The sequence below is a fragment of the Rattus rattus genome, chromosome 4, assembly GCF_011064425.1.
Source record: "Rattus rattus isolate New Zealand chromosome 4, Rrattus_CSIRO_v1, whole genome shotgun sequence".
In the NCBI taxonomy this organism is placed as follows: Eukaryota; Metazoa; Chordata; class Mammalia; order Rodentia; family Muridae; genus Rattus; species Rattus rattus.
The window spans coordinates 20,472,121-20,760,478 of record NC_046157.1 but is presented as its reverse complement, the minus strand read 5'-3'; the positions used below and the strand labels follow the sequence as shown (position 1 = coordinate 20,760,478).

The 288,358-nt window shown below is 44.6% G+C and overlaps 6 protein-coding genes, 1 non-coding gene and 1 pseudogene across 8 annotated transcripts in view; 4 read left to right on the top strand and 4 right to left on the bottom strand.

The window, feature by feature from the left end:
* The window catches only part of Kpna1 (karyopherin subunit alpha 1), a 257,120-nt gene extending 252,223 nt beyond the window's left edge, over window positions 1-4,897 (bottom strand). The window contains 1 exon segment of the mRNA XM_032900169.1: window positions 4,785-4,897. The gene's annotated coding sequence lies outside the window, so the exon portion shown is untranslated.
* Window positions 4,898-11,541: 6,644 nt separating this feature from the next.
* On the bottom strand, window positions 11,542-46,858 carry Parp9 (poly(ADP-ribose) polymerase family member 9). The gene is given in 19 exon segments (XM_032899364.1): window positions 11,542-12,315; window positions 16,356-16,530; window positions 18,328-18,464; window positions 25,223-25,612; window positions 27,695-27,752; window positions 28,509-28,727; window positions 32,420-32,635; window positions 37,306-37,385; window positions 37,388-37,491; window positions 37,493-37,551; window positions 37,553-37,707; window positions 37,710-37,754; window positions 37,757-37,951; window positions 37,954-38,109; window positions 38,112-38,149; window positions 41,523-41,555; window positions 42,605-42,656; window positions 44,665-44,764; window positions 46,676-46,858. Coding segments are annotated over 19 exon segments (2,790 nt in total). The 3' UTR covers window positions 11,542-11,920.
* Window positions 46,763-54,024, top strand: Dtx3l (deltex E3 ubiquitin ligase 3L). Its single transcript, XM_032899268.1, is given in 14 exon segments — window positions 46,763-47,043; window positions 49,228-49,249; window positions 49,251-49,369; window positions 49,372-49,475; window positions 50,412-50,778; window positions 50,781-51,025; window positions 51,028-51,410; window positions 51,412-51,526; window positions 51,529-51,595; window positions 51,631-51,786; window positions 51,789-51,869; window positions 51,872-51,918; window positions 52,590-52,807; window positions 53,961-54,024. Coding segments are annotated over 14 exon segments (2,175 nt in total). The 5' UTR covers window positions 46,763-46,856.
* A 55,486-nt stretch (window positions 54,025-109,510) lies between these two features.
* Window positions 109,511-114,501, top strand: LOC116897964 (annotated as a pseudogene).
* A 6,251-nt stretch (window positions 114,502-120,752) lies between these two features.
* On the top strand, window positions 120,753-152,310 carry Parp14 (poly(ADP-ribose) polymerase family member 14). 2 transcript variants are annotated; one of them, XM_032900166.1, is made up of 17 exons: window positions 120,753-120,940; window positions 125,984-126,114; window positions 126,931-126,964; window positions 128,435-128,668; window positions 131,200-131,436; window positions 133,361-135,579; window positions 137,364-137,603; window positions 138,095-138,316; window positions 140,669-140,744; window positions 141,291-141,440; window positions 141,862-141,924; window positions 142,243-142,407; window positions 144,860-145,066; window positions 145,154-145,753; window positions 147,021-147,154; window positions 149,118-149,292; window positions 150,313-152,310. In XM_032900166.1, the coding sequence occupies exons 1-17, from the start codon at window positions 120,754-120,756 to the stop codon at window positions 150,600-150,602; spliced, it is 5,364 nt and encodes a 1,787-aa protein (XP_032756057.1). In that variant the 5' UTR covers window position 120,753; the 3' UTR covers window positions 150,603-152,310. The 2 variants fall into 2 exon arrangements, with proteins under 2 accessions (XP_032756057.1, XP_032756056.1); XM_032900165.1 differs by lacking the exons at window positions 141,291-141,440; window positions 150,313-152,310 and having other exon boundaries at window positions 149,118-149,390.
* Window positions 152,311-157,488: 5,178 nt separating this feature from the next.
* Window positions 157,489-213,031, bottom strand: Hspbap1 (HSPB1 associated protein 1). The gene is made up of 8 exons (XM_032900163.1): window positions 212,880-213,031; window positions 194,140-194,325; window positions 180,464-180,645; window positions 168,406-168,542; window positions 164,943-165,114; window positions 163,618-163,701; window positions 158,151-158,261; window positions 157,489-158,056 (listed from the first exon to the last, which is right to left on the bottom strand). Exons 1-8 carry the CDS (start codon window positions 212,941-212,943, stop codon window positions 157,553-157,555), a joined length of 1,440 nt encoding a protein of 479 aa, XP_032756054.1. The 5' UTR covers window positions 212,944-213,031; the 3' UTR covers window positions 157,489-157,552.
* LOC116899816 lies at window positions 175,974-176,104 on the bottom strand. The gene has a single exon (XR_004387816.1).
* An 861-nt stretch (window positions 213,032-213,892) lies between the features above and the next one.
* On the top strand, window positions 213,893-286,889 carry Slc49a4 (solute carrier family 49 member 4). Its single transcript, XM_032900162.1, has 9 exons — window positions 213,893-214,529; window positions 231,910-232,003; window positions 249,068-249,333; window positions 251,167-251,296; window positions 255,814-255,922; window positions 263,200-263,267; window positions 265,872-265,999; window positions 279,425-279,607; window positions 285,798-286,889. Exons 1-9 carry the CDS (start codon window positions 214,187-214,189, stop codon window positions 285,911-285,913), a joined length of 1,437 nt encoding a protein of 478 aa, XP_032756053.1. The 5' UTR covers window positions 213,893-214,186; the 3' UTR covers window positions 285,914-286,889.
* Window positions 286,890-288,358: the final 1,469 nt, after the last annotated feature.

The window sequence follows — 288,358 nt, the reverse complement described above, 5'->3', positions numbered from 1 at the left end:
GAGCCAGCCAGCCAGCCAGCCAGCCAGCCAGCCAGCCAGCCAGCCAGCCAGCCAGCCAGCCAGGGTGATGCACAACCTTGATCCCAGCACTCTGTGTAGCAAAGACAGGTGAATCCAGGTTTGTAACTATGAGGCCAGCCTGATCTACATAGCAAGTTCTAGGAGCTAGGGACTACACAGTGAGACCATTACAGATAATTAATAACAACAGTAACAACAATAGTAGCAATAGGGGTTAGGGCTGTAACTCAGTAGTTGCTCATGTGTCTCAGCATGCCCAAAGACCTTCATTTAAGCCCCAGAACTGAAGGGGAAAAAAGGAGGTGAGAGGAGCAATAAAACAAAGTATTTATCAATACAGAACTATACAACATTTAACAGAAAAAAAAATAGCATCTAAAAGTACAGAGACTGGAACAGGGGAGGTAGTTTTTTCTTGTTATCCTATTTTAAAATTGAGGTAAATTTAATGGTCATAAAATAAGAAACTTAAGACAATCCCTTTAACTGTAAATAAGTTCAGCCCCAAGTTTGTTCTGATGTAAAGACTGAACTGCTGATAAAGCCAAGCTTTAATGATTGGTATAAGCATATTACAAACAGCCTTATGGCTTGGATCTTGGCCCCACCACTTACTGTGAAGTGGGGCAAAGTTACCTAATCAGACAGTAAGACAATCTCCTTCTCAAAGTGGTTTTGCAAGGACAATAACTGAACAACATCTGATGTAGACAAGACTGACACAGAATGCATTTTACTACTTTCTGTTAGTCTCTCTATTCCTCGATTAGAAGCCCTCATTCTGACCTCATTCTGTGTCTTGCTGGTCACAAAGCATAAGAGACACATGGACGACTCAGCACATATCCTTACTCAGGCTGGAAAACTATTCATGATGAGCAAGCAGACGTATCTTTGTATATGAAGGGCAGCATTATTCTTGTTATATGAAGAGGATTACCCCCATTATCCACATTCTGGATTATTGCCAGCTCTCAAAAATTATTCCAATTAGTCTACAACATTAGGACAGAATCAGTTTTTTTTCCCATTTAAAGTCTATTTTGCAGTGTTGCTAAGGTCTTCAAAAAAAAAACCAACAGAAACTACAATTCATCAGTCCTTATTCCCACATTTTCAATGGACTACTTCACAATCCTAGCTAACAAGTCCTATCTGTACTGCATCAGTGCAGCTAAATGAATTGTCACAGCCAATGTTCTCTTCAATTATCACACCTAAATTTCACAAGCCCCACAAAGCACAAAGATAACAAAACAAAAACAAGAGTATTAAGGGATTATTTTTATCAACAAGTCAGTCATTGAACCAATCAAAGGTCTTAACTTTTTTGGTTTGATTTTATAAGCCAAGTAGGCCCTACTTTGTGCCCAGGATCACTTTGAACTCCTGATTTCATATCTCCTCCCAAATACTGGTGCTAACCTTAGGGATGAAAAAGATATAATCCTACTCTCCATTCCGGAAAAGATAAATTGGTAAAATAATTGAAAGCAACAGATAACAAAATAGTTCAGAAATGACTGTATGGTATAAAGTTTATGACATAGTAGAGACTGAAGAAAATCACAAATATTGAACCTCATTGAGCCTACAAAACAACATAGAAACAACACTGCTTACAAGAAACACTTGTCTAATACAAGCAATCTTGCATTTAAGGGAGGGGGGAGGGAAAAGGCAATGGCTGGAGGGGGTAGCTCAATAATTGAGACTTTGCTGCTCTTTCCCCGTGGACCCAAATTTGATTCCCAGAATCCATGTTGGACAGCTGACAATTGCTTGTGATTCCAGCTCCATGGGCTCCCACACAACCCTGTTCTGGCCACCTCCACAGGTAACCCACACATGTGCAAACATTTATATATGCACATAACTTTTTTTTAAAAGAAAGCCAAGGCTGGAAGATTTCTCAGTGGGTAAGAGCTCTTGCTGGGAAAGGATATGCGTTTCACTCCCCAACACCCAAATAAAAAATTAGGGGTATGGATGTACGTGACTGCAAACCCAGTATTGGGGAGCAGAAATATGCAGATCTCTGGAGCTCAGCTGTCTGCCAGCCAGCTTAGCTGATGCCACGAGCTTCAGATTCAATGAGACCCTTTCTCAAGCCAGCCCAGCAACGATCAACAGAGGAAGACACCAAAGTCCTTCTCCAGCTTCCATATGCACTCACATGAGCACAGGAACCTGGACAGTCATGTGCCTGTAACCCTCATGAACATACCCCACATACATGTATACACACAAAGAGAGCCTACCACTAAAGCAACAAAGTTTTTTATTTTGTTTTTGTTTTATTTTGTTTTTTTGTGGTTCCCTTTGGTGTCATTTCTAAAGTCACAATGTGTAACATTTCATGAAGACCACCAAAAAGCACATAATGGAGACATAATGCAGAGGCAGAACACTAACCTAGTATGTGTAAGACCAGGAAATGGATCCCTGGCACCACAAAAATAAAGACAGCATAATTTCCTGGCACAGTAGGACACACCTTTAATGCCAATACTTGAGTTCCAAGACTGCCAAGTCTACATAAAGAGACCCTATTTCAAAAGAAAAAAAAGTATAATCCAAGTGTTTAATTTAAGGTAATATCTTAATTCTCGTTACTTGATTGTAGGTTTTCTAGGTTGGATTTTGTAGACCCCTTTGGGGGTGGGGTGGGGTTAAGGGTTTTAACTACAGGTCTCTGGCATGCTACACTCCTGCCCTGTTACAGGTTTTGCTTTCTTGTTTGGTGACAGGGTCAAGTTCCAGGCTGGCCTCAAACTCAGGATCTTCCTGACTCCCCCAGGATTATAGGAACAAGCTCTTACAATGCATTTTTATCAGCAAATAATTTGTTTCCCTAGAACTGTAAGATTTCAAGATATACTACTGTCTTCTTCCAGTGGTTTCTGGACTAGAAAGATGGTTCAGCGGTTAAGAGCACTTGCTGCTCTTGCAGAAGACAAGTTTGGGTCCTGGTACCCAACTCAAACCATCTTCACCTCCAGTTTTAGAGGCTCTAACACACTGTGTTACGGCCTCTGTAAGCACCAGGCACCATCACGATGCACTGACACTCAGGCAAACACTCACACACTTAAAATTTAAGTAAAATATTTATAAGAAACAAGCTATTCTTAATACTACGCTCTTCCGTGCTTCCATTCATACTATGAAAATCTAATAGCTGCTTCAAAGTTGATGTAAATTTGCTTTTATTTCTTTGTCTCAGACCTCCATCTTAAAATTGTGTATCACATAAACAACAATCTGCCAAGAATAAATTATTTCAGCAAAACTACAGAGATAAACCATTTTCAATTTCCTTTCAAAATTTAGATCTTTCAGCCTTTAAAATGGAGAAAGGAGGTCAGGTGTGAGAGCACTCATCTTTAATGTCGGAACTCCAGGAGTCAGAGGCAGGTAGGTCTCCGAGTTCAATGGCAGCCTGGTCTATATTTGAATTCCAGGGCTATGTAATGAGGCCCTGTCTGTCTGTCTGTCTGTCTGTCTGTCTGTCTGTCTGTATGTATGTATGTATGTATGTAAATAAACAAATACACATTATGCATACGAATTTATACAAAGACACGCACATGAGGACATGCTGTTATTGTAACCCCAGCACTTGAGAGGCTGAGGCAGGACTGTTTTGAGGTCAAAACAACCAAGAGCTATGTATCCAATGCTAGGTCAGCCATGACTAAATACTGAGACCTGTCTCAAAAACAAACACAAAGAAAAAGCAACCTACAGGCAAGAAGGTGGGGACTAATACCTACTTAGTCATCTAGGCTGATTGAAATTTTGAGCTGACTGCGTGGTGCACATCTGAAATCCTGCCACCCCAAAGGCCAGGGCAGGACAAGAAGAAGCTCAAAGCCAGCCTACCAAACAAAACCCAGTCTCAAAAAAAAAAACCGAAGAGAAGGAGGAGGAAGAAGATAGTGTTTGAAGGAACTATTTTAAAAGGGGGGAAAAGGTCAGATGATAGTGTTTAATATTTCAAAAGCATTTCTCGGTGGCTGACTCTGATAGTAATTTACCAAACGGAAGTTTAAGCCTTAAAATCAATTCATTTGAAACTTTTCATTGACAAGTGGATTGGAAGCAGCTGCATTCAACCCTCACATTCTTTCTTGCCGACGTCCCTGATCTCAGTCACCCTCCAGTTTTCTGCTCCCAATGCGAGCCTCAGCTAAGGCTTGGCGGTTTCCCTCGCATCACCGCTCACACAGCCGACCAAGTTGTCATTGCTATAATTACCACACCCCCGTCAGCAGCTCCAGGCCCGCGTAGTTATGACATCTGTAAACTGCAGCCTCCCGTCTCCACCCCCGCCTCCCTCCAAACACCGGCCCCGGTGGTAACCTGCCAACTCCCGGATCGGCCCCGCACGCCTCGGCCTCAGCCACCGCACTCCGCGCCGCCCGCCCCCGCCCTCAAGCTAGCGCGGCGCGCAGACTCCGCGCCGCCGCCCGGCGCCCCGCAGTCCCCGACGCCGCTTCCACCGCCGCCCCGCCCCGACCGGCGTTCCTCACGGCGAGCACCAGCGTTCCCCACCCCCACCCTGCTCCGCCGCCGCGCGGCCGTTAGGACCGCCGGGCCCGTGACGCACGGGAGCGACGCGAGGGTCCGGTCCCCCGCGCGCCAGCGCCAGCTCCGGCCGCCGCCCGTGTCCGCCTTCGCCCCGGGGCCTCCCTCGGGTCCGCAAAGGGAACCCAGAGCCGCCCGCCGAGGGGGAGGGGCCGCAAGGAGCCCCCACTCACCGACTTCAGGCGACCGGCCCCGGTGCCACTACGAGGGTGAGACGCTCGCTCTTTGCCTGCCCGCTGCGCCTCTTCTGCGCACAACCTTGACCAGCCGGCGCGCACCACGGCGGCGCTCACCAGGCCTCGCTCTTCGCCGCCGCGCACAGAGCCGCGAGACCCAGCTCAGCCGGCGTGCGCACTGCGCCTGCGTGCGGGGGCCGGCCTGCGCGCCTGCGTGCGCTTCTCCGCCGCCCGCCGCAGGGGCTGCCGGGAAGCGGAGTCTCCGTGCGTGGACGCTCTAGGCTTAGTACCGGCCAGGGAAACGGCAGCGATCAGGGCGTGGGACTCTTGAGGACGAGGTTGGCAGTCAGTGACATGTAGAAGTTATGGAAACAAACTTTTCCTTACTAAACTCTTCCAGAATGGACGGATTCCCCTCCTCACATCAATATAGCTTCCCTCTCACATGGTAGGTACCTCACACCCGAGCATGCTTATTGGATGAATGATGGCATGGTTGGAGGCTGAGGGAGTATTACAAAATACGTCAGTGTCTCACGTTCAAAGAATTCACATGCAACCCATTTGCAAGAACCTTCTGGGTATTCTCTTCAGTTCTCACCCATTTTGCCTGGTAATTTATTAGTATCCTAAAACATTAAGAAATGGATTTTTGAACTTGGCATGGGGACGCATGCCTATGTTTTCAGCACTGGGAAGTATAAGGCAGGAGAATGGCGAATTCTAAACCAGCATTACTACGCAGAAAGATACTATCTCAATAACGGTAATTTTCGACAAAAAAAAATATTCGCTTTGATCTGAGAAAACGCGTTAAAACAAAATGTTTAGGAAAAATGATTGTTACTGTTACGTGATGGAATGTTTCTTTCTAGGGAGTAGAGTGGTGGCTTCAAAGGAGCACTTTAAGACAGCCAAGCAGAGGTCACAGGAAAATCTCACACCGGACACGATTTAATAAGTCAGTTTAAAAGGACTAATGAGGAGCAACAACACGAAGCAATACATTTATAATAAAACAGGAGGAGAAAAAGGACCACATAGACTAAATCCTAGGTAACGCAGTGTTCATTTCTCTTGGACTCTGTGTTAGTTTTAGTAAACTTGACACAAACTAGAGTCGCCTGGGAAAAGAGACCCTCAATTGAAGAACTGCTCCCACCAGATTGGCCCGTAGGCATGTCGGTGGGGTGTTTTCCTGATTCATGTGACTGTGAGACTCACTGTGGGCGGTGCCACCTATGGGCTGTATAAGATAGCAAGCTGAGACTGGGCGGTGACCAAATTTCTCATGGTCAGCTTCAGTTACTGCCTCCAGGTTCCTGCCTTGAATTCCTGTCCTGGCTTCCCTCAAAGATGTACTGTAAGCTGAAATGCCTGCCCCCAAGTTGTTTGGTTAGTTTTATCATAGCAACAGAAAGCAAACCGGAACCGGAACTTCCTCGCTCCTCCAGTCCCTCCCTCCCTTTCTTCTCACTTTCTCCCCTCTGCATCCCTATCACTAACTGTGCTTGCTATATCAAAGCTGAGTTTGAGCAAAGCAGCTTGGAGGGGGGACGGGGACTTAGGAGCAATATGCTAGCTAGTTTTGTCAGTTTGACACAAGCTAGTCCTCTGGAAGGAGGGGACCTCAACTGAGAAAATGCTTCCAGAAGATCCAGTTGTAAGGAAATTTCTTAATTAGTGATTGATGGGAAAGGGCTCAGCCCACTGTGAGTGATGCCATCGCTGGGCTGGTAGTCCTGGGTTCTATAAAACATCAGTCTACATAAGCCACAAGGCAGCATCCCTCCGTGGCCTCAGTGTCAGCTCCTGCCTCTATGCTTGCGAGCATTTGGAACAGTGTGTGTGTGTGTGTGTGTGTGTGTGTGTGTGTGTGTGTGTATACATATAGATATATGTATATATATGTATGTATATATATGTGTATACATATGTATATATAAAATAAACTTATCTCTCAGTTTCGTCATCTCTTTGTAAACTGTTTATTTTTATTCTATACATTTGGTACTACTTTTATCATTCTCATTTTTTTTTTGGCTTTCTTCTATGAAAATTAAGACCCAACTGACCACATGCACACTGATACTGTTTTTAAAACAATTAGGAAATTGCAGGTTGAGAGTAGAAGATAGCTCAGTCAGGAAAGTACCAGCCACTAGAGTCTGAGGACCTGAGTTCAATCCCCAGCATCAAGCAAAAAGCTAGGTATGTTCATTTGGCTTTTTTTGTTTGTTTGTTTCTTTTATATTTTTATTTATTATATATAAATACACTGTCAGTCGGTGTATTCAGACATACCAGAAAAGGGCATTAGATCCCATTGTGAGCCACCATATGGTTGCTGGGAATTGAAATCAGGACCTCTAGGAAGAACAGTCAGTGTTCTTAAACGCTGAGCCATCCCTCTAGCCCCAGACTTGGGCTTTTAATCCCAGCCTCGCCCAATGGCCTAATCAGCATGCCGCAGAGCTCAGTGAGAAACTGCCTCTCAAAAACAAACAAATAAACCAAGGTGGACAGTTCCTGAGGAACCACTCCTAAGGTTGCCCACACAAATGCACTTACTTTGCTTGGTGGCACACAACTTTAATCCCAGCACTCTTAAGAGGTAGAAGCAGGAAGATCTGTGACCTACACGCTAAGACCCTATCTCAAAACCTCCAAAAGTTCTTTTTTTTTTTTTTTTTTTTTTTTTTTTTTTTTGTTTTTTTGGTTCTTTTTTTCGGAGCTGGGGACCGAACCCAGGGCCTTGAGCTTCCTAGGTAAGCGCTCTACCACTGCGCTAAATCCCCAACCCTGCAAGTTCTTAATAGACACAGCAGCTAGTAATAAATACAGGAATTAAGTAACAAGGTATAATAAAATATGACAATATTTATAAAGCTTCTATCCCTTTGCTTCTGCAATTTAATTCTTTATTGCCTGTTTAAACCTTGTAGGATATAGTATTCTATATCCTTTTTCACACACTTGTTTTTATGCAGTGGCAGGGAAATCAAGTACATTACCAACTAGACTCAGCCTCTTGGTCTGTATTTTAGAGTATATAAATATAAGAAGAATATAAACACAATAAAAGAATGAATTAAATGCATATCTGTATTAAATAAAAATAATGATGTATTTCTGTCCTGAGAAGGTTGAGTATTTTTATTCTTTCTGTTCCCTTTTCCATTAATGCTTCAATGAACTGCCTCAAGCCTTTTATTCTTTTTTTTTTTTTTTCCGGAGCTGGGGACCGAACCCCGGGCCTTTCGCTTCCTAGGCAAGCCCTCTACCCACTGACCTAAATCCCCAACCCCTGCCTCAAGCCTTTTAGAAGTGTCTGGCCTCAAGGCCGCTTTTCCTCTCTCGCCTCTCTCTCTCTCTCTCTCTCTCTCTCTCTCTCTCTCTCTCTCACACACACACACACACACACACACACACACAGTGGTAAGGCTGAATAGAGTCAAATATGAAACCTTGACTTGCAGCTCTGCTTTTTTTTAAGAGTTATTTATTTCATGTATGTGGGTTCACTGTTGCTGAGCGGTCTCTCCATTCTGCAGCTCTGCTTTTTCACCGGCATAGCAGTGGTTCCTGTAGTCATTGCAAAGTAATGACATCAAGCTAAATTTTCTCTCAAACATTACACAAACATAGAGTATTGAAGATTTTATTTACTGACAAAGCATGTTAGAAGCTTCTAAAAATTCATTGTTAGCTAATTATAATGGCTTGGGCCTCTAATCCCAGCACTTGAAAGGCAGAGGCAGGAGGATCAGAAGTTCAAGATTATCTCAACTATATAACAAGTTCAAGGTTTGCTCAGCGTGGTTGAGTAAACCTTTAATTCCATCACTCAGGAAGCAGAGGCAGAAGGATCTCTGAGTTTGAGGACAGCCTGGTCTACAGAGTGAGTTCCAGGACAGCTGGTACTATACAGAGAAACCCTGTCTCAAAAAACAACAACAATAATAATAATAATAATAATAATAATAATAGTAATCAAGTTCAGAGCTAACCTGAGCTACACGAAACTCTTTCTGCAAATAAACACACATAAGAACTGGTTTTCCCTTCTCTAAAATGGCTATCTTATTTTGTGTGTACAGCCTGTCAATCAGATCCTTTACGCCCATAAATTAACCATGCAGTCTCTCGGTATCTCACATACCCAGCACTTTAAAGGCATTCTGATGTGCGATGTATGTCACCATAAGTTAAACATCTTTTCTAGGGCTAAGATATAGTCAGTGGTAGAGTGTTTACGTAGCATGCCTAAGGCCACAGGCTCAGTCCCTAGGACCACAAAATAATAATACCTACCACATGTAAAACCTCTTTCCATAAAGCAGACGTGATCTGAAGTTGCAAAATTGAAGTTAACTTTTAAATAAGTTTGAGTACAGAAACTTAGGAAATACATTTTAACTTGTCTTTTTCTAAGGACTTTTTTTAAGATTTATTTTACATATGTATGTACACTGTTGCTGTCTTCAGACACCAGAAGAGCACATCAGATCCCCATTACAGATGGCTGTAAGCCACCATGTGGTTGCTGGGATTTGAACTCAGGACCTCTGGAAGAGCAGTCAGTGCTCCTAACCGCTGAGCCATCTCTCCAGCCCATCTGAGAACTCTTTTTCTTTTTTTTTTCTTTTTTTTTTTTTCTTTTTTTCGGAGCTGGGGACCGAACCCAGGGCCTTGTGCTTGCTAGGCAAGCGCTCTACCACCGAGCTAAATCCCCAACCCAAGAACTCTTTTTAAAATATAGAACTAATTCTATTTCTAAAATATTAGTGAATCCTTCCCTGCTGTGTTTCACTGCAGTAACCCTCAACTTCTCAGTCAGCCCGCCCCTTTCTGTGTTCCACATGGCTTCACGGATGACCTATCTTCTCAGTCTCAGCTTGGTACCGCTTAGTCAACACATGCAGGCCCCACTGTCCTGACAACTGGTCACCCTTTGGCTGTTCTTTTTTATTACTATTTGTCTTAGTTAGGGTTTCACTGCTGTGAAGAGACACGGGACCAAGGCAACTCTTATAAAGGCAGCATTTAATTAGGACTGGCTTTTTGAGAGGTTTATCCATCATCATTATGGTGGGAAGCATGGCAGACTACAGACGGACATGGTGCTGGAGGACCCAAGAGTTCTACATCTTGATCCACAGGCAGCCAGGAGGAGAATTCCTTGCTCACTGGACAGAGCTTGAGCATAGGACCTCAAAGGCCACCCCCACAGCGATACATTTCCCCCGGGCCACACCTACTCGAACAAGGACACACCTCCTAATAGTGTTACTCCCTCTGGACCAAGAATTCAAACGCATAAGTCTGTGGGGGCCAAACTATTCAAACCACCACACTACTACATTTATTTTTATTGGAAGAGTGTTGGGGGAGCTGTTTGGAAATCAGACAACTTGCAGGAATAAGTTCTCTCCTTGAACCATGTGAATTCCAGGGATCAAACTCAGGTCATCAGGCTTGGTAACAAGTGTTTTTACCTACTGAGTCATCTCAACAACATTTGTTTTAAATGTGTATGTGCTACAGATTGAACCTACAGCCACATACAGGAAAGGCACACACTCTACCACTGAGTACATCTCTAGCCTAACTGCAATATAGTCTGTTCTGGGGAAAACCAAGGAAAAAATCCAGCTGTGTTCTGCAAACGTACTCAAAATTCTTTAAGCAGGAAATCTGAGATTTTTAAAGATTTATTTATTTGTTTGTTTATTTATTTATTATAAGTATGCAGTAGCTCTCTTCAGACACACCAGAAGAGCGCATCAGATCTTATTACAGATGGTTGTGAGCCACCATGTGGTTGCTGGATTTGAACTCTTAACCACTGAGCCATCTCTCCAGCCCAGTGGGAGACCTTTCAAGCCGATAGTATAAAGCCCAGATTTTAGGACAGCACCATATAGTAAAATAAGTATGTTTCTTACAAGGAGAATATAGCTTAAGGTAAGAGCAGAAGGGAATGTTCTTATGAGGAGCTGAAGATTGAACAGTGAGAAGTCAGAGGTTTAGAATTACAGACAAACATGGATGTGGCAGTAGGAAGTACATAGATGGTAAGATTGGCCTCATATATTACAAATAGCACCTTAAAGCCAAATCTGGGCCCAATCGAGGTGGATTCAGCCTTTTTTCTTTTGGATTCAGTCCGTATAAGAGCTGTCCTCTTTGCCTACAACACTCCTCTAGCTCTGCTCCCCCTTACCTTCTGGTCTCTGTTTCTTTTGAAGCTTCTTCTGAGTCCTTGATGAATTTCCCCTATTCTCACTTAAATTTCTCCAAAACCTCTGTTAACCCTCCTTTAACTATTAATATTTGTTCATGTGTCCATACCTGCCTTTTCCAATTATTCAGGATAAAATGTTTTGGGGCTATTTGTCTTGGTTAGTGACTGAAGCAACTGTAGTCACCAATAAATGCCTGGTGAGTTAGTACTTAAGCCATACAGTGGATGAATGGCAGTGAATTTTTGATTATTGGTTGGGGGTGGGGTATCTTGGTTTTCCACGTCAGGGTTTCTCTGTGTAGCCTTGGCTGTCCTGGGACTCCCTCTGCAGACAAGGCTTGCCTTAAACTCAGAGATCTCTCCAGCCTCTTCCTCTCAAGTTCAGGGACTTGAACTTGGTGTGCCCTACCATACCCAGCATCGAGTGGCATTGTTTGATATGACTAAAGTCTTGATGTCCTGTGAGTTTCCGTCATTCCATTTCACGCATTAACTATTCACAGCCAGTTACTCAGACAAAGGTGATTTATTTGAATATCCAAAGCACTTTATAAAATTATATAGAAAAATCAAAATCATCCTGTCGTCCTAGTTTGTGCTATCACATTTTAGAATAACAGACTTGAAAAAAGAATCCTTGTTCTATATAAAGTATTCTTGCTGTCACCTACAGGGAGGGAGATGAAAGATGTCAAGTAGAAAAGACAGTGAGGAAGTTTTAGCTGGCATCTGCCCAGCTCCTGGTGAAGGCACAAGATGCTAGTGTGTGGCTGGTGCCTTTAGTGACCCCGTCAGTCTGAACAGATAACCTGTCACTCAAGTCACTAATGGTCGTCATTTTTGTCAGTTCACGCAAACCCTTCTGCTTGTTAAAATGACGTGGAGACTAAACAGGGCTGCCATTTGAGACCCTTCCCCAGGACTGCAGCGAAGAGGCCATTCCTGGTTCTGATGAGTAGCCCTGTGACCACATCGGATGCTGTGAGAATGTCCTATCCTGTGTACAAGTCCACAAGTACTTGGGCATCGCCTGTACGCCACTAAAAATAACAATGGTTTCAGGGTTGGAAACATTGTCAACCACGCTGTCATGAACATCTAAAGCCCCAGGACTCAATGGCGGAGGGATGATATTTGAGAAATTACCCTGACAGAAGGACCCTGTGAGTACTTCTGCCTCAAACACATAGATTAGCCTGTCTGTGCTAGAGGTTTTTCTGGCCTTGTCTGCTAGTTTCTTGAGGCTCTTGGTGAAATATATGCCGGCTCCATAAACTGGGTCTGAAAGAGAAAAAAAAATATGTTCTGGTAGATGATGTCCATTTGGGTACTAATATGTATCCTCTCTCTAGACATTCACATAATTAATTACCTCCACCTTAAGTTGCTCCCCTGAGACAATATCACTGATACCATCAACAATAATGTTAGAGCACACAATTAGAATTTACAGAGAAGTTGCTGGCTTTCAAAGCAATTTCACATTGATTAGATTCAATTAACCTGTAATTTGGGTAATATTTTCACTTAAAGCATAAAAATCTAAGATTTGGAGAAATTATGATTCAAATCAATATTAACTAGGCAGTTGGCAGGAGTAAGAAAATGTGTTTTTCTTAGAACATTGGCAGGCTACATAAGCTACAAATAGGTCTATCTATCTCTACAGCTATTGAGAATACAGCCTTGAAATAGCACCCAGCAAGAACAGGCGGCACTAGGATGAGGATGGTTGAGTTTGAGGCCAGCCTGTGCTAGGACAGAAGCATGAAAATCAAAAAGAGAAAGGGGAGTGGGCAAGAAGGCAGAGTCCTGGACACTGTAAGAGAAACAATGTAAATGTTTTTGGTTTGTTCAAGAAGAACAACCTTGGTTTAGGAGAATATAGTCCTTATATCCCTTGCAAGGTACGCTAGTCTCTTACTGTGGCCTGGTACAATCAATGTCCCACTAAGCATCCTCCATTGCTTTGACCTAGGTTTACGAACTAGGTTTATACCTATTATAGAAAAGATAGATTCAGGATATTAACAATACTCAAAAGCCAGGCATAGTGGTATAGGTCTGTAATCCTGGCACACCAGAGCTGACAGTTCTCAGCAAACCAAGAATATCTAGGAAGACCTTGTCTTAAATAGCAAAATAACAGAAATGAAAATAAACACACCAAAACCCTCTAGACTGAGCCAAATTCTGAGTTTCAAGATGGCCTCTGTTCAGTAGCCCTTCTTCACCGTAGGGGACCTAATGCAACTTAGTGACATGTATAGCACCATGAGCCCATGGTTCACTTCTCAGCAGTGAAAACATCACGTAGAAGGTAACACACTAAAGCCTCTTTGAAGCTATAGTGTCATTCCTTCTTCCTGTCCCTTCTACACTGAACCAATCACTGCCTTAGGCTCTAGAGCAGCACTGGGAATTAGACATGCAATATAAGCCACGTATGACACTTTAATAGTTTTCTAGTAGCCACACTTTAAAAAAAAGGGAGGGGGGTGAGCCAGGCGTAGTGGTGCACACCTTTAATCCTAGTACAGGCAGATCTCTTAGGAATTCCAGGCCAGCCTGGTCTACAAATAAAGTTCCAGGCCAGCCACCTCTGCAGAGAAACCACGTCCCAAACAACAACAACAACAACAAGGATGAAATCAAATTATTATAGTGCCATTTTAATATCTAATTATCAGTATAATAATTCACTAGGGAGGGGGGCTGGAAAGATGGCTCAGAAGTTATAAGCGCTTGTTTTTCAGAGGGCCCAGGTTCAGTTCCAAACACCCACATGGTAGCTCACAACCATCCATATCTCCAGTTCCTGGGGGATCCACCATCTTCTGATCTCCACAGGCATCAGGCACACTCGTAGTGTGATGCATATACATCCATGCAGGAAAACACTGCTGCATGTAAATTAAATCTTTTAAAAGGTTGTATACTTAAAATTTTTTTTCACTAAGGAGATACTTCATGTAGTCTTTGAAATCCAGTATCTATTTTACTTATATTTAGAGTACATTTCAATTCAGATTAGCCACGCCTTATGTTCAGTAGCCATGGTTGCTAGAGGCTGCCACACTGAACAGTTCATGATAAATGGCTATAGTGGTATTTGTGTTCTGAAAACATCACAAAGAGATTTCCCTAAAATGTAAACAGAGAAGAGACAGTGCCAAAATAATAGTAGTCTGGGATTAAAAATAAATAAGTTTTATTACAAGAGCTTCTTTTTTAATATCGCCTCAAGGACAAAAGAGATAAAGCTGAGAACAAAGCCTCTTAATACATTTATCCACATATAAAATATATCATATACATATTAATATATATGATATATTTATTTTTAATTCATAAGGAGATCACGGTCTTAAAATTCTAGCTTCCATAGATTAGTTTTCTAAGAAGATTCTTTTCCAACAAAAGGCCCGAAGGACTAAAAACATGTTTTTTTCCTGTTTTGACTTTAAACTATAAATGACAGGAAAATAAAGCATGATAGTTTTTTAGAGCAGTTTTCTCAGTTCAGAATTCTTTCTTCCAGCTGGTAGAACCGAAATAATAAGAAAGAGATGTGACTAGCTCTGACCCAGAAACTGCAACCGTCCCCCTCCCCAGTCTAACACCCACTTTTTATCTCCTGACCAAAATCTTAAGCCTGTCTGCCCTGATACTGGGGCGTCCCTCGGTCTCTGGAGCTCACGTCTGTGTCCTGTGAAGCCATAGACTCCCCCTGCTGAGCCCGCCTGCTGTCTTGACTGGAAGCTCAGCAAGTATGATGTCGCCTCTATTCCCACCCCACATCTAGCCAGTGCACAGCCTGTTTGCCTGCTCTATTATTTTCTCTGGGTTCCCACAAAGTAATCTTTGAGCTGCCTGCTGAGTCCATTTTTCAAACTGTTTTATTGATGTTACCTGAGGAAAGGGATCCTGTGTCCCGTTATGGAATCATGAAGACATGAACTTGACCTCAAATGAATCCTCCTCCGTGATGAATTTTTCAATTTTTTTTTGTGTGTGTTTGTAGATTTATTTCATTTTACTTATTTTCTGTGTGTCTGCGTGAATGCTTGTGTACATGTTTGTACACCATGTGCATGTAGTATCCATAGAAGCCAGAAGAGGGCACTGGATCCCTCTGGGACTGGGATTCAGATGGTTGTGAGTCACCAAGTAGGTGCTAAGAGTCAAACCCTGGTTCTGGGGGAGAACAAGTGCTTTTAACTTCTGAGCCATCTCCAGCCCTGCTTGCTGGACTTTAAAAAAAAAAAAGTTGCTATTCATTTAATTTTATGTGTGAGTGGTTTTGCCTACATCAATGTGCGTGTACCAAGTATGTGTGTTTGGTGCTTGGATAGTTCAGAAGAGGGCATCAAATCCCCTGGAACTGGAGTAACAGAGGGTTGTGGACCGCCATGTAGGTTCTGGGAATCAAACCGAGTCCTCTGCAAGAGCAACAGGTGCTCTTAACCACTGAATTGTTAAAGGAGTCATATTGCTGGGGAAATTGTAGTCTGGCTACAATAATCTGAGCATGTTCTAGCCTGTGAGGCAGTCCAAGGGCAATCCCCTCTCTAGGCATAGAACTAGAGTCCTCTCCAGCAGCACACAGTGTTTGTTCTGTGTTTTCCCTCTCCCGTTTCAAAATGGGAGTGATCACTACACTTCTCCCAATCCACTTCATACCAGTAGCTAATAAGAGGGGCACTTCACCTGCCAGATTATACCTGATTCAGCACAGGAACTAGAGAGCAGAACAGATCGGCTTGATGGTACACACCTTAAATCCTAGTACCAGTACCGGGGAGAGGAGGCAGCAGGCAGATCCCTGTGAGTTACAAGACAGCCAAGACTATACAGACTCTGTCTAAAAAAGGTGGGGTGGGGCACAAGACACAAGCTTCTTCAAGCTACTTTTCTTAAATAACTAAGTTACCTTTAAGTTAAATGTAAGCTTCTAACTAAGGAATGAGGAGTTGGTATTGATAATTTTGTTGAAATGAGAAAGGTAAGGAAGGGATGCATCATGGTGTTCTCTGTAGACAGGAAAGCTAGAACACAGAAACAGAAAGGAGAGAAAAACCAGAACCATAGATCCTGCTGTCCATAATCACATCCAAGGATAGCCCACAAACAAAAGACAGAAAAGACAAAAGAGTGACCATTTCTAAAAGACTTCGTCTCTGAAGCCCAGGGGTGAAGGATCCTTCCCACAGCCATCCACTGATGCCTGCTTGCCTGTGCACAAGTAGGCAGCCCTGAAGACAAGCCCCAAGGACAAGCCCTGAAGACAGACAAGCCCCAAGGACAAGCCCGATACCTACCATTGTGTGTCGAGTACAGTCTGTGGAAGCCGACTCTGCATACTGCATTGCAGAACTGGTGTGGGACCTGCTGAAACAACCTTTGGCTCCCAGATCCCTTTGGCATCTTCTCTTCCATCATCTTCTTCTTCTCTTGGAACGCAGCCAGCAACACCTTATTGTCTACCTCCTCCACCTATAAGCAGAGAAGAGAACTGATGGTCAGAAAAGTGGCGACTTAAATTGTTTCCTGCACTGCTTGAAAAATGCATGTGCTATGTGGATGGAATATATGAAGTTTGCTTTTCAGTTCTCTCCTAATTTGGCTTCTCTCTCTTCAAAATCTACCTACTCCCTTTTTTTTTTCCCAACAAATGTAATGTCAGTTGTATGCCTATAGACCCAGAAGTAGAGATAGGAGAATCAGAAAGAGATCAAGGACAATCTCAGCTACACAGCAAGTAGGAAGCTAGCCTGGGCTACATGAGACTATGTCTCAAAAGAAAGTATATTAATAAAAACTCACAGGCCTGGGGGGGGGTGGCTCCATTAGTTAGTAAAGTGCTTGGCTTGAAAACATGAGGGCCTGTGTTCAATCCTCAGACTCTACATTTTAAAAAGCCAAACATGTGACATGTGCTTGTAATCCCAGCACTGGGGAGGACACATGGAAGACACATGTCCCTGAGGCGCACTGGCTGGCCAAGCTTGCCCACTTAGCAAGTTCCAAGTAAAAATGAGAGACCCTGTGTTATATACTATTCTACTTCTGTGAAGTGACACCATGTCCAAGGCAACTCTTATAAAAGACTGCATTTAACTGGGGCTGCTTATAGTTTTTGGGGTTCGGTCCATGATCATCATATTGAAGGAAGCAGACGTGTGCTAGAACATAACAAAGAGCAAGACAGACTGGCAAAACTTTTGAAACCTCAAGGCCCACCCCCCAGTGACACACCCCCTCCAATAAGGTCACACCTCCAAACCCTTCAGAAATAGTTACACTAACTGGGGACCAAGCATTCTAATGTACGAGCCTTTGTGGAGGTCGGAGGAGGATTCTCACTCTAAACACCACAGACCCTGTCTCAAAAAACCAAGGAGAGTTGAGGAACAGAAATGTCCTAAGGCAGGACAATAGCTAAGGTTTTCTGACCTCCACATATTAGAGACCACAAATATTAGACTCTCCTGACACTCTTTTATGATAAGGAATTCAAACCTTTTTATCTCCTCTACCTAGTGAGACTTTTACACAAATGCTTTAATCCCCTACCCCATAAAGCTTTTTATTTACAAAGGCCAAGCAGCATTCTCAGAGCTTAAGTCATTTAGGCACTGACACTCCCCGCCCCCTTTCCTTCATTTCTTTTTCACTGTTTCTTTTCACTGTTTCTTTTAAAAGCTAGCAAGCAGAGACTGCGAGGTCAGACCCTGTCCATGGGGACAGGACACATCTCCACCAATGTTAGAATAAAATGGAGCGAGCTCCCCACCCAGTTTGCTGGCCCTTCTGCTTTCTGAGTAGCACTCCCTGCTAGTGTGATAGAAACTTTTGCCTTGTTGAAACACTTTAACTGCAGAAGCCTCTTTATTTCGACAGCACACACACCAGGCATGCCTGTCCCGCTACACACACAGTTCTCCTGCGTCATCACCATATGCAGTCACTCGTACTGCAATGACCAACAATACAGACACAGTATGTGTCCCATTAAAGCTAATGGTTTAGTGAGGTAAAAAGTGGGTAAATGGGAGTAGCATGGCAGGCTAAATACTGTTGTGCATGGTCACTTGCCCATGAATCTTGAATCTGTGGCTCTGCTTATCTCGACAGCATGTCTGCCTCCGGTTTCAACTCTACCCTTCAGGCCTGTATTCCCACCCAATCTCATTCCAGAGAGCGGCTGAGTCCTTGGCAGGAGAACTTTTATTCTGGCGACAGAACCAGTTAACAGCTAGGTAAACCAGAGCCGCTTTTGACTAGATATACCTTCACAACACACAAGCCACACTTGTCGAAGTGTTTCTTTCGGTCCTGAAATTCCTGAGTTAAAGATACTGGGTATCGTTGAAATGTGCACCATTCTTCCATTTCATCCAGTTCTCCTTGTTGGTCAGTCCCCCATCCTAAAAAAAAAAAAAAAAAAAAAAAAAAATGATAAAACTTTGTTTCAATGTTTCATGAACACAGGGGAAAATGTTAATTTTTTTTTTTTAAGTTTATTTTATATCAGTGCTCTATCTGCATGTACACCTGCATGCCAGAAGAGGGCATCAGATCCTAGTATAGATGGTCGGGAGCCACCATATGGTTGCAGAGAATCGAACTCAGGGCTTCTGTAAGAACTGACAGTGCTCTTAACCACTGAGCCCCAAAACAAATTCATGACGGGCAGTAGCAGTGCATACCTTTAATCCCACCAGTCAGGAAGCAGAGGCAGGTGGATACGGCAGTATACGCATGCCTGGTGTATGCACACTGGTGAAATAAAGAGCTTGGGCCGCCTTGAGTTCGAGGCCAGCCTGGTCTACAGATGGAGTTCCAAGAGCTACACAGAGAAACCCTGTCTCAAAAAAACCAAAATAAATATCTAGGATCTAAGAGTGTAGAAGACTATCCCATTGGGAGCATATGCTTTGTACTGTTTAGGACATGCCGGAAGAGCTGTACCAGGTCCTCCGGAGCTGCTTCTGATTAAAACCAACAGAAACCTTTGCTCTTCACTTGGTCCTAAAGGTATCTAAAACAAGATAGAAGCCTGCCACCTCTACGCTTCACATTTGTCTCTTTTACTTCAGACCTACATGTGCAGGCACGTCTATTAGTAAGGAGTACCAGTCTACTTTATCTTCACATTAGTCACCTTGAGGCCACCTGCATGATGAGAACAATCGTCTGTGATGGAGACGGTTCTTCTGGTAGAATCTGGGTGAGTCCCTCCCCTAGAAGACTGTTACTAACAGTAATTTATGAGGCCACCTTGCAGACCCTGAGCTGAGGTGATGGTGAGCAGGAAAGGCCTGAGGAGGACTGCGTGCTTTCTCTGCCTGCCCTCAAAGTCGTCTTTTTTTCCTTTCGAGATTTATTTTCATTTTATGTGCCATGTGTGTTCTGCCTGCATGCGTGTCTTGTGCACTGTGTGCCTGCAGTACAGGCAGGAGACCAGAAGAGGGCATCAGATCCTCTGGATTTAGATTCTTAGTGACTGCAAGTGTTTGGAATAATCAAACCCAGGTCCTCTAAAAGGGTAGGACTCAGCTCTTAACTGCTAAGCCATGTCACATAATTCATCCTTTAATTAAACCTAAAACTCACATAAGTAACCAGAAGAAGAAACTGAAAGCCCGGGGGACCCTTTATCCCTTCCTCTTCCTGATGTAAACTAATAAAAATCTTTCTCTGCTTTTCACTACTACTGCTCTGAGTCCTGGGAAGGGTGGCCGAGCTAAGACTCCTGAGGCAACTGAAGCCAGAGCTTACGCCCTAAAACCCTGGTTCTAGAACTGCAGTACAGTAAGTCACAGGATAAAATAGAGGGGCGATCAACTTGTCCTTGATGGCCTGGGCCATAAGATGTGGGTGAGGAAAGCAGTAATTACACTTTTCTCCCTACAATAATACTATGGTCATGGTAAACAGTGACACTGCTCAGGACATGTTCGTACCTGAGCCAAGCTGCAAAGAATTAAGTAAACATAAAGGGGACTGGAAAGCTGGCTCAGCAGTTCAGAGCACGTGTTCTTGCAGAGGACCTGGGTTCCTGGGTTTGATTCCCAGAACCTAGGTCAAGTCCCAAAGGATGTGACACCCTCTTCTGGCCTTCATGGGCACCTGCATGCACATGGCACATGGGCATTGCATATGTACCACACACGGAAAGCACCCAGACACATAAAAAAAAAATTAAAAATGCAGAAAGCATGGGAGACAAGACATTCATACAACGTTTCAGTTTTCAAACCCATTCACTTCTTTACCTCCTCTTTATCAAACCACCACAGAAATGATCAACAGAGCTTTATAATCAAGGATGAAGAAATTCAGGAAAGTTAAGCAACTTACCTAACCCAACAAAGTAGGTAAGATTAGAAACCTGGCTTTCCCTTGTGATTTCAACAAGGAGTCATGACATATGTCACTCGTGGTTTGAGCAGGAGCAGAATCCAGAGCTGAAGAATCTATGGTGTCCTCTGCTTCCTCCCTCCTTTCCTTGTTTTCCTCCCTTTGCTTCTTTCCCCCTTCTTTCCATTCTCCTTCAATCTTGAAATTTAATGTTTTTATCCAAGGAACCTCTCTACTTGACTGAACACACAGGTAGACAAACACACAGGTGGTGGTGGTGGAGGTAGGGGTGTGTGTAAGTAAGCTCGCTTTATCCATGTAACTTCAGTTTGACTGGAGAACAAGCATAGTAAAACGGCCTAAGCACAGTCCGGCGCCTAGTCAAATGGACTTTGATTTAACCGTGCAATGCGGGTGACATGTTTAAAGTAACCCCATAGAGGACTCAGTTGTCAATCTAAGAAAACAAGAGAGACAAAAGCAGAAGCAATCCAGAGCCCCAGACCTCAACGGAAGAGACTATACATCACACATTTATAAAGCAGGAGATTAGCTTTCAGGTCTCCTGAATTCATCAAACACTAACCAAACTCCTGCTGCAGACCAGGCTCTACACGGGTGGGTCATGGGAGACACAAAGATCCACAAGCTTCTACTGTCAGAAGTAATCATCAGAAAAGATACAACAGCTGGAACGGAGGTTCCGCTGACTCTGTGACAGGCTTCAAATCGGCAGTTCAAGAGAGAGGGCTAAATCTGTTTCCAAGAACTGGGCAAGTCCAAGCAACTCCTGTCCTCAGAAGCTGCCCTGCCACCTGGCCTGAGGCAAGGACAAAGGGTCAACAGCAGTTTCCAGACTTCCTCAGCTATTTCCTCACCAAGTTTCTAGCCCACCCACACTCACACCCACTCCCCCCACCTCCACTCATGGAATGTCCCTGGAGATGGAGTAAGATAAAGGCCACTTATCCTGGAATCCCCTAATGTGCTTTAACTCAGGCCTGCGAGCTCACTTGGTTGTCTCTCTGTCTTGGCAATGGGAGACCCCATCATGCTGGACTTCAGCAGAATAAAACACTCTTTGCATTTACATACTATTTTTGGGTATCATTCTTCAGCGAATCATGGACCCTTAACACCGCCTCAGGTCAATTTTTGCTTAAATTTTCTAATATATAGTTGACATCCCATAGAATAACGGAATTTCAAAATTTTCCTCTCTTAATAACACAAACTTCGACCTAAAAGAGGACATTGGTTTGAACCTCTGAAATGCCACTGTGAAGAAACATGCCTAGTCTTCTACCAAAGAACATGAGACCCCCACAACTCTGCACTACGAATGTGTGTGTGTGGTAGCAGCAGAGGTAAGAAGAGGGATCAGACGCTCCGGCCGTTGTGAGATGCCACGTGGACACTGGGAACAAAACCCAGGGCCTCTGTAAAATCAACAGGTGTCTTAACTGCCACTTCTCCAGCCTCTGTTTCCTAAGAGGGGGCCTCGTGTAGCCCGGCCTGACCTGAAATCTACCACGCAGCAGAGGATGACCTTGAACTCCTGACTCTCTGCCTGTACCTGAGGGCAGTCAAATCATGTGCCACTGCAGCTCATTAGCCCTGCACTCATTTCTTCCTCTGGTTAGCTGCCACTTATTCAGCTTTCTATTCCCCAGACCTCCTTCAAGAAGTCTCGTCCTGGGCTCCCAGGTGGGCACGAGATGTCCTCTGTATTCCCAGAGCACAGCTGCCTCCCTCTGTCACAGCTCACCCATTACCTTATCAGTGTCCTCAGACTGCAAGAACAATGCCCACCCTGTTTATCAGCAGTATCTAGCACAGTGCAGTCCATAGTAGGTCAATGGTATAATCTGTCTTCCAGGATGACACAGGATTTTGCTTTTCTTGTTTGGTTACTGTGTTTTACTTTGCTTTTTCTTTTGGCCAGGATCTCTATCCCATTAGATAGCTTAAGCTTGCCTTTCTGCCTCACCTCTTGACTGCTGGGATTATAAGGATCTGCCACCATTCAAAGTGACACATTTTTTTAATCACATTTATTTATTTGTGTGCATGTGGGTATGTGCCTGGACCCATGGGTACAGACAGAAGCCAAGACAGCTTGTGGGAGTTGGTTCTTTTCTACCACTCAATTCCAGGGATTGAACTCAGGTCAGATGGCAAGTGCTTTTACCTGCTGAGCCTTCTTGCTGACCATCAAAGTGGCATTTTAAATGAGACGATATCTTAGCCAGCTCTAGGACTCGCAAAGGATTTCCATAGATCTAAACCCCCAAAGTTCCTCTGATGAGTGTAGTAATATTGACTAAGAGGTACTTGGTTACATCTCACAATACCAGTTATTACTTTTGCTGGTGACCAGAGTTCAAAACAGCAATTATAGAGACCATAATATTGCCAGAAATACATCAGTGTAATAAAACTCTAAGTAATCAGGCAAAACACAGTTAAATGTTAATGCTCCACTCGCAGAATTGGGCCTGTTGCGTTTTTGTTGTCTTTCATGCACGGCTCTAACTTGGTCTTTAGGCTTTCTGTGTAATCCCTGGACAACAAGTAACTCCAACTTACCTGTTTATTATTGACTGATTTATTAATGAACAACTGACAGTAGAAAGATAAAACATGGCCCATCAAAGTGATGTGACCTCAGCTAACTATGGTGACTCACATCTGTAACCTCAGGGAGGCTGAGACAGGAGGACTGTCCTAAGTTCAAAGCTCACCCAGGATACATTGTCAGTTTCAGGATGGCCAGGGTTATAGTGTTAGACCTTATCTCAAAAGCAAAACAACAACAACAAAAAAAAGGTTAGGCACCGTTGGGATTCAGGCTCAAAACAAGCTGTGGAGGTGTCTACTTAACATACAAAGCAGAACCAGTCTCTAGGCTCTCCCAGCATCCCTCAGTCCCTAACTGCTACAGGGCATGACTGGCATATCCTGCCCTCTACCCTGAAGCCTGTGGCTGGGCTTCCCCTCCCCAGGAGGCTCTTCCATGTATAACCCAGACATTTTGGTTCTCTCCTCTGCCGCTCTGCCGCTCTCCCTCCCTCCCTCTCCTCTCTCTGGCCTCCCACTTCTCTGTCTCCTCACCTGCACAGCAACTCAATGAGCCAGTCTGAGAGCTGTACCCAATAAACCTGCCTTTATATACTTTAATTTGGCTCGAATTGGCTCCTTTCATCAGCACAGATAACGTAACAGTGGCAGAGACCTGTAAACTCAGCACTCAAGAGCCACACAGGCAGAAGAACCAGAAGCTCAAGGCCATCCTTAGGTATGGAACGAGGTCAAGGCCAGTTTGGGCTACTTGAGACCTCTTTTTTAAAAGACAGAGAGAGAGAGAGAGAGAGAGAGAGAGAGAGAGAGAGAGAGAGAGAGAGAGAGAGAAGTCTGGATACAACAGAGGTGCTGGAAACAGGAACTCACAGCAGCTCTGGCTGCCTGTACCAGATATGCATAAAATGAAGCCAGTCAAAATCTGAGCATGTGAAGGGTAGAGCCTCAGGAACTGCCCCTCAGACCTATGATATCTGATGGCCACTAGGAGAAAGAGTCCATTTTTCTCAGGGATGTAGCCCAGTAGGTTGTTCATGGTCCACTGGATAGCATTAGATTCACGTGCATATGGAAGGCTCCATTTGGACTCAGTGGACTTTTTTTTAAAAAAGATGAAGTTGGAAGGGAAATGTGGAGGGGATATTGTGAGGCTTTTACAGGTCCTGCTTGAGGCTTAATAATAATAAAGACACTGGGAAGGATAAAAGTAATACAATAATAATAACAAAGACACATAGACATCTATACAGTTTAAAGCCGTTGGCCTGTTTGCTGGGACTGCTCCTTAGCTAGCCCATCTAAACTTACCCAAATTACCTGCCACTGAGTCTCTCCATTAGACTCTCAAGAGTGTCTCTTTCTTGTAGGTCTTTCTGCCCAAGGCCCAGGCCCAGCCCCCAGCTCTTTCTTATGCAAACTCAACCAGTTGGCACTGGGAGCTAAGTGACCTTCCCCACAGCAGCTTGCCTCTCTTTTTGGGCAGGTGAGGATGTGACAAACATTTACATATCCTGCTAGCCTGGTGCAGCCTGGCCTAACAATTAACGGTTGTGAGCACAGGGACACACTTTTTCATAACCAGTAAATACAATATTTGTGAGTCATCCCAGCAGGGAGGTCTACGAGGAACTGGAACAGAAGAATGGGGTGAATATGATCAAAGTTTCATATACTGTATACGTGTATGAAAGTCTTAGAGAATAAATAAAAACATTTATACCCTCGATCATGAAAACCGAATGACCTAACCCTGAACCAGAGTGGTTTATTTATTCGCTCAGTCTGTTAGCCGCAAATACACAAATATACTCATGACCAGAAGGACCACTTGGGAGAGCTGACTGTTTTGTTTGAATACAGGATTTTATGTAGGGCAGGTTAGACTCCAATTCACTTCGTAGCTGAGGGTAGCCTTGAACTCCTGATCCTCCTGACTATCTCTGTTGGGATTCCACGTGGCTTTGGGAGATGGAGGTTCACTGTTTTGCTCCTTTCTGTCCCTGTCCCATCTTCTCTATCTGCAGAAAGCACTTTGGAACATTACTGCTTTGCCCTTACTTAACAAAGTTACTGTCAGTACCCACACTAACCAGTACTAATACCAACACTAACACTTCCCTCATCCCTTAGTTAGAAGGACATTTACTTGAAATTTAATAAACTCTTTTTCCTCATTTAAGTTTTATGTATTTATTTACGCAATGCCTAGCAAGAGCTTTTAACTTAATATGCAGTTACTCACCTGACAAGCTCCGAAGGCTTCGTTCCTTTTTTCCTGCCACTTCTTCCTGAACTTCACAGAGCATACATTCAATCTTCATAACTGCTTCAACGAGGTCGGCCTGGGAACCTTTAATCTCTAAAGTTGCCGTTCTAGGACTGACAGTCTCTGAAATGGAGACATTTGAACTTGTCTGGAGCTCAGACAACATGCCGTGCTCTTTTATCCCAAGGTAGAGAATATGATTATTCTCAATGATGTGATGGTCCTTGGAGGTCAGCAACCTTTCAATCCATTCCTTGGCCTCACACATCTCTCCCACTTCTACACCCATGAGATTGATGGCAGGAGATCCATCTTCTAGGCTGCTGCTTCTTTGCTTCCCTCTGGTCCACGGCAGGGCTAAACGGCCTATCAAAAACAGATATGGGAGACCGATGAATATTTAAGTAGCACAGGACATCACAGCAGGTATTTGCCCCAGGGTACCTACCGCCATTGCCAGCCACAGCAGCTAACCCATCTATCTGTAATGCCACACCAGGTATAAAGAGAATCTGCATGCTTAGCTTATGGCCTTCTTAATAAAAACACCAGTTACCTTAGAGGACAATGCTTTATCACACCGACCCTCTGCTGTGTGTGATTTGCCAAGTCACAAGTGAGTTTACCTATACTCACCTGCTAAAGTGACATATGCCTTCACCTCTTGTACCTACCAGATTTAAAATCAAATACCTAAAGCTCCAGAATTCAAGGAATAAAATTTACTTTAAAAAACAAAAACAAAACAAAAAAATAACCTGAAGTTGAGAGTCCTAATATGTGCTTGTAATCCCCATATTTGAGAGGCAGAACCAAGAGAATCAGGAATTGAAGGCTAGCCTTGGCTACATAGAGATTTTGAGGCTAACCTTGGCAATACAAGACCCTGTCTCAAAATAAATAAATGCATAAAATAGAGGGATAGACCTGGAAAGAGCTAGGGAGAGAATTGGGGTGCATTGTATGAAATTCTCAAAGAATTAATTAAAATATTAAATTTAAAAAAGCAGCAAACCAGTAGCCAGTTAGGCAAAAATGTTTCACTGAAAAGCAAACCTACTAGCTTGCATCTATGTGAAAAATATACTTATCTTGACTGTAATCAGAGAAATCGACCATCACTCACCAACCAGGCAAGAATTTGGAAGTTTTGCAAGGTTCACAGTATGTGTGTGTGTGTGTGTGTGTGTGTGTGTGTGTGTGTGTGTCCAGAGAACAATTTAGAGTCAGGTGCTTAGGCTTGGTAAGGAGTACCTTTACCCACTGAGTCATCTTAAAGGTTCACATTGGAACTAAGTACCCAGTGGAAATACCCTCATACCCTTCAGTAACGGAATGTTATTGCACTGATGAAAAGAAATTACCTTCACACAACTAAGTCACAGAAACATATTTTGAGAGGAGAAAAAGCAAGTTGAAAACTATTCCAGACATTGTTCCAAGAGCTTTACATATTTTATTTATGCCTCACAATCCTGTGAGATAGGATCTATTTAGTTCATCTTACAAATGAAGTCACTTAAGATTCCCAGAGTCATTAAGAAAACACAGAGCAGTAGGACTAACCATGTCCACCAAGCTAGTGGGCATCTGCACTAATGTTTACACAACCCTGCTTCCCAGCAGTGATCCCAAGACAAGAGAGTAGGGGCTGGAGATGGCTCAGCCTCAAAACATTCTTGAGTGAAGCTATTCTTGATCTGTCCCAGTCTGAAGAGTCCCTTCTCTCACCTAGTCTACCTGAGGAGTTTGTCCATCTCCTCCTTATTTGTAATTTTAATTTATAAAACATCTTTTGATAATTGGAAATAATCAAAATAGTGTCTATAATTTATAGTGTGTGTGCGTGTGTGTGTGAAAGCACACAGGTACTGTGGTATACATTTGGAGGTCACATGACAATCTGTGAAAATCGGTTTTTTCCCTTTTCCTGTATGGGTTCCGGGAGCTGGACTCTGGTCATTAGGGTTGGCAGCAGGTGCTTTTACCTGATTAGCCATCTCACAATCACCTACTGTTACTATCATCACGCCACAGACAAATAAATATAGGCTCCTAAGAAACACCATCCCAAGACTCTCAACAGAGTCACTCTTCTGTACGTCCAGTCACGCAGAGCCATTAAACATTCCAGCCCAAAGAGTGAGACAGACACACAGCATCCAAGACCGATTTAACCCATCTATCCAGCAATCCCAAACCTACCTCAGTCGTGAGATCAACTAAACAGTTTTTCAAGGCACCTGCTTGACTAGGCCAGAGTTCCCGAGTCAGAATTGGTGATGAGAATACATAGACAGGCACCCCACCTCTTCTTTAAAAAAAGAGTCTCACGTAGGTCAGGATGGCCTCGAACTTGCTTTGAGGTGAGTATGACCTGGAACTCCCGATTCTCCTGCCTCCACTCACATCCCACTACGCCTGTAAAACTCTTAATTTCTTCCTCACCTCCATCACTGTTGAGATTCAGCTCACTGGACCTTTTCGTCATTTCAGCACAAAAAACCTAAGGTAAGCAAAGCAGAACAGTTACAGCAGAGTGGACAACCACATCCAAGAATTTGGAAATGAGCTAACGTTATCCACTGATAAACAAAGATTAGCAATAACAGTTATGAAAGGAGTAGACAATAAGCAGACGGTCAGCGAGGAACCTAGAGGTCTTCGGGGAGCCAAGGGCAAGATCTGGCAGTGTCTTTCCAGTTCTGACCACCAGCGACGAACACCTGATCCTCATGAGACCATGGGTTCTAGAAAGCTGTTTCTTTCTCTGAGACAAAACGCCTGGCTAAGTCAATACGGTAGACATGTTTGCTAAATGGCCCTTTATTGCCTTTTATAGATACCCAACTCTGTCCAGGACAAAAACTATCAAGAAATATCTTGGAGGAGGAGAAGGAAGAGGTCGAAGAGGAGGAAGAGCAGCAGGCAGGGGAGAAAGAATTAGCCCATATCAAAAATGGGTTCTCCCAAAAATGGGAGAAGGCCAAGAGTGGGTAATTTGCAGAAATTAAATGTTACCAAGCTAGAATCCTACCACATTGTGGGATCCTTACCTAGCGTGTTAGACGAGAGATACTAATTTTATTTTGTCTTTTTTTTTTTTTTCTTTCCCCAGAGCTGAGGATTGAACCCAGGGCCTTGTGCTTGCTAGGCATGTGCTCTACCACTGAGCTAAATCCCCAACCCTAGACGAGACATACTAATTAGCCACTGGTAATAAATGAACAAACTGTAGGACTTTCCCAAAACACTAACTCACCTTGTATGTCTCCACATCCACTGGAAAGATCACAATCTTCACAGTTAACGTTTTCTCCTTGTGCTCTTTAGCAAATGCAACAATTTCCTCAAACATTATCTTAGCTGCTATACTCTTCTCTAAATTAATTGCTCCTGTCCCGAGAGCAGGAAAGGAAATGGAATTTATATCTCGTTTAAGGCATTTTTCTAGACAGGACTTCATTGCATTTTTCAATATCTGTAAGATAAATACAAGTTTGAGATCAACCTTTGAGACAAAAATAAGACTTCACTTACCCTTCAGTCGTGCTCAGAATTTACCACGCCAGCCTGGTTGTTTAGTTTTAGGATAGCCTGGACTACAGAGGTGTTCAGACTAGCCCAAGCTATACAGTGCCAGCCTGCATATGACATGGGATTGTGTCCATGAGCCATCAGAGGACTGGTAAGGCCCCACTCCACAAAACCCCACTAGAGTTATAAGCTAAATAGTGGGAAACGTAAAACTGAGTGACTGAGAGAACTGAATGCTACCCATGGCGTCTGAGCACTGTGATCTCTCCCGGGTATCGCCTTGATCATCTCCCCAGCCCAGGGAGTCAAGCACCAGTGTGCCCCTCACCTGCCGCTCCCAGGTCAACAGAGTTCCTTACAGTTTAGGGAAAGATGAGAAGAAAGCAGTATTCCTTTAATACTATCATGGTCTACCGTGCATCTTCTCCTGGAGAAGTGCCAATAGTTTGGGCAGACTCTGACCTCCATCAACTTTTCTTTTTCATTGTTTAAGATCAGGCCTCACTACACAGCTCTGGCTAGTCTAAAACTCACTATATAGAGTAGGTAGCCTCAAAGTCTGCCTGTGCCTCCCAAGTGTAGGAAACCTGGCTGTCGGAGTCTGCCTTGGCAAGACAGCTCTTCTGAGAGGGGGACAAAACTGGGGACTCCCTTTCCCAGCAGGGCTTCCCTTCCCTGACCTTGTCTAAAAGCCCAAATTCTACACCGTCTACTTGAGCAGTCCTTGGTAGATCTACAAGTTCAACTTCCTCTTTTTCAGATGAGAACTCAGCCAGCCACCTGCGGTTTCTGGAATGCCTCTCCATGCAAAGAAGGCATTCATAGAACTTTAAACTCCAGCCAGTGATTTTCATTTCCATAAAAAAAAAAAAATCCTTTCCCAGGCTCCAAAGTCCAAATATGTCCCTGGCTCACTCTGAATAACCTGTATGCTTACAGGTCCACTCCAAATAAAGGTATGTATGTACACAAGCCAAGATTGCCTGAGAGAACTGTTTCACTGAAGATGGGCAGAGAAGGTCTTTGCCTGAAAGGGCTATAACGCTAAGACCTTCAGAGTGCCCCGGCCCCTCACACACACACCCATTCCCAGCTGGACCGAAATCCTGCAGAACCCCACCCATTGCAGACTAATTCATCCAGCCCAGAGTGCGTAGTCTGAATACCCTGAGAGGGACGAAGCAGAGGACACAAAACCACGGCTGGCCCCCAAAATACATACCACCGCTGATGCTTATTGTGGGGTACGGCCAGCCGACATAAACAACAGGAATTTTTTTTTAAAGGAGGCCTATTGCTGATGCCAAGAAGTGCTTGCTGACAGGAGTCTGATATAGCTGTCTCCTGAAAGACTCTGCCAGAGCATGACCAATACAGACGGGGATACCTGCAGCCAACCATCGGACTGAGCACAGGGAGCCCAATGGAGGAGTTAGGGGAAGAACTGAATGAGTTGAAGGGGTTTGCAACCCCATAAGAACAACAATACCAACCAACCAAAAACTCCCAGGGACTGAACCACCATCCAAAGAGTACACATGGAGGGAGCCACGGCTCCAGCTGCATAAACAGCAGAGGACGGCCTTGTTGGGCACCAAGGCCCTTGGTCCTGTGGAAGCTTGGTGCCTCAGTATGGGGTAATGCTAGGGGGGTGAGTCGGGAGTGGGTAAGTGGGTGGGAGAGCACCCTCATAGAAGCAGTGGGAGGGGGGATGGGATTGGGGGTTTGCGGAGGGGAAACCAAAAAGGTGATAACATTCAAAATGTACATAATTAAAATAACCAATAGGGGTTGGGGATTTAGCTCAGTGGTAGAGCGCTTGCCTAGGAAGCGCAAGGCCCTGGGTTCGGTCCCCAGCTCCGGAAAAAAAGAACCACAAAAAAATAAATAAATAAATAAATAAATAAATAAATAAATAAATAAATAGGAAAAAAGAGTAGGCCACATGCCAAGTTAATTTTCCATCAACTTTTCAATATTATATTGAATTGCTATATAAACAGGAAGAACCTTGGAAAGATGAAGCATAGAGAATGATTTTAGATCCAATCTAGGATTACAGAAGTCTCTAAGAGAGGACAAGACATAGGTTTAAAAAAAAAAAAAAAAAAAAAGATATACAAGCCAAAAAAAGAGGCCCATGCAGGAGGACTGCCATTAGTTTTAGGTTAGCCTGGACTACAGAGTTTCAGGCTAGCCTGGGCTGTACATTGAGACCTCATCTCCAAAACAAACAAAAAAAATAGCCAAATGTGGTGGCATATACCTTTAATCCCAACACTCATGAAGCACAGACAGAAGTCTCTGTGAGTTCAAGGCTAGCTTAGTCTACATAGTGAGTTCCAGATAGCCAGGACTATGTAGAGAGAGACGCCATCGAGAAGCCAAACCTACTCCATCTTGGGACCAGTCTCCCTCTTAAAAGAAAACAAAAAAAAAGGAAAAAAGGCCAGAGAACTTGACCTACAGATGAACTCAAGCTTCCCCCAAGTACCAGGAAGGACCCCATGGCTTGTCCTTGGCCAGGGTTATTCCCTGACTACTTCCTAGCAACAGGTAATCAAAGATTAGTCTGCTCGTTTCAGATGTACTTTCAGACTGTTTGTGATCGCGTGCGGTCTTGCTTCAGAGCACCCACCTGTCGGCTTACAGTCCTCCAATTAGACGCTTGCCAGCCTGGACACTCCTCCCTCACCCCCTCACTTGCTCCAATTTTCCTATAAAAACGTCCTGCTGAGGCTTCGGGGCTGCTCTGCCTTCCCTTCCTATCCTGCTTGTAATAAAGAGACTCCAATGCTAAAATGAGAGGCGGCTCCTTGGTGGTCTTTTGTGGTTCATGAATGCTTCCTGGCATAACAATATATATTATATATGGAGAGGGGGGCGGACATGTTGGGATTAAGCATTTCTCTACATCTGTGAGGACCCCCTCTATTCACTAATTTTCATGTTTTATGGGAGTCGGAAGAAAGTGTTGTAGCTTTGAATCCAACCTCTGCTGGACTTTTAATCTGTGAAAGAAATATGGAGAAGGTGAATCCCCTGCCTCACTACAGAAGGCCAGAGTAGGTCACTGTACAGACTGAAGGGTTCTGGGTTTCAGTGCCCACGTGCAGGGTGCTCTGCGTTTCAAATCAAACGTATGAGAACTTGGGGCAACCGTACTTGCTCAGCCTTTCAGCCAGTCATAGGCATGTTTCAAAAAAGGAAACCCGTCTGTGGTGGTTTGAACATGTTTGGCCCAGGGAGTAACACAATGAGGAGGTGTGCCTTGTTGGGGGAAGTGGGTCACTATGGGGATGGGAAATGAGCTCCTCCTCTTAGTTGCCTGCAAGACACTCTTCTGTCTGCCTTTGGAACAAAATACAGAACTTTCCACTCCTCCAGCCCCACATCTGCCTGGAAGCTGCGAAGCTCTCGCCTTGATGATAATGGACTGAAGCTCTGAACCTCCAAGCCAGCCCCAATTAAATGTTGTCCTTTATAAGAGTTGGCACTATAAGAGTTGTCTCTTCACAGCAATGGAGACCCTAACTAAGACCATCTAACAACACTTGATAAACATAATCAAGCAATGGAAACTTACCAAAATGCTTAGATCATGTAAGTATACAAACAGGGTTAATTTGACCTTACCTGGTCCTTGCTGATACTGTAATGCCATGCCACGTGGAACACATACTGACAGGATAATTTAAATCCTTTTGTGACCTGTACCACTTGATAATCTGAGGACTGTTTAATCTTGTCAAGTTCCATTTCCATTTCAAACCCTGCTCTTTTAAGAATCGATTGTGCCACTTGTCCCGATTTAAAATCCTGCACGTGTCCAGAATTAACAATTACATCTGTCTGAAAAGGGAAGAAAACACAGGATTAATTGTTAACTCCCTCCTCCCAACATAACTAGCTTGTACATCCCTCAAAGTTTAGAGAAATACTTTTTGAATATTCCAAATCCAAAACTTGTTTTTGAAATGGAGACATTATTTCTGAAAGAATTCATTTTATGGCTATGAGGCTGCTTGCCCCATTTTGAAATTATGTACTTAGATAAATGATATTGTCATTACTCTTGTCTTCTGTTGAATTATACTTAATATATTTCAAGCTTTGGATCATCCCTTCTCATTTCTTTTGTTTTAAAGACTATATTTTCAGGACAGAGAGTTGGTTCCATGATTAAGGGCACTTGTTGCTCTTGCAGAAGACCTGGGTTCACTTCCCAGAACCCACACGGAAGCTCAGAACCATCAGTAGCTTCTACTTCCAGGGGATCTGAAGCCCTCTTCCAATTCTGCAGTCACCAGGCATGACTTTGGTGCCAAACACACATGCAGACGAGACACTCATACCCATAAACTTCTAAAATAAATTTAAAAGAAGATTTTATTTTCAATACGCATGCATGTCTCTGTGCGGGTTTGTACACAAAAGTGTAGTGCCTGAGGGTGTCAGATTCCCCGAAGCTGGAGTTAAAAAGAGTTGGGAGCTGCCCAATTGGCGGGGTAGAGACAGAATTCTTAAAGTTATTTACATGCAAAAGTCTTTTCTCAAGAACAGTCACACTCTTAACAGCTGAGCCCTCTCTCTGGAGCCTCTTTTGTTGGTTGGTTCTTTCCTTTGTTTTGTTTTGGGGACAAAGTCTCACCGTGTAACCGCGGCTGGTCTGGAACTCACTATGTAAACCCCGCAGGCCTCAAGGTGACAGAGACCCATCCTTCTCCATTTCCTCGGTACTGGATTCAAACTCATGCACCACCACAACGTGTTTGTTTTGATATCAAGATGGTGTCTCCTGTAGCCTGAGTGACCTCAGACATCCCAAATAGCTGAAGATGACCTTAAATTCCTACTGCTCTTGCTTCTACCTGCCCTGTGTTGGGATTGCAGGTTTATGGGTTCTGAGGACTAAATCCAAGGCTTCAGGCTGCTAGGCAAGTACTAGAGAGGCACTGAACCCCCAGATTAACCTAGAGCCATACCGATGTCTTCAGAGCTAAAATTACCAGCACACATAGCCTCCCCATCCAGCTTTTATGTTGTGTCCCCAGTGCTAAGGACAGAACCCAGGGCCTTGCACATGTTCAGCAAACATTCTACCACTGAGCCAAACCCCTAGCCCATGGTTATTTTCAAGACACATCCCTACAAGTTTCATTTTCTGCCTTATCTCCTATCACCTCCTGCTGTTTCCCTGTAGGTTGTTTGGTAACAAAGAATAAAGTATCTTAGAAACTTTCTACCATCTCCTGCTTTAATGTTCTCATGCACACAGTTAAAGAAGGTATAAACAAGGACAAAGGGACTTTAGTGAAATGGGCTTTCTTTCGTTATGGGTCACCAGATACACTTATCCAACTATTCTACAGGTAACCATTTAACCAGTTCATCTTCAGCAGCCATTCTCAACCTGTGGGTCATGACCCCTTCCGAGGTGTGGAACGACCCTTTCACAGGGGTCGCTTAAGACCCTCTGAAAGCAGATGTTTACATTATGATTCATAACAGTAACAAAATTACAGTTATAAAGTAGCAAGAAAAATAATTTCATGGTTGGGGGTCACCATAACATGAGGAACTGTATTAAAGGGTCACAGCTTCAGCAAGACTGAGAACCGCTGATCTACAGAAACAGAATCCACACAGACACCAGCTACATTTCTTACTACTTTATCTTGTAACTCTGAGAGCAGTGCTAAAGGGAGCTGTGTTCATGCAGCTTCAGTACTGTGATGGTTTGAATGCGCTTGTCCCATAGATAGGGAGTGGTCTGCCAGGAGGTGTGGCTAACACTTCCTGTTGAAGGAAGTGTGTTACTGTGGGGTTGAGCTTTGAGACCCTCCTCTTTGCTGCCTGGAAGACAGTCTTCTCTTGGCTGCCTTTGGATCAAGATGTAAAACTTTAGGCTCCTCCAGTCTCATGTCTGCCTGGATGCTGCCATGCTTCCTGCCATGATGACAGTGGACTGAACCTCTGAAACTGAAAGCCAGCCCCAATTAAGTGTTTGGCTTTCTAAGAGTTGCCTTGGTCATGGTGTCTGTTCATAGCAATGGAAACCCTAACGAAGCAAGTACCAAAATTCTTATCATCCATCAAAGGAGACTTAGGTACTTCTGTGGATTTTCTTTGTTTTGTGACAGGGTATCACTATGTCGTCTTGGCTGGCTAGTAACTTGATTTGTAAACCAGGCTGGCCTCAAACTTAGATCAAGTCTTCTGCCTTTGTCTCTGGGGTGTGGGGTTCTAGGCATTTGCCAAAGCACTCCGTTTATCATGGATATTAATGGTTTTACCCTGAAAGAGCAATCTGGATTTGTCATTTGGGAGGGGGGGGCCACTGGAAGGTTCCTCATGCTGCTGACAGTAACCAAAGATAATAAAATCTGGTAAAAGGATGTTATTCAATAACACTTCTGCCTAAATGTTAGACGCCACACTAACGACTCCTCGGATATTTCATTTCATGGAATCTCCTCGGCCTTCACTGTCTCACAGGCAGTAAGTACTACTCTCACTGATGGTTAATCTTAATTTGATTGTAGCTGCAGGGCACATCAATGATCCAGAAAATAAATAAGTAAATAAATACAATGATGACTTTAAACGTCAGTGTGTCTAGACGACTTCATCATTTCCTCTCTGTCTCTTTGATCAAGTCACTCAAGCCTCCCTGAAAGCCTTCCTCCTGCTAGTTCACAACTCCCACAACCTGAGCTCAGCCTGCTTTCTCCAGGGCGGGGGAAACCAAACCCATGCTAAGCAAGCATTCTGCCACCAAGCCTGCCGGCCCGTGGGTGCTTTTAGAGGGTCGTCAGTAAGGCTCCCTTCTTTGTCCTGTCACCATTACTTTGGCTACCTCTGTGAATATGCTACCCTAATCACAAATGTACATAGTCTTGGGTTTCATTTTGCTTTCAGATTTTTTTTTAAAAAAAAAGATTTATTTATTTAATGTACACTGTAGCTGTCTTCAGACAAACCAGAAGAGGGCATCGGATCCCATGACAGAGGGTTGTGAGCCACCATGTGGTTGCTGGGAATTGAACTCAGGACCTTGGGAAGAGCAGTCAGCGCTCTACCCGCTGAGCCATCTCTCCAGCCCTGTTTTCAGATGTTTGAAGCAGGGTTTTGTTTAGCTAGAGCTGGCCTCTTCAAACTCAAGGGGCTGAGAATGACCTTGTATCCCTGAACCTTGGGCTTCCACCTTAAACTACTGTGATTACAAGGGCGGGCGGGCCACCATGCCCAGCCATATCCCTAAATGCTATTTTTGTTCACTATTATTGATAGATTGCTTTGGCAATGCCAAATGATTTGTTTCCCCCAATGAAATATTGTCAAATAAAGTTTTTTTTTAAAAAAAAATACTGAAAGTAGGATAAAACTAGAGAGATAAGTAACTGAGTCAGTCAAGTTCTTGCCAGAAACCATGTGAAAAAAAGCCAGATGTGGTGACAAGTACTCATGATCCCAGTTATGCCAAAGAAGACCGACAAATGCCCTGGGACTAGCTGACCAGTTAGGCACAGCCTGCCTGATAAGTTTCAAACCAATGAGAAACTGTCTCAAAAAAAAAGAAGGGTAGACAGTACTTTAGGAGACAACCAAGGTTGACCTCTGGCTCCTTCACACATGTGCACATATGTGCAAACCCCAACCCCATCTCCAAGCATGCATAGACCCACAAATATACACCTATCAACACACACATATAAGATACACATACACACTCTCACACACACACATATACACAAGCGCACATGCATACACACACTAAATTCATTCATTCATTCATTCATTCATTCATTCATTCATTCATGTGCTCAGCTGAGGCAATCCCAGCTTGGAGGCAGAGGCAGCTAGATCTCTGTGAGTTTAAGACCAGCCTGATCTACATACCAAATTCCAGAACAGCCAAAGCTCTGTAGAGACTTTTGCCTCAAAAAAGTAAAAATAAGAATCTAGTGTTTGAGGCTGAGGCAGGAGGATGACATGGTAGAAAACAAAGCCTGTTTCAAAAACAAAAAGACATCAGAGCCAGCTTCAGTTCTTTGGGACCCAAGAGTATTCCAATTGCTTCTGGTTCCTGAGACTCAGAGCCTAGTCATTACAATTCCCCATATTACCACGTGCCACACACTACTGTGACCACCTCTCGGACGTTTAAGTTGTTGTTGTGTGTTTTAAAGGAAGGACTGAAGACTGAAGGAAAGAAAGCCATTGGGGTTGGGGATTTAGCTCAGTGGTAGAGAGCTTGCCTAGCAAGCGCAAGGCCCTGGGTCCGGGTCCCCAGCTCCGAAAAAAAAAAGAACCAAAAAAAAAAAAAAAAAAAAAAAAAAGCCATTAAGTTAGGAATAATGAAGCTGGTCTCTAATCCAGATGACCCTAGCCTGACTGACATTCACTCTCTAACCACCCAAAGATGCAGCTTACAGTCTTCCACTTTAAACAACTTAGTAATTAACCATTAGTTCCAGGACTCCCTATGTCAGTGCCAGGAATAAAAAACAAAAACTTACTGTTTGCAGTTCAATGCAGCCTTGGACAATCTGGAGAGTCAGGCCCTGGCCAATGTGAAGAGTTACACTGGAAGAAGGGTTGTTTCTAGACTCTCCCAGGAGCTCGGCTCCTTCCCGAGGATTTTTCTGAGGCGGATTTAAAGGACTCAACAGTGGGGCCCCTCATTGCTCACCAGATGAATCTCGCAAATTACTGACTGTTTGCTTGTCTTGGAAATAAAGACAGATAGTTTCTAGAATTATCGTGTACACAAATGCAGAGGAACTGGAAAATTCCAGAGCTCAGGGCTGGAATTGCTACTGTCTTAATGCATGTATTCCATTTGGTGACATAGTCTAGAATGTTGGCAATGGCGAGTGACAGTAATTCAATAGCTGTCTGGCTGTCCATAACTGTCCACGAGGTCCAACTGCATGGATAATCAAATGGCAAGGAAGCTTCCCGCTTTGGTGACAGCATATCCACCGACTGGAATTTTTACCATAGGTGGCAATCCATTTTTGCTCTCTTCTTGGATTTCAGAGCCACCAATTTTCACCAAGCTTCCAGCCAGGCCACCTCCATGCAAAAGGTCTTCATTGGCTGCGTTCACCACAGCATCAACAACATGTCCGGTGAGGTCATCCTTCCAGACAGATAGCTCTATCCAGGGGTCAGCATCCTTCTGAAGACCTTCTGAGCAGGAGAGCTGCTTCCTGCTGGAGTTGGATATCTCAGGGTACAGATACATCCAAACTTTTTCTGGAGGACTTCATACAACTGACTCTCATTGCTTTTCAAAATTTCGAAGATGTTGTGTTTAATGGAATTTGCCATCTATGGTGGTGTTCAAGAGAATCGTCGCTGAGAAGGAGAAAGACAAAACAAGAAATGAACACTGGTTCCTGTGAAAAGGACGTTGTTCCTTTCCATGCTGCATTTCTTACTTGGAAAGAGAGATGAACTTCCATTCCTCCTTACTGACACTGCTTTTCCCCGCTACATGGAATCAGGTCAAAGATATCTAAGGGTCTTTGAGGCAAAAATCATTGGAAAAGGGCTCTGCCTTGTGTGGGACATTTAGTTAGCAGTCCTAAAATAAGAAAGCAAGAATGTCTTGAATGTTTGTAAACACACACACACACACACACGCACGCACACACACAGTAAAATGACTTAATTGAGAGTTCGAATAAAAGGAATCTGTAGTCATAACTTCGTTGCTTTTCTTAGTGTCTTAGTTTAAGTTTGCTTAGAAGCAGCTCTTGAGAAAAGACTTTTTGAGTGTAAATATTTTAAGACTTGATTCTAGAAAACACCAGGGGTTGAAGTTAAGGAGAGAAAGGAAGAAACTAAGACAGGAAAACACAAACAAGCAAGGATCCTATGTGCACTGGTTAGCAAAATGAAGATCATTGCTACTAGAGGGCAGAGTAGATGATAACTCAGAGTCAGAGCCCTAGAGTAGCTGTTACAAGAGCTGAGATACGCATCCAGCTTCTATGGGTCATTAGTCAAAGCTGTTTCTTATTGAGAGGAGATGGGCAACACAGAACCAGCCAGGGGGTAGAAGACCGGCATCCTCTCTGGCTGGTGGCACTTACTCTGGATCTCACAGTCCAAATCAACAGAGAGTTACAGCCCAGTAGCTAAAAGAATTATTATGCTATGCACGCCCTTCCTTAACCCCAGCACTAGGGAGGCAGAGGCAGGCAGATCTCTGTGAATTCAAGGTCAGTTTGGTCTACAGAGCCAGTTCCAGAACAGTCAGAAGAACTACATGGTGAGATCCTGTCTTTAAAAAAAAAAAAAATCACTGGGTTGAGGATTTAGCTCAGTGGTAGAGCGCTTGCCTAGGGAAGCAAGGCCCTGTTGGTCCCCAGCTCAAAAAAAGAACCAAAAAAAAAAAAAAAAAAATCACTTACTGCATTTTTAAGGATACAAGATGTCTTGTTCACATCCTTCTTAATTTGTTTATACATGGAAAATCTAGTTAGCTCACAGTCTCTATAGCTATTTGGTACTTGAGGTGAAGTCATGGTTCTCAGGACGACCCCATCCAAGGCTGAGCAATGCCACTTATGGCCTATATGGGGCACCTGTAACACACATTTCAGACTTCCAGAGGCTTCAATCCCGGGGCAGGGAAGTTGATGATGGTGATAATACAAGGTCCCCCGTGTAGTCCTTGAATTAGAATCTTCCCTAAACTTTGGGACTACCACCATACCCACCCAGCATAGATTTTCATACAGTCTGATAGAGTTCTCTTTTTTTTTCTTTCATATAAACTTGTTCCACCTCAAAATCCAATTTCTGGATAACCCAACCTGCAGTGTGACAATATCTTTGCCTGCAAATCCCTCTTACAGGGTAGTGGTGGTGGCACACACCTTTAATCCCAGCTCTCAGGAGGCTGAGGCAGGGGAATCTCTTGAGTTCCAGGTCAGACTGGTCTACAGAGTGAGTTCCACAGCAGCCAGGGCTACACAGAGAAACCCTCTGTCGAAGGAAGGAAGGAAGGAAGGAAGGAAGGAAGGAAGGAAGGAAGGAAGGAAGGAAGGAAGGAAAAAAGGAAAAAAAAATCCTTTGGAAACTGAACTTTTGCCAGACCTTGCAACCAGGTTAATAACATACTTAGATACTCAATCTGTTTCCTGTGTGTGTGTGTGTGTGTGTGTGTGTGTGTGTGGTGTGGTGTGGTGTGTGGTGTGTCTGTCTGTGTGTGTCTGTCTGTCTGTCTCTGTGTGTGTGTCTCTCTTTGCGTGTGTGTGTGTTTTGCTTTTGGGTGGTTCGATGTTGCTCTGTGTGTGTGTATATCTCTGTCTGTGTGCGTGTGTGTGTGTGTGGTGTGTGTGGTGTGTCTGTCTCTGTGTGTCTGTCTGTCTGTCTCTGTGTGTGTCTGTGTGTGTGTCTGTGTATGTGTGCCCGTGTGTGTGTGTGTGTCTCTGTGTGTGAGCCTTTTAACCTCTCATTTAAGAAAGCAATGTAACCAACCTTATATGCTTTGCAGTCAGCTTTTAAAACATAAACTAAATGCATGGCTTTGTGTATGTGAGTACACTGTAGCTGTTTTCAGACACACCAGGAGAGGGCATCGGATCCCATTACAGATGGTCGTGAGCCACCATGTGGTTGCTGGGAATGAACTCAGGGCCTCTGGAACCTCTAAGTCATTTCTCCAGTCCCCAAATGCATAGCTTTAGTCTTAATCTAAAATTGTTCCAAGTCCCTAACCCAGAACAATGTGTGTGCCTGTGTGTGTTTTGGTAATCATTTGCTGAAGGCAGCCAACAGGTTGAAAGAAACCTTAAACAAAATCAATTAACAAATAAAATAAATTACAAAAAAAAGATAAATACAAAACAAAACAACGATAACAAAATAAAAAACAGAATAACAATAAGTGTGAGAAGCAACATGTGGATATATACTGAGAACATCTGTTTGTGGGTCACGGGGTCAGTAAAGTAACTTCTTCCTTCTAAAACTCCTAAAAACAAGAATTCAATTCCTTTACTGTACTGTCTTTTTTCTGTGCTGTTAAATAAACTGTTGTTTATTTATAAATGCTGTTAGGGACAGACAACAAGGACAGACAGACATCAGATATACGCAACAGACAGATTACAGACAACAAAGTACAGACAAATGGAGAACATTTCAAAGAATAAAGAGGAAGCTGAACTGTGACTGAAGTTAGTCCCTGTTTCTAATCTGAGCCGCCAAAAAAAAAGACTTCTGGTGACCTCTTACCCAAAAAGAAGCCACAACAAAGCAATTGGTCTCAATTGGCCACCCCTAGGAACTAGGCAGGTTGACTCTCTCAGCTCTTGGTCAGTCTTTCTGCCCATTTTGGCTGCCATAAGTGTCATAAGTCACAGGGCTGGAGGGCTGATGTGCACCTTTAGTCTCAGTGCTCAGTGCTCAGGGCAAAAGCAGGCAGATCTGAGTTCCAGGTCCTCGAAGCGAGACCATCCGCAAACAGATAGAGAACAGAGTCTCTGCCCACAAGGGAAAGGACAGTGGGGACCTGAGAGAACACGTCTTCGGCTGCCACAGTGCCTCTGGAAGCAGTTCCCCCTTCCGAGCCATGTGCCCGAGTCTCCACAGTGTTTGCAGTCACACACCTGAGCCCCTGAAGGGGAGACAGTCTCCTTCTGAGTGCTCTCTTCTGTACTGAGGAAAGAGCTCAGCAAAAGGCTTTCTTAAGTAAGAGAGAGTGAGGCGATCATACCTGGTCTTTGGTGGGAGCTGCTGCTCCTGGACCCTGTGAAGAAATGAAAACGGCTGCTTTAAGAGCAGAGATGACCAATCGCACACGCACCACCCACCACGACAAGAAGGAATACCATGGGTTTTCAGGTTTAGAGTTTGGGGAAGGAAATTTTTTGGTTGGTTGTTTAGATTCATTATTCAGTTTGTTGATTTTTGTCGTGCTTTTTTCATCGTTTGTTTTTGTTTTTCCCTTTGGTTTTTCAAGACAGGAGTCCCTGTGTAGCCCTGTCTGTATCCTCTGTAGACCAGGCTGGCCTCAAACTCAGCAATCTGCTTGCCTTTGCCTCCTGAGTGCTAGGATTAAAGGCGTGCACCACCACTGCCAGGCTTGCCCTGTTGTTTTTTAATGTGAGTACCTAAAACCCTGAAGACACTAAAAGCTGCATCAACTACTAAACCTATCTATGCCTCTTTTTTTTTTTTTTTTTTAAAGTTTGTTTATTTATTTCATGTATGTGAGTACACTGTCGCTGTCCTCAGACACACCAGAAGAGGGCATCTGATCCCATCACAGATGGTTGTGAGCCACCATGTGGTTGCTGGGATTGAACTCAGGACCTCTGAAAGAGCAGCCAGTGCTCTTAACTGGCTGAGCCATCTCTCCAGCCCCTATCTATGCCTCTTAAAGAGTTCAATGCGGGTTGGGGATTTAGCTCAGTGGTTAGAGCGCTTGCCTAGCAAACACAAGGCCCTGGGTTGGTCCCCAGCTCAAAAAAAAAAAAAAAAAAAAAAGAGTTCAATGCACTTTCTGTTTGTCTGTCTCACACTGTAGGCCAGGTTGGCCTTGAACTCACTATAGAGCCCAAGCTGGCCTTGAACTCACTATAGAGCCCAAGCTGGCCTTGAACTCACTCTAGAGCCCAGGCTGGCCTTGAACTCACTATAGAGCCCAGGCTGGCCTTGAACTCACTATAGAGCCCAGGCTGGCCTTGAACTCACTATAGAGCCCAGGCTGGCCTTGAACTCACTATAGAGCCCAGGCTGGCCTTGAACTCACTATAGAGCCCAGGCTGGCCGTGAACTCCCCAGCAGTCCTCTTACCTGAGTCTCCCTAGTGCTGAGGTTTGTCTGCCAATGCTCAGCTGATGTACTTCTAAGTCAGAATAAAGAGAAAAGGGAGGCAAACATCTGAAAAGGCTCAAAGGACTCAACCATAATGAGCCAAAGCCTCAGATGGGCTCAAAGTCTTATGGGAATTCTCTGGCCAGAATAGAAAGCATGAGGACCTGAACCTGTCCAGATGCATCTCCCCAGATCAGTAAGGACCCACTTCCAGTTGCTTATTTCATGACAAACAGAAAGTAGGTGTTTTCAGATCGACTCAAGGAGGCCTTTCTCCATGCCACTTTCATTCCTTGATCTCTCCTGACCCCTGCCCTGAGAGACAACTACTGAAAGAGTTAACAAAAAACAAAACAAACAAACAAACAAACAAAAAAAAACCACACCGTATAGAAGGTGGTATGAGACTGGGTCTCATGTAGCTCAGGCTAGCCTCAAACTTGCTACAAACTACCAAGCCCAATTTACGATTATTACTGGAAATTGAAGCCAGGGTTATATACATGGTAGATAAGCCCTTTATCATCTGTTCATTCTAGTCCTGGAGATAACATAAAAAAAAAAAAAAGCCATCCATCACTGCGTTCATTCTGCTAATAATGTTAGTATATTATTTATTAATTTCTTATGTTTTGAATTTTGAGGCAGGGTTTTACTCCGAGCTCAGGCTACCCTGGAACCTGTTGGGATTTTTTTCTGCCTTGACTTCCTGAGTACTGGATGCTCCCATACTCACCTATATTAGCACACTCGTTCGTGATTTCCGTTTCTCACACAGGACAAGGAAAAAACTTTTAAAATTTTAATTTTATACATATGGGTGTTCCTGCATGTATGTTTGTGTATCACATGGTTGCTGTGGAGGCCAAAAGAGGGCGCTGGGTCTCCCAGAAGTAGAATCTCCATGTGAGGACTGGGAATTGAACCTGGGTTCTCCGGAAGAGCAGCTAATGCTCTTAACCACTAAGTCATCTCTCCAGCCCCAGGAGACAACTTAAAAAAAAAAACACAAGGGGTTGGGGATTTAGCTCAGTGGTAGAGCGTTTGCCTAGGAAGCGCAAGGCCCTGGGTTCGGTCCCCAGCTCCGAAAAAAAGAACCAAAAAAAAACAAAAAACAAAAAACAAAACATTATATGTCTGTATGAGCCTGTGTGAGCTGTGTATACTGAAGAAATAAAGTTTCATAGTTTCATAGATATGAGAAACAAAGTTGTAAAAACAAGGTTTTGAGAAATACATCTGGTGGTCAGGATGTCCAGTGATATGAAATAAGTTTTGGTGATCAAGATTCTGACTAAGCTAATTAAGACAAAACAATAACAACTGTTCTTGGAAAGACCCCCACCCCTCCCTGTGGTAAATTCCAAGAACAACCGAAAGATGTCATCCTGACCCTGCCCGACTACCCAGTTCACCCCCCCTCTAAGAGACTTGCCAACTTAGCCGTTTCCCAGTGATTCACCAAGGCCAGGTGTAGAGCTGGATGAGGAAAGTGACCAACTGAGCCAAGAACAGCCCCTTGAGCAGGCCAGCCAATACCTGACCAGATCCTTTGTCCTGTGTACCACCAATGAGAATGGGCCAGCTAACCCTGTTGCTGAAGTCTGCCCTCTGTAACAGAATAAAAAGTTGTGCGCTTTTTGGGTTGGTTTGCCTCTCCTCGTGGATAACAGCCCCCACGCACGTGGATTAAAAACCCACATCCTCATGCTATTGCAGTGGTCACTTTGTCAATCTGAGTTCTGTGGGCTCCTGAGGTAAGGCCACTTGAGGGTCTTACAACATAAACCACATGCATGTAAGAGTCTGCAAGACTAGAAAAAGGAAATCAGAGTCCCTAGAACTGAGGTTACAGCAAGATCGTAAGCCACCGAGTGAGTGCTAGGGAACCAAACTGTCCTCTACAAAGGGCAGTGTAAGGTTATATGAGGCTGCTAGGTGTAAACCCAAGGCCCCAGCTTTCTTACTGCTGTGGGAGAGCTCTTAGATGGTAACGATTGGACTTTTCATGATGAAAGGTATTTATATTTCTGGCTTACGTGTAATAGGCCATTCTTCACGTCCCACGCTGGTCTCCGGATGTTTATACTCGTTTGTGTTTCCAAGTGTACTCTGTAATCCAGGAGATGGTGCCTGAGTCTGGGAACGGATAAAAAGAATACAGTAAGCCTGACCAAAGCTGAGGCAATTTGGGTTTTGGTGACTGTTTTTGAGATAAGGTCTTATCACGTTACTCTTGCCTGGTCTGGAACACGCTGTGCAGATGAAGCCTCCTGAGTACTGGTATTAAAGGCTTGTGCCACCAATGGCTAAAGCTGAGGGGATCTTCTAAATATACACCATAGGAGGCTGACGTTTTTTTTTTGTTTGTTTGTTTGTTTTGGTTTTTTTTTTTTTTTTGAGCTGGATGGCTCAGTGGTTAAGAATACTGTCTGCTCTTCCAGGGGTCCTGAGTTCAATTCCCAACAACCACAGTGGCTCACAACCTTTTGTAATGGGATATTGTGCCCTCGTCTGGGGTGTCTGGAGACAGCTACAGTGTACTATATATAATAAATAAATTTTAAAAAAGAATTTTTAAAAAAAAAAAAAGAAAAAAGAAGGAAAAGTATACCATAGGAGACCGAAAAAGAAACTTCTGCTCTTTAGTAGTTCTTCATGCCAACAGGGAGGATGACCACGCCACTTTGGCATTGATACTGTTTACCTTCTGGTAATGGTGGTTGAATCAGAGGGGAAACCTGTAGGGGCTGGAACAGGAAACGCTTTGTGGAAGTGAGGTCTTGATGCTGTTGGTAGACTTAGGAAATGATAGGAAAGTGCTGAGACCAGGAAAAACGTCGAAGGAGCGGCCTTCTCAACAGTGGTGCTCCCCACAGCGTCTCGGAAGACAGAAGACACTGCTTGAACCTGCACGGGGTGCGTTCCCTGGATCTGTTAGAAACAGCTCTGACCTAAGGGGTGTCTGGATGAAAACCTGAAGCTCTGGGAAATTTTACTTTTTTCATGATTTTAGCCTAGTAGGCTAATACAACTAAAGATTATGAACTGTTAGACTCACGACTAAAACTTTTACAATATTGTTATCTAAAACCGTTGCTATCATTGAGTCTCTGGGCTGATCTATAATGTCTTTGCAATAGAAAAAACTGTGTATAGCATCAGAGTCCAGTTAGCCATGCGCATTGAGGAGTAACTCGAATACTAACCGAAACCATGATCGGGATCCGCTGAGCCTCAGAGGGCAGTGTTGCTTTCACAGAAGAAAAGACCTCTAATGTTCCTCGGAGGCTGCTCATGGAGTCTGCTCTGGGGTGCACTTGTCTGTTTTGAGGAGAGCAGACAAAACTCAAAACTTCCGTTTTCCTGGTCCTTTATATAGGCTGCTACCAGGAGGTGTGACCCAGGTTTAGGTCGGTCTTCCCGTCTCAAATCACCCAATCAAGAAAATTGCCCCAAGCACTATGCAGCTAGCTAGGGTTTTGATGATTCTAGACGCAGTCAGAAGGACAACCAAGATTCCTCTTCCTCTCCTGGCCCTGGAACTGAACCCTCTGACTTCAGCTCTCCCAGCCAAGGAAGGATACTTTCTCCCTCCCCACCCCACCTTAAGATTCCGCTTGAAACCAGCGCTTTGACTTTTTGCTTGGTTCACAGGTACTTATTGCTTCTGTGCTAAGTGCCTCTTTACCTCCTCTCTAGGAAGCAAGTAGACCTATGCTATTCGCTGACTTAAGGCCCCAGAGCAGAAAATCCCTAAGGTGCCCATCTAAAGGGAAAAGAACTGGTGATAGGTCACCAAGCAGGTAAACTCCCTCCACTTGAAATCAGAATCGCATCTCAGTAAATACCAGTTCTAACAATCATATAACAAAATCATATAACAAAAGCACAAACAAGTGAAACTCTTTACCCTCTACTCCGCCCCACCCTTGGGAAGCCTGAGGCTGAGAACCCGGTTCCCGCCACTCTACCGTTCCTTCAAGAAAGAAGGCGACCTGCCACCACGGGGCCTCTAAGCGCCCACCGCCGAGTATGCGAACTACTCACCGGGTGATGGCCTGGCCCACTGCAGAGCAAGAGAGGCGGCGGCTCTGCGGGGAACAGGGAGGGACCTCCCGGGAAACGAAACTGAAACTTTGCCTCTCGGGTCTCTGGGGCCGGACGCGCCTTCTCTCTGTCCTGGTTGTGCAGCACCCCTGAGCCCCAAGCGAGCCAGACGCAGACAGCCATGGCCTCCAGTCCGGACCCGCCGTCCCCACTACTCGTAAGGCTGCTGGAGTCCATCCCCAGAGCGCGCATGAAGCTAGAGATATATTTCCAGAGCCGGGCCTCCGGAGGAGGGGGAGTGCTCTGTTCATCCCGTGGGGGGCCCGGCCCCCGGACACCTTCTGAGGTGAAGTTCCTAGAAAAAGCAGGTGAGCCAGGGCAGGGGAAATAAGGCTCAGGTGCAAAGGTGGATCCAACAGGTTTCCAAACCGACCCCTGCATGCTTCGAGGAGAGTGTGGCTCTCTCTGCCTGTGGGAGAGTGCGGACCACAGACTCCTCCGTCCCGCAGTGGCAGATAGAGCCTCAGATGAGTCCACCTGCAGACGGTTGACCCGTCGGAGAATTCCCCAGCAGACCCAGTAAAGAAAAGAAACAAGGGGCGGGGGATTTAGCTCAGTGGTAGAGCGCTTACCTAGGAAGCGAAAGGCCCTGGGTTCGGCCCCCAGCCCCAAAAAAAAGAACCAAAAAAAAAAAAAAAAAAGAAAAGAAACAAAGTGTGGGAGTTGGGACTGAGAAGGAAACCCAGAAGCTTGTGCGCACTAGGCCAAGTGCTCCACCACGGGTCTGGACTCCAAGCCACTTTCCTGTTGTAAATAATGATCTCATCGATGTGTTTTTTAAGGATTACAAAAGTAACATACGACCACTTTAAAAGGAAAAGGCAAATGAAAACTTATTGAAGATTGTTTGGTTTTGGTTGGTTTTAGAGACAGGGTTTCTCCTGTATCCCTGGCTGTCCAGGAACTCGCTCTGTAGGCTGAACTCAAACTCACAGAGATCCTCCTGCCTCTGCTGGGATTAAAGGCATGCGGTGCCCCACTAATGTCCCCAATGAGAGCATTTTCATGCATTCTTTTTCTGAGTCAGCTAATGCATATACATTCTAAACTTTTGGATTCTTGGTTTTTTTTGGGGAGTCCCCCTTAACTATGCAATAAATATTATTCAACGTCATTGAAATAAGAGACTCAAAACCATTACAAAACATAGGTTTCCCCCCACCCCCACCCTTTGAGACAGGATCCTGCCGTGTACCACGGATTGGCTTTGAATTCATGATCCCCCCCGCACCGCTACCTCTACCATTTAAGTGCTAGGACTGTGGGTGTGTACCAGCATGCCCAGACTAGAAACGTGGTTTCTAATAACCAAGTTATATAATATGGTAAAACTTAAGCTCCCTACTTTGGAGTTCTGAATAGCTTCTCCCATCAACAGCCTGCTGTTCCAGAATGCCAGAAATAACTGTTCAGGTCCTCTGTGTGCATCTGACAAGGGGCCTACAACAGATACTGCCAAGGTCCAACTTGGTAAACCAATGTGTTTATTGGGGTTACTCACAGGAATATGGAAATGACTCAAAGACGACTCTATCGCCAAAGCTGACCTAGCATGGGGGCAGCTCAGGAAGCCGGGAACCTGGAGCTCACTGTAGAGCCTGCAGGCAGGCTCCTGGCGTATCCCTTCCAGGTGCCTCAGCTGGTGTAAACCTCCTCCAGGGAGCTTAGTGCCGCCTTCTGCAGGTAGCTTCTCTAGTGTCAAAGTTTTCTTCTCAGCTTGGCTCGTCGGAGAGTCTCCTATGCAGATCTTCATCACAGCTCTGTTCTTGGAGTCTCAGGAGGACTCTTCCCAACAGTCTTTATCGCTTACTCTGTCAGGGAGGGGCCTATTCACTTTCAGGGATTTCCTAAAGCTATTTTGAGTTGTTTGCCTTCTTGCTTAAGGAACTTCTCTGCAGGGTGGAATGTTTCAATCTTGGGGAAATTTACGCAACAGTTCCACACTCTAGGGTTCATCCGAATAAACCATATAGTGTAACATCTATTTCCATAGTGTTTATCTTGCGTGAAGGATTAAAAATTCATCTAGAGGGGTTGGGGATTTAGCTCAGTGGTAGAGTGCTTGCCTAGCAAGAGCAAGGTCCTGGGTCGGTCCCCAGCTCCGGAAAAAAAAAAAAAAAGAAGAAGAAAAAAAAAATTCATCTAGAGATTCTTAAAAGTCTCAGTGGGCAGTGGTGGCACATGCCTTTAATTACAGCACTCTGGAGGCAGAGGCAGGCAGATCTCTGTGAGTTCAAGGCCAGCCTGATCTACACCAGGAGTTTCAGGGCGGCCAGGACTACCTGGTGTCTCAAAAACAAACAAACAAACAAACACAAAAGCATAGGGAGAGTATGGGTAGCTTATGTGAAAGTCCTAAGCTTGTTAGGGATATCTCTGGAGGTGGTGTCCTCTGACATTTCTGGAATCAACCTAGAGGGACCCTGAGGGTCATTTCTGTAAATCCTCTCTCATTGCTGTGTGAATGTATGTGTTTAATGTCTCCCCTCAAGATAAGGAGAATGTGTTGAAAAGGAGAACACCAGATGTTGGTTGATGACAAACCTGTGCCTATTGTCCTGGAAACTATTAAAAAGCCAGAAGAGGACCTGAGACCCAGACCTCCATCACTGACACAGCCAGCTGAGACACCAAGCTCCGACCTCCGTCCTTGACAGAGTCCCTGGATGAAGCACTGGGTGATAAGATACATCCCAGTGATGGGCCCGTTTTTAACTCTGTTGACTCAGTTGTCCAAAAGGTGAGTGTTGACAGAGTTGCTGGTGCTGCTATTCAGGCAGTGTTGTGCACCGGGCTGCACAGGTAAGAATGAAGCTTAGTTGGAACAGGTAGATTATCAGGATCTCAGTCAGTCTGAGTTAGGGAGAAACAGCCTTCTCTGGACATGGGTTTCAGTGAAACATCCTTCTTGTTACACTGGAGAAGGGTGAACAAGGCTATATAAACCTGAGAAAGTAGGTAGGAGTTGGGGGGGGTGAGTGTCTTCTTTTTATTTTATTTATTTGCTTATTTTTGTTTTTGTTTATGTTTTTTTTCAAGACAAGGTTTCTGTATATAGTCCTGGCTGTCCTGGTCACTCTGTAGACCAGCGTGGCCTCAAACTCAGAGATTACCTGCCTCTGCCTCCTGAGTGCTGAGATTAAAGGCCTATGCTACCACTTCTTGGCTGCTTTGGGGTTTTCTTAAAGTAAAAGGGTAAGCAAAGGTAGGGTGAGATGAGAAAGGGCGAGACTCCTTCCGGGATTTAGAGCTACTTTAGGAGCTCAAAGCACCCAAACTCCTTCTTGACGACCACAGCATCGTCAAGGAAAGCAGAGTTCTCTTTTCTCCACCCTTGATCCCCTGGGTCAAACAGATTGTGGCAGCCTTAGACCCAGATCTCTTGGCCACTGAGTATTAGAAAATGTTCATGCCCAGGCTTCCTGCAAAACCTTGCATGAGCCTCCGCAATGAGGTCTGGCCTTGTCTTTCTTTGTTTCATTCACGTTTAGACAACCTTCCCAAGTGAATCTAATGTGCAAAGGAGGCGGTAAGCCTGGGTTGTAGCAGACTGTTCCTCTCAGGGGACTTAGGAAGTCAGTCACCACTAAGAAAAAGTATAGTTTCTGGGTGTCTTTCTGAAGAGGGCTGGACGTCTGAGACATCTTATTTGTACCTGTTCCTTTTAAACCTTCAGGTCTTTCTCGCTGTGACCGCTGAGCTGAACTGTGAACTGCTCTCCAAAGAGCAGAGAGCACAGATTACTGCTGTCTGCCCTCATATCAAAAGCATGGAGGGCAGTGACGGAATTAAGAAGGTGTGTGGCAACTTCAAAGATATTGAAAAGATACATCACTTCCTGAGTTCGCAGCTTTTGGAAAGCGAGCCGCGGAGAATCGTCCCACAGAAATACACACCTTCCGATGTGGAGAGGGAGCCCCCCAGTCAGAGAAGTTTTGAAGTTTCTGTGCTTTTCCTTGAATATTTCAAACATATTTATCCGGGTAGAATAGAATCCATAGAGAAAAAATTTGGTGTAAACATCAAAATCCAAGATAGTTCTCCTATATGGTCTCTATAGGCTTCACCTCCAGACAATCAGGCAACTTAGAAGAAGCTTGTCAGTCTTTTGCCAGAGACTTTCAGAAATGCACATGATCTCTGAAGCAAGATTGTATCTCTTTAGAGGACCAACAGAGAGCAAAGAAAGTCAGGCAGGAGCTGAGTCGCTGCTTCCCAAAGCTCTTGATAAAGGAACAGGGAAGGATTCTAACTCTCCTGGGCTCTTCTGCTGACATTGCAGCTGCCGCATAGAAAAAGTCTCCCAAACTCTTGTCCCAGCACCTGTGAAAATAATAGCCACACCTGTGAAAATAACTGCGTCTGGGTACATGACAGGGATCGAGGTCGATTCGACCCGCTTTAAGCTTCTAGAACCTGAGCTGCTCCAGGAAATCGCAGAGATCGAGCAGAAGTTTAACACTTGTGGCAACGTCCAGGAAAAAGGCCAGAAGACCTGCATTCTCTTTGTCCCCAAGGATAAAGAGTTAGACCTGTCTGTGCAGTCTTACACAAGTTTTACTGAGGCCTTCCAGCATGCCACGTGCCAGCTGAGGACAGAAGTTCTGTCGCTGAAACAGGTGGGCAAGGAGAAAGCTCAATTGCACAAGACCAAGTTTGCTGAGGACTTTAAAAAAACACCCAAGCGTGCACTTCGTGACATCTCAAGAGTCCGTGACCTTGACTGGTTTGCCCAATCACCTTGGGCAGGCAATGCAGTATGTTGCCAAAAGGATGGAATGCCCCCCGTTGTCGCGTCTGGAGAGAAATTGGCTATGGATCATGAAACGCCCATGGAGGTCCCACAGGAATGACTCAGATGTGGCGTTACTTTCTCTTGGAAGCTCTGCTAGCAGCCCCACTGGCCTCGAAGGGGAACAAGGGCGGACAACTCGTCATCTGCATGGACACCATCAGGAACAAGCAGGTGCTCCCTAAGTGCAAGCATGAATTCTGCTCCTCTTGTATCAGCAAAGCCATGTCATTCAAGCCTGTCTGTCCTGTGTGTCTGACTCCCACGGTGTCCAGAAAGGGAACCAGCCAGAGGGAACCATGGCTCACATCATTCAAAAAGACTCACTTCCGGGTTATGAAGGCTGGGGACTATTGTGATTCAGTACAGTTTTGGAGATGGCATACAAACAGTAAGTGTGCCCGAGGAATGTGGGTTTCTTTTAGCTGTGCTAGCATTGCCAAAGTCCAAGGGGTCATCCTGTAGCCTCTTAGATAGTGATTTTCCCAGGAAATCAATCATTCTGTAATTCCGGGTAGGGTCATAACAGATGGAGGCAGAGATCATGTTGCCTGCTTATATTAGATGCTTTTTTAAATTACTTTGACGGTGTACTGAACTCAGGGCTTTGGGCATGCCAAGCAATCACTCTACGAGCCTTTCATATCTTTTTTTGGGGGGTGGGGGAAGGGGAGTTGAGACAGGGTTTCTCTGCCTTGTCTGTCCCGGAACTCAGTTTGTAAAGCAGGCTGGCTTGGAACTCACAGAAATCCACCCGCCTCTGCCTCCTGAGTGCTGGAATTAAAGGTGTGCACCAGCACCGCCTGGCCTCATGTCTTTTTATTAAAGGTAGAAATCATATGTGGGATGGAAGGAGTCGGGCAGGCAGTGTTCTAATTTCTATTTTGAAGAGGAGAACTATGAATTATTCAGAATATAAGTAAAACGTCAATATTTTTTTCTGGCTTTCAATAGGCTTCATGAATGTACCTTTACTGCAATTCAGAGGCGTGTATGTGTGTGTGTGTGTGTGTGTGTGTGTGTGTGTGTGTGTGTGTGTAACATTTACTTTTCTTCATACAGAAGGAGCACCCAAACCCAGGAAAAGCTTACTCTGGAACTTGTCGAGTTGCATATTTGCCTGATAATGCGGAGGGGAGAAAGGTTTTGGATCTGCTCCGAAAAGCCTTTGATCAGAAGCTGATTTTCACAGTAGGAGAATCTCGGGTATTAGGAGTCTCGAATGTCATTACATGGAATGATATTCATCACAAAACAGCCAAGTTTGGAGGACCATCAAAGTAAGAGTCTTTTAGAATGTCATGGCTGCTGGGTGAAGTACAAGGTTGTTGTCCAATGCTGCAGTTCGAGGCTGTGACTTTCTAGGAGTAGGTGTTAGTTAGGGTCACTGTTACTATGGTAACCCAAAAAGCAACCTCAGGAAGAACGTGTTTATTTGCCTTGCATATTCTGAGTCACAGTCCACTGAAGGAAGACAAGGCAGGAGCTCAAAGTAAGCAGGAACCTAAAGGCAGGAACTGATGGAGAGGCCATGGAGGAGTGTTGTTTATGGCTGCTCAACATGCTTTCATGACGTTCAGGATCACCAGCCCAGGGGTGGGTGGTACCACTGACATTGGGCGGGCCCTTCTGACATCAATCTCTAACTAAGAAAATGCCTTACAGGGCTGGAGAGATGGCTCAGCAGTTAAGAGCACTGACTGCTCTTCCAGAGGTCCTGAGTTCAAATCCCAGCAACCACATGGTGGCTCACAACCATCTGTAATGAGATCCGATGCCTCTTCTGGTGTGTCTGAAGAGCCCATAAGCATTGATTACTACACGGGGTAGAATATGACAGTTACGACATTAGGTGCTTCAGTACTTAGAATAAGTTAAGGATTTAAGCCATCTGGCTGGAAAACAGATGCTGCTCTGCCGGCCGGGCACTGGAGTGACTAGAACTCAGAATACTAGATGCTCAGATTCAAATAGTACATACAGATTTTGTGGTCGTTTTGAGGCAGGGTCTCACTATGTGGCTTAGGATGGCCTCAGACTCACATAGCTCTAACTGCTGGGGCCACCAAGGGCTGAGCACCCATGCTACCGTACCCAGCTATTGTACAAGTTGTTAAGAATGATGGGGGGGGGGAGGATTTAGCTCAGTGGTAGAGCGCTTGCCTAGCAAGCACAAGGCCCTGGGTTCGGTCCCCAGCTCCAAAAAAAAAGAAAGAAGAGGAAAAAAAAAAAAAAAAAAGAATGATGGGGTGGGGATGTTGGGGAGGGAGAGCATCCTTATAGAAGAAGGGAGGGGTATGAGATAGGGGCTTATGTCCGGGGAAACCGGGAAAGGGAATAACATTTGAAATGTAAATTTAAAAAAAATCCAATTAAAAAAAAAAAGAATTATTTGGGAGGAAGCTAAAGAGTTTCTTTTTTTCCTTCCTACAGTTTCGGCTACCCTGATCCTGATTACCTGAAACGTGTCAAGGAGGAGCTGAAATCAAAGGGATAGAGTAAAGGAAACTGCAGGAAGATGTCTAGCCACTCTCTAAAGAAGTGTGTTTAGGGAGGCTATATTAGTACAACCAAAATCTTTTTCTAGAAAAACTTAATAACATTTCTCATGTGGCGTAGTCTGCTTGCCAGTCATTGCCAGAGCGTCACTCTCTCATGGAAGCAAACTCTAAAAGGGCACAAGCTGGGGAAATGGCTCTGCCTACCAAGTGTGAAGAAATGCGCTCGGATCTGCATCCTCCATGGAATAGCCTGGTGTGATGGTTTGCACTTGTAATCTTAGCACTGGTGAGTGGAGGCAGGAGGATTCCTGGAGCTTACTGGCCAACTAGTCTAGTCAAAACCATGAGCTCCAGGCTCACAGAGAGACCTTGTCTCAAGAAATAAGGTAGAGGGGTTGGGGATTTAGCTCAGTGGTAGAGCGCTTGCCTAGGAAGCGCAAGGCCCTGGGTTCGGTCCCCAGCTCTGAAAAAAAAAAAAAATGTCAAAAAAAAAAGAAATAAGGTAGATCGGAGCATGGCAGTGCATGCCTTTAATGCCAAAACTTGGAAGGCAGATGCAGGCAATCTCCGTGAGTCCAGACCCAGCCTTCTCTACAGAGCCCAAGTCCCAGGACAGCCAGCTATACCTAGCGAGATCCTGTCTCAAAACAAATATTAGGTGGACAGAATTAAAGATATCTGACAACCTCCTCTGTCCTCAAGGTGACACATCTCCCCCGACACACACACACTCACACATGGGGGTAGAAAAAGAAAACTTTATCGCTTTTTTATAGGATTTCAGTTTTGCTGAAGAAATCTGATGTCATTTTTGTGTTATGGTTGGGGTGTTAGGTGAGTTAATGGAACCCTCCCTGGTTTGTGTTTGTTTGGGGTTTTTGTCATTGCTTTTTTTGTTTGTTTGTTTTGTAGGTTTGGTTTGGTTCGGTTTGGTTTGATTTGATTTGATTTGATTTTGCTGTTGGGACTTAAACCCCAGGCCGATGAGTTCGCCCCATTATCCTTGTTTCCTGTCCATTTCTGTAGCAATACATTAGTCGTTCTTAATCTCTGAACCTTTGTGCATATGGGCAAGCTTAAACCCTTGTTCAGGCAGGGAAGTTTAAAAAAGAGGTTTGGCTGAGAAAGACCCATTATTTCCTTCCCTACCCATAGCAAGCAAAGTTTCTAGGAGATCAGGCAACTTTGGTAATAAATAGAACGAGAAGACTCACAGTTTTCAGAGCCTAGGAGATGGTGTGTGATGACTGCCTGACTCAAGCTGCTAGTAGCTCAACAGAGGGATAAATATATAAAAAGGTATGTCCCCAAATCTTGGGGAAAGGGATGACTTGAGACCTTAGCATTCATTTGGAAAATAGTTTCTTACCCCAACATGTACTTATTAGACTCTGACTAAGCCTTGAACTGGGGGCCCTATTTTCCCCTGATCCATGGAACCTGTCTTAGAGGGTACACTTGCCCTGCTATAGAAGTGTAACATGTTTGTTACATTTTCCCCACTTTTGAGTATATACTGTTTCAAGTTCTAACAGGTGAATAGCCTTGCCTTAGTTTAATATTTTATAATAATTGGTATCTGCAACGTAGTAGCTTTTTGTTTTTCAATCCTTGAGTGAATCCCAGCAGTCTATGCTAGCCCTCATATATAGTCTTTCTAATCCTTTCCCTGGACAGGAATAAAGGAGAAAAGGTAAATCTACTGTACAATCTATATGGTATGTCACAGTTCACTAAGGGCTTCTCAAGTCAGAAGAAAATCACAGCAGACAGTGATCTGCGTTCAGCGACTCTCCAAAATGGTAGATGACACCTTGACCTTCTCCTTATGACACACATATACATACATAAAACCATTTTGGCTAGATATTGATAGCAAGGATTTATCAATTACTTACTCAGTAAGTTTTATATGTTGATATGACCAGTACAATTAATAGCCCCATTCTTTGAACAGGAAAGTCATGCGCAATAGTATGAGCATAGCTGTCAATCACCAAAGGTGACATCATCACTAAATAGAAGTGCTGATTTTTACTTTCATCTCCATTTTGCTTTTTTTGGAGGGGGGATTGTTTGTTTATTTTTTGTTTTTTGTTTTGTTTGGGTTTTTTTGTTGTTTTTTTTTTGTTTTGTTTTGTTTTTTGTTTTTTGAGACAAGGTCTCATGTAACCTACACTGGTCTCTCCCTATGTCTCCAATGCTATTCTTGAACTCTGACCCTTCTGCCTCACCTCCTGCCCAAGTTCTTGCATGTATACTAGGAGGATCTCTCAGGCTCTGCTTCTGCAGACAACCAAGTGCAAGGCATGCACCACCATGCCTGACTTGTGCATCAGTGTAGACCTTTTACTTTTGTCGATTCACCAAGTGTTTATCATGATCATTTTCTGTCTTCTAATCTTGTAATTAAATTTACTGTAAAAAGCAAAAAAAGTAAATGGTTTCTGTTAAGTTCTAGATCTTGTATTTCATCCAGTGCGCACATGCAAATTCTATGTGGTGTTGAGTGCTTCATGGCATTTGGATTTCTTCTTTTGCAAGGCAGTATTATCTGTATTAAATAAAGTTAGGTCCTTGAACTAACTACAGACTGTGTGGTTTCCCTCATTCCTGGTTAGGTTGGACTTCTAGTGTCCGTCCCCACCCCCCCCACTCCCCTCCCCTGGAGCTGAGGACCAAACCCAGGGCCTTGCGCTTGCTGGGCAAGCGCTCTAAGCTGAGCTAAATCCTAACCCCTGTGTGTTTCCTATGACACATACAGGATACAGTGGTGTGTGGAAGCATTTTGTGTGTGTGTGTGTGTGTGAATGTGTGTGAGTGTGTGAGGTGTGTGTGTGTGAATGTGTGTGTGTGAGTGTGTGTGTGTGGTGTGTGTGTGTGTGTGTGAATGTGTGTGTGTGTGTGTGTGTGTGTGTGTGTGTGTGTGTGTGTGTGTAGCTCCACCATCACAGAACAACTCTTAATTGACTTCATTTTTCATTGCAAAAAAAAAAAAAAAAAATCGGGCTGGAGAGATGGCTCAGTGTTTAAGAGCACTGACTGCTCTTCCAGAGGTTCTGGGTTCAAATCCTAGCAACCACATGGTGGCTTACAACCATCTGTAATGAGATTCAATGTCCTCTTCTGGTGTGTCTGAAGACAGCAACAGTGTACTCACATACAATAAATAAATCTTTAAAAAACATTTAAGGGGGTTGGGGATTTAGCTCAGTGGTAGAGCACTTGCCTAGCAAGCGCAAGGCCCTGGGTTCGGTCCCCAGCTCCGAAAAAAAAAAAAAAAAAAAAAAAAAAAAAAAAAAAAGAAAAAAATTTTAAAAATTAAAAAATCATGTTTCTCAGTATTTTTTTCTGCCTAATGAATCTAGGTTGCTATAGAGACAAAAAGTAGACCACAGGGCCAGAGATAGGTCCGAGGGTAAAGGCACTTGCTGCCAAAGTTTTGATGCCTGGAGGCCACAAAGTAGAAGGAGAAAACAAACTCCTGCAAGGTGTCCTCTGACTGCCACATGCATGCCATGGCACCCCCTCGATAAGCAATTTACTTCTACCTTAGCATAGGCATGTTTTGCTTACACGTCTGTGTGTGCACCACATGCATGCTGTGCCTTCAGCATTCAAACGAGGCCGTCTAGATTTCCTGGAAGTAGAGCTAATAGACAGTAGAGCTATCGTGTAAGATGGGAGTTGAACCCAGGCCCTCTGCTAGAGCAACAAGCACCCTTTTAACCATTAAGCCATCTTTCCAGAACAATGAATATTTTTTTAATAGACTACAGGTTTCCTCGTTTTGGAATTACAGAAAGCATATTTAGTCTCTATTAAACCTATCACCCTGCCCCTGCTAACTGAGTGCCAACAGCAGATTAGAAGTACTCTCTTCTCCAAGAAAAAAAAAATGCTAAAAAGAATCAAGATATTTAATATTTCTTTAAAACAACATAGATATTTAATATTTCCTTAAAACAACATCCAGTCAGGAGGGAGGAAAATCAAATTATTACTTAACACCTTAATTTTATTTTATTTATCTCACTGGTTTGCAGGAGTTTACTTAGCATTATTGTTAATAGTGGTAGTAATGCTATTTAGCATTAGTAGTAGTAGTAGTGTTTTGGAGTTCAAGTTCCCAGGAAAAGACCACAGACTCAATCAGATTATAATTAATTAAATTTATTAAAGTTGGTTGCTAGTAGGACAATCTCTGAGCCAGAGAGTGACACACAAAGGGTGGGTGAGAGAAGGATTTTTAAAGGTGAAAAGCACAAGAAGACCTTGAACGTCTGCACAAGCAAGCGAAGAGCTACTCTCTGCCAAGATTAGGTAGTAAAAGGCAACCTCGAAATAATCCTCAAATGTCTGCATAAGCAGATTATAGAACCAAAAATAGTCATATAACAAGTAGATAGTCATGGCTGTACATTCCTGGAGGGTCCCTGGTCAGGGAGCCAGAGACAATGGCTGGTGAGCACCAAGATGGATGCCTAGCATAAAATGGAATTTCTTTAGACACCACAGTGTTACTGTTTTTGATTGATTGGGTCCCAAGGCCTCTAAAACACAGTGATTGGGTCCAAGATACTATTTATGAGCTTACAACAGTGAATACAATGAGAAAGAGACAGGCGTCAAGATAGCAGACAGCATACCCCTATAGTTTACCACCGGCTGCCACCTCACAGGACCCCTGGGGAAAGACAGCAGAACACTCTGTAGCTTTGGCCACTTGGTAACTGAGCTGGAAAGGACCCTAGGAGTCAAACTTTAGATGCCTCATTTTTCTAGTGGAGAGCACTCAGATCTATTCCCAGGAAAACATAAGTCACTGTGAAATACACACTTATTAAAATGTAGTCCTGGTGAGACCATTGGCTCCTCTCCCTCCAGCACCCCTCCTGTCCACTTTTAGGTCCCACCCTTCTTGTAGTTCAAGTTTCACTGTGGTTTGGCTTCCTCAGACTTCTCTCACCAGGATTACTGAAATACCCTCAGAGGCGCTGTCTCCACCCCTTCACACCTCACTACCTGCCCCCTTAAAGCATCGTTATTTGTATACAAATAATGGGTCTCTGATGTCTCATACCATGCACTTTGGTCATCTTCAATATCACCCTCAGTCCCTTCTGGTCCTCATTTCACCTCCTGATATGCAGTATTTGTCTTCCTGAATTCAACTTTGCTTTCTCAAACCTGGGAAGAGATGGGCCCTGCAAAAGTACAGCTACCTCACCACAGGTCATCATAGTCAACTTATGAACTTGGCCTGTGTGCCCATCACTGGATGAACAGCTAAAGAAAACGAGGCTCTCAGGGTTAGAGAGGTAGCTCAGCAGTTAAGAACACTTGCTGCTCTTGCGGACTCTTGACTGCCATGTTCTGCCTTGCCAGGATTGCCACTAAGCTGACAACCACTGCCTAAAGATCAGCTTCAGACTACAACCTGCTCAGGACACCCAAGTCGCTGAGTTTATAGGAGACTGACGGGAACATTCGACAGAACTTTGAACTCAAAAATATTTAATCCTTAGATTGCCAAAACAACCAAGCTGGACACTATGGAAAGCTTGGCAGAAATAGCTTCATTATTTTAACTAGTTTTATTGTGATAAGAGTTAAAATCTACCCTTTCCCCCTTATTATTCTTATATCCCCTTTTTGGTTTAAATAAAAAGGAAAGATTTTTAACTCTTAACACAATAAAATCTTAATTCAGTATCTCCTTTCATAGATCTTTGTATAACGATACAAAATTAAGGCTAAATTTGGTTAAATTGTTAGATCTTTATATATTGACACAAAATTAAGGTTTTACTTGGTTACATTGGTATATTGATACAGAATTAAGGTTATATTTTAGTTAAAACATACTATTTATAAACCCCTTTTAAGGCATTTTACCTATATAATTATTAAAAATGCAACATGAATTCTAGTTCTTTTGAAAGCTACTATTATAAATTGTTTAGGATAACTAAGAAATGCAAATACATAGTCTGTCAAACTTGTGGTATTACTAAGTACTAGCTTAGTTAATCACAGATGTTTACCAAGTTAATCAGATAGTAAATAACTAGAGACAAGCAACAATTTGCTGTTCAAACACACTGAGATAGTTAGATGGTCTCCAAAAACATCAGAGATCTGTAGAATATGGCATTTAAAGTTTTTTTTTTATTAATTTACGACTTTTTTTTTTTGAACATTCTTTGAACATGTCAGCTCCTGGCATCACGCCCATTCTATTTCATAGAAGATGACGAACGTTGAAGAACCTCCTATGGAGTTTGCTTCAAATGTGGCAAGCAGCCACTGGGCAAGAAATTGCCCTTGCTTCAACTGCTGACAGTCTGCTGTCCAAGCAGGACACACAAAGAAAGTCAACTGCCAAACCCAGCCAAGACAAGGTAGAGAAGGCCTTCATAATTTCTGCCTCCCAGGAAAAATTGCCAGATATTCTGGGCCAGTAAGTCAAAGAGATAGACGCTCTAACGTTAAAGACTTAGACCTTGTGTGACTGCAGGCAGCCAGCAGTATCCATCCTTTCTATAGTTTTGGAAACTTCTTGCTCTGCACTTCCTGTTTACTCAGGTAAAATTTATCCTTCTCAGGTCTCTGATGGGGTTGAAGATTATACAGTCATAGTCTCACAGTTAAGCTTAACGTGTTTAGGATTTAAGAAAATGTTTTAAAGTCTAAAAGAATGTTATTAGGTTGATAAATGCAGGTTTTGATGGGAAGTGATTTAGACACAGCCAGTGCTTCTACTGCTGGACCATTCTCCAGTTCTAGACTTTTTAGTGTACAGGGCACTTGGACAGTTTTTTTCATTTAATCCTCATGATACTACTGTAAGGTAATCATGCCTCTACACGAAATATGCATGCAACTGATGGAGGTTTTACAACTGATGGATTTCAGGGCTCAGAATTTTACCCTAGAATTCTCTAGGTCTAATGTTCTCTAACACAAACTTAAAAAAAGGGTCACACCGTCCTGAGGCAGTGTTTGTATCCTATAGAATGGTGCTGTTTTGTTACCAAGTGTTGTGTTTTATAAAAAGACAAGGAGAGAGAGAACATGTTTGGTGGATGTGTAGTCAGGTGTTGGGGAAGGGGTGCCTCCTCCGGCCCATGCTAAAGCATCCCTTCCCCCTAAGGGACCAGCCACATGACTAGAATAGAGTTTATTCAAGGCATGGGGAGGAGGGTTGAAAGGGTAGTAGAGACAGAAAGGCAGAGAGAGTAGAGGGGAAAGGGGCAAGAGGACAGAGTGAGAGCAAGAAGGAAAGAGAGAGAGGAGGGGCCAAGCAGCCCCTTTTATAAAGAGTCAGGTACATCTGGCTATTGCCAGCAACTATGGGTCAGGGCCTAGACAAAATGCTAACACCAAGCCTTCTAGATCCACTTTTAGTTGATTTTAAAAGTCACTAATTTACGAGGCTTGGTGGCACACACCTTTGGTCCCAGGATACAGGATGCAGAGCCAGATGGATCTCTGAGTTCCAGGACAGCCTGGTCTACAAAAGGAGTTCCAGAGGGGTTGGAGATTTGGCTCAGTGGTTCAGTCCCCAGCTCCGAAAAAAAAGAAAAGAAAAAAAAAAAAAAAAAAGGAGTTCCAGAACAGTCAGGGCTACAAAACCCTGTCTTGAAAAAATTCAAATAAGCAAGCAAACAAACAAATAAATAAATGAATACCCCTAATTTGAGGGCTATATACATATATATATTCTCACCCTGACTCTCACACTTTTTTTCTCAAATTATTAATTTTGGGGGTCACATGGCTGAATGGTTTATCATCAGTCTCCCTCTAGCTTTGCTGTAAGTGGAGCCTTAAAACACATCTATGGTTTAAAACTGTTCTAAACAACGCATGCTGGTACAAGCCTGAAATTCCAGAGATCTTTGGTTTCATAGCAAGCTTTGGATCAGCCTGAGACATACAGCAAGACCCACCCTCCAGAATCGCTGTTAAGTGCTCTCAGATCCTGCGGAAGTTGCCTTGGGCATCTTTCCATGTCTCCAGGGGTTTATTGTGTTTCAGTCTTCCTGTTCTTTGTATCTTAATGATTAACTGTAGAAATGACTATTTCTGGGAAAAGAAACTAAAACTACACTCATCAGACTTTCCCATTTGTAACCTTCCTTTATGGAACCCAAATACCCTGAGATCAAAAGGGAACAGGACTAACATAGTAAAACAAGGCACAAGCTACGTGCAGCTGTCTGGTGCCCTCCATCTGATTTGCCTCCTGACCTCCCCTGCGCCCCACAAAAATCCCCTTAAAAGCCTTGCTCCACAACCTCTAAGGAAGATGGCTTTTTAAAGGATAAAAATCCCAATCTTAAAACTCTACCAACTTTTTGCAAGTAAAGCTTATTAATCCCCTATTTCCAGGAAAGGGGAGAGCAAAACTTTCCTGTTTACATCTTCTCAGCAGAACAGAAAGTGAAAGCCACCTAAGGCTTGAACGGCCAAGGGTGAGTCAACATCAGCCTGGGGATCTAGGGAACAAGCAGACAGAACCAGCAGCTGAAGAAAGGCTTTTTATCAGGGGCGAGGACACACACACACACACACATAGCCATAGTGGGCCCACAGAAAGCCAGCCTCTCCCTGAAGGCTGGGAGATTTTAGTCTTTCAAGGGTCTCCTTCCTCTAATTTAGGGTTTGGTGAATTTGAAAAAGGACAGGATGGCTGCTTGACCCACAAGTGTTGTGTAACCATGTCCTGACCTCCCTGTGAACTTGAGCAGAGTCCATCAGCTCGGGCCCTATTGGCAGGAGAAGAAGCCTACAATGACCCTCGTTTTAGGTTTTTGTCTCAAGTCTAGAAGGAATGGAGGAAGCAAGTCCTCTTGGAAATTCACCATCTTTATTGGTGAAGGCCTCACTCCCTGTCTGTCTGCCTATCGAGAAATCTGTCTAACTCCTAGTCCCTGAAGATAACCGTTTGGCGGGTATGGCTCCCATCACAGGAGTAGGTGTCTCCCTCTTTGGGGGTTCAGGTGAGGACTTATACCCTTTGCTTGGTCTGGTGTATCTGATACAGTCTTTAGCCTGGTTCCCCCATATGATTATAATATGTCCAAATGCCAATCCAATTTACCCCAATAAAGTTATAGGGCGGCACACTTCCCGCTCCCAGGGATAAGTTATCAGTCTATTGCGCATGGGTGGTATGGGGCAAATGGCGCAGTGCATGCGTCTACCCAGTGGCACGGCCATCCTCCATCTTTGAAGAGGAGTCAAAAGCCGCTTGTAAACGGAGTCTCGCAGAGCAAAGCCCAATTCGAAAACCTACTCTTTTACACACTAGTGTGTAACTTAGAGCAAGACCTGATCCCAGAATCATACACACATATTTACAGGTGAATACATACCACACAAATATATTTGGATTTTTTTTCTTCACTTGTAAAAACTAAAGCATATTTGCTAGGGGTGGTGTGATGGTTTGAATACAAAAGGACCCCATAGTCTTACATGCTTGGTCTCCAGATGGTGGAACTCTTTGCGAATGATGAAGGTCTTGTTGAAGGAGATGTATTTTTGGGGATGGGCTTGGAGGTTTCAAAAGCTCATGCCATTTTCAGCTAGTTTGCACGTTCTGTCTGTCTGTCTGTCTGTCTGTCTGTCTGTCTCTGAGTTATGCTTATTATTTCAGCGTGTAAGCTCTCAACTACTTCTCTAGGGCCATGCTTGCCTGCCTGGTGCCATGCTTGCTGCCATGACAGTCATGAATTTGAAGGACTTTTAGTTCTTACTGAAGTATAAGAGCTATTAAGAAACTTGACCTGGTAGAAAGTAGGTAGGTTATGGGGTTCCCATGAAGGACCCTTGGGGCTTTTTCCAGCCTTACACCCACCACCTCAGTTCAAGATTAGGCCAAGTACCAGCTTCCCACCTCAGGTCAAGACTAGGCCAAGTTCCATTCTTCATCCACAGTTCTCAGGAGGAGCAGGCACATTCTAGAAAAACCACAGCACGTACTGATAGTCACCTGACCCTCTGGTCCCAGTTTGAATACATGTCATATGCTTGCTAGCCAATAGATTCAAAGGTCAATATGCTTAGCCAATAAATTTAAACTGTAACCTTGTTGATGTAACCTGTACCCCTAAAAAGTCTAAAAACTGCTTGTTATAGCCATTCGGGGTCGCCTTCTAGTCATTCGCCATGAGGGGCTGATTCAGGATCGACCCTGATGTGCTGGAAAAATAAACTCTTGCGTTTGCATCAAACTCAGTCCTTGTGTCTCACTTGGGGTGGTCTCCTGGTAGTTAAGACTCACTTTGAGCCTTACAAACTCACTTCTGAAACTGTAAGCAAGCCATCAATGAAATGCTTTCTTTTAGAAGTTGCCTTGGTCAGGGTCCCTTGTCACAGCAATAAAAGCAATAACTAAAACGGGTTTGGTGACACTGTGTGTGTTTAACGTGCACAAGGCTTAGGGTTCAACCCCCAGAAGGCAAAATAAGTAAATTAAATTAATACGTAACTTACTAATACATTACAGAAAAATTTTAAAATGTTTTGAGTATGTGGGGTGAGGTTGCATATGAGGTAGGTACCCGTGGAGGCTAGAGCCTTGGACCCTAGGTCTGGAACTACAGAAATTGTAAGCATATGGATGTAGGTGCTGGGAACCAGACTCTGCAAGAGCAAGTCCACATTGAATCTTCTCTCCAGCCCCCGGCCCACTCGTTTTCAGTGACTAGTTTTGTGCCGTTTGAGAAATTATTAGTGTTGTTTATTTTACCTTTCATGTATATGGGTGGTTTGGTTATATGTATGTCTGCCTAGCACACGAATGTCAAAGGCAAAAGGGGATTCCTGGAACTGGAGTTTCGGATGGTGATGAGCTACCGGGTAGGTGCTAGGAAGAGAACCTGGGTCTTCCAGAAGAGCAGCTAGTGCTGCTAGTCTGACTCACCTCTCCAACCCCACTGTTTTCTCCTTCTTATTTTATCCCGTGTTTTTAAAAGTATACCCATTTGACCAACCACGTTTTATAATTTGTCATGTGGGTTTGGGGGTTGGGATGATTGAGACAGGGTTTCTCCTCGTAGCCCTGACTGTACTTGAATTCATTAATGTAAACAAGGGTGACCTCCAACTCTCAGAAAACTACCTGGCTCTGCTTGTAGAGTGCTAGAATTAAAGACACGTGCCACCACCACCACCCAGTGTCCTTTGGATATCTTAACTGGGATTGAGTTAATAGGATTTCTTTATTCTATCTCTGATTTTAACTCAGATGTCGTTAGTAGTTTAAAACATTTATGAATAAGCAGACTCTATTTGATGGAGGTCATTTTTAGCCATTGAAATGAAATTGTTCCCTTCATGTGGGAATAGTAATGTTCCCTTAATATGAAATTAAACGTTCCTTTATTCTACTTTCTAGAAAATTTTAATTGGGGTTTTTATTTTCGTCTTAAGTTACATTTCATTTTACTCTTGTGTATATATGTGCACACAAGCAGGTGCCTGCATGAAGGCTAGGGGACCACTAATAGGAGTTGGTTTCTTTTCTTTTACTTTGTGGTCACAGGGACTGAACCCAAGTCATTAGGCTTGGAGGCAAGTCCTTCACCTGTTGAGCCATCTCAGTGGCCAAGATGTTTGATATTTTTAGATGGCATTTCATGCTGGCACTTGAGCCTGCCACGCAGCTGAGGGTTGCAGGTACACAACACCAGGCCTGGTTTATGCGGTGCTGGGACTGGACCCAGGGCTCCACACAATTTAGGATAGTGCTGTGCCAAACAAGCTAGGTATCTAGCTGAGCTTACTGGGTCTTGCTGATTAATTACAAAACTCGTATTGCCTTTATTTATATTTTAATTGTGTGTGGTGGGGGCACACACATCTTGGCACATGTTTTCAAATCTAAGGACAACCTGTAGGAGTTGGACCGAACCCAGGGCCTTGCGCTTCCTAGGCAAGCGCTCTACCACTGAGCTAAATCCCTAACCCCTAGGAGTTGGTTCTCTAGTCTCCCGTGTGGGTCTCAGGAACCCAGTGCAGACACTCCAGTTGCTGGCACGTGCCTTACCTACTGCACCATCCTACCGTGCTGATTTGGGCCTGTGCCTTTGGTAGCTACTTTCCTGAGGTGTTATTTGTACACCGTGAAATGTGCCCTTTATAGGTGTGCAGTGCAGCAGCTCCCAGTGTATTCGACGAGCTCACTGTTGCGTGTCCTGAGACATTTGTATCATCTCCAAGGAAACTGCAAATGCACTGACATTCCCCCTCTTCCTACAACCTGTCGGCCATACAGATAGCTTCTGCCTTTACCGCTGAATATGTTTTGGTGATTTTCTATACAAGGAATCACATGTGGCTTCATGCATCTGGCTTCTTTTCCCTGCTGTGTTTTCAAGGTCACCCATGTGACAAAATGTATCATAAATTCATTGTTCCTCCACCCCCAATTCAAACAGTGTTCTATTGTGCCGATATCCCGCTTTCTGAATGGTGAGTCCAGCTTCTTCACACTTCCCCAGGGCTGCTGGAACAAATACGCACGGGGTGGCTCACAAATAAACATCTATTTCTCATAATCTGGAGACTGGAAGCCTGGCATCAGGATCCAACAATATTGGGTTTTTGGCGAGAACACTATTTCTAGTTTTTGGCCAGCCTGCTCTTGCCTTTAATATACACAGAGCAAGGGAGAGGAGGGGAGAAGAGGGAGAGGAGAAAAGGGAAGAGTAGGGGCAGGAGAAAAGGGAAGGGGTTGGGGGAGGGAGAAAAGAGAAAGGAAGGGTGGGGAAGGGAGGAAGGAGGGAGAGGGAGGGAAAGATGATGAGAAAAAGGAAGGAAGAGGGGGAGAGGGCAGGGCAGGGCAATCCTTATATGGCATTGATCATGTCTACCAGGTCCCTCCTCAGACTCCATCTAAACAGTTATCTCCCAGTGTAGCCGCACAGAGGTTCTTGTGCTCTGATAGGTACTAAGGAGACCTGGAATGTTAAACACGGTTGGTTGTCTCTTTAAAGGGGCGCTTGAATGAACCTGTTTTTTCACCCAAAAGGCTGAGGGCAGGGGAAGTTAGTAGCCTAGGTGACCTTTTGGTACTGCCTATCTGTGTGGCTGAAATCACACCAGATTCTCCCCGAGACCCTTAAGATGTCACACGGCTCACAGACCCGCCTGGGTCAGAGAGTACTTGGGAGCAGCGTGGAGCTGCTGGGATAAAAGTACCCCTCAGTGCCCTGTGGCCCAAAGGTGGTGGCCCCAGCTCGGGATAAAAGGTTTCACTTCTTTAATATTTACCTCAATAATCAGGAAACCTTTTTTCAAATTGTGCTGTGCTTACATATGCCTAAAACAAACTGCCCAGTGTTAGATTCTTGACGTTTGAATCAATACCAGCTACTGGTGGTATCAACCAGACTTTTTCTTGCCTCACATAGCTTGACACTCTGCTGGTTGTGAGTGAGTTGCAGAGGCCCCTCCCATCCCAAAGGCCTCTCCTTCAGATAGATAGATCACTAGAAAGTTCTTTTAAAATTTGAATTGGGAGGAGGAAACACAACATTAGCCTGAAGCATATATATATATATATATATATATATATATATATTTTTTTTTTTTTTTTGTGGATATGCGTTCTCATAGCGTTTTTGGGTATAAAATCCACTGAGCCACAGGTTGGTTCTAACTTTTTGAGGAATTGCAGAACTCTTTTTCTAATAACTACATCATTTTATAGTCCAACAGTCAGTAAAAGGTTCCCATTCCATACCCCTGAGACACTTACCATTTTCCTGTCCTTTAAATTTTTTTAAAAGATTTAGTTATTATATATAAGTACACTGTAGCTGTCTTCAGACACAGAAGAGGGCATTAGATCTCATTACACATGTTTGTGAGCCATCGTGTGATTGCTGGGATTTGAACTCAGGACCTCTGGAAGAGCAATCAATGCTCTTAACCACTGAATCATCTCTCCAGCCCCATGTCTTTATTGTTATTGTTGTTGCTGCTGTTGTTGTTGTTGTTTTTGCCTACACATCATCTGTGTACCACATGCATGCAGTACCTGCAGGGGCCAGAAGATGGCAGTGGACCCCCAAAACTGGAGTTATAGATGGTTGAGAGTGCCCTGTGGGTACTGAGAGTTGAATCGAGGTCCTGATGGAAGAGCAGCCATGTTCTTAACCAACTACTAAGGCATCTCTCAAGCCCTTCCTGTCTTTTTTAATCTTTTAATTTTCCTGAGATTTCGTGTTTTTCTTGTGTTTTTTCTACATTCCTTTCTTTTTGAGACAAGATTTCTTTGCCCAGGCTGACATTGGATTTAAGCTACATAGCTGAGACTGACTTGAACCCCTAATCCCCCTGCCTCCTTCAACTTTTTTTGTTTGTTTTTTTTGCTTTTGCTTTTGCTTTTTGAGACTTGGTTTCTCTGTGTGTCCCTGCTGTTCTGGAACTCTCTGTAGACCAGGCTGGCCTTTGAACTCACGGACACCTGCCTCCCATCTCCCAAGTGCACTGTCATCACCAGGCTTTCACCTCTTTCTGTTGGGATTCTATGTGGTCAACTCACCCATGAGTTTTAACAGTGAGGGTTTCATTTTATGATGATGGATGTATTTCTGGGTAAGCTTTTGTTTTTGGCTCTAACACAAAGCAACAGGATCCAATCTGTTTGATTCTGTGATCTGTCAAAGATTGATAACATAAATTTGAGAAATTTGTCCTAGCATTGCACTGGTTATCTTCTAGAAGGTCCAAGTTCAACCACCAGGCAGGCTATAGATCTACCTCCTATATAATGACCTCTTAAAGGGTTCAAGTCCAGTTTTCTCTGCCTCACTGAGCACGGTAAAAAGAGCATACAGTGCACAATCACACGAGGATGCACAACACACTCCTATTCCAGGACTTTGCAAAGATGGCCAAATGAAGAGGAAGGAGGCTGCTAGGAGGAATGTTTACATTCTCATTGTGACTCCTCCCTCACCCCTCCTCTCGTTCCCTTTCGTGGTAATCACCCACTAGATGTAGGTGTTACATTCTACCTATAAATGACACACATACCTGCTGCTCTATTCAGGTTGAGTACAGGTTTTACCCCCATCACTAGAAAGGAGAGAAAGAACAGAGGAGAAAGAGATAAATATCCCCAAATCTAGGGCTGGAGAGATGGCTCAGCGGTTAAGAGCACTGACTGCTCTTCCAGAGGTCCTGAGTTCAATTCCCAGCAACTGCATGGTGGCTCACAACCATCTGTAATGGATCTGATGTTTTCTGGTGTCTGAAGACAGCCATATATATATATATCCTCTGAAAAGTTCCCAGAATTCCAAAGTCACACAATCTCAGAAACTATATGCATCCGGTAAAACCACCCCTCTGATAGAACACAAGGCAAATTATAGTCGGCTACTGTGAAGCAGCCCCATATCCCCACTCCTGGGATTAAAACGAAAACATTCTTATAATATTTCTCAGTTTTTTTTTTTTTTTTTTTAGAAACCAAAATTCCACAATTCTCACTACAGAAAATCACTGTTTTGAATGTTTCTTCAGAATTTGACTGTCTGACCTTGAGAGTCACCTCCATGTGGATGGCACTGAGATTCATCCAAACAGAAAGGGAAGGGAGCCCTACTGGGAAATTCAGAGTCTTTCTGATTACAAGGTCCTGGAAACGCTCTTTGCTTTTGATGTAGTTCGAGATAGCAGAGAGGAGGCAGCCAGCGGCTCTCTGTTCTCTAAAGAGCAGAGTCCTTGGACTATCTTGGAATGTGGGCTCAGGACCTTGTCCTGAGATCAGCAGGTTGCACAGTTGAATCTTATCTTTTTACCCAGAGCTGATCTGACTCATACAAATCAAACTCAAAAGACTTACTTTATGAAGCTGGAATTGTAATTACTTAATTTGCAGCGGGAAAGATAATTGCCATGGTTACTGGTAATTGTGAGTCAACTGACTTTTATGAGGGTCCTGGAGAATATAAGCAGACCAGGAAAAACAATGGATGCTATAACAACATAACATTAGCGTTAATTTATTCCTCACTCTAGGGGGAGGCTTAGTTGGCTCAGCAGACCAACCAGAAAGCCATCTCCATCTCACCGAGAGCAACCACTGTCTTGGTCAACATTCGTCATACACTTCAAGGTCCTTATCTATTAAAAACAGGTAGGGATGTTATCAAGACTGTTGTGGGGCTTAAATAAAATAATTCATACGGGGCACCTAGCCTGTATTTGGCACACAATAACAGCGTAAAAACTTACAGCTGTCATCATCATGTACCTATGACAGGTCATGATCTGCTCAGCTACACGCTACAAATGTTTACTTATTATTGTCAGATTGTAAATGTGTGTGTGGGCAAGCACACGCAGGTCAGAGACAACTTTGTGGTGTCAGTTCTCTCTTTCCTCCTGAATGTGGGTTCCAGGAATCAAACTGAGGTGCTGCTATCTACTCAGATGCTAATGCACTGGCCCCCAGGATCTGGTCGCAGTCCAGACCAGCACATTCTCAGGGTCACCAAATGATGTTGTGTAAACTTTGCTCACCAATCTTCTCTAACCCGGTTAAATAAAAGTAGCCACAGCCAATTCCTGGGGAGACTAGAGGTGGGCGGAACTTTGGTTACCAGGCTGGGGTTGCAGGTAGGGACCACAAGGAGAGAGCGAGGAAATAACGTGGAGACCAAGAACCAGAAAACGGCCTGGTGGAGCGAATCCAGCACAGACTGGACAACTACTGGCAAGTAACTCGAGGTGTGCAGCTGAGAAATCGCCAATCTAGCACTTAAAAATAGTTAAGGGGTGATTGTTGTGGATTTGGCTGAATGCTTGTATTATGTTAATTGGGTATCCAAAATTGCAGGAGAAATCTCACAGATAAGACGCTGAGGGTCCCTGTCCCGAGTTGGTTTTGATTGGTAAATAAAGTTGTCTTCAGCCAAAGGCTGGGCAGGGAGATGAAGGCAGGATTTTAGGATATTCGGGCAAGGGGACTGAGAAAGGAGGAAAATCATCACAAAAGGAAAAAGATCTGGACTTGAGAGCTGTGAAAGAGAAACATACAAATCATGCAAGAGCTGGGGAAGAGCGGCTCTGGGGAGGGTGTCCCCCAATTGGGCCTAGGATAGTAAAGATGGGACATGGATTTGGTAAGTAATAACTCAGGAGTATTGGAGGGGAGACATTAGCAACATGGAAGTCTGGGAGTGGCCCAGGCATTGAGCTGATTAAGGCATATTTAAATATAAGGCTCTCGGGCTGGAGAGATGGCTCAGTGGTTAAGAACACCGACTGCTTTTCCAGAGGTCCTGAGTTCAATTCCCAGCAACCACATGGTGGCTCACAACCATCTATAATTAGGTCTGGTACCCTCTTCTGGCCTGCAGGTGCATACATGCAGGCAGAAAGCTGTAGGATGTATACATAATAAATGATGTTTAAAAAAAAAAAAAGAAAGAAATATAAGGCTTTTCTCTCTCTCTCTCTTTCTCTCTCTCTCTCTCTCTCTCTCTCTGTGTGTGTGTGTGTGTGTGTGTGTGTGTGTGTGTGTGTTTCTTTTGGGAACTCAAAACATTGGGGCTGGAATTTGCTCAACTACTGGGCTATTTGAGTAGTTTAATTGACTAATGTAATAGATGGCAGTCATCATGAGCTCAAACTCACTATTAACCATTAGTTAGAGGAGGCTGGAGAGATGGCTCAATGGTTAAGAGCACTAACTGCTCTTCCAGAGGTCATGAGTTCAATACTCAGAAACCACATGATGGCTCACAACCATCTGTAATGACATCTGATGACTTGTTCTAATTGTGTCTGAAGACAGCTACAGTGTGCGTATATATAACTAAATAAAATAAAGTCTTTAAAAAATACATCAGTTAGAGATTCTCAAATAGAAAGCATACACTGTGACCTGAGATCAGGAGGTGGGGAGAATTTGTTTCTCAGCCAAGCCAAGATGAACTGAACTATGAGTTTTCCTTTTAGCACAGCTTTCATTGTGTCCCATAAGTTTGGGTATGTTGTACCTTCATTTTCATTAAATTCTTAGAAAGTCTTCTTTCTTTATTTCTTCCTTGACCAGGTTATCATTGAGTAGAGCATTGTTCAACTTTCATGTATATGTGGGTGTTCTTTCCTTATTGTTATTGAATGCAAGCTTTAGCCTGTGGTTGTCTGATAGGACGCATGGGATTATTTCTATCTTTCTGTATCTGTTGAGGCCTGTTTTATGACCAATTATATGGTTGATTTTGGAGAAAGTACCGTGAGGTGGTGAGAAGAAGGTATATCCTTTTGTTTTAGGGTAGAATGTTATAAATGATATAAATATCTCTTAAGTCCATTTGGTTCATGACTTCTCTTAGTCTGTCTACGTCTCTGTTTAATTTCTGTTTCCATGATCTGTCCAGTGATGAGAGTGGGGTGTTGAAATCTCCTACTATTATTGTGTGAGGTACAATGTGTGCTTTGAGCTTTAGTAAGGTTTTTTTTATGTATGGAGGTGCCCTTGTATTTGGAGCATAGATATTTAGGATTGAGAGTTCATCTTGGTGGATTTTTCCCTTGATGAATATGAAGTGTCCTTCCTTATCTTTTTTGACGACTTTTGGTTGAAAATTGATTTTATTAGATATTAGAATGGCTACTCCAGCTTGCTTCTTCAGACCATTTGCTCGGAAAGTTGTTTTCCAGCCTTTCACTCTGAGATAGTGTTTGTCTTTGTCTCTGAGGTGTGTTTCCTATAGGCAGCAGAATGCAGAGTCTTCATTGTGTATCCAGTTTGTTAATCTATGTCTTTTTATTGGGGAGTTGAGACCATTGATGTTGAGAGATATTAAGGAATAGTGATTATTGCTTCCTGTTATACTCATATTTGGATGTGAGGTTATGTTTGTGTGCTTTTCTTCTCTTTGTTTTGTTGCCAAGACAATTAGTTTCTTGCTTTTTCTAGGGTGTAGCTTGCCTTCTTATGTTGGGCTTTACCATTTATTATCCTTTATAGGGCTGGATTTGTAGGAAGATATTGTGTAAATTTGGTTTTGTCATGGAATATCTTGGTTTCTCCATCTATGTTAATTGAGAGTTTTGCTGGATACAGTAACCTGGGCTGGCATTTGTGTTCTCTTAGGGTCTGTATGACATCTGTCCAGGATCTGGCTTTCATAGTCTCTGGCAGAAGTCTGGTGTGATTCTGATAGGTCTGCCTTTATATGTTACTTGACCTTTTTCCCTTACTGCTTTTAATATTCTTTCTTTGTTTTGTGCATTTGGTGTTTTGACTGTTATGTGACGGGAGGAATTTCTTTTCTGGTCCAATCTATTTGGAGTTCTGTAGGCTTCTTGTATGTTTATGGGCATCTCTTTCTTTAGGTTAGGGAAGTTTTCTTCTATGATTTTGTTGAAGATATTTACTGGCCTTTGAGCTGGGAGTCTTCACTCTCTTCTATACCTTTTATCCTTAGGTTTGATCTTCTTATTGAGTCCTGGATTTCCTGTATGTTTTGGACCAGTAGCTTTTTCCGCTTTACATTATCTTTGACCATTGTGTCGATGATTTCTATGGAATCTTCTGCTCCTGAGATTCTCTCTTCTATCTCTTGTACTCTGTTGGTGATGCTTGTATCTATGGCTCCTTGTCTCTTCCTTTGGTTTTTTATATCCAGGGTTGTTTCCCTTTGTGCTTTCTTTATTGCTTCTATTTCCATTTTTAATTCCTTCACCTGTTTGATTGTCTTTTCCTGGAATTCTTTCAGGGATTTTTGTGATTCTTCTCTATAGGCTTCTACTTGTTTATTTATGTTTTCCTCCGTTTCTCTAAGGGAGTTCTTCTCTAAGGAGAAGTCCTCCAACATCATGACCAAATGTAATTTTAAATCTACATCTTGCTTTTCTGGTGTGTTTGGATATCCAGTGTTTGCTTTGGTGGGAGAATTGGGCTCCGATGATGCCATGTAGTCTTGGTTTCTGTTGCTTGGGTTCCTGGGCTTGCTTCTCGCCATCAGATTGTCTCTTGTGTTACTTTGTTCTGCTATTTCTGACAGTGGCTAGACCATCCTATAGGCCTGTGTGTCAGGAGTGCTGTAGACCTGTTTTCCTGTTTTCTTTCAGCCAGTTGTGGGAACAGAGTGTTCTGCTTTCGGGCGTGTAGTCTTTCCTGTCTACTGGTCTTCAGCTGTTCCTGTGGGCCTGTGTCCTGACTCTACCAGGCAGGTTGCTTGGAGCAGAAAAGTTGGTCTTACCTATGGTCCCGAGGCTCAAGTTGCTTGTGGGGGGCTGCTTTTGAGCTCTCCATGAGGGCAGCAACCAGGAGGGCCTGTGCTGCCTTTTCCTGGAGCCCCTGTGCACCAGGGTCCCAGATGGCATTAGGTGTTTTCCTCTGGAGTCAGAAATGTGGGCAGTGTGTAGTCTCTTCTGGCTTCCCAGACGTGTCTGCCCCTCTGAAGTTTAGGTTTCCCTCCCATGGGATTTGGGTGCAGAAACCTGTTGACTGGGTCCCTTCAGTTCTGGGTGGTGTCTGGACTGCAGGGGACCTGCCGTTCAATGCCCCTATCTTCTGGTTCCCAGAGACCCTATATAGTTTCCTCTTGGGCCAGGGATGTGGGCAGGGGTGGGCAGTATTGGTGGTCTCTCCCGCTCTGCAGTCTCAGGAGTGCCCACCTGTCTGGGCGGTCAGCTCTCTCTCCCAAGGGGTTTGGGAGCAGTGTGCTGTGGGCTGGGATCAGCGAGTCGCTGGTCTCTTTTTTTTTTTTTTTTTTTTTTTTGGTTCTTTTTTCGGAGCTGGGGATCGAACCCAGGGCCTTGCGCTTCCTAGGCAAGCGCTCTACCACTGAGCTAAATCCCCAACCCCGCTGGTCTCTTTTTAATCACCACTAATTTCTTAGCTCTAGCTGACCAGCATCAATAGTCCCAGTAATGCAAAGGTTTGCTTTAGTAGTTCTGGTATCTTGTTAATCACAGCTGATTCTTTTTTTTTTCTTTTCTTTTTTTTTCGGAGCTGGGGACCGAACCCAGGCCTTGTGCTTGCTAGGCAAGCGCTCTACCACTGAGCTAAATCCCCAACCCCTCACAGCTGATTCTTTAGCCCCAGCTAACCAAAACCACAGAATTGTCACAATCAAAATAGCAACAGCCCTGACAAGAGTCTTTAATCTTCCTTCTGAAATTTCACAAGTCAGGCATCCATCTTCTGCACTGTTCTCAACATTATCTTTCAAGTTCCTACAGAACATTCCACAGAGATGTTCTTAACATCCCAATGGTTCTTCTAGCTCAAAGTTCCAAAGTTCTTCCACAGTCCTCCCCAAAACATGATCAAGTTGTCACAGGAGCGCCCCACTTCTGGTACCAATTTGTCTTATTCAGGGTTTCTATTTCTGCACAAACATCATGACCAAGAAGCAAGTTAGGGAGGAAAGGGTTTATTAAGCTTACACTTTTACGTTGCTGAGGGTCCTTTTTCTGTCATAACTCCAGCTTATGTCAAGTTGACACACAAAACTAGCCAGTACAGTACCCCAAGCCAACTAGGACAAAGCTGGGTAGTGGGAATTTACCCCAGGGCCCTCCTTAAAGGCCTTTAAGCTGCCTCAGAGAGTTTGAGCTTGGAAGCGCTGGGAGCACCTGTTGTTTAAAGAATCAGGCTTCTCAGAAGGCAGAGAGAGGCAGATGGTAGAGGCTGCTTGTACCCTACAATCAGAAAATAAAAGATAGAGATGAATGCAAATTGATTTAATTGTTTTTAAGGATAGAAAGGAAAAATGCTTTAAAGGAAATTTGAAAAGATCCATGTCAGGGCAGACAGCTGGATTCTTTGAACGTGGGCTCCACAAGAACTCTGGGATTACTTAGTCTGATATGACAAATTAATAGCCTAGGAAGAGGCTCATATAGAAATATAGAAGGGAATTTAATTAAAGTTAAATATATAAGGAAGGATGTTAATTCAAGTTATATAAAGAGAAAGGGGATATATATGCCCACAAAGATATTAATCTTCACAAAAGGGAGAACTTAAGTATACATACATGAATAAAGAAATTTAGGCCTTGATTTCACTATTAAAAATTAATAGTGAAAGAACAAGACAAGGGATAGTAAAGGAACAATGTCTTGGTGGATAATAATAATTGTTTAAATTGCTTTTTATTGCTTTAAATTGTTTTAATTATCAAAATATGTGTAGTTATACATTTGGTAGTTATGATATTAAAAATCCTCTGGGAGAGAGGTAAAAATAAAACAGGCCTAAAGAAAGACAAGACTGCTAATCTATACTTTTGATTTCAGTTTGCTGGACCAAGAACATGCTATTTCATAAAAGAGGCTCTATATTTGTGCTAATAGGAAAGAAGAAAAGGCTTTGGACCCCTTCCAGAGTGATATGGATCAGATATGACAGGGAAAGACCCCCTAAAGGTCTTAGCTACAGTAATTGTGCTAAAGCTGATTAAATAAATTGGTAGGCCTCTGTCTTGATTACTGGGGAAGCCTGGCCAGGTCCTAATAAGAACTAATAAGAACTAATAGAGTTACAACAACATATTAGCCCCCAACGTGGTACACAAACTCATGACCCTGAGATTAAGAGTTTCGTGCTCTACTGATTTTGGTGTTGCTCTTTGGTCTCACCATGTAGTCTTGGCTGGCTTAGAACTTATAGAGACCTACCTGCCTCTGCCTTCTAAGTGCTGAGATTAAAGGCATATGCCTCCATATCCATGTGGACCATAAATTTTTTTTTTTTTTTTTTTTTGGTTTTTTTTTTCGGGGCTGGGGACAGAACCCAGGGCCTTGCGCTTCCTTGGTAAGCGCTCTACCACTGAGCTAAATCCCCAGCCCCATAAATTTTTTTTTTTCAGGAAACCTCAAAGTCCAACCCTCATTGACACACTTCCTGCTAACAAGCCACCTCATTCCAACAAGGCCTCATCTCCATCAGTACCACTCCTATGGGCCTATAGGCCATTTTCATTCAAAATCACCACAATGTCACCAAGGCTGAAGGTAGTTTTACCTTTGGTTTTCATAGCTATCTAGGACCAAAAAGATGAGGGATATAACCAAGTCAAAGAAGTATTTGGTTTCCTCACTGCCAGGATAATAAGGCAGCATAATTCATGATGCTAACGTAAAATAGGTCTTTAGGTTTTCACAGGGCTCTCCCTACATTGTTGACTGTGGGATGATGTCACAGGTGAGGCAGGCACAAGATAGAATGAGGCCTGTCATTGGATGAGAAGGAAGGATGGGCGAGAAAGCGTTTGTGGGAAGAGGAGGCAGGGAACAGAAGAGGAGGAGATGGTGAGTAGCCACTGAGAGAGAGAGAACATGGAGGCTGATGTTAGATTCAGGCTGCACCTTTACAGGTTGTTATGAATGTTCTTAAAGGGATGGATGTGTACAGGGCTTTGTGTGTTTAGGTGGGCAATTATATCTTATCAATTGGATCAGAAGTTATTGGGTTGTGTGTTCTTTCTTGTGGCGATTTAAGTTTAAGAGAGCATATGGCGGCTGGGACATTAAGCCACCATGGAATTAGGATGTATATTTCTGCCATGGTGTCAGCCTGTCTTGGGAACTGGGTGGGTAGAGAGATTGTTGCCAGGCTCAGAGAGAGATAAAAAGACTGATTTATTCTTTTATATTTTTACAACAACAATTGGCTAGAAGGGCTTTTTAACTCTCTACCAAGCTTCCCATGAGCTATACCTACAAAAGAAATTAAGTCTCAGCATTGAGATTCAAGGAGAAGGGGTTGGGGATTTAGCTCAGTGGTAGAGCGCTTGCCTAGCAAGCTTCAAGGCCCCGGGGTTTGGTCCCCAGCTCCAGAAAAAAAAAAAAAAAAAGAGATTCATGGGAAGCATTTTTAGATTGAGCTGTGATCCTTTAGCTGAGTCTCTGAAGCAAGAGGGAACCTTGGAAGATTATTGTTATTATTGGTGAGTATAGAGGAATTTTAATCCAGCAACATGGCTGCTCTGGCAAGGGATCCAAAGACTTGCTAGGTCTATGTGATCCAGCCAGAATGACACCTTTAATCCCTCTGGCTGGACTATAGGCATTCCCTTAGTAAACACCTTTTATCTCAGACAAAGAAGATAAAGTTTGTAGAAGAAAGCAACCATATTTGAAAGTGATGTCTCATTGAGTGGAAGATAAATGACAAATCAGAGAAAGATTTGATAGAATGAGTCCAAGATAGGATACACACAACTCTCACAGGAACAGCACAGGAAAGAGAGGCTGCTTAAGAGAGCAGTGCAGAGGAAGAGAGATAGAGAAGGCAGTTTTACTAAGGTTGTAGGTGATGACAGACAAGCCAGAGAATGAGAAGAAACAAGAAGATAGAACAGATTGCCAGAGTTAGTTTAAGGCCAAGAAGAGCAATTAAGTCAGAAGGGTAGAAAAGTCAGACTGAATCAGTCAGCTTGAAGAGGAGTTTGGGTCAGAACAGCTGAGTTACACCAACCATCTGGAGTTCAGAAAGAGCTTAAAAAAAAGGGGGGGGGGAGTTTCTTTAGCAGTAAGCTTCCACGATGATAATTACATCTAGAGAATAAAAGTTACTTTTGCAAGATAGTTGAGGAATTGAACTAATATTTCCAACTTAATATTGTAGCCACTTACTGCTTTCAGTTCTAGGTATTTTAAAATAAATTCACTAGATGGTCAAGTGGAAATCCTAACAATTTTTATATATTCACATTTCATCTCTTTTAGCTCTTCTGTTCATGATACTGAACAGGAAATGAAATTCAATCTCTTTTTCTTGATTTTTTTCCCCCTAACATGTTTGACTACACCTATTGATAAAACGCTTTTGAGCTCCGGTACCTGTATCAATTGTCCTATACTAATATACTGTGTATTATAAAACATTGAGTTTTAAGTTAAAGGTCAGAGAGAAGCAGACGTTTTAATATTTGACCAGTTGTAAAATGCTGTGGAACTCACAGAAGTGAGTCTATCCAATTTTACCAACCACTCAAAAGGTAGATGTGAAATGGAAGATTAAACACAAACACTTATTCCTGTCCCTTCTGAAATTATCATAAAGGCTGCAAGTAAAGGAAAAAGGGGAGCTGGAAGGAAAATAACGATCAACAAAAGATAACATATTTTACAAGATGGAACCAGATAGCCAGGGTAAAAAGACATGGGTGGAAAACCAGTACAGAGAATGGGGCCACTAAATTCATAAGAGTCAGCAGGGACTGGGAGACCAGGAGACCGGTATAAAGATGAAGAGAGTTGGATGATGTCCTGTGTCAGCAGCATTAGCCCTAAATGCCCTGCTCTAGCCTATACAGCAAGCTCTTGCCCTTAAGGCAGGTTGTTAGTCCACTGCAGAAACAGAACCAGATGTAGAGCCCCGGGGCCTGGAGAGACGAGCTACGAAGATCTATATTTTTCCTGGGTGTGGCGGTGCACACATCTAATCCCAGCACTAGGCAAGCAGAGGCAAGTGGGTTTCTGTGAGTTAGGGGCCAGTCTGGTCTACATAAGTGAGTTTCTGGATGGGCGGGGAGATGCACATCCATGTTGAAGATACATATACATATGCACATACACATGCACATATATGTTGAATATATATACATATGCACATACACATGCACATACATGTATTCGTGTCTTTTCATAGTTTTCATTGGCTGAAAGCTTTTGTGTGCCAGCTTCCTTCAACCCATTATCTCTGTTGGTCAAATATCCTGGCACAGAAAGCACTCTGTCAGCCTGTGTGTGAGGAACTGAGGACTCACACACTGGAAGAAGCTAGAGGAGACAATTCCAAGCCAGGATGTCAAAGTGCAAAGCCCTTGTTTTCATGCACCCAACCCAGCTGTCATTGCATTATGACACGTGGTGCAGCCATACCCTTGACTAGAACATTCACTGTACTGAAGCCAGCTAATTATTTGCCTAGTTACCTGAGTGTAGGAGGAATGGCTAATTTCCTTGTTAGCACCTGAACTTTGACCTTCTTCTATTTTTCAGTTTGTAAAATATTTTGACAGCTTTGTAATAACTACCTTCTAACACATGCCCTCTTTTATTCAATAATTACTTAACAAGTGCCAGGATGAATAGGGAGCAGGCTCTCAGAAAATCCGGCATTTGCTTTAAGTTTTTTCATTGACATATAGTATTTACACATTTTTATTCTCTTTTTTAATATAATAATAAAATAAAAAACCACTTCAGATTGCGCAAAAACTATTTCTGTTCTGGCAGAAGACTCCAGCTTGACCCCTGGGCACCGCTTCAGAGCCGTGATTGGACTGCTGCCCAGCCTCTGGAGGAAGGCTGCTGCCTTTTTACCCTCCTGAAAAATTAAGGTGGACGAGCACAGACACTGCTCATCTGGGACAGTAGGACAGTGACTAAGTGCTCTAGAGCCGGGTAGAGAGTTCAAACACCCATGGATGCCTGGGCCGCCCTCCCACTCCCCCCAGACTTCCCGTGAAATGGAGATCTACCCATCTGCCACAGACCACTCAGACGGAGGACACCGTGGGAGAAGCAGGACTCTGGTACTGAGGAAGGCACAGGTTTGGCGCAAAGACAGACAGACACAACACACTCAGGGAAGTTTGAATCTGCTGTGATTTTACCAAAATCTGCTTTGTGGCTATATACAATGCTTGAACAGGAGCTAATTTTTTGACCCCTTGCCAGGGGACACTCAAACAATAACCAAGAAAAAGTTTAACAGTTTACATGAAGTACAGAACAGAAAGCAAGACAGGAAATAAATTTTCCTGAGAATCGGACTGGTGCCAGACGGTGGTCATAAACCTCATTTACCTCAATCTCTAAATATCATCTCTTGGATAACAACAGGACAGCCAGCTGTAAGGAATCTTTAGTCTTTTACTCTCTCTTACCCAAAATTCGTGTAATTGTCTTTTTAAAGATAGAATAGTTCCTTTTGATAATAGGCAAGCACGGGGACATGACCTGGCCAAGCATTCTATAAAATTTAAAGAATAATATTGTACTCTCTTTCCATCAATATTAACCCATCTGTCACCTTCTTCAGCATATGTCCCTGGGTAGGGCAATTCTCTGCAGTGGTCCTGGATCTACTCATGTTGTTTTTACCTAAAGGAGGGGCCCACCACCTTTCTCTGATTAAATAATGTTTTCTTCCATGTAACTACTTGACAGGAATTCCTAAATGTTTGGATTTTATATAATTGACGGGGTTTTCCCCTCTAATAGCTAGCGCCTTAATTCTTTCACTATCTAGGAGGTCTGGATTTTCCACAGTTAATTCTTCCTGTTATAAGTTATTAATCACATCTCTTAGAGTTTCATTCTGATTCTACTTAGTTTTTGCTAGTGCTTTCAAAAGAGGCATGGTCCGTAAAGACCAAATCGGGTCTCCATGTTCCTGTTAGTAGAGAAAGAAACAAAAGCGCAAATATGTAACTCCCGATCTTATCTATTCAAATCAGCTAGGCAGAAAGTCGAGGAGGAAGTGGCCAAGCGTCTCCAGTAGACCAAGTCCCGAGGAACACATATCTCTGACCTGCTGACCATGATTGTTTCGTGTCGGACAGGCTCCATTGGAGCTGGTGCAGCACCCATCAGTTTGTTTCAAGGACTGAATGGATTAAGACGGATAATACCTCTAAATAGCACCCCAAATATTCAACAACATAAACAATATTTTGGGTGGGTATTTTGTTTTGTTTTGTTTTGTTTTTTGAGACAGAGTTTCTCTATGAAGCCCTGGCTATCCTGAACCCACTCTGTAGACAAAACTGACCCGGACCTCATAGAAATCTGCCTGCCTCCACCTCCCAATTGCTGGGACAAAAGACACACACTACCAATGCCCGGTCTTGATAATATATTTACTGAGTTATAGACTGGATTGAGGGGGGCGTCGTACAGCTTTGGGGGACTCTTCACTCATGGGGAGGTGGTACTTTTATGTGATACATTTGGTTTTGAGTAAGAAACCTTCACTCAAGCACCTGTAAGTAACCTAAATAAGTTCCTTATCTCCCCCCCCAACGCCCCCCGCCAATAATGAAAACAATTCTAACAGAAAGTTAAATTGGTCACGAAGTGAAATGGGAGAGAGGGAGGGGCCTCCAGGAGCAGTCAGCTGTTTTCATTTCTCAGAAATCAAAGTGCAGCTTTTAGCAATTAGTTCCACTTTTCTTCTTCTTCTTCTTCTTCTTCTTCTTCTTCTTCTTCTTCTTCTTCTTCTTCTTCTTCTTCTTCTTCTTCTTCTTCTTCTTCTGCACAGATACAGATAGGAGGAAACAGAATTGTATGAGGTGAATTAAGTTCTTATGGGATCTATTTAGATCCAACATAGCTCAAACACCAGGTCAATGCAGATGACAAAACTTCATTGTAATCGAACTGCTACTGATCAGTCACAGTTGCAGAACACACTCAGGAGCTGAACTATGACCCGGAGGGAGCTACAATATTGCAGACCTTTTGAGTTTCGAAACCACAAATATCTATGCCAAGTTATAGTTACATTTTCCCACCAATCAGGATTTAGGGATAGGGGATTTCCTTAGGAACATGTCTTTGTAGTACACTTATCCTGTTCCCATTAGTTAAGTTGTTCAACTGTTGACAGGGAAGCTCTCTTAGCATTTATGTCTCAACTTGCCAACCAGGATGCCAGTTGAAAGATCCCTGTTTGATATTAGTGCAGCCATTTCTTAAGAATGAGAATCTTTTAAGCTGGCCCTTGCTTAGCCCCTAGATGTTAGACAATAGTCCAGAAAGTACAGAAAGCACATTCCCACCCACTCTCTAGGAAGCTGCCGGACCATAAGAACAGATGGTATAGAACATATTTACTGCAGGGCAATCGCAAGGCAGGAAACATCTCTGGGAAGCTAACTGACCACTATAGAAGTGAGATGTCCTTGGTACTGAATGCAGCTGTGCTGACATAGCTATAGCCTTGTCCTAGGAACTCCAGAAGAGAAACACCTGCCAAGACAGATATCCTTGGTCCTTGTCCTGGGAACCCCAGGATAAGAAAACATATATCAAGTCAGACGTCCTTGGTACTGAAATAGCTGCATTGATGTGGTTACCGCCTTATCCCAGGAATTCCAGGATGAGAAACATCAGCATAGTTATCCTTGGCACCGAAATAGCTGAGCTAATGAAACTGTGTAATCTTAAATGACTATTTAAGCTGTACATTTCTGTTGTCCGAGGCTCCTCACATCCCTCCTGCGTGAGGACCGTGTCGAGCTCCAGTGCATTGGTATCCCCAAGTAAACCTCTTGTTTTTACATCAAGACTGAGTCCCGTGTGTTCGTGGGGTGGTGAGTGTCCTCAGGACTGGAGCGAGAGTCTCCTCTGTCTGAGGGTCTTTCACAGTTACCTGCATACATGTCTCTCTCTGCCAAGCAGGATGTCAGCCACTCAGAGAGGTCTTAGGAACTTCAACTTTCATTTGATCCCTATTCAAAAGGGAAGTTTTATTCAAAAATGGCTTCAGTTTGGTCCCTTTTTTGGAGAATACAAAATAATAATGGATGTCTTAGAGAAAATAATGTCAGGAAACCAGTTCCCAGTGTTCCAGAATCAGATGTGCACCTCTGTTTCCCTGATAACAACTGGAAGAGGGCTGCAGCTTTGTGACTTGAATGTCTTGAAAAAGCTACCTTCTCTAGGACTTGCTCTAACTCTTAGTGAAGTCAGTGTAGCAGCTGGTACCGAGTGACAGAAACCCAGGTGTCTTTTGTCTACCTCTCTCCTCCATTTCCTTTTTTCTTAGTGTCTTTACATGTTCAATCTTAGGATAATCATCTTCGTTACTGGAACAAAAATACCTGAGACCAAATTGTCTTATAAAGGGAAAAGAGTATTTTGTGTGTGCTAGCCTTGGAGATTCCAACCCATAATTAATTGGCCTCATGGCTTTGGGCCTGTGCTGATCAGCACGTCTAGCTGAAGCGTGTAATGGAGCAAGCCTGCTCCTCATAACCAGGAAGGGCAAGAGAGAAGAGACAAGGTTCCCAGCGTTGAGACTGTACCCCACAATGACTTCCCCTTGGCTCAGCCTCTAAAAGGGTCTTCTGCTCCCTCTCAGTAGCACTTAGCCAGAGGCTGGACCTTTAGCATGTGGGCCTCGAAAGGACACTTCAGATCCAGATTTCCTCCAGGATGTTTGCTTCCCCTATTTCACTTCCTCCTTTGGTAGTGTCCCAATGCTGCTGGGGCCTGGCCTGCCACTCTCATCTCTTTGCACACCCAGACCTTGCAATCAACAATGCCACACTGTGGGCTAGGCCCTTTTATACTGATTAGCAATCAATGAAACATCCCACAGACATGCCCACAGGCCAATCTGATGGGTGGAGGTTTCACTTCTGTGGTAATTTGAATGAAAATGGCCCCCATAGGCCCATAGGGAGTGGCACTATTAAGAGTTGTGTTCCTGTATATTGGGGGAGGGGGCTCCTTTGTTGGGTCCTATTATCTAACACCCTTCCAACCACCAACACTATGGAGGGAGAAAGGTTAAAGGGGAAAGGGGGCACAGATCCCTTTACACTTCTTCCTGCTGATTAGAGGTGTCAGGGTCTTTGAGGTAAATCCAATCTCCATTGTCAGGATATCTCCAACCAGCAATCCAGCATTAACAAAAAGCAGAAGCAGGGACCGGCAGCAGTGGGGCAGCAAGCTGCCATGGGTCTTCTAGCCTCTCTCCCACTTACCCCCTTTCCAGAGTTCCCAGAATTAAACTATCTGCAGCTGACAAAGATCGTGCCCCTCCTAGTCCACGAGACAATCATAGTAAATGGCTGTGGACAAACTGAAACTGCCCCATATCCCACACCTGGGATTAAAACAAAAAAACAAAAAAAACAAACAAAAAAAATATTAACGCAACTGGGTTTTTAAAGAAACCAAAATTCTCACTACAGAATATGGTCTTATCGGGGTAGGCGTGGTGTCACCAGGGGTGGGACTGAGGTTTCAGAAGTTCAAGCAAGGCCTAGTGGTTCATTGTCTCTTCTGCTGTAGATGTAGACCTCTCAGCTACCCTCCAGCACCACGCCTGCCTGTGTCTCACCACGCTTCCTGCCACAATGACAAGGGACTAAACCTCTGAAACCCAGCCTCAGTGAAATGTTTTTCCTTGTCAAGGGTTGTCGAGTGTCTCTTCACAGCAGTAGAAATCCTCACTAAGACAGTATCCCAGGCACATCAAGCTGACAACCAAAATTGGCCACAGAAGGCTAACGCGTTCTCGAGTCCTGTTTGTGACCTGACTCGATTCTCGCTTCCCCCTTTTGAAGATGAGGAACTTGGGTAATGAAGTAATTAAGGAGAAGTTTGGATAGCAGTGTCTTAACTAATGTTCTATTGCCATTACAAAACACCATGACTAAAGAAACTCATAAAGGAAAGCAATTGATATGGGGCTTAGGGTTCCAGAGGGTTAGAGTCCCTGACTGATGGTGAGGAGCGTGGCAACAGGCCGGCATTTGTGGAACTGAAGCTGTAGCTGAGATGATTATAGAGAGACACTGGAACTGGTGTGGGCTTTTGAAACCTCAAAGCTCATCTCCAGTGACACACCTCTCCAACTTGGCCACACCTCCTCATCCTTCCCAAATAGTTCTACTAACTGAAGACCAAGCATTCATATATATATGAGCCAATAGGGGTATTCTCCTTCAAGCCATCACAGCTAGTAGGCTCAGACACATGCAGCCTGGTTTGGGGATCCCCAAAGAGCTTGTGCCAAAGCATATCACATATCAAGACCAGCTGATATATATATATATATATATATATATATATATATATATCAATCATAGAGAAAATGCCTTGCTCTTAGGAAATGCTGTTAAAAGTCCTCACTCATCGTTGCTTGTAAGGTGAACAGCACTGTAATAGAACTGACTGGAAACATTTCCTCTTCAGCATTTAAAACAGTTAAGCTGACATCTTTCAATATGAGCTGCTAAATATATTCTCTGACAGTGTGAATAAAATGGCCATCTCCGTGACAGTTCCTGCCTCTCAGTCACAGTCTCAGACTGAAAATAACATTCATTTGAAAATCGTGTGGCTGTCTAGTATCATTTATATAATATTTAGATGTCAATGCTCCCTGGGCTTATAATTTTTCTACGTTTTAGGACTTTAAAAACAACTTCCCATGACATGCAGAAATGGAAAACAATCACAGAACATACTTCCTTAACATCTGATTTTTTTTTTTCCAAAACATAAATTCATGCCTGGGAAACAGCACCAGCACATGGACAGAAAGTGAATAGAAAAATCGAGAAATCAGGGACGGGGAAAGGGAGCTGGAAGTCTTAGCCAATTGTCTCATTGTTTCTTTGTTGGTTGTTATGAATCCTCCGTGTCTTTTGTAGCTGTAGACTAGCAAATCAATGCTGGACTGATCGTCCTCTCTAGACAAGTGGATTAGTTACTTTAGCACTAATGGGACCGAAACCCTGACAGCAGCAACTTAAAAGGGGAAGGACCTACTTTGTTCATCTTTCAGAGGGTTGGGACCCTCGTGGTGGGAAAGGCGAGGCAGAGTAGCTCACTGTTCATGTACAGAATAGTCCAGTCCACATTGTAGTGGATAAGAGAGCAGAATGCAAGAAGCTGGGGATATACCGGCAAGGGCCCGACAGCAGGGGCCTACTTCATCCAGTTCCCAAAGCTCCCAGGACCTCTCAAAAGAACATTACCAGGGTCTAAGCAATCGAATCGCGAGTCTGTGATTCTTAGTTGCCGGAGAAGCGTTTACATGGAATGTCTACCGTCTGTGCCCACCCACGCGTGACCTTCCTTTCCTGGGTTTGGTCCGTGTTCACCCCCGACATTTTCTTCCTCTGTGTGGTAGCTTCTTTGCTCTACTGTAAGGACTGGAGACTGGCAGCTGGGTGGCTGTTGAACATCTGGAGCACCTGCCTGAGGATGAAGCACCATGAGCTTTGCTGGTGATGAGGAGTTTGTAGACTCGCGCTTAGTCAACATTTCTGCCCATTGCTGATGGTGGAGGCTTCCTTTCCCACTCTCATCGGACACCCCTCCTCTCCGTGTGCCATAACACACAGCAGATTGGAGAGCTACTAATGCACAGTTAATAACCATGAAAACAACTTCACCTGTCAAGGGTTTTGCAGTAACATAAAATACAAACTATACTAGTGTTTTTTGCAAAAACTGGAATGTATTGACTCATAACTATACAGTCCAGACATCTGGCTTCAGGTATGGCTCGATCTGGGAGATAAAATGGTACTATTTAGACCAACCTGTGGGTCATGACCCCTTTTGGGGGTGTTGAATGACTCTTTCATAGAGGTCACCTAAGGCTGTTAGAAGACACAGATATTTACATTACAATTCATAAGAGTATCAAAATTACAATTATGAGGTAGCACCGAAAATAATTTTATGGATGTGGTTCACCATATGAGGAACTGTATTAAAGGGTCACAGTATTGGAAAGCTGAGAACCACTGCTCTAGACTCTGATTTTCTTGATTATTCAGTGGTGTTCCCTTTTACCTTTGACTGTCCCATGGTGAGTGACAGCTGCTATCAGCTCCAGGCTAATTTCAGGCAAGAATACACATTGTAGTACGTATTAATCATCGAGACCGTGATACCTAAGAACAAGGTGCTCAGAGAAGTGCTCCAGGAGTTGCTATGATTAGAAAAGCTTAGGTCTTTATATTGCAACCCGGAGGAAATTCTCCACGAGCTGATGGCTAAGCCAGGTCCCATGCTCCACACTTTGTTACAGATGATTGGATTGTGTTGGAAGAAAATCCAGGGTGCTTTTAATAGAAGAAGGGGAAAGGATTCCAGACAACTGAAGGCTGACACATGCTTGCTGTGCAGTCCGGGTGTTGATATTAACATGTCTTTCTCTAGGTCTTTGTAGGTAACTGTTTTCTTTAAACATGTAAAAGGCAGGTGAATTGTTATTGGTAGAGATTAAAGGAAGATTCAATGAATTCAAGCACTCTCTGCCTTTACTAAAAAATTATTTTATTTTACTTATTTGGTTTTTGGGGCAGGATCTCTCTATGAAGCTCTAGCTAGCCTAAAGTACTATGTAGACCAAACTGACCTCAAACTCAGAGATCCACCTGCCTCTGCCTCCTGAATACTGGGTTTAAAGTTGTGTGCCACAGGGTCTCACTCATCAAGAATTTAAAGTGACTCATGACATTAAAAAAATGAAACAGACAGACCAGCATATAAAGGTTCTAATTCCCATGCCTGACAACTGGAGTTCGATGCCCAGAGCCAAAATGGTAGCAGGAGAGAACTGACTCCCCAAAGTTCTCCTCTGACCTCCACACACCTACTGTGGCATGTGTATGCCTACACACATTCATACACACAAAATAAATAAGTGTAAAAAATAAGTTAAAAATAGAATGTTAAAGAGATGGGCAAGGGGTTAGGGATTTAGCTCAGTGGTAGAGCGCTTGCCTAGCAAGCGCACAGCCCTGGGTTCAGTCCTCAGCTCTGAAAAAAAAAAAAAAAAAAAAAAAAAAGAGATGGGCAAAATCAAAAGACTAAAAGAAGCACAAACAAGGCTGTTATGTAACCTTTATTGTTAGATAATGACAACTCAGACTTTTTTTAAAAAAATCAGTTAAAAATTTAATAGCCAATTCAGGCAATGGTGGTGAGGTGTCTTTAATATCAGCACTCGGGAGACAGAAGCAAGCAGATTGCTGTGTGTTTGAAGCTAGCCTGGTCTGTAGAGTTAGTTCCAGATAGCCAATGCTGCACAAAGAAACCCTGTCTTGAAAAACAAAAGGAACAAAGAGTTTAACAGCGCAGATAAACTTAAATATTTGTAAGAATTTATTGTGTGATATCGGTTCTTTAATTTTTTATTTCTAAGTGAATGTATCCTTGTACTTCAGGGGTTTTTGTGTATTACGTTCATGCAGGATCTGGGTGAGGTGAGTTACAGATGACCTACCATGTGGGTGCTGGGAACTGAACCTGTGTCCTCTGCACAAGCAATATAAGGGCTTTTAATCACTTAGTCATCTCTCCAGGCCCTTAAAGGGCCACCTTAAATACAAGGTTTTGCGTTTCATTTGTCCAGATGATACATAATTGCCTTTCAAGTGTCTTTTGAAGGCATTTGTAAGTCAGGGCACGACTGAGAACTAGGTGTATATCAGAGAGTGGAACTGTAGATTTGGGGAGATAACGCTAATACACAGGAAATGGAGTCACCGAGTGTGTGTTCAGTTATCTGTGAAGAGGAGAGAGGGAGGCCCGGGGCCCAGACTGACCCACTGCTGAATCTTTAAAAAGCTCCTCAATAGAAAGGGAGAAAACAACACAACCACCTCTACAAAATCAGCATTTCCCTGGTATCAGAAAGATACAGGAAGAAAATATAGACTAATGTCCCTGACAGGCATAGATGACAAAATTCCCAATATGATACTTACATGCCAAACCCAAGAACGTGTCAAAAAAAATTAATCACCGTGATCAAGTTCACTTCATTTCAGAGAAAAGAGTTTTTCAATATATGTCAAACAATAAATGCCATACCTGATATCAATATACTCAAGGACAAAAGTTACATGTTCAACAGATGCAGAAAAGACGTTTGATAAAATCCAGCATCACTTTATGAGAAAATCCACGAAGAAACTAAGAATAAAGGGAACACTGCAAACCTGTAGCCATAGTAACAAAAACAGTGCAAAAAATGGTCCAGCGGGGTTGGGGATTTGGCTCAGTGGTAGAGCGCTTGCCTAGCAGGCGCAAGGCCCTGGGTTCGGTCCCCAGCTCCAAAAAAAAAAAGAAAAAAAAATGGTCCAGAAACAGACCCAGATCAGTAGAACAGAGTGGATGACTTGGTTATTAAAGGTAGACAGGCACAGGGGCTGGAGAGATGGCTCAGTGGTTAAAAGCACTTATTGCGCTTGCAGAAGTCGGAGGTTCAGTAGTCAGCACCCACGTGGCAGCTCACATGTACTGTATGTGCACTATACTCCAGTTCCACCCCATATTTTGGAGAAAAGATAGCCTTTCCAACAAATAGTGCTGGAAGACTAGGAATCTGGACGTAAGAGAATGAAATCAGAGCTCCGTTGCTCAGTCTGCATCAAAACCAATTCCAAATGGACCAAAGACCTAATATAAGACCTGAAACTCTAACACTGTTAGAGAAAAAAAAAAATGAGGAAGATATTTCCTCGTCAGCCAAGGCAGAGCTTTCTGAAAAGGGCTCTAGCTGTTCAGGAAATAATGTCAACAATCGTCAAATGGGACCGCATGAAATAAAAATCTCTCCTCACCGCAAAGGAAACAGTTAAACAAAGGACAAGCTGCATCATGGGAGAACGTCTTTACTAACTATACTTCTGAAGCATATAGACAGTTTTCAAAAGATAAAGTACAAGCAGCCAGTGACCATGGGAAAAGGGATTTAGCATTATTAGCCATCAGAGAAGTGTAATTAAAATGGACTGAGATCCACCTCACCCCTCAGGACAGTAGTCAGAAGGAACCGAACAAAAGCTGGGGAGAGTGCAGAGAAGAAAACTCTAAGACACTGGAGGCAGGGTGTAAAGTACTCTCACCTCTATAGAAATCAGCAGGGAGGAGCTCACACATTAAAAACCACCAGGGCGGGGGTGTTGGGGATTTGGCTCAGTGGTAGAGCCCCCAGCTCTAGAAAAAAAAAAAGAAAAAAGAAAAAAAGAAACAAACCACCAGGGCGGATGGACCTCTGAATTAAGGCCAGTTTGATCTACAGAGTGAATTCCAGGAGAACCAGGGCTATACAGAAACCATGTCTTGAAAAACCAGAGAGAGAGAGAGAGAGAGAGAGAGAGAGAGAGAGAGAGAGAGAGAGAGAGAGAGAGGAGAGAGAAGGGGGGGAGGAGAGAACGCTATTACATGATCTAGACATACCCCTCTTAGTTATGTGAGGAACTAACCTGCCTCCATCTTGAGTTTGTAAGCCATGTTATAGTAAAGATAAATTGGAAAAGTAACTTATTCACCAGATGTTAATTGCCATCTTGGAGGCTCACTGCTGAAAAAGCTCACCCTTTCTAGTTCTTTCTGAACTCTGGCTGGCTTGTTCAACTCAGCTATCCTGACTCAAAACTCCTCTCCAAGCTGACTGTTTCAAACTGGCTTCTCTTGGCTTCTGGCTGAATTGCTCCACTTGGGAAAACTGCCTCTGAACTCCATGAACTGAACTGCACTGATTGCGCTGTCCATACGAACTCAGCTGAACGTCACTGCATTACCTGAACTTAAATGAATTGGTTTTCTCTCCCTTTCTCTCAAGTAGCCTTTCTTTTCCTGTCCTCCTGAGAGCTGGGTGTATCCTATCTCTGATTCATTCCGTCAAATCTTTCCCTGATTCGTCCCTTCGTCTGCCTCCCAATTAGACATCACTTTCAAACATGACTACTTCCTTCTACAAACTAACTTTACCTTCATTGCCTGGGGCTAAAAGCATGTACTAAAGTCATGTCTGTATTCCAGCTGAGGGATTAAAGGTATGTCATTCCAGCCTGATCACACAGACCCAGAAGGTCTTTGGATGTGATCCCTTGCCACAGCAGCCATGTTGCTGGATTAAAATTCCTCTATGATAAACTGAATTCATTCCTGTTTTTCAAAGATTAAGCTATGTCCCACCTGTAATCTTAGCTACAAATTATTCTGCCCTGCTGTTCCAGGAAACAGCAGCAGCCATGCCTTTGTTTCAGGAGGTTGCTATGACCACCTCCTTATGCTTATGTCCTGTTTCTGTAACCCTGCTTATTTGTCTGCCAAACCCACCACTAGAAACTCCTTATTCCTGAGCTACTAAAACCTTATCTTTCTCATGTCAGGCTGATCTCCTGAAACCTGTCTTAGGCGGAGACAGACACATACATGAATAAGCTTGCTTTAATTTGGCCATTTGGGTTGGTGATGTTTCAGTCTTATCTGATAGATTTAACATATGTCTTTGCTTTTCTTCACTGGCCACAGCCTGCAAGGATTTTCATAAGTGAAGGCTCAACATGAGAGATATTTCTACACAGATGATTACTGAAAGCACTATTCAAAATAGCTAAGCTATGGAGTCAGCCAGATTGGATGTCAATGGAGGACTATATAAAAATTGGTATATATCTATATCTATATGTGTGGTATCTGTGCTCACATGCACATGCAAGTGTAAGTCAAGAACATGTTGTGTAAGTCAGAGACCATTCTCCCCTCCTACTCAAAGACAGAATTCCCACCGTCTTGCCTGGTAGCAAGCTCCTTTACCTGCCAAGTCATCTTGCCAGCCTACTTCATCAGTTGTTAAGCGTGATAACTACACTTTTGTGAAGAACTTGGCGTTCTCTTAAAGTCCGTTCAGGTCTCTCACTGCATATTAACTTAGTAACTAACAACCAGCCCTGAGCAGACAGGCAAAGGACTTCCTACTATTCCCTCCTCTCGGGTGAGAGCGTGTAGACTCACACAGGTATGTGATTGTTGAGTGTATGTATGTCCCCAGGCTGACATTACTGCATCTCCCAGTTCTAAGTTCCTTCCACTTTTCAACAAACAGCACAGCATGAAGGAAGAAAGGGTCCTAGGAAAACCATTACCCCACAGTCCTGCTCAGAACTCAGAACAACAGCAGCAGATCCAGAAAGATCCAAGGCCACCAATTGGAGATTAAGACAAAGGGCTCTGCAACCAATGGCCATGGTCGACGCAAGGAACAGAATCAGCAGCAACTACACACGCTACCAGTAGGAACTTCCCTAGAAACCTTTGAAATGAAGTTTGAGTCTTTCACTGGCAGCCTTCAGGTGAAGATATAGAAATCTCAGCTCTGGGGTTGGGGATTTGGCTCAGTGGTAGAGCGCTTGCCTAGGAGGCGGAAGGCCCTGGGTTCGGTCCCCAGCTCGAAAAAAAAAAAAAAAAAAAAAAAAAAGAAATCTCAGCTCTGCCTGCACCATGCCTGCCTAGAAGCTGCCACGCTCCCACCTTGATGATTCTGAACTGAACCCGTAAGCCAGCCCTAATTAAATGTTGTCCTTGTAAGGCTTGCCTTGGTCATGGTGTCTGTTCATAGCAGTAAAACCCTAACTAAGACAGAAGTAGGTATCATGGACTGTGGTATTGCTGTGATAGGCTTGATCATGCTTTTATTTGGAGGAATGTAGACTTTGGGTTTGGAAAGCAGTGGAATGCTTTAAATGGGTCTTAATGGGCCATCCCAGTGGAAAATGGAAAGACTTTCTTATTGAGGGAGATTTGGACTGTTCAGACCTGGCCCAAGATGGTCCAATGAAGAATTTCAGTATGGACTAGAGACTGTTTTTTTGGGTTTTTTTTTGTTTTGTTTTTGGTTTTTTGTTTTGTTTTGTTTTTGGCATTTAGGGATGGAGTGGGGGCAGAAATGAGGCTGCTTTTTGCCATTTTTCTATAGAATCTGCCTGAGGCTAAGGTGAAAAGATTTAGATTAATTGCTTTGAAATAGGAAGTCTCAAAACAGCAAACTTTGTTGTGTGGTTATTAAAGCTCACTCTTATAAAGAGCATTTTAATGAAAAGGAGCAAGTTGAGAAAGGAAAATACAAACTATATGGTTTGAGTATTAAAGGGACACTGGGAAGTGAAATGGAGCTGGATTTTGTGATCAAGGATATGGAATTGAATTTAGGGAGTAACGACCTTAAAGCAAGATCCCACCCAGCTAAGTTTAGCTCCAGGGAATTTAGCACAAACCTTTAAACCCTGGGAGGCAAAGACAAGCAGATCTCTTGAGTTCAATGCCAGCCTAGAACATAGCAAGCTCTCAGTGAAGAAAAACTTAAATCCAGGCTTGGTGGGCCACACCTTTAATCTGAATGCTTAGGAGACAGGCATGCAGATCTCTGAATTCAAAGTCAGTCTACAGAGCAAGTTCCAGGACAGCCAAGCTTAGCCCGTGAATGAGTTGGAAAACAGAAAACTGGTGATAATGTAATAGAACAAGGGGGCCATGTTCCAGCCCCAGCAGAACTCATCAGTTTTGGCCATGTGGCTCTGGCTGTAGAGTACAGAATAAAAGGAAAATTGTTTCTGGTTAGTTGGAACTAAGAAATTAGTGGTGAATAAGAAGAGACCAGCATCACTGGGTGAAATCTTCTGGGAAGTGTTTTCTGAGAGCACAAAGAAGCTGTGTTCCAGAGATAGCCAAGGTTGTACCTCATGCTGCAACTGTACTTGGTAATGTGTAAGAGTCACCCAGGTGGTACTGATTTTGATGGTATGGAGTGGTCATGAATAGCAGTTGAGGCTCGGCACTGTGAGAGGCCATGGAAGGCCATTGGGGAAGGTACAGCTTCCGTTGTAGTTGCTAACCCAGGACTGAATGGGTCATACAAAGGAGTAGAGTCTTGGCACCACGCAGGGAGCCTATGAGAGGCTATTGGTGAAGCCTAGCAGCAGAAGACCCCAGTGTATTGGAGATGTCAGTACCACGGGATGATCACCAAGAACAGCAGCAGCAGTGGAGTAGGTCATCCTGAGCTTAGAGTGCTACGGAGGGCAGAGCTGGAGAAGTGACGCCAACCCTTTGGAGAATCCCAGATGATAATGTGTGGATCCTAGACTTTGAAACAAGAAGCCGTAACATTAACGTTGCCTTGGAGACCCTAAGATGTTCAAGATGTCAGAGCCGTGGGCTGTCTGCTGAGGAAAGCTGCTAACAGAGAGTGGAACAAGACCAGAAGGAAGAAGTTTCTTACAGCCAATAAAGATGAAAAAGGGGTTGGAGATCTGAAGACTGCTTTGACATCAGACATGGAGGTGCAGAGTTTGGAGTTTGCCCAGCTGGTTTCCTGTCTTGCTTTGGAAATTACAGTTAAGTGATTGGATGAATCTCAGAAGAGACTTTGAACTTTGGACTTTTAACACTGTTGAGACTGCTATAGACCATGGGCACTTTTGAAGTTGGACTAAATGTATTTTGCATTATGTTGTGTTTAGGAATGGCCCCCATAAAGCCTATGGGGGCCAGGGAGTGGAACGTGATGGTTTGTATATGCCTGGCCCAGGGAGTGGCACTATCTGGAGGTCTGGCCTTCTTGGAGTAGATGTGCCCTGTGGGCGTGGGCTTTAAGACCCTACTCCTAGCTGTCTGGAATGGAGTCTAGCGGCCTTCAAATGAAGATGCTGCCCTGCACCCGCCTTGATGATACGGGACTGAACCTCTAAACCTGTAAGCTGGCCCTAATCAAATGCTGTCTTTATAAGAAAAAAAATTTTTTGAGAAGTTACTGCTGGGGGTTAGAAGCCCCCACTGCCATGAACATTCAGTTTCTGAGATAGTCTTGCTTCGTTTTGGCTTTTTTGTTTTAATTATGTTTTGCTTTTTTGTTTTTTATTTTCTTTTTGTCTGTTTCTTGATTCTTGTTTTTGAGAGAGAGAGGAGAATAAAGTTGAGTAGGTGGGGAGGTGGGGAGAATCTTGGAGGAGCTGGGAAAAAGGAAAAAAAAAACACGATGAGTATATTGTGTGAAACAAAACTTTTTAATTAAAAAAAAAGCAGAAAGGGAAGCATAAGGTCTCAAATGGATTTTTAATGCTGAAATCCCATCATCTGCTGACGGGAGCAATAATGTTATTCATCTGTAATCACCGGATGGCACTAGAAACGTGGGGGGGGGGGAACCAACCCTAGCAGTCTGTCATTTTATTGAGTCCCTTTTCTCGTCGCTCTGGAAACTGGTCATCCTCATTGTCACCCTAAGAGTAAAAGACATTCCTCAGGAACAAAATGGATGCGCCGCAATCAGCCACAAGCTTCCTTGTCTTTTGAAGCACTTAGCTCCAGGATGGCTACCCCATGCAGAGGCCTTTTATGGAAGATGTCTGGCCTCAACCGCAGGAAATGATTCTGCTCAGCTAGAAATTGCCTCAGATGCAGGACCACTTTGCTCAAGGTCATGCCCTTCCTGGGGCAACCCTGATCTAGTGACAGATTCTAGTGGGATCACAGAGGCTCAGCTCCACAGGCATGGTGGTGATATCAGTACGCTGGAGGCTAAAGCATTGGGCTACATAGTGAGACCTTATCTCAATGTCAACAATGGTTGAAACAATGTCTCAATCTTTATTGTTTGGCTCTGGTGAGCCGTTTTTTGCCTGTGAGCTTCCTAGTGATCAACTGAGGCTGCTGTTGGTCCCTGAGTGCCTTGGCTTCTTTACCTAATCCAACTTCTGTGTCTCCTTTTCACTGTATCTACCTCAAGGTCACTTCCTGATAAACTTCGTGCCCGTTGCATTTCATGGAGTCTGGTCCTCGGGGAAGCTAACTGGCAAAGAGTGTAACTGGGGCTGACATTTTAAAGTGTCTTTTAATTACACCGGATGAGGGCGAGTCAGTGAGTTGGAATAGGTACCAGCTGCTCAAGCCACGGGTCCTTCACAGTCCAACTGCCTGTGCCTCCTTGAAGGGCACAACACCACCTTCAGACCCAACCTTGCAGCGTGTGGACATTGTAGCTACCAACAGCTGAAACTACATTATAACATCCTTCCTGCACGGAAGATTTTCGGGAAATCTTTCCTGCCTAAGTCAGTGATGTGCCTCAATAAAAGTAAATTGATTCTCCGTCCTTATCAACTATTTTCTTGAATTTTATCATCTGTCAGTGACTTAAATGCATCATCACAAAAGAACCGTATTAAGAATGACTCATTTTATATAAAGCAATGACCTAATATTTAAATTTTTGTAGAGTTATTCTAGCTATCTTTCTCTTTCTTTGGCAGCTGCTCCAATTCAGTGACATAATATGATGGTGATCTGGTCTGTTCTGATGCCACACTCCTTTAATCCCAGTACTAGGGAGGCAGAGGTCATCGGATCTCCATGAGCTCCAGGCTAGCTTGGTCTATATAATGGGTTTCAGGCCAGCCAGCCCTACAAAACAAGGCCCTGCCTTAAAGGAGAGAGGGAGTGGTGGGGAAGAAGGAAGAAAGGAAAGATGAAAACAGTCACTCGTGTGTAGTGAGCCATATTGGATTTGGGCCTGGCCGCTTTGTAACTGTATGGCCACAGTTAAGATTACTGCCATAAAGTCATGGGATTGTTGGACAGAGGCCTCTCCCATGTATTTACAGCACAGGAAGAAAAGACCAAGTAGTAAACACCCGGTGTCTCCACTGCATGACCCCTGCTGAGCCCGGCTGATGCATGTGGAACCGACACACCTGGACCACACCTGGGTGGTGGTCAATTTACTTCTGCCTTTTGCTTCCTCAGCCTTTGTCCTTGAGCTTTAGGCTGGTCTTCTCGGATTTCTCCCTAATTAATTCAGGTCTCCTAGTCGGTCTTTTGTTACCGAAGTCACGAGCCAGGTAGTCCCGAGCCACGGTTTCCCACTGTGCTTCCCAGATATTTTCTACCTGGAGACTTGGGTATATAAGTGGTGAATAAAGCTACAGGAGACTCTCACTCTCTTCTTCTGCTCTTCCTCTCTTCTGTTCTTCCTCCTTCTCTCTCTCTCTCTTCCTCTCTCTCTCTCTCTTTCTCTCTTCCTCTCCTGGCTTTACACGATAACCTGTGTGTGTGTGTGTTTCTTTCATCCCGCAGGCTTTCGCCTGATTCTTGGTACCGTGTCGGTGCTGGCATCGACACTCGTGACTGTCATGTCTCGAGAATCTGGGAATTAAGTACTATTCTCATGAATGCTGTGTGTCAGACAGATATGTCTGTGTCTTTCTGCAATGTCAGAATTTACTGAGTGACAATAAATCCACGAGCTGTGTCAGTTTCACTGGCTGTTTTCTGCCAACTAATCCTGATTTCACTTGCCGGCACAGCTCTCCCGGGTTCTTTCAATTCACTTTGTTTTTATTGTGTAAAAACCCTTGAGTGGTAGCCGCAGCTGGAGCCTGGGTCTTCTGAATAGGCTGGGGTGGGTTTTCACAGATGGTGGGTGAATTCCTGATAAGGAGACTTGGTGAACAGCCTCTTCCCAGAGATCGGGAATCAGCGAAGACTGGAGCTAGCTGTACCAGCAAGCCAAGCTCTGTCTCTATTACTCCATTGTTGAGTCCTATTTATACCGTATAATGTGTCCTCTACATGTCTTGCCTCAGCATGTGTCTTACCTCACTCACGTGCATCTGAAAGACCACCGGGGTGGGGAAGACCCTCCTCAAATCTCGAGATGACACAACCCCCAAGAACTCATGAGAAACCGGTCTTGATGTAATGAACAAGAGGTGTATTTGAGGAACCAAGCTCTGGGGATGACAGGTATCTCACACAGGAGACAGAGGAGTCGACCCCAAGCCCAATTAGGGGAAGGTATTTATAGGGAAAATTACATACGCAGTTGGCAACAGTCACACAAAGCAATTTCATTGGTTGGTTTACATTGGCACACATGATCTAACTTGGGCTCAGTTCAACTCTAGGCCACCCTGCTTCTGGGGCAAGCTGACCCTAGTTCTTGTTTTTTTCAGGACTGTTGAGTCATGCCTTATCAAGGCCAGATGGTTTGTGGTGGCTATAGCCAGGCTACATCCCCAAAACATGTTATGTTATTCTTTGCTGTGAGGTGCACTTGTCCTCACAGCAGGGTCAGTGGGGGATAGTTTAAAATCTTTATTCTTTCACATCCAATCAGCTGAGTCCCCAGAGTCCTGACAAATGCAGCTCAACTATGTGATGTAAGGTAGACCAACACGTGTGTTGTTAGCAAAGAATCGTTTACATGCTTGCTTTAGCAGAACATCCTTTCACTTGTGTCTGTTTTAGCTAAAAGTTCCTTTATGAGTCTGTCTTAGTCTTTCACCTCTGTCCACTTAGGCTAAACATTCCTTCATGTGTTTGCCCCAGCAAACACCGTTCAACCAACATCCCAAAGAACTAGTTTCCACTCCAGAATTCTTTGTAGAACCCTGCTTTAGCCTCCAAATTCGCTATTTGGTATTTTTCCCAAGAAGAAACTCACTTTGCTCAGTCTTAGTTACTAGTATTAACTCTCAGATCGCACATTACTTCACATAAACATGTATAGTTTACAGAATGGCTACAAAGTGATTAGAGAAGTTACAGTTCCAAGAGGACTTACAGCAGGGAGAGGCAGAGAGTTTATAAAGCTGTAAGGAGAACCGCTGTATAGTTAGTTAGACAAGGCATTAACAAATACCTGTGTGGCCCAGTCAGAGGTGGTTCAAGGATGAGGAAGGCTGAGTGGAGCTGTAGGACTGAATCCAGTCCGATGGCAGTGTGGGCTGCGTCAAGCAAGGGATCAACCACACTTCGCTGATGCTGTTGGTTGAGTCCCTGAGGTATGCACTAGAGCAGAAGTTACAGGAAGTTGTGAACTGGCAATAATCTGCCAGGTGGGTGCTACTAACGGAGCTCAGGTCCTCTGGAAGAGCCGCCAGCGCTTTCAACCACTGAACCATCTCTTTAGCCCCATGCCCTTTTTGTTTGTTTATGTGTGTGGGTGTTTTGCTATGTGTCTGTGCACAGCATGCATGCTGTTGCTCATAAAGGCCAGAAGAGGGCGATGTTCCCTTGGAACTGGAGTCACCATTTTTTTTAAAGCTCCCTGATTCATGATTTTCTCATAAACTGTTACCACACCGGAACATAGTATTTGGAGTAATCTAGATCTATGTTTCCAGGCCATGGTCAGTCATGTTTGGCTCCAGAATCTCTCATTCTCTTTGCGGTATGAGCTGCAAATGTTGATCAAAGCATTTCCTGAAATCTGCATTTGGAAACTTTGAGATATACACATATATTTTTAAAAGCTGAGTTTTCAGTTTCATTTTTCTCAGAGTTCCACTTCTCTTGGAAATCTAGGTGGTAGTGTAGATCCGGATTCACCTCACAGGTAAGCCCTGCTACAAGCCAAGGATGCTCTGCTGAGCGACGGAGAAAGACAGAGGGGAGGAGCCACAGGGTAAAAGTTAGAGTAGTCCAATGAAGTGTGAGTATGTTTTTCAATAAGAAAGTGATAAAACTGATATTTAAAGGTCACTAAATATGGAGGGGAAAAGAAATGGCAAAAACAGGTTAAATGGGGGTTGGGGATTTGGCCAAGGGGGGGGGCGCTTGCCCAGGAAGCGAAAGGCCCGGGGTTCGACCCCCGAACCCCGGAAAAAAAAAAAAAAAAAAAAAAAAAAAAAAAAACAGGTTAAATGTATTTAAAACAAACTCAGAGGCAAGGGAATAAAATATGTCACAATAAAAGTTGTATTGCAGGGAGAAGAGAGGAGGAGAAAAGGGATTAGTGGTTTTTTGGAAGGAGAGATTCTGGGGTACAAGATGTAATGAACTAGAGGACCCCAGATCTGACACCAGCGGGTTTAATGTCAGTAGTTGCACCCAGCGATTGAGTTACTGTTGATTCTAAACTAAATTTGTGTGGTGTTTTCCTTCACACAGCAACTCAACTGAGTTCCAGATTTGAAAGGTATGGTTGCCGGGCACCCTAGACAGCCACAGAATTTGGTTGCGTGGGGCTGGCATGGCAGCGACCGGCCATGGGAACATAGTGAGTCGGGTGGAGAGATTTCGGGAGTTCCAGGCCAGAAAGTCTGTGGAGATGAAAACAGCCCACCGGTGCCCTGTCTAGTGTGGGATGGTGCATTCTTTAGTATTTCCCGCAACAGACACCATCTAACGTGGCAGGTAAGAATTCACTAGAAATTTAAGGTTTCTTAGCCTGTAGTTAGAACTTTAGTTAGAAATTTGGAGGTTTGGGGGTATGGGGGCAGAGTCAGGTCATGTGATGGTCCAGTGTGGGAACTTGAAAGAAAGTGGGCTCTGAGGTCCCCTGCTGTGAAAAGAGACAAGATGGCTGCTCTGAGTCAGAGAGCCTGAGAATGGAAACCGCCTGCTTCCTCAGCAGATGTTGATTGGAGTATGGTTTAAATCCAAGGCTGGTTTATTTGCTTTTAGGATAGATTTATACACAGAGTTTGTCTGAATCATGTGGGGAATTTCACCCACGGTTCAGACCTAGGATAGGGAAAATTAGTCACTGACTCCAAGTAGAGAGCAGTGATAATAACCTGCTATAAAAGTTATCAATAGGGCTGGAGAGATGGCTCAGTGTTTAAGAGCACTGACTGCTCTTCCAGAGGTCCTGAGTTCAATTCCCAGCAACCACATGGTGGCTCACAACCATCTGTAAGGAGATCTGATGCCCTCTTCTGGTGTGTCTGAAGACAGCTACAGTGTACTTATATATAATAAATAAATAAATCTTTTTTTTTTTTTCTGGTTTTGCGTTTTTATTGGGGTTTATCATAGGCAGGAGGAACTGCCACCATAAAGCATGCCCCTCCCACCAAGCAGGTCCATTCTAATCCTCCTCCCGTGCCTTCTGGGACTTTTTCTTTTTCTTTGTGCTGCTCTTTGTGCAGCTTGCAGCAGCCTCAGGCTCCTCAGAAAATTTCCTTTTCTTCTTAGGGGTGATGGGGCTTGCTGCCTCTTCGGGTTCACTGGCCACTTCCTCTTTAGGTAAGGACTTCTTTTTCTTAGGAACATTTATGCTGCTAGAAGCCATCTCTTCAAGATCACTGGCCAAAATAAATAAATCTTAAAAAGTTATCAATAAATAGAAGGCTATGACTCCAGGTAAAGAGCATAGCAGATACATGGTATATTAACTTCTGTAGGAAACTCATACTCTTTGTGTGCTCCACGGGAATTTTGGGTTAATTTCGGGTTAATTTCCTGGCATGACAAATCAGAAAAACCTAAGAATAGTCTCATACAGTGTTTCAGTTTACTTTGTTTGTTTTGGATTGTTTTAATTTTCAAAATGGGTGTGATTTTGAGTTTTGTGGTTATATTTGTTCCTCTGTAAGAGAGGTCAAGCTAAAGGTTTTTCTGGTTACTAGCTCAGGGACATGCTATTCTGGGAGAAAGGTTTTGTCTTTGTGTTTTTAGGAAAGGAGATTAGTTGTATGGATCAGATTTAATAGAGGAAGACCTACTGAAGAACTAGATTGAAGAGAATAAAACAAAACAAAACAAAACAAAACAAAACAAAAAGGAACAGAATTTCATCCTAACCAGTCTATACACCCTACACACACTGATACAATCCATACAGATATCTTGATGATTCTTAAATTTTGTTTTGAGATTGTGCAGAACGCACAGCTTTGGTGAGTCTCATCGTCAGACAGGCTGAACTGACCTACTTAACCTCCTGATCTCAGGGACTTGCAGCTGGATTCCAGTCAGGACACAGACATCAGAGACTACAATAATCGTTGGTGTGGCCTTCTTAAGGTCTAACCAACTCCCTCATTCTCCCAACTCCCCGTACCTTCATGATGTCTCACCTCATATTCATCCTGAGGAAGTTATGAAGAGATGTCAACCCAGTTCCCTCAGCTTGGAGGCTGAAGGTGGTTATTCTAAGGTTGTCTTTCTGAGGAATTTAGAAATGGTCATAATTTAACAGGAAGAAGTTAGCTAGAATAGATTGTGGTGCCATAATTTCATTTGGTAGAAATCCTTATAATTGTGACTGAGTTGAAGTTATAATTTCTCATGTTGGTACAGAATTTGTTTTGATGCAGAATCAGGGTTTCCATTGGCATACATTTCCTCTATAATTGCAAAAATTTTCACAGTACAAGGCTTGGACCCAGTCCTTCTATAAATGTCATTACAAACTGATCGGAGATGATTAAGCCTATGAATTAAGGGCCAGAGAGCAAATCATAGCTCTGAGTTTACTGTTAGGGTGTTTTCAAGATATTTTTACTAGAAACAGCTGAGAGTAAACGGACAGCAGTGCAGTTACTTTACATAGATAGTTTTCAAAAACGTCAGAAATCCCCAGAATGTGACATTTAATGTTATTTATTATTTGTTGAGACATATCTGCTCTTAACAGCTCCCCTTTCATAGAGAAGAAACTGAGCATCTCCCTCCGGATGAGGTTATACATTGCGGCAAGGTAGCCTGTAGGTTGATGTCAAGGCGATACATGATTGGACAGTAGAGAGTAGGGTGGGGACAAAGGTTTTGTAAGGTGGGAAAGAGGAGGAAGGAGAGAGGTCAAGATGGAGTCTACCATGGAGGATGGTTCAGATTTAGGTGAATTAGATGGATTTTATCTTGTCAGCGTGGGCGTTTTATATCTTTATCAATTGGCACTGAATTTATTGTGTGGATGAACTGTGGATTGAGAATTTAATATGTAAATCTAATTGCTAAAGAAGACAGTGTGTGAAAGAAATTTATGAGAGGCAGTTGGAGCATGTGGATCTGGTTCTGTTGCCCGTGCGGAGTGAGACTGCACAGGGCCCACAGAACGAGAGGTGTGTGTGTGTGTGTGTGTGTGTGTGTGAGGCACAGTAACTACCGCCTAGGGAACTGCGCAGAGAGGGCGGCTTGTGGGCCTTGTGGTAGAGTAGCAGCTAGAGTGAGCGCATCCGGCTCTCAGGAACTGACAGAAAATGTTCTTTATTAATTTTTACCGCAACAGTAGCCACCGGTCAGAAATTGCCTATTTCCTCTACAGACCTGAACTGTTCATGAGAGGACACAAATTACAGGATAGGACAGCTTAGCTCTGCCGAGATAGAATAAGCCAGTCCTTAATAATTCCTGTTTCATGAGGTCTGTCAGATCATCCTGGGCCAGAAGGCTGAAGACTGATGATCCAACGTGTTGCTAACTTGGGACTGTATAGGTAGGCAGCTGTCTCTACAACTTGTCTCAGTTCTAGAAGCCGTATTAGGTTTCTTTATTTTCTGTTAATATTAGTTGCTCTCGGATTTCTGACAGGGTTAAAGGCTAATTATAGTCTCATAGCCTACCCAAGCTATTTAGCATTGAGAAACATATTTAATTGGATAATTTTCAGATAATATACAAGCTAGCCAGGGTATAACATGGATTTTAAGCCTCTCTTAAATTAGGATAGATAACAGAGTGTTCTATTTAATTGACAAAAATGATGGACTGGGTATTAGGTGTATTTTGTACTTTGTAAATTACAGAATGGTAATAGTTGTGCTCAGTTTACATTTGAGAAAAAAATTTCTTTTTTAATTGGACAGAAAGGATGAAATGTGGCAAGGACCTTCCCTTAATGAACAAAGATTTCAGGGGACCAATCACTGGGCAGGGAGTAGGCGGGGCTTCCGGGTCAGAGGGAGAAAGAAGAGAAAGGAACTTTCAATTATTTGGACGGAGAGATTTTGGGGTACAAGATGTAATGAACTAAAGGTGCCCGGTTAGATGGAGGATCCACCAGGATCTGCCACCAGAGGATTTAATTTAGAATGGCTTACAAATTAGGATGTTAGTAGTTGCGCCTAGCGATTGAGTTACCCGTCGATTCTAAACTAAAAGAAAAAACGTGGTATTGCATTGATTTTTATTCTGTGTTTTGTGTGTAAGTAACACAGTGAATAGGAGGGGGTCAAAAGGCAACTGGCAGAGCTCGGGCGCCAGGCTTGGCAGCGTACACCTTCACTCATTGAGTCCGTCTCCCCTGCCTGCACCCAGGTGCACACACGTAAACATAACTAGAATAATAAGAATGAATCTTAAAGACAGATTTCTTTTATTATTTAGATAATTATAGTTTTGAGAGAATGAAGAACGAATACTCCTAAAGCTAAGACTTAAAAATATAGGAGGGGGTTGGGGATTTAGCTCAGTGGTAGAGCGCTTGCCTAGCAAGCGCAAGGCCTGGGTTCGGTCCCCAGCTCCAAAAAAAAGAACAAAAAAAAAAAAAAAAAAAAAATAGGAGGTAGAAAAATGCACAGAGACCAAAATGAATAACTAAAATAGAGAAGACGACAAAGAAGCTATTAAAACACAACTTATGGGGTTGGGGGCCGGCTCAGCAGTTAAGAGCACTGGATGCTCTACTAGAGGACCTGGGTTCAAATCCCAGCACACGCGCGCGCGCGCGCACACACACACACACACACACACACACACACACACACACACACGGCAGCTCGTAACTGTCTGCAGGGGATTTAGTAGCACTCCCAAACAGATATACATGCAGGCAAAACATCAATGCACATAAAAATAAATGTCTTTAAAAAACCCCACAAGTTATACTTTTTTACATTTATTTAGTGTGTGTGTGTGTGTGTGTGTGTGTGTGTGTACATAGGTGCACATGTCACTCAGAGGACAACTTTGAGTTTGTTCTCTCCTTCCACCAGGAGGGTTCTGGGGATCGAACTCAGTAACATCAGACTTGGCACCAAGTGTCTTTACCTCCTGGGCAGTTTTGCTGCCCCCCCCAGTTGTACATTAAACAAATTATCGGAAGATAGTTCATTAAAGAAGCACCACCAGTAAGCCATGACTTTAAAAATATGCAGCCAATCTTGTTGCTAAAACAACGCCAAACTAAACTTACTGTGAACTTTCATTTTACCCCTAAAAAAAGAATCAGAAAAACTCTTAAAAAGTTATAAAAATCCATGCCTCCGAGGCCTGAGGAGACTAGATATGCTCATACATTAATGAGGCAATGTAAATTGATCCAGTCTTTCTGAAGGGCAAAACAGTACTTTATTGAAAGAATCATAAATATGCCTAACCCCTGACCAAGTGATAGAATGTATCCTGAGGAAAAAATGTTTAATAAAAAAGAGAGAGAGACACACACAAAAAAAGACACATAAAATGTTTACTTTATAGTAGTAAAATTCTGGGGGAAAGCTAAGATTCTGACAGCACAGATTTCTGAAGGTAACTGCGGTATATTAAAATTATATACTCCAGTGACACCCTAAAATCATCACTATGGGAATGATATAAGAAATTGACAATGTTTGGTTAAATGATGTTGCACAAAAGCAAGGCTACCTGGCACAGCCTCTGTCCTGTGAAAGCTCTATGAATATGTGAGAGTCAAGGGGAGGAAAGCAGATGGAGGAAACTCTTCGAAATAGTTTGACAACAACAGGCTGGGTAAGCCTTTTTGTAATGTTGTTTAGTATTAGATTTTATAAAAACTTTAATGCCGTTATAATGAAATTTTCTTCTAAGGAAACTGAACTGTCTTAAGAGGAATAGTTACTGCTTTTCTAAACTGGACATGTTGAATGATTACATTTCTGTTCAGTCATCTGAAATGTATTGGGTGGGGGGAGATATATGAGACAGGGTTTCACTGTCTATATTGTAGCCCTGACTGGCCTGGAACTCTCTATGTAGACCAGGCTAGCCTAGAAATCACAGAAAACTGTGTCTGCTTTCTCGGTGATAGGCTTTAAAGCCCAGTCCAGTATGCCCATCCGAAACTGTAGTTTCTTAGAAATAAAAAGAAAGTAAAATATATGCAAATGATGGCCAAAGTCACTCATCCCAACCCCACGGAATCTTCCAGCCCAGAGCCCTGTCTTCATTAGCAACTACAGAGGCCTAGCCATCAGGCAGAAAGAAATGAGAAACAGGACTATTGTAGGTAGAATGGTGTCGGATCAGGCTGTGTCCTGTTCTGAATTCCTCCAAAAACATTGGAGTTTTCAGGCTGTGCCTTGCCCTTTAACTCCAAGTTACAAGCAGCTCCTGACTCTGAGGTGAGGTTGGAGAATGGCTGTGCCCTGGGTAGACCCTTGCTCTGCACCATTTTCCTGACATTGCTTCCTGGCACAGACTGATAGTGACTTGTTGCTAGACAGAAAAGATACCGACCTATACATTTGTCAGGATAAGCTGGGAATTAAGGAACTTGAGGGTCCATTAAACTCATATTAGAAAAGCTGGGCCCAAGAACTTACCAGACACAAGAGCCCAAGGAAATGGGGTAACTCCCACACCTGGACCTCATAAAGAGATAGACACCTAGCCCTGAGGTGGTGACAGCCCCGTTTGCCTGTCATGTGACCACCAAGGTTGTGCACCAAGAGACTGACATGAAGAGAATGCTCAGCTCTTCTGTGGTTTGGCTTGGCATGGTCCCTGCTGTGGATGCAGCCGGCTACCTGCCAGTCTTCCTGTTTGCCTGTCTGGTTCTTCCTGTATTCATCTACCCCTTTGTTCCTCAGTAGCCTCTGCAGCTACTGACTCAACTCTAGAGCTCAACTCAGACTGAGCAGCCTGACAATACTGTGTAGAGCCTCTCCAGAGACTCCAGCTGGTATCCCTCAGCCCCACAGGCTTGTTTATATTTCTGTCAGTGCCCCAGCTCTGGCTTCTCAGGCTTCTTTGACATTTGTCCATTCTTTAACCCTTCAAAGTCTCTGTAACCTATAGATAGATGATAGATAGAATATATATATATATATATATATATGATAGATAGATTGATTGATAGATGATAGATATAGATGATAAATACATAAATGGTAGACAGAGATAGATAGATAGATAGATAGATAGATAGATAGATAGATAAATAGATAGACAGACAGATAGACAGACAGATAGATAGACAAGAGTTGGAACTTCAACATGCTGTTTTGGAAGATATAATTTGTCTCACACTAGAAACACCAACAAATACATTTCTACAATCTAAGCTGGCATGGTGGCACACGCCTTTAGTCCCAGCGCTGGAAGCCAGAGGCAGGGAGATCTCTGTGAGATAGATAGATGATAGATTAACTGCGTGAGCACTATTAAATCATCAATAAAAGATCCTGTGTTTGCTTCAGTCAGTGCTATCAAGGAAAGCAGGGGCCTCTGGCAAATTGCTACCAATGAAACCACCAAACCTCATGAATTAGCTAGTTAGTAAATTCTGACACTATGGAAAAACAGAAATGTTTATTTATTTGTTTGTTTGTTTGTTTGTTTGAGGCAGGGTTTTCTGTGTAATGGCTCTAGCTGTTCCGAAATTCACTGTAGAGACCAGACTGCTCATGAACTCACAGTTTCAAACCAGTGTGTTGAAATTCTGACTCTCACCTTGTGAATATGATTTTATTTGAACATACAAACTTCATCTAGAGACATGGTTCAGTGGATAAGAACTTGCTCTAAAACCCAGGGAACTGAGTTCAAATCTCAGCATTCACATAAAAGCCAGGAATGGCTATGTGCGTCTGTATTCTCAAAGCTGGAGATGGGGGAAGATCCTGCAGATCCTGGAGTTCCTGGTCAGCCAGCCTAGCTAAAACTGTGAGCCTCAGATTTGATGAGAGACCCTGTCTCACAGAGAAATGTGGGGAGCCGTAGAGGAAGACACTTGATGCCGTCCTCTGGCTTCCACACGGGGCTTAAACAGCTGAACACGTGTTCATACTTTTGTATATACTTGGCATAACTTCAGTTTAGAAAATGTCCCCACTAGGTTGGCTTGTGGGGTATTTTCTTGGTTAATGATTAATGTGGGAGGATCCAGTTCATTGTGGTCAGTGTCTTCCCTGGGCAGGTAGTCCTGAGCTGCATAAGAACGCAAGATGAGCAAGCAAGCCAGTAAACGGCACCCCTCCATGACCACTGCCCTGACTTCCTTCAGTGGTCAGCTGTTAGCCACAAGTGCAAGATGAAATAAATCCTTTCCTTCCCAAGTTGCTTTTGGTCATGCAGAAATAGAAACCCTAAGACACCACATATGCATACACATAAGGGTTTGTCACTGTAATAAAGTTGAGATTACACTGGATTTAGTTGAGCCCTAACCCAGTGACCAGAGTCTTTAAGAAAAAGGAAATTGAGGTTGGGGATTTAGCTCAGTGGTAGAGCGCTTGCCTAGCAAGTGCAAGGCCCCAGCTCCGGAAAAAAAAAAAAAAGCACGTGCCAAAGAAAAAGGAAATTACTAGGTAATAGTTGCACACACCTTTAATCCCAGCACTCAGGAGGCAGAGGCAGGAGGATCTCTGTGTTTAAAACCAGCCTGGTCTATAGAGTGAGTTCCAGGACAGCTGGGGCTACACAGAGAGACTCTGTCTCAAAAAACAAAAAAACAGAAATGAGGAGGAGGAAGAGGTGGTGGTGGTGGAGGAGGAGGAGGAGGAGGAAGAAGAGGTGGTGGTGATGGAGGAGAAAGAGGTGGTGGTGGAGGAAGAAGAGGTGGTGGTGGAGGAAGAAGAGGTGGTGATGAAGGAGGATGAGGAGGAAGAGGAGGGGAAGGAGGAGAATGAAGAGGAGGAGGTGGAGGAAGTCTGTGTACACGGAGGTTTGTGCAGACACTGGGGAATCAAGTCAGCTTGTGACACAGGAGACAGAGACTGAAGTGATAAACTAGAAGCCAAAAAGTGCCCAGAACTGTGTAAAACAGAGGCAGAGGACTTTTCTTCCTTGGTCTTCTTGAAGGAACCAACCCTACTAACATCTTAGTTTCGAATTCCAGACTCCAGGACGACGGAAAAATCTATATTTGTTGATTTGAGTTAAGCAGTTTATTGGCTTTGTTATATCACCCCTAGGAAATGAATTTAGAGAATTAAATGTGTTGTCTGATGGAAATATGGACAAAACCAAAATGGAGTGCAACTTACCAAGACAATGGCAAGATCATAATTTTTAGGCATGGGCATTGAGGAAGTCTGCACCCTCATCAGAGAAAAGCCCAAGGGTGCCAAGTACAGTTTTAGATTATTATTTTGTATTATATATGTAGGTATTTTCCCCGCATGTAGGCCTGTGTACTGTGTGCGTGCCTGGTACCCTAGAAGTTCAGAAGAGGAGACTGGAGTTACAGAGAGCTGTGAGCCGCGTGTGGGTACTGGTGAACCCAGGTCCTTTGAAAGATAAACCAGTCCTCTCAGCAGCTGGGCCGTCTCTCCACTCCCACTGCACTGTTTCTTTCGAAGACAGCTTGCAAAATAAGAACAACTTTTAAAATTTGTAGTGTTTTGAAGAAAATTGAAAGAATACTAATACTTTATGATGTTGAAATTTTACATGAAATTTCGGCCTGTTAGGTGGCTCAGCGGCTCCCTTGCTGAATCAACTGGATGGCTTGATCTCAAAGGTGTCCTCTGATCACCGCACAGTTACCTCTCTCTCTCTCTCTCTCTCTCTCTCTCTCTCTCTCTCTCTCTCTCGTAAATAAGATTTAGCTTTTTTTTCTTTTTCTTTTTTTTCTGTCTTTTGAGACAGGGTTTCTTTGTGTAGCCCAGGCTATCCTGGATCTTACTCTGTAGACCAGGCTAGTTTTGAACTCAGAGATCCATCTGCCTCTGCTGGGCTTAAAGGTATGCACCACCACTGCCTGACTAAGATTTAACATTTTTAATGAAATTTAAGTTGTATGTTTGTAACAGGACTGTGTACACACAATCACACCTGTGTACTCTATGGCTGCACACAGTAAATACAGATAGATAGATTGATAGATAGATAGATAGATAGATAGATAGATAGATACATAGATAGATAGATACATAGATACATAGATAGATACATATATAGATACATAGATAGACACATAGGTAAGACACATAGATAGATAGACAGACAGATAGATGATAGACAGACAGATAGACATAAAATGATTCCCTAAGATGCAAAAGGAAGGTGAGATTTTCATCATTTTCATTTCTAAACACCTGTCAATGCTCATTCTCTGCAAGCTCTTTGGAGATGTGTAGAAACCTGTATGAAGCTCATTTAAAATCTCCTGTCAGTTTTACTCCCTGGGGATGTTCTCACAGAAAGCTGGGGGCCTTGGCTTTGAAATATAGTCAGTAGAGAAGGCTGTATCTTATCTTCCAAATTCCCTGGGAGGGAAGAAGCCTGATTTTGTCTCACATCTGACTCCAGAGATGAGAAAAAATGTATTATTCCTTTGGATTAAAGGCACTTTAGATGGTCACCCCAATTACCAAGGGGATATGGGATGAGCTGTGTGATGTCAAACAGTGTTTTCAAATCTTTTTATTTCAGGACTATTTTCATTTGTCTTGGAAAGTGTGTCACTGGTTTTGGCTGATAACATTAAAAGGTGAGATTTCCTTCTGTCTTTGCTATCTGTGTAGCGGATTGCTTGTAACAAACATCGCTTTGTCTTAGTAGGTGCTCATAATAAGTAATTCCCTGTTTCTTCCTCTTTAAGGCAGTACTTTCAGGATGGGTAGTGTTACCAGGGAAATTGGGGGTCCTTCTCAGAGTTCTTAGTTTCATTAGTAAAAGAATTTAAGAATGGGCTCAAAAGAAAGCTTGAAGGCAGTTTTATTAGAGTTTAATAGAAAGACTGCAGGGCAAGTAAGCTGTAAACCCCAACACCTGGTCCAGGGAGGAAGGTGGAGAGGAGCGAGAAAGCCAGGCTATTTGAGCTAAGCTGGCATGTTTATCAATGTAAGTCAATTCCATGGCGAGGGGGGAAGGGTGCTTCTGAGAAACAGTAAGAAGCTCAAGGTGTTGGGGAGAGCATGCCCGGAACCATGACAGGATCAGAGAAGAAAGAGGAGGAGGAAGAGGAGGAGGGAGAAAGCCAAGTAGGGAAGGAGAAGGAGGAAGAGAAGAGGAGGAGGAAGAAGAGAAGTAGAGAAAGAGGGAGAAAGTCAAGGAAGGAAAGGGAAGAATGAACTGGAGGAGGAAGAGGAGGAGGAGGAGGAGAAGGAGGAAGAGGAGGAGGAAGAGGAGGAAGAGGAAGAGGAGGAGGAAGAGGAGGAGGAAGAGGAGGAGGAGGAGGAAGAGGAAGAGGAAGAGGAGGAGGAAGAGGAGGAGGAGGAAGAGGAGGAGGAGAAGGAGGAGGAAGAGGAGGAGGAGGAGGTAGTGGTGGAGAAATGAGATAAAAAGAAAGAAAATAGTTACAGATAGACCTTACAGGGCCTTATGGTTGGTCTGTCTGTAGTGACTGCTAATAGCCAATTATTTTGACAACTGTTTTCTATCAAACCTAACCCTTCCTCAAAAAAGAGACCTCAAAAGCCAGTGAGTGTCTGCTCTCTGAAATCCTGGCTTTGGAAGAAGAGTCGCTGGCTGGGCAGTTCCAAACATAGCTTGCCTTAATCAGACAGTCATGGACTTGGTCTCCCCAACCCCTGCCCAATTCTAACCACTTTATGGGGAAATAAAATTCTATCGTGTATACATCCCATGTCTTTATTTTGATTATTCACTAATCAGCTGATGAACATCTGGGCTGAGTACACTTCCTTGCTTTTGTGACTAGAGCAGCAACAACAGACATGGCCATGTAAGTGTCTCTGTGGTAAGATATAGAGATCTTTGATGTATGCCCAGGAGTGACATATTTGGGTCTTATAGTAGTTCTAAAGTTAGTCTTTTGAGAAGCCTCTGTATTGATTTTAACTTTTAAAATTTAATTTTATTATTTTTTATTAGTAGTAATTAATTGATTTTTAGGCAGACTCTCGCTATGTGGTTCTGGCTGCCCTGGAGTTCACTGTGTAGATCAGCCTAGCCTAAGACTTATAAAGATCCACCTGCCTCAGTCTCCTCGAGTGCTGGTATGAAAGGCGTGTGTCACCAGCAGTTTTGTAAGTATTTTATCGAGCATTTTTGTATCTATATTCATCACAGAGTCACAGTTCTAGAGGTAGGAGGATATGGGAGGGAAGAGCCTAAAAATGAGGCGGACTAAACTCTCATGGAATAATAGCCAGTTTTATTTCGAGCATCAGCCAGTTTGTACTCTGAGGGTTAAGCAAGGTCACGTGAGGAAAGTTCACACGAATTCAAGCCGTGTGCAACCACAAAGACAGGCGTTGCCTGGAATCATTACACGACAATAATAAGATAATGGATAATCTGACTCTTGGGTTTTCTTGGAGTTTTCCCCCCAGCACTCAGAGTCCTCCTCCCAGAACTCCATTCTTGGACCATGTTTTCACTCGTGAAAATTAATTCAAGGTTTTTCTTCATTCGTCTGTGACGGTTTGGGTGAGAATGTTCCCCACAGACTCATATTTGAATACTTAGTCCGCGGTTAGTGGAACATTTTGGGATGGATTAGGAGGTGTGGCCTTGTTGGAAGAGATGTGTCACTGGGGGCGGGCACTGAGTTTTGTTTTTTTTTTCTTTTTTTTCGGAGCTGGGGACCCAACCAGGGCCTTGCGCTTGCTAGGCAAGCGCTCTACCACTGAGCTAAATCCCCAACCCCTGGCACTGGGTTTTCAAAATCACCTGCCATTCCCAGTGTGTTTTCTGCCTCCTGCTTGCAGTTCTCAGATGCTGTTTCAGCTGGGTGCTGCCTGCTATCTCTGCTCTGCCATCAGGGACCATATCCCTCTGGAACCACGGCCCAATAAACTTCTCCATTTTTAAGTTGTCTTGGCCATGGTGTTTTATCATAGCAACAGGAAGTAATTAAGACAGAAGTAATATGTGCTAGTCAGGATTCTCTAAAGAACCAGAATAGAGGTAAGTGCGGGTCACAGGTGTGAGCCTGGGGCAGGACGGAGCAGGGTCGGTGGACTCCGGGGACTGACGGGGCTGCCAGGACTGCTGGGACTGGCAGAAGTTGTGGGCTTGCCGTGAGGGACATAGCATTGTTATTTGCCCAGGCTAACCCCGCTGAGCGCTTTTGTCTTCATGTCCGCAGCATCCCGGCTGTTTAAACTTTAAAGGGCGGTCTGTGGTAGAGAACTTGGCTCTGCAAGTGGAATCCTGTTTTTGTTGCTCGCGTCTGCCTGAAAAGAGGGGAGAAGTGGTAGACCAGAACTCCCAGCACAGTTCTGCGGGAGCCCAGTTCAAGACCCCTAACCAAGGCCAGACCTGGGCGAGCGCCTCCAGCACAGTGCCTTCTGCAGTCGGCAAACCTGTCAAACAGATGGCTTCTACAAAAGTAGGGAAGTGTTGGATCCAGCCGAGCAGTACATGTTGGACCACAAGAGGAGAGGAACTGCCCTAATCTTCAATCACAAGAGGTTCTTCTGGCATTTGGCATTCCCAGAGAGGCGGGGCACCAGCGCAGACAGGGACAACCTGACTAGAAAGTTTTCAGATCTAAGTTAAAGTGAAATGCTTTAACGACCTCAGAGCAGAAGAACTACTGCTCAAGATTCACGAGGTGTCGACTTCAAGCCATGTAGACGCTGATTGCTTCCTGTGTGTCTTCCTGAGCCACAGGGAAGGCAACCACATTTATGCATACGCCGCCAAAATTAAATTCAGACATTGACTGGCTTGTTCAAAGGAGACAAGTGTCAGAGCCTGGTTGGAAAACCCAAGATATTTATCATTCAGGCCTGTCGGGGCAACCAGCATGACGTGCCGTTGGTTCCTCTGGATATCTTGGATCATCAGACAGACAAGCTGGGCAATGTGACTCAGGTAGATGCTGCCTCAGTGTACACTCTGATTCCTCATGTGTTACTCTGTGGCAGAAGGGTATTACTCTCACTGAGAAACTGTGAACCGCTCCTGGTACATTCAGGATTTGTGTGAGATGCTGGTAAGGTATGGCAGTTCCCTAGAGTTCACGGAGCTGCTCACCCTGGTGAACAGAAAAGTCTCGTCTCTCAGAACTTTTGCAGAGAACCAGGTGCAATCAGAAGAAAGCATCAATGCTGACCAAAAAGCTGCATTTCTGTCCCAAACCTAGTAAGTAGGGCCATCTGACTTGCTACATATGTTTTACACACATTTCCCTTTTATACAGAGGCCGGCTGGTAAAAGACTTTCGCCCATCATTGTAAACCGTTTGAATTTTTAAGATGGCATAGAAAAGCAATGTCTTGCATTTCTTATTTTTTAATCATGTTGGACATGGTGAAAGGGCTAAAAGTCCTCAGGAAATTACTATGCATCAATGTCTACTACGTTTATTACGTTTTTTAGTAAGCTGCAAGATTACTCAAAATGCCTTACCTTTTATGACACTATTTATACAAGTTTATTGTATAATGTTTGTAAAGATTTTTGAAACTCAAGAGTGAGATTGTTTTCACCTAATAAAATGTCTAAAAACTCATTAACATTTCCTATTCGTATGCTTCTGTAATGTATAGTGGGCCTGTTTTACTTGGTCATATATTCCTTTATTATCTTGTTTATCTGTAATCAAGGTATTTTATGTGTAGATTTAATTAAACCTTTCAGAATTAAAAAAAAAAAAAGAACCAGAATAAATGGATTGATATTTTAAAGGGGATTCATTAAACCGACCTACAGGCCAACAGTGGCTATCCAGCAATGGAAAGGTTAGGAATCCAGTAGGTTTTAGTCTATGAAGCTGGATGTCTCTGCGGTCGTCCCAGTCTGGTAGAGTCCCAGAGTTTTCCTGTTGAGCCTTGGTTTTCAGTCTCTTACAATCCTGAAGAGGTTGACTTTTTTTTTTCTCCTTTTTTTTTTTTTTTTTTTTTTTTTTTTTTTTTTTTCGGAGCTGGGGACCGAACCCAGGGCCTTGCGCTTGCTAGGCAAGCGCTCTACCACTGAGCTAAATCCCCAACCCCAGAGGTTGGATTTAATACCACCAGCTGCAACAAGGTAGAAGAGTTCCCCAGCAAAGAGTAAGAGCGAGTGAGAAAATAGCAAAGCATTCTTCTTCCAATGTCCTTTGATGTGGGTTGCCACCAAAGGGGGTAGCTCAGATTTAGGATGGGTCCTTCCCGCCTCAAATAATTCAATTACAAAAGTCCCTTGCATGTGGGTCCAGCCCCCTGGGCTTTAGAATACTCCAGATGTAGTCAAATTGACAACCAAGGTTAGCTATCCCAGTGGTTTGGGTAACAGGAGAATGCTGGATTCCTTGAGTGAGTTTGATTCTGTTCCTCCTTGTAGTGTTTTGCGGAGGAGGTTGGGAAGTGATGGCATTAGACCTTCCTTAAAAGTTTGGTAGTAGAAGTTGGTCATGGTGACGGATACCTTTAATACCCTCATTCGGGAGTCAGAGGCAGGAGGATCTTAGGCAGTTCAAGGTCATCCTGGCTTTAGAGTGAGTTCCAAGACAATCCAAACAAACAAACAAACAAAAGTAATATTTAGCAGTGAATTCATCCAGTCCCAGACCTTTCTTTGTGAAGAGACTTTTTAAAAACAGGTCTGAGCCGTCCCTCCAGCCCTGAATGGACTTATAATCACTCCCTCAGTCTCACTGTTGTGAATTTGTTTAAGTTGTTTATATCTTCTGGGTTTAATTTTGGTAGGTCATACACATTGAGAACTTTATCCATTCCTTCTATGGTTCTTAGATTTTTATTTATTTATTTATTTATATTTTTTGGAGTAGAAGTTTTCCAAGTATTCCCTAAGGATCCTGCGTTTCACTGGAGTCTGTTGTAACAATTCCCTTTTTATCCCTAATTGTATTAATTTGGGTCTTCTGTCTCTTTCTTTTGGCTAATTTTGTTATCATTCTTGTTAATATTTTTCAAAGAACAACTCCTGGGTTGATTTTGTGTTTTATGTTTTATCATTTTATCAGTAAAACCTACAATAAACACACAGACAAACTTTCCCTTCCAAATCCCTCCTGGTGTCGTCGTAACTGTGTCACCTGGTACAGGTTGTGCGTAGTAGGGATGTGTGAACGGGATTGTGCTGCATTTTTTTTTCTTTTTTTTTCAGAGCTGGGGACCAAACCCAGGGCCTTGTGCTTGTTAGGCAAGCGCTCTACCACTGAGCTAAATCCCCAATCCCTAAAGTAAATTGTTTCTTTCTTTTTTTTTTTTTTTTTTTTTGGTTCTTTTTTTCCGGAGCTGGGGATCGAACCCAGGGCCTTGCGCTTCCTAGGCAAGCGCTCTACCACTGAGCTAAATCCCCAACCCTACTGCAAATCTTGAGAGGTTCTCAGGTGGATCTGATTCAGTGATTATCTGGCTGAAAGACCAGGAAAAGTTTTAATTTTTCTTTATTCCCGTGCAAACTAGGAATGATTAAGTTGTACCTTTCTGAAGTCACTGCCTTTACTTCCCGTCTGTGGTGCTTAATCTCAATAATCAATTCGATAAGATTGAAAATCACCTGGAAGATGGACCTCAAGGCATGCCTGTGGGGGTTATCTTGATTAGGTAAATAGATGTGGGAAGTCCTGCCCATTGTGGGCGGCATCATTCCCTAGGCTGGAACCTAGGGACCACAAGCATTCACCCCCGCCCCCCCCCCCCGGCCCCCTGCTCCTTGACTGCAATGTAACAACCACCTCAAACTCTAGACGCCACCTCAAAATCTTATTTTTGTGACTTCTGCACTCTGGTTGATTACAACCTGGAACTATGAGCCAAAATAACCCCTTTCTCCCTCAAGTTGCTTTTATCAGGGTATTTCATTAGAGCAACAGGAAAAGTAACAAATGCAGCAGCAGCTGGCCGTAGTATTGATAGCCTACATTATTCCTAGTTAAGAAATGTACTATTAGGGATTGCTGTACCAACCGACTGATGTTAGAGTTGCACACTAAGGAGTCAACCCACTGTGTTGGTAGAAACTTCAACTATAAAAATCACTTTACTGTGACTTTATTTCTTGTAATTTGATGTTGTGAAGAAAAAGAGAAACCAGTTGCCCCGTTCTGGAGCTTGAAATTCTGGGAAGTGGGGTTGTCAGTTTTCCTTGTGGTTTGGGTAAGACAGAGATGAAATACAGGAAAAGTCAACACTCTACACTGACCGGGTCCAACGCGGTTGGTTCAGAGGATTAGCGCCATCTGCAGGCAGAATGCTGGAAATTGGAGAAAGATACCCGGATACTGTTGAACGTTACATAAAAGATCAGAATTTAAAAAAAAAAAAAAAGAAAGAAAGAAAAGAAAAGCCCAGTAAACTCTCTTTCTTGCATCTCGTATCTTCTTTGTACTGGTTCAGTTTTTTGGTGTTAAGTAACAATACTCGGGGTTGGGGATTTAGCTCAGTGGTAGAGCGCTTGTCTAGGAAGCACAAGGCCCTGGGTTCGGTCCCCAGCTCCGAAAAAAAAACTAAAAAAAAAAAAAGAAAAAAAAAGTAACAATACTCAAGTTCTGTCTTTCTCCAAAGAATCTTTGAACTTGACAGACCTTGAGATGGATTTCATATCTTCCACTCACATCTGACAAACTTCAGTGCAACCTCAGGGACAAAGTATACAAAGTATACAAGCAAACTAAGCACTTAGTGATGATAAATCATGAAGAAAATCATTCTAAGACGATTCTTGAGTTTGCATATGCTTTTACTATTTACTAAATGGGAACAAATTTGCACAATGTAACAAATGTGTTTCTTTTTATAGAAAGAATTAAATCATGGCTCAATATTTGCTACTGCAGAACACGGAGCCTTTTCAACGTTTTTCAGAATATTTTTATTTTGAAATTGTCAATGCTGAGAACCTTACTTTGAATTAAATACGTAATATAAAGTGGCAGAAGCGTGTTTAGGACCATTTCAGAACTTGGAATGGAAAGTCTGTCTGAATCCCAAGCCAAAATTCATTGAAAGAAATTTAATCTTATTTATTTCTATTTTAAGTGTATAGGTATTTTGCCTGCATGTATGCCAGTGCACCATATGTGTGAAGTGCCCACAGAAGCCGGAAGTTTGAATTGGATTTCCTGGAACTGAGTTACAGGTGGTTGTGAGCTGCAGGTTCTGGGAATCAAATCTGGGTCCTCTGGAAGAGTAGCCAGTTCTCTTAACTGCCGAGCCAGCTCTCCAGCCTCTGAAGCAGTAACTTTTAAAACTAAGCATTCTAATGTGATACGATTCAAAGATAGACTAACTTGTCGTGCTGACAAATGACAACAGGAACATATTAAACATATTAAAAGTCTGCTTTCTATTACTAAGATATTATGTATTTGTAAGAACAGACTACATTGTATACAGTAAAAACTGCGATCCTTATCATAGTCTCTCATCTGAGCTGAGTGTTTCAGAGAGTGCTGGTATTGTCTGGTGTGAAGACCTCACATGTACACGGTGCCCATGGTGTGCTCAGAACACGGCTTCATTGATACCAGGAGACAGCACCGGTAAACAACGGGATGCTATGTAGTTGTTTTTTTATTTAATTCTTGGTCATTGTGCCTTCAGAAGCCTTTCAGTGTTACCAAGAATTCTCAAGTCTCACACTGAGTTGTGCAACCTGTCTGATTGCAATCTACAGAGAAATGGGACCTATCTGTAAAAAACGTTAAAAACAAAAACGCCTAGATCTTTACTGCCACTTCCTTTGATCTGAAGGGGAAGGGGGGTGAACGTAAACCTCGGTACACAACCTTTGTTCACAATGCCTAGCTGCTGGCACCTGGGACGTTCTGGCTGATATCACCAGTATCTTTCACATCTCTTCTTTGTACCAATATCTGCCCATACCTAGCTCTTTTCTATTTTCAAAAATGTGTAACTCCAAGAAACAAAAGTAACAACTTTCAGACCCCAAACCCACATCCCTCAACTGTCTTCGGACTCCCCGGTCTTCCTATTCAGTCAACCTTCTGGAATGATCTGGGCTTTGTTTTGTTTTGTTTTTTAAATTTTATTTATTTTATTTTCACGAGTACACTGTGGCTGTCTTCAGACACACCAGAAGAGGGCATCAGATCCCATTACAGATGGTTGTGAGCTACCACGTGGTTGCTGGGTATTGAACTCAGGACCTTTGGAAGAGCAGCCAGTGCTCTTAACCGCTGAGCCATCTCTGTAGCCCCAAGATCTGGGTATTGTGTTGCCTCTGCTTCCTTCCTTTTTTCAGACCTCGGTCCTCTTCCGATTCCCCCCACTCCCGGTGCCTCCCTGTTCTCCATCAGATGGTGCTACCAGGGTTCCCTCAGAGGGCCACCATACCCTAGCCCTAAGCAGCAAAGCCTCCCTTAAATGTGTGTCCCAAATATTCACTCATCACTCCTTGAGGATACACAGATTCTCAGACTCTTCTCATCCTTGTCACAGTCAGCCCATCTCACTCCTGTACTTAGCTTCTTGCCTGGGCCACTCCTGGGTGAATTTTTGATATCCTTCGGCCAATCTTGCCTCCAGTGGAAGCTTAGAAGTTATCAAGTTCTTAGGGTGGGGGGAGCCCCAAGAGCCCTCCATCTGCAACGGGACCAGGGCTCTCTCTGTAGCACCCAGGTCAGTATGGTTTCTTTCACTCACGTCGAACTCAGCCACCATGCAGCAGCCTAAGTGATTTTGTGCCAGCCCCACCAACCAAGTCATTTCTCAATAGCCTACAGGTTCTCCGGTGTCATGTCCCTCGCTTGTAAGTGCTTCTTGACCTTCCCATAATCAGGCTAGGAGCCCTTGCTCTTTTGCTCCAACAACACCTCTCTCCCTAGAGCTGTCTACTGTCTCCTGTGTCCCCATACCCGTGTCCCTCCGTTGAATACTCAGAAAGCGTGGACACCTAGCATCCGGTCCTCAAAACAGAGTTTGCAAACACAAAGTGTGCACAGACGAGAAAACAGAATTCAGAAGCAGGAAAGGCAGATCAAATTCCCGTGAGTGGTCCCCAAGTGAGCAGGCCTGTTCGCTCGGATAATTTTGCAGGCGCTTTCCTTTTCTTATACAATGCGGGTTTCAGGTACCCGGAAACTCTCCTAGTGATGGAGCCAAGCTCTGCCGTGGCCCTGGTGGAGTGCGGGCGGGGCCCAGCTAGGGAGCCGCTATGGAGGTGGCCTGGAGGCTTGAGCCCGGGGATGGAGGATGGCAGACGTCAGCTCTTTGAGATTGACTCGCTTCTGTTGGGGACAAGAGAACAAAGTGGGGGGACTGGGTGTGCCCCGGGCCCGAGTGTGTGCGGATTGTTGCGCTATTCCAATCCCGGGACAGCGAGGTGAAGATAGAAACTAAGGGCGGGGAGGGGTTTCCAGGAAATGAAAGTGAAAGAAGTAAGTTAAAACTCTGGGCAGTTTTGGTTGATCCAGCAGTCGCTGCTTCCTAGTCAGGATGGCAGCGTCGGGTCCCTTCCCGCTGCTGGTGGAGGGCTCTTGGGGTCCCGACCCCCCGAAGAACTTGATCAACAAGTTGCAAATGTACTTCCAGAGCCGGAAGAAATCTGGAGGAGGGGAGTGCGAGGTCGTCCCGGAGCCCGGGAACCCAGCACGCTTCCTGGTGCTCTTCTCCCCGGAGGATGGTGAGGGGCGCGAAGGTCGGGGAGGGTCACCCTGCGCGGGTTTCGGAGCCACGGGCCGCAGGCCCAGTAGTGGGCTGCAGGAGTGGGATATCGTGGAGGCAGAATATGGGTGACAGCACAACCCAGAGCGGCGTTCCCTTGCTTTTCCAGTCGCTCCCTGGAGCTATCTATCTTCCCGTGGTGTTCTTTGTTTTAACTTTCCTGTTTTTATTATTCAGGTGGGGCAGGAAAAGAATTAAGAAACGCGAGGAGTCCTGGGTCAGCTAGCACCGCTGGGTTTTTTGGGAAATGAGCTTGAGAAGGGGATGCCCTGGAGCCCTTGTGCCACAGTTGGAGGGCGGGGGAGGAGGGGGAGGGAGGCGGGGGGGGGGCGGCGGCCTTGTACCTGCCTCGTTCTTCAGCCCCAAGATGACCTGAGGTAGCTGTTAGCTTTGAACCCAGGCTGGGTGTGTTCCCTCATCTCCGGAAGGCCTCTGAACAGTTAAGCAGTTGAATGTTCCACCTCCTCTGTCCACCTTCCTCGATAGCTTCCTCAGGCGATTGAGTGGAAGTCCCAGACCTATGGCTTCTGGAAAGCCACCATTTGTTAACATCTGAGATTTTGCAGACCAGGGTCATCCTCAGAGTGCAGAGAGTTCCTCCTTCTTGTCCTTGCATTTGGAGGAAGCATTTGGGCCAGAGGAGAGGCAAGGAGGCTGAGGAGACCAGGCAAGGTAACAACAGCCCAGCAGAGACCCAAGAAGGAAAAAAAATGAAAGCAAGAGAGAGGGTTTCAGTAAGCCTGGGTAGGAGGACACAAGAGGCCTGCGTGGCTGCGACCCCTTCCGGAAAACATTGGTTTGATTTCACTAGAGAGCGCTCAATGGGCAGCTGGTAGAAGAATTTCCTTCTCACTTTTCCTAGACCCATGGTTCTCAACCTTCCTAATGTTGCGGTTCCTTTAACACAGTTCTGCAGGTTGTGGTGATCCCAACCACAAAATTATTTTTGCTACTTCATAACTGTAACCTTGCTTATTATTGTGAACCATGATAGAATCCCCATGAAAGGATCATTAGATCTGAAGGGGTCGCGACCCACAGGTTGAGAACCACCGCAGAGGGGGGGGTGTCCCAGTTTGAGTTCAGTTGTCAGTATCCCAGTAGACATGACCTGTATGGAGAGCGTTTTTCACTAGAATGTCACTATCCTCAAATGTTGGTCACATGTGAGGGGTGCAGATTACTGGCATCCTGGTCACAGGTTGGGGTAACTAGACATGTCCAGCTCTGGCTGAATAGGATCATGTAACACCAGCCCTCCGAAGTGACCTGGACAAGCTAAACAATAAAAAAAAAAAAAAAAAAAACAAACAAAAAACAAAAACCCTCCATTGTTTATTGAGAACCTCAAACCAACAAAACAGAGAAACTATATCTAAGATATTGGTAGTATACTGAAATACACAGCACGGAAAAATTATTGTTGTGATAATACAATTCCAGTTTTAGTGTTTACAGCAGACCCCTGGGCTGGCCAGGCGACTCAGCCCTGAAAGGCTGGGCTCACAATGAAATTCACCAAAAGCAGATAGAGATCTGCTCAACGTCCACCCTACAGGGCTCCTCGCACGAAGCCCCCCACTTCTTCCAGACTGCTCCAGGCCATCCCTCTAGTTTTACTCCCAACACAGATGACTCAAAATCTATTAAAATTTAACCTTGTGGAGGGGGCAGTCTTCGGGGAGACTAGAATCTAGTCACTTTCGGTTTCCTGTTTGAGGCACCGCTTCCTCAGTGGCAAGTCATCTGGAATTTCCCTGCAACAAACTTAAGAGCAGCATTGTGTTTTTCCTGTAGAGAGCACTACCCTCAGGCCCAGAAGAAGCCCAAGCAGGCCTAACCATTCACGTATATCTACAATAGCTGGACAGGACTACTGAGCCTCCCAGCATCCCCTCCCCAGTAGAAATTAGCATGTGGAGGTAGGAATCGGAAGATCTGACCTTTGTAGGCTGACTGGATTTGTGTACGATACAGTATGCATCCACTGACTGTGTTTTTCCCTTAGGACTTTGAGCCTGCCAGTCAGTGGCTCTGAATGAGCTACCCTCTCAAACTGTAACTCAAAACATTGTAAACCCCACTTCAGACGGGCACGCTTTATCATGCTTTCCAGTCCCAATTTGGCTCCTGTTTATTGTGCAAGGGCCTAGGTAACCTTGAAGTAAGGAAACGTATCTTCTTAAAAATAAACAAACAAACAAATAAATAAACGAATATTTTGCCGGGTGGTAGTAACTTACACCTTTAATCCCAGCTCTCGGGAGGTAGAAGCAGACAGGTCTCTGAGTTCAAGCCCAGCCTGGTCTGTGGAGAGAGTTCCAGGAAAGCCAGGAATGCACAGAGAAACACTGCCTCAAACAAACACAAACGAACAACAAAAAAGGTTTATTTTTATTGTATGTGTATGGGCGTTTGCCTGCTTATATCTGTATTCCACATGCATGCAATCCTTGCAGAGGCTAGAAGAGGGCGTCAGCTCCCCTGGAACTGGGGCTACAGACTGTGTAGGTCGATTATGTGGATTCTGGTAACCAAATCTGAGTCGTCTAGAAGAGCAGCTAGTACAATATTAACCACGAAGCCATCTCTCCAACCCTAGAACTCACCATTTTCTTAAGTAAAACTGAACATAGATGACCTGAGGTGGGTGAAAGGGGGCCGTTAGACACCAGAATTTTGCCTTCTCTTCCCAGATATACGTTGGCGGGAATCATATACTGTTGTGGCCGCCATTGCTTTCTGAGGTGCTCATACACCTTGCACACAATCTACAAAGAGCTGAGCATGTCTGGATGCCTTGGATGGACTTTACCAAAGTCCAGGGTAGAAGAAAAGGAGAGAAATACATAGGCACATGACATTAGGTCACGGGCTTCCATTTAGGTCTCCTCAGTCCTCTCGACAGCCCAGTACTCTCTGGAAACTCCTGTCTACTCACAGTTAGAGCCAGATAGATGTTCCTTCATAGATGGATTATAGCCCCTGTATCTGGGGGGTACATCTAAGTGAGGTCCCCTTTGGCCTGCCCTCTTCATGGCTGAGACGGGAGAGCACTCATGCCTCCCTTTATGACAGGCTCGGAGCTCACTAGAGCTGAACAGGAGCCCCACGTTTGCTTGCAGCTGTGAACAGCGGCTCTCTGTACCTCTCTCCTAGACCGGTTTGTACCATCTTCTATGCTGGCCACGCCCCCTTTTCCTTCCCAGTTCTCCCTGGTCTGAGCTACACTGATTTTCCACTTCTCTCTCTTGCCGCCCCCTTCCCATGTTTCAGTCTATGTTTTCGTAGCTCTTCCTGTGATTGGCAGCATTCCCCGAGAATTCGTTATGTGGGGAAACCTCTGCTCCAGAGGTGTTTATTTCTCTTCAGCCACCCAGGTAGTTTATGACAGAGTTGGAAATCAAATGGCAAGGATTCAGCTGTCCTGTGCTCTAATTCCGTTTTTGCAAATCTCCTCTATTCTGTTTTTTTTTTTTTTTGTTTTGTTTTTTTTTTTTTTTTTGGAGCTGGGGACTGAACCCAGGGCCTTGTGCTTGCTAGGCAAGCGCTCTACCACTGAGCTAAATCCCCAACCCCCTCTATTCTGTTTTTTTCTGCCCCTTTTAGTACCAGATATGGTTCTTCATCATTGTAAGCGAAGGTGTTGGTTAAAATGGCTGGACTCCTGGTCATTCTGATAATGGCCGGCTGGGTCACCTTCCTAAAACATGCCTTCCATAGACCCAATCGTCCCTGTGATTTTAGATATTTCTACCTTCAGTGCCTACTGAGTACAGTACGGGTTCTCTGCTACTAAACTCTTTATACTTCTTCAAGGTAATACACTTTGCACACGGACTCAAGACAACCCCTATTAACCTCACGAGTCGCTAAGAAGACTGAGGCTTCCTAAGTAAGATTTGTTTAGCAGGACGTAGAGTATTCACCAGAGTTCTGTTACTGTGACAATGTATCCGAGATAATCAGCTTGACTAGAGGAAGGGTTTATCTGGGCTCAACAATTCTGGAATTTTCAGTCTACAGTCAGTTGGCCTGCTGCTTTTGGGACAGTGGCACAAGGCAGTACACCCTGTCGAGAACTCTTGGCTATGAAGCGATAAAGGCAGAAAGGACAGGGGGTCGCAGGATCATCTTCTCCCCTTCCTCCCATGACCTAACGTCCTTTCCTTAGGCTCCACCCCTTAAAGCTTCTGAGACTGTTAGCACTATGAGATAGGCAAATGAGCTGTAGTTTCCAGGCCCCCGGAGACGCTCCATAACTAATCTAAAGCAGTGACTTCTAGAAAGTAAGCAGGGCATGACAGTATGTGGTTGGACTCGAGCACTTGGGAGCAAGGGTTAGACTAGCCAAGGCTACACAGTAAGACCTTGTCTCAACAACACCACCCAAGTAAGTTTAGGGGCAGGGAATGTTTTACTAAGGAAGAGAGGTTACTGGGTACGTGTGAGGCCAGAGATTGAATCTCCAGCACCCTTGTAACAGCTAAGCATGGCTACGAGTGCCCAGTGGGATCTTGGCAGATCCCAAGAGCTCCCTGGTCAGTAAGCCAAGCCAAAAGGGTAAAACTTCAGGTTCAGTTGAGAGACCCGGTTGGTTTCCAGGCCAGAAGACAGAGAGCAACAGAGATACTCAGTGTCCTGCTGTGGACATTCATCCACATGCACCACGTGCACACATGATAACACACACAACATACTCAGTTTAAAGCTGAGAGTCAAATCCGTCTGTTAAGTTTTCCTTCTATAGAGTTTGCTTCTCAGAGATGCTGCCTGAGCTGCTGACTAAGAATGGTGACGACTGGGGTTGGGGATTTAGCTCAGTGGTAGAGCGCTTGCCTAGCAAGCACAAGGCCCTGGGTTCGGTCCCCAGCTCTGAAAAATAGAAAAGAAAAAAAAAAAAAAAAAGAATGGTGACGACTGTAGAAATCACGTAAATAATTATCTAAGGGAAGATCAATTGCACTTTGGCTTAAAACTTTTTTCCTTCTTAATATCTCAGTTCGGCAGAATGTTCTGGAGAAAGAGAATCATGAGTTAGTGTGGCAAGGAAAAGGAACATTCAAAATGACCGTCCAGTTGCCCGCAGACCCAGAGCAAGCCTCAATCTCTAAGAAGGCAATTCCAGAAGAGGTAAGGAAACCTAGGAGGGACTCGAAAGGGCACAGGGTGTTATTCTGAGGTATGTGGGGATCTTGGTGATGAAAATACAATAACTATGTGTGGGTGAGGTGGATCATGCCTTAAATCCCAGCTCTAGGGAGGTAGAGGTAGGCAGAGTTCAAGATTAGCCTAGTCTACAAAGCAAGTCCAGGCCAGCCATAGTGACACTGTTGATGAAATAAAGAAAGAGGAAAGAAAGAAAGAGAAAGATGGTAGACCAAAGCCTAAGTCACACTAGGGTAAAAACAGAAGCTTGGAGCTGTGCGGGGAGGGAAAGCTATAAATGATGACGAAACAGTTGCTTTTGACACTTTTGGAAGAGTCTAGATTTGGAGAGGTGCAGTAGTAATGGATTTGGGGTGTTGAAGTTTGCATCTTGGCTCCCTTATAAGCAGAAGCCTGCGGTCCTGAGAGGCCGGCAGGTCACTGTGTATTCTGTGTTCCCTCAAGTGTGAAGGAGATTACCAGGGACCTCTGTGAAGCACATGCACTGTGCTCACACAGTAATCATGAAATAAGTACTCTGTGTCGGGAAAGCATGGGCCGAGCCGTCTTACCTTTGGCACGGGCTGGGGACTCTTGTGTGTGTCTCCTTTCGTCACTGATCGCTGTGGCCAGCAAGAAGACAGCTGTGACGTGTAGCCTTGGATGTACTCAGCAGTTCATCACCCAAGTGTGTCTCTATCATTTCAACTTAACTTATGCCTCCAGTCTGGCCCAAGGGATGCCTTATTTATACAAAGAAATGATTTGTGTATTGATGCTTTCTTACTGTTTGGGTTTTAGGAGTCCAAGACAAAAGAAGATGCTGTGAAACCAGGTAAAGTCTCAGCGAGGGCGGGCAGTTTTGTGTTTATTAAACGCGTTGCTTAGGAGATTTTTCCCTCTCGAGTCACACCACGCAGGATCTGCTCAGCTTGGAGCTGCGTTGAGTTGCATCACTCAGGTCTCAGCTAAATGTGTATGAAGCGCTCCCTGAGGGAGCCGCTTCAGCTCTTAGAGCTCCCAGCAGAGAGCTCCTTCTGGTGCTGGGAGATGTCTGCAAATGAGGAGGCAGGAAGGAGACCTGGGAGGTGGTGATGGACGCTTGTGCCTGGGTGGCAAAGAACAGCAGGGACAGGATGTGTAGTGGATGCTGTGTGGCTCTCTGGGTACTGGCGCTCTGTGAGGAGCACTGGGTGTGTCTTCAGTGGACCCCAGCTCCCCAGCTCTTTCTTCCTCACTGGCTGCAGGGAACAACCAGTACTGGGGCTAGGCTGGGGACTCCTGCTCCACTAGTGGGTAGGCAGGGTCCACGTCCTGCCCAGACTTTAGTGAAGGAATGACTAACATCTGTGTGAAGGGTAACAAAGGAAGAACCATGCCAGGTAGGATAAACAAGAGCAACAGAGATGCAGATGCTCAAACCTTGGGAAAAGGAATTCTTCCTTTCCCTCCATCACTCTCTGCCTTCTGGCCTGGAGCCTGGGTCTCTCACTGAACCTGAAGTTTGCCCTTTGGGTTAGGTGTGCTGGCCAGGGAGGGAGCTCTTGGTTTCTGTCCATCTCCGCCCTCTAGACTGGGCACACAGAGCCATGCTCAGCTGTTACAAGGGTGCTGGAGGTTCAAACTCTGGGCCTCCTGCTTAGGCAACGAGCTATCTCAGCCAGTGAGTCATTTCTCATTAGTAATGTTATAGCGTTAATCTTTAAACCGTTATTTTGTTTAGCATGAGTGTGTGCATATCATCAGACACCCTTGCTTGCCTGGAGTGAGCCAAAGAGTGAGTGTGCTAATTCAGAGAGCCTCAGCTGTGTGCTGCGTGCCAGCGACACGTGAGGAAAGCTATGCCTTGTTTTTAGAAGCTCCACCCTGTAATTAGAGTTTAGTACTTGTAAGCACGTGAGGGATGATATCTCAGAAAGACAAAACCGAAAAAAGTAATGAAAGTCAAATTAATTCCAACAACAAAAAACAATGCTACGTTTTAGTTTTTGTATTTATTTTTTGAGATGGAGTTTCTCTATGTAGCCATGGCTGTCCCGGAACTTACTCTGTAGACCTGGCTGGCATCGAACTCACAGAGATCCACCTGCCTCTGCCTCCCCAGTGCTGGGGTTAAAAGTGTGGGCCACCACACCTGGTGCTGCCCTTTAGTTTTTAATTCACCAAAGCAAAAGCTTCATTATGTAAGATTTCCTTTTCTCTGAGTTTTCCAAGAGGTGAGGAAAATTGGGGATGGGGGCGTGTCTTAGCCTAATTTACTTTGATGATACCTTTCACCTTTCACTGTCACTTCCAAACTTTTCAGGTGATTTGGACACAACACCTTCTGCCAGCAGCAGATCAGAAGAAACAGAAGATGTCCCAAAAGAATGTGAAAATATTTCCTCCATGGTGGCATTTGAAAAACTGCCCGAGAAAGTATCGGAGATGGTGCTGACCTTCCTGGTGGAGAATATAAGTGGCCTCCCTAGTGATGACTTTAAGGTGGAATTGATCCGAGATTTTGCTGTTGCCGTGGTTACCTTTCAGAAGCCTATAGGTGAGCTCCAGGGGCCACTGCGTTCCCAGGCTTCTATGTACCACTCCCCAACATCTGAGATGTCTCTGATGGTTTGGTTCTTTGCTCTAGGGAGTGAAAGAGGTCTCTAAGTCAATATGGATGCTTCCCCCTCCCCAAATTTTTGAAAGAGAAACAAAGTAATTTTGAGATCAGATTCGGGTATATGCAATAGACTGCCCGTTATTATATGGCTGCCTAAGTCGGGCTTGGGGTTGGAGGGGGGGGGGCAGAAAGTCTAAATGAATGAGCTTGAACTTTTACATCCCTGGGAGGAGTAAAGGCTGACCTGTTACCATGCCGCACTCACTGGGAGGCACTAATGCCACCAAACTTACCCTTAGTCAGGCACCTGCTAATCTCTGCACGGGTTGATGTATTCATTCCTTTCAATAACCCGCAACAGGGGCTCAGTGGTGCCGAGAGAGAGCCCGAGGACCTGGATTGAGCCCAGGCAGCTCACCTCAGCTCACCTCCGCTCCCCTTTCTCCTGCCACTTTATCGTGCTTCTCCCTGGTAGAACCCTTTCATGGTCATACATGCAGGGATGAGAGAGCCCGGAAAATGAATGCCCTGGCCAGCAAGAGGGCAGAACAGGCAAAGGCACTTCCTGCCAAGCCTGACAGCTAGAGTTTGATCCCTGGGACTCATACAAAACGAGGTCATTGTCTCAAGCAAGTGCCATCTCTACCTAGAACAGGGCAACTTCCAAACCCTAACCCTGATGTCCCATGGCCATGGCAGTGAGGTGTCAGTCAAGTTCACAGGAGGTGTGGTCAGAATTCTAGCCTTGTCACTTAACTAGTTGTATGAAGCTCACCAAGGTATGTTCTCCGTCCCTTATCCACTCATGTATAAAAAGGGCATGGCCATTATATAAATCCCTGTGAGGGTTGAATGAGGTGATACTTAAAATAGTAAGGATTCGATAAAGGGCACTGTTATTATTTCAAAATTATTATTTCTTATAAAGGGAAGTTTAAAGATTTATTTTATGTGTATGCTTTGCTAGTGTGCATGCAGTACCAGGAGAGGTCAGTAGAGGGCATTGTGTTCCCTGGAACTGGATCCCGCTTCCGGTGGATGCTGGGATCTGAATCACTTCACAGTCCTCTGCAAAGGCACTGGGTGCTGTTAACTTCTGAACCTTCTCTCCAGACCCATAAAGGGAACTGTAGACTTCAATGGCGTAGCTTCTGTTCACTGAGCAACAGTCTTGAACACATACTGTGTTAGCTCTCTGCTGCTGTAGCAGATAAACTGAGCCGATCGGCCTACAGAAAGCAAGGTTTATTCTAGCTCACAGTTTTGCGTGGCCTCAGTCCTCGATCAGTAGACACCGTGACAGCTTGTGGAAGACTGTTTATCTCAGTGACGAGAAGAGACTAAGGGAAGCCAGGGTCCCTCAGTGAAGGGAGCGTTTCCCACAGGCCTCGCTTGTGAGGTGAGCCACTGCTTCTCAATAGCATCCTGTGGAGGGCCGATCCTGCTAACACACGAGCCTCTGCGGCAGTTTAGATCCAAACTGGAGCTATTGCTCTGGGCCATGTGCTAACTTAGGACCCGGGGCCCAACAGAGTTCCCTCTCTGGAGGAACTCAGCCTGGGGACAGGAAGGAGGCATGTACGTAAATGAATAATGACGACGAAAGAGAAGTTGCCTCTCAGATGTGGCAGAACCTGTGGGGGTCGGGAGACAAGGACGTAGCATCATCTCTGGGCTGAAACCAAGCTCGTTTCATGCTGCCTCTGTTCCCTCCCTTTATCCACTTGGCAACTGTCCTTTAGAGGGCGACCCTCCTTCCAACTAAAACCACATAGAGATATACTCCCAGTCTGAGTCCCAGCTTTATCTGTTCCTTGTTGGATGTCCAGAAAGCCATTCATTTGTGTTCAGTCAATCACTGGGAAATGATACACAAGCAAGGACTTCTTCACTGATTCCCAGATCCCAGCACAGTAATTGGCACATCGTAGGACCACCGTCCACCGTGTTAATTAAGAGAACTAGTTGGGCTGAGTCCTGAAGGGTAAATAGGACCGAATGAGGAAACGGAGTAGCATGATTGGATTTGACCCTCAGCATCACAATGAAACAAAGATGTCTCCCACGTCGGAGAAGGGTGGTGCAGACACAGGCAATTGAATATACAAGGACAGAAGAGGAAGATTTTAAAAACATGACTAGGTTTTTTGTTTTGTTTTATTTTGTTTTTGATTTGTGGCAACATAAAGACAAAATTGGAAAGAGTTGCCTGGACATGAGTTTGATTCCGGTAGCCTGGCTGTGGGTGTGGGTGCTGTGAGAAAATGGGGAGAATGGTGGGGTGGTAACAGGGAGAGGGGCTGGGTTGCAAGAAAGCACCCAGGAGGGTTGGCTGTGTGTAACGGCCAGCTCAGTGGCAGAAGGTAGAGCAATGGGTAGTTCTCTCCTCTCCGTTGTAGCCAAACCTTCAATACTGTACAGAGATGTCATCGGGATTTTCTCATTTCATACTTTTTTCTTTTTTGTAGATACCAAAAAATTTATTATTGATTGTATCAGCCACCGCTCAAATCAACAACTCCAACTTGTCCCGAGACTTCTGGAAACGACCAATGTAGTGAGGGTGGAGAACCTGCCTCCTGGGGTGGATGATTACCAGCTGCAACTCTTCTTTGAAAACCCTTTCAACGGGGGTGGTAGGGTCGCCCGAGTTGAGTGTTTCCCTGAAGAGAGTTCGGCGCTGGTTGAGTTTTGTGACAGCAAAGGTTTGTGTCTCAGCCGACCCCCCGGGCACAACACGTATGGGCACAACCCATATGATTGGCCATTACAGCAGTTACTTAAACCCTCGTGTGTTTGACCACTAATCTGTCAGAAATGGCGTCAGTCTCTCATTCGCCTGGATTTGGTGCAGAATGAGGCAGGGATGAAGGTTCTCACAGAGCAACACAAGCTGATGGGAGACAACGTGGGGTGAATCCATGACTGGAAGAGTGGCCATTCCCAGAACGTATGATAGGCTATACTCACAAAGACATAGATGTGTGTTTTAGTTCCCCATATTGATTCTCAAATTGATTTCAGCAAGGTTAGGTAAAGATGTATACATGTGGTTCTACAAAGCATTTGTAGTTCTCCCTTCTATCACTGTGTGGAGGTAGGACTTACGGGGACATTTTCTCATAACCTCAGGAGGGAGACTGAAAGTCATATTGACGATGAGGTCCTCAGTGGTCTCCAGTCGCATGGACGTGTGTGTTCGAATTCTGATTGGTGTTCACTAGCTTTTGAGCTTTAACCCTCCAACCTTTGTTTTTCTCGTCTGTCGAGATAGCGCGTTAGGAGTTACCTCAGAGGAGTGCAGTGAGAATTAAATAATCCTTGTAGTGCTTGACCAGGGGTGGTGCTGAGTCCATGTTAAAGGTTACTTGGGCTGTCCCAGGGTCCTACCTCTCTGGAGCCACTGTGGGAGGTTGGGCCTACATCTTTGGGCCTCTGAAGGTCACATTCTTTCCCTTTGGCCTGATACCTGCCCTAGGACCAAGTCATACACAAGGGCATTATTATTATTATTATTATTTTTAGCATCTTTCTACCATAGGTGCTGTTTAAATCCAAGTTGTTGCTAGATTGACTCTCGTTTCCAGGCTACTTATACTTGCTTACTACCAACAACTATAAAAATGTGAGATGTGAGGAGAGTCCTACAGGGGGAGAGAGGGGAGGGAGGGAGGGGGAGGAGGAGAGAGAGAGAGAGGAGGGAGGGAGGAGAGAGAGAGAGAGAGAGAGGATAAATGAGAGTGTTACCAGGGCCAGGATGAGGTAGCCATCCTGGTACATGTGGTGGCTGGGAGATTACGGTGGGGAAGGCCTTACTATGTTGTGACCTCTGGGATGGGCTCTCCAGAGACTGTGAGGATAATTTTGATTTGGTTCTAGGGTAAGAACATGGGTCTGGGTTGGCCTGTGCTGGCATTTAACTCAGATAGCCCATTCTATGGAAGCCCGATGTTTCCCAGACTCGGCTTCCTCAGCTGCTGCTAAGGCAGAGATAGACTCTCTACCTGAGAAGGCCGTTGACAGGATTAAAGGCATTAAACCCACGTATAAGGCCTGGGGAAGCGATGAAGAGTGCGGGCACAGTTATGGTCCTGTGAAGATATTAACACATTTAAGCTAAGTATGAAAGTTAAATTCTGGGACTACACAGGAAGGGACAGACGCCACAGTCCTCCACTCGGAGGGTTAAAATGTTCTTCGTGTTGGCACACACATCAACCGGGTGCTTGTGTCCAAGTTTGTGTCTGTTTTGTTATCGTGTCACATATATCAGTGACATCAGGAAAACAATAGAATGGAACACGATTTAATTGTAGAGTATATAAAGTAATTATTGCATTAAATAAAGTCCACCTTGCGAAGTCAGTTCGTATCGGTTTACATCTGAGCTTGTGGGAGAATGCTACCTCTAAGTTCTGCAAACACCCGAGACTTTTGTCCTCTAGAAAAGTTTGTGTTTGGGTTGGGGATTTAGCTCAGTGGTAGAGCGCTTGCCTAGCAAGCGCAAGGCCCTGGGTTCGGTCCCCAGCTCTGTAAAAAAAAAAAAAAAAGAAAGAAAAGTTTGTGTTCTTTTGAAAGATTATTGCTATTTATTTTTTGTCTGTCTGTCTGTCTGTTTTGTTTTCAAAGTGTTAGACACCATTATGGCCAAGAAACACAGTTTCAACAAGATGCCGCTGTCTGTCTTCCCATATTACCCCTCCCTGGGCACAGCCTTGTATGGTGAGGAGAAGCCTCTGGTCAAGCTTCCAGCATCTTTCCAGGAGACCCTGGATCTTCCTTTGTGGAAGTTCTTTCAGAAAAATGATCATCTGATGGAGGAGATAAATGATGAAATGAGGCACTGTCACTGCGAGCTGACGTGGTCTGAAATCAACGGTAAACTGACTGTCAGACCGGCCGCCACCTTAGTCAGTCACAGACCGAGCATCAAGACCTGGCAGAGGGACGCATCCGCAGCACTCTCTGGCATCAGGTCTAAATATGATGTGATGGTGTTTGAAGTGTGCTCGCCAGTATGGGACATCATAAAGCATGAGTTAGGAGGTGACAGGGTTTTGATTGAGTTTGAGAAGGAGAGTCTAAATGTAGCAGGAAAATCAGAAGATGTCCAAGGCATTAGCCAGCAAATCAGGGAACTAATAGAGCGCACCACTGAAAAGCTCAGAAGGGAAGAGCAGAGTCTGGAGGAGAAAGTGGCCATTTCCTCGGGAAAGCATTTTCTTTTGTACCATAGTGGCTTCCTGAAGGATCTAAGCAAAGAATACCCAGAGATGGAGATCTCTTACAATGCCACGGCTCAGTACCTGTGCATTAAGGGCCTCCGTGCAGATGTGTACAAAGTAAAGTGTGAAATCCAAGAAAAGGTGTTTTCCATGGCTCAGAAAGATGTCCAGGTTTCTTCCGAAGTCTTCACATTTCTGCAGCAAGTGGACGGTCAGAGACTCTCCAATGCTCTGTTCAAGGCTCAGAACATTCTTGCCACATACGAGCTGAAACATAACGCTCTTTTCTTAATTGGAAGTTCTCCCAAAGATCTGGCAGAAGCTGAGGCCAAAATGCTCAGTGCTTTAAGTCATAAGCACATTGAAGTTGAGGACAAGGAAGTTCTGAGAGGTAATGTGTGGAAGAAGAAAATTCACCCTCTGCAAAAGAGACACAGCTCCTACGCAGCCATTATGGTCAAGAATGAGTTGACGTCAGGAGTCCCGGCTGAGGTCATCATCGCCGGCTGTGTGAAAGAAGTCAATGAAATTCATAGGCAGCTTTTCGAGTTTTTGGAAAACCACATGAAAGTTGAAAGAGTGGTCAAAATCGATCCACCCTTGATTATTGAGTATTTAAAGACAGACAAGAGGCTACTGTCAAAGACAAAGAAGGCAAATGTGAGTGTGAGTTTCAAGACTAAAGATGATCCAAACAGCATTTTGTTACTTGGCTCCAAGAGCAAAGTTCTAGAGTGCCTGGATACAGTCAAGGAAATCCGGGATTCAGTCTGCGTCAGAGAATTCCAGACCGACAAAGCCGGTGCCAGGCACTTCTTCCAGGATAAAGAATTCTATTACAAAATGGAGATCAGACGTCTGTATGGATGCATCATTGAACTGAAGGAGGGTGAAGAGGGGGAGGAAGACAGCCTTAAGGAGCAGAAGTGCTACTTACAGAGGGACATAGGCTCTGGGGTCACACTGACTGTCCACGAAGGAGACCTGAGTCGGTTTCCTGTTGATGTGGTAGTGAACGCAGCCAATGAGAACCTTAAGCACATCAATGGCCTCGCGGGCACTCTCTCAAAGGCTGCGGGCCCCAGCCTCCAAGCGGAATGTGACCAGATCGTGAAAAAGGGAGGCATGGTCCTACCCGGCAATGCTGTTATCTCAAAAGCAGGCAGGCTCCCTTGTCGTTACATCATCCATGCCGTGGGGCCTCGATGGAAGGGAGATAAGGTCCTGGAGTGTGTGAACCTGCTGAAGAAAGCTGTGAAACAAAGTCTCACTTTAGCTGAAGAGTACAAGTGCCAGTCCATAGCCATACCAGCGATCAGCTCTGGGATCTTTGATTTTCCCTTAGACCTGTGCGTGGCATCCATTGCTTCAGCCATCAAGGACAACGTCCAACGGAAGCCGAACACACACTCCGTGAGAAAGATTTATCTGGTGGACGTATCTGCAAAGGTTGCCAAGGCCTTTGCTGAAGCTGTCAAGACTACATATAGAGATATCCTTTCTCCAGCCAGTGTTAAAGCACTAGTACCACTTGGGAAAATGCCCCAGAAGCAAGGCAAGCTGCTGGTGTCACCAGAAGGCTTGAGCATCCGCCTGATTGAAGAAGGTGTGCAGAACGCTGAGGTAAGTGTCCACCAATGTGCTGTGCTGTCACATGGTCTGTATCTGCTTTCTTGAGGGTCAAATGAACACGAGGTGGAGGGAAAGAATAGGAGAATTCCACGCTGTCCTACCCGACCTTCAAACACCTTTCTATGGTAAACGTAAACGTCAAATGACGTCCTTTCTGCTTCTCAGACAGCTCTGAGCATTTTGTTGTTACTGCTCTACTTTTAAAGAAGAAGGCTTGGCTGTTGCTCAGCTGATAGAATTGCTGGCCTAGGAGGCACCAAGTCCTAGGTTCAGTCCCCCAGCTCTACATAAACAAACGAGGTGTGGTGGCCCATGTCTGTAATAGCAGCAGCAGTTAGGGAGGTGGAGGCAGGAGGATCAGAAATTCAAAATCAAGGTTATCTTTGATTGTGTAGTAGTGAATTTGAAGCCAGACCTTGTTTGAAAAAAAAAAAAAAAAAAAGAGGAAAACGATTACAGCACCAGAAATAAAGAAAAGTCTCAAAATGTAGAGAAAAGCTGTTAAAGATTTACTTCTGTTCCCTTTTACATACACCTGTGTTCATGTGTGTGTGACCATGTGAGTGAATGTCACGTGTGTGGATATCCAGAAGTTAGTCAGATCCTTTGGAGCTGGAGGTACAGGTGATTGTGAGCTGTCTGGGGTGGGTGTTAGGAACTGGATTTAGGTCCTCTGGAAAAACACAAGTGTTTTCAACTGCTGGGCCATCTTTCCAGCCCCTACCGTGACATACTTAGTCAATCCTTGAAAGCTATGTCTACAGACCAAGATCAAAGTCCTAAATCAGCACCAGTGGGTATGGCTTTCCCCCACTCCCTTCAAACGAAACAGTTGGGGATATACTGGCTATGGTAATAGATGAAATGGACCAGATGTTGTAAGCCTGTTTTGTTTTGAATTGCTATACAAGAGAAAGTATTTCTAACCATCCCTCAGGAAAAAGTCCCTGGTGCTGTATCATCAACAATGACACAGTTGAAACTCTTAACCTGGAAATAGTGCAATAGCATATCCCCATAGGCTATGTTAAAAAAAAAAGCTAAAAATCACTCAGCAGTCATGTAATTAACCATCCTTCTTATTTAATTATTATTTTTTTTAAAGATTTGTTCATTTATTATATATAAGTACACTGTAGCTGTCTTCAGACTCACCAGGAGAGGGCATCAGATCTCTTTACAGATGGTTGTGAGCCACCATGTGGTTGCTGGGAATTGAACTCAGGACCTCTGGAAGAGCAGTCGGGGCTCTTAACCACTGAGCCATCTCTCCAGCCCCATTTATTTATTATTTACTTACTTCTGAGACAGGGTTTTTCTGTGTAGCCCTGGCAGTCCTGGAACTCTCTCTGTAGACCAGGCTGGCCCCAAACTCACAGAGATCTGCCTGCCTCTGCCTTCCCAGCACTGGGACTAAAGCCATGCAGTGCCACACTTGGCTACCCTACAGATTTGCCTGCTCTTGAAGTTCCATATGATGCATGGTGCATTTGTGATCTTCTTCCCTGACCAGGTTCTCTCACTGAGAGGAATGCTTTCTGGGGCCATCCGTGTCGGAGTAATTTCATTCCTGTCAGTGGCTGCACAGTGTCCTATGAGATAAATGTACGTTAGCCTTTCCCACCCATTAGCCAATGGGCATTTGGATTGTTTCCACCCTGACTTTTAAGAGTCTTGTTTCTCTGAGCGGTGATTTGAAGAGGCTCAAATGACATTATGGTTGATGAATTGCCTTTATGAAGAAGTTGAAAAGAATCTCTGGTTTTGTCTTTAAGGCCCATGCCATTGTGAACTCTGTTTCCTCGGATCTTAAACTCAACCAAGGACCCCTTTCTCAGGCTTTCTTGGAAAGTGCTGGGCCAGAACTCCAGGAGGAATTGACCAAGGCAGGACAAGGGGTCTCTGTCAGTGTGGGTACAGTTCTTCAAACCAGCGGCTGTAATCTGAACAGCCGCTACATCTTCCATGTGGTAACCCCACCATGGAAAAGCAACAACAGCGAGTGGTCACTAAAGGTAGGACTCTGCATTTTCTGGGAATGGGGTAGCTCTCCATACCGGTTATCCCCTGTCTGCTTCTTTTCTGTAACAACATCATGAGTTGGGCAGGCCCTGTATCCTAGCCATTTCCTTTTGGTTGTAGATGACTTCTTGTAGGTCATAGTTAATAACGTATGTTGGCTCTTGTACTCAATAATTATTGAGGGTCAGGGAAGGGCCAGGCTGAGTGTTCCATTTTGGTAAGAAAAGTAAGGTGAGGGTTTAATTAAAGCTGGGAGGTAGTTCTGGATAGGGACAGCTGCCGTGCCCCCTTCACTCTTGTGTGGATGTTTCACATTCTCTGTCCTGAGTTTCCCTCTTCAGACTGCTGCTAACTTTCATTGAACACATAAAGGAGTGGACACCGCTCCCTATGAAAGCTTCCCAGAGCTTTCTTTTTTTGGGGGGTGGGGGGTGTCTCCCATTTGTAAACAAGCCATTGAAGGAGGCGCTTTGCGCTTTTTCAGATCATGAAAAACATCATCCGTGACTGTCTGAGGACCACCGAGGACCTGTCTCTACAATCCATTGCATTTCCAGCAATAGGAACAGGAAATCTGGGGTTTCCTAAACCCGAATTTGCTAAGTTGATAATTTCAGAAGTACTCAAATTCAGTAGCAGGAACCAACTGAAAACTTTACAAGAGGTTCAGTTTCTGCTGCACCCCAAGGACCATGAAAACATTCAGGTACAGACTCGGGCCTGCTTCCGATCACTTTGGCCGTGGCAGTTTTGAGAGTTGCATTCTTCTAACTCTTCTTGGTCTAGTAGGGTGTTTATCTCCTCTATTTTTTCATCACAGGAGTGTGTGGGTGTAGCACTGGCTGGTTATATAGAATGACAAATTTCAAGGAAAAATTAGAGACAAAAAGAAACACTTCTTACTCAGGAAAGTTTCAAAGACGCACAGAGGTACACAAACCGATCTAATGTGTCTGCTATTCAGCCTCAACTGCTATTGCTCTATGGAGAGATGTTTGACCCCCTTTTGCCACATACGATTCTATCCCTGAACGACTCACCACTTAATTTTGAGCATAACATTATCACTAAAGCATCTTGAGGCGGCAGTCATTCACGTGGATTTGATCAGTTCCAGAGTTGATGTGTGCATTTATAACCGTCGCATGAATGTCTGTCTTTATGTCCAAGTCAGATAAGGAAGGCTCACACATGGTGATACTCATTATGACCTTTTCAAGCTGTAGGGTTGCCTCTCACATGGCCCTAGAAATGTTAAGATGTAATAGAAAGGCCCAATTGTGCTGTTATCAATCTGAAAACTCTGGGACAGGATGCAAGTGAACCCAGCTCCCCTTTCTGGAAATGTATTTACTAGCGAGTGAAGGATGTATCTAGAACACAACAGCATGTCCCCATGGGAGTGGGATGCTTGGAGCAGAAATAACCAGGACCATCATCAGTCATAGTGTGGCGGCCCATGTGTTGCAGAACATCCAGCTGTGGTAACTTCCGTTCTCCATCTTTCAAACCTTGTAGAGTATCTGACAGTGTTTGAAGAGTTCCGTAATGGTACATTAAAGGTAGCAGCGTGCAGATGCCTGTGGATTGAGCTCTTGGAATTTTAGGTCACACTTTATTATTATCTGAACCTAGATACTTACAAATTGACAAGAAGCAAATGAATGGAGCCTACGTTCTAACCAGGCAGCCAAACCTTCTGAGTCCTTCAGCTTGGACTGCACAGATACAGTGGGGGGTTGCTTGTTTGTTCCAGCTTTGTTTTTGAGACAGAATCTTGCTATGTAGCCTAGACTGTTCACACTCACGGCAATCCTCCTGCATCTACCTGCCCGGCTGGTAAGAGTTTCTAATGACTTCCCCATGGCATACACTGCTGTAAGGTGATGTAGGCATTGAACACTGTGCAGAACATGCTTTTCCCTCTAGAAATCGTAATTATTTTGGAGGCTTAGACTTATATATACAAAGCCATACTGCGTGGGTAGCGCAGAGTCCTGGAACACAGGCTTGAGTCATTCAGTCTTTATTTGGAAAAGTTAGTCGTCCTCTCCCTCTCCCTCTCCCTTTCCTTCCCCCTCCCTCCTTCTCCCACTCCATCCTCCCCCCCCCGTTTTTCAAGACAGAGTTTCGCTGTGCAGCCCTGGCCATCCTGGAACTCACTCTGTAGACCAGTCTGGCCTCGAACTCACAGAGATCTGTCCATCTCTGCCTCCTGATGTTGGATCAAAGGCGTGCACACCCCACCAGCTGGTCTCATTTTCTTTACCATATAGAAAGCCCTGCAAGTCTATGGAAAGGGTTGGTCTCCCCTGATACCTTTCATACGCTTGGATGCTGCTATTCTCCTTCCAAACATGATAAACTCTCAAGGTCTAAAGACATTTAAGCTTAGATTATACTTACAAAAAGAGCTATTTGTAAGCGGAGACTGGGACAGACTGCAAGGCTGGAGCCTGAGGTCTAACCGTGGCTTCTCGGTGCGCTCTGTAGGAGCTGCCTGGTGAAGAGGTGGATGTACTTTTGATGCAGACATGTTGAGTAGCCCCAAAATGTAGAGATTGTTTAGTCGGCCTTATCCCAGTCTCTGCTACAAGTGTGATTTTCTTAGATGAGATTATAAAAATATGCAATTTAATATTCTCTTCATACAAAAGTATAAAACAAGCATTCCTACATCCTATTAAATATTCTTTGAGGATATAACTTTCAGTGGCTACTGTGTCAGCACACGGGCATGTGAAATGTGCTGAAATGTGCTGAAAGGCCTCCCCACTGGATTTTAACTGCCCTGTTTTCGTTGTGAACAGCACTCTAGTTAATACCCTCGTATCTGCATCTTGGTTCACATGTCTATTTTTATAGGACACATTTGTAGAAAAGGAATTGAATGTTTATTTTCGTAACTTTAAAAACACAGAAGTAAATTCAAAGACATTGTTTGAGAGTTATTATTTTCCAATTATGCATGTGTGCATATAGAATCAAAAGCCCCAATGAAGCAAACACACTCACCAAGTAGGGAGTCTAATGGCCAAAACTGTGTTTATATTTCCAGGCATTTTTAGATGAATTTGACAAAAGGAGTAATGGAGATCCTAGTAGCAAGAATCCCAAGGCTGAAGACACACAAGGTTCAGTAACGCTTTTAAGTTAACCAGTGATTTCTTGTTACTGAGTAGCTGTTCGGTGACAGGTAAAGGATAGTGGTGATAATTTTTCTGATAATTCAGATTATGGAACATGTTAAATTATATTCCATACATGTTGAGTATAAAAGACACTGGCCTGTTCACAGAGCTTGGAACAAAAGTGGTGGCAGGTTAAACTATATAATCTGTACAGTGGGGTATTTAAATTACCAGTAAGATGACCACCTCCAATGGATAATGGGACATGTATTTTCCAAGAGACACAGTAATGGACAGTACAAAGCAGTAATTCTCTGTCAAATGGTTTGCTGTTTTTGAGGTTATCTTGTTTGGGGTTTACTAAAACTGTTTCGAAGTGAAGTTTTGCTATGTTGTCCAGGAAGGCCTAACACTCTTACTAAGCTCAAGAGATTCTTCTGTCCAGGCTCAGGGACAGGGCCATAGTAAAGACATCAAGTATAGAGATAGGGTGGCCTATGACCCAAATTGCTCTTGCTTCTGCTGATTCTGCTTTTTTTTTCTGGGCAGGTATCTATGGGAGTCTTTCCAGCCCTACTTTAGGAGTGCATGAGATGAATATTGGCCCGATCCTCTTCCAAGTGGCCACCGGGGACATCATCAAAGAAGTGGCAGATGTGATTGTCAATTCCACATCACGCACGTTTAATCTCAAATCAGGTATTCACTGAGGTGGATTCCGTGTCATGTTGTAAATCAGTGTGTAGATCCTAAAAAGAAGTGTTTCTATAGCTAAATGGTTTTGTTGGCCTGGGGTTGCTCATGTTAATTAATAGCTTTAAGGCTATTTCAATGAGCTTCTTTTCTTCTTTCCTTTTTTTTTTTCTTTTTTTCTTTTTTTCATGACAGGCTTTCCTGGAACTTGCTCTGAAGACTAGGCTGGCCTTGAACTCACTGAGATCAGCTTGCCTCTGCCTCGAGTGTTGGAATTAAAAGCCAGCATTCATTCTTACAAATGGCAACATTTTTGAAACTTTCTTCCTTATAAGTAATGCCAGGTGTGGGACTCTCTGTGATGGGATATGTTGTGATACAAAGGTTCTCTTTCTGGTCAAGTTACCATCTTGGTTTTCTCATGTAGGGGTCTCCAAAGCAATTTTGGAAGGTGCAGGACAAAATGTGGAGCAAGAGTGTTCTCGCTTGGGTAAGGATCAATGCTACTTCTTGGTGCCAGATTGTAAATGAGAAGATTGAATATGAGTAGCTGTGAGGAAAGCCAGGAAGGTCTTGGGGCTGGGAAGACAATGTATTACTCTTAAGACCATATATTGTATTAAAGGATGAAATATGAGAGTTAAAAGCATAAAGTCATCTCACAGTTAAGAGAAGTTAAGCCACAGAATTCTACTGCATATAGCACCTCAGGAGCTTTTCATTCATAAAGTTTCCTCTCCAGATCAGACAGCTTGCTTTTTCAGAGTAGGTTTGACATCTGATTCTGAATCCGTTTTATGTTTCACAGCTCAACAGGGTAAAGAGTACATAGTCACTGGAGGTGGATTATTGAAATGTAAGAGTATTATTCATGTTGATGGTGGGAATGATGTCAAGAGATCAGTTTCCTGTATTTTGGAAGAATGTGAACAACGCAGTTTCTCATCCATTTGTCTACCAGCTATTGGCACAGGTTTGTAGCCACAGGCTCTCAAGGCTCAGCCTCTGCGTGTCTACTTCCCATGGGCTTGGTCCTCCTGAGTCAGTGACACCTTACTGAGAGTGTCGTCAGTTCTCCATCACCACCCACCCTCCTCTGGAAGGCAGCAGCTAGGGAGAAGCGTTGGCAGTTGGGGGATATCAGAAGGGCCAGTGACAGTAGTGGTGATTTATAGGCTCAATACTAACGATGGATCAAAACTTAAATATCTGGGGCTGGCAAGAATGCCCAGCAAGAAACTCTGAACTCTTTTAACTCTTAACTGAAAATACATATAGACAGACAGATATACATTTGGTAATATCTAACAATTAACAGCCTCACTGCCAGGTAAGGTGGGGGAGGCTTGGTGCAATTAACTTTTTGTGAACCAGGAAAAGAAAACCATGCTTGTAGAAAGAAAAACTTTCACCAAGCAAATAGGCATGTGTGTGCGTGCATGCTCAGGCATTCACACACACACACTCACACTCATAAATACATTCATGTTGGGCCCAGCTGCTGTCTCATCCACTCCACAAGTATTTTTGCATACCTACACATAGACAAACAAACATTTGATATATGGATGGATAGGAAAGAGCCCTCCAAGCCAATGACTTTATTTTTTTCTCCGGCCTTTTTATACCTGCTTAGAAAAAAGTTCTCTAGAAAATTACCTTGTAGATAAAATGTTACACAAAATGGGAATTAGAGAAGGATGTTGATATTAAGTTCAAAGCAGTGTTTCATTCTATCAGCTCATTATAAGTTCAAAGCAACAGTTTCATGTGACCTTGCCTTAGCATAGTGCACACCTGTGGCTTCGTTCTTGGACCTGACCTAGAATGAATGTTTTTCCTTGATCACAAATTTGTCTCAAGCCTGTTTCTCTTTAGTGTAACTGTGAAAGCTCATTGTATTCCTTATTATGCAGCCTCTACTTACTATTTTATGAGGACTAGGCACATTCTATTCTTGATTCTTTATTACATCTTTCTAGCTAAACAACTAAAAGCATCTCTTAAAACTTTCTTCCTAAGAATATTTGAACCAAATCAGGAATTCTATAAAATTATTAATGCACCTAAACAGCATTAATTCATGAAAGTTCATCTTTATGTTAATTTGCAGAAAGTCTGCTCAATAGGATAGGCTAATGCCCAGGGATTATTATATTGATTTAATAATGACAGGAAAGGCCGATCAGCAGCAAGAAGCCACCCTGAATGAAGTTTCTTGGGGCCTTGCCTCTCAGAGCTCACCCATCTTAGGCCATGCAAAAGGTGGATCACCACCAGGAAGGCCACTTGTTAGCTTTAGCCTTTCCTAAATAGATCCTGACAATACCCCACCTAGGAACAGACACTTCCCTCACCCCAAGGTCCCCTCAACCCACTAGGGAATGAGCAAAACTTGTTCCTCATGTTGAGGTTTACCCCCTAACCATAAAAGTATTTTCATTACTACTTCATAATTGTGATTTTGCTACTGTTAGGAATTGTAACAAAACTGGTTTGGACCCACATGTTAAGGTCCACAAGCTTAGTCAAAGGTATCTACTATCATTTTCTGCCACAGTGACTGGTACCATTGACAGGGATAATCCAAATTATCCTAAGCCAGCTTGCCCAGGGGACTGTTAGATTGCCCGTCATGTGACTTTGCCAGTTGCCATTCACTTTGTACCTCACCCATGATTAGAAAGGGGTTTTTCACAGTCTTACCTAGTAGATGGTTCTCAGGGCTCAAGAAACAAGATCTGGAACAGGCTGAAGACAGGAATGATCTACTCGTACATCAGCTTTGACTCCTTCTGGGCAGCTGAAATTGGACTGAATATAGGGAAGAAAGACATCCTGGAGGCTCAGGATAACCAATACAGGCAGAATTATAGATGACAAGTAGCTTATAGTTGTAGGTGCTTTAGAAAAATCAGGTCCCCAGAGGTAGCTGGAAGGATGCAGACATATGTGTAAAATCAGGCAGAGGCGGGGGTAAATTGTCCCTCTACGGACCATGTTGTTTCAAAATGTACTAGCTCTCTTTTTTCCTTTTATGATCTTTTGAGACACTAGTAAATCAAGAGTGAGGGGAGAAGTCCCCTGGACTCTGTAATGGAAAGAGTGACACTGGAAGCCAGATCAGGTGAGGACAGATGTGAATGTCACAAACTACCAGTTGTGTTTTAGGGTCTTATACTGGGGTGTTGGCCTGGGGCGTTTGGGTGTTGAACAGCATGGAATAAAACCTAGCCCCCCACCCCAAAATGTACCTAGGACTTCAAAACTATCTGCTGGGGGTAATATCAGAAGTCTACATCGATTATAGTGGGAGCAGGCACGTTTATTTCCTGTGACAACTAGAATTCCTTGTTTATGTTGCATCCTTTTGCAGGTGGATCTTAACCTTGACTTTTTTTAAAAAAAAATGTGCTTTTTTGAAGGAAGCGCCCAACAGGATCCAAAGGTAGTAGCAAAAGCGGTATTGGATGCCATTGAAGAATTTGTCCAGAAGAAATCAGTGCAGGCTGTGAAGAGAGTTAAAGTTGTTATCTTCCAGCCCCATATTCTGCAATTTTTCTATGACAACATGAAAGAAAGAGAAGGCTCTCCAGCTCCTGTCAAGCCATCAGTGATGTCTAAGATTGCCTGTGAGTTGGTAGCTTTTATGAAATATGTATTCCTAACCTTGATGTTGAAGGGAGTAAAAGAAACGTTAATTTCCATTTTCTCTTTAGCCTTTCTTGGCTTTCCAACACAAGCTTCACCCCAAAAGAACACCCTGGTTTTGGAAAAGAAAATTGAGCTCACAGTTTTCCAGATATGTGGCCCAGGTGTAGACAGTGTGGAAGGTACAATCTCCTGGCTAAAGAGTCTGATTACCAAAGAGCAGTTTTCCTTCACCAATGAGGACGAGTGTGTCAGAGACTTTGACACTGAGGAGTACAAGAAACTGAATGAGATGCAGAAGAGGCTGAACATCATCATTGAGCTGAACCAGAAGAAACCTTTGATTAAAGTCTCAGGAATTAGCAGAGACGTGGTAGAAGCTAGAGATGAGATTGACAACATGGTCAAGAGCATTAGATTGGCTAAGGAAAAGGAAAACCAGGCAGACTACGTCTCTACATTTGTGGAATGGCAATATATTGCTAATAACACCACACGGTGTTTTGACAAGATAGCCAACATGCAGTTGGAGGATGCATGGAAGGCAAAGAAGAAGCACACTGTTGTCAAAATTCAGAATCAGGACTTCACGGTGGACTTGAGCACAAACACAGCCACGGCTCCCCAAGGACTGAGTTTCACTGTCCAGCGACTCCTCAAAGCTGAAGGTAGGTTAAATGCTCGAGCATGTCAGCCCACCGTTTACTCTCTGAGTTCAACAGTATTTTAGAAACATCCCAGTTTTTGTTTTTGAGACAGTGTTTCATGATGTAGCCATGGCTGGTCCAGGGCTCTATGTAGTGCAGGCTGGCCTCAAACTTCTGCCTCCCATGTGCTGGGATTAAAGGCTTTTGCCACCATGCCCTGACACATTAAAATTTCAAGTAGATAAAAATCAAATAACCCTAGCGGAATAATTTTAAAATCTTGATCTCTGTGTTTCCAGAGTCACCTGCCCAGGAACAACCATTGATAGTAACGGCAGCTAACCTGGTACCTGCTCCTATCTCTGCAGCTTATAAACTTTCTGGAGCTAGTTCTTCTGGGAGATACGATGACCGCCCTAGTCAGAAACAGAAAAATAATAGTTTTAGGAGGAAAGTGGCCTAAAGTTCTCAAGAACACAAAGTCCAAGGAGAGGACAGATTTGTTAGTGTTTACTCACAAGTTGTCTTTTCTTTCCTGAGCAAAATGTTCTTGGATACCAGTCAGGAAGCAGCCTACCGATTCCCTGTTTTCTGTAGACAGTCATTCCTGCCTTCAAACCATATAAGCCCTTTTTGGCTTCCCATAGATGATATTCATCTTCTGTAGGATCAATATGAATGAGCCCTTCAGATGCTGAGCAGCTCTGGACACACCACACGGGATATTCTGCAGCCTGTCACAGACAAACCCTACCACCCACCTACCTCTTAAGGATGTAGTGAGACAAAGGAGGTACATGCAGGCTACCCTCTGGTGGTAATGAGGTGTTCTGGTTGAAATCCATGCATACACAAAACTGCAAAGACTGCCCAAAACAAGTTACATAATTAACTTGTAGAGGCTGAGCAGTGAATGAGGGTAAGTCAGAGTGTATGGTCAGTTCTCACACCTTAGCATGATCAAAAGAGAAGGTATAGACACAGAGACTGTAACCCTAGGAAACCTTAACTTGATACATCAGTGGCTTTTCTTCTGGAGGACAGTGCTGGGAAATGGGTCCAGGTCTCATATGTATCAAGCAAGAGGATCTACCTCCTTCTTTGAAGAAGCTTTCTAGTTCACCCCGATACAAACGGTCTATGGTCCACACTTCTAACAAACATCCTTTTAGAAAGATAAGGAATTCCTTGAGTACATGGAATTATGAGATTGCAACTCAAGAGGGAGGCAGGGATTTTCAAAGCATACTGGGAGTCTACATGGAATCCCTAAATGTCTACTTTGCAGCTGAAATTCCTGCCAATTGGAGTGACATGAAGCAGAACAAATTGCTTGTGGTGAGTCTGCAATCCAGTGATGCCGAGTACACCATGGTATCCAGGGCCTTCCATCAGACCTGCCCAAACTTTGTCATAGAGAAGGTGAGTCGGCTGTTGATAAGGAGTTTCCTAATGGTGGCAACAACTGAAATCGTGATCCTGTATGAGTTCACTCACATAGTAGGGCTGCAGAAGTGGTCTAGGGGGTCGGTCAAGATTTTGTATTGCTCTCGCAGAGGACTCCACATTCCAAGTTTGGTTTCTAGCTCCATATCAGGTAGCCTGACAGTGCAGCACCAGCACTCTGAAATGATGCTTTTTCTTGAGCCCAGTGGCCATATATTTTTGTTTTAGTTATTCCTCTTCTAGACTCTGTGGACACCTGTACTTCCATGTGCCAACCCCAAATATATATAATCTAAAATGAAAAATAAACCCACTTTCAATTTATATCACATTTTTATCACCTAGAATCAGTCAAGTTTGTGTGGCTTATTCTGTCCTTCCATCTTTACATGGGTTCTGGGCATTAGATTCAGGTCACCAGGCCTGCAGGATAGGCATCTTTACCTACTGAGTCATTTCCCTGGCCCCCATCTTCAATTTTTTCGAAGGACATTTTTGCTGGGTATAGAGTTCTGAATCAGCAGTCATTTTCTTTTAGGCATTTTGAAGAAATGATTCCACTATCTTTGGGCTTCATTGCTTCATTTTATATCTCTCTTCTCTCTGGAATCCTGCTTCATCAAATCCTTGTCTTCATCTCCCTTGCATCTTCTGGTAGCTATTGGTGAGAGAGTACGTTTGATTGTTATGATGGCCAAGAGCTAATGGCTAGCAATACATCTACTAAAAAAAAGTTTAAGATTTATTTTTCTTCCTTCCCTTCCTTCCTTCCTCCTGCCCTTTCTTTTGCATGGTGCTGGAAATTGAACCTCGGGTCTCACACACACTAAGCATTTATCCTTCTACTGAATTATACCACCAAGTCTGAAATAATTAAATGCTGTTTTTAAGAAACCATCCTTATAAAACTCTAAATTAAAAAACTGGAAATTTTTTTAAGCAAGAAAATTGAAAGTCTGAAAAAATGAGTTAAATGACAAAACTTAAGATGAGTGAAAATAATTTTTAAACATTTATTTACTTATTATGTATACATCATACAGCTTTCTGCCTGCATGTATGCACCTGCAGGCCAGAAGAGGGCACCAGACCTTGATTATAGATGGTTGTGAGCCACCATGTGGTTGTTGGGAATTGAACTCAGGACCTCTGGAAGAGCAGACAGTGCTCTTAACCTCTGAGCCATCTCTCCAGCCCCTGAAAATAATTTTTTAAAAACTCTCTACACAGTTGAAGATGAGAAAACTGTTGGGTAAATAGTAAAAAGGGGATATGATGTAAAAACACTTAAATCATGTAAAAATGTGTGGAAATGTTGAGACTTTGAACTGATCAGTGCTTGTGCCTTTTTTATTTCTCAGGTTTTTGATATTTTTGAGACAAGGTCTTAACTTGTAGTTCCAGACTGTCCTCTAAGTCATGGCCTTCATTCATTAATCCTCCAAGTATTGGGCTTAGCACTCAGAGCGTGCTACCACACCCATATTGGAGGGGACATTATATATAACTCAGTGGGCAAACTGCTTGCCATGTGACCAGGAGGGGCTGACTTCAATCCATGTGAAACATCCACATGTGGTAGTCCATCCTTGTAGTCACAGAGCTTCATGGAGAACACAGTGGATCCCTGGGGCTCACTGGCCAGCCCGCTGCAGGCCAGTAGGAGAGCCTTGTCTATGTGGGGTGTGTGGCTAGCACATGTGGAGGTGAGAGCCCTAACTTTGTGGAGTCAGTTCTTCACTTCCAACTGTAGGGATCAAACTCATGTCACCATATACTTACTGAGCTGTCTTACCAGTCCTAAAAGATTTCTGAGCATGGGACACTTGGCATTGAATTTGCAACTGAGTGTAATTTGTGTTTATGAAAGACGTCGATGCTGTTCTATTTGCTATTGCTGGCAAGGGCGCTTGGCACACTTTTCTTTGTTAACTTACAGATTGAAAGGATTCAAAATCCAGCTCTTTGGAGGAGGTACCAGGCATACAAAAAAATTATGGATGAAAAGAATGGCAATGTGATAAATGAGAAGCAACTCTTCCATGGGACGGAGTTTGGCTCTCTGGCACAGCTCAACAGTAATGGATTTAACCGCAGCTATGCTGGGAAGAACGGTAAGCGCTGGGGTCTGGGGATCGCCGCACAAACCACTCAAACACCAATCTCAGTCAAATAAGGAGTTTCTTGAACACCACATCCAAGACTGATCGATCAGGGCCACAGGTCAGACTTGGGAGCTGACTGTGACATAGATCAAGGTCCTTTAGGGCTTTGAAAACCTGAGATCTATAAACATTTGTACCAGCCAGGATTTAGGGATAGGGCACTTCCTTGGGAACCTGTCTGTTGTACACTTATCCTGCTCCCATTGGTTGGGGTACTCAACTGTGGCAGGGGACTTGCTTTGTCTAACATTCATGTCTTAACTTGTCAACTAAGATGTCAGTTACCCATGTACATGTCTCTCTGCCACGTAGGATGTCAGTTCCCAGGGAGGTCTTGGGAACTTAAACTTTACTGACCACTACTTAAAATGGAAGTCTTATTCCAGATAGTTGGGGTCCATCCCAGGGGCAGCCTATAAAGGCAAATACCATAAAAAACTGGATGGTTGGTTCAGGTCTGAGCTTCTTGTGGGTAACTATACAAGGCAGTTCTACTGATTCTATCCTGACCGGTTTCCAAGGCCAAAGAACATAACAGAATATGTAACCAAGTTTGGCATGAGAAAGTTTCCTAGTAGCAGCAGAAAAGTATGAGAAAGTTTCCTTATATTAGTAACAGCACAGAATGCAGGCTGGCCAGGTAAGTTACCAAGGCATTACCAGTAAGAACACATATAATCAGCTGCTCTAAGTGGGATGCTGGCTGGGAGACCCCACCCTGGGCACCATGTGGGTTCACTGTGCTCCTTACACCACTGTCGGTCAGACTGGAGCTAATTTTAATAGTAAAACTAACATATTTCACCCCAAGAGCTTGTTTGCCCCATTTGAGGAGGAAAATTTAGTTTTTAAAAGAACCCAAACAAAATATTTGAACTGGTCGTTCCTTTTACATTAGTTGACATATTGGGCTAATGTGTTGATTTATATGCTGCACTGGATTTCTTTAATGTGTTTTTCTCTTTGCAGCTACGGTCTATGGGAAAGGAACCTATTTTGCAGTCAGTGCTTCCTATTCTGCCCATGACACATATTCCAAACCAGATGCCAATGGGAAAAAGTATATGTATTATGTGCGGGTCCTCACTGGAAACTACACACAAGGAAACGCATCACTGATTGTGCCTCCTTCAAGGGACCCTCAAAATGCTACTGACTTGTTTGACACTGTCGCAGATAATGTTATAAATCCAAGTATATTTGTAGTGTTTTATGACAATCAAGCATACCCTGAATATCTTATCACATTTAGGAAGTAACACTTTGGGGTGCCTTCTGAAAGACATTGGTATCCGCCGTAGGACAAATTTTAGCTGTTTTCCTTCTTAGACTTTCTTCTCTAAGAGCACAAGGTCTTTCTCTGCCACGGATTGTTTCCTCAGCTGCTCCTTCATAGTGAACATGAACCTATTTGAGAGCCAACCACTTGAGAATTTCAAGCAGGTGACAGCTTTAACTGCCTTCACAAATGTGAACCTCAAATCCATGGAAAAGAACAAACTTACGTTCTGGAAGGACAATAAAACCTTTATGCACTTTCAGAAAGCCCACAATACACCCACCACCAGTGGAGTTACATCAGAGCACCACTGTGCTGAGGGGCACCCAGGACCACTGAGCCAGTAAGGCTGCCAACTGAACAGATTCCAAGACAGAGAACTTCGTTCATCATTAATAGCGCCGTGTCTTGTGGGTTGGACAGTTCCAGCCAGGGTTATGTACAGACTGGGTTCTGGGATGTGACTCTGGGTCTGTGTGAACTGAGCCCCCCCAAGGAGAGGCACAGCTGAAGCCCTGTCAGGGGGCCCTTTTAATGTTGACACCGACGTTGAGGCTACCTAGTGAAGAAATGGGATGGGGCCTGCTACCTCTGCCGTGGAAGTCCTTCTACTGGGTGAAAATGAATGAACTCTAACAGTATTGGCTAGCGTCTTTCTTGTGGCAGGCTGGCTTGTGATAACTTGAAGCTTTATGTCTAAGTCAGTCATTTTGCTAACTCACTAACAGTATCTACTGGATGCGATGTTTCTTGTGATGCCGGAGATCACCCAGAGCCTCACATGGGCCAGGCAAGCACTCTACTACTGAATATATTCCCAGTCTCTTAGTGAGGCAAGACTCCACTAAGTTGCCCTGGCAGGCTTTGAACTCATTATCTTCCTGCATTGGCTACTTATTGGGGTGGGGTGCTTAAATTGTTCTTTTAATTTTCTCCCGTACTCCCATTTATTGAGTGCCTGGACCCTTGTCAGGTAGAATAAGAGGTGTGTTCACATAGATAATTTTGTTTCCATAAAAAGAAAATGCACTGTAAGAATTATGTCAAGGCCTAAGAACAGGCTCAGAGTACAAGAACTGTCCTTGCCAAAGGTCACTGAGGCAGGAACCACAGAGCCAGCCACCAGAGTCTTGGTACTGTGTTGAGCCCCTCACTATTCCCAGCACAGAGCCTGGCCCTGAGGTAGGCCTGTGCTGCTTCAGAAGTTGGCTTTTCTCCTTCTGGGATTGGTGTCCACTCTGCCCCTTTTCTAGGCCATGGAGCTAGTGCGGTGTAATGTTCCCAGGAGGTAGGTACACTCTTGGGTGTTGTGGGGATCCAAGTGCTGGTTCCCACCATAGGCATCAACAGTGGACTGCAAGCAGAGAGAGGGGTCGCCATCATTGTTTCGTGGACACTGAGGCCTTGAGACCTTGGCTGCTGTGTGGACTGGCAAAGACTGTGGCTTGGGAGGGGCTTCCTCAGCACTGGCACCTGAACTCAGCACCAAGGATGGCCCCAAGAGGCTTATTTTCATTTGCCTTTGTTCTCCAGTGCTTTGGTTACCTCAGGGCAGGGCTGAACAATAGTGTGATGTTACACTGAAGAATAAAGACCCAGCCAACAAATGTTAGTGTCATTTTCAGTCTAAGTAAATAAGCCATTCTGTCATTTCCCTTACTTCCTAGTAAAGTTATGTAATTACATAATGTATGTCTCTTGGTGGAATCATTTTTCTCCTGAAGGGCAAATATAGGAGCGGCTCAGTGACATACAGTGGCCGCTGCTGATAGGTAGTCACAACCAAATAGGACAGCACCGGGAGTCCCTTAGGAGCTAACGTTCAGTTGGAAACCACTGGAAGGGCACAATACAGGCAGGATTTAAGAAGTCTGTCTCCAACGAGCAACAGCGAGCCTCGAACCAGCGACAGGTCTTGATAGCTCACTGTAGGGCCACACAGTCCTATGTAACGTAGTCACCCGAGGGACACTCCATGCCATCTAGAGGCTGCTTTCAGCGAACACCTCAAAGATGCCAAGAGCCCTGACACTCAGGGCCACACCAGGACTTTGGGCCCAGGTACTTTTGCCCTTGTAGCTGCTTAGTGCACAACTAGCATTACAACCTAAACTCAGGGACTGGAGAGATGGCTCAGTGTTTGGCCACCTGTAACTATAGTTCCAGGGAGCCAATGACCCCTTTCTGACCTCTGTGGGAACTGCACACATGCGCACATAAATACATGCAGGCAAATGTTCTCGCACACTAAATAAAAATGTGTATTTTTAAAATCCAGACTATACAACTATACTGTTACATTCATTGGTGTATTTTCTGATAGAAAACAAAGATAAAACATTTTCATGGAGTCCTCAAAGAACAATGGGTCTTGGCCACCATGCCTACTGAACACAAGTGGGTATGTTAGCCCTGCTTTCCTATCCCTCAGTCCTGGCGTGCATCTGAGCTCTGTTGGCCCAGACAGAGCCGAAGTACTTATTTCCCGGTTGATTTTCCTGACTTAGGTGTGGGTGGAGATGCAGGGTGATGTAGTGGCTCCGATGGCTTTCACTGTGTTTGCCATTCTGATGCCCTCACAGACAGCCAGGACCTCATAATTGCTCTCTACAAAATCAGGGACTCATCTCCCATCACCCACTTTTACGGAAACTGTTGCAGGATATTTGATCATATCATGAGCCCTGACTGAGACTGAATTATTTACCAAAAAAAGAAAAAAAAAAAAAAACCCAAAAAACAAAAACAAAAAACCAAGCCCTGTTTCTAGTTGTAGTTCACACACACTTTAATCACTTTCAATGGAGTACAGATTCACCCTTGGTACTCACCTTAATCTCGAAACAATGATGGTAAAGTTAGTTTGTAGAAGGAAGCATCTGTGTTTGAAAGTGATGTCTAATTGAGTGGCAAAGTGATGAATCAGAGAAAGACTTGACAGAATAAGATATGCCCGGCTCTCATGAGGAGAGAGGGGGAAGGGAAGCTCCTTAGGGGACAATGTGGAGTGAGGGGTAGGAGGCAGTCAGCAGGACAGTTGCACAGACAGCTTGCAGAGAGAGAACGAGGTAGACACAGGTGAAGACAGAACGAGCCAGAGAACGAGAAGGAGCCAGAGGATTAGAACGGATTGCTGGAGTTAGTTTGAAGCCAAGCAGAGTAATTCAGAAGAGAGAGAGAGAAGCCAGATTATCAGTCAGCCTGGAGAGGAGTCTGAGCAAAGAGTCCATTCAGAAAGAACTAGGAAGGGTGAGCTTATTCAGCAGTGAATCTCAGAGCCTGAAAACATTCCAGGCCTAGATTAGACTGTACAGAGGCCAGAGGCTTCCAGGACCCTAGGTTAGGAGACAGAGGCAGTGAACCTAAGACTATAATTACAACGGGAGAATAAAAGATACTTTAACAGGAACCCTTCCCGGTCTTTGTATAATATCACTATTCCTTCTTATGGAATGAAGACTTTCTGCAGAACAGCATCCCATTCTGTAACAGTCCTATGTTCTCAGATAAACTTACTTAGAAACAACATTTTCCTGAGAAGTTTCACAAAGGAATGCCCATACTTGAAGCTAAAATTCTGGGTTTCCTTTAAAATCACAGGAACGCTGCCTTTCTTTATTAGTGTTTGTAACAATCAAGGATGATGCAGCCTGCCGGAATTGCCTGACTGGATGCTCAAGCGATACAGAACGCTGAGGCAATTCTGTAGCTATTCTCTTCCACCCTACTTCATAGGACCTCAGCCTGTCAGAGAGCTCCACAGAGGAGTCACGTGTAACAAACTAAGAATAACCGTAAGAAAGTGAGAGCTGTTCCTGTGTGAGAGCTGTTCCTGTGGCGGAGAGAAATCTATCTCCAGACTAAGTTCTAGCCGCAGCACGCTTGGTCCCAATGCCACCAATGGTTCATGGCCTACGTGGGTCCTTGTGTCTGTCCAGTCAAAGAGTGCTTTTTACACGCTCAGCACTGGCCCAAGTTCTATGGAAGAAGCAGTAATAAAACTCTCTGTCCTCACGGAGTTATGCTGTGCTGCACAGGTCTCAGCGGGTTGCAGCCCCTCTGAGGGTCAAACGATCCTTTCACAGGGGTTACCTAAGACTCTCAGAAAACACAAATATTTACATGATGATTCCTAACAGTAGCAAAAATAATTATGAAGTAGCAGGAAATAATTTTACGGTTGGGGTCACCACAATGTGAGGAACTGTATTAAAGGATTGTGGTGTTAGGAAGGCTGAGAAACGCTGTGTAGGGGGAAGAGGAGACTTGTGCGGGCTGAAAGAAAATAGACAACAGCCATGCAGTTTAGTCAATGTCCCTGTGTATATGTGCCTGTTGGGCCAGTACTCCCTTGTAAACACGAGACTGTCAGAAGAGAGCTAGGCATGGTTCTTGGGTTCCCAGCTTGGAGTCTCTTGGAGACCTAGGGAAGGAGAGGGAAGGAAGAGGAGGGGAGGAAGGGGGGAGGGAGGAGGAGGGGAAGGGGAGGAAGGAGCTGTCATAAGGTGAGTGAGTTATGAAAACATGGCCATGAGGGCTGGCCAACTGGAGTTAAGAGCAGCCCAGTTGGAACACAGCAAGTTATAATTCAGGGTTATTGATAGGGAAATAGATTTGAACAGCACAGAAGGTAGATTCCTGCCCAGCTCTAGCGCTGATTCAGGCTTATAAAAATAACAGTTGTGTCTTTTGTCTGGGAACTGAGTGAGCAAAGGTGGGGTAGAAACCCCGGTTTGAGATTAGTTATTTACTACGACACTGGCATAACTGTTTAGTAGTTTAAAACATCCCATCAGGGGGCTGGAGAGATGGCTCAGTGGTTAAGAGCACCGACTGCTCTGCCTGAGGTCCTGAGTTCAAATCCCAGCAACCACATGGTGGCTCACAACCATCTGTAATGGGATCTGATGCCCTCTTCTGGTGTGTCTGAAGGCAGCTACAGTGTACTCATATACAATAAAATAAAATCTTTAAAAAACAAAAACAAAAACAAAAACAAAAAAAAATCCCATCAGAATGCAAGTAGCACTATATAGTGGGAAAAGAAGCCCAAAATATATAAAAAGCCTCAACCCCTGAACATCTGGGGTGACTCTAGCTTCTGGAGAGCAGTCTGTGAGAAGCCCGCTGGCTGGTCCAGTAACCAATGTCCTGTTAAAAGAAACCTTGTCCTCTTGCTTCTTGAACTAGAAAGCTTGCAGCAACACGCTGGTTGGGAAAGAGGATCAGTAACCAAATAGGCAACTATGCACCGGCCAGCACAGGGCGGTTCCTCAGGCGGTGCTGAGACGGAGAAGAGACCGGATGCCCTGGACGTCCCGAGTGCTGGCTTTCTACACCATGCAGTGTCCACACCTAGGCTGCCACTGCAATCTTAAAGCTGCCACACAGCATGGGAACCGACGGCTTGGCGGGGGGGTGTTCAAGAAAAGTTTACAGGAACCAGCCAGGCATGGTGGTGCACTTCAGCCCCAGTCCCTGGGAGGCGGGCAGAGGCGGAGGATGTCTGTTGGGTTTGAGGCCAGTCTGGATTACATAGCAAATTCCAAGGCAGACAGGGCCACACAGTGAGCTCCTGTCTCAAAAGACAAAAATAAATAAAATAAAATTGCATGAACTAACATTGATTGACCAGCAGATTGATCACTGCTGACTGAAGCTGAGGAAGGAGCTGGTTCCTGCTGGAGACATTTGGAGCTCGCACTTAAGAGACAGGCTGAAAGACCAGATGGAGGAGGGAGAACCAAGTGGCCGAGGAGAGGCCTACACATGTGAGCCTGTTTGGCTACTGAGCGACGTGCCGGAAAGAGGGGATCACTGGGGCATTTTATTGGGAAAGGCACATTTATAAACATGTACAAACTCACCGCCTAATGCTCCATCTTTGAGTCTAGAATCATACTATTGAGAACCAACCTTGGAAGTACAAACCTGTAATCCCGGCACTGGGGAGGCAGGCCAGAGGATATTGAGTTCAAGGCCAGCCTAAGGTGTATAGCGAAACCTTGTAAATAAAAACAAACTCTCAACCTGGCCAGGAACCCTGGCCAGGAGCTCAGAGGCCTGGAAGTGAACCTACTATCACTTTGCTAAATGAACAAAGTATCAAACTGCCTTAGGAGTCCTTTCTAGATCATCCTTCCTCATCAGAGGAGCATCTGTGCAGTGAGTGCTAATACAGAGCCTGGACAGACAGGAAGGTGGCAAATGCCTTCCATCCCAGCACTCGGGAAGCAGAGTCTGGTGATCCCTTGAGAGTTCAAGAGCCCGATCTACACTGAGTTCCAGGAAAGCCAGAGCTACATACTTGGATCCAGTTTCAAACCTCCCTGTTCCCCACCAAAGGGAAGGAAAAAGAAGCTGGGAGGAAGAGGGGCTAGGGATTTTTACCGGTCAGAAGTCAGGGAGGAAGAGGCGAAACAATGCCTATTGGACTGGACAGGACAGGACAGGACAGAACGGTTTTGCCCATGAACACGGCAGCTGCAGTGTGTCTGCCTGTGCAAAATCAAGCTAGTCGGTATTCTAACATGGGCACGTGAGCTCCCAGAGCTAGCTAAGGAGTTATTAATGGTGTGTGAGGAAGGAAAGCCAGTTTTCTTTAGGGGTACAGCCCCTGGAAGGTTAACCAGGGCCAAGTGGATGGCCACAGCACGTGCATATGGGTAGCAGCAAGTGAATGCGATGGACTGTAAAAGGAAGAAGTAAATAAGTAAAAAGGACAGAAAGTTTGAGGGGGACAAAGGGATTCAGAAGAGGCTGGTGGGCAGTGTGGCATAAACATAATCAAAATAAACTGTATACACATGCGACACACTCAAAGAGCAAGTAAAAAAAATCATAAAAGCAAACAAACACCTACATCATATTATTTCTAAAAATATATTTTAAAAGGTTATTTAAAAGTAATTAAAAAGTTATTAAAAAGTATCACAAGCTTTTTCCTTGTATTAAAAGCTGGGCCACCATCCTGGTTACTTGGGGATTGACTAAGCAGTCCAGCAGGTCATCCGTGGACACGAAGACTCTAGAAGGCGCCCCAGGATACCTCGGGGCCGACTGCCCTGCCTCCGCGCGTGCTCCTTTACTGGCTTGCTGCCTCCGGGCGCAGGGCAGTTCTGCACAGTGTTCTCCGTTTCTGCTGGTACACTCCTGGCTGTCTCCTTCCAGTGCGCCTCCTCTCTCTTCCGATGCTGGTGTCACAGGAACCAGATCTGGGCCAAACGGACTCGCGGCCTCCTGTTTCCCAGCCCCCACTGCGGAGCTCGGGTCGCGCGCCTGCTCCACTTCCATGTGCTCCTGCACACCCGGCTCCTCCCCGTTTGCTCTCGGAGCTTGCATTTCTACTTCTTTAGCTCTTTCACAATGATCAAAAAACGCACAAACAGCACTGTTCAAGTAGCAGCTATTGACTTCATGAGACGTTTCCTCAACCTAGGGAGAAAAGAACCCTTCAACATGGCGCTGGAGACCAGCCGGACCGACTCACCATCAACATCAACACCGAGAGCTGGCCGGGGCACCATACCTCAGTGGGGTTCAGCCAGGTCCTTGGGTGGTGCGGGTCCTCTGCGGTCTTCAGTGTGCACACGAGCATTCGGGTGACCGCCTCCTCCACCCGGGCGAGGTGGTCCTCCTCCTGAGGTAAAAAAAGAAAAAGAAAAACAAAAACGAAACCACACTTTCTTATTTGTCTCTGTGCCTCATGATTTAAGAGTTTTAGCTGTATGCGCTGCCCCCGTAAATGCCAACCCTGTCACTGAAGGCACCCGGGCTGTTGGGAGCACTAGAACTCACGTGTGTTCATTATCGACTGCCATCTATGAGTGTAGTTCACCAAACTTAAGAATAAAATTATGTTAGAAGACACAGGTCTTAATATATGAATGACTTCAGACGATTTTTTCTAATCTTTTCCACTCCTTGATATGTCCAGAATTTTTTTTTCCAAGGAATTAATAAACACATGGAACAATGATCCTTATGGAGTTTAAAAGCGAGTCATGTGACAAACAGAACAGGCAGCTGGTTCTGTGTGTCACACAGGGGCAGAATGCATGCTTGCCTGCATGGGGGCCAGTATTAGATCCCTCAACAAGAGGGTGGTGTAGAGGAGAGACTGGCCATGGTGACACATGCCAGTGGCTGAGATGGAGACCACTCAGAGTCTGACATCTCTAGGACAGACGGATGGGCTGGTGGTCCATCTGAGGCCAGGCTGGGTTACAGGTGTTTCAGAAAACAACACAGATAAACAAACAAAAAGTAGCTAAACATCCGAGCACAGCTTAAGATACAAGGTAGCCGTACTGATAAACAGAATTCAAATCCACAACTTCTACTTATTAAAAAACTCAGCAAGAGAAAAAATTCAAACTAGATGCCCACAACATACAGAAACTAAAAAGAGGGGGGTTGGGGATTTAGCTCAGTGGTAGAGCGCTTGCCTAGGAAGCGCAAGGCCCTGGGTTTGGTCCCCAGCTCCGAAAAAAAAAAAAGAGATCACTACAGAATATAGAAAAATTTTGCATACATTAATAAAACAATTTTTAATGGGCAACAGACACAAAGACAAACACTTTTTAAAAGAGCGATTATTTGACTAACAAATGCCTCAAATCCTCAGGGGCCAAACTTGCACCTCTGCGGGGTCTGTTTGCACTCATACCAATTCTCAGGAAGATTCTAGAAGGGATGTCTGGGACAGCAGTACACTGACAAGCTTTCAGAAAAGACTATGGTAAAATCTGACAAGCTAGGGAAGCCATGTGGATTCAAATCTAAGGAACACATGAACATTAAAATAGTGTATCACAACCAGGCTTGATCTGCCTCAGAAAAAAAGGATGAACTAAGAAATCAGTTGGTGTAATGTATACTGTCATAGTTTTATTGAGGAGAATTGTGGGGAGTGAAGGAGGTTGTGAGTGAACGTGTGCTGTTAACACGGGCACAGCAGAACCAAGGACCCCAGAGCCTCTACCCATGGAGGAATGCATGGCGAAGCCTTCCCTGGAGGGTGAGGCTCAGAGGGAAATGGCAGAGCCTTTTCTGGACCATGTGTGGATGTTGACAGAGTGTGCAGAAAATATCCACCATACCTTTCTCTCCCGCTCCCAAAACACAGAGACAGCTTCTACTGAGATCAGCTAAATCTGCCAGTTCAATCCAGCTGTAAACACAAACCTTGCTTTCTGGTTTATCTGCACATAAGGACTGCCCCTCCTTGCCAGCTACATGCAGTAACACAGACTCCCTGGTCAACTCTAGAAATATGCTGAGCTTCCAGTGTGCTGTGGTCTTCCAGAGAGAGCCAGCCACCTGTGGTGGTCTGAATGAAAACAGCCCCAAAGGCTCACAGGGAGTGGCGCTACTAGGAGGTGTGGCCTTGTTGGGGCCAGGATGGGTTTTGACGTTTCAGAAACTCAAGCCGAGCCCACTGCCACTCTCTCTTCGGGTCAGGATGCAGAATTCTCTCAGCATGTGTCTGTGCGTTTGTCATTTCCTCTTTCCCTCCCTAGAAGCTATGTATAAACATATAATGATTTTATAAGATCGTTCCTACTGATGCTTAAAAGGCAGGCAGTAAAATTCTACATTCCCTCTAGATTTAAAAAAAAAACAACAAAACCCCCAGACAGGTAGTGATGGATGCCACAATTCAGTCCCACATCTGTCATTTTTAATTACAGAGAAACCACCACACAGTTGAAAATGACTGTGCCCATAATCCCACCAGAGGAGTCAATGGAGGAGGGTCACTGTGACTCTGCAGCCACACTGAGCTATGAGACCATCTCAAAACAAGCCAGGAAATCAACCAATCATTCATTAGAATCCCCTAAGCCGAGCATCACCTCCGATATTTATGACTGAATCAGATGTGCTAGCGCTAGCCAATGTGATTAGATAAAACAATTACAGGCAAACGAATGGAAACGAAAGAAGTAAACCGATCATCGCTTGTGGAGAATTTGAGCTATGTTTAAAAACCCAATACAGTCAGAAAATATTAAAAAAAGAACTCAATCGAAACCAGTAGCCATGATATATACCAACACTGCTCAGCCAAAAGATAGAACGGAGGTACGGGGAACAAAGATCTTACTATGGCAGCCAGGAAGAATGAAATCCTCAGATACAAGCTTTAATGGGAAGAAACACAAAGTCAGAGAGAGGGGACTTTCTAAAACGCTTGTAAGAAAGAAAACTGAATTTGGATAAGGAAGAAGAATTCAACATCTAAAGCTCACATAACATTTAATATGGATTGAATAAAAGTATTAGAAGTTTTTCCTCTTCAAACTAGATAAATTGATTTACAAGATTATATATAAAAAAACAGAAGCAAGGATAGCCAGGAAAACACTTTAATAAAAATGTGCTGGGAAGTCAGTCTTGTTGGCTATTACCAAGATGGCAGATTCGGTAAATAAAGCGGGAGCAGGCGAAAGGACACAGATTCACACGTGGCTCGGTGGACACTGCAGTGGGTAGAAGGACACACCCACAGGTGCATCAGGAAAGGAAGAAGAGACGTTCACACAAACCAAGTCTCTCACCATCCTACTGGGAGTGGAAAACCTACACTCACACTATATGCTTCCCAAAATCCCCCATGTATTAAATGTGAACTCCTGCAGATATCTAATAATTCCCTTATGACCTCAGAAAGTGATCACTTTGTTACTATTCTTAAACATCCAATCCCATCCACAGCGCAGCCTGTGTCGAAAGCTGTGGGAGGAAGGTGCTCACAGGTCACAAAACTCATCACGGCAGAGGGTGAGACACAGACCTGGGGTCAGGATCCTTCCTAACGTCACACGTCAGTGAATACGGAGCAGCACATGCACGGGTCACCCCGACACCATTTATAATTATAAAATGCCAGACGCAATCAAACATCTCTCCGCTGGGGGTCTACTGAATGACAGAGGAGCACCCCCACAGTGGGATATAGTTGCTAGGAGGGGGAAAAGGATATTTTTAGTTCTATTAATGTAGGCAAATTGTGACATTATTGCCCAATAACAAAGAATCAGAAATCAATGGGATTAAAAACAGGAGACCTTCTTAAAAGGGTCAAGCAACTGATAAACTGTGGCCAATGTAGATTTTTAAAAAGATGCATAAATGATTAATATCAGAAGTGAAAGAATGACTGTCAGTGTAGCCTCTATGACATTAGACGGACAACAAAGAAAGCCAATGAGAAGGTTTATGCCTCTCTCCATTCCATCCTAACAGCCAAAGCCACTAAGGAACCAAGTCTATTTATAAATGCCACACTCCAGTAGAGGACCCATGGCTGTCTGCAGACATGATTGGCTTGCAAGCCTGGAGCTCGGAAAAGCACAAAGGGATCCTGGGACGGCTTCATGTGGCAGGAGGCAACGATACACTCGGCCGTTCTTAGGCGGCGTGAAGGAGTTTCTAGTTGCACTGGCAAGGAGATTCAGAACTCTCTGGGTACGCTGGAAGGTTCAGACAACTAACACAATGAAAATTAGGCTGGCTGGGAAGCCAGGTCGGGGGCAACCCAGCACTGACAAAGACCACATGAAAAAGCCTCAGGCCAGACAAGGTTTCTAGAAAAGGGGGTGCAGTGTTACAAGCATCACTGTGAGGAAGCAATCTCCCCACCACTTACACCCAGGGCCTTCAGAATTACGTGGTATGTATGCCCTGAGGAGTCCCCGACATCATTCCTCTTCTCTCTCTCTCTCTCTTTTTAAAGGTTTATTTATTTATATGAGTACACTGTAGCCGTCTTCAGACACACCAGGAGAGGGCATCAGATCTCATTACAGATGGTTGTGAGCCACCATGTGGTTGCTGGGAATTGAACTCATGACCTCTGGAAGAGCAGTCAGTGCTCTTAACCACTGAGCCATCTCACCAGCCCCCACCTCTTCTCTTACTCATAGCAATTTCTGCGTGTGTGTGTGTGTGTGTGTGTGTGTGTGTGTGTGTGTGTGTGTGTGTGTGTGTGTATGGATCATGTTGGATGCCTTTGCCCGTTGCCTGATTTAAGCTTCACAACCACATTCCTGAGCTGGGTTCAGCTACAATCACTGTTTTGCAAGTGAGCTTACAAACTGAGCCTGCCTGGAGTGAACCATCTGCTGGAGGATGGGGTAGGTGTGAGTCTTGCAGAGGACTCCACCGCACATTTGTTCCAGCTGCAGCTCCAAGCAGACTTTCCAACTGTGCGGCTGCTGGCCCCCCAGCATACTGCGCACTGAGCCCAAAGGCTTTGTGTCCCCTCTTCCCTAAGCCCTTAAATACAGCTTCCTGTTTCAGTAATTCTCAGGACCTGCCTACTCCAAAGCCCTTCCCACAACAAAAGGAAACATCTCAACCAAGGGGAGGGTGCAACTGTCAAAGAGAGCAGACTTGTCAGGCTGTGGATTAAGAGGGGCAGAGATGCAGGCAGAGCCCTAAGGGGCACGGGTTCAATCAGAGCCTCTGGGTAAGACACGGAGTTGAGGCTTCGCTGAAGAAACAGGTTGAGCCAGTAGCTACTGCACTGTCGGAGAGCACAGGGAGCAGGATGAAGGTGTCACTGGGAAAAGGGTCCTGGCAGAAACGAGTGATCAAAATATGCGGCTGGGTGATTCCACTTAGAGACAATGCATATATCAAGATTAGAAATGAGGGGGTTGGGATTTAGCTCAGTGGTAGAGCGCTTGCCTAGCAAGCGCAAGGTCCAGGTTGGGTCCCCAGCTCCAAAAAAAAAAAAAAAAAAAAAAAAAAAAAAAAAAAAAAAAAAAAAAAGAAAAAAAAGAAATGAGGATCCTGAACCAAGAAACAGGTATTTCCATCTGGGATGGTATGGGACATAATCGGCAATGTTAGATATGGACAACAGATCCCAATGTCACAGAGAACTGGTGACCCAATGCTGTAGACAGGCTTTGCTTATCTTCTGCATGCTTGTTAAAGGACGATGATGACAACGACAACAACAACAACAACAACAACAAAAGTACCAGCTCAATCCAGGAGTTTATACTGACGGTGACAGGATCAAGAGACTCCACGTAATGCCACCAATGTCTAGGAACAAACAGAACCTGCAAACCAAAGGAAAGATAGTCAGTTACCACAGGAACCGGACATTTCTCACTGTCGCTGAGACTGCTAAAGGGAAAGAGAGACAGGGATGAATCCAAGGGAACAGAGTGACCGAGGGAAGAACTACCCCCTCTCCCCGCCCAAACCCCAGCTTCTCTCTTCCCTTAGCTGTCGTTGTCACGAGCTTACAGCTTTCCACTCCTTTTAACTCGGTGACTTCTGCTCACATCTAAATTGTAGTAAAGGCTTTGAACCCCTCTTTGCCACTGACCAGTGGTGAACATTCTGATGGAAGGAGCCATGCGGCTGCTTCACTTTATTTACTGGAAAACCTCCCCAGGGTACAGGAAAGGACTGGAGCAGTCAGAACCCCCAGACACCATAGGAATGTAAAATGGCCGCTGTGGAGAACACTAGAGCCGTCTCTCAGAAGGCTGACCACACTCATCTGAACCAGCTATCCTGCTCCTAAACACTCAAGAGCCTGACAGAAGTGCACAGCAGCAACACACATCCCTAACGGCTCGTAGTCACTGCGGCACACCCACGGAGTCAAGAACTGCTCAGCCTTGAAAACACGCTCTGCACCAGAGGTCAGAGACAAAAGGCACCGTATGGCTTGGCTGCAGGTGTACTGCCAAGAACAGGAAAATCTACGGAGCTAAAAGTGGAGTCGTAGGGAGAGGCACGCATGGAGGGAAGTGTCTGGTGGAAGATCGATGCGACGTGGCCGGTGGATCCGCGTACACGTGTAAGAGCAGGATGGGGGTGAGCCAGGACGGGGCGATGGAGGGAATAAAAACTTTTCAAATGCTAAGAAACTGGTAGAGCAAGGCCCAATGCTGTAAGAGAAAATCTCCCCGCAGGCTGGGTGTGTGGAAGTCTCTTTAGAAGGGCTTCAAATATCAGCCTTCTTGAAGAAAACCATCCTGTCTACCTGACTCTGAGCACAGGATGCACTGCAGTCTGTATCTGTCTGTCTGGTGGAACAGGGATTAACTGTGAATGCCCTAAGTAATAATAAAGGCTCCATCTGCTTAAATTCCTCAACGCCTATTCCCTCCCGTCACCAGCAGGAGGAGCTGTGCTCCCTCTCTCCATCTCTCAGGCCCGCAGATGGGGACGTTGTCCTCCAGCAGCCGAGTTACTGGGAGGAAACTATTCCCATCTGTACACGGGAAGCACGGGCACCAGGCTGTGCTGGCCACTGACAGCTCATCGATGTTTAAAGCCCCATTACCTGTCCTGGGCTCAGTGTGACCATATGTCTTCGAGCTTTCTGGAACTGAGGGAAACGCTTTAAATCAGGGTTGACAACATTGATTTTACTGAACACACTAGACTCTTCGTAAGGAATTCTGGTTGGATAAAGGAAAGGTGTATCTTCAGGAGGAAAGAGATGCCATCTTTTCCTAATGAAAACAACAAGATACGAGTTAGCTCTCAACTTGAGATAAACCACATGTGAGAAGGTAGCAGATGAAGGCTCGGTTTTACATGTTTAAATTCAGTTCATACAGGAATGCAGCCTCTCACTCAAAGCTGATCCCCTGCAGATGTCTGATGGAAGGTAGTTCCCCTGTCCCCCACTCTCCCTACCCCTGAGGGTGTCTCGCGCCCGCCCTCCTGAGTCCGTCTCTCTTTGCTGGGATAGGCTCTTATTTGTAAGGTGTTTCTTTTGTTTTTTGTATCTTAGAGCAAAGCTTGCTTATCACTGCATTCAGTCCTAATGCTGAAGCTAACCAGAATAATATTTATTACATTTTATCTTGAATGTATGTGTGTGGTGTATTTGTTATGTGTGCTTCTATATCATGCAGATGCATGTGCACGTGTGGAGGTGAGAGGCTGATGTCAACACATCTGTCTTCCTCATCATTCACCGTCTTCTTTTTTTTTAAAAGATTTATTCATTTTATTATATATAAGTACACTGTAGCTGTCTTCAGATACACCAGAAGAGGGCATCGGATCTCTTTACAGATGGTTGTGAGCCACCATGTGGTTGCTGGGAATTGAACTCATGACCTCTGGAAGAGCAGTGGGTGCTCTTAACGCTGAGCCATCTCTCCAGCCCATCATTCACCGTCTTAACTCCTTTTTATCCTGATGTTTCGAGACATGGTCTCATTACGTAACATTACTGGCTCTCCTGGAACTTGCTATGGAGATGAGGTTGGCCTCATATTCATAAAGATCCTCCTGCCTCTGCCTCCAAGTGCTGAGATTAATGGCCTGTGTCACCACAAAGGTGGATCAGTCACCTTACTTTTGGAGACAGGATCTCTTTGAACGCAGAGCTCTGATTGGACAGACTGTCCGGCTCCCAGGGCCCTTATGTCTTTCCTACCCTCTGTACCAGAGTTATAGAAGGGCACCACACCAGGCTTGCTTGCGCGTTGCTGCGTACTGAACTTAGGTCACCATGTTCCTGAGGTAGGTATTTTGGCACTGAGCCAGCTCCCAGCACTGCAAAAATCTAATACCATCCTGAATAAGCCCCGGAGCTCTCCCCAGCAAACAGCTGCAAGACCTCTCCCTGTCTGGAAGTTAAGCATGTTCGATTGATCTATTAAGGATGAGAAATGAATAAATAATACCACATAACCTAAGAGTAATATAACTGAGGATCTTTTAAAAGGAAAAACTGTTTTATAACCTGGATCTTTTTCTTTTTTTTAGAGGCGGGAGTAATAATTTCATTTCACAAAACTGTAGAATTCTGTATTTTCAGTACTAGAAGGAAGAGTGCTGAGGCAAAGAGGGCAGGAGAGTGAGGAGAGTCAGGAGAGCTGATGGCACCAGGGGAAAAGAACCGAGCCCCAGTTCTGAGGAGAAGCCATAAGGCCCTCCTGAGCGTGCGCACTGGCAGGCCCCAGTCCTTCCTGCGCAGGAAGCAGTTCTCAAGCTGTCAAGCGTGCACTCAAGTCTCATTTCACTTTGGAACTGAAGGCGCCACAGAAACAGTGAGGTGCTTGACTTTCCTGAAAGCCTAGGGCAGCCTACGCCTCTCACAGCCACTGGGACAGAACTGCTCAAGTTTAGGTCTTTAAGGCAGCCTCTCCAGGAATGGCTGTTCCATTCCCCCAAACCACGGCTAGTGTGGAAGCCATTCTTGGTTACTTGGTATGCTAATTCTGGAGGGGCTCTGAGGAGGTCGTCAATTTAATCTCTAAAATAGCAGGGGTGGGGTGGGGGTCCACGTCTGTTGGGTATCCCTTGGGCTCAAGGGCACCCACCCAGAACTTTCATCTTTTGCTTCTCCAAAGCATTTCCCAGAGGAACGGCCATCAGAACCAGACTATCCAACCTGTTCTGCTTGGCTTCACAGGTTAAAATGTGCATGTCCTTCCATCAGAGGGGTGTGTCACCATGCCATCCCCTGTTCCAAAGCCTCCCATGGCTCTGTACATGCAAGGAATGCAGAATTGGGGTGTCTGGAGCCCAGACCTCTATGTTCCACCCCGCCTTCTTTGTCCAGTCCTACCGCTCCCAGGGCACCATTTACACAGGTTTTCTGGGGACCCCGTGTTCCTTCCATCTGGGTGACAGAGACACCACACTCTGCTTCAAAGGCTACTGCACAAGACCGCTCTTCCCCGGAACCCTGAACCACCGTCTCCCCCACGTTTCAGTTCCAGAGCTCTGAAGCCTCCTCCAGCATCCGACCTCCCTTCATGGCTGAAGGCCTATCGGCAGCCCAGGGGAACTGCTCTCAGGGCAGTCCTGACCACCCCTACCTACGCTAACACATGGAACTTGATGAACACTCTACAGACGTTCACTAAAGCTATTCTATCACATCAGAATGCCATGAAAATGGAAATTATGCGGTTACAAAAAACTGTATTTTTTTAGTCAAAGGGAAAACTCTGGAATTTCGCTGGCTTGCTTCCTAATTCAGAGCACATGGAAGAGGCAAGTATAAAGCAATGCTCCATCTCATCACATTTCAATTTCCAAATTCTTAACTCCAAAAGCACCGAGAAGGCTCGCCCCGACTCACTGCTGACTCCCCGCATACATCAGTGTACCCGGAAAGTTTTACCTTTAACAGGGACTCAGTGAACCAACAGGGAACTGCTATGGCCTCCACAGCTTCCGAGGTGACATGTGTCCATCCCTCTACCCTCACACCCCCATTTCTCCTGGACCCATTCGTGATCATTTTGTGTGTAGTGACGCTGAGGATCTGCATGTGGTCATTTCTGGTTTTGTCTATGAGTGCCCGGCAAACGTCTCAAAGGGCTGGAAGGACAATCTGGGGCGCCAAGGCTGCACCATGACACCTGAGTACGCCCAAACTCCAGGTCACCAGGTGCTGCCACTCAATCCGCCACTTCACGATCCGCCTGTCAGCAGCCAAAGGGCTGCAATGAAGCCTCTATCTTCAACAAACTTCTCTGTTCTTCTGCATCAGAGAGGCAGGGGAAGGGAGTGAAATGTGCATGAACACTCCTAAGCGGGGAGATGCCTAGCAGGACGGGGACCTCTAGGAGATCCCGGATCATGGCCGAGACACACAGAAGGAAGGAAGCCGAACAGTGGTACAGAGACGAGCCTTGGTCATGGGCTGGTGGACAGATGGGGGTGGGGCTACTATCTGACCTCACCTTTTCCCTTTGCTTGTTAGTTCTTGTGTGTGCAAATACAGACAATTGGACACGGGCGGGTGCATACACACGCGCACGCATGCACATTACCTTCCTTGTACTTGGAATACCAAGTTGCAACCATAGGAGTCCAGATGACAGGGAGTGTGGGCTCCCAGGGATCCGATCCACAATGTACTTTCTTGTCCATTTCTTCCAGGAAACCCAAAATCAGACCACATCACCTCCTGTTTGAAAAAGAGCACAGTTCATCAGGAACAGACAGCCTGCCTCTGTGGTGGTGCACACGTTCACGTGGACAACTGTGTTTAGCATTTATACTTTCTTACAAAAAAATGCTGGAGATGGGAAGGGTTAGGTTTTCAGGGCAGTATGAAAAAACTTTTCAACCAATAATATCTGAGTGACCCCAGTCGCAGCAGTCACTCAACAAGTATTTATTATTTATAACACCCCAGGAACTGTTGGGGAGCTTGTGTGAAATCGATGAATCAATCAGGCCCACCGGGTGTGACTCTTGTCGCTGTTAGAGACAGACAATAAGCGACAGACGGAATTCTGCAGCTACCTGGGTAAAAGTACTTACTGCAGGCAGTGGAAGTGTCATCGAGTCTCAACGCAGGAGGCTTCAGGCCTTTAGGGAGAGACAGTATTTGCAGGCACAAGCACTTTATTACCCCTTTGCACTTCGATGACCACATAAAAGAAGCCTTCTGGGGGAGCCCAGTCATTTAAAGGCAGATACTAGAGCCTCGGCTCATACCCATAAACCAGTCTCAAGCAGATGTGTCACAGAATGGCTTCTGAAACGGTGACTCATAGGTGGCTGACTCTGCTCTCTGCCCCAAGCCACGAATCCCTAAGTGTAATAAGGAAAGCCTAGTGCTCCAGCCTAGTGCTCTCTGAGGCAGGGTTCTGAGGCAGGTCCTGCCCAACCTCTTAGGCTGGAAAGGAAAAGCAACCGGCAGCTCAAGCGTGCGAGTGCTGGTGTGTTTTTAATCATTACTTTTTTTTCTTTGTTTTTTTTTTTTTTAAAGAATGAAACAAAAATATTTTTGTGCAGAATAGTCACATAAACACCAACACCTCAAAAAAAAAAACAAAACAAAACAAAAAACAAACAAACAAAAAAACCCCTCTATTTGCAATCTAAATTCTCTTACTTTTGAGGGGAACATTAACAGCTCTATTAAAAAAAGAAGTGATTTTAAAAAGACATTCAATGGATGGTTTTGAGGAAAACTAGAAAAAAAATTATTTTAACCAATGAAACGGTAGGCTAGTCAGGGATGTCCAAGAAACATTATAAGCTGCTGCTATTGCTCCTGGTTGCCTGCCCCTCCCCTGAAGCAGAAGGGAAACTCTTATTGTTGAAGATACCACACACTTGGAATCCAGGACTCAGGGGACCAGAGCTGGATATGACCTGAAAACCTCTTCCCTGCTGACCAGCTTTCATGGTACAGCTGGTGCCACACAAACTCCCAAAGGAGGGAGAGAGCCAATAGTCTTACCCAGCTGTGACACTTCCGACAGCAGTAACCAGCATGGTGCAGCAGCCCTCAGGGCGCAGGGGTGGCACACACACCAGCAACAACCAACAGGACCCTGACTGGATGTAGGACGGGTATCACGCTTGCTAGAGACCTGGTCAAACTGCCCTGAGCTAGTGAAGTCACACATCTTGTAGGGGAACATACAATCAGTAGCCACAAACGAGTGTAGTTCTTATTCCTCATCAAGGAATATTTCTCCTTTGCACGTCGATGACCACTAAGGGATCGAAACTAGAGCCTCAGCTCATACCTATGAACCAGTCTCAAGCAGATGTGTCACAGAATGTCCTTTGAAACAGTGATTCATAGGTGACTGACTCTGCTCTCTGCCCTAAACCACTAAAGGAAACCACACCTATCAAATGAAGTGTTATGGAGCCCAGTCCCATCTGATACGTCCACAACCAACTTAGGCACCGAAGGCCCAGGGCTCACTGCAGAAAAAGAGATAAAACTTGAGTGCTAAAGGAACAAGAAGCTTGCATTTCCTAAAAATGTCGGGGGCCACACCTATCAAGGGTCACTAACAGACTGCCTAAGTATAGGCACCGAAGGCCATGCCAACGTGGAAGGTGGGAAGCCAAGGAGAGACAGGGACTCTGAATGAAGAACTGTAGGCAACTAAGGAGCATTGAGAGGGAGGACGAACACACCAAGTGGTTATCAACATCAAATGGTCGGCCCTGAAAACACATCCATGTAGCATTAGACAGACTGCGCAGGCTGTGCTGTTGCTGCTGTTATTTGTCCAAGACAGAGTTTTTCTGTGTAGCTCTGGCTGTTCTGGAACTCAGATCCACCTGCCTTTGCCCCCTGATGCTGGGATTAAGGAGTGTACCACTACCACCCAGCTAGAGCTGGTGCGGTGTTTAGAAACATAAATATTCTCTCTCTCTCTCTCTCTCTCTCTCTCTCTCTCTCTCTCTCTCTCTATGCGGTGTTTCTCTCTCTCTCTCTCTCTCTCTCTCTCTCTCTCTCTCACACACACACACACACACACACACACATTACAATAAAAAGAGGCTATGATTTTAAGAAGAGAAAGAGCAGTACGTGGGCAGAGCTGGATAGAGGAAGGGAAGGAGAGCGATGTAATTATAATATAAAGTATTTTTACAAAGGAATGAGATTATTTAGGGAAAGTTTTACGTAGAATGCTTTCTTTTTTTCTTTTTTCTATTTTTTGGAGCTGGGGACCGAACCCAGGGCCTTGCGCTTGCTAGGCAAGCGCTCTACCACTGAGCTAAATCCCCAACCCCTCGTAGAATGCTTTCTTATGTTTAGATTTTGCAAGGATGCAAAGTCAATTATGGCTTTAAAGTTTGCTTAAACTCTTAAGACAAGGATCTTGCAAAGCATGTGACTTTTAAGCTGATGGGATAATAAGGCGTCTTTAGAGATGTCTAGGTAAGTAGGATGAAAGTGACAGTGTTTCCAGGGACACTTGGGGAGATGGCTCAGTCAGTAACACGCTTGCTGCACAAGCATGAGGACCTGAGTTCCACTCTCAAAGCCCACACACACAGAGCTGAGACCGGCAGCCCCCGGTAGAAACCTGTGCCCTCGGCCTAGCCAGCCTCACCTAATCAAGGAGTTCTGGGCCACGTGAGAGACTATGCCTCAAAACCCAAAACAAAGCAAGGAGTACACCTGAGGAACAACATGCAGTGCTGACCTTTGGTCTCCAACTCCCCCTCCATATGTACACACATGTACCTGCACACTTGTGCACTCTTCCACACAAGCATTTCATATAAGACCAAACACAGCACATCTCCTGAACAGAAGAGCGCTGCTCGCTCAGTTACTATAAGGCGGGACAAGTTAACACTTCATCAATGAAAACAACCTTGGTTTATAACAGGGGAGTAGGGGAGACACTTTGTGTTCCTGACTCTTGAGATGGCCCTGCTTTATGGGTCATCCCAAAATGATAACACTCCCAAGACAAATAGTATACGATTTATACATAATGATGGCTTCATTTGGTATGGACGTATGGTAATCCAGTTTCTCCAAGATCTGAAGATTCCCAGGCAGGTCCAGTACTTTCCTAACACTGGGGAAGGTGAACATTCACGGGTGAGACATTGCTAAAACACTAACGAGTATTTGGAAACTGCCGCCCCTTCCCCATCCATTTTTCTTTTCAACTTAATACCACTGAGGTAAAACTTAAATATGATGACATGTACTACTCTGGAGCACAGTACTACATTTCTGACAAATGTAGACACCAATCACTGGCAACAAGGATCAATCAGACCTCTATTTATTCCCTAAAGTTGCCTGTTCCTCCCAGGCAGTCAATCCTCTGCCTCCATCTTCATGCCAAGCCAATATTTGGCAACTGGGTTCTTCTAGATAAAATTCTAAAAATGAGGATCTACACTGAAAATTTCTTCTTTTTTTATGGAGTGTGTGTATGGTGTATGTGTGTAGTTCTGAGTGTGTGTGTAGTTGTGTGTGTGTGAGTGTACAGTTGTGTGTGTGTAGTTATGTGTGTGAGTGTGTAGTTGTGTGAGTGTATGTGAGTGTACCGTTGTGTGTGTGAGTGTGTAGTTGTGTGTGTGAGTGAGTGTGAATGTGTGTGTGGTGGCACAGCTGTGATGGACAGAGAAGAATTTGTGGGAGTCAGTTCTCTCTCTCCCATTTGGGTTCTGGGGATCAAACCCAGGCTATCAGAGTTGGCAGCAGGTGACTTTACTCACTGTGACCTGAGTCCCCACCCCGCGATGACTCCTGAGCCTTAGGGGTGGAGGTATTCATATCCTACTTAGGACTATCATCAGCCTTCACTTAGTTTCAGAACTGTGAGGACTCTAGGGAGAGGCATCCTCATCCTGTACCTGCTAAGGAGCTGCCAGACTGCACAGATAGATAATTCCAAACCCAGAGGATCCGGGGTAAACTTCGCAGGTCTCCAAAAACAAAACTCCTCCCAGAATGAAAACCTTGACTGTGGGAAGGAACTTAAGGGGTTAACAGGGGAATGAAGTAGATTAGAGAGGTTTGTGAGGTGTGTGTGTGAGTGTGTGTGTGTGTGTGTGTGTGTGTGTTATAATGTTACACTCGTTTTTAAAAAAAGGTTCTGCCACAGGGAGGCTAAAGACAGGCTGATCTCTGTAAGACAAGAGAGCCTTTTTCAACCAACAACAACAAAAAGGAAGCAAGCAAAGGGGTCCTTAACACATTAAACAATAGCCTTTAAACTCTACAGTAAAAATAAAATTAAAAAAAGCATGTCTGGGGTTTAGCCATCAGTGAACACAGGCTGCTCTTCCAGAGGTCCTGAGTTCAATGTCCGTAACCACATGGTGGCTCACTTGGCACACAGGTATACGTGCAGACAGTGTGTGTGCACACATGCACACCCACACACACTCACACATATATAATAAATCTTTTAAAAAACCATGTCTCATTATTCTTGCTTGGGCACTACACTCCTAACCCATTCCCAACATTTAGTGACAACATTACAGAGTGTGCTACACTCTGCATTCCGGTAGAAAACATACTTCTTGATTCCGAGTCTGGGTTTCTGAATAGATTTCAAAGTGCTGCCCTTTTATGGTTTCTACTGCTGTGGTAAAACACCAAGACCAAAGAAAGCAACGTTGGGAGGAAAGGATTTATTTCACCTTATACTTCCAGGAAATAGTCCAGCACCAAGGAAGTCAGGAGCAGAGGCCATGGAGGAATGCTGTTTACTGGCTTCCTCCTCACAGTTTGCTTGCTCAGTGTCAGACCCTCCAGGCTTCCTCAGTGTTTGCCCCCTGCTGAGTCCTGTGACACAAGTAGAAGCTTTTGTTCCTTACAAAGGAACATCCTGACCTTTCTGTTCAGCACCTGGGCGGTAACACCTGGGTGGTAAAATTGCTGAGTCAGTTCCTGTTTTTATCTTGAGGGCATAAACCTGTTTTTCCACTGTTCTTCCAGCAATTTTCCACCCGATGAACTTGGGATATATATTCTGTGAACCTCAGTAAAGCTTTGGCATTCTCGTAACATGTATGACCCAAGTATGTTTTTATTTCCTTGAATCCTGAAGGCCTACGCCTGGCTCTTGGTACCGCGACAGTGCGGGAGCCCTTAGCTAAGCCTGCTTTTGTACACCCCATGATCATTAGCCTAGGGATGACATCACCCAGGACGGGCTTGGCCCTCCAGCCTAATCTTAGAGAGAGACATTCTCTCAACGGAGGCTCCCTCCTCTCAAATGACTCCATCTTTGCCAAGCTGACTTAAAAACTAGACAGCACAAGTGCCATGACAGCACGAGAGCTCAGTCTCTCATTAGGGTCACTTCTCCAATATCGATGGTGGTGAACACAGCACTTTCAAAACACTGCGGGGTTACTCATAGGAGTTCCTCCATCTATTTTTACTCAAGACCCAAAGAGTTCTTATTTGCTTGTTTTGTTTGTTTGTTTGTTTTTTTGAGGCTGTGCAGTCCTGGCTCAGATCTTCCTGTTTCAGTCTTGGCTGGGATTAAAGGCATATGACACCATGCCAGGATTCGAAATGCTCTTAAACCTGTCCCTATGAATAAGTTCAACTGAACACATAACCGACTTACCCATACTTTTTTTTTTTTTTACAGTTTTAACAACAACAACAACAACAACAACAACAAAAACCAAAACACTAAAGAAAAACCAGTAGGTTTTAAGACAGGACAATGGTTTCTGCCAGACTACCACAAAAACCAATAATGACAAAAAAAAAAAATCATTTAGAAATCCATGATTAAATTACTTAGTTTTATACAATATTATGTTAGAGAACATTTAAACAGGTTCCTTGTTACCCGTGCCTACTCTGCAGGTAAGGATCTACAGCCCAGGGTTTAAATGGCTGACCTTGACAGCTCCTATACTGGACTGTGAATGCCCAGCTCTGCAATGTTCCCGTCAGTCTTAGACCCACTGTCTGGTTAGTTTCCATTTACCGGTCAGACTATAGAAAAAAACAACTATTCATAATTCCACAACAAACGTACACCTGAATAAAAAAATTAATGTTGGTCAGAGCAATAAAACTAGAACTCTTAAAAATACCAAAGGCTGGAGAGATAGCTCAGCGGTTAAGAGCACTGACTGCTCTTCCAGAGGTCCTGAGTTCAATTCCCAGCAACCACATGGTGGCTCACAGCCATCTGTAAAGAGATCTGATGCTCTCTTCTGGTGTGTCTGAAGACAGTGACAGTGTACCCACATACATGAAAGAAAGAAATCTAAAAGAAAAAAAAAAATCAAGATTGTTAACTACAATTAATTTATAAAATTTAAAAAATTGTCCTTTTCCCTCGGGAAAATGACCTTGCCAGACTACCACAAAAAACCAATAATGACCAAAAAAAAAAAAAAAAAAAAAAAAAAAAATCATTTAGAAATCCATGATTAAATTACTTAGTTTTCTGTACCTTGGGTACAGAAAGAGAAGACGTCATTAAGTCTCTACTTACTGAATAGATAGGTGCCTAAATTCTATTGTCTATTTTTTTTAAGCTCATGAATTCTTAGGTGCTGATCTGTCTTGTCAGAAAGCATCCCCGCCTGAGACTCCTTTAATCATTTCCAAAACAGCTGCCTCTATTTCAACACATTCACACAGCCATGTTACAAAGTCCAACAGGGCTGAACTAATCTTCCATCTATTGCTTTTGCAGATTCGATATCCTGGTGACTTAATAAGACTCCTGACTCTCCACAGTCAACCTCAATCATAACATGAAATAGAATATACCTGGGAAACATTCTTTTGGTACGAAATTCCTTTCATTATATGTTGATCCTTCACAACCTCAATTTAAGAACGTTATCAATAACTGCAAGGGATAAAGGTAATGTTTCTCACAAATTCCCTATCTTCCTCGGGCAGTGAAGAGAAGGGTGCAGACATGCTTTGCTGAGCCAGTAGCATGAATGGGTGACTAGAGAACCAAGGAGACTAATTTTATCATACACAAGAGTCTGGTGTCAATGACTTCAGGCCATCTGCAAGGCTACCAGATACTTCCCACTTACATCAGTACATTTACTAGCCAATATATAATCACTGCATTTGTTGTTGTTGTGTTTTGTTTTTTTGTTTTGAAATTGTCTGCCCCGTATCTGTCCATGACGATTTCACTCAATTCGCCCTGGTCATCAAAAGGCAGTTTACTCTGGGGAGATCTAGTGACAATTGGAGCAGCACTTCTGCCCAACTTGTGTATCACTCTCCCGAATTCACTGCATATTTAACAGAGAGTTAATCTCCTTTATGGAAGAAAAGATTAAGTAGATGGAGACCTCCAACAGAGGCTGAGTTAAAACTTATAAACTTGGTAAAAGGCTGAAGAGAGCTAGAAATTCCTTATCAAAATTGACAGATGTTATACTTGGTTACCTAGAAGACACAGAATATTTGACAAGGGCAAAGCCAGCGGTTTAATCAAAATGTTCTTTAAAGAATGCCAAAGACTAAGAACGCAGTCATTCAAATAACTAGTCCATGCTCAGTCCTATGCCAGCAGCTCTGAGGGGAAGGAAAGCACACAGCCCAGCGTGTTAGAGGACCAAGATGCAATTCTATGAAACACCAGTACAAATAGGACACAAAGAATGCCAGCTGGGGACGTATGTGTTTGGGTGGCTGAGATTTCACAGCCAAGGCTAAATCTGAGCCAGCCCTAAGAAGCAGAACTTACTAGACAAAACTCAAGAGGGTCTGAGCAATGGTCAGAAGGTGGGAGAGAACATAGTCTGCCGGGGAGTCAAGGAGGAGACCAGATGGTGGCTCATGCAAGCAAAGCCATTGGGCTTTGGGGTGCTGGGGAGGGCCTTAAATGCTATCCTTACATAAGGCTCTTCCTGGCCCTTTGGATCTGTGATGTCAAGACTGTCTTCACAACACTGCTACACTGTTATCTGTCTGTTCACTGTGTTGACATTTGTGCTGATTGTGTGTACCCAATGGGGAACAAAACTGCTAGTGTCAAGACAGTGCAATTAAAATGTACTAATAGTACTGTATTTTTTAAGAATTATCTTTATGAGTTTGCCTAGGCCCCAAATGCATGCCTGATTCTCATGGAGGCCAGAAGAGGACATCAGATTCCTGGAACCGGAGCTACAGATGGTTGTGATGTGTGGTGTGTGCTGCACCAGTAGGTGCTGGAAATCAAACCTGGGTCCTTCGGATAAGCAGTCAGTGCTTTTAACTGCAGAACCTTCTCTCCAGCCCTAAGTGTTATTTTTAAAGGCATTACTAATGTATAGTAAACAAAACATATTTAAAGCATATGATTGATAAATCTGATCGACCTGCATCCTGAGAATCCATCAAGATGACACATTCTGACCATGTCCAAAACTTCTCCAGTATCCCTTCATGATTCATGTCTTCCTATAAACCTCATTCTCTGATGACCAACGACTTACTTTGTCACTATAAATTAGTTTGGAAGTTCTAGGATTTTAAGGAAATTAAATTCTGCATGAAACATTTCTATTTTGTACTAATATTAATCAAAGGCAAACAAAACAAGGTAAATTGAATCAGAATGAGGAATATTTCAAAGTAAATTCACTTCATCATAATAAAAGGTCAATAAAGCCAAGTGTATGAAGCAAAACCTGACCTATCTAAAAAAATGAGGTAAATGCTGACAGAGGGCTCTATATCACAGACAAATGTACAGAAGTCAGTGAGAATGTAGCTAGCAGTGTCCCTCTCTTTACCACAGACAAGACAATGTGCAGAAGTCAGTGAGAATGTAGGTCACTTGAACCCCAGCCTGAGTTCAAGCAGACTTATGAGGTACTCCACCTAACATGAGATGTGTATTTTCTAGGTTTACATGGGACAGTTATCAATATTCACTATCCTTGGGGCTATGAGATAAACATGTATTTAAGCTGACTGAAATAATGAGAATTATGTTTTCTGACTGCAATGGAGTCAAACCAGAAACCAAGGACAAAAAAATGGTTAGAAAAAACTACCAAATACAAACCAAATTTTATACTTTATAAGACAATCAACAATTGAAAGAGTAAACCACAAGGTAAGTCAGCAAGTGTTTGAGCCACATGACAGTGACACCGGGCACTGCACCCTGAGACACACAACTTGGGGAGCTCCTGAGTCCTGAAACCTTTTCTTGGAAGAATGGTGTGGTACTGACAGTGTGACTTCTTAGGTGATGAAGTGCATCGAGCCTACTGTAGCACGGCAACATGGGGAAGTGCTCCACAATTCAGGAGCCCAATACTTCCAGATAGCTAATGTCTGACATTTCCTAAGATCACTGTGTAAGCTGGGCTGGGGGAGTTTGTTGTAGGGATACAATACAGAGAGTTCTTCCACTGTAACTCAGAGTCTAAATTGCAACTAACGAACTTCTAAGGAAATAGCCCTCTCCACGTTTGGTGCGGTATTCTTAAAAACCTCACGGTACTCTGAGAAGACTGTCACGTCCTCCTTAGCTGCGCAGGTGTGAAACGAGATCTTCTTCACCTCTTGCAGACCAACAAACTGCACCCACTGTGAGGAGCAGTAGACATGAGAATCTAAGTGTCCTCCACAGCCAGGCGGACTTGCAAAATACGCAAACCAGCCCACTCTTCGAATCATGCTAAATCTCAAGGTGTATTTTCTTAAAGTACCATTTGTTGTTAACATATAACAGGCTTATTATGCTGTCTATTTTTTTGTTTTAGTTTTCGGTTTCTTGACAGGGTCATATGTAGCCCAGAGACTGGACATAGCTCAAGCTACCCTTGATCTCCTGATTGGTTACTCACCAATTACTCAAGCCAATAGAAAAGCTGGAGGCAGTAACAAGCACGACTTAGTAACTAAGATAACTGTGTTTCTAAAGCAAGGCTAGAACTTAGGTGACTCTGATGAACAAAGAAAACTGACGGATGAGGTATAATATTTTAAAATTAACAGTCTTGATACAATATTAACAGCTTGACTATTCAGAACAGAACTAACTACCAGAATGTGAACCAACAAACTCATCTGACTAAAAAACCAGATGTTATAAAGGGCTTACTTAGAGCTCCAGCTCACTGCCATACTTAATGGCCTGGCCGTGTGTGCCTGTGGTGGTAGCTATGCCTGGGACGAAGCAAGCGCCCGACCAAGCCTGCTGGAGGCGTCCGAGCTGGCATGAGCTTGACGCGGGACGGCCAGGAGTGCTTCATCTCACTTCAACAGACCCCTTCTGAGAAAAGGGTTACACAAGCTCCCTGTGTCTTACTGTTCTTAAAACAGAGATAACTATTAAATCATAGCGTTATCGTGAGGACTTTAAGGCACTTAGACAGGAACCAGGGACACAGGATTGGTACCTTATTGCGTAAGAAATTACTGAAGGTCCAGTCTACAGAGGGGTGAGGGGAGGGGGAACACCGAGGAGCTAAAAGTTAATTATGAAATCTGTGCGTTCCAGGGTTAAAGATCCATAATGTGACCTAAAATTAAAAGAACCCTCACCACTCAGAAGATCAGTAAAACCACTTAAAGATGGCCATGTAGGTGCATTTACTGAACATTTTCACAATCACGTTTATTTCATGGCCCTAAGGACAGAGGCTCTGCATGTGATGGTGCAGTCTGAATCTCATGATCAGGAGACAGATTTGAGGATGGTGAATAAATGAAAATCACAAAATATTTATAGTTACTATGTGAATTCCTTGATTCAGTAAGGAAAGGAAAGACACAGGTTGAGCAGGAACGGTGTTAACAGTCAAAGAGCATCACACATCACACCCAGGAGAAGGGTCCAGGGCAGGGCAGGCATGGGTAGCAGGCAGGGCGGGGGGAGGGGAGCAGAGGGTATGAGGTAGGAGTAGCCAGACCAAAGGAGAAATACTTCTTTCTACAGATGACAGACGCCATCACTCTGCCTGTTAGGGTCAAAGCAGTCATGTTAACAAGCTCCCTGAGGCCACGCCCTCTTCCCCCATCCACACTTAAGGCAGAACAGAAATCAGAGCTCCTGCAACTCACTCCACCAAACAAACTGAAATTTGAGGTAGAATACACTCAGGAGAAAAAAGACGTGGTAGTCTACAAACCCTCTTCAGGTATGTCAGAGAACTTCCACATTCTTATTTCCACAAGTATTCCTACACTTCGGCAGGGCTTTGCTCCGCCTCAGCCCGTAAACCACCCGGGGAAAAGTACACAGAACCTGAGCAGAGACTGAAGGCAGAGGTCTCTGGTCATCGCCTCTGCACGGAGCAGCTTCCTTAATGACCTGCAGCGATGACAGAACACGAGTTCCCATGTAGGCCAAAGGGAAACTAAGTCCCACTGCAGTCTACACTTCTAGCACAGTCTAAACTTCGCAGGCAGTGTTTAAAGGTGAAGGTGGTGAGCAGAGAAATACATAATATTGCTGCTCACCTGTGTAAGCCAAATGTCAGCCTCTGTGGAGTAGGCCTTTGGCTTCAGTGGGTAAACCGGTCGGGACTTTCATGACAGGAGAAACAGGCAGTTAAGAGAGAAGGGACCAGCAAAACTCTAATTTAGGATGGCTCTCGGAATCAAGTTCTTACCAAAACTAAAAAGAATGTGCAACTCACCTGGAAAACATCCGTCTTGTCCTCGAATAGAGTGACAAAATATTTATAGTCAGCATAAGCCCAGAATTTGGAATGATCATACTTTTTAAATGGTCCAGAGAGTCTAGTCTGGTCACAGTTCCAGGCCAAAAACTCCTCAAGTGTAGCATCCACGTAACTGCATTCGGTTTCAAACTGAGGAACTGCAAGGTAAGAGAACACACGGTTCAGTAAGTACAGTCTCTAAATACTTTTTTTAAAAGGTAAATTTGACCAAGATAGCACTAACCACTTTTAAAAATTTTGTACTTGCTCATAGAACAATTTATATCATTCACAATAAAAAAAAAGACCATGGTTGTATTCTTAAGATTAGTGACTGACTACCCTCCAAGTCCTGGCATGGCATGAAAATTGAGGGAGAAGGATCTTGAGTTTGAGGGTACATGGTGAAAATAGGAGTGCAGGGAGACAGAAAGAAAAGAGACAGGAAGACAGGAGAGAGAGAGGGACACAGAGGGAGGAGGAGAAAGGAAGGGTAAAAGACCATCTCATTGTAGTATGATCCAGTTCCCTACTCTGGGGATCTGTGTCCACTCCTAGTAATGCTCAAACATTATCTGCCTCTCCTGCTCTCGCTGGCTCGTGAGTGTGTGTTCTCTAGCAGACCATGCTGGCTCATCTTTACTGCTGACTCGTCTGAAATCAGAGTCACCCAGGACACACCTCTGGGCATGCTGTGGAAACATATTCAGAGATGTTTAACCTAGGAAGAAGACTCACTCTGAACAAGAATGGCATGGACAGAGTGGAGGGGGAGTTGGGGGGGAGGGAGGGGGGAGGGAGGAGAGAGAGAGAGAGAGAGAGAGAGAGAGAGAGAGAGAGAGAGAACAAGGTCCGATGTGGCAGGATTCACCTCAGTGCTGCTGCAGTGAGGGACAGCATCCACTAATCCAAGGCCAAGAGGAATCCTTCCTCCCTTAAATGGCTTCCTGCTGGGTGTTTGGTCAGAGCAGTGAGAAAAGTAACTAACAAAGTGACACGTGTGGGTGCTCATGACTGCCTGGACACTTGGGTGGAACATGTGTTTATTATATCTTTGTATGAGACAAGTCGCTGTATTGCCAAGGACCAGCCTTGGCTTGGAGAGGGGATCTGAGAGAAGGAGTGTTTGAAAGCAACAGAACAAACAACTCAAAGTCAAATGGTGGGTTGCAAGCTCAAGGCCTGTGTTCTGCTCAAGACAGCGTTCCAGACTGCTCTCTGTTCAAGACAGTCTTCATTGTTTTTTTTTTAATTAATTCGAAAAACTCTCTGGATCACTCATCTCTTGCAGATCAAAGGCCAGTCTTTTATTTACATGTCAATTCAGTCATTACCCCAAATTCCCTTTTGATCATCCCATGAATTAGCATCCCATGACCCCTCAGCCCCTTGATTCTTAGAAAGAGACAGTAAGAACACAAGCATAGACAGTAAGAAACCTGGGTGGGACCCCGCCCTGAAATCACTATTCCTACACACCTGTGCCTGGACCTAAACTCCCTCTGTCCCAGGCTGTCCTTGAACTCAGGAATCTGCTTGTCTTTGTATCTTTCTGACAAGCTGGCTCATGGTGCAGCTGCCTCTGTTCCTTTAGCTCTGTAAAGCTCCTTATACAAATCACATTGCATCCTTCTATTTTGCATAGTTGAGAAATTATATATTTTTTGAACTCATGTTTTCAACATTCTTTCCCACAGCCTTAAGGGCTGTCCTGAAGGTCACAGCATTCTACCAGTTTGCTAAGACACAGGCACACCCTCACCTCCCAGACTCAAGCTGTCTCTGATTATCATGGAGTCATTACCCTTGGCAGAGAGGACATCCCTTGGAGGAGGAACATAAAAGTACGCACACTATTATACAAACAAGCCCCACACCCACAGCCTATGCCATTAACACTTGTGGAGGCCCATGCCCTGATGGCTCTGTTCTAGGGGTGGGAACCACACCATTCCATCCCTTCCATGGCCAGGCTGGACTGAGCACTGGGACTCCCTATGCAGACCAGATGGGCCTCAAATTTATAAAGACGCACCTGCCTCAGCCTTCAGACTAAAGGTCTGCACCACATCACCCAGAAATGCTTCTGTTTCTTAGGTTGTGCACACTAAAGCACCGTGTTTTACACAAGGAAAGTATGAGAGAGAGTGCATCTCTGGGGCCCTCGCTGTCCTAAATAAGGTAAGCAGAGGAGGCAGGAGGTGGGGAGCGAGAGCACAGATCTGCATCTCTGGGGCCCTTGCTGTTTTAAATAAGGAAAGCATCACTGGAGAGAGCCTGCATTATTGGAGTCTTCAGGAATTTTTAAGTGTAAAGTGATCCTATGTTCAAAGAGCTTGAGAGTAAAAAGAAAATTTAAATTAAAAGGAAAAAAAAAACTTAAGGCAATAAGTGACTTTAGGAAGATTTGTTCTCTGCACTGCATGTTTACAAACATGCGCCTCAGAAGCACTAGCCGGACAATGCTAATTCAGTGTCTGTTCATTTATTCATTAACTCAGATGGCGCAGGATCATTTACCAAGCACATAATTTGTGATTAGCAATGTACTTAGGCTTGTAGGGACACAAAAGAAAAAGATAATGGTCTGGAGCTAACAATGTAATTCAGTAAGGCCACTGATGCTTGTAAAACCTCAAGAGGTTGAGGTGTGAGGACAGTCTGTTCAAGGCCAGCCTGGGCTAAAAGGCAAGACCCTGTGCTATGGCTTAAATATGGAATGTCCCCCGCAAGTGAATGTGTTCGAAACCTTGGTCCTCAGCTACAGAAAGCAACCAGGGTACTGTTTTAGAAGGTTGCTGTGGTGGTTTGAATGAAAATGGTCCTCTAGGCCCATAGGGAGTGGAGGTGTGGCCTTGTTGGAAGAATTGTGTCACTGGGGATGAGCTTCAGGGTTCAGATGTTCATGCCAGGCCCAGTGTCACTTTCTTCCTGCTTCCTGCTGGTCTGGATGTAGAACGCTTAGTTCCTTTTCAAGGACCATGTATGTCTGGCTGCACGCCACCTTGATTTACACCATGGCGATAATGGACTGAACCTCTGAAACTGTAAGCCAGCCCTAATTAACTGTTGTCCTTCATATGAGTTGCTGTGGTCATGGTGTCTGCTAACAGCAATGAAACCCTAACTAAGGCAGGTGTGAGGCCTGCTGAACATGAGGTCTAGTGGGTAGACATAGGTCTAAAAGGATAAGGCTAGAAGATTACATAGTCTGGCTCAGTTCAAGTCTGCATTGGCTGCTTTATGATCCACTCACAAATAGCAAGCACGTGACAAATGCCTACCACCACAAACCAAGCCAATCCAGCTGTCACATTCCACCCACAATAATGCACTCTATCCCCCCTCCTGCTTTTTTTCTTTCTTTAAGACAGGGGCTCTCTGCATAGCTCTGGCTGTCCTGGACCTAACTCTATAGACCAGGCTGGCCTTGGACTCAGAGATCACCTGCCTCTGCCTCCTGAGCACTGGGATTAAGCTCATCCGCCTATGCTTTAAATCAAGAGCCAAAATAAAATTCTGCTCCGTTAAGCTCTATGTAGTACTGGATCACATACATGTGAAAGTAACCAATATATACAATCTCAAAAAAAAAAACACACACACACACACACACACACACACACACACACACACACACACCCCAAAAAAATCCCACTTCAGACAAAGAGGAAGCTTTCTCTAGAATGAGAGAGAACATGCAGACCCGTCGTCACAGTTGTCCTCACGATGAGGGAAGGCTGAGCTATGTATGCTAGCTTGTCTGATGTCGGGGAGTCAAGAGGAGACTAAATGAAGGGAAATCTGAAAGTCGCAGGGCATTTTAAATAATCACAGGGGAAATTAATATTTAAGAAATAGAATCATGAAGTCCTTTGCAAAGCATACAGCCCTTTGAGGAGGGGAGGGCAGCATAGGGCCTAACCTACAGCACATGCTCAGTAAATGTCAGGCACTATTATTAGTCCTTTTTACTCTTGCCAGTATTGACTTGGAACCTTTTCAAAATTAAAGCAGTCAGCAGAGGGATATCTGAGATCTTCCTTAACAGCCTCTATCTTTCCCCTCCTTCCTCACTCCTTAAAACGACCCAATCATCTTTCCCCTCCTTCCTTGCCCATTGGGGTTACCCAATCATCTTTATCTCTTACCTTCTTTTTCTTGAAACAGAGACGGGACAGAAGCAGTACACTACTGACAAGCAGAAGCATGTCACCTAATCTACTTAACTTGGTCAATTTGTCACTTGACTTTCTAAAGTGGGAAACTTCAGCAGGCTACACTGACCTAAAACACAAACATCTATAAACTTAAAAACCATTCCACTTTTGAGAACTGCTGTGACGCACTTAAGAACAGTGCCTGGCAAGCCACAGATACAAGCTCTTAACAGCACTGGCATCCACAGAATTCACCGTGGAACTAAGAGTAAAGAGAATTTTGACAAGAATGTATGTAGCAGGAGAATTTCAGGATGCTAGGAACAGGAGCCATTTCTGGTCGTTAGCCCATGAGTTTCCCCTTCCCAGAACTCACTCCAACCGAACACTGAAGGCCCTGACTGAGCAACTGGCCCTGGGGTGGAAGGAACAGGACAGGTCAGTCGGTGGTGCCATTCACCCCAGCGAACCTGCACGCGGGCTTCAAAATTTGGCTCATTAGAGGCCTGCATTTCCTGTCACAGCAAACTCTGCACATTAAAAATGAGAATCTAAAATGTGAAATTTCCACTTGAGAATTGTTGCTGCCTAGGAAAATGAAACAAGCGGAATGAACGGAATGACAGATCTTTTCATTTATGTGATGGTTTGAAAATAGAACCCTTCACTGTGTTGAGTGCAGCAACACAAAGCGGAGCTCTGATTCCACTGGTGACAGCCCCTCCGGTCGCTCGCTGGCTTCCCGCTTCACTCTGTGCAGTGGGATTACTCCTTTCTGACTCTGTCACTCCTTCTTTTATTTAGTGATAAGCAGTCAGGGCAGCTCCGACTTTCAACCACTAACTGCCAAGTGTTAGGCAAGAAGCCGCAACTCCAGTCCAAGATTTCACAGCAAAGAACAAAGTGAGTTTGCTTTTAAACCTAAAAAATAGGACGCGACTGGACACACACATTGCTGCCATCTAGCACTCACAGTGACAAATGGATTTGGCTAAAATGGGTCTAAAAACCTACATGTAATTCACTACCTGTGTCCTGAAATAAATTCAGGATGTCATTATGTTTTGGTTTTTGGAAACAGAGTCTCACTGTGTAGCACAGGCTGTCCTCAAACTCTAAGAGATCTGGCTACCTCTGCCTCCCTAGTACTGAGAGTAAATACTGCCATGTCATAGTTTTTAAAAAAAAAGTTTTAAAAGCAGGCTGTAAGTATGGATCATCATTAAACATTTCAAAGGGCTAAGAGAGAGAATTTTGAAAGTTTCACCACAAAGAACTGACAGAAATTCAGAGATAAGTATGCTCAAGTGACTTGAACTTTAGCAATGTCTAGATATGTTGAACATGGTACTCCATTAACATGTAAAACTTTTATGGTTTCTAGGGCTGGAGAGATGGCTCTTCCAGAGGTCCCAAGTTCAATTCCCAGCAACCACATGGTGGCTCATAACCATCTGTAGTGGGATCCAATGCCCTCTTCTGGTGTGTCTGAAGAGAGTAATAGTGTACTCACATTTTTAAAAAAATGGTTTCTGCATATTAGTAAAAAAGAAATAAAGCCAATTACTTTTAAAGACCAGTTATTAATATTACTCAAGCATCTCAAAAATTCTAAATAAGACCCAAGATAGATATAAGAAATATATCTATCTTCATGTACAGGCACCACACAGACAGACAGACAGACAGACAATACAATTCAACACAAAAGAAACAACAATTTTTTTTTGTTTACAAATTTATGTACCTGTCTTTCTATAAGACTTACAGGACTGGCCGACCAACCAATCACCTAAACCACACGAGTGGACACAAATCAACATAGAGAGTAAGTAAATGGCTTTTATTATGTACAAAACAATAAGATACAATGAGGCTATATAGAGGGACCCTGTTTCAATTACCCATTATATATATTGAATATATGGCAAAAATATTTTCTTTATACTAGCAGTAATGAAAAACTACAATTCTTTTTGCTGATGGACTTGGTAACATATTATATTTTTGTATAGAGAGGTGATTTTACAACAACATAAACTTCTTTCCAAACTTGATTTTTGGGGCTTAATGAATTTTCATCTAAAAATCTCAGCCAAGGAGAGTCCAAGTTCATTCAGTAGGTAATGGTGCTTACCCTGCACATACAAGGATCTGAGTTCAGATCTCTAACGCAAAGGCAGCCTGGCTGTACCTGCCTATAGGAGCCCCAGGATCCTAGACCTTGAACTACCAGTTCAGCGAAGACTTACAACCATGGCTAAGGCAGAGTGTCAGGCAGTACTCAACACCCTGTTCTGGTCTCTGCAGGCACATATGGCTCATGTAGAAGCATACTTCTTCATGTGCAGGCACCACACAGACAGACAGACAGACGAGCATGCATGCATGAATACACACCATGCACACCCCTCAAATGGGTTTGTTTTCTTTCCTTTCTTCTCCCCTAGACAGACTTTCTTGGCTGTCCTGTCCTGAAGCAGCTCTGAAGAGAAGGCAGACCTTGAACTCTAGAGATCCACCTGCCTCGGCCTCCGTGGGATTAAAGGTGTTCATTACCCACAACCTACCCTTTTAATTTTTTTGAGACAGGAACTCTCTGTGTAGTCCTGGCTGTCCTGGAAATCACCATGTTAACCAGGCTGGCCTTGAATTCTGAGATCCTCTGCCTCACGCCAGAAGGCTTTCTTTAAAATGAGCACTCTGTGTAACTAAAAAACCTTTTAGATGAATAAGATTCAAAGATCCTGAGGAAAGAAGACTAACAGACGATCAGAGTAGACTAGTGGTTGCTGGAAGCTGGGAGAACAGTCAGGATGGACAGGGAGAGTGGTTTTAGAGAATGAAGTCATAGTTAGATAGGAGATGTTCTGGAATCCTGTCACAATAGGAAAACGATGTACCATGTATTCCAAAAGAAATAGGTGAAAGTATTTTAATACTTCAATTACAAAGAAATGTTCAATATTCTGATGATATATAAAATAAACATATGCAGAAATATCATACGCTACATAAAATATATACAACTTATGTCAGCATGCCTGTAACTCATGTGGAGGCTGAGGCAGGAGAATTGCCTCAAGTTCACGGCAAGCTTGGGCTGTACAGCGAGGTGAGTGAGCTGTAGAGGGAGACGCCGTGGTAGGAGGTAAGCAACAAAGCAACAGCAGCCACAAGGGCAACAGCAGCAGCCCCCATGCAAACAGGAAGTGAGGAGCTGCTGTCTGGGAGGTCGTTTCAAACACTGAAGCGTGTATCAGTGCCAAGATGGGGCTTTCCAGTCGGTTTACTAGCCCCAAAGCTACGACTTAACATGTGCCCTCAAAATGGATGCAAGAAGACACAAGAACACACAGAGACACACGAAAGGACGCCGCCAAAGCCAGCACGGTTTAAGATGACCATCTTGTAACTAAGGCTGGAGCTAAACTTCCCAACTGTGCTGTCTGAAAACAACCCAACCTGCGGCAAACGCCACCATTAAGCTGTTAGAGGAGCTTATCAGGGTAGTCTACTCAAGAGGAGAAGTTTCTAAACCGAGACGAATGAGAATAAATGTAGAGCACTGGCTGATTCATTATAAAAAAAGTACGTCTGGAGCAAAGCAGACGCGGGCAATAAACAGGGGGGCAATAAACTTTGCATTCATCATACAAAGAATTGTCTTGAGAAGTGAATAAAACACACAAGGCAACAGGTTTTTAGTCACAGCACTCAGGGTGCGGAGGCAGGTGGATCTCTGTGAGTTCAAGGCCAGCCTGGTTCCAGGACAGCTCTGAAACAGGCTCAGCTCTGAAACAGTCAAAGAACAGCCACCAGGAAAAGGCAGGAACTCCTGTTGAATACAAACTTATGTTCAGGGTCACCGGCAAACATGCTAATTACAGTAAAGAGACACCACTCTCACCTACCGGATCTTCTAAAAGGTAAACTTGCTTGGTTTTGAAAGACAGAGACTTATAAAAAGCCACCTCTCTACAAACCTAGTGCCTGTGGGTCAAAAGCCTTTCACTTTGTCACTCCACAAACGTAAGACTGTGACTGAATGCTGAACCCAGGGTGAGATGAGGCCCTTGCCCTCAAAGCAGGAAGACCTTGAAGACCTTAGAGGGAGATGTCAGTCGGGGACGGCCTGGGAGAAGTGTTATAACTCAAGTGTTGAGTGCAGTGACCCTGAGGGTACCTTGGAAGACAGAGCAGCAGATGGCTGTCACAAGACCCCGGAGTGACTCAGGTCTCCGGTGAGTGCTGCTGATAATTCGAACACGGTTGACCTGCTGACCTCCTTCTAGGAATATAATAATCTAGATAGATAATAGTTACACTCTTGGGCATACACGTTTGAAGCTCACAAGCAATTGGGAAGCCCGCCTTTGCCCCCTGTTCAGTGCCAACTGAACACTGAGTGGAAAGCGTCTAGCCACACCCCCAACCCATTTGTACACAGAAAACAGGAACATCTTTTTTTTTTTTTTTTTTTGGTTCTTTTTTTTTTTTTTCGAGCTGGGGACCGAACCCAGGGCCTTGCGCTTCCTAGGTAAGCGCCTACCACTGAGCTAAATCCCCAGCCCAAACAGGAACATCTTAAAGTACCATACTGCTATATAATGGAACACATTTAATGTCACATTTAATGTCATAGGATGCTCCTCTGACTATGCTGAGAGAAAAAAAAGCAGCCCGTGAGAATCAATACACTTCAATTCTTAAACACAACCTGTTGGATACAACAGGCTGGGATGGAGAGCTGCTCAGCGGCTAACAGCACTCTGCCCTTCCAGGCATCCTGGGTATGATCCTCAGCATCCACACGGCAGCTCATAAAGACCTGTCACGACAATTCCAGGGGATCTGATGTCACCTTCTGGCTCCCGAGGGCACCAGGCATACACCTGGTACACAGTCATACACAAAGGCAAAACAATCGAGCAATCAATAAAAGTTTATTAAAAAAATACAGGTTCGCATCTGTAGGATTTGCTGAAGGAGGTAGAGACAGGAAGATAATGAGTTCAAAGCTACACGTTTGCCAGGATCGCGGCACTCAAAAGGCAGAAGCAGGCGGACCTCTGTGAGTTCAAGGCCAGTGTGTTCTACAGAGTGAGCTCTAGGACAGCCAGGGCTACACAGTGAGACCTGGCTCAAGAAATCTAAAAAAACCAACAGCAGCAACGACAACCAAACAAGGTATCTTGAAACTTCTGTGGCCTTTTACAATTTGTTTTTTATATTAAAGAAACCATACTGTTCGTTTTTAAATTATTTGTATGTTAAGTGATATTTGTTGAATAGTTACTATGTAGGCATTATTCTAAATGTTTTGTGCATATGAATTTATTTTGTCCTGGGACAGGGCCTCACAATGTAGCTCTAGCTGGCTTAGAACTCACTATATTGACTAAGCTGGCCTTGAATTCACAGAGCTCTACCTTCTAAGTGCTGGGAGTAAAGGAATGCAATATTATACATGATGAAATCATTTAGTTTTGAAAATATTTGTAACATACAGAGAAGTTAATTGACCTGCCCAAGGTCACACAGCCAAGTCAAAATTTGAGTTTTATACCATAATCCTATGCTCAATGCTTTTTAAAAAAATTACATTGTGTGCCTTTGCACATGCGTGGGCATGCACAACCCTAATCTCTAGGATATATAAAGAGCTCTTCCAAATCAACGACTGAAGCCTCCATTAGAAATCAAGCAAAATATATAACCACACATTGCTATTGGCTAACACAACCACAAAAAGACACCGGATCTCCTCGGTCATAGAACGAGGCCAATCAGAACCACAATGGAGTATGTCCTCACACACAGCAGCATGGCTACAGTTGAGAAGGAGGAGGCAGGCAAGAGGTGGATAAGTGTTGGCAAGGAGGTGGGAAAACTGGAACCTTCCTACATAGCCGGTGGGCACGTAAAATGGTAAGGCCACATGAAATGCAGTTCCGTGGAAGTTGAGAAGCATAGCATGCATGCGTGCATGCGTGTGTGCATGTGTGTGTTTCCTGCTAGCTCAACATATTCATGAGGAAGGAAAACAGTTCTACTCCAAATCCACACTAAAATGTGTAGGCATACATTTTTTGCAACCTACTTTTTTTTTTGGTTCTTTTTTCTTCGGAGCTGGGGACCGAACCCAGGGCCTTGCGCTTCCTAGGCAAGCGCTCTACCACTGAGCTAAATCCCCAACCCCGCAACCTACTTTTAATAAGGTTTCAACCTCTCTTCTAGCCCACTACCCAGCAGAGGTAGTTGAAGAGAAAGTTATTAGGATGTGGGGGAAGTGGACTGTTCAGAAGCAGTTTTGGGGGCGAGCCCAATCTTCGCGGGCAGCAATTCAGTCCCGTAGCAGACAAATATGACTGAGCAGCTGCAGACCAGTCCTCTAGGCAGGCAGACACCAGGTAGCTGTAGTTCAATCCTGAAGAAACTGCCAAGCTCGCCAACTGGCTGAGGCAAGGCCACGAAAGCAGCAAGCTGCTGCAGGAACCCCAGGAGCAGTTCTTGGGTGAGTTTCTCTCATTACCACAAGTTGAGCTTGACAACACTATGTAAGGTGAACTAGTACATGCGTGTCTTTGGTGAAGAACAGTGAGGTAGAGCAAAGCGAAACAAAGCACAGTGCTCATCTCCCACTTCTGTGGGGTCATATCTACACTCCTTCATCAAGTGTCCTTTCCTGTCTGCTTCAGGAAAACAGCCTTTCGTGCATCAAGTGTCCTTTCCTGTCTGCTTCAGGAAAACAGCCTTTCATGTGTCTGCTTTAGCAAGACAGCCTTTCACCTGTGTGCCCTAGCAAACATCATTTGATATAACTAACTTCCCAAAGAACTAGAAGTTTCCACTTCACAAATGTCCGTGGGAACATAATCCTAGGGTAACAAAGTGCAGAGAAGCCCCTGCATTGCCACCCACTGAGCAGCAAAGAGGACACACACACATTCATCCCTACAGAATCTCACTGGTAATAAAGATAACTGAAGTGCTGACACACACCGGCAGAGAATCCCTTATCTAAATAAATGCCTGGGCTCAGAAGTGGCTTGCTTTTTATTTCATATTTTTCTGGACTTTGGAATATTCGCATATATAGAAGGAGCAATATTTTGGACCGAACCCAAGGCTACTATGAAATTCCTTTCTACTTCAAATCTTCCTTTGAGTAACAGAGGCAAAAGGCAGAATTTTTATACAATTTTAGGCTGAAAGGTTATACATTTTACCTTCTGAGATCAGGTATGGAATTTTCCAGTGGTAGCATTGTGCTGGTGCTTAAAACTCAGATTCTAAAGCATTTCAGATTGGCGATGTTCAATTTATATTCCTCTATGGATGAGCCTTGAAAACAGGCTATGTGAAAGAAACTAGACCCAGGGGCCGGCTCTCCTGTGCCTGGTTATTAGGACATCCTGAATGGATACATTTAGACAGACAGAAGTAGGCTGGTGTTGCTGGGGCGCCGGCCTTCCTTATGGGATAAGGAACACATGCTGAAATTTAGAAAGTGGGCTATACAGCCTGTGAAAACGTTAACCACTGTTCGATTAGATACTTTCAAATGGCTAAATGCTACATTTTATGCTATGAGAATTTTATTTCAATTGTTAAAAAAGACTATGCTTCCTTTACCAAAAACCCAGAGTGTTTTCTCACAACTGCAGAGAGGCTTTGAAAAACTCCTTTAAGACTTAAGTGTTACCTGACTCTTCTGCAAAAACAGCCCTACCACCCTAGGAAGCAGGCAAGCAGATCAAGCCAGAGAATTCAGGTAAGTCTCTCTCAGCAAACGAATACTAGTTACCAGCAGTGCTGTGGTGTCTGGAGTCTAAGCAGGGTGTGAAGATTCCACAATTTCTGTTTCTCTTCAAGTCACTTCAGTGGTAGATTTGTTTCACAAAAATCAAAAAGGAAAACATACAATCTGGTTTTAAATTATTGCGCTGGTCTAGCATTTCATTTAAAAATACCCAAACAATCAAGTCTGTGGTTAGAATGAGATGCCAAACTACAGTAATTCTGTTCTGCCTGTCTCGGGAGTCCAAAATGGCTCTAGACACCAAAAGCAAATTACAGGCTATTCCTACAAGGTCAAGGCCGGAGAAAGGAGCTTGGAGCTGCTGAAAGGGAAACTGGGAAATGTTCTAGCTCCTCTTAGGCTATTAATAGGTCTGCATAAATTACTTCTCTACAATGCACACTGAGTTTCTACAGGACCAGGTTGCTCATTCTGAAATGCCAGTTAGAGAGCGAGCACAGGTATGGACAGCTTCAGATTAGAAACAAACCACGTCTCTCTTTTATAATAACTGCACTTCAAGGATAATGATAATCACTTCACCTGATAACAGAGCAAAAATGGCAAAATTTAATTTTCAAAGTGTTCAGGGAAAAAAAGGCAAACAAGCCTTTTAAAAATCATCTATTAATTCTAAGGAAGGCAAAAACAACAACAAAAATAAAAACCAAGGTTGTGCAGTGCAGCCTGTGCCCCAGGTATACAGATGGCAGCGGAAGAAGGTGGAGTCCAAGGCCATCCAGAGACTGTCCCACCCGGGGATCCAGTCCGTGTACACACAGCCACCAAACCCTGACCGATACTGCTGATACCAAGAGGTTCATGCTGACGGGATCCTGATCTAGTTGTCTCCTGAGAGGCTCTGCTAGAGCCTGACAAATACAGAGGCAGACACTCGAAGCCAACCATTGAACTGAGAATGAGGTCCCCATTGGAGGAATTAGAGAAAGGATTGAAGGAGCTGAAGGGGTTTGCAAGCCCTTAAGAACAATATCAACCAACCAAAGCTGCCAGGGACTAAACCACCACCCAAAGAGGACACATGGACAGACGGATGGCTCCAGCAGCATATGTAGCAGAGGATGGCCTTGGTGGGCACTAATGGGAGGAGATGCCCTTGGTCCTGCCAAGGCTCATTGTCCCAGTGTGGAGGGATGTCACACCTATGCAGTACAAGGTGTGTACAAGTATAGGCCAAGGTAAAAGTAAAAGGTAAGATCATAAGCAAGACGAGGTGTCATAAATAGCCTAGGGTCATGCATGTGGGGACGAGTTCCAGATGAATCACAAGTGAAGGGACCACCACATGGTACCGTTATAGAGTGTTGCACTGCAGTTCTGTATTACCCTAGTATTTTATTCCTCAGTGGAAAGGGGCTCAAGCAGTAACTCATTAACATATATATTGTCTACTGAGCTCGATCGGCCACAACAATGTCTAGCAACGTGTTGAATACATAAATTAGCAGATCTGCATTCTGTGTAGGTCTTTAAACCCCTTGTTTGAACAAGGAGGGGGAAAAAAAACCCTGTATGAGGTCAAACTATTTTCCCACACTTTCTTGTAATGTTTCCTATCTGTACGGTAAGTGGTCAAAGAGGATTAGACACAAAGGACATCTCAAGATGGGGTGAGCACTGCTGAGCATTTCTGGGTGCTATGGAGGAGGGGCTGCCGTGGCGATTACCTGTGCCTGTGGTTCTCAGGCCCATCCTGAATCGTATCTGCTTGCCCTCCAAGACCTTAGAAAGGTGTTTCGCAGTCCAGTGTCGTGATGGCCAATCAAAAACCATGTTACAGAAGATTGCAGGCTGCTGTAAAGACATTATAATCTCTTTTGCTTTCTCTGGCGTAAAAGGCTTGACACGTTCACCTAGGGAGAGAGAAGCACAGAGCATCAGACAACAATGGACAGATGAGTGTGTCTTTGTGTCCTGTATTATAGTGAGGAAAAGGCTGGCGCTGTTTCTGTTCTGGCAAATCTTTCCACGTAACTGCACACTTTAGATAAATATTTGGCTTCAAAGACCTGAATTCTTGCCTTTTTTTTTTTTTTTTTTTTTTTTTTTTTGGAAAAGGGCCGCATGCTACAGTTCAGGCTGGCTTGGAACTTATAGAGAACCCCTGCTTCAGCCTTGCAAATACTTGGATTGCAGGAGTGAGGCACCACACCTGCTAACATAATTCTTCGAGTGATTTTTTTTTCATATTAAAATTTAAGGTTGGTAAATATTTATAGTTTTACTTTTAAAAAAAGCTTTCTAACTACTATAATTTAAAAACAGTGAAGTGTTTGGAATATAATACTTAAATATATATAAAAAAAACTGCTGAGAATTATTCTAGAATAACCAGAGTTTCTGGAGTCATCTTAAACCCAAACAAGCAAAACGACTAAACTAGAGTAGTCAATTGGGAAGGTAGACACTGATCTTTATTACAGTTCTAAAATAAAAGATACACTGGGATGGCGTTACATGAGTGTAATCCCAGCATTTGGGAGCTGAGGCAAGAGGACCCTGAGTATGAGGCCAGCCTGGGCTGCACAGTGAGTTCCAGGCTAGCCTGAATTATATATATGAGAGCCTATAAAAAGTGATGAGGCAGCGATCCACGCTCACCCTTGGTTCCAGTGCACTTGTGAGCATGAGCAGTTAGGAGACACCAAACTACGACGTAATGAGTGCTCAGATCGCAGAGTCTGGGTTGTAGATGCAGCTCGACTGGAACAGTGCCTGCCACGCATCTCATTCTATCGCCCACCAACCATATGGTGGCCCGGGACTATAATCCTAGCACTCTGGAGGTAGAAGCAAGTTCAAGGCCACCCTTGGATACATAGAGTGTTTGAAGCCAGCCTGGGCTATGTGAGACTTTGTCTCAAAATTACAGAATTATAATTTTGGTGAGGATAGTGTATGTACTACTGTTTCATTTACTCTATCTTCCCTCTCCATCTGTTTGGACAGAGATCCATCTGTCTGTCCAGCTCCTTCCTTCCTAGGGCCTTTTACATGTGGGTAACCATTCCACCAAAGAGCTATGGTCCCAGCAGGGGATTTTCTAGTTAATTCGCTCTGTGTGGCCGGTTAGGACAGCTCTCACATGGACTCTGATGCTCAGACATGTACTATGATTCTCTAAATCTCAAGAAGAAAGAATCCCAGTTCCCACGCTACCCAAGCTTCCAGGCTAATGGAGAGAGGACTGAGGAAGGGCTCACAGAAGAACTTAGGTAATGGGTGTCTGTCCCAGCGGAAGGCTCCCTTTTCCCCTTTTCTTTCTTTTTTTAGACAGGGTCTCTACACAGTTCTCGCTGTTCTGGAACTCTCGCTATGAAGTCCAGGCTGGCCCAGGTCACAGAGATCCTCTTGTAAGGCTCGTTTTTAAAGACAATGCAAACTTTGCCCACACTCTGCAATCTGTCTGTAGGCCCTTGGTGATGTGACTGGGCTCACAGCCCTCAGCAGGTGGCTCCTAAGAACCTTGACCTTTGCATGGGATGAGATCTGTGTGGGTGCTTGGAGGAAAGGTGGATGAGCTGGGACCAGGCATACATTTCTGTCTTCCTTCAGTTGGCTATGTCTGTTTTGTTTTCATTTCTTTTTGTTATAACTTTACATACACAGATCTGAGGGCTCTATCTGCCCTCAAGGGCAGGTGGATGGGAGTGGAAATACTAATGAGAAAGTTCTTTCAAGTTAGGTCTTTATCAAAAGCAACATTCAATGTTTGAAATGAGCAAAGCTTTAGACAACAGTCAATCTACCCTCATGGGTACCTGACAGACCCTTCACTTGTATTCAGTTACCTTAAAGATGATGCTCTCAATAGAAGAGCCCCCTCAGGGGCTACCAGCTAGACTGTCACCATGACAGGGAGGCCACACAAATACACCCCAGTCACTTCAAGAACACTTCATTCCAGTTGCAAGGAACACTTTAGCCACCAATGCCACAACTGCTTCAGCTACTGGCCTACTTGTCCTAGTTCCACAAGACTTCCCTTCAGCCATGACAAGACAAGCCTTGATGAACTCTAGATAGCCACACCTATCCTTTAAGTCTCACTCAGGACAGGAGGGAAGGGCCTTCCGGTTGGTGACTTGGCAATAACTTGTGGCATCTATGGATAGTGTGACCCATCCATGCAAGAGCACAGCTCTGCACTCAAAGAGAGAAATGGAGTTTAAAATGGGAGTAAAAAGTGACCAGCAGCAGATTCAGTCCACCAGAATCACCATGTCCCACTGTACAGGTGGCCACTTGGTGGTTTATCAGTTACAGAACAAAGGAAGTCATTCATCAAGGCCTTAACCAAGTGCAGTGATGGGAATCACAGGTAGGCGGGGCTCAGCGAAGCAAGGCAAATTCTGCTGTGTATTTCATTTACATTCTTAGCTTCGGAGGACTGGGAGGTAGTGGTTTGCTAAGAACAAGCTGTAAAGGTTTTGACAATCACAAGAATATTAGGTCAGACACAGGGGTGGGCAATGAATGAATGGTTTTCGCAGGGATTAAAAATAGCCCTCGGTGGGCTGGGGAGATGGCTCAGCGGTTAAGAGCACTGACTGCTCTTCCAGAGGTCCCGAGTTCAAATCCCAGCAACCACATGGTGGCTCACAACCATCTGTAATGGGATCTGATGCCCTCTTCTGGTGTGAATGAAGACAGCCAACAGTGTACTTATATATAATAAATAAATAAATCTTTAAAAAAAAAATAGCCCTCGGTGATTTGGTTCTGGTCTACAAGATTTGAACTCTCCATAACGTCAGTCGTTTTATGTAGAATTTATTTTCCCTTTTGGTGTATATATGTATATAGTGAACATACATATGTATGCCTGTGTGTTCATGTGTGTGGTACACAAGTGCAAACGTGCATGTACATGTGGAGGCTTGAGGCTGATGTGAGGTGTCTTTACTGGTAGCTCTCTACCAACAGCCCCCATGGCTCACTGCCCTGCTCTCTAGCCAGCAGCTTGCCCTGGGAATCTCTGCCTCAGCCCCGTGTGCTGGGATTACAGGTTGCGCTGCCCTGCCCTGCCTGCCCTTATATGTGTTCTAAACATGTAAACTCCATTTTCAGGCCTGCACAGGAACCCCTTTATCCACTGAGCTATCTCCCCAACCTCATCTTGTACAAACTTCGGCAGAGGTGCAGTTCTTTTCTCTTTCTAGAAACTCAGTCCGTAGTACACATGTAAGACTTGTGACTGGCGCGCCTAGAAGCTGCACACAAGCCAGCCAACCCCCCTCTTCTGGTCAATCTGAGAAGTGTCCCTCCTGTGTAAAGACTGTCGTTTCGAGCTGCAACATCAGGTCTCAGTCAGAGCCTCTTCTAAACGGTATTTGGTGCTCAGTGCCATGAATGCACATTATGAGCAGATGGGTTTAGCGTTAGGCATCCAGTCACGGCTGCAGCTAGAAGGTGACCAGAGAGTGGTTATGAGGTTATCAGTCTCCAAGCCTCCCAATGCCATAAGCCCTCAGCTCAGCCTACAGCTTACAGGAGGCTGCAGTGTTCTAGTGAGTGGTCCAGGGCTATGGGCTAAGAGAGCAGACGCCCAAAGCCTAGAGCTGCTAAGATTGCCCAGTGCTGAGCCCCTGAATACTCAGAGCCTCCAGTCAGCATCTGACTTGAGCATCTAGGGCCGAGAGACTAGAGCCATAAGCCCCTACTTCTCAAGGTCTAGAGCACAAATCTCTGGCTTTGGAAGCACAGATCAGTAAGCTCTGACTGAGGCTTTCAGAGCCCAGATCTACACGTTTAAAAGCTCAGATCACAAGCCTCTGGCATGCAGGCGGGCCAAGAGTCAGGGCACTGCATGTAGCTCCTTGCTTACTTAAGCTTTTCTCTGACTAGAGCAAAAGGACCCTCACACAGCTGCTTGTGACAGAAAGTCTTAACTCGCACTAGCCTATCGGTGTTTAGTACAATGGCTTTAATGCATCAAATCGGAGTGCCTGGAGTCCCTGTGTGTGAGCATGGATGAGTCACATGTTTTAAAATGTATATTTTTAAAGTGCTGGAGAGATGGCTCAGTGAGTAGGAGTCCCTGCTGCATTAGCATGAGGACCTGAGCTCAGATCCCAGCACCCACATAAAAAGCTAGGTTTGGTCGTGTGTGTGTGTGTGTGTGTGTGTGTGTGTGTGTGTGTGTGTGTGTGTGTGTATCACCCCCCCCACAAACACACAACCATCCCTAACAACAACAACAACAACAACAATAATATACTTTTAAGTTCTGTTATACTGCTAAAAAGGTGAAGTTTCTCTTCTACCCTACAGGTCTCTTGTTAGAAATGACATGGGATAAGATAACAGGAGAAAGCACTCAGAGTTTATTTAGTAACTTTTGCATGTGCCTAGGAGCCCTCATAGGAAAACGGAGACCCACAGGACTTAGAGCACGATGCTTACAGCAAGCAGGACAGAGAGGTGAGCTGGGAAGCAGGACTAGGTAAAGAGTCTGGGCTCGGGCAATCGCTGAAGGCAGAGTGACTGGGCCCGGGCAGTCGCTGAAGGCAGAGTGACTGGGTCCGGGCAGTCGCTGAAGGCAGAGTGACTGGGTCCGGGCAGTCGCTGAAGGCAGAGTGCTGTAACAAGTCTGCTCACCCAGCTTTGCCAGTGCTGACTGCCATCTCTGGTTGTAAGAATGGCTTCCTTTTTCCTTCCTTTCCCTTGGTATGGGAAGATACCTTTCCAGTGGGAGTCTGACTTCTTGATTTTAGAAAGAGAAAGGAAAATCAAGGACTTTTCTTGTACTTGCTGTTTTCCAAATGCCTTTAATCTTAAATAATCAACAAGTCAAGAGGCACGTTTTGATCTCTACAACGGAAAATAGAACCGGTTTCTACGGGGCCAACTGCTTACTGTGCATGAGGTAGGCCCCAGGCTCAATATTCAAAAAGGAGGGCCCTACCACTCAGAAGCAGATGCAGGTGGATCTCTGAGCTCCAGGCCATAAAGGTTGCACAGAGAGACCCTTCTCAAGCAGCAACAATAAAGAAACAATACACTTATGCTCTATGCTCATATGTGTAAATTAGAACTGCTTTGGGAAATAATTGGGGAAATGAAGCTGAAGCCTCAAAGAACCAGCCACATCTCAGTAACAAATAACTCATACTGTAGACATCACTCTAATTTAAAGTAATATACTACATATACATGCATATATATCACAATAACATACAAATTAATTAAATCCACACTACAGCTGCTCAAAGTGTAGATACCTAATGTTCCCAAAATACCTTCCAAATTATGAAAACCACATGGTATATTGTGCATGCTAAGAATAAAAACATGTAGAAAAGTATAGAAGCATGAGCGGATTCAGGAGAGTGGGGTCGAACTGACTCAGTCATTACCAAAGCCAAGGTCTCGATAACAAAAGGTATCAATGAGGAAGGCGGTGACAGTAGGGTTGGATCAATACTAAAAATATCAAAGGCCATTCCAACCAGAGATGTAGGCTGAAGATGCGGCCTGAAGGCAGAGGTGGTCTCCGCCATAAGGAAGTCAAACAAAGCCCTTTTGCTGTAGGGAAGACAGAAAGTGTGACTTTGAATACCATTCTCACAATACCAGACCTTCACAGTGTCCCTCTGCTGTTCTAAGAAGCCTATAAAATGCAGAGGTCAAAGGATAAGAAGGAAGCTCAGAGGTAAATGAACTAGCCAACAGCAAATAAGCTAGTCAGGCCTGACCCCAAGCCTGGTGCTCTTTACAGGGAGCAATCCAGAGAGTGAAAACCGTGGGACCTGCCTGGAACCTCGGCTGAGGAGACGGGAGGGACCCAGGGAGGGACAAAAGGAGGGAGGGGACGACGGTTGGTGGTGCAAGATTGGAGGGAATGCCCGAATGCCCCTTTTGGCTTTCCATCCCTGTGATAAACACTATGTCAAAAAGCAGCCTGAGGAGGAAAGGGTTTATTTATTTTGCTTACATGGTCCTTCACTGAGGGAAGTCAGGGCTAGAACTCAAGACAGGAACCTGGCAAAAGGAACTGAAGTAGAGGCTGTGGAGGAGGCCACTTACAGGCTTGCTCCACCTGCTTTAATACAATCCAGGACCACATTGGGCTAGGCCCTCCCTCATTAATCAAAAAAAATGTCTCACAGAGTTTCCTGCAGGCCAGTCTAATAATGGAGGCATTTTGTCAGTTGAGATTCCCATTTTTCTGATGACCTTGTGTCAAGATGACAAAACTCCAGCCAGCATAGACAGTTCGGTTTCAGACTCCAGGACAAGGAACCAGCCAAGGAGTGTAATTTACATACCAAAGAAGAGTGTAATTTACATACCAAAGCGGACCTGGCCTCCAGGTTCTCCCCGCCACCCATAGTCCCTACCTGGCACACCCTGGCCTCAGGCTCTTCTGCATATAATGTAGCCATTCCCCCCCCCTTCCCCGCCCCCAGAGGCTCTCCTCTCTCTCCAGGTGCATGAACTCCTTTCTCTCTTCCCCACTCTCCTCTCACTTCCCAGGACAACTTCCTGGCTTCCTTCCTTGGGGCCAGTGAACCCACCCACAGGAGAGCAGCTTTCCGGTGAGTCCGGCCTTTAAAGTAATCTAATCAGGCTTGAACTGGCTCACTTTGCCAGCAGAGAAATAACTTATCAGAGACTATGGCCTGAAAGATACTGGTGGCGGAAACCTCCCAATCAATTCACAGGTATTAATCCATACATGTTTTGGGTGAGACAGGAACATTTGTGGAAACACGAGGCATGTTATACCTGCGGTAGAGGCTACTAGTTGTCGGCCAACCTAATACCACCCATTCCCCTCTTCCTGATGTTTTAATTTTCCTCTTCAGTGTTGGATATTGAACCCAGTTCCCTGTGCTTATCTCCACCCCCTCTTATTCCTTAACAACAGAACTATGTTTGAGGAGCAATGGCTAAAAAATTCTCAGACTCCTTTGCGGACAGGAGCAGACAAAGATTTATAGCTGTGTGTGTGTGTGTGTGAATGTGCACGCGTGCGTTCCTATTATATACGTACTGAGTAGGTGTGCTAGTTCCCCAATCAGCATTTGGCCCTTACCTCCCTCCTCTCCGGTACCTATTCTGCCTGAAAACAGCTGGCATGGGAAACAAAAGGAAACTGCGGAGTCCGGCCAAGATGCTCCCCTTTGTGCCAGTCACCAGCAAACTTCTATTTTTATGACAGTAAGTCTTTATAGTCAAGACTCCATTGTTATTAACAGTTCATAACTGGAGGACACTGAGGGACATCCTTCCTCTCCTTTTGTAGTGCTTTGTGGCTTCGACCCTACAAATCCTGGCGGCTCTGACCTGCCTGCCATTTCTCCCTTCTAACCTTTGAACATCACACTTCTAGAATGTTGACAGGCAAAGACAATCAGATGTATTGGTGCTTCCAGGGTAGGAACTGACTTACTGTCCTTCTCTTAAACCAGAGCCAACAAATGAGTTTTGAATGTCCCCCACAGACAGTTCTCACACTTGGATGATACACCCTTCTACAAATACAGACTCAGACAGTACTAACACATAAACACTGTTTTGACAGAACAGCATCAAAGACATTGACAGGCTGGATTTTTTTTTTTTAAAATGTCTTTACTACTATGATCTAAAATCTTGGATACCCCAGAGATGATGTAATGAAAGTCTGCCCAAACCAAACTTTGCTGAGCAAGCAGTTGGCTGGTCTAGTGACGAGTATACAGATCAAACATTTGCCAAGTGACTGAAAAGTGCTATTAAATGTGTGTCAAAAAAAAAAAAAAGGAAGAAGAAAAGCAATCAGATGGTTATCGTAATAGAAAATTCCATCTATCACAGAATTTCCAGCCCACAGTATTTCCATCGGGTGTGAGATAAAACTCATTTGGCTTCTGATAGTTTAATCAACAATGAACTGGGCCATTAAACTGGCAAGTTTAAGTCTCAAGATTTCTGTAAGAGAAGGATGTAAGACCACATCCTATTAATTAAGTAGCCTGAGGATATCCCCAGTCATTACATGCCAGGAATACATGCAAAGAGCTGTAAAGATTCTGAAAAATTCCCAGCAGCCTTTAAAGATGAAATGTATTTAGGTCCAAACTTGCAAGCAGGGATTCCTAATTAGATGGTTTAGAAACTGCTGCAAAGACACGGATACGGATCCAGATGTTGCACAATACTATTCTCCCTTCAAACACTGCATATTCAATAAAACAACAACAAAGAAAAGACGTAAAGCCAGCATGGCTCCCCTGTCTGTTGGGGTCTGGTTACTATCATTAACTCTTTAGGGAGAGCTGAAACATAAGAGAGTGACCTGCTATTTTGAGTAATTAAAAAAAAAAAAAAAAAAAGCCATGCAAAGCTTTTTTTTTACTTTGAAACTAATTTCTCTGAATTTCCTAGTGATCTGGCTTTAGTGATTAATCTGATTTAGATTTGTATCTAAAATTAAGAATAAGATGAGAATAAAGAACATTTACTAGATTTTTCAGAAGCCTCTCCAAACACTGATAAAATAAGTTAAAAATAATTTGTCTCGGGGTTGGGGATTTAGCTCAGTGGTAGAGCGCTTGCCTAGGAAGCGCAAGGCCCTGGGTTGGTCCCCAGCTCAAAAAAAAGAACCAAAAAAAAAAAAAAAAAAAAAAAAAAAATTTGTCTCTCACACTAGAAAATACAAATGAAGAAATTATAAGTAAAAGTTGTGCAGCTGTCTTAAAAGTTACAATACAGAGGGCGGCAATGGGGGGAGGGTGGGGAGGGGAACACCCATAAGGAAGGGGGGGAGGGAAGGGGATGTTTGCCCGGAAACTGGGAAAGGGAATAACACTCGAAATGTACATAAGAAATACTCAAGTTAATAAAAAAAAAAAAAATGGAACTTGAAAAAAAAAAAAAAGTTACAATACAGAAATTCCCAGAGCAGTGCAACAGGATTTAAACAAAACAAAACAAAACAGGGCAACAACAAAACCCTGGCATGGGGAGCTTTCTGAAATCTGTACAGGTACAGAATCTCTTCCATTTGACAGCTATTATACACGTGAGAAATGTAAAACCACGTGAGAAATGTAAAACCATTAGAACGAGGGCTATTAGGACAAATAGCAAGTGTCGCTTAAGCCAGGTCTAAAAACCTGACAGAATCACATCTAACGAAAGGACAAGCTAGGGCTGTGCACTACAGACCCTCGCCTGTAATCCCGGCACTCAGGAGGCTAAGGTGGAACGACTTGAGAGTTTGGAATCCTTGGACAAACAAAATGCTCTATTATACTTTGAAATGTCGACAGAAACTAAGAAAGTTCTCCTAAAAAGGTAACATAATGCTCAAGTAAAGTGATCAGTAGGTAGTCAGGTGTGAAGATGCACACCTTTAATCCCAGCACTCAGGAGGCAAAAGCAGGCAGATCTCTGTAAATTCCAGTCCAGCCTGGCCTACCTGTGGAGTTCCAGGTCAGGACTACACAGAAAGATCCTGTCTCAAAACAGCAACAAAAAGATCTTGGGAATTCAAGGATTCAAGGTGGTCGTTTGCTACTGAAGAAAACACCACATTTTAATGCTGAGGCAGTTACAACTTAACCATGTCACTGCCAAGCTTGGGGTAAAAATACATGATTCTTCCAATGTTACACTTAGAACTTTTCCCGAGCTGACCCAGACACTTTGTCACCTTCTCAAACATTGGCACATAAGGGCTAGGGAGATGGTTCCCCAGGTAAAGTGCTTGCCATGCAAGTGTGAGGACCAGAGTTCAGATCCCCAGAAGTCACATAAGCTATCCCAGTCTGGAGCTGCAGGGATAGGGAGTCTCCTGGTTATCTGGCTAACCTGAGTATCTCAGACAGCAAGCTCTGGGTTCAACCAGAGACTGTCTCAATACATAGAGATTCACGGAAGAAGAAGCCCGCCGGCATTCTCAGACTTATACCTACATGCCAGCATGCACACACTTGTACACCCACACATATGTGAACAAGCATACATATACACGCATACATTGCACACACACATACATGAGCCTAAGAAACTCAAACTTAATGAATTCAAAAATAGTACTGGTTTTAAACTTAAAATGAGGAAAAGTAAATCTGCGTTCTAAATCAGGCCGACACACTAGAAAGGATGGAATTGCAAATACTAATGCTCTGTCCAAATACTTTATAGTGTCTTCAAAAGCTCTCCCCAAATACTGTGATCCGACTCCAGATGCCTCTGAATACATTTTCTACAACTAAAAGTAAACTAGTTAACTAAAAAAAAGTAAACTAGCTTTATTTTTTTTTTTTTTTTTTTTTTTTTTATAATTAAAGACCGTCAACAGTAAGACCCTGAAGAGGCATGTGCACCCATGCTTCTAACAGCACTGTGGTAGCAGCCGAGTGCTGGAAGCCATCCTGACACTATAGGCGCTGAAGGCGTTTGTAAACCATCTGAATAACGAACGCTCCATCAAGCATAACCAGAAACAGTCTCAAACAAAGGATCGGTTCCACTTTCTTGCTACCTCACTGGCCTTTCCCGCACTGGGCCACCTTACCCAGTCAGCTGTGTTCTAACTACCCCTAACCTTCGAGTAACCCTTCTAAATGTTACTCTCAGAGTCCCTAAACCTTCTCCACATCCTCCTTTCTGTGGTGCTTTTGTTTCTGAGAAGCCTGAACCCCGTGACTCCCCTCTCTGTCACTTCAACATTTATGTTTTCCCGCTGCTTTTTCTCTGGCTCCACTGTCCCCTCCTTTTCTCTTGCAGTCGTAGCTGCCTCCGCTCACTTAAATCAGTCTCTGCGGTCCCCAGCTCTCTACCCTGCAGACTTTGGGCTCTGTAGTCTCCTCACTTCTACTTCGACATTTCTTCCACTCGTCCCCACGTCCAAACTGTACTAAACTTCAAGAATTGAGTGCAGGAAGCACGGTTGTGGTGGTACCTTAGCTAGGGGTGCCTTTGCTGAGAAGACACACCATGACCAAATAGCGTGTTGGGAAGGGAGGGATTTGATTTGGCTTCCACTTCCACATCCTAGTTCATCACTGAACCCAAAGCAGGACAGGATCCTGGAGGCAGGAGTCGATGCAGAGGTCATGAAGGGGTTCTGCTCTCCAGGTACTGCAGACTGAGGGCCAGCAGCTGAGGGGTGGCATCACACACAGTGGGCTGCCCCTCCCTCCTTAATCACTGATTAAGAAAACGCCTTACAGCAGGATCTTCACGAGGCCTTTCCTCAGTTCAGGTTCCCTTTCAGGTGACTGTGCCAAGCTGAGGTAAATCTAACGGCTCGGTTAGCTCCCGAAGCCAGACTGACTTCATCCTGCCTTGTGAGTACATCTTCAACTATAATCCCTCCCGCCGAAAAAACCCTACATCCCTTTTCTTCCAAGTTGGTAGCATTTATGGCGGTCTTAGGCAAGGCTGTCTTCTACCGCACTGTACACTCTCCGTTTCTAATGCATACCACGGATTTCCTGATAACAAAAACGGTGGGAACTTTTTTAAAAGAATGAACTTTCTAGGGCTCCCGCTGCATCCATCTTCATACTAAATTACCTTGCTTTTCTCCTTGCATTGACGTAATATGTGCATTCTTATAAAACCTTCTGTTCCCTTGCCTTGTCTAATTAAGACAAAGCTGTCTCTTACAGAAGGATTTTGCTTACTTTATAATAAGTGTGTGTCATCCTCAATGGATAAAGTTCTGGAGAAGGTGACAGTTTAAAATAGGGTCCGAAGTTCTAAAGAGGGAATTCAAAATGTCCTTTAATATGAAATTGGAGGCTACCTGCAAAAATGTGTGTACAAGCTACGTTACTCTGTAAAGCAGGTCCTTATTTCCATTCTCTTACTCCTACTTCTAACTTCAAATTAAGAACCGATGGTTTTCCTCAAAAGCTGAACACAGAGTTATCGATGACGTAACAATTCTACTTTTAGATATATACCTCTATGAAAACTAAAAGCATGTTCCTATACACACAAACATGCACCCATACACAAATGCTCACAGGTGTACTGTTGGTTAAAAATGTTTGTTGCTAATTTGCCAAAAGTAGAAATAATCCCAATATCCACCAGTGGATGAATAGATAAAAGAAAATGAGGTAGATCAACACGCATGCATGCATACACCAGCATGTATGACGCCTTAAATGTGTTATGGGACGACATTAACACCACACATACCGCAGGACTCTATTTAAAGGAAATGTTCAGAATAGGCAGAGATGGGAACAGGAGGTCACCCAGAGCTAGAGCAGAGGGAGACGGGGAGTAACTGCCAGTGGTTCCAGGGTACTTTTGGGAATGGCGAGGATGTGACAAATGGTCGGACAGCCTTGGGGACATTCTAAAAACTATTGCTTTATGCATCTTAAAACAATGGATTTTGTGGTATGTGAATGCTGCAAAATAAATACCCCTTTACTTAGCTGTATGTTTGATATGTTCCCACTCACCTTGCTCCCCACAGTCTTAATATGTCTAAGAAACTTTAAGAGTTAACATGGCACGCATGGTATAAAGACAAAGAAGAGGACCTGTAACTGGCTATGAGAAGCCAAGCTGTGGCTGAAAGATAAAAGTTTTAAAGTTGCCCCCCTAGACACAAAGTTTAGAGCAGAAAAAAAAACAAACAAAACAAAACAGGTTAGGCCCCAGAATTGTATGTTCCAAGAAGCCTCTCCTAGGGCTATAGAATGGATAATTACATTGGCCGGCTCAACAGCTTTCTCCCAGAAACTAGCTGACCATAAGTCTTAGAGAACAATCTTGAGAAGCAGGAAACAACTTCTCCTAAGAACTAGCGGACCATGAAGTTAAACAATCTGAGAAGTAGGAGACAGCTTCTCCTAGGAAACAATCTTGGGGGACAGAGTTCTTCCTTGTGATTTTTCACTGTTATTCTACACACTTTCCAATAATGCCATCCCTGCCCCCTCGGGTTGTGGTTTCTCCCTTTAAATACCTCTTCTCCCAGCCTCTCGGGGTCGAACTCCACTGCCCCTGCGTGGGATACGAGTCTCGACCCCAGTGCACTGGTTGCTATTGATAAACCTCATGTAATTACAACAAGGACGGTCTTGTGTGAGTTCTTGGGGGGTTGCATCATCCCGAGACTTGAGTGAGGGTCTCCCCACTCCGGGGGTCTTTCATGGTATACCTGTCTCTTTTTTAACATTCTTGCTTCTGAGGCAGCTAACTGTAACAGACTAAATTAAGTGAGGTTGTCTTTTAACAAGAAGCTCCGACTATTTCAGCAAAGGGACCCCAGGTCATTCCATAAACAGGGAGTTAGCGAACAACAAATGCAGCTATTTCTTGGGACCCACGAAAATAAAGAGAGCTTGGAATACATAATTAACAGCATTCAACACACCTGTCTTATCAGAAGGTAGTAATGTCAGCTGGTAACTAACAGCTTAGCAATCAAGGTCGATCACTAAGAAAGCCAGGAGCAAAGGCAACGGAGGGGGCTTCAACTTCAAGTGAGTGGCCAGTGCGTGAACAGCATATGATCATCTCCCTGGGGGCATGCATGGAGTGTGTAGGCTCTCCATTGGTCCAGCCCTCGAGAGTCCCAGAACCAACCGATCTACCAATCTCTATTGCGATTCCTTTGTCCAGTAATAGCCATGGCCCTATAACACCCCCTCCCCACCCCCTACAAAAGAACTCAAGAACTTTCCTCTCTAGGAAAGTCCTCCCACTCTCACGGTCTCGCCTTTCTCACTTTTCTGTAATTTTTCCTAATAAAACTGGCTTCCACTTTGCACCCTCTGAGAAGTTCGTGTCTGTAATCTCCACTGGCATGAGACGAGGAACTCAGAATCACTGTCTCAGGCTGACTTCTGCTGTCTGCAGGGTCAGTGCTACAGGACCCTGGGTCAAGTGCGGATGGACTGAACGGAAGAGGTCCACTGTACTCAAAACTTTGCACATCAATTTATCAGGCAGCGACCGTGAGCCAGCACTTTCTCTTCCCCCATTTGTGGTGCTGGGAATTGGACCCGAGACCTTCAGTAAACGAGCTCTACACTGCTGACCCAGTGCTTGCTGCTAGCAACAAAAGAAGGGCTCTCATTCTTGATGGTTAACTCCTGCGAGACACTGAGGCTATTTTCACAATAATTGTGGGTTACATAAATGAAGAAACTGAGGCCCAGGGGGATTAAGTACCTTGTCCACTCCCTCTAATTTACTCTGTATCTCCAGCCAGTGATCATCCTAAACTTAAATCTGATCACAGTACACCCACAATCAAACCTCTTCAAGCACTTACATCACTTTTTAAGTCATGATAATTGGATGTAAGTAACCATCATCATCCCCCTCTCCTCAGCCTTCCTCACATCAACTCCTTAAACCCCTGGACCATGTCCTCCTCCTTCTCTTACCCCTAGACCTAGCACAGCTCTTGTTTTTCATTTTAAAAAATTTTTTAGAACGCATGTGGATGTGCCACAGCTCCCAAGTGGAGATCAGAGGACAACTGTGGGATCGACTCTCTTTCTACCTTTACAGGGGTGTAGTATAAAATATTTAAAAGTCTCCGCGTGGGGTTCCTCCCCACCTTTGACCATTTATGTTCGCAAATAAAAGACACACACGTAGCCTTTATATATATATTTTTTAAAAAGTTATTTATTTTATTTATGAATATCCTATAGTTGTCATCAGACACACCAGAAGAGGGCATCAGATCCCATTAGGGATGGATGTGAGCCACCCTGTGGCTGCTGGGAATTGAACTCAGGACCTCCTGGAAGAGCAGTCAGTGTTCCTAACCGCTGAGCCATCTCTCCAGCCCGCCTCTATATTTTTAATAAGCTTCATGCAGCCCAACAGCTGGGCAGCTGCCTACCCTCCATGCTGTTAGAATCCACTTTCTATCCCTAACTGCATCATTACTTACTATGTTTCGTCTGGGCTGCTACTAACTAGCTCCAACTGGTCAGCCCACATGGCCATGTTTTAGGACTCAGCTAACCCAGGGCAGCTCTTCTCCTCTCCTGCACTCTTCAAGGCATGGTGGCCCCCTCCCTTCCTGCTCCTCCTCAGGGTCTCTAGCCCAGGAAACCTAAAGCCCCCACCTTGCTATCTCTCTTCTCCCCAGCTATTGGCTGCTGGCATCTTTAGTCCCCAAACTTGGGGGACAGGCCCAAAGGCTATATGTAGACTCCCAGCCAGCACTTAGCATTAGAATACAAGCAGCCTCAGGCCAGCCCACTACACATGGGTTCTGGGGGGGTTCAAACTCAGGTCGCTGAATGCTCAGAGCAAGCACTTGCTCCTTTTTCGTTTTCTTTGAGAGAGTTCATGTCCAGGCCGGCCTCAAACTTGCTATGTGGCCAAGAATGACCTTGAGTTCCTCATCAAACTATCTCATGTTATGGGGTACAAATAAGCAATATCTTATCTGACTGGGATTCCCTCATTCATTCCCTCGGCATGCCTATTACATGTCTGCTTGATACTGTATGTGCTACTGGACACACAGTGTTCAATGAAATGTATATGGGCTCCGTCTTATTACTTTTCTGATGCCACGATTAGACACCCCAAAGTCCCAAGGTCTTCTACATTCCCCCCAAACCCAGACATACCCTTCCCCTAGTACCTAAAACCATCTTAGTTTTCTAAGGATGCCATCACTAAGGCAACTTATACAGAAAGTTTACTGGGTGTGGCCTCGTTGGAGGAAGTGTGTCACTGTGTAGGTGGGCTTTGAAATCTAGGGTTCAAAGTTCCGCCCAGTGTGGAAAAGTCTTCTCCTGGCTGTCTTCAGATCAGGTGTACAACTCTCCTCTACCCCAGCACCATGTCTGCCTACAACCATGATGATAATGGTTTGAACCTTTAAGCCTGTAAGCCAGCCCCAATTAAATGTTTTCCTTTATGAGAGTTGCCTTGGTCGTGGTGTCTCTTCAGAGAAACGATAACTCTAAGACAGTTTGCATCCATGATCTATTGTTGCATGGTGTTGTAGCAATAGCTGAAAACTTACATTTTAGCCCACAAGCAGGAAGCGGAGAGTACTTACAGCATGGGCTTTTGACACCTCAAAGGTCACCCCTCACCCCCCCCCAGCCCCCCCACCGTGACACACCTCCAGCGAAGCCATTTTTCTAATCCTTCCCAGAGTCCCACCAACTGGGGAACCAAACATTTAAATAGATGAACCTAGGGGGCCATTTTTATTCAAACCAACACAGGTTATCTCTTCAAAGTGCTTAACATCTGGTAGAACAAGCAGCGATTAGAGATAAGTGTGTTGATAGAATTAGAGTGCTGTATTAATACATCGAATGGTGGTGGGAATCACAGTGAATGCTTCAGATCAGTTTGATGTAGTAAGATCTCAGATGCTTACCCACTTTGAAACCTGAAGGATAACATAGGCAGATATATGAAAAGCAGGAAGCAGGGCGAGGGACAAGAGATTCTGCTTAGAACAGGAAATAATTCCCCAAATGGACTCAGGTTAACAAATTAAAAAGCTTACGCAGCGAAACAAACTATTAGACAAACAACTTACAGAGTGGGTGAAGATCTTTCCCAGCTACACTTCAGACCAGGGCTTAACATCTAGATTACATAAGAACTGTAAAATTCTGTCACACACACACACACACACACACACACACACACACACACACACACCTCTGCAAACGCACACCACTTCCAAAACTTGGTCAATGAACTTAGAACAGACAAGTCTCACAAGAAACAAAAATGGCCCCTTAGTGTTTAATAAAGCATTCAATAGCCTTAGCTGTCACAGAAGTACAAATTAAAATCACTGAGAGGCCATCTCACCCCAGTCAGAATGGCTGTTATCAAGAAACCAAGGATGATGTGTATTGCTGAGATGGTGGGGAAGAAAGAGGAGCTCTTATTCAGTTGGTGCACACCAGGACAAGCGCTTGGAAAACACTAGAATGGAACCACCAGATGACCCCGCTGCACCACTCCTGTACACAAAGGACTTGGTACCCTACTACAAAGTTGGTTGGATATCCATGTTCAATGCTGCTCTACGCAACAACAGCAAGGAAGGGAAATCAGCCTAGAAGCCCACGAATTCATGACCAGACAGAAAATACTGTATATAAAAGTTGGACTGTAGCAGTGCACACCTTTAATCTCAGCACTCGGGAGGCAGAGGCAGGTAGATCTCTGTGAGTTCCAGGCCAATATGGTCTACAGAGCAAGTTCCAGGACAGCCAGGGCTACATAGAGAAACCCTATCTAAAAAAAATTAAAATGAATAAAATAAAAAATAATTAAAAAAATCCCAACCCCCCCAATTATATATGATGTATATACCCAATGGATTCTTTTATTCAGCCATAATGAAAAACAAAATTATGAATGTACGAAATGCCTTTAAAAAGCCTGTTACATTTTATGGTTAATTAAAAAGTTTTAATTTAAGAATGAACAAACCAGAGATGCTTAGAGACATCAACAGACCCTGTTGGCATTTTGTCTAGGCACAGACCCACATAGCCAGGTGTGCCTGACTTGCTATAAAAGGGGCTGCCTGCCCCCCCCACCTTTGCTCCTTAACCTCTCTCTCCATTCCCCTCCACCCTCCACGTGCTCATGGACGGCCTCTACTCCTCTGCTCTCTCTCTGCCTTTCTGTCTCTACTCCCTCAACTCCCGCCCCCCCCACCCATGGCTCTGAATAAACTCTATTTTATACTATTCCCTTGTATGGCTAGTTCCTCAAGGGGAAGGGATGCCTCAGCATGGGCCGGCAGAGGCACCCCCTACCCCAACACCTGACTATCATCCACCAAACATATTCCTTCCCACTTTTTATAAAACACAACACACCCCCAAATCAAAGATTTGTGTAGGTGACGGTTTGGAGTTTATATTTTAGTCTAGGTTCTAAGTCCAATACAAATTATTAAAGAATTTTACGTGAAGAAGTGTCACTTTTGCTGCTGAATGGTAGATAAGAGAGGCATAAAATAGGATACAGGACATACATCAGGAAGATAAAGTGGTTTAGAAAAAGAAAAGAATGATTTGGGGCAGGGGAGACAGACTGTCAAGTAAAAACATTTGCTGCACAAGTCTGGTGAACTCCCCAGAGATCTCCATTAAAAGCTATGGTCGCATACACGTGTAATCCCAGCACTTTATCATGGAAGGTGAAAGGAGGCACAGACAGGAGAATCACCACAAAATTCCCCCACAGGCCAGCTATTCTGGAGCACTGAGAGGAACTTCTTACTCCACAGTGCTACTTGTCCCGGTAAAGGGACACCGAGACTACAATCGATCAGAAAAGTGATCGGCACGACGTTAAGAAGTCACAGTCATTAAAAAGTCATTTTCTGCCAGGCCTAACACGCCTCAGGAGAGACTTGGGATGGAACTGCACCCATCCGCACCACGGAGGCACTCCGGAGTCCCTGACCCACACCTACCTTCCTCCCCCATAGTTCTCTCGCCCAGGGTCTGGGGCGAGCTCCCCTCGCAGCCTGCTTCCATGGTTATCGCGCCAAGGATGGAGAGAGCGCCAGGTGAGGCGTAGCACCGGGATCTGCGGCTTCCACACAGGAAGGATTCTCCGCCTCTGCCGGAACCCGTGCTCCCTAGGTCACGTGATGGCGCTGGGCGTGGCCACGCCAGTTTGTTTTGCTCTTTGGATACTGAAAGGCGCCGAGCACGTGGGCTGGGCCCTGGCTGCTCTTTCTTCCACCCTTAGCTTCTCTTCTGTTTCTTCTCCTTCTCTGGTCCGATCCTCCATTTCCGCCTTGGTTTTCCCTCACTCAGTGCGATTCGCGATTTAGGGGACCCCGGGCTGGCTTGCCTGCTCTTCCTCCTCGGTTGGTCCCCTTGGCATCAGTGTCATCCCAGCTGGTTTTTGTGACTGCCTGGGAATTTGAACGTCAGGCAATGTCTCTTAAAGGCATTCCTCATTTGCCCAGCCAGATTAGCCAAATTGCCTGATTGTTGTTTTCAAGGACACAGGTCGCTGTCAGGGTTCTGGATTTGTGTATTTGAACAAACAAATGTTTATTCTGGTCAAAAGATGCACAACCTCCAGCTTTTGCCGTTTATTTAGTCTGGTTAACATCATACCAAGAGATAAATCTAGGTCACTGTCTTCCAATTTTAACACAATCCGTATTATTTACCCTTTTGCATGACAAACAAAATGGATAGAAAAACCCTTTATATGTATGAAGGAAATTTGGCTTCTTTATAATCCCACTGGAAACGTAAGACACATACAAAACCAAATGGTTTTCATGATACAATACCCCGAGACCTTCCTAAACCTCAATATCCTGCTGTCTATAATTTCTGCATATAGAATCCTAATAAAAACAAAAGTAAGCCTAATATAGAACCAAGCATTGGGATAAGTGATCTGAGGTCAGCGAGTTGTTTATTAGGCACGTGATGTAAACTTGGGCACTTCCTCCAAGCAACCCGCGAGTGACTGACTCAGCCTCCTTCGCTCCAGCCTCCCAGCCGGCCCCGATCTTCTACCCTTTCCACCCGTAGGGTCTCGGGCTTCTCTGCCGCGAACGTTCCTGAGCTCCCAAGGAGCAGGGTGGACCCGCCTCGCCTCCTCCCCTCGGGCTCGGGCGGCGCAGGCGCAGCAGACGCGCCCGGGAGGCCGAGGACTAGAGCGGCTCCAGCTCCCGCTCCACCCGCCCAGTCAGCTCCCGGCTGGTCTGAGGCCACCGGGACGCGTCGGGCAGGGCAGGCGGGCGGCGTCGCCATGGGCTCGGGTTGGAGCAGCGAGGAAGAGGAGCGGCAGCCGCTGCTGGGGCCGGGGCTCGGGCCTGCGCCGGGGGCTACGCGCAGGGGCCGGGAGGCGGCGGCTGTGCTGCCCGCGGCCGGCCCGAGCCCCGGGAGGGTGTATGGGCGCCGCTGGCTGGTGCTGCTTCTCTTCTCGCTCCTGGCGTTCGCACAGGGCCTGGTCTGGAATACCTGGGGCCCCATCCAGAACTCGGCGCGCCAGGCCTATGGCTTCACCGGATGGGACATCGCGCTCCTGGTCCTGTGGGGGCCCATAGGCTTCCTGCCCTGCTTCGCGTTCATGTGGCTGCTGGACAAGAGAGGTAAGGGGTCCGAGACGCCTGCGGGCGTGTCCCTTCTCTGGTAGTCGGCGCCTCCCAGGATCCGGGCCTGCCGGAGCCTCCTTGGGCTTGGTCTAGGGGTTGTGTGAGGTGACCCAGTGTAGCTGGCATCCCATTCCTAACTCGGGAACCCTCTGTCCCCAAAGCGACAAATAAGGAGGATGCTTTCCAAGTATTGATGTTTTGTGTTACGCCCTTTATGCCACACTAGAGATTTAGGTAATCATCAGACGGGGAAGGCTTTGTATACTGTGGACATCAGAGCGATCCAGTCCACTTGCTGTGAATGTTTTTGACACCTGACAAAAGTGACTCATGCTTTGATTTGAAAGGGATTTGGGGTGATGAGGGTGAAAGATCAGAAAAGAGACCAGTAATGACCAGATGTAAGGGGGTAATGAGCTGGCGTGGTGACTCCAGCCCTGGATGACTATTGGGAAACTCAGGTCTGACGCTTAGGTTTCTGGAAGGTAGATCCCCCAGGTAAACCGAGAGCTTCCGCCCAGGTGACTTCAGTTGCGATTTATTACTCTCAGATAAAGATCGTAGATGCATGAAGGCTCTCTTACAGTTAGGGACTTCAGGCATCTCACTTTGCCAATTGCCAGTATGATTCTGTGAGGTGAGGAGAAGTCCAGAGTGGGAAGAGTCAAGACGTTGAATTATCCCTCCAGAGGATAAGTAAACCCCCAGGAGGCTATTGTGCATGACTTAGACGTCTTAGGTGTGTAGTTGGATAATGGTTGGAAACTGCTTTGTTTCTGTCCAGCCTTTTTATGAGTTTTGATGCAATGGATTCTTTGGTTAGTTTGGGGACATTGTCTTAGTCTATAGGTGTGTTGACACACAGCCATACGCTTATAAAACAAACGAAATTTATTCATAGATCCCGTGGAAACTGGGAAGTCCAAGATGAAGGGCCAAGTAGAATGCTTACCTTTTGAGCACTGTTCACACAATGTGCTTTGCAATATCACAAGGGAAGTGGCCAGGGATCTCTCTGGGGTCTCTTATAAGGGCAGTAACCCTGTCTGTCCAGCTCCTGCCCTCGAAACCTGTTTCATCCCCAGTTGGCCACCTCTCACTCAGTTCAGTCACTTAGCTGGGAGTAGGATTTCAACATAGGAATCTGAGTGGACACAGACATTACCAGCAAAGTGAGAGTGTATCATCGGTTGATAGAGAGCGACGATGGTCTGGTGCAACACAGGGCTCTAACTACTGTTATCGAAAGACCAAACCCACCTGTGATCTCTCTCTTCCTGGTGCTACAGGGACCCATGTGGAAGAGACAACAAAATTAATGACTGAATACATTCATGATCAAACATGAGTACAGGTGATCGGAAAGGGAGGCTAGGTAGTTCTAATCACGGAAGAGTAGTATCCAAAAGAAAATGAAAGGTACTTTGATATGTTCTCCACCGGCATTCAGTCCCATACCTCGATTTTTTTTTTTTTTTTAAGGAGGTCATTTGGCAAACTGGGGTGACATTAGAGTTGGGTGACAACGATGGCAACGGGTGTAAACGTCATGAAACTTAAGACGGAGCTTCAACTGGTGTAGCTCTTTCTTCCTGGAAGAGCTGGCAGAGACTTCTGAGAAGCACTTGAAGTAGGATAAGGTAGAAGAGGCCAATTATTACATGCTGGTGTGTTTAGTGACTTAAAGCACCGCTTGTGCTGTCTGTCTGTCTTCCAAGCATGACTTCTCTTGCCACCTGAAGCAGTATGACCCGGAGAAATAGCTGAAGCAATGGGTCGTGGAAACAACCCGCTGACTGCCTCGATGGCTTCTGTAAAAACCCAGCTTGCTCGCCCACCCCACCTTGAGGTTTTGGATATAAACTGGGAGTACAAACTGGACCTGGGTTTGAAGCATTTCAGGGGCTGTCCTGGCTTCTGTCCACCGGGGACATCTCCCTCTCTTCATTGGTGTGGGAGGCTTAGTCCAGAACGATTCCCACAGTACATTGAATAGAGGATTTCTTTAGTCTGTTAGTTTGGGGGCTTTCTGTTTGCCTTTAAACTGAATTACAGAATTTATTTGCATTCGTCGATGTTTTCACTGTTATTTGTTTTTTTGTTTTCTGTCTTAAGATTCATTCTAGTTTCTTTCCAATCTGGAAATTCCTTAGTCGATTCTTTAAAAGTTGGCCATCTTAAGAGTCAACAGAAAGCAACAATTATGGAGTTGAGGAGATGGCTCAGTGGGTAGGAGTGTTTGCCATGAATGCAAGTGAACCCAAGTTCAAATCCCTAAGCACCCGTGTAAAAGCCGAGCCTGGCATCAGAGACAGGAGGATCTCTGGAGCTCCAGCGAGCTTCAGATCCAGTGGAAGACTATCTTTAAAAATAAGGTGGAAAGTGATAGAGGAAGAGACCCAGAGTACTCCAGCTACCCATGCACCTGCAAACACAGATGTGCACATCACACACACATACACACACACACACACACCACATCCCCCAAGCTAAAAACAAAATTAGAACAAACTTAACCATAGCCTTAACAATTTTTTTATTCGATTGATGGTGAGTGAGATACTCTCCATTCTACACAGCAGGATGGGCAGACCCATCGTAACACTGGGGCGGGATGGGCACACCCATGATAACACTGGGTCTTATGGGTAAGAACAAGAGCGTAGAACAGAGAAACCCTGACTGTGAACAGCGGATTGTTCCTGGCCACATTCTTTTAAGCGGTAAAGCAGAGGAGACTTCCTTATGATACCGACTTACTCGAAATCTCCTGTTCAGGAAAAACTGGTCTGTTTTGTGATTAATCTACTTCCTTAAAGTTTTAATTTAAATTTTTAGCATGAATGACCCTTAGGCTGACTAGTTTTTAATGCCAACTTGATTCAAGCTAGGGTCATCTGGGAAGAAAGAATCCTTTTAGAGAAAAGTGCCTCTGTAGGGGTGTGTGTGTGTGTGTGTGTGTGTGTGTGTGTATGTGTGAGAAACTGATGTGGGTGTAGGGATTCAAACTCGGATTCTCTGCAAGAACACAAGAATATGTTCTAAACTGCCGAGCCATCTCTCCAACCCCTGTGGTGCATGTTTTTGGTTTTGATTGATGTGGGAAGGCACAACCCACTGTGGACAGTGCCATCCTTGGGCCAGTGGTCCTGGGTGCTATAAGAAAGCAGGCTGAGCAAGCCATGAGAAGCAAGCCAGTGAGCAGATTTCCGTCAGGTTTTGGCTTCAGTCCTTGCGTCAGGTCCCTTAGTCCCTGCCCCTGACTTCCCTCAGTGATGGAATGTGACCTAAAAGTCATAGGCTGAAATGAATCCTTTCCTCTCCAAGTCACTTTTGGTCATGGTCTGTTGGATTCTAGTGTAGGAACTCAGTCCAAAAAAATATTTTTTTTTTTTGTTCAATAGAACGAAATGCTTTTAAACTTCTTTTCTCAGAAGTATTTTAATGTTATTTTCCAACTGTATCATTCTTGCTTTTGCGCTCTACAGAATGTTAGTTTTTAGTATACTACCATGAGTATGTCTATCATGGCTGTCTACGTTAGACGGTATTATTCCCTTTAGAAAATAAGTTGCTTTTGGGAATATTTCATAGCTCCTCTCTCTGTATGGTAAATTTAATTTTCTAGTTTCCATTGGTTGAAGCGATAAAAAAAAAAAAAAATGAATCTAAGATCTCTCCCCTGGGCTGGAGGCTGAGTACTAGAGTTTGGGTCCCCAGCATGCATAGCGTAAACACATCTAACCGTCCTCAAAAGTTCTTTCTTTTAGGAATAGTTCTCCTTTTCAGCGGGAGCAGTTAAGATACTTTCATAACGCTGGTGTGTCAACTGCACCCACACAGAGCAAGTTCTCCCTTTCAGTGGCTTGCTCGCCGGGGGTGGGGGTGTGTGGGGTGTGGGTATGCAGCTCTCATTTGCTTAGCGTAGAAGCCCTGGTATCTTTCTGAAGCCGGCGTTGTACCTTTCCACCCCTTCCATTCCCCAGCAGGGAAACAGAATAATGTGTTAGTGAGATAACAGTGCCAAGCCTGTGCACCCTGGGAAGCAAAGCCCGAGAGCCACGAAGGTGAGAGCAATATGCTAAGTGAGCTGGGGCCAGAGGCTGCAGAGTCCCTGTCTAGTGAGAGGACGGAGGAGCAGGGAGGACAGGCAATGCTTTGGAGGAAAAGAAAGAAAGAACAGTAAAGGAGGGAGGGTGTGCAGTTTGGTGTGATCTCGTGTGTTCTCGTTTATGTTCACTGTCCCACCCGTCTCACGTGGAAGGTTGGTGTGAGTGGACGCCTGAAGGACAAGAATGGCTGGAGAAAGAGAACGGCTGTAGTTGGTCCAATTCATCCCCCACTAGCTTACAAAGGAATGCGAGTCCGACTGTGGTTATTTTATTTGGCTTTGACAATTACTGGGGGGGTCACCCCTAATCTACTTTCCTAACTGTTGGCCTGGATACTTCCCCAGCTGGATACCCCAAATACTTGCTGCTTCTCCTGGCTGTGTGCTCATGGTCCATCTCTCATGTTGTCCCCCCTTCTTGCTCCCATCCGTCTCTCTTCCCCTCTTCCCTCTCTCCCCTACCCAGGTAACTCAAAACCCGCCTACCACTAATCGCTCCAGTAATTGGCTGTAGACATTTTTATTTAACCAATCGTCATGGTTTATATATGCTTGGCCCAGGGAGTGGCACTGTTAGAAGGCGTGGCCTTGTTGGAGTAGGTGTGTCACTGTGGCCATGGGCTTAAGACCCTCATCATAGCTGCCTGGAAGTCAGTCTTCCACTAGCAGCCTTCAGATGAAGACGTAGAACTCTCAGCTCTGCCTGAACCATGCCTGCCTAGATGCTGCCAAGTTCCCACCTTGATGATAATGGACTGAACCTGTAAGCCAGCCCAATTAAATGTTGTCCTTTATAAGACTTGCCTTGGTTGTGGTCTCCGTTTACAGTAGTAAAACCCTAAGACAGAAGTTGGGACCAGAGACTGAGGTGTTGCTGTGATAGGCCTGATCATGCTTTTGTTTGGAAGAATAGATTTTGGGCCTTTGATTTGGAAAGCAGCGGAATGCTTTAAATGGGGCTTAATGGGCCATCCAATGGAAGACGTTGTTGCTGAGAGTAATTCGAACTGTGCGTACCTGGCCCAAGAGGTTTCAGAGGAGAAGAATTACAGTATGTGGCCTAGAGACTTTTTGTGGTATTTTGGTGAAGAATGTGACTAATTTTTGTTGTTATCTGAAGAGTCTACCTGAGGCTAAGGTGGAGAGATTTATATTAATTGCTTTGACAAAGGAAGTCTCAAAAACCCCAGCCAAGACTTTGTTCTCTGGTTAAGTCTCATGAAGAGCATTTTGAACAAGTGTAGCAAGCTTAGAAAGGAAAAAAAATATAAAATACATGGTTCGAGTATTAAAGGGGCACCAGGAAGTGAAGTTGAGCTGAATCCTGTGCTCTAGGAGATAGATTAAGGGAATGGGACTTTGGAACAAGATCTTACTCACCTACATTTAAATCCAGGCACAGTAGTACACGCCTTTAATCCCAGGAGATAAAGCTAAGCAGATCTCTGAGTTCAAGGCCAGGCTGGGGCAGAGCAAGTTCTAGGTGAAGAAAAGCTTACATCCAGGTGTGGTAGTATTCACCTTAGTCCTGGGAGACAGGAATGCAGATCTCTGAGTTCACCTCAATCTACAGACAGCCAAGCTTAGGCAGTGAAGGAGTCGGGAAATTGAAAGTTAGTAACAGTGTGATAAAATAAGGGGCCATGTTCCAGTGCCTGCAAGCAGCAGAACTTGGCAGCTTTGGCCGTGTGGCTCGGGCTTCAGAGTGAAAATAGAAGGGACTAATGGGACAACTGCTGCTGGTGAGCCGGAGCTAAGACATTAGCGTGATTAAGAAGAGCCCAGCATCACTGAGGTGGAATCTTCTGGGAAGTGTTTCTGAGAGCACAAAGAAGCTGTGTTCCAGAGATAGCCAAGGTTGTACCTCATGCTGCAGCCTTCAGATGAAGACACAGAACTCTCAGCTCAGCCTGCACCAAACCTGCTTAGATGCTGCCCTGCTCCCACCTTGATGATAATGGACTGAACCTGTAAGCCAACCTCAATTAATGTTGTCCTTTGTAAGACTTGCCCTAATCAAGGTGTCTGTTCATAGCAGTAAAACCCTAGGTAAGATACCAATTGTTTTACATTAAGGAACAAGGTTTGCACCACGAAAGCTAGTAACCATGAGAAGTCAGTAGGATTATAACACACAGCAACAGACCAAACCTCAAGAAATGGTATTGGCGAAGATCCTTGATTGTCACATCCCAGAAGGAGCTGTAAGGCCTGTGAGGCTAGCACCAGTGATGGGAGCTGTGGTCAGAGATGGGGTCAGAGAGCTAGGGATAGGCTGGCTCAGGCTGGGCCTCTTCAACCTCTGTAAGGACATTGGCTCTTAGGAGTGAGCTTAGCTGTGGGGCTTTGAACAGAGGAAGACTCTGTTGTCCTGATTATGCCCACAGGAACAGGCCTCTTGGGCTAACAGCAAAGCCCAGGTGGGAGATGGAGCCAATGCTGGCTTCCAACCCAGGAGGTAGCAGTGGAGGGTTTGGGATGAGGTTAGACTGGACAGGCATGTCAAAAGTTGACTCTCCAGTGTTGTTGATGTGTTGGATATACAGCATGTGGAGGAAGAGAAGGCTAATGCATTTCTTAACTTTCTGGTAACAGGGAGAGTAGAACTTTGATGTACTAGGGCATTTATAAGATTATGGAAGGGAAGCCAGGAGTAGTGAGTGGCACATTCCTTTAACCCCCACACTCAGGAGGTAGAGGCAGGCTGATTTCTGGATTTGAAGCTAGCCTGGTCTACATAGTAATTTCCAGGCTAGCCAGTGCTACCTTGTAGTGAGATCTTTATATGCACACACATTATCAAAGGTGTTTGGGAGAAATGGCATGAAGATTGGGGATTTGTAGTGCCTGTTAGACATTCATGAACATAGATTAAACTGTCAGTTGGGTATATAAATATGAAGTCAGAGAAGAGGCCTGCATGATGTGTACAGGAACTGTCAGCTGTAGTGGATTTAGAACATGAAGCTCTTGGGTGTCATATGAAAGAATGGCCCCACTAGAGTAACATGGTGATTTAAGAATGAAGTGGAAAAGAAACATTGGAGATAGTGCGAGAGTGTAGGCATTTCTTTCAGGAAATCATACCATAAAGGGGAAAGAGAATTTGAACAAGAGTTAGAGAGAATGTAGCCAATACGAATTTTCTTCTTTTAAGGAAAAGCACTTAAAGCATACTCCAGTGATAACAGTAGCCCGTGGATGCAGGAGGAGGAGGGAACTGGATGCTGGAAGGAGAGAAAGGAATTGATGTGGCTTTTGTATAAGCATGAGGAGAGGCAGCCTTCACAACACAGACCAGTTGGCCTCAGGAGTCTTGACAGCTAATACTTACTGGTGACAGAGGACAAGACGGTGTTTATCAAATAGGTGCAGGTTTCGGCGGTGGCGGCTTATGGGGCTTAAGTTGCCCCATGTCTCAGGAACACCATTATTTCTCGATGAATGGAGATGAGGGATTGGAGAAATAATAACATACGAACTGCAGAACTTACTGATTACAAGGTGGCTGGATCGTTTCAGCATTGAAGGCCTACCTTAAATGGTTGATTATTTGACGTGAGATGAGTCTGCACAGTTATAAGATCACTGCCTTGTTCTACTGGACATGTCTAGTTAGGCAAGAGCAGAAATGTACTTTTATGTATATGTACTGTGTGTGTGTGTGTGTGTGTGTGTGTGTGTGTGTGTGTGTGTGTGTGTGTGTGTTTCACTAGGAAAATAGGGCCAAGAAAAGTCTATGCCAAGAATAAAGGGTTATGTGTTGAGTGATATAAAATGGGACCATGGAATATAAGCTGAGTCAAGAACAAAAGAAGGAATCCTTAGGTGAATAATTAGTAGCTTCCTACTTTTCATTCTGTTTCTTATTTCCTTAGGTTTATTTTTATTATTTTATGTGTCTGTGTGCCCATCTCTGTGCTTGGTGCCTGAGGAGGTGGTGGGTCTCCATGTGGACACTGGGACCCTCTCACATGAACAAGTGCCCTTAACCTTGGATCCAGTTCCTCAATCCTATTTGTTCTTTGTAAGATAAACATTTCCTTGTCGTGGTTGTTGGTGTGTGAGAGAGAATACGTGGGAAAGAGAGGTCATGACGGAAGAGCCAGATGCTTGTAATTCAGATGGTCACGGGCGCGGTTTTGTGAGAAATGCAGGCAGGACAGAACCAAGAATGTAACGAGTAGATGATTGTCTTTCTTAGGCCTCTATTGCTGTGACGAAACACCGTGACCAAAAGCAATTTGAGAGGGAAAGTGTTTATTTAGCTTACATTATTGCAAGTCTATTAAGGAAACCCAAGGCAGGAAGTCAAAACAGGGCAGGAACCTAGAGACAGGAGCTGATGCAGAGGCCGTGGAGGAGTGCTGCCTACTGGCTTAAAAAATCATGGCCTCATTCCTGCCTTTTGGTGTGGTCATTCTATATTCTGTGCCGTTGAACCTTGGAAGTCTGTAATTTGCTTTTTTGACGTTTGCAGAGGGTTACAATTAGATTTTCTTGAGTCTCGGAAGAGATTTAAAATCATTGAAACAGTGAGAGACTTTGGGTGTTTCTGAAGTGTTTTGCATTAAGATGTTGCTGTGAGACTCCGGCCGCCAGGGAGTGGAATGTGGAGGCTTGGCTCAGGAGTGCCCCTCCTTGCCCATAGGCTCGGGTGTCTGGTCACTGGGTTAAGTTGGTGGTGGTGCTGTTTGAAGAGGTTGTGGAGGGCCTTGGTGGAGGAAGTAGTCAGTGGGGACGAGCTGTGAGGGTTTAAGGCTTTGTTCCACTTGCAGCCTGCCCTCGACTTCATGCTTGTTGTTTAGAAATGTGGCCTCTCAGCTTCCTGCTGCCAGCTGCCAGCTGCCAGGCTGCTCCTGCCAACTTGTCCTCAAACCCTCTGGACCCGTAAAGCAGACCGCTCATCCTTCTGCAAGTTGCCTTGGCGGTGGTATTTTATCACTGCAGCAGAAAGTAACTAGTGGGGCCTGATGGGAAAAATCGGGAACTGATTTTCACTAAAACAGCAACAGAGAAGTACATGAACCATGGATCTCAGTGAACGGCTGGGCACAGCAGTGGTCCTTACGACGGCTTCAGCTAACTCCCTGGAGAGAAGCAATGCAGAGACAGAGCAGCCGTCATTTTCCCGAAGTTGAAGACTTGGACATTGTAGCTGTTTGTGTAGTGCTAATTATGTTCCCCCTAAAACACTGTTTGCACGGGAATGTCTGCCATAGCTTCTGGGACCCTGCCACCAGTTTGTTCTGATTGGTAAATAAAGATGCCAGCAGCCAATGACTGGGCAGGGCAGACAGAGGCGGGACTTTAGGATTCCCAGGCTTGGGGCCAGAAGAGGGAGGAAGAAGGAGCTGGAGATTCCAGGAGAGGGTGAAGGAGAGGAGAGACAGCATACCTGAGAAGAGTGCAGGACAGAGAGGCATGACCACCATGTGAAGGAGCTGGGAGAGCGTGGCCCAGTTGGGCAGCCCTCTGAGTCCAGAGCAGCCTAGAGAGGACAGAGAATTAGTAGTAATTCAGGATTAACTGCATGGAGGTTAGGCAGTGGCCCTGCTATTGAGCTGCTTAAGGCATATTCAGATATAAAAGCTGTGCGTGTCTTTTACCCGGGAACATAAAGCATTGAGGCAGGCACCCAGCCTGCTGTTGGACTTTATGTATGATATATTTAACACAAGAGGTTATGAATTCAGAGTTAGCAAGGTAGCCCTGTTGTTAGGATGCCCACCCATGATGTCACACAGCCTGGCTCTCGTCCCCAGCCTCCCTTAAACCAGGATAGTGGTGCACAGACCTATAATCCCAGCCGCTGGCGGTGAACAGGAGTTCAAGGTTGTCCTCTGTCTCATTTGGCTTCTGGTCTAAAACCATCTCCAAACGACAGGATAGTTGTAAACCGGCACATTCTTAGCCCAGTGAGGTAGCTCAGCAAGGAAGGGCACAGTTGCTGCCAAGCCTGACAACCTGAGTTTAATCCCCGGAACCCACATGGGGTTAACTCCTGTAATTGTCCGCTGATGCTCACAATTGCTCTCACACACAAAATAAATGTCAAAAGAAATTTTTTTAAAGGAAAATCAAAGAGGCCAGCCAAAAGAATTCTTAGGTACAGTATTAAAGAGGAAGACGCTCCAGAGAAAGAAATTTCTAGATCTACGAGAGGCATTTTGTCTGAAAAACTTCCAAAGGCTGGACAAACCAAAACAAAAACACTAAAAGAGAAGGCAGAAAAAGATGGTTCTAAAGCCCGTACATGGCTTATACCCCTGACAACCAGGATGGAAAAATCTTTGTAAATATGCTCCATATGTATTTAAGAAGGTGGAAGGAGACAACTCTGTAAGAGAAATATAGAATGTCTTAAAAGGCCAATTTAAACTCCTAGAGTTGAAAAGTTTAATTAGTATCTAATTTTTAATTAAAAAATAGACTTTAAAAAAATCTAGTACTGTGACTCAGTGATTTGTGAGACCTATTTATTTATTTATTTATTTATTTTTACTTATTCCTATTCCATCTTGCTCACTGCCTCCTTCACCCCCTCCCACAATCCTCCCCCCTCCCCTCCCCTTCCTCTGAGTGGATGGGGGCTCCCTGGGTATCCCCCCACCATAGAACATCAAGTCTCTGGAAGGCTAGGTGCTTCTTCTCCCACTGAGGCCAGACAAGGCAGCCTAGCTAGAAGAACACATCCCACATACAGACAACATCTTTTGGGATAGCCCACACTCTAGTTGTTCAGGACCCATAAGCTGCACATCTGTTACATATGTATGGGGAGGCCTAGGTCTAGCCTGTGTATGGTCTTTGGTTGGTGATTCAGTCTCTGAGAGCCCCAAGGACCCAGGTTGGTTGACTGTTGGTCTTCCTGTAGAATTCCTATTCCCTTCAGGCTCCAAAGACTTTCCCAGCTCTTCCATAATAGTCCCCAAGTTCCATCCACTGATTGGCTGTGGGTATCTGCATCTGTTTGAGTCAGCTGCTGGGTAGAGCCTCTCAGAGGACAGCTATGCTAGACTCCTGTCTGCAAGCATAACAGTATCATTAATAGTGTCAGGGATTGATGTTTGCCCATGGGATGGGGTGAGACCATTTAAAATGTCCTAATATACAAGTGGTTGGAATCTCAGGAGAAGATGGGCAAGATAAAGTATAGATAAAATGTGGTGATAAAAAGGGGTTGGGGATTTAGCTGCAGAGCACTTGCCTAGCAAGCGCAAGGCCCTGGGTTGATCCCCAGCTCAAAAAAAAAAAAAAAAAAAAAAAAGAAAAGAAAAAAAAATGTGGTGATAGAAAAAAGATGTTTTGAAGAAATAATGGAAGAAAACTTTTCAAGCCTGATCTCTCTATCCTGCATATCTAGAAATTCCAGCAGAAGCAGCATGAATAAAACTATATCAAAGCATATATTCATACCAACATCAAAACATAATCATCACTCAAGGCAAGAGATACAGAGAATCTTAAAATGCATGTGAGAAGAAAGACTGGAGAGCTTTGGGACAGAAGCACTAGCATGCTGAGGAAGTGGCGGTGGAAGCAGAACCCTAAGTGGGGACTCACTGTAGGAAGACAAAGTGGAGAGACCCTTGGAAATGAGCTTAAGAAGGCCGGATCCCAGTGATTATGCTGAGCCCTCCAGAAGGCACAGTGGGAGGCTTTCAGAGTTAGAGATTTCAGAGATGTTGGATTAAAGGATGTATAGACACCAGTGGGATAAGGATGATCTGCGGATTTTGGCTCTTTGTGTCACAGTTGTAAGCAGGATAAGCAGGCAGAGTGTCATTATCCTGATAGTATCTATGGTTGGTTGAGGTGATGAGGGAAGAGAGGCTCGGCAGCAAGCAGGCTTGTCTTGCTCTCACCCAAGAACTTTGCCCCTGTGGCTCTGTTCTTGAGTTAACTTCGTCTGGATCCTTTGTTTCTATTTTATTAAATACTTGTGATTTTCTTTGGTGTAATTGCGGACATCTTTAAACTTACCTATAAAGAGATTTGTTTTGTTTTTCCTTTTATGTGTGCAGGTATTTTGTCTGTACATACAATACAGACAGTACCGTTTGCTGTGGGAGTGTGTCCCACCATACTCTTCCTTACATGCCTTTTCCGTCACATCCTGTGATCGCCTGAGGGCCGTTCATATGTACGTTTTCTTTCCTCTTAAATGTGCCTCACTGGTTCCTTTAATATGCTTCTCCCCCTGGGATACCTGATATCTCTCTGATTAAATGCAATTAGAGAGTCCTGCCTTGTTGAGGTACAAGTGACAGAAAGAAAGAATTTCATTCAAGACTGAGCATCTAAGTGGAATAGGTTAATAACATGTGACAACAATTAAAAAAGCCTACTTCTAGTTTCTCTGTTTGTGTAACTATGCTATATCATCCAAAATTGCTTTAATGACGAGCTTTTTGGAAGCTCCTCATCCTTACACTTATATAAGCTATTATAGCATCTTATATCTAATTAAAGCGCCCTGCATAGAAGAGCCCTGGGTATAGCAATGGGTTATTTAGACCACACGGCACAGTCAGCGCCTACTGCTTCTTGGCTGCCTCTCCCATTACAAGCAGAATCCTTAGGAGGAAGATAAACTTTGTGCACAATATTTTATACAAAATACAAAGCTACGTCTGGTGTCTCATTGTGTGCCCAGAGTAACTGAGAACAAGTACCGTCCTGCAGTTTCAGGGTATTTATGGCCGAGTGTGTATTTTTCATTAATAACACACTATTTCCTGTGGCTAAACTGTCGTTCCTAAGCCCATGTTCTGCTAGTAGAAGCGGTAATGAGCAGTATGTATGCATTGTTTGTTACCAGGAAGCACAGCTCTCTGCGGCATTCCTTCTGCCAAATTGCATTAATCATATTCAGATTATATAAGAATATTATAAAGTTTGCCCCATTTGTATCACAGCGAATTCTCAGTGTGGCGTTCATGTGCCTGATCTGGATCTTAAATTTATTTCCCTGTGATGTTTGTCTGTATAATCATCACTTTGTTGACTCTCAGTTTCCTTCAAGCAGAGAAGAAATTTGAAAATCAAACATTTAACCATGTACCCTCTACTAATTTTTTTTTTCTGAAAAGGAAAACATTTCCTTAATTGTTTAGTTCTGTTCTCTCTGTAGCATTGTTTCGAATGTTGAATTTGGGACTCTTTGAAAGAATGTGGGCTACGTGTGCCATGGCTTGTCTGAGTCACCTGGGTGATGTGGCTGCCACAGACATCAGGTAATAGTAGTTCAGTATAGACATGAAGAGCAGCATTCCAAACATGCAGAACCGTGTATGGTTCACTGTGTCTTCACAGAGCAGGTCTTCCTCAGCTGCCACGTGTATTTCTAGTTACCGGGCCTTCTCTTTCGGTGTGCTGCTGGGACAATACCATGCCCAAAGGCACCTTAGGGGAGGAAAGGATCGATTTGGCTCATAATTCCAGGTACAGTTCATTCATTGTTAAAGGGGAGCCAGCACGGGAACTTGGAGCGGGAACCTTGGAGGAAGGCTGATGTGGGGCCACTCTTTGGCTCATGTTTTCCTTATGCAGCCCAGACCTAGGGAAAGGTTGCTGGACCAATCAACCATCAAGACAATCCCTTGCCCCCTGAATCTGATCTGGACAGTCCCTCTGTGAGGACTCCCTTCTCTGGGACTCCAGGCTGTGTCAAGCTGACACCTGACACCTTGTTTTTCTATTCTCTTTTGCCCTTTTATGTGCCTGGTCATTGGCACACATTTGAAAATAACAGATCATATTAAAAATACAAAGGAAAAACTACCTGGTACACGTTATTTCCTGAAGTTCTGAGCCGTGATTTATATGAAAAAAAAAAAAAAAAACAAAAAAACCAACCCACAAACACACATTTTTTTTTTAACTTGTCAGGCATGGTGACACACATCTTTAATTCCAGCACCCATGAGGCAGAGGCTAGTGGATTTTTGTGATTTCAAGGTTAACTTGGAAAACATAGCAAATTCTTGGCCAGCCAGAGCTCTAAAATGTCTAAAATATCTCCATTTTTTTTCTGACTTTCATTATTTGTGTGTGTGTGTGTGTGTGTGTGTGTGTGTGTGTGTGTGTGTGTGTATTTGTGTATGTATGATGGGGGTGTTGTGTTAAGTCTTCCTGGGGGAACACAAGTTATTATCAGTAACTCCAGATGGGCACCAAAGACAGACCAAGGTATGATTTTGCCAAAGTTCAACTTGGTGACCCGTGAACTTACTAAATTTTCTTACATAGCACAGACAAAAGTTTACTGACAGAATTTTGGTGACACCCAGGCATATGCATCAGCACAAGGGCCTATCTCAAGGTTGAGGAGCCTTATGGAGTCCTGTTGTAATAACTTTCTACTTCCTATATAACCTAGCATTTCCCAAGATGACTTGCACTGAGAGCTGGGAGGAGGTGATAGTTACAATTCCAGGCAGGGTTTCCTGACACTAGGGTGGGTCAGTTGCTACATTAATATAGTAGTAGTTTGTTAAGCCTCCTTGTGCTCCTGACATGTGCCCACACCTCCCCAGAGCTATCTGGATTCTCAAATGAAAGATCCACGCGACGCACACACACACACACACACACACACACACACACACACACACACACACACACACACACACTCTCTCTCTCACACACACACGCACACTCTCTCTCTTACACACACACACACCCTCACACACACACACACTCACACACACACACACTCTCACACACACACACACACACACACACACACACACACACACACACACACACACACACACACTCATGTGCATGTGACAGTTAATTTTAAGTATGCCTTGACTAGCTCACTGGGCAGTTCTATTCCTCCGCCTGGCTAGCATATATTTCTCTCCAGTACTCCTAGTCAGAACCCCCTAAATCTATGTTCTATCTTTGCTGCCCTGTTACCTCCTGGGCAGCCCCTCTCATAGAGCAGCTTTCCCTTCCCACCTACATTGCTGGATGATTTCTCTCCTGTAGCTCTAAATCTGATCCGTCTCTCTCCTAGACATGGTGATCCTTCCTCTCCATACTCCTTCTTCTCCCCCAGTTCTTGCCCATGCAAATCCCCAGGTCCTGCCTCAGTCTACCCAGCCTCAGTCTACCCAGCCATTGACTGTACGGCAGTTCTTTATTGCCAATCAAATCCAGCTGGGGGTGGAGACCCTCAGCATTGGGAACGTGTGGCCTGGAGACAGCATTAGAACTAACCCTTAACAAGTAACCAGGACCAAAGACTGCTTCCATAGATTGCTCTGCTCTAGTTGTCATGGCTACAGGACACCTTCCAGGAGTGAAATCTTGTACAAAGAGGTAGAAGGGGAATACAACATACGTGTATATATGTTTGTGTGTGTGTGTGTGTGATTTATGGAGTTTAGAAGACACTTTTCAGGAGTTCATTCTCTTCTTTCCATCAGAAGTTCCAGGGATTGAACTCAGACCCTCAGGCTTACACAGCAAGAAGTTTAGCTCTGTCATCTTGCTTGCTTCTGATTTTAATTTTTTATGCTATCATTTTATATATATATATTTTATGCTATAATTTTATATATATAAATATCATATATTTTATGCTATCGTTTTTTTTTTTTTTTTTGGTTCTTTTTTTTCGGAGCTGGGGATCGAACCCAGGGCCTTGCGCTTCCTAGGCAAGCGATCTACCACTGAGCTAAATCCCCAACCCCTATGCTATCGTTTTTATATATATCATTATATATATACACACCCATGTATACATATTGTTTTACACACACACACACACACACATATATATGTATATATATATATATACACACACACACACATACCTTGTACATGCCTGGTGCCTGCAGAGGTCAGAAGAGGTATTAGAAATGAATAATACTCAGAGTCACACAAAGAAACACAAGAACAAAGCAAAAGTAAGCTAGCTGTGCAATTTCTCTACATAAAAAGGCATGTCACCAACCGGACTAGCAAGCACACAGGGTGTAGAAGCCACTTTGTCTTTTATCTCTTACCCAGTGCATTTGGCTATTCCTCATTGAGGAAGGTTCTCCTCACAGTCCACTCTCAGTCGACTGATGTGGAAGGTGGAGGAAAGGGAAAATAAGAGACTTGGAGGCACGTTGACTAAAGACCCCAGCTCTCATCTTAAAGGACATATGAGAGAATTGGAGTCATTCTAAGTGACCATGGCCTGGAAACACAGATTTACGTTACCCTAAATTCCATGTTCCCTCATGAAGGCAGTTGCATGAAGTCTCTCACAGAACAAAGAAAGTTATAAATCAAGACAAGTGTAAAATGCGTTCACTGGTGGGTACACCAGAGAGGCAGGGACAGCAGGACGGGTGCAGATGCTATTCGACGGCTTTCTTAGCTTTAGCATTGGTGGGAGCTAGTGGTCTGCTAAGTCAATAGACTCTAAGAGGTTTGTATGTATTATCGTAAGATGTTACTCCCAGTCCTGAGTGGGGCAAGCAATGGTTGTTCCAGAAGCTAAAACTAGACCAAGATAAGGTGATTGACCTCTGAACCTGCAAAATCCCCAGCTCTCCACCAGTCTACAGACACACTTCTTCCAGGAGTCTTTCCCTTCACAGCCAGACATGGCTTCTTTTCAGGAACTTTCAGTCACGGGGAGGGGAGGAGGGAGAGTGAAGAGGAACAGGCACACGGCCATTAAACCTGTCCCTCGCTGATGCCCCTGGAAGTGGAGTCATAGGTGGTCGTGAGCTCTGTGGAACTGAAGAGCCTGCGTGTCTACGAGAGCAGCTCCCCCTGCCTAGCCACATTTTATGAGTTGAACCCACCTGAATTACCTGTTGCCTTCGAATAACTTTAGTAACAATGTAGCTTGTATTACCACTTTGCCTTTGAAAGTTGGAATTTTACATTTGATGTGTAAAGATTCGTTTTTACTTTTATTTGTGTGTTTATGCCTAAGATATAAAATTTAAATCATCTTTCAAATTTATTTTCCATACTCTTACTATGATAACCGAATAAAACTTTCTAGACACTCACTTGGATGATTAGAGAGATGGGTTCTCCCTCAGTTTTTGTGGTCATCCCAGTTTTCTACTCACGTAAAACCATCAGTTTTCAGTGTAGAGGTTGTTTTTTCCCCTTCTCGTGTTGGGGCGTTAGGGAAAGCTGTTACGTGAGAATGTGATAGAATAATTACACAGAAAGAGTCCTAGTCAACACTGGACTCCATAAAGGAAGCAGAACTCACCTGGGTGCTTTCTTCCGTCTTAGGTCTGCGCATCACTGTGCTCCTGACGTCCTTTCTCATGGTCTTGGGCACTGGTCTAAGGTGCATACCTGTATCAGACTTAACCCTTAAAAAACGGTAAGTCCTTTCTGCACATCTTAATCTTTTATTATGCTTGATTATGTCTCTGATGATGAGCTCTGTAGAGAGTCACAGGTGTGGAAGATACCCTTTTTACTGTGTGGTGGTTAACTTAGTTTCTTGTCACATGGGAGATGTTGGATTAGTTGTGGAAACAAAAATAAGTGAATCTTCTTGTTACTCAGGAGCTATAAAAACCAAGAGAAATGCACAAATAAGTATAACAGGTCATACACACACATACACATGTGTGTGTGTGTGTGTGTGTGTGAGAGAGAGAGAGAGAGAGAGAGAGAGAGAGAGAGAGAGAGAGAGAGAGAGAGAAGCAGTGGGGCTGGAGAGATGGCTCAGAGATTGACCTGGGCTCAGTTCCTAGCATCTACATGGCAGCTAGCAACACTCTGAACACCCCAGTTCCAGGGACTCCAACAGGTATGCACACCGCGCACACATGTAGGTGCGGGCAATACAGTCATACACGTTAAGGAAAACAAGTAAATCTAAAAAAAAAGGATTTTAAACTAGAGGTAATGGTATAAAGGAGATATAAAAGTACCCCATGGGACAGAGTAGTTCTGGTTGGGCAGAGGGAACCACGGGTATAAATGGCAGAAGAGGGAAGGGCACCCCTGGCAGGGAGGCCAGCATGGCTAGAACCAAGTGAGTGGCTCTTTGGAAAGGCCTAAAGTCCAAGCAGTGGTAGGCACTGCAGAAGTGTGCGGCTGGGTCCTTTAAGATTGCGTGAGCTCCTGTGTGGACTTCAGGGCTTTTTTTGAGTTACAGACCTGCCGAAGGTCTTAAGCTGTGGAGAGTCCTGGTCACAGGCTGCAGTCTTGCCTGTAGGTAGGCAAGCTGGAGGTCACAGTGAAAATAAGGAAGCCCCTAGGAAACTAGTCAGAGAGCCAGGAGAGAGGTCACTGGGCATTGTGCAAGCAATGATAACATGAGAAAGTGGTGACATTCTGTCTGTATTTTGGAGAACTTGCTTCTGGACATGCAGATATGGGGAGGAAAGGGATCCAGGGAACGCCTGGCTGCAAGGAGTTCTGGGAATGATAAGGGTGCCCAAATGTGAGAAGAGGTCAGAGGTGGTGCAGCTGAGACTGAGTTGCAACCTGTAGATCTGTTAGACAGAGATGTAGGAGGCAAGGTGGGGTGGCTTTCATTTAGAACAGAACCTTACACTTTAAAAATAAGTGTTTGTTTTCCGGTTTTCAAAATATATTCTCTTTTCAGGAAACTTAAGTTACAAATGTTTTGTATTGTAAGAGAAAGCCAGGAAAAGTCACATGGGCTCCCATGGAAGGCTGTGGGCTTCCATCCTCCCTGAGCTGCATCTTTATTGTGTTCGATGTGGTCTTAGTTGTCTTAAGCAGTGCAGCCTTGTTTGTTTTTAAGCATCCATGGAGTTAAAATGCCATCTCAGTATAGTGTCCTCAGGGCACTCTGAAGGAGTCACTCAGCCTCTGGTTTTAATTCTGCTCTGGGCCACCTGTGCTGTTGCATCCCAATTCCAGTTATGGTTCTGGAAACAAAGAGTCGGTCTGCGTTCTGCCTGAGGAACTGAAACAGAAGAGAAATAGAGCTCATAAAGAAAGGGTGGACAGGGAGGAGAAACAGCTCAGAGATAGCGAACCTTTCCTAAGAAGATGGTATAAACTTATTTTAATCTTGTGTTCGGCTGTAAAGAATAAGCTTCCCGGAGTAAGATACCCAATGTCCTGCAGTAATTCCAAGCAGCATCCCGAGTGCAGCTGTCAAAATGAAAATATATAATTAGAACCTATATTTTTACCTGATAAATGTGCTAGATTGCTATTTTTTTCAGTTTACCTGACATTGTGGATGGAATAAAGACCTACGAAATTCATTTAAATATCACTGAGATAAGAATTTGGAAACCTGTGTCTTGTGGGCCCACCTCACGTGGAGCTTTTCGAGTTCTGACCCAGCCTGTTAGAATGGTGCTCTCCATCCTGACTTCCTAAGTCTTGAGTCTGTGACTCTCAGACACCATGCAGAGCAGCATTCTGAGGGGTGCTTTCTAATGGGTTCCACCTTGAGTGGTATGGGTGCATTATTGATAAATATGTCAACCAATATTTTAATGTACTGTAATGTAGTATTTTATCCGAAGGTCCTGATGAAAAGTCAGGAAAAGATGCTTGGCCAGCATCATAGATAAGAGGGGGGTCCCAAAACAGAGGGAGGCCCAGATAATCAGAATTCATTTCTTCTAAGATCCAGTCAACAGTAACCGAGAGGACCTGTAAGCGCTCTGCAGCAGCAGATGGCATTACACTATAGTGTGCAGTGCTGTGCGCGCTCCACAACAAGCTAGACTTCCTATGCGTGAAGTTACAGGAAGTGATTTCTGTCCTTAGTCACAGATGTACCGTCCTCCATAACAGGTGCCGGGCTCATTACCTTTTCACTCAGGTCACTCGGTCAGTGCAATCCTTGAGCAGCTTTACTAACGGGTCAGACAGCTGAAGAGTGTGGCTCTGAGGAACAGGTTTTTCTAGAAATGGTCTCCATTGTGTTGCAGCTGGCCAAGTTGTCGAATGACTGTAGGAGAAAAGGCCATTTGCTCAAGGCTTTTAGAAGCTAAAAAAAGAAAAAGTGAGAAGACACCTAGATCCTTGCCTTCCTGCTTTAGTAAATTCCTGTTGTATCAAAGGCCTAAACATATAAAATAAGCCATAAAGGTATTAGGAAATGGTGTTTTAAAAAAACCAAGTGAGAAAGGGGCCTGACAGCTAAGACACAAACCCCAAAAGCCACATCAAAATGTAGTCAGATGTCTTCATGAGCCACACTGTAAAACAAAGTCAAAAGACTCGTTTAAAAAGCAGGAAGTTCAACAAAGAAGACAAAATGGCCATTTCTTTAGTTGGGAGTAATTATGTCAAGACAGGAAAGAAGTAGCAGTCCAGAAGGGAATGGGAATGACAAGCAATAATAGAAATTAAAATGCAGAGGACAGAATTGAAGGGGAGAAGCCAGCTTTCTGTCATGGCCAAATAAACAAAGGTTAAGACAGTAACCAGATACCTACCTGGCATTGCTGGTGTTGGAACAGCTTGGGATGTCCTATTTGCAGAGCGTTGGGGCAATATGTCTCGTTTAGAGTATACGTGTTCTTCATTCTGTGTATTTATAGAAAATTACCCTACTTATAAAACCGTACCAGGTGGCAGGCACACCCATGTGTGTGCAGCTTTGTTTGTGATAGAGGAAGGCTGGGCTCGCCCAGCTGCCAGCCACAGAGGCCTGTGCAGTGGATTGTGGGATTGTTTGTGGCTGTGTAAGGTAACAGTTCTAGAGGTGTGTAGACAGTCTGTAAAATGTGCTCTGAGCAAAGAAGTGTGTTGAGAACAGTATGTTTAGTGTGCTCTACTTAGAAAACAGTGACAAAGGTATATATGGCAGCTTCAGCATGGACTTTTTCTAGAAGAAGCCATTGCTGCCGGTTGTCTCTGGGGAAGGAGCCAAGGAACTCCAAGTCTGGAGAGAGAAGAAAACATTTATTTGTTGTTTTATATTCTTAACTACTATCAGGAATATTCTACCACATGTGTATATATGTCTTAGGTTGCTTTCTGTTGCTGTGATAAACACTGTGACCAAAAGCAAGTTGGGGAAGAAATATATATATTTCATTTACAGCTTATAGTCCATGACGAGAGAAAGTCAGGGCAAAAACTCAAGGCAGGAATCTGGAGGCAGGAACCGATGCAGAGAGGCCTGGAGGAATGCTGCCTCCTACAGTTTGCTTAGCCTGCTTTCTTATAGACCCCAGAACCGTCTGCCCAGACAGCAACCCCAGTGGGCTGACACCTCCCATATAAGTCGTTAATCAAGAATATGCCCCACAGACAATTTATAGACGATCTGATGGAGGCATTTTATCAATTGAGGTTCCTCTTCTCAAACGAGTCTAGCTCGTGTCAAGTTGACAAAAGCAAAATGAAACAGCGTAGCTGTATGCAGGACTATATGGTGGGTCTGTATGCAAGGTTTGGGCTGTGTGCAGGGCTGTATGCAGGGCTGTATGTGGGGCCTTATGCAAGGTTTGGGCTGTGTGCAGGGCTGTATGCAGGGCTGTATGTGGGGCTGTATGCAGGGCTGTATGTGGGGCTGTATGCAGGGCTGTATGTGGGGCTGTATGCAGGGCTGTATGTGGGACTGTATGCAGGGCTGTATGGTGGGGCTGTATGCAGGGCTTGGGCTGTGTGCAGGACTGTATGGTGGGTCTGTATGCAAGGTTTGGGCTGTGTGCAGGGCTGTATGCAGGACTGTATGGTGGGTCTGTATGCAGGGCTGTGTGCTGGGCTGTATGCAAGGTTTGGGCTGTGTGCAGGGCTGTGTGCAAGGCTGTAAGTGGGGCTATATGCAAGGTTTGGGCTGTATGCAGGGCTGTGTGCAGGGTTGTATGCATGGTCTTTTCAATTAAGAAAAATTAAAGCGCTTACTAAATGTTGGTGAGAAAACAACTCTTACTTCAAAAAAGGCAAGAGATGACTTATTCTCGAGCCGATATGAAGAGCCATAGATTCAGGTCACTCTAACCTGTGTACGGAAGAAAAAGATCGTAAGTAAATCGTGACACTATTCAAATACATCAATGTGAACATCTTGTAGGACGTTCACAGACATCTCACTGTGGGTCTCTGATGTAGCATGACAGCATTGTTAGCCTTTTGCTTGGTGGGAACCAGTAGTTTGTACATTCCAAAGGATTTACGTAATGGTCACAAAGACTGGTCACTTACAGAAGAGGGCAGTCAGTGTGCCATGAAGGCCTAAAGGTGGCTGGCCTAAGGTAATTTGGCTTTGGACTGGACACATCCCATTCTCTTGGGCCATTGGAGTTGTAATCAAGCAGCCTTGTTGAAGGTTCAGCATAAGGGTGTGTCCATCCAGGAGCTGTCACTCACAGATCACTGTTCTCCTATTGGTCAAGCACCACGCTTTGTGCATGTAAACTCTGAATAGTGAAGGGTGAGAGGAACAAAGACAGGGAAGGGTTCTATGTAAATTTCTCCAGTGTAGAAATGTGCATCATTTGACGTGTACATTTAAGAACTAAGATTCTTTTCTATAAATATATAAAATTAAAATTCCCCTACATTCATATCTTTAAAAATAAATTCCACAAACTCCCCGTTTACTAACCTTCTAGATCCTTGGTCCCCACCCCAGTGCTAACAATTTTAGGGAGGTCTGTTAGGTAATCTCATGCTCATTTAGACGTAAGGACTGCCTGCCTAGGGCAGGGCACTTTCACTTTAAAGTGGCAGTTGAGTAAATTGCATCTCACTAATCCGTTCTGTGATATAACCAACCGCATAGGTGAGTTTTAGGTAATTACTACTTAGACTCTAGGGACTGAAGAGCTCTGTTGCTCTTGCAGAGGACCTGAGTCGGTTCCCAGCACCCACATTCCTGCTCAGAATCTTCCGTTAACGCTATTCTAAAGGACCCGATGGCCTCTCCTGGCCACCTTGGGCACCAGCCATGTACACATAGATACATGCAGGCAAAGCACTCATAAAACAAAAATAAATCTTGAAGATTTAGACTATTAATAATTCTGTTGCCCTGTTTGGTTCTTAAAGCTCTGGGATCACGTTTTTAGTGTTTCTGCCTGGTGCCGGGGTGGGCTTCAAGACCGGTGGCAGCAGGTGTCTAGTACTGTGAGTCCTCAGTAGAGGGAAGGTGTGAAATCAGAGCTCTGGCACTAAGCCCTTCTCTCTGTTGTCACTATGATATGTTGATGTCTGAGGTAGTTCCCAGACCCCAACATCACACAGGAATATTACGTCTTTCTGTTGATCAACATATCATACATATGTAGATAATTATACAGAACACACATTTTGAAGAAAGAATCATCAGGCACGTGCATACTGCAGTCCCATCGCCCAGGTTAGAACCCCACAGAGCTAGCAGGTAATCGATCCCTCCCTGTCTCCCTCTCCGGTCTGTGCAGGTCACATGATCAATGTGGGTGAGGTTTTCAGAGCAGCTTGAATTGGGCCACTGAGAATATTTCAGGGCCAGCAAGGTGGCTGGGCAGGGAACGGTACCTGCTGCTGTAATTGATGACTAAGTTCAGTCCCCGAGACCTACATGGAAAGAACCAACTGCTGCAAGGTCCCCTGGCCTCCTCACATACACCATGGCACATGTGCACACATACAAAACAACAATAAAGAAATACAGCTTTTCTCTGACTGTTTGGTTGGAGGGGTTGGGAAGAGGCTATCATAATGTAGCCCAGGCTGGCCTCCTGTTCCTATGTAGCTGAGGTTGACTTTGAACTTAATTCTCTTGACTTCACCTCCCAAGTGCACCGCCAAATGCGTAGTTCTAGACAAGCACTCCTCCCCCAGAGCCACGTTCTGCCCCAAGAAAAAGTAAAAATGTAAGAGTATTTCAAAGGCTGCTGAAAATGTCCTTTGCTTTTTTTCCTTCAAAGTAAGAGCTTGTCTTGGAGTTCCCCCTCCCCTTAATATTAAAATTTATTTTATGCACAACAAATTGGCTGAAGAGCAATGCTGGGAGCTGTTGTTGGTCATGACGCAGTGAAGACCCGAGCGGATGGGCTCGGGCCACCGTCCCAGAAGCAGAGCAGCTGCTGTCCCAGGAGTGGTTACTGTTAGCCTAGCTCAGTCTCCTTACGCTGCGTAGGCTGCTGCTGCTGCTGCGGGCATCAAAGTACGCCCCCCACAGAGTCAAAAACTGGTCCCAAAGAGCTGTTTCCTGAAGTAAACCTTGTTCCCATAGAGTTGTTTGTTTTCTTAAGCACAGAAACAGTAAAGAAATCTCACAGGGAAACACTCACTTGCAGTTAGAGTTGGAGTATGCTTAGGTTAATGTTTTCACACCAACATCTGGAATTTTATGCTTCAAAATAAATCATAAAATGCAAAGTGTGAGGACGTGTGCTGGAAATGTTTTAGGTAGTTTGTAAATTATATAAGCACTTGTCCTGCTTTGCTTCTATGTTAACCGTGATAAAACATTGCCTAAAACCAATGTAGGGGAGGAAAGGGTATTTCTTCCTTCTCCTCCATCACTGGGAGAAGTCAGAGCAGGGACTGGGCAGAAATGGATGCAGAGCCACGAGGAACAGTGCTTACTGGCTTGTTTCACTGCCTCGGACACGGCTCAGGCCACCTGCCCAGGGATGGCATCGCCACAGAGGATGGGCCTCCCTGCATCAAATTAGCCATCAAGAGAGTGGCCCATTGACGTGCCCACAGGCCAGACGGAGGCAGTTCTTCAACGGAGACCTCCTGTCCCCAGGTGTGCCAAGCTGACAACTAAGACTGGCCGGCAAAGCATTAAGAAAAAAAGTCAAGGGTTTGAAGGGAGAAAAGGGCAGGAGAAATGGCTTAATTAGATAATCTCAAAAATTAAAAAAAGAAAAAAAAAAAAGATGTCCAATGACATGGAAACAGTGGCCCTACTTAGCAAATGTTGGTTTCCATCATATTCCATCATTTGAATTGACAATTCAGTCAATATTTACTTAACAAACCTATTTTTGAATAGGAAGGCCTCTGCAACAAGGAGACTAAAAATACAGCTTGATAAAAGTTTATTTTTCTTTCAAATATTAATACTGTGAGGTGGCCCACAGCAGTCTAAAAGTTAGCAAGGTACTTAAGAGAAGTTGGTAGTTCCCGCATCCTGATGATGACCACCCTGACTGTGTGACCAGAGCTGGCTCCTGAATAGGGTGTCATAGCATCTTTGGGTGATGAGCAGAGGCTGTGCGCATCACTTCTCTCTCCTCTCATTGGTGCAGGCTTATTGTGTGGTCAGGATCTCTCCTCTCATTGGTGCAGGCTTATCGTGTGGTCAGGATCTCTCCTCTCATTGGTGCAGGCTTATCCTGTGGTCAAGATCTCTCCTCTCATTGGTGCAGGCTTATCCTGTGGTCAAGATCTCTCCTCTCATTGGTGCAGGCTTATCGTGTGGTCAGGATCTCTCCTCTCATTGGTGCAGGCTTATCCTGTGGTCAGGCACATCCGTCTGCAAGAGGGCAAAGTGGAGCTCAGCTGCCCCGCAGCTCCAGCCCCGGCTCCACAGTTAAATGTGGACCTTAATAGCTCTCCTAAAGCTTGAAGGTACCACAGCGAGGTGTCACAGTTTACTTTCTAGCAGGAGCTGATTTGGGGCCCCGGGGGCCAGTTCTGTAGGATTGTTTTGTGGGGTCTTGGCAGTATGTGCATCTCTCAAGCACTTCTAGTCCCCTAACCTGTCAGAAGGTTCCCACGTGACTGCAGATTTTCAGTCCTGGTTATGGTTTTTACGCCTCTGGACTCTCCCCTTACCCTGTTTTTAAACCGCATTGTGTGTGTGTGTGTACCCGTGGGTTTGTACAAGTGCGTGCAGGCGCCCATGGAGGCCAGGAGCATTGAGTCTCCTGGAGCTGGAGTTGTAGGTGGTTGAGAGCTGCCCAGTGCGGGTGCTGGAACACGACGCTTGGATTCTCTGCAGCCAGAGCAGTACGCACTCTGAACTTATGAGCCACCTCTCCAGCCCCTGCTCCCCAGTTTAATGAGGACTACCTCGATGCTATCCTCAAAAGGCCACATCCTGATGGGAAAACTCCACCCTTCACCTGATCTGTATGTGTAGACATGCTGCAGGCCTTTTCTGTTTCCCACCATTTATGACTTAGGAGCAAGCTCAGACTGCAGTTCCTGGATATTCATTAATTCATGTTGCAGACTCTGAGCGGAAAGGAAGTCTAGCAGGCTATTGCCCCTTATATTAATGCTCGCAAACCAGCTAGCACATCCCCGACTTTGTGTCACTCCCAGGTGACATCCTGAAATCAGTGTGTCTGTTTGGTTTACCAGTGTTGGTTTACCACTGTGATAAAATGCCTGGAAAAAAAGATGCCAGGTCTTGGGAGGCAGAGGCAGGATGATTTCCGAGTATGAGGCCGGCCTGGTCTACAAAGTCTCAGGAGAGCTGTAGCTACACAGGGAAACCCCAGCCCCAAAAAACAATTTAAAAAATTTAAATGTCAATTTAAATGGAGGTCTGGATTGTTTGGGCTTTTGGGTTTTACTCTGTGGTCATTTGTCCCGGTTGCCCTTGTCTAAGGGAATGTCTCAGGTCAAAGGAAGTTGTGTACCACAAGGCAGGAAGTGACCAGCTTTCCTCCGTGAGGCTCCACCTCCCAAAGGGTGTACCATAGGTTGGCTTCCAAACCTCAGGACTGAGATTCTGTGATCCAAACCACAGTAATCAGCACGAGGCGGGAAACTCAGAGTGCCGTCATGGTTTTCCCATGCAGTTCTTGGTTATCCTAACCAAGTATATATCTTTACTGTGGGTTTCCAGGTCGCCAGCCCTCTTGGCCTACAGTTGAAGCACTCGGGCAGTGCCAAGCATGGCATATCCTTGTGAGTGTAGCTCCCAACTTCTTAACTAATGTCTCAATCAGGGAGCAGGGTAACCTGTTCTAAAAAATAGATCCCAGAATATACCAGCTCAAACAACATAGTGTTTCTTGTTTTATCATCCAGGAAAGGCATGTGGGCTGGAGCATGAAGGTTGTTCTGTTGTTAATCCTGTGAATCGTCAGAAAAAAAACAACTCCACCATTTTGGGCCAGATTTAAAGCAAGCTTTATTAAATATTAAATACTGACCAAGAGATGGACTTTAGTCAAGGCTATTCCCCATAATTTCCCACCTCACCGGATGATCAAATAAGATACAGACAGCCAGATCTCTCAAGCTTGATGACAGCCATCCTAGTCAGTCAGCAAAGAAACAAGGAAGACACAGACCTGACACAGACTTCTGGCCTCCTCACCTGTGCACCCACAAAGTGACTTCTCCCACATGCACTGCACACATGTATCCTCCTCCCACCTCCTATGCACTGCACATGTATCCTCCTCCCACATGCACTGCACACATGTATCCTCCTCCCACATGCACTACAAATATGTATCCTCCTCCCACATGCACTGCACACATGTATCCTCCTACCACATGCACTGTACACATGTATCCTCCTCCCACATGCACTGCACACATGTATCTTCCTACCATATGCACTGCACACATGTATCCTCCTACCACATGCATTTCACAAATGTATCCTCCTCCCACATACACTGTACACATGTATCCTCTTAACCATATGCACTGCACACATGTATCCTCCTCCCACATGCACTGCACACATGTATCTAGCTCTCCACACACAAAGAAAAATCCCAACTTACCAAGAGAAAGAGCAATAGTACCAAAAAGAAACGCAGTGTTGTAACTTTAGTTTTTTGGTTTTTTTTTTCCTTTTTTTCAGAGCTGGGGACCGAACCCAGGGCCTTGCGCCAGCTAGGCAAGCGCTCTACTGCTGAGCTAAATCCCCAACCCCCCAAGTAACTTTAGTTTTTTCAAACCTTATTGTTCATGATGGCTCTCGAAAACTTTAACCTCCCTGTTAGCCCACCATCCACCAGAGATAGAGGAAAAGAAAGGATATGGGGAGTGGGGAGTGGACCTGTTTAGAAAGGTTCTTTGGAGTTCCCGTCTGTGTTGTCTGGAAATCGGCAGTTCAGTTCACAGGTCAGCAGGCAGCTGCAGCTCGATCCACTCACAAACACTTCACAGTTCACGAGCAGTTCAGTTCAGTTCAGTCAGGTTAGCAACAGCAGTGACTCCACTTAGCAGAGACAGCCAGGCCTCAGCCTCGGCTCCAGTCAGCAGGAGGGACCAACAGGGACACCAGGAGAGGTTCTCTGCTGTGCTTCTCTCAGGGAACTGAAGATCAGCGAAGACTCACAAGGGTTGCACAGCCAGCTGTACCAGCAAGCCAAGCTCTGTCTCCGTCACTCTGTGGAGTCCTGTTTATACCCTCCAAACATCACGTGTCCTCCACATGCCTCGCTCAGCACATGCATCCAATCAGCCTGGGAAGCGGCAAGAAACTGCAGCCCAGCAGCAGACATTTTTCTAGTGTGTCTCTGTCTATGGCGTCCTGACAAGTGCAGCCCAACTACACAATGTAAGGCGGACCAATACATGCAAGTTGTTACGAAGAACCCTTCATCGCGTGTCCTTTCACGTGTTTGCTTTAGCAGAACATCCTCTCTCCTGTGTCTGCTTCAGTGAAACGTGCTTTCACGTGTTTGCCCCACCAAAGAGCCCTCAAATTTCCACTGCACAATATAAAGCAAAGACTTTGGAGTTGGCGAGAGGGTGTGGGGCACAGTAGTGTCCATCTGATCTGAACCTGTGACCTTTACGTTATACGTGAAGGAGTACCTTATGGATGAAATAAAATGCTGCCTGTGCTGTGGTGGCTGTGGGTTGGTAGACCTGTGGGTCCATCGATGCTGTAACGAGGCTGTGTACTGACAGGAGGAAAGAATGCGAAAGTGCTTCAAGATAGCGACACAGGCAAGGGCTTTATATAAGACTCCGCCTGCTTAGAAAATGCAGCCGACAATTAACAAACAGGCTTTCATGTAGCTGAAGAGTTTTCCATACAGCAAAAGAAGCGAGTAAGTGAAGAGACAGCCTATGGAGTGAGAAATGACTGAGGGTTCGTTAGGAACTCCCAATACCAAATGCCAACAGACTAGCGACTCAGTCAATGAGCCGATGAGACGAGCAGCCAGTTCTCAGAGAGATACAAACAGCCAGTAAATGTGAAAAAAAGCATTCACTGTCATGAGCATCGGAGAAATGCAAATTTAAACGTGATTGATATTCCACCTCACCTCAGTCAGAATAGAAGTAACATCCAGTCCTGCCCTAGACACAGACAGAGGGGCCTTGCACACTGATGTGAGTGAGGACATTACACACTGCTGGTGGAGTGAGAACTAGTCCAACCACTCTAGGAATCGGTATGGAAGTTTCTCAGAAAACAAAAAATAGAATGACCACATGACCTCGCAATACCACCTGCCAGTGTTTACCCAGAAGAGCCAGGGTGGACTCATCACAGAGATTCAGGCACACCGGTGTTCGCTGCAGCACTGTGCACAAGAGCCGAGTTATAGATACACCCTGGGTGTCTCTCAACGGAAGAATGGGCAAAATGTGGATTTCCCAGACATAAAGAATACTGGAGTAAAGTTGTTTGCAGAAAGATGGATTCAACCATGTTAAGCTAGTTGTCAGTCTCAGAAAGACATGTGCTGCATGTTTTCTCTCCTTTGTGGGTCCTAGTCTTTGTAGATACATAGAGCCATTGTGTACAGATGACATGGAGGTAGAAGTGAGACTGTCGAGACAGCAAAGGGGACTACGGGATGGAGGAGGGGGTAAAAGAGGGTAGTGGATATGGGGGCATGCTCTCTAAGAATGGTGTCTCAGCAAACATTCCACAGTTACTAGAGCAGAAGGAGCCCAGAGGCTGGGACTTCTTGCCTCAGTGTGCTTGCACCGTGTCCCTGTCCTTTCTCTAACTGGTGTTTTAGAAGCTACTATTTAACAGTCCTTTAGGGCCTGGGCTTTCTGTTCCCTTCAGTGTCGGCTGTAGCTGCCTTGAGCATTCAGACATAATTGGCCAAACTTGTTTAAAGATTGAAAAGTACACTAAGTTTTCATTTAAAAATAGAAGCTCTAACAAAGTTTCCAAACTGGGGACTTCCTAGGGTCTCCATCTCTCCTTGCCTAACTTCCTCTTTCCTGGAGTTAATTCGGAACCTTTCTTGGGCTGTGAAGAAGGCAGACAGTTTCTAGACTTCCCATTTTCAATATCAGTGGGTTTATGTTGGATGGAAGAAGGCTGGGAGAAAGTTTCTGAATTGGTGGCATATTACGTCTTAGAGAAGTAATTTTTAGTTCTAAATGATTTCATATTTTAAAATAGAATTTAAGGCTGGGTGGTGGTGGCATATACTTTTGATCTCAGTACATGGAAGGCAGAGGTAAGCTGATCTCTGTGAGTTCAAGGCCAGCCTGCTTTAAAAGAACAAGTTCCAGGACAGCCAGGGATACACAGAGAAATCCTGTCTGGAAAAGCAAAGTGAAAACAAACAAACAAACAAAGACTTTAAGTAAAGAGCACTAGCTTACCCAAAGACGTATGTGCTGCATTTGTAAAGTCAGTCAGTCCCTAGCCTCAGCAGTGAAATCATAACCTGGGTCTGGTAAAGTAGGGCTACACTCAGGATGCAAATGTCCCAGGCACTGTGTGCCTTGACTCTCTTGGCCTGGGCCTACTGCCCTTATTTGCAAATGGAGAACCTTCAGACTGAGACCTGTAGGAGAACAGAGGGGTCTGTGGGTAATGGCGTCACTTGGGATTCTGATTTCTAGTCTTCTGATTTCTTCCGCCTTAGCTGTTAGTTATGTGACTGAAACTCCACTCAGTGCTTTCTAGAGAAAGGGAAGTTATAAAATTATAGGTGGTATTTTTCAGTGTGTTATTAACCTCTCAAGGAAGTAGGTCTGAAATTTTAGTTACAAAAATTTAAAGGATAAAACATGTTATTTTTGAGTAGGAACCACTTGTGAATCATAGGTATGCGTTCCATGGTTCCATATTCTTTGAGAATATCGAATAGAACGAGGAGTGCAGCTGTGCACAGGTGCCAACCACGTGTCCCTAAGGTCATGCCATCCACATGTCCCTCAGGGCTTGTCCTCCGTGCTGGGCATTGGGAGCCACAGATAACCAGAACAGTCAAGGACTCAGCAGACCTCTTATGGCCAGGGCCTTACTGCAGGCCCTGGGAGTGCACAGCCTTGTCCCTGTATCCCAGGCTGTGTGTGTGGGAAGGACCTCAGGATCTTACTCTTCTTGCTGCTCACTATGGAAACCCTAACTCCATCCCATATTTCCACCGTGGAGGGATAAACGGGGCTCGCCGAAGCCAGGTAAGGGGGAAACGAGCAAGCGTGTGGGAGGAAGGGAGCAGCAGCAGTTAGCTGAGTGGAGGCTGGGGCACACAGAACACTCTGGAAGCCCTGGGAGGAAAGAGGCAACACAGCTGCAGCTCACAGGCCTGCACAGGCCCAGTGCACAGACCCCACATTTCACCCCTCCAGTTACCTAGGACAGCTCCCGACCATCCTTGTCAGAAACAAGTGAGTCTCAGCTGTCCTACCCCCTGCCACGTACTGCGACAGTGATGTCATGGTGACCTTTACACCCTCAACATCTTTGGTAACAGCATTAATGGTGAGCATGGTGGAGACAGTACATGTGTCACAGCAGGGTTGTAGAGGACAGTCCATTGTCCCCTTTTGCTTTGTGGTTCCCAAGGGTCAGACTCTGGTTGTCAGGCTTGGCGGTAAGCACCTTAACCTGCTGAGTGCCTTGTTGGCTCTCACTTTGCATTTTTGCATTGCTAAATTAAAATTTCAAAAATATTTAAATGGAATTGATCTCACATGTGCATTTCAATGACTTGAGGGCTCTAAACAGTTTAGCCGTGCACGGATCATACATAGACAGGTCTGTGGTGAAAAAGACATCACGTGGTAGCATTGCTGTGGTATCCAGGGATCCGCTGGCTTTAGAGCAACTATCTGGACACATAAACACTTTGAATTCACTTCTTTCTTTCTCTCAGAAAATGATTTCCCTTACACTAGAGATCTTCATTTTTCTCATTGTTGAGCCTAGCAGTATGGATTGATGGCATTTGGAGCTACTTTCCCTCCAAGCAGCCTGTGTGACATCCGTGGGGATGGTAGACCCGCTTTAACCTCCTGGTCGCTCAGCCTCTGCTCAGGCCCTGCCTCCCCCATTCATCATTTCTTTCTGCATTCAGGATTTTTTTTCCTGAATGGTTTACGATGCCACTTAGAGAGAGAGAGAGAGAGAGAGAGAGAGAGAGAGAGAGAGAGAGAGAGAGAGAATATGAATAAGGATGAAACCAACATGCTGCTTAATAAGCACAGGTAGGAGACATTCACCTGTGGGTCCCTTCCCTTTCTTTCCTAGACTTCTGTGGACACCTACCTGGCTTTTTTTTCAGGATTGCTCCCTGGATTCTCTCTCCTCTGGCTCTCTCTCTCTCTCTCTCTGTGTGTGTGTGTGTGTGTGTGTGTGTGTGTTGTTGAGTCGGAGGATGAAGGTGACAAGGGTTTGGTCAGTAAGAGGTAAGCATACTAGGTAGCCAATTAGGAAAAAGTTCAGGAGAGCAGTTGAATGGAAGCTGGTGTGACTGACCGTCACTGACCTCAATGCCGGAGCCGGAGGCAGAGCGGCAGGCCTCACTGTGAGGCCCTAGTCCAGTTCTCACACGCTCCAGAAAGAGGTCTGGTGAGGCAAAGGTTCCAGGAGCTCACTCGGCCTTGCAGATGCTCAGGAGATGCAGAGTCTAAACTTACCTTCTTGTTCTACAGAGGAAGTGGGATCTCAGTGTCTGGGGCCATTCGGACGTCTAGTCACAGAGCTCGCCTGCGCAGACAGTGATACAGGGCAAGTCGGGGCTCTTGGTCTCAGCAATAAAAACTAAGTGTGGAGTGAAGTAGAGACGTAAATTAGTGTGTAAAGCCCTGGAGCCGGCTAGCTGAAACACCTCGGCAGCTGCTTGGAGAAGAGGAGGGGAAGTGTGGCCTCTACTGCTGGCACAGTGGCCACACAGAGTGGCAAGGACCACACGGGAGGAGGGGGAGGAGGGAGGGAGGGAGGGAAGGAGGTTGGTTGGCTTTAGGAAAACAGAAGTACAGAAGTACAGAAGCCCAGAGGGTTGGGGTCGGTGTATGTAGAAAGAGATGAAAACAAGGAAGGAAAAAAGTCACTCCCCTTTGGATAATTCAGAAAAGCTGGCAGACCGACCATCCTACATGGCTGCAGTCTTCTGAGCCAGTGTATGAGCAGGGGAGGAAAAGTACAGTACCTTGTTAAAGACCAGTGACTCTGCCTGTCTCTTGTGGCCTAAGGAGAGTTCCTGTGCCTGGGTTGCTGCCCAGTCAGGGACTGAGCCTGCCCAATTGAAGCTGTAGGTCCCCACCCAGGCCGGCCAGCGCCTGCTCTGTCTGACATCAGAAGAGTCTTGATTATTACTTTGTGTATGGATAGATATAATCCTAATTCCTGGCATGCAACAGGTATGAAATACTGAGCTCAGCTGTATTGTTTTCTAGCAAGCTGTAGTCTACTGGGAAAAAACAACGCATTTTGAATCTAATTTTCAACTTGCTTTGTTAGCACCTTGGCAAGTTTCTTCTGAGCCGAGGCTCTCACATTTCAGCAAATTGAAACAATAATAGGGCAAATGAACCAAGTGTCTTAGTCACTGTTCTACTGCTGTGAAGAAACGCCAAGACCATGGCAACTCTTACAAAGGAAAGCATTTAATTACTATGGGGCTGGCTTACAGTTCAGAGGTTTAGTCTGTTGTCATCATGGCAGGAGACATGGCGGTATGCAGGCAGACTTGGTGCCTGAGAGGAGCTGAGAGCTCTACATCCAGATCTGCAGGCAGCAGGCAGAGACACTGGGCCTGGCTTGAGAATTTGAAACCCCAAAGCTCACCCCCAATAACACATTTCTTCCAGCAAGGTCACACTTCTAATAGTGCCCTAGTAACCAACACATTCAGATCTATGAGCCTATGGTCGCCATTTCTATTACCACCACACCAAAGTTTGCAAGTCCTTAGTTTGACTTGAGTAAATGGCGAGCTAAGTATGTGTGCTCTCCCTCCAGAGTCAGCGTGCCATTTAGAAAGTACACCAGCTCACCTTTTCAGAATGTCATATTCTTTACCCTTGTGTGTGTGTGTGTGTGTGTGTGTGTGTGTGCATGTGTGTGTGCATGTGTGTGTATTGTTGTAGTTAAACTGTTGTTTGGTTACTATCCTTTCATTTAGAAAATGCTTGGGCTGGAGAGATGGCTCAGCGGTTAAGAGCACTGACTGCTCTTCCAGAGGTCCTGAGTTCAATTCCCAGCAACCACATGGTGGCTCACAACCATCTGTAATGGGATCTGATGCCCTCTTCTGGTGTGTCTGAGGACAGCTACAGTGTACTTATATGTAATAAATACATACAATGAATAGAAAATGCTTGCTTCAAATGTCTCACACCCTTACAACTTTTCTAATTCCAGATTAATCCATGGGGGGCAGATACTAAACGGACTGGCAGGTCCGACTGTCATGAATGCAGCGCCGTTCCTCTCCACCACGTGGTTCTCTGCTGACGAGCGAGCCACTGCCACCGCGATCGCTTCGATGCTGAGCTATCTCGGTGGAGCATGCGCGTTCCTCGTCGGGCCCCTGGTGGTTCCGGCGCCCAATGGGACAGCACCACTCCTCACTGCGGAGAGTAGCAGGGATCATATCAAAGACCGAATCGAGACTGTGCTATACGCAGGTACTCTGGAGTTGTGTTTTCCTCTTGTATGCTCTGGTTTCTGTTCCAGTCAGTGCTCTCTAGTTCTGCTGTGCCAGGTCACATCAGAGACCTCTGAGGACTGACAAATACACGATCTCAAATGCACTTTCATTGTATTATATGGATATGCCTGTTTGAAACAACCATTCCTAGGAAAGCACTAAATGTAAAAAAGTCTTGGTTAATTTTACACTTTTAATCCACTTACAGTAAAGCACTCTAGAGCATATATTCTTGGGTCTTCTCTAGAATGGCATCTATGTAGAAAATGAAATGTCATGCTTGAGTAACGTTAGCCAAGCATCTGGTGGTGGTACTCAGCCTGTTTCCTCCCATTATTGGCCACATTCTTGTATCTTATTAACCCCAGTCACTCACAGTTTATTCTTCGTTGCTCTCTGTCTGTCAGTCTGTTAACCATGCTGACCTTTCTGAACAACCTCTTACATCCATCCCCTTGTTACTGTGAGTCAGGCCCTGTACCCACTCCTATTAGATCCTTTCTGTGCCTCCCCCCATATGCCCGTGTCTTGCTCCTTGTTTATAGTTCTTTGCTGTACCCAAAGCACTGTGCTCAGCCCTGAAAACTGGTGAGATCAGTACTGAGACCACTGTAGTACAAACAGGGACATAGGAGGTGGGGGACCCTTCTCCTAGGTGTAGGGAGCCGTCGAAGGGTTAAGGGAAGCTCTACCAAGGGCACCATAATGAGCAGCATTGGGCATTCCATAGGCATTCACCAGATGTTCAGATAGGTTAGGGTGGCCCATGCAGGGGACCTGAGAGGGTAGGGTGTGACCCCGTTTTGAAGTGGCCCTGGTGGTATACGTCAGGAGCAAATACTTAAGAAGTTGTACAGAGAAGGGACTGGATTATGCTGAAGTGTGCCTTGACCAGCTTGCTACGAGTCAGACTCCTCGTGCATACTTGTCTGGGTGGGTTGGGATTGACGTGGTTCCTGCTCAGCAGTGGTTATAGGCAGACACAGGCACAGAACAGAGTGGGGTGCCATGCTGAGTGCCCCGACACTCCCAGGCCGCTACAGCAAGCTTACCCAGATTGTGGGCATGCGTGCTGTGGAGTTCTTTAGAGATGTGGGGTCCAACCTGGAACCCGAGGGTGGGAGGAGTTAGCAGAATCCCCAGTGGGCATCAGAAAACGAAGAGACAGAGCCGTGGAGGAAAACTCCAGTGAAGAGAGGCTGGCGCGGTTAGACAACTGGAAGCATAGGTGACTTAGACCGGGTGAGCATCAGTGAAGCCATGGGAAGCCTCCAGAACAGGACAGACCCCGGAGTTACCTGGTGAGATTGCATTCCGGGGTGGCGTAGAGGGAGTAAAGCTGAACCCGGGAGAGGGGAGACCATTTTCATTTACACTGCGTGTTTATACGCTCAGTCTCTTCGTTTATTTTCAGTTGCTTCCTTTTCTCCTTTAACTTTCCTGTGCAGTGTGTGAATTGAATCAGACGTCTTCTCCATCAGACAGAACCCTATCCTTTCTGGTGCCCTCCCATATTTCTTCTTTCCTAGTTTGTGCTTATTAGAGTCATCTGAGGCTGCTCGAATCTCTCCTACAGGGTTTGGGTGGGCTTCAACCTTTGGCGATCTGGCACGAACCGGCCCCTCTGTGCGTCTTCGTTCGTAGCGCGCCTCCTACTGGTGGCCTAGGGAACTTAGGGGTACACACGCCCAGCCGCCACTCTGTGCTGGTGTAGGCACCACATTTTGCTTGTCTGTGTTGAGCGAGGTATTAAAAAATAAATGTTGACAACTGTATCGTGGGCAACTCTTCGCTTTCATTTTTCTTTCAGAATTTGGAGTTGTCTGCCTAATATTCTCTGCCACGCTCGCTTATTTCCCGCCCCGGCCTCCGCTTCCTCCCAGCGTTGCTGCTGCCAGCCAGCGGCTGAGTTACCGGAGGAGCTTTTGTAGGTTACTAAGGTGAGTAGACTCCGGGAGCAGCTGTGTGGCTGTGGCTGTGTATTCTGTGTGTGGGAGGAGGGGGGCTGTCTGTCTGTCTGTCATGGGGGGTACAAATGTGCCACAGACCATGCATGGAGGTCAGAGGACAATAAAAACAGTTCTCTACTCCACCTTTATGTGGGTTCCAGGGATCAAACTCAGGCTGTCAGCCTTGCTGGCTGGGCAAGTGCTTTACCCGCTAAGCCATCATCTGCCCCTGGTTCTTAATGTTCTAGGGCAGTATTTTTCAGCACTAATCAGATTGGAACTAATTCATGCTAATATTAATTAAAATACTAATTATTTAATTTTCTATCAGAAATATATGTTGAAAACTCATCCCACACCAAAATGTCATTCAGTTTTACTCTATCCACATTCCATATAGAATATTTAAATTTTTAAAAATATTTAAGAAATTAGATCTCTTAATTTTTATAAATAATTTCTGTTACATAGAAATTTATACCATATAGTTTGTGAAATTATAGAATTTTCATATTGTTATATTTTTTCCTACCATTTGGGTTCTTTATTATGTGTTAACACACATTACAGAGGTGCTAGTCAACACAAAGTAAAAAATTGATATCTTTATCATCTAAAGCCATCTCAGTGTACCCCCTGTTTAATCTCTCCCTTGCCCCCGTGGTAAATTCCTTGCAGTAAAGAACTATATCATGGTATCCTCTCTATGAGTACCCAGGTCACATATATCATCATAAAAGTTTTTAGTATCTCACTAAGGAATGTTAGAAGGGAATAAGTAAGATTCATTTCGGTAGCATGTTTTGTTCAGCCATATATATCTAAGCATTATCGTGACATGCAGTCAGTATTAAACTCAATAATAGCATATTTACTGTTACTGCTTTTAGTGTCTACTGCGTGTTTGCCTTTGAACACATCTCAGTTTGGACTCTGTTTTCGTTATAAATAGTTGATATATATTTAAATTCCATCAGATTTATTGTTGAAAAGTACTCATTGAGCCATATTTCCAATGTTTTACTTTTTATCTGGAATTAAAACTAAATCATTGTATTCTCATACCTTGACTGCACAGGTCCCTTATGTTAAAGGAAAGGTCAAGTCTTTAGTTTTTTCTCTTAATTTTAAACAAAATTTCCATAGCTGAAATAATAATCTTACTATTTTGTCATCTAAACGTGCTTTTCTTTTTGTGCAACAACCCCAAAAGCCTTTCATAGCTAGCCCAAGTCCATGTTCAGATCTGTCAACAGCAGTTCATCTATCTGTTATCATCTATCATCTATCTATCCATCTATCTATCTATCTTACCTATTTTCATCTAAGTTCATCTTTTTCATCATATGTTCCCACACACATACACACAATAATTAAATAAATACAACAAAAACTATTAGTTAATTGGGGTCTGCAGCATACATTTGCAAGGCGAAGGTTTAAATAACAGTACTTTAAATATTATTTATCAAGGCTTTTCTCAGCACAGCCAACAGCAGAACTGACTCGCAGTGGGAAATGCGAAGCCCAAAAGGACATTATGCTGAGTTGCAAATGAATTGCTCTGACAGGATGACTTTATTCCTCTGAGCAGGATGTCCCTGGCAGGGCCACTCTGTGTCTGCCGAGGGGTGGATTGTAGTCTCCTCGTGAAAGGCCACGCCAAGCCTGTGCTGTGTCTTAGTTTGTTTATTTAGCATGGTGACCTACTGTCTCTGGATTTGCAAAGAACTTTAGAAATTCTTACTTCTTATTCTGATTTTTAAAATGTTTTTGATTAAAAGGAAAAGCTGCCTCTCTAATTTGCAATTTCATTATCTGGATACAGGAAACCCATCAGCAAGTGTCCTCTAGAGTCCAAGTGTCCACCATGCCATTCCATTCTCTTAAAATGCCTGTGTAACCTAAGAGACGGCTTGGTGACGGCTGCTGGTTCTGTGTGAGGGTTGAACCCGGTCCCTCAGAGCACGCCAGCACTTTATCCCTTTACTTTACGTCCATCTGTGTTTTAGATTCCCTACCCCTCATTCCCCGCCCATGTCTCGGGTGCGTTCTATGAGCATGTCTTTCCCTCTTGGCTTTTGTAAACCACACACACACACACACACACACACACAAAGTTTCTCATGGATCTAGTCTCAGTTTACATCATTCTGTTTGGATGCTTTGTTTTTGAGACGGTGTCATTTTGCTCAGGATGACCTTAAACTCACTCTGTGATCAGGATTGACATCGAACCTCTGATCCTCCTGCCTCCGCCTACCTAGTGTCTCCATCTCTTAAGTGCTGGGATGGCAGACATGGACCACAGTGCTATAGAGCTGAGAATCATGCTTAAGACCTCATGCCTGTACCACAGGAACGGCATTTTAAGCTTTCGGTTGTAGAACTTATAATATGAACATACAGAATAATACAGTCCCTCTCCACTTCCGAGAACCCCATGCCAGCGGTCACAGATCACAGCCACCTTGTTTTATCTCCATTTGCTTCCCTCAGTTAACGTCACCCCAGTATATGCAATATATGTTAGAATATGCATGTTGAAAAGACCGAGATAAGATTGTACTATGTCACCCAAACTTTGCTCAAATTCTGGATCCATTTGCCTCGGCCCCTATTTAAGAACTGTTTTTTAAAGATAAATGTAGTATCATCATAACTCCAAAGGCCCTCACAGCAACTTACTATCATTTGCACTTTCTTTTTTTAAGTTTTCTTTAATGATTTATTTATTTTTATTTTATGAGCTTTGCTATTTTGCCTGCATATATGTGTGAGGGCGTCAGATCCCCTGGAACTAGAGTTACAGACAGTTAGGAGCTGCCATGTGGGTCCAGGGAATTGAACCTGGGTCCTCTGGAACAGCAGCCACAGAGCCATCTCTCTGGCCCCAAGTGTTTACATTTCCTGTTGCCTCATGAGGTTTTTTTCAGTCTTACTTGAATCAGGATCTAGATTAGGGACAAACCTTACATTTGGCTTGAATTCCCAGTGGACGTCACATTATCAATAGTTTGTAATTATCTGATTTCTCCACTATGACAGCTATGAGCTTTTTTAAAAATTTATATTAGGTGATAATTAATAGGTTTAGACTCTCATCTTGTGATTTGTGGCTTTTAGGTTTCATCTGCATAAGGTGCTCTCCGGAGTTTTGCCCAATTTTTAATGGCAGCTCTTAAATGGTTTGCATATTTTAAGTATAAATCTCTGGTGATCTAAACATTTTCAAGTGTCTATCCCTGGTCTGCCGTCTGCCTAATACTTTTTGTGTATTTTTAAAAATTATTGTCTGTTGGTTTTCTCTTTCTCTTTTGTTGTGAGCCAGTGCCACAGTGTCCCTGCTTTGGCCACTTGGTTTGTCTCCCTATCTCAGGACAAGGGCTTCCATGTCGAGTTTTTTTAAAGGGTGACTTGCTTTTTAAGAAACTTTATTTTTCATATTTCTTAAGTTTCTAGAAAAAATACAAGCAAGATTTTAGTTATGACTACATTGAATTTATAGATTCATGTGGGCTAAGTATGGACAGTCCATCTGTGTGGATTGTTTCTGTTCTCTTAGTTAGGTTTAAGATCCCTCCTCCCCCCCTTCCTCCTTCTCTCCCTTCCTCCCTGTCTATCTTTGTTTCATATTAATCCCTGGACTTCCTGGTTCATTCCTAGGTGATGTATGGGTTTTCTTTTGTTTTGATTTTTTTTTTAAAAGATGGATTCTTGATCTGTAACTCAGGCTGTTCTGGAAGTAACCATCCTGCCTCAGCCTCTTAAATACAATATAGCACATAAGTACAGCACAGCAAACACTGGGGATTTTAAGAACTATAAGTAAAAAGAACTATAAGTAAAAAGTGTGCAATTTCTTGGTTTTTGTAGCTTTCATAATATATATTAATCATAATATTTCCCTTCCTCCAATGCATCTCAGGTTGTTACCCACACTCCTCCCCACCCAACTTCATATTCTCTCTCTTATGGAAGCCAAACATAAAGGAAAGGAAAAGGAAAAGGAAAAGAACAGACAGACCAAGGGTCCGTTTGTGTTACCAGCTGTTTCGGAGTGTGACTGATATTATCCTTTGTGACTCCACTAAAGAAAACTGGTTTTCCCTCTCCCAGCAGACATCATGTACATAGAGCTTCTTGGGTGGGGCATGAGACTTTGTGTCCACGCCCCTCTCGATGCTGGATTCTGTGTATATTGAAGCTGGCCAGGTTGTGGGCGTGCTGCCACAGTCTCTGAGTTTGTGTGCGCATCTGTCCTGGTTCCCTGGCTCTACCAACTCTGGCTCTCACACTCTTCTACCTACTGACCCTGAGCTCAGGGCTGTGATAAAATCATCCCATGTAGGCTGGGTGCACAGAGTACATCTTAGAAGAAATGAAAATGCTAAAGAACCTCAAGTTTATTAATAAATGGATACACACCTCCAGTTTCAAAATGACTTAAAGTATTTCATGAATAGTTTAAATTCTTCGTTTTAAATTTGTAATGTTGTCTTTTGCAGCAATTTGAGGTTTTTGATGATTGCTTTAGCATACGCAATACCACTGGGTGTGTTTGCTGGCTGGTCTGGAGTTCTGGACTTGATTTTAACACCAGTGCATGTTAGTCAGGTAAGTATTTGTGTCTGTGTGTATTGTCAGTGTTTTAGCTCATCTGATTTATAAGTAATGGGTGATGTATTTTGGTTTTAGCTTCAAAGATTAGGTAAAGTGTTGTCTAAATCATTGTTGCAAGAATCAGGATTCCTGTGGGACAGTTGAAAACTTGATTTTCATCATCAGCGTGAGTTTCGCATCTCTTTGGCTGCCTTTAATGCTGACAGACAGAAGAGAAAATACTGATAGACAGAAGAGAAAAAGTCTTAGTTTTGTTAACTTCATCCTTTATCCTTGTTTTAGACTTGATAAAGTAATTACAAACCATCATCCGATAGATTGCTATTCCAAGTACTTTCTAGTCTCAGAATTAGGATGCCTCCTTTTTATAAAACTACCATGGTGGGGTTGGGGATTTAGCTCAGTGGTAGAGCACTTGCCTAGCAAGCGCAAGGCACTGGGTTCGGTCCCCAGCTCTGAAAAAAAGAACCAAAAAACAAAAACAAAAACAAAAACAAAAAAAAACCATGGGCCAGCAAGATGGCTCATGGGTAAAACCATGATGATCTGAGTTCGATACTCAGAACCCACATAATACAAGGACACGTAATCCTTGTGTCTAATTCTCCACATTGCTCTCCAATCTGCACTTACGAATGCACACGCACAAGCACACGTGCACACACAAGCACACGTGCACACACATACTCATGTGCACACGTGTACACACAAATGGGAAAGAATACCCATGAAATTAAACTGTCCACCATGCTTGCTGCCTTTACTGCAGTCTTTTGCTTCCAGACGGCATGGTAGGAAAGACAGATAGAGACCCATCGCCATCGTTCTGTGAGTGAGCAGTGCTGCCGTCTGCTTCCAGTGAGCATTCGGCTTATGTCCCACTCTCCGCTGTTACGGCAGCAGGCCGGCGTGACCGTTCGCATGCACTGTTGTCAGTGCTCCTCCCGCACACCCCCTTTGCTTGTGTGTCTAGGAATGACTGCTGCTTTTCACGCTTGCCTCCTTTGACAGGCAATGTAAATCCCGTCCGAGGCAGCCATATCCGTTTACAGTCCTGTCAGCAGCAGCTGGTGCTTCTCCTGCTCCACGTGGACAGAGCATGTGGTCATGCAGCAGTGTTTGCCGCCTTTTCATGGACTCACTGGGGACTGTGCCTTGTGTGCATCACAGGGACATCTGGACTGTCCTTTGCAACTGTTAGCGGATATTTGAACATCCTATTCTGTGATTACCTGTTCAAGTCTCTTGCCCACTCTTCTTGCTGAATCATAGAGAAGGAGGCTCGCTGGTAGATAGAGTGGGGTCATTCCCTCCTGCCCCTGCAACCCTGGCTGAGAAATGGCCTGCACACCTAGCGCTCCCCGGAGCCGGCCACAGGGCGGGAAGTAGAGCCTCGACAGCAGAGGTGCAGTCGCAGTAGGGAGCCAGTACAGCAGCACCCCAAAACTTCTTCTCCCCACTACTGAAAATTAAATTTCCAGGGTCTCACATAGGCTAGGCAAGGGCTCTACTACTGACATGAAATCTCAGCCCTCTTGAAACAGGGTCTCGCTAAGCTGTCCAGGTCTGGCTTTGAATTCGCTCTATAATGCAAGTAGGCTTTTAGCTTCCAGTCCTCCTGCCTCAGCCTCCCTCTATCTGGCCCTATAGGCTTATGCTGTCAAGACAGCTTTCATGGATATTAAGTGCAGAATGAAGAGCCATCCCTGTGGACAGATTTGCTCTGTGTGACCCACCATAGCAAAGCACACAGCAAGCCCTGAAGACCACAGGCCGCTGTGACGGCGTGGCCCTCCCTCCCAGTGAGAGGCCCGAGTCTCTTTCCTCCTCTGCTATAGTCACACCCAGGGCTGTCCTCACAGTGCAGCCTGTCAGACAGAAGTCACCCACATAGAGGACAACTGGAGAACGCGTAATCAACAGAATCCAACTCTTCAGTAGTCTAGGTGTTAGACTTAGCGAGGACTATATTACAAAAGAAAGAGAAAAAAAATCCTGCTTGCTCCTAATTCATAAGTGTCCTGTGTTCTCTTGGGAAACAGTACAGTAGCCATTAGGTGCATATGGCTGTTTGGTATGAATTTCAAGTAATTGTTGTTGTTGTTGTTGTTGTTTTTTTGCTTTGGTGTTTTTGAGACAGGGTTTCTCTGTGTAGCCCTGGCTATCCTGGCTGGCCTCAAACTCAGAGGTCTGCCTGCTTCTGCCTCCCAAGTGCTGAGATCAAAGTGCACCACCACTGCCCAGCCAAAGCTTCAGTAATTTAAATGAAGTTAAGTTACATCTTCCTTACCTTTGTTCCTAGACTCTAACCCTCAGTGGCCTGTTGGAGTTTTGAAGGTTTCTGGGTTGGTTGAGCTCCAGAATGAGATAGAACTGTAACTTTCCTTTCTTGTCCTGTCTGTTTAGGATTTTAAAGATTGAGAGGTTTTTTGGTTTGGTTGGTTTTGAAACAGACTCTCAAGTAGGCGCAGCTGGCCTAGAAGTCGCTCTGTTGCCAAGGATGATGTTAAACTTGTGGTTCTCCTGCCTCTGTTGGCAAGCGCAGAGGTTCACTTGGCTTATGCACTGCTGGGGGGCAACCCAGGCCCTTTTAGGCAACCACTGTCCCAACCGAGCCATGTCCTTAGCATCACCATCAAGGTTCTGCTGGTATTAAAGCAATTCGGGACATATTCTCTTTTCCTTTAATCAAAGAGTTCGTATGAGAGTGTGGTTTGAGGTCCAGGCATGATGGTGTGTCCTCTAATCCTGGCACTCAAGTGGCAGAGGCAGGTGAATCTTTCCAGGGCGACCAGAACTGCACAGAGAGAACTCGTTTCAAAAAGGAAAAGTAGATTTAAAAAACAATTATGGGTTTGATCTTTTGTTCTTCTCTAAATATTTGATAGACCTTACTGTTTAGGCCATTTACTTTTTGGTGAAAAAAATTGTTTTAAATATTGAATCTTGTTTCTTTCACATTACAAAATTTGGTCTGGAGAGACAGCTCAGCAGTTAAGAGCACTTGCTACTCTTCCAGAGGACTCGGGTTCAGTCACCAGCTCCTACATGGCACCCCAAAACCATCTACAATACAATTCCAGTTTCAGGGTTCTTCCAGCTCCCTGGGCTCTGCATACATATGGTGCATATTCACGAGAGCAAACACACAAGCACACTAAATAAAAATAGAGTTTTTAAAAGGCGATCCTACATTAACATTTCAGTAGGCAATTTTTTTAGATTTATTTATTTATGTTACATATATGAGTACACCGTCGCTGTCTTCACACACACCAGAAGAGGGCGTCAGATCTCACTATACATGGTTGTGAGCCAACATGCGGTTGCTGGGAATTGGCTCAGGACCTAACCACTGAGCCATCTCTCCAGCTCCCAAAATAGATTTTTAAGTTACAAAATTACTCACATGTCCTTTTAATTAGTTTCAATATTGTTTGTCCATCTCAGGCCAGTGCTTTAGTTTCCTGGCAAAGTGTATGTCTTGGTTATCCTCTCCCTGGTGATTTTATTAGCCCTCCAGGGCTAGGCATTCAGGGTACTTTTTACCCTGAGTATCAGTGTCCTCTCGCATAGTTTTTCCTTGAGTAATTCCATTAGCTTTTAGTGAATGTTTCTTTTCTGAGCATTCTGCTGATTTACACTTTCATCTTTATGTTCTTCAGGAAGGAGTTAACTTTGCTCCTTTTCCTAATTTTCAAACATAAATGTCTCTGAGTGTCTTTGATTTTTCAACTTTTTAAATAGATTCATTTTAAGGCTGCTTCATTTCTTTTAAAAAAAAAAAAAGTGTGGATTTCCCATCCGTAAGTTTAATTAAGTAGAACTCTTATCATTACTCCATCTGCGTCTATGGCCATCCCACTCTGAATGTATTTAAGTTCACCATTACTATTTAATTTAACATATTTCCAGGTTCCATTGCAGTGTGGGAGGTGTTTATAAGGACATAGCCCGTTTTCTTTTACAAGAATAACATTGTTCAAAATTAAAACAAGACTGGCCACAGGAGCTCAGTGTGACCTCAACTGTCCGTGCAACTGAGGATGACCTTGAACTCCTGACCCAGTCCTCGCCTTTGGAGTTCCGGGTCATGGTTGCCTGTCACCATGCCCCATTTTATGCTTGGCAGGTCCCCTCCCAACTGAGCTGCATCCCCAGTCCCCCACAGTCCTTCTTCTTGAGGTTTGTTGGACTCGCTGTATCTAGAACTTGTCTCTTCAGTTTCTAGAAATGTTTAGCCAACGTCTCTTCAAGATTTGTGTTCTCCAGTTTCTCACCTGATGCGTGTGTGTTACACTTTCCAGCTGCCTTTCCAGTCATGAGGCACCGCTAGCCGTGACTACAGCTTTGTGCTGCTGACTGGATATTTTATCTATCATTTTTACCTCTTAATGCTTCTGACTGGATATTTTATCTATCATTTTTCCAGCTCAACACTTCAATCTTTAGCTGTAATATACTACTAAATTCCTCCAGGTTTTAACTTCATTGATTGTATTTTTGAGTGATAAATTTTGATTTGTTCTCTTCTAGTATACAGATTTCTATAGACACACCTACCTTTTCATCTCCTAGTAGTATTCATTTGCAGTCTGCACCTCAGGCCCCGTTCTCTGGCCTGTTATGTCTGATGCTTCATAACTTCTTGCTGCTTTACTGTGTACAGAGATGTCTGGCTGAGTGTTAGGCTCAGACTTTGTAAGGAGTCACCTGGATGTGAAGAGGATGCTGTTTCCCTCTGAAACTCTCTAGAGAGAATTGTGGGGGTCGGTTTGTTTGTTTCCTAGAGAGAACCTAGGGACTGCTTTGGTGTGCTTTCAAAGACTGCAGCCATTTAAATCTAAACTTTAGTCTCATGAAAGGTCATTGCACTTCCAGTTTCTCTTCCTGCCGTGTGCCCATCAAGGTCCCCAAGTCAAGTCTGTTTTCACTAGGATCTCACCCTACAGTGAGCTCCAAACTGTTATCATTTCTTTCCTGGGTGAATGAGATGAACCACATGTCTGTCCCTTAAATACACTTTTGAGTAAGTAGACACTCCTAAAGAAAGTGATATACAAATGCCCAGCTGTCACTCTGGGTTCCCTTCCTGGCCTAGGTCATGCTCTCATAGCTCTGCCTTCCACCAGGCTCCTCTGGGCTTCAGATAGATTTCCTCCTGGAATTTGCATTCTCAACTGCAATACAATACAAATCCAGATTACCAGGTGCCTGCCTCAGTCCACAACACATACATTAACAAAATGCCTTAGACTAGACATTGATGGTAACAGAAATTTCTTTCTAATAGTTCTGGAGGCTGGCAGCCCAAAATCTGAACACTAGTAGGTTCCATATCTGCTCGATTCCCTTTCTGCCTCCAGATGTCCCTTCTCTGCAACATCACACGGCAGAGGACGAGGCAGCCCTTCCTTTATAAAAGGCCCCCTTCCCTGTACTGTCTCACCAGGGATTTGGTTCCAACACGTGCCCTAGACCACAGCTGAGTCTTTGCCACAAGACAGCCGCTCCCCTCCAGTTCTTGACCTGTGTTTTAGGTGGCAGTCATTGCAGCTGTGCTCAGTTCTGATAAGGAAGTGTGCAAGCCTACTTAAGTGACGCCAGTTTTTGCATATCCGTGCCTTGTATTGCAAACCCTAAGAAGCCCTTCCTGGTATCTTTCTATGTTTAAACTCTGAGAGATACAGAGTCCATGATCACACCAGATATTAAAGAATAACTTAAAATTATGCTTTAATTTTTAATTTAACAAGGGAACAAGATCGTAACTGGCTTGAAAAGACTGGTATCAGTCCAGCTAGGCGCACATTCTTAGCCAGACACACAGTGTCCACTTACCCAGGGGACGAATGAAAATGTGTACGGCTGTGCTAGAGAGACAAAGGCTCAGCCGGTAAAGGGCTGGTCACAGGAGCATGAGGACCTGAGTTTAGGTCATCCGAATCCAGTAAACCAGGGGAGGAGCGGAGTCTGAGTCTGCAGACCCAGTGCTGCTGCAGTGAGAGGAGAGAGAAGCAAGAGCATCTCCTGAAGCTTGAAGGCCGTCTTAGCAGAGACCCTGGCCCAAACAAAGTAAAAGGCAGGGCGGGACCAGGACCAGAAGGTGTCCTCCACACAGCACCAGGACATGAACAAACCCGCACAAGAGGTGCAGTTGGCAATGTCACATGCCCCGAGAGTACGTGGGCTTGAAGGCAGGAAGAGCTAAAATGGGAGAAGCATTCTGAGAGGGGACCAGTTGCTCGTGCTTAGTGAGCACTTGCGGTGTGCTGCTCACCAAGCTAAGTCCTGCGCACATATAGTCTCCCTCACTGTTTTGTGGGTAGGAGACATAATTGACCAGGATCACTGAGCTCACCAGTAGCAGGAATAAAAACAGTTTCTGGGTTCGGCTCTTTTTTTTTTCTATCTACTTGTGTTCATCAGACTTGTAAGTGACAACATATTTGATAGAACAACTTAACAGGAATTGCTTTGGCTATGGTTCTGTAGATCCTAGTCTCTGTTGACATGGCACATTGCTATGGGGCTGAGAGAGGGCAAACATCATGGCAGGCAGCAGGGCAGTTCAGTTCCCATAGAGAGGTGCCCAGGACAAGGTACAGTCCCTAGAGACATGACCCCAGTCCCTCCTTCCTCCAGGTAGGCCCTACCTCCTAAGGCTTCCCGAACTTCTCAGGTGGTACCAGCAGCTGGGGTCCAAGCTGAGTCACTGGACCGGGGGTACGTGTTATATCCAGGTTACACTATCACCCCCTTCCTCAGCCTCATGTTTCTCCCCATCTCTCCTCCCACGTCTCTTATCACTCCATATAGTCTTAGGGATGGCCAGATAATTTAGCAACCAATTATTTTATAGGAGTTTTTATGTATGATGATTAGATTTAAACTTCTTGAGGTCCTGGACCGTATTCTATTCTTTTATATTGAGAGTTCTTATTATTAGGTAGTACTAGGCAATGCTAGTGTATAGCACATGCCTGAAAATATTAATGGTATTATTTTGTTGATTTAAACATTCCAATAAAAATTAATAGAGGATAAAATTACATAATAAATTTATACTCATTAGTTACACATGAATCCTTTTGTTTTATCCATTCTCTTAAATATTTCCTAGATTTGTTGCTATTTTCCTAGCTGTTAATATTGACTGAAGAGGATTTCATTTAATTTCTCCTTGGATGCAACATGCCAGTCTTGTATTAATATTATCATATTAATACACTAATTAATGTGTTGATAACAAGTCTCTACTTTGTTAACAGGTAGATGCTGGCTGGATTGGATTTTGGTCCATAGTTGGAGGCTGTGTTGTTGGGATAGCTATGGCAAGGTGAGACTATCTCATATGAAACTCACAAGTAGATGGGGGGATAAGAAGTGGGCTTTCCAATGTGAACACTGTTTAGGAAAAAGCAGAAGAAGAGGCCAGAAATGGCCACTTGTTGTGGTTCTCGCAGCAAAAAGGATTCTATAAGAAGCCTGCTTGGGAGCAGTCTCCCCCAAAATGGTTTCTGAAGGCAGGAAGTATATGTCCAGTTTTATTAAGCTCCTTCTCTTCATTTTATTTGAGAGCAACATCCTCAGATGGGACCACCCCAAAAATGTGATATAGTTAAAAAGGTAAAGCAGTAGTTAGCAAGAAGACGTGTGTGGAAGAGCCGTGTATCCAGCATCTCTGGGTGCTCGTGGGAAGGCAGACCCCGATTAACGGCTGTGTCCCTGTGATAATCCCTCTGAAGTGAAAGTCTGTAAAGGGCTCCAGTTTCCTCAGACTCGTTTTCATCCCACCATGACAACAAATAGGTTAGCAAAAGAAAGAGTTTTCTTATTTATTCTAAAACCAGAAATCTCAGAAACAAAAACATCCCTCCTTCCTGTGACTACCTGTGAAACTACTCTCGGTGTTTTTAAAGAAAGAATGTCATTAGCCAGTGCGTCACACCAAGCCAGCCAATCAGTTTGCCAGGATGAAGTGAATCTAATTACATATTTGAGGAGATGAAGAGGATGCAGAAACCTCTCAGTGCCCAGCACAGTGTGTTTTGCATGGGACAGCAGTGTAGACCTTGCAGTGTTCCTGGGGTGATGGTGGATGACGTCAAGTGAAGCTCGCTTTATTTGGGGTTTTGTTGTTTCGTTTTGTTAGAAAGGCATAGAAGAATAAAAGCTAAAGGTTTGAGCTAGGAAAGCCCTTTGACTGATTGTGAAACACATTGTCCTGACAATTATGACAAAAATCATTTACAGTTTTTCTATAATAAATAATAATCCTTCGTAAACTCAGAATTCAGGCCAAGCACTTCGTATCTCCTTGGGGACATGTCTTGGGGGCCAGACATTTTTATGAGGTTGTGGGATCCTCCAGAGTATGTAGAAGTGTCCCCTAAATGAGAGCAAACTTTAATAAGCAGGTAGTCCGTTCTTCCCACCCACAAGTGGTGGCAGCTCTCATATCCCAGAGTCACATATTCCAGAAAATACCAACAAACACGATCAATCATATACCAAATAAATGCAGAGGAGGAAAGAGGAGGAGGAGGAGGAGGAGGAGGAGGAGGGGAGGAGGGGAGGGGGGAGGAGGAGGAGGAGGGGAGGAGGGGAGGGGGAGGAGGAGGAGGAGGGGGGGGGGGGGGAGGGGGGGGGGGGGGGAGGGGGAGGAGGAGGGGGAGGAGGGGAGGGGGGGGGGAGGGGGGGGAGGAGGGGGAGGAGGGGAGGAGGGAGGAGGAGGAGGGAGGGGAGGAGGAGGGGGGAGGAGGAGGAGGAGGAGGAAGAGGAGGAGGAGAAGAAGAAGACTAGTACTGAAGAATTGCAAAGGACAGCCGCATAGAGTAGACATTACAGCCGGCTTTAAAGGCAGCCTGGAGAGGACTTGGTTAATGTCGTATTGGGGACATTTCTATAACAGAAGTAATTCCAAAGGATAGAGTAGCTGTATGTAGGCACAGCCAGAGCTGTGGTAGGAGAAAAAGCAACAAACAGAATGGGACGAGAGGCGAAGCGCGTGGTTTTTAGTTGATGAGGACTCGGGTAAAGCTGGGTTTTGAGAATCTAAAATGCTGTAAAGTTCCCAGCTTGATAGATAACATCGAGCATCTGCCCCACCCCACCCCAGACTGCTGTTCTGATCTCATTGTTTGGCCTAGGCTGGCCTTGACCTCTCTACTCTCTTACCTTGGCTTCCTGGCTGCTCGGAGTTTAGCGTATGTTGCCACAGCTTCACTTTATTCTTGCTCTTAGAAAGTTTACTGATTAGTAAAACGACGTGAAATAAATAATTTCCCACAGAGACTAGTTCTTGTGGGATATAAAGCAGAATGCAGGGGAGGACTTGAGTGAGCAGGAAGGGCCATGTTGAACAAGACCTGGATGAGCGGAGCAGTAGTGGGCCACACACGGGTCTGCGGTGTTAGCGTTACCAGCAGAAAGGCCTCTCCAAGGAAGTGCCCAAGTTAAACGCTCAGTGGGACCCAGCCTTCACATGGATGAGAACAGAACACAGTTACCCAACTGGAAACAGGGCCAGGAGGGCAGAACAGGGCCAGGTCCTGCTGGAGGAGGGGTGCTCCAGGGGCGCTTGTGTGTGTGACAGGGCTGTGAGTTTTGGAGGAACCAACATTGCACTTCATTGTCAGCTCTAAAACTGAGCTGCCGTGTTCATTACAAAATGTTTTAAAAGTATAAAAATAGAGTAAAAGTCAATTTAAAGTTCTATTCTGTGAGGTGTAGACTCCAAACACTTTATATTTTGTAAGAGGGAAAATTATTATAAAAGTAACATAAGTAACACAAGAAAGGAAGGAAATCTATATTCATAACTGGTTTTTAAAAATATGCAGTGAAAATTCAAGAAATAGTTGCTTAAAGAAAGTATGTTGCTAATTTAAACAATACTGAGAAATCTAGCTAGGATTAATTTGCTATTGTGTCTTTTCAGGTTTGCAGATTTTATCCGGGGTATGCTGAAACTAATTCTTCTCCTCCTGTTTTCTGGGGCTACACTGTCATCCACATGGTTCACCCTGACCTGTCTGAACAGCGTCACCCACTTGCCTTTGACAACAGGTGAGCACAGGGTGTTTCTGAGTCCACAGAAAAGTCCGTCCTCTGACAGTGGGGCCTGGTCCTGTGTCTGCAGTTGTTCAGTACACAGAGAGGCAGGCCATGGAGACACCTCAGTTGGTAAAGTGCCTGCGGGTAAGCCCAGAGGTCTGAGATCAAATCCCCATAACCTATGTAAAATGGGGAGGCTGAGAGGCTAGAGACATGGCTCAGCTCTGCAGAGGACTCAGGTCAGCTCCTAACATGCACATCACATGGCTCACAAGCACATGAAGCTCCAGCCCCGGAGGACCCGACCCTCCAGCCTCCCAGGGTAGTGGAACTCATTTGTACACACCCATGCCAGACACAATTTCAGAAGAGTTTGTCGTTAGTGTTAAAGGCTCGGGGCTCAGACGCAGCAGATCCATGAACCTTAGGAGCTAGACAGGCTGTCCCAGTGAAGGGACTTCAGGCTCAGTGAAAAACCCTGTGCCAAAAAATAGGGTGGAAAGGGACTGAGAAAAATCAAAATCTCACATGTGTATAAGCACATGTACATGTGCAGCTGCACACATATGTGTACATGTCACGTGTGTGTGTGCGTGCGTGTGCATCCCAGATTAGAAGAATCCAAGAAATATTGAATATTTCATGAAGGGAAGTGTCCTCTTTATAGTATCTCATACAGCATGAAAATGCTTTTGTGTAAAATTCACACCAGAGCATAGCACCTTTATCCCGTTTATAATTGTTACTAAGCAGTTACAGTAGAGGGAGAGCACAGGTACATCTAAAGCATGCCTGCCAACAGTCTCTGACCGGCCTGCTGCCTTATTTTACATGGAGTCATCACATTTTCTGCATAGAGCGTGGTTTTTGGAAGCTGTAGCCACCTTACTTAGTTTGTGTAAATGACCAGGAATATTTATAGTTGCTGCTATTTCTACTGTTATCGCTAATGTAAGTTCCGAGGTTTTCCTATCGTTGCTGTAGTTGGTTACAGAAATAAACTGGCTCAGCAGCACAGATTGTTACCGTGCAACCCTTGAGCGTGGGAAGGGATCTGCCATAGGTGTCTGGGCCAACAGCATCATGGTGACTGCAGGGGAATCTCTTTCCTCACCTCTGGGTGACATCAGCCCTGTGACTTCTGTCCCTTTTGAGGGATTCTTGGCTTCCATTGGGCCCACTCAGATAATCCAGGATAATCTCCCAATTTCAGACTCCAGTTATTAGCAACCTTAATTCCATCTCAGGCAAAATCCTCTTTGCCCTGTAAGGTAACACATGGATAAATCCAGAGACTGAACCATCAATCTTTAGGGAAAGAGGCATTGTTCTGCCCCCGAGGGTCTTGTCTAGATTCCTGATGGCTTAAGGAAGGCAAGAGACGCTATGACTGTTTCTTCCTCTCTTCTAATGAAAACATTGCTTAAGACACAGGTATCTTAACTCTTATCGCAAGTAATTTTTAGCCACAGTGGATTGCATGCTCAATTACAGGATTATTTATTGTGAAGTACATTGAAGGATTAACGTCATACCAGATTTGATAAGTAGAAGTAAATAAGAATCTGAAGGTTTTGTGGGGTCACTTGCCCAGGGGCATGTGGTTCCCCCCACCCCCATACCCTCCCTCCTGCCCCTTAGAGTTTAGAATTTCTGCACATCCTACTTTGGATCTCTGGTCTGGTATTAGAACCAGGATCTGTGCACCAGCAGCACTGACATACGCCACTTTCACAGACATGGTAAGCAGTCCTGTAAGACTGAGAGCCCCAGGAAACTCAGAGGGGCTATACTGGGTGCTGACATCTACCGGGCTGTAGCCCAGGGAAGTCCCCAGTGTCGGGGGGCGGGGCACATCTGATGATGGCATAGTTTTGACAAGTTAGTTTATTAGCAGTCGATGAAGTAAATGAGCAGATCCCTACAGAGCTGATCTAGAGCAGGAAATGAGGGTGGCAGTAATCAATTGGGAATTGCCCATCAGATGCACACACTCTGTAGTAATTGTGGTCGTTCTTTCAGTCTATAGCTACTACTCTTTAAGTGGCTGCTGAGTCGTGAGGACATACACACCTACTGTGTGATCAGCACAATTGTTAGCTGTTTATTTTGGCCCTGAAAGCACCGTTAGAAATGGATGCCGTACTAAGTAAGCATGAGGAGCAGAGGTGGCAGGCGTGCATGATGGCTCCACGGGTAAACATGCTTGCTGCCTAGCCCCACAGCCTGAATTCAGTCCCCAGGACCCAAGTATATACATCCACAATCAATCAGTCAATCAGTCAATCAATAAATAAATAGTAGATAGATCTATTTTGTAGATTTAAAAAAAACAAAGTTTTTAGGGGTTTTCTTTGTTTTGTTTTGTTTTTTGTTCAAGTTTAACAACTTAAATTCCCTCCTAATGCTGGAAAAGGAGAATTCTTCTATCAGTCCCCTCGAGCTCTGAAGCCGAGGCGTTAGGCGTAATAATTAGAGCCTGGCTAAAAATCTATGACTTCATATACCACTGTTCCTGCACGGGCTTTCAAAGGATTAGGCAAGTGTTCTGAGTCAGACTTCCTTTTAACTTATTTAATTGTATGTGGATGGGTGTTTTGCCTGCTGTATGTCTGTGAACCACACCCATGCAGTGCCAAGGGAGGCCAAAAGAAGGCGACAGAACCCTTGGAAGTAGAGTTCCAGACCGTTGTGAGCTGCCCTGTGGGTGCAGGGAATCAAACCCAGGTCCCGGAAGAGCAGCCAGTCTCTGCTGAGCCGTCTCCACCACCAGATCTTTTCTTTCACTGCATTCTCGCTGAGGTTAGCAGCGCTTGGGCAGCACTCAGATGGAGCCAGTTTAGTCCACAACCTCCCTCATCCATGGATCGCAGGCAGACTTTTCTCAGGGCCTCATCTAGAAGTCCGCATGTGTGGGGCTTGAAGGGTCATAGGCGTGAGTGCTTGAGGACGACTATTGGTTGTCCATTTAAGACTGCAGAGGCCAGGGGCAGCGTCATCTGTGAGCGGAGGCATTGGGAGGGAACGTGACTTTTCCGTCAGCTTTTGCCTGGACTTGTATAGTGAGTATATCTCTATACACGGGGCAGGGTACATTTGAAAATCGTACGTCATTTTACTCTCCCACCGATGTGATTGACCTGATTATGACCACATCTCCAGCCTCTGGTTGACAGGAAGTGAGCTAGACAGGAAGAGCAGAGGCAGACCTCTGGCATAAATCAGGGCTGATTGGAAGGTCGAGTTCCATGTTCCCATCTTAACAAGTGCTGCCTGACTTACGTCATGATATTTATATGCATTTTACTGCTGTTTTCACTGGCAAGTCAGTTTTTGTGATGTCACTTAGATATTCCGGAAGGATAGTTTTTAGCTTCCTGAAAGCCTGGGTTGAGAACTAGCTTGTGTCAGCTCCCCTTCCAGCCTCATAGCCTGTCTTGCTTCAGACCGAGTAGCACTTAGCAGGTTGGTCTCCGTGTGTACCGTGCTCTCCTTTCCAGGCTAAGATCTGGAGCGTGGGTGTGCGCCTCATAAATTCTGTCTCCAGCCCTGCACGGGGAGGGAGAGAGGAGTCCATTATCTCATCCTGAGCCTCAGTAGATAGAGCTGTCACTCTTTGTCATTCAACAAGCTGCAGGGAAGGCAAGGGGCACACTTTAATGGAACAATGGGGAATTTTAATAAATCTATCACAGGTACTCCCTCTATCTTTGTAAAAATCTGACCTAGTTCTTTGTAAGTGAAGGAGGTTCCATGAAAGGGAATTTACTACAGAATCTAATTATGGACAGATCTAGACTTTGAGGTTGATATTTAAAGTCAGTAATGGCAAATTCGTGTTTCTTTTTAGTGTATCTTTCTTTCCTAGAATGCTTAGTGTTGTTCTGACGGGCTTTTATATGTGAGTCAGGAGAGTCTCTGTGAAAGACATGTGAGGCAGTCATAACTAGGAAGCAGTGCCATGGCTATAGCAGAAGGCCCCTGAGACGGTCACCCCAACAGCTCACCCACCTTTGTGTGCGAGCACTCCAGTGTCCCAGTAAGAACGGAACCATCAGACAGCATGTTCCTCAGAGCCTCCTCATCCCTAAACAGTGGCTAGTGTGTCCGCACAACTGTGGACACAGTAAGCTAAAAGCTACTTAAGTTTGCTTGCAGCACCGTCTCGTGACAACCGTCATCAGTCTTTGTAGTCCACGGATCTCACTATTAGAGTTGCCACCTCTGCAGAAGGAAAACTGGGTCACGGCATTGTCTCTGAAGGCACGGGGCTGATAGATGCACTTGCTCACACACATCCTCTTGGAAGCCGTCAGCAGTATGTGTTCTTTCCCTCAGGAAAACGTAGTGTTTAAAATTTCATTATTAATTAACTGAACTGTTTACAACAGGACAAATAAATAACCTCCTGACTAGATAACGGGAGTGCTTCAGAATCTAGAGGCTTTTGCTATAAACAACCGTTGTGAGCACATTAGTCACCTGATCTGAGAATGAGATGTCTAGCCCTGTTAGCCACAGCTCACACAGTCATTTTTTACTGTACGGATGAATGCTTACAAAGTGGCATTTTGAAAAATGTGAGCGCTTTTGCGTTGAGTTTGCTGAAACAATACAATTTGACTGTTTGACAGAAGTTGCCTTGGGAGCGATTATTCATCTAATTTCATCTCAACTTACTAGAGTGTACACTGGTGCTACCCAGTAACTCCAGGGTGAGGCGGAAGGGAGGTGTCCTGCTGGACAGACACCCGTTAGAGCAATAGCTGATCACCGGTAGCATCTGTGTTACTCGAGAGAGGAAGCCTTTTAGCTTTGAGAGCCAGGCAGTGAGCACAGGCCAGAGAGTAAGCCGCTTTGTTTTCCTGCGTTTTGACTTTATCACAGTGATTATTCCCATTTTAATAGCACATAAAAAGTTAGAGCAGACACACGCCCTCCAGTCATGCCCCATCTTAGTAGCATGAGGAATTAAAAGCATACACATGGCCCCTCAGAGCGCTGAATATGATTTTTAAACATTTTTAAGGAAATGGGTGACGTGAAGCTTTCAGGAAATACAATAGTGACATGGAAGGGGCTCTTACTCGTGCTCACTAGAGATGGCTCGGAAGAGGAAAACAGAAAATGATCAAGAGGAGAATGGGTTTGTGAGACTTCCGGCTGTGGCAGTCATGAGGGCTGGGAAGGTTGCTCAGTGTATAAAACGTGGCACATGACTGTGGCAGCCCAAACTTGACACCACAGAACCCATGTCAGAGGTCAGGTGTGGCTGCCAGCCCGACTGCAGTGCTGCACAGGGGGCGGCAGGCAGGGACGGGAAACCTGGCCTCTCGTGGACCAGCTCTCTGGGCCTGTGTCTGCCTCGGGCTAACACCCAAGGTTATACCCACACGTGCATGGTGGCATAAACACACATGAGCATGTGCTGCATGCACACACAAAGGATGCTTTAAAAATGATTTCTGGAAGTAATAAAATGCTCAAAGGATCGAGCAAAGGAGATCATGTAATATTTATTTGTGGAGATGTTCAAGAGAAATAAGTCTTAGGCAGAATTGTGTTTCAGAAGGCAGTCAGTCAGCACTCATGATTTAATAGTACACTGCCTTCTTCCAAGCCATAAATAATTTGGGGGTCTGGGAAGTGTCTGATAAACCTACATGCTGGTATCGTTTCACAACCAGTCTCCAGGCCCACTCTTTCAAGGATTATTTGTCGTGCTTCATTTCTGCAAGATAATTACTTTGCCTTTCAGCCATACGGAACTGTAAACATAGCAAACAGTCAATTTTTATGGGACTAGAGTGTGCCAGCAAAGAGGCTAAACAAGGGCGCCTGCAAATTAACAGCACAGAAGGAAGTCAGAGTCCCTAATGACATCGCCACAGTCCTGGCGTCCTCACCTGGGCGAGCCCCATGTGCCGCAGGCTTAATTCCCAGCAGGTTATGAGGGCTACCACAGATACCTTTAGGGAGATGCGTGATGTAAAAGAGGGGTGCAGCTCGGTGACAGAGCCAGAGAGCCAGGCTGGTGGCACACACCTGTAACCCAGCTACTGGGGGCACTCAAGCAGGTGATCTTATGTCCATTGCTGTCTACGCTGTGAAATATGCCTGACTATCTGTATGGATGTGGTTTGTTTGTTTGTTTGTTTCCAGGGTTTATTTTTATGTGCTTATGTGCATGTGCATGTGAGTGCCAGTGCCCACAGTCACCAGACGGTTCTGGAATTAACAGGTGGTTGCTGGCCACCCTGCGGATCTTGGGCAGAATTCCTGTCCTTCCAAGAGCAGTTCATGCTCTTAGGCATTGAACTTTCTCTCTAGGATGTATTTTGTTTTCTCTGTTCAGCTACTCAAAATCTGTGAGGTCTCCATTTGCCCCTCGCTGATGCTGTTCTTCACCTCTGCCTTAATTTCCAGAGGAGGTGTTTTTTCATTTACAAAGTTACTTTCAATGGGGAAACAGGAAACAGTTCTAGTAACGGTCTAATCTAATAATTGCCTGCTGCCTTTCCCAGCTTTATCCTGAAATAAAAGTTCCGTCAGTGCGCAAGTAAGAAAACTTGTCTATAAAGCGTATTCATGTCCTAAATCTAAATCAGAGAAATTTCTTAACTCTCATAAGGTAATTCATAATGATTTTTGTTTTACATGTTATATCTTATTAAAAATGTAAACAAATCCTTGGCTACTCTTGTTCATCTGTGAGCACTGTGAGGGCTTTGTTTTATATTCTGGGAAAGATCTTGCTACGTGAGTTAAAATTTGTCCCTGATATGCTTAAATGAACTTTACCCATTTGATATAATTTATCATTCAATAAATGAACCTGGGGGCTCGAGAGCTGGCACAGGGGTTAGGAAAGTGCTGTGCTCTTACAGAGGAGTAGAGCTTGGTTCATTGCACCCTGGGGGAATCTCACAATTGTCTGTGACTCTAGCTCCAGGGAGTCCACATGCTTATGCACAAAAGCCACACTCGTGCGCGTGCACACACACAGTTGAAAATAATAATAATAAAATAATGGACAATAGCCCTCACACTGGAGGTGTCAGTCAGTTGGTAGGGTGCCCGCCTAGTGTGTGGATAAGAGTATTGTGGTTCGTGCTCAGAGGCAGGAGGATCAGAAGCTCAAGTGTTTCCTTAGCTACATAGCTAGTTCAGAGCCACTCTGAGTAATTTGATACCTCACCTCAAAAGAAAAGTAAATACAGAAACATTTAAGTGAGACCTCTTTCGTAGCACCTCAGATATACCTTTATGTGATGGTAACGTGCATGTCCCCTAGAGGGAAGGACTTTCCTATCTTGCTGGTCAATTCTGCGTCTTAAGTCCTTTCCCCCCAGCAAGTTATAATCTATCTGGAGCAGCAAGCTCTGGAGAGCAAGTCATCTCCCCTTAATGGCCCTCAGCATCCGGAGACATCCACCATGTCTGGCCTAATTCATATAACTCACTCCCTCCTCAACAGCCCAAGAGCTGTGTGTGCACACCACTGACCAACCTGGTTCCTCTGGACTCACCTCCTCCCACATCAAGGTCTTCGTGAAGCATTGCTGGAGTGGGGCCTGTGAGGCAGTCCATCAGGGGAAGACACTTGTCCTGGAGTGGGGGTGAACCCATGGAAAGTTGAATGGAGAGAACTGACTCCACAGAGCCATCAACATACACAGTAATAATAATAGCATTCTAAATGTGTCAGGACCTCTTATAGGGGATTGCGAGCTTCCCCAGGAGAGAACAGAACTCTAGAGCATTCTTATTCAAGCTCTAAAGCATCTCAAAATCCCCCCCCCCCCGCCTTTTTTTTTTTTAATTAAAAGCAAAACATTCCTAGAACTGGTGCACCCACCTTCCTACTGTGTCAGAGACCAGGGCGCATGGCTGCTTCTGATCAGACACGTGTTTTGAGAGTGGCATGTAATTACCTTCCTCACTGTGCTGGAGATGGTTTCCAAGCCAGGAGATAGCAGAGGAGTGATCGCAGACAGAGCATCTGTTTACCGCTGTAGCCTCATGCCATCAGCCACTGACAAATGGACTTGAAGAAAGGCACAAGCTAAGTTTTTCCTCGAAGATGCTCAGACAATAATTGTTGACCTACTCTGCAGATGATTCCAGTTCTTTTCCTTTGTGACCTGAGGATGTTCTGCCTTTGGCTCTGTCAGTCTGTGTCTGGGCAGTTACTTCCAGCTTTACAGTAGAATACAGATTTGAGACATGCGTGTGTATCGACTGTTAGATAGAAACACCGATGTTTGGGGTCTCTCGGCCTGATGTAGTGGCTTGGTAAAACAGTAGAACCGTAGCCTGGACAGTGTTATTAACAGTGTTAGGTGGGCATTTGTGGAGGTGACACAGAAGTAAAAGGAGGCCATCGTCTACAGAAGCCCAGTTGTCCTTTACTCAGAACAGTGAGGTCAGCTGTCTCTCCAGGGGAGTGGGACTGTGCACGGGGACTCTGCGGTGTAGAGCAGAGGAGGGAGCTTTGAGGATGAAGATTCCGTCTGCAGCTTGGTCCCCATCGATCTCAAAGTGCTAAATCCAAGGGAGGGACAACCTTCCACCTGAGGCTTTTAGGTCCTTAACCTTTCACTGCCAATTCAACCTGTATCTAAACAAGTTGGCGTGGTTTGTTTTTGTGTTGTTGTTTGTTTTTTGTTTTTGTTTTTGTTTTCTCAGGATTTTAGTCACCTCAATTTAAGACACTTAATTTTCCTGCCCCAAAGAGCTGGTAAGATGATTAAGTTTGGTATAGTGTGAATGCTGACTTAAAAGTGACACAAAAGCTTCCAAGTCCAAAATTACAAAGTTGCTGTTGACATATCTTCTTTGCTTTTTGTTGGGGTAATCTTGTTTACATTGTGTGAAAGTTTGTCTTCTTATTTCCAGTTGTTAATTCTATACTGGCAGGGAGCTAAATTTTGGCAGGCTACTGGTAGTGTCATTTTTTTTTTTTTTGGCCCATCAACAGCATTTTATGTGCAAATATTTGTCCAGTCTGAGAAGTTCCACTATAGTTTTTCTTCTTTTGTTTCGGTTTTCATGATAGGGGTTCTCTATGTAGCTCAGGCTATCCTGAACTCATTCTTCTGTAGACAAGGTTAGCCTTGAACTCAGAGACTTCACCTGCTTCTACTCTGAGTACTGGGATTAAAGGCGTGCCCCACGACACCTGGTGGGTAGAGCATATCTTGAGTCTCATGTTTACTGCAGAAGTTCTTCTTACCTGAATTTTGGAATTTATTTTATATTTTATAAACAGGGTCCCACTTAGCTCAGGCTTGCCCCAAACTCACTAGATAGTCAAGGGTGACCTTGAACATCTGATCCTCCAGGCTCCGCCTCCAGACTTGGGGTTACAGTGTGCATGGCTGTACATAATTTACACAGTGCTGAAGATCAAGCCTAGGACTTTGCCAGGCAGGCTCTACACCCAGAAAGCTACACCTAACTCCTTGCTGGGGTTTCTTTTGTAACTGCTGCTCACCCAAGGCAGTGGTCCTCAACCTGTGGGTCACCTGAGACCATCGGAAAACTCAGATATTTACATTGTGATTCTTTTTTTAAGAATTATTTATCTTATGTATGTGAGTACACTGTAGCTATCTTCAGGCACAGCAGAAGAGGGCATCAGGCCCCATTACACATGGTTATGAGCCACCATGTGGTTGCTGGGAACTGAACTCAGGACCTCTGGAAGAGCAGTCAGTGCTCTTAACCATTGAGCCATCTCTCCAGCCCTACATTGTGATTAAAAACTGTAGCAAGATTACAGTTTTAAAGTAGTAACAAAATAATTTTATGTTTTTGGGTCACCACATCATGAAGAACTGTACTAAAGGGTTGCAGCTCTAGGAAAGTTGAGAACCACTGACCTAGGGGTTGGATATTTTAGTGAATGAAAATGTACTCTGATAGTTTTCTCCCTCTAAAGTTTAGCTGTTTGGTTTGTCGCGAGAATGGCTTTCAGGGCTATTACCCAATTTACGTGCCTAACATACATCCACTTTTAACCGTGCTAAGTATTATACATGACTCTTTTTTTGCAGCTTAAACTGCAGACCCATGAAATCTTATTAGCTTTTTTGAAAAAAAAATCCGCATCAGCAATTCATTTGTGTTTATTCTGCTAAATTACCTTGACGTTTTAATTGAAAGGCAGTTTATTATAATTTTAGTCTCACTATTATAAAAAGTCATGGAAATATTTAATGGTTGTGTTGTTTGAACCTTCTGTGATGAGCAGGAAATTATCTTGTCTACTTGACTTTGAATAGATGACACTCATCCACTGACTACATCAAGGCTGAACTTAAATTCAAGTAGAAATCAAATTCAGACTTTTTATAGTCAGCTTCTACAGTCTGCACGCTCCAGAACACTAGGAGCGTGTGCATCAAATCAGTGCTCACAGCTGCCTTTCTCTCCTTCTGATTAGGAAGACATTCGGTTAACTCTTCCCTGTGTAGTTCGAGTCTTTAGTTTTGCAGTAGAAAGTGATGTTAGCATATCCACCTAGTAGTGTTGGCTTTCTAAGCAATCTCAGCTATCATTTGGGTCCTTCGCAAGGACTGCACTGGCTTTTATTTTCCAAGTATTTCTGCAGCCCCGTTTAGCTTGTCTTCAGTCTTTGCACATACTGCAAACAGTGACTGTCCTGAGTGTGTCTGTACCCACACAACATCCCAGCAGGAGACTCTGATTCAGAGTCAGCACAGTGATTTACATCAGAAGATGAAGGTCTTCTACCAGAAGGTCATCAACAGTAACCACAGTAGAACGTTCACCTCTCCGGTGACCTTTCTGGTTCTTCAGAGATTCCTTGTGAGCTTGGGCCAAGAGAGCTGCTTGGCCTAAGGGTTATCTAACAAGGTCTGCCTTCTCCAAATGATGCTCTCCAGATGGATCCCAGCTCTACCTCTGTACCAAGCTTGGTAAAGATCAATAGACTTTGATGTCTCCTTCCAAGACCCCGTACCCAGCCCCCTTCCAGCATATACGGCTCGTTACATTTTCATTTGCCATGTCAGTTCTTACATTGACTACGATTACTGTAATCATTATATTTTATTTCATCTGATTAGAATTTCATGTAGGGATATAACCCCTTCAAAAATATAAACAATAGATAAGCGGGGGTTTTTTTGGTTTTTTGTTTTATTTTTGTTATAGTTTGATTTGTTCTGTTTTGAGACAATTCTCACTCTAACCCAAATTGTCTTGAGACCCTCCATGGAGTCCAGGCTGGCTTTGAACTCAAATTTCCTGGCTCCATCGTGAGTGCCAGGTTTACAATATGAGCCGGAATGTTAAAGAGGAAATATTTCCAGCTTTGTTTCCTAAAAACATCCAATTCCATCATTTGTGGTCCTAGAATAAGCAGTAGCCCTTGCTGGTCCCTACAAGCTGCATCTTTCTTGTCATTCATTTCGGTACCTTCTGTTCTGCACTCCTGGATGACGTGTTCTTGGGCCAGTAGTTCTCTCTGCCCTGATTACCCAGTGGTAATCTGACCAATCAATAAATGATTGCACATTGGAAAGAGAATACACTATAAAAGCTACCAGCAGTATTCCATCCCAGCACACTGCACATGAGTCACGTGCGAGTAAGGAATGCTGAAAGTTTGTGTGATTGACATCCAGCCAGTGTGAACATGGTGCTATGTTGTGCTTTATTTTTATGAATCTCCTGAGTGTGGGGGTGGAGCTGGAGAGGTGGCTCAGTGGTTAAGAGTACAGGCTGCTCTTAAAAGAGGACCTGAGTTGGCGTTTGTAGCCCCCTTAACTCCAAGGCCAGGGCAATCCAGTACCTCTGGCACCCTGGGCGTGTGAACTCACATGCACGGAGACAAAGAACCTCTTGAAGACTATGTCTTATTTTAATGGGTGACTGTAAGTGGGCCACTGTGTCACTCAGTGGTAGGTCTGGACACTACACTATTGTTGTTCTCTAGTTCCAGGGCTTACCGCAGTCACAGAGTAATTGCCAGCCATTTACATTTTTAGAGAACAAGTGGTGGTGGTGGTGGGGGGGGAGGCAGCAGTGAGGTCAACCAGAGAAGTCCATTAGAAACTGATGGCACTGCTGTCTTCCTGCCCGAGGTAGATGCTTACCGATTGGAGCCAGCTGTGGTTAACTCTGGTGCTTTGAAATGCCAGAATCTGTGACGCCCTCACTTTCTTTAGCTCTGCACAGCAATTTTTTTCTTAATAAATATTTATAGCAAAAGTATTTTTTTGTAACTTTATACTACGTTCTATGCATTATTGTCAGCAGATATCTTTATTAGAATATAGGTATATATTATAGCTCTCCCCGGAGGGCTCTGTTCCACCTCCACACTTGAGTTACTGACAGCGTATTGGCAGATAGGAGCTGTGGTAATGCTGGAGTGGCGTGCGCTCTGCTAAGTGTGCTTACAAGAACCACAGTGCATCCTCTTCCAACAGAATGCACTACAAGTAATGTTAGTAGGCTAACCTGCTAATCTGATCCTCCCACCCTCCTCACCTGTTTAATCTTCATTGACTGATTGATTTTCGGAGAGAGTGTCTAAGTAGCTCAGGCTGGCCTCTAACTTATAGTCCTCCTACCTCAGCCTCCCCAGTGCTACGATTAGAGGCCAGCATCCCCAGAGTTGGCTCAGCACCTTGTTAGTATATGTGTTTGTGGTGAAAACAGACCTTATTTAAAAAGACCCTGGCACAGAACTCCTTCCCTCCTGCGTTCTCCAGAAGGATGCGGAGTGCCTCGTGTGGCACTAGGAAGCCACTGTGAAGTAGTCTGCATGTGTAATTTCAGTGCCACTTCATGTGTTACATTTATCTTTGCATTTTAAGTTCCCTTTAGCATTGTAACGAGACAAGATTGTTATAACTTACTGCATTTTATTCACTAACCTCATTTGCCTGTGACTCAGAGAAAAGTGTATTTTTACTTTTATGAAACTTTTCATCAGAAGCTTTATTTTTTATTATATTTATTTATTGTGTGGTGCATGTGCCACACCACACGGATGGGGTCAGAGGACAGCTCGTGGGAGTCTTTTCTCTCCTCCCACCATGTGGGTCCTGGGGATTGAACTCTGGTCATCAGGCTGGGTGGTGGGCGCACCACAGAGCCATCTCAGGCTGGGCCAGAAAATTTTGAATTTGACTCTCATGCTAAATTGTTTTTGTGCTTTGGAATAATCCACCAGAAAGAGAAAGCAAATAAACTGGTAACACTCAGCAACAGAACCCGTTCTTCCTGCAGAAAACCAGAGCAAGGAGGTGACAGCTGTGTGATGTCCTGTCAGACTTCATCAGCCACCGTGGGGAGGAGACTTGGCTCCAGAACTGTTGCTTAGGGAGACCCGACGTCCTGTCTGCCCTGACTCATCGCCGCTGCCGTCCGTGAACTAAAGCATCTGTGTTTTTATTTCAGTGACACTGTATGCTTCCTGCATCCTCCTGGGAGTCTTCTTGAACAGCAGCGTTCCTATATTCTTTGAGCTTTTTGTGGAAACTGTCTACCCCGTGCCAGAAGGGATCACCTGTGGAGTTGTCACTTTCTTAAGTAATATGTTCATGGGAGTGCTTTTATTTTTTGTCACATTTTATCATACAGGTAAGAATTTGATTTTTTTTTTTTATTATTCACTACCTAAATGTGCTTTGAGACAGGCTTGAGGAACTGCTGGATAGGAGACCTGTGTGGAGAGCTCTCACTAAAGTGTATTACTTTATGAAAGCAGTAACCACAGTTGTTTTTCTTGAAGTGTGTCCATGATGTTCCCACCCCTAGAGTGTTTGAATTAGCCGGGGTGAGCAGAATGTCATTTACTCTCATCAGTGTCCTCCCAGCTGGCCAGGTGATTCCAACACTCCAGTTAGCATTGACAGTCACTGGTGATATTACTTTTCAAACACATGTGCACTGTGCTCTCTGAGCAGAGCGTGAATCAGTGTCAGGGGTTGATGTGGTTTAAAGCCCTGGGGATGAACAAGAGTAAGTCAATACGGTGGGCTGTTCTCTGAAGCAGGCTACTCCAGGAGGCCACACTGTTTATAGGGAACTTGTGACAAGCCTGGAATTGAAGTAATAACTGTCCTAACCTCCTTGGTCAGAAGATACATTTTCAAAACATTCCAAGCAATGAGGCAAAATCATGGCAACTTGAACTTCTCCAAACTGCACAATGAATCCAAATGACAATGATTTTTGTAACATGATTAACAGCCAACGAGATGGCCCCTGTCAGTCAGGGCTGCAGGTACAAGTTTTGGCTCCCCTACACCTGGTAGGGGCTTAGTGAGTCATCAAGGGGAGGAACACAATGTAGTCATTGCCTCATCTCTTCTGTTTCCAGTACAGAAAACACCACCTGTTAGGGAAAGGCCATCTGCCTTCTACACAGAGCCTCTCCTCTGCTGTGTTACAGCTTTACTTCACTTCAGTTGTGTCCAAGTGGAAATTAAGGGCCTGTCGCCTTTGCATGGCACAGCTTCAGAACTAGTATGTGTCCCTAACGAGATAGAAACAGTTTTTCAGCTGATGGCCCAGTTTTACTAAGGGTCTGTGCAGCCGTGCAGAACATGGGTATCCTGTGAGCTCGACATGCTTCCTCACAGTGTTTAAAAGCAGCAGCTGATGTGGATAATGTTATTCCCCAGTGAATCTCTTTCTTCGGTCTCCAGTGTATAACATTATTGATCAGTGTAAAGCAGGGTAGGCACAATAACAGCAAGCACTCTAAACTGTGTCTTACTCAGTTTCCCATTTCTTCTGGTCAGATACTTTGTTATTAAAGTTTAATTGTAATCACCGTTTTAGACATTCCTTGCATGATGATGATGATATACCAGCTCTGATGAAGATCTCAGGGCATGGTGAGAGAGATCACAGGGCAAGATGACAAAGACAAGAGAGGGGCAGTTAGAACTTCCCAGTGGAGCCCACCTCTCAAAGGTCCAGCACAAGACATGGCCCTTGAAGACTCAGTTCATGTTTCTATGCTTCAACTCTGTCTTACTGCAGAAGAACACTGGGGGTTTGGTATCTACGGCTCTTCTAAGTCTAGCAGCAGGGTTTGGAGGGTGGGGGGTCTTGAGACACAGTTTCCCTGGGTAGCCATGGCTATCATTGAACCCACTTTGTAGACCACCCTGGCCTCAAACTCAGAGATCTGCCTGCCTCTGCCTCCCAAGTGCTGGCTCCCAGCAACAGCCTTTGGTAGATCCGTTAGAGATTGACACCTGTTGTGACATAGCTGGAACCATGGATAGTGGCCAGAAAAGTACCAAGCACCCTTTCTGCTAACCCTTGCCTGCTCTGGTTACAACAAGAATTATTCTGGCTGGGAGAACATGGTCCTCTCATGTGTTCTTACTCCTAACTGAACAGCTGGTGTAGGATTTCTGCCTAACCTCTTGGCTGCTGTGAGCAAATGAAACTTGCAGTAATAATTAATTTAATCCACCAAGATGATTTCCGGACAGAGAGGTAACTGCCTGAAGTAAACACCAGCATGTGGGTAGTGGATGTGCAGGTAGGTGTGAGAGCACAGTGCACACTCGGGAGGCATGTTTTGCTCCTTCTTGGTAATTAACTCGTTGATGCTATGGTGTAAGTGAGCAGGCTTCTGTTCTAGAGAAAATCCTGCGAGCGTGTCAAGACCACGCACAGGCACAGGTTACTTAGTAGTGTGACCCGAGGTGAAGTCCCTCCACACAGTGACTGTCACTGCCCTACAAACCTGCAGCAAAGCGCCACGTGCTTCAGGACTGAGGATAAACTACAAATCTGAATATGGTTTCCTCAAGTCACTCCAGGTGCCACAGCCCAGAGACCATTTTTATAATGAACTTGATGGTCTTCCATCAAGCCAGTGTGGAAGAAGCACAATTTGCAGCTTTAAGATGGAAAGTTGCCTAAGAAGCAGATGTGACGGTTCAACTATTACTGCTCGCTTGAAAGTCCTGAACGTACCGTTTTTTAGGAAAGCCTGGAATTGGTTTGTTTGGTTGTTTAGTTTGGTTTTAAAGAGATCTAGTCTCACTGTATTCACCAGACTTGTCTTAGACTCCAGGGCCCTAGCCACCCTCCTGCCTTACTCTCCCAAGCATCGACAGTGACAGACATGTGTCCCCGTGTGTGGCTACAACCTGGGTTTTGATCGTAAGAGCTGTGAGTTTAGCTCTCCTCTCAGAGAAGTACTCTGCTGTTGGTTCTTTCCCGCCCACACCAAGCTGCCTGGTGCCTGTGTTGGATAATTTTTCAAAGCTGTGCAACTCTCTCCCACACAAGCCTGTACACTCGGAATGCCCTGCCTGAAGGTGGACTCCAGAGTAAGGCCACTGGCTTATGTGGAGCTCTGGGCCACAGAGCCTTTCAGTTGGGCCTTAGCACAGGAAACCAAATCGGAGATGTTTTAGATTCTTCTGATATGGGGATTTCAAGGTCAGTCATCAAGAGAATGTTGCTTGCTCTCCACTGTAAGGGGAAGTTTGCTCTGAGACCCTTGATGAACTGTGACAGTGCAGTGATGCCTTACTTTAATAACATCAAGAAAAAAATCAGTGTGGGGATGCAGCCGTCCTCCGTGTGCTCTCAGATGCAATCCGATTTATATTCTGAAATTTGTCTAATGTGCTGTATTTTGTTTCTAAGCGCAGTGATGAATTTTGTCTAAATGCATAAAGATTTTGAAGTAGCTGTCAGGATTTGAGGCTATGGTGTCATTCAGAAGATCCAGGGACCCGGCTGAGGGGGAAGCATTGCTAAGGGGGAGGATCAGCAGATGGGGACCAGGGATGTTAGTTACACCTAAGGAGAGTGCTGTGGTGTGAGGGCGAGAGGGGACCCTGTGGAGTGCAGGAAACAGGCCATGACAGGGTCTGGGTGCCCACTGGGTCTCACAGGGAGAATGGAAATGGTTTTGCTGAACACCAGTTGACTCTAGAAGTTCTGGAGATGGTGCTTATAGATGACCAAACGGTAAGCATGGTGACGCTGGAAAGAGGGAAGAGGTTAGCTTCTGGGAGAAGGACAGAAGGTGAACCAACAGTGCAGGGGTGCTGTGCGGTGTGCGGTGCACAGGTCCAACTCAGGGGTGCCGCGCGGGTGAGTGTGTGCACAACACTGGCACACAGGGCCAGCGCAGAGGTGCTGTGCAGAGCCCAAGCAGAGTGAAGCGTGGCCCTTGAGCTTCAGATTGGCATTGAGGATGAAGCTGCTGTGTGGTAGCCATTGGCCAGCAGCTCACACAGGGATGTGTTCTGTAGTCCTGCCTTCTGGCATGGACTTCTGCTTCCTGGTGGGAAGAATACAAACATTTCAGTGGATTGGGTCTCATTCAGTTAAAGTCTCTGACACCTACCTCAGAAAGTCAGTAGTTTGTTGGCTCTACAGTGTAGACAGATTAAACAATTTAGACAGATTAAATGTTTAAGTAACCACCCCTGCTACCCCTACTCCCACCCCCACCCCACCCCTACCCCCCTTGCCCAGCTATAGTTTCTATGAATGGTCTTCAGCATGGAGATGTAGGTACTCCTCTGCCTTAGACCATTTGCTTTCTGAGAAGAGAAGTGGTTTTTAAAGCTCACTTGTGCTTGTAAGTTTCTAAAAAGTGGATTTGACTTTCCAGAGAGACACAGGAACGAAGAAACATCTGAACCTAGGCAGAAATAATGAAACAAATGTTGAGCTTTTCCATATTAGACAAAAGCCCTGCTTGCAGGATGGCCAAGGCTACGTCAGTCAGACGTGGCACGTGTATTGCTGTAGCTTCCTGTAAATTAAAGCACTGTGATTCGGTAGGTGCCATTGTGAGCCACACTGTCAGGTATCTGCTTCCTTTTATCCTGCATGTACACCGTGGCGGTCAAATCAGAGAGCTCACCGTTAGTACAGTTGCTGGTTAATCCCTTCCCCTAACTGCTTTCTCCTACCTAGGAAAGTTATCGTCAGAAAACCAGGCTGTGTGTTTAACATAAAGGTAAAAATTGCCTGAGAAATTGTCCTTTGAGGAACCATGATGGTAGGGACCAGAGGTTCTCTCGGGATTCAGGGGTTCTGTGAAATCCAGGTAGAACACAGAAAGCTTGGCAGAAAGTGGAGTCCACACCTGTTTACCCTGTGGAATACCTAGTCCATCTTTAATACCATCTTTAACTGTGTCGTCGTTGAGAGGTAAGGACGCTGCTTCTCAGCCCAGTGTAGCAAAAGTCACAGAAGCACCGCCTTCGGGCTCAGTGTTCACACAGGGTTCTTAGGCTCTGTGAGCTGGAGGTTAAAGTAAAGCAGTGCTATGGGGTTCAAGACAGACCGCTAGAGATTGAAGCCGTCTTAGCATTCTATAGGAAGACAAAGGGAAACTATAAACCTGTGGAAAGGAGGGAAGAAGGAAAAGCCATATTCCTTCTTTCTTTTCCCTGTTGGAACTGATGATATTAGACTTGAGAAGTTGTCCCTAACCACCATTGACAAGTTCTCCTGCCAAGAAGCTACTTGTTTCTAAGCCTGGGGATTGATGGGTGGGTGGGGTGGAGGCAGAGGGAGGCTGGCCCGATTCAGGCCTCTAGCCTATGGTCCCCGGAACTCTGAGAAGCAACCAGAGGTAGTCACAGTTGAATGACCCAGCAGGTGGCCCAGGATGTCCTGTTACTCCTGGACACGAGCATTTTTGAAATTTACTCTTGATGGCATTAAGTCAGATAACAGCCATGTCACCTGCTTGGATAACGTTTGCGTTTCCCAATGGTTGGCATAATCTGTGACTCTTCATGGTAGTAGGGGAAAACTAGAAAAGGCGACATAATACACTGCTCTCTCTGGGAGTAGAAATGATTAATTCTTTATTTTTTTACCTTATTTTTCAATATATTCTAATTCATGTTGCAGTGGGTAATATTAAATATTTTTGTTGAGAATGTTATATTTCCATCAAACCATATGAAAATATTATCTTAAAAGTCAGTTGAGAAGGAGGGGAGACCGCTCAGTGGGTTACTGTGCAAGCATGAAGGCCTAACTCCGATCGTCTGCAACCATGTAAGAAGCTGGGCACGATCACATGCATCAGTGACCCCCAGCACTGTGGGGACAGAGACAGGAGGATGGCTGGGGTTGGCTGACCACCAGTCTAGCTGGTAAAATAAAAACCTCAGGAGCTGTAGGTGCAGTGAGAGACCTTGTCTCAGGAGAATAAGGCGGAGTGTGGAGGAGGACACTGACCTGTGTGCACACCTCCTACACTCAACATGCATGCAGCTCACACATACACACATGTGTGTGTGTGTGTACATAAAATAAAATGTGACTTTTCTCTTTATCTAAACCCACTAGATATTTCTAAACCAAGACAAGAATGCCAGTGACAGAGGACTCTTTTTTTTTTTTTTTTTCCGGAGCTGGGGACCGAACCCAGGGCCTTGTGCTTCCTAGGCAAGCGCTCTACCACTGAGCTAAATCCCCAACCCCGACAGAGGACTCTTAAAATATAATTAACAATCTCACAAGCTAACATGAAAGGTGATCAATTTTTCCCCTTTCAATTAATAGATTGATTTTCAACCAAAGTTAAGGTGTATCAAATTGCTGAAAATGTATTAACCACATCGATTAAATATTCTACATGAAGTCTGGTAATACATCACACACGTCACTCACGTCCGGACTGTCAGTGTGCAGGGCAGCAGCTTCCAGGATGCCTTCGTTATGCTTGCTTGGGAACGTGGAGCAGCCATCTTTCCTGATGCCGCAGAAATGCTTAAAATGCTGTCGAGTTGAGTTTATTTTATTTTTTGTCTTACAGAGTTGTCTTGGTTCAACTGGTGCCTTCCCGGCTCGTGTCTGCTCAGTCTTCTTCTCATTCTGTGCTTCAGGGAATCCTATGACAGGCTGTACCTTGACGTGGTCGTCTCGGTCTGAGGCCACAGACTGGTGGGACTTTAAAGGGACCTCAGTACTGCACCTTTGCTTGGACTCGCACATGCGCTGGGAGAAAAGGCGAAGAAAGGATTCTCTCAGAGGTTCTGTTAAGTGACAGAGTCTCACGTTAATTTAATGACTACTAGGTAATAATAATGCAGGACTCGGTGTCACGAACTTGAGGACTCGTGGACAGCACACGCGTGCTAGTGGCTCTGGGGTGGAGATGTGACGGCTCACACAGGATGCGCTGCCCCGTAAGTCATACCCGTGTGCATTGCACCTGTGCTAACTGATGAGCTGAACTGCCGCAGGAAGCATGGGCGTCAGCCCTCTGAAGAGGACTCCTCCCAGGCACACAACAGGAATGGTCACACCACTAACTTCTGAAGACATCAGATCCTGTCAGATTTCAATTACAAAGTAGCCGAGCTGTATCCCGGTGATAGACGTTAGCCCGTGTACACTACATGTTTTTCTAATAAAGCCGTTTCTTATACGACTCCTCATTTTTAATCTGGTTGGAAGCCTCTGGCTGTCCTTTGCACAGGCCCTGGCTCCTTCCCATCCACCCGTTTCTGTGAGTATAGTCAGTCACGCCAGCAAGGTGAATAAATGCCCGATAGGGTGCCATTAACTGTTGTGTGGAAAGCGTAACTCTGTTAGGGTTTAGCACTTTGTTAAGAATGAAAGCCACATGGAGCATGTGTGTCTCCAGTACATGTGCTGGCACAAGTGTGAAGTCCAGCGCCCACTGTAACTTACCAGGTTAGATTGTAGTCAAACGACCCCCATTTGAAAAGAACAATGTATAACTCTGAAGGTTTGAAGATCTGTGTGTGATTTCTGAACTGTACCCGTGTATTTAATTTAGATTGTAATATACTCGATTCTAAATGAAGTCATTGTATTTGATTGGACAGATTTTTGCCAATAACTATTTCTTTCTATAAATAATGGATTTTTACAAAACACACTCATTGCATGACTCTTGGACCTGTCTTTCACCATAGTGGGCCTGTGACACTGACCGCTCATATTCCATAGCTCCTCTTACACAAAAGCAAACCTTCCCTAACTCCCAGAGCAACAGCAGCAGCTTGCCGGCTGCCTCCTCTTGCCCCTTTGCTCACATGCAGTAGCAACTTTATTGCCAGCCACCTCTTTTTACAGCCCTTACCTGGTTCTTGGCAGAGGGTTATGGGATCGCCTAGTATCTTCTGAGGCCCTAAATTGTGAAGTGAGAAAAGGTTAAGTCCTCAGATTTAACACCAGGCTTTAGTCACCTCTGCATTGCTTCCTGCTCTAACCGGTGTGTTCCCTAAGCAAGAGAGGAAGAGGGGAGGGAAGAAGGGAAGGAGGGAATGAAAGATGATTCGCTCTGCTTACTTTGTCCTTAAAGTGAAATAGAAGGCAGAATTCTGAAGGTGACAGTAAGCTAGTCACTAAGGACATGCAAATTAGCCACCACCCCCTCCCATGTAAGGAGGAGAGCAGAAGCAGAGAGAAGGAGTGTGGAGTATTGGATGGTGTTACATAAAATCTGCTATAAGGCTTCTGATGAGGAACGCTTTAATTAATGGTTAATTCTACTTTTAACACAAAGTACAGACTAACACTTTAAGAACAGCACCTAAAAATAGCTAATCGCTTGAAGACATTCCAGTGCATTGTCTCAGTCACCCGTCTCAACTGTGGCTTCCCCTCCAGCAAACAACTCCTCTACTTGTGCACTGCAGTTTTTCTTAGTGATGAAAACTTCACAGGAGGGCAGCCAGTGGACCTGGAGGAAAGGGACGGATAGGCTGTCTGTACTGGGCAAACCTGTGCCAACCTGACACAAGCTAGAGTCATCCAAAAGGAAGGCATCTCAATTGAGAAAAAGCCTCCACAAGATCCAGCTGTAGGCATTTTCTTAATCAGTGATTGAGGGCCCAGTGCATTGTGGGTGGTGCCACCCCTGAGCTGGTGGTCCTGGATTCTATAAGAAAGCTGAGCAAACCGGACTGAGCAAGCCAGTAAGCAGCACCCCTCCGTGGCCTTTGCATCAGCTCCTGCCTCCAGGTTCCTGCCTTGTTTGAGTTCCTGTCCTGACTTCGTTTGATGATCAACAGTAAAATGGAAGTGCAAGCCGAATAAACCCTTTCCTTCCCAACGTGTCTTTTAGTCCTGGTGTTTGTTGCAGCGATAGAAACCCTGACTGAGACAAGCGTGTCCAAGAAGTAAGGTATGGCTGCGACGACCTGACCGTGTTTTGGGGGAGATTATTGAAGGACTTCGGAACTTTGGACTAGAAGAGCCGTTGAGAGCTCAGGGGGATTTTCTGTAGGAGCTTGGAAGATAAGAATGTTGCGAGCAATGCAGAAGATGGAGGCCTGGCCTATGAAGTTTCAGTGGGAAATTTAAAGACTCTATGGGGCTGTTTGTTATTTGAATTAAGATTCT

Coding starts and splice junctions, on each gene's coding strand:
- Parp14 (XM_032900166.1), top strand. CDS start 120,754: ATGGCAGCGTCGGGTCCCTTCCCGCTGCTGGTGGAGGGCTCTTGGGGT. Junction 126,115..126,930: donor AGAAGGCAATTCCAGAAGAG/GTAAGGAAACCT, acceptor TTTGGGTTTTAG/GAGTCCAAGACAAAAGAAGA. Junction 137,604..138,094: donor ACAGCGAGTGGTCACTAAAG/GTAGGACTCTGC, acceptor GCGCTTTTTCAG/ATCATGAAAAACATCATCCG.
- Hspbap1 (XM_032900163.1), bottom strand. CDS start 212,943: ATGGAAGCAGGCTGCGAGGGGAGCTCGCCCCAGACCCTGGGCGAGAGA. Junction 194,326..212,879: donor GAGAACTATGGGGGAGGAAG/GTAGGTGTGGGT, acceptor CTCTCTCCCTAG/GTGAACGTGTCAAGCCTTTT. Junction 163,702..164,942: donor TCACACTGAGCCCAGGACAG/GTAATGGGGCTT, acceptor TTTGGTTTGCAG/GTTCTGTTTGTTCCTAGACA.
- Slc49a4 (XM_032900162.1), top strand. CDS start 214,187: ATGGGCTCGGGTTGGAGCAGCGAGGAAGAGGAGCGGCAGCCGCTGCTG. Junction 251,297..255,813: donor AGCTTTTGTAGGTTACTAAG/GTGAGTAGACTC, acceptor TGTCTTTTGCAG/CAATTTGAGGTTTTTGATGA. Junction 263,268..265,871: donor GTTGGGATAGCTATGGCAAG/GTGAGACTATCT, acceptor GTGTCTTTTCAG/GTTTGCAGATTTTATCCGGG.